General features: G+C 39.4%; 4 protein-coding genes across 5 annotated transcripts; 1 reads left to right on the top strand and 3 right to left on the bottom strand.

The window, feature by feature from the left end:
* Positions 1–53,355: 53,355 nt before the first annotated feature.
* Positions 53,356–152,870, bottom strand: HS2ST1 (heparan sulfate 2-O-sulfotransferase 1). The gene is made up of 7 exons (XM_063298220.1): positions 152,376–152,870; positions 76,440–76,678; positions 72,374–72,459; positions 66,056–66,194; positions 63,898–63,995; positions 62,656–62,813; positions 53,356–59,886 (listed from the first exon to the last, which is right to left on the bottom strand). Exons 1-7 carry the CDS (start codon positions 152,497–152,499, stop codon positions 59,660–59,662), a joined length of 1,071 nt encoding a protein of 356 aa, XP_063154290.1. The 5' UTR covers positions 152,500–152,870; the 3' UTR covers positions 53,356–59,659.
* Positions 152,871–153,414: 544 nt separating this feature from the next.
* Positions 153,415–177,033, top strand: SELENOF (selenoprotein F). Its single transcript, XM_063298218.1, has 5 exons — positions 153,415–153,532; positions 155,483–155,650; positions 167,280–167,343; positions 174,355–174,404; positions 176,137–177,033. Exons 1-5 carry the CDS (start codon positions 153,437–153,439, stop codon positions 176,266–176,268), a joined length of 510 nt encoding a protein of 169 aa, XP_063154288.1. The 5' UTR covers positions 153,415–153,436; the 3' UTR covers positions 176,269–177,033.
* A 22,652-nt stretch (positions 177,034–199,685) lies between these two features.
* SH3GLB1 (SH3 domain containing GRB2 like, endophilin B1) lies at positions 199,686–223,212 on the bottom strand. 2 transcript variants are annotated; one of them, XM_063298217.1, is made up of 11 exons: positions 223,034–223,212; positions 216,915–217,056; positions 215,162–215,290; positions 214,700–214,833; positions 214,357–214,449; positions 211,217–211,255; positions 206,351–206,374; positions 205,493–205,582; positions 204,668–204,768; positions 202,441–202,675; positions 199,686–200,159 (listed from the first exon to the last, which is right to left on the bottom strand). In XM_063298217.1, the coding sequence occupies exons 1-11, from the start codon at positions 223,103–223,105 to the stop codon at positions 200,052–200,054; spliced, it is 1,167 nt and encodes a 388-aa protein (XP_063154287.1). In that variant the 5' UTR covers positions 223,106–223,212; the 3' UTR covers positions 199,686–200,051. The 2 variants fall into 2 exon arrangements, with proteins under 2 accessions (XP_063154287.1, XP_063154286.1); XM_063298216.1 differs by lacking the exons at positions 206,351–206,374; positions 211,217–211,255 and having other exon boundaries at positions 223,034–223,211.
* Positions 223,213–249,004: 25,792 nt separating this feature from the next.
* On the bottom strand, positions 249,005–287,808 carry LOC134494621 (calcium-activated chloride channel regulator 2-like). The gene is given in 11 exon segments (XM_063299871.1): positions 249,005–249,506; positions 253,693–253,840; positions 273,687–273,861; positions 274,170–274,274; positions 279,434–279,592; positions 281,894–282,118; positions 283,098–283,308; positions 283,885–283,993; positions 285,359–285,509; positions 287,298–287,438; positions 287,665–287,808. Coding segments are annotated over 11 exon segments (2,070 nt in total).
* Positions 287,809–288,358: the final 550 nt, after the last annotated feature.

Genomic DNA, 288,358 nt, shown 5'->3' with positions numbered 1-288,358 from the left:
ATAATAACTAGCAGATACAGGAAAAAAATTAAGTTTAGCTCAGTTCTAACTTCCCTACTTCTCTAGAGAACAGACAAGTAGGGAAAAGTTAGAACTGAGCTAAGCTTAATTTGGAATAGCTGTTACCTCTGTGCCAGTTTGTTACCTGGAAAATCCTTCTTCCTCCACATTCCAGCTGAGTTTAGGATTAATGGTAAATCCCACTGATTTCCAGCCTGTTGTCCTTCTGTTTAATTTTTAAAAGAGGACACCTTTTTCTAACTATCAAAAAAGAGAGAGGCTTGGTGGGATCTGCTTGTTGTGTAAGTACCCCAAACCATGTCTTTCTGCTTGAGACAGAAGAGTTGTGCATGTCTTTTCTGGGAATCAGCTGTCAGTCTTATGAATGCTAAATGGCAACACAACAGAAGCATTTTCAGTTCAGGCTAGGCTCAGGAGGACTTTTACAGACTCTTCTGAACAATAACATAACAGATCTTTATCTGTGTGCTCTTCCTGTTGTTACAGACATCATACATTCTAACTGTACTTGAGGTACAGTTTCAGGCAGGTTTGTCAGCCACACTCCCTCTTCCCATCTCCTTTTTTATCTTTACAATGTAGAAAATTGTCGAAAACATGGATTGGCTGGGCACACCATTGTCCCCTCTTCTCCCCAGAGAGCCTTCTTTCTTTCACACACACGCACATGCTGCAGATACCAAGTCTAATGAATGGAAAGCAAATGTGGTAACAAGAAATATTTGTAGCATTTGCATCTCTTCTTTTAATGCTATCCCTTGAACTGGATTGAAGTCATCCTTGGGTCTTCCAGTAACAGGAAGTGACACATTGCATCAACAATGAGAAAAATGATCCACATGTTGAACCCACTTTTTTCTCTTCTGCATTAGGGCCAAATGCTATCCAAATCCAAGCTTTCAGGGATAGAGGTTCTCAGTCTGTGAGGGCTTCAAAATGTCATGACACATGAATCTAAGAAAATAGCGAACTGCACATTCCAGTCCTCAGATGTGTTGTAGCAGCATTATATCACATAGTACCATTCTACTGTTTTTAAAAGGAAAACTTCTGCCTTAGAATACTGATTTTTCAAGTCACTAGCCAAGAAGCATGGACTTCTTCTGGAGCCTAAAGTGCTGGATCCAGCAAGATACTTGGCATTGCCCTGGGCACTTGTCATGTTCCTTACCCCCATTTCAGCTTACTTCTTCTGAAAGCAACTTAAACAAAAAATAAAATGAATAAATAAATACATGTAAACTGGCACACTGCAAAGCAAAACAGCACCTTATATTATCATGTGGAAAGCTTTGGGCCTCACAAGAATGTTCTAAAAATAAAATAATAAAATAAAATAAAATAAAATAAAATAAAATAAAATATAAAATAAAATAAAATAAAATGCAGGTGACTGCAATCCAGGGCTTTGTTTGGAAGAGTGTTAATTTATTCACCAAAGCTTCTTTATGAAAGTAATACAGGTAGTCCTTGTTTAGTGACTGCCTTGGATAGCAACTGTTTGCAGTTATGACAGAGATGAAAAAGTAACTTTGCAACCAATGCCCGCATTTACAACCTTCACAGCATCTCTCTTTGTCATGTGTTCACCATTACAGTCAGTTAGCACGTGTTGTCCTGTGCCTGACCATGTTTTTACTTTTTCCCCCCTCGCAGAGAGAAGAGATTGCCTAAACAAGCTTTGTCTTCCTGAGCTGCTTTTCTCTGCAGAGCAGAGTCCCTAAACAGTGCTAAGGGCAAGTTAACAAGCTCTGCTCTGTGACCTTAGTTGGTTAGAACACTGGGCCAGCTCCCAGCTGCTGCCTGAAATTGACAAGACCCTAATCGGTTTTGCACTAAAGACTTCCTTTTGCCTCCTAAACTGCTCACAGCCCCAGGCACTAGGCAAACAGGCAGTGCTAGTGCATCCTTTTTGATGTGTATTCCCCATTGTGTGCCTGCTTACTCTCTTGTAATCCCTTCCTCTCTAATAAATGTAAATACAAACATTAATTCTCTTCTTGCTAATTATCCCAGCAGTCCAAAGGGTGGGGAGTGGGGAAAAAGGGCTATAAGATTTACCCTTTTACCTAGCCTCCTCATGAGTTGAGTTCCAGAAAACTTTCCCGCCATTTGGACTCACCCAGATGTTTTGGGGTCATATCCTTCTGACACTGTGAAACAAAGGAAAGCTGAAGTAAAATCATAAGCACAGTCACAGTCATGTGATTTTTCACTTAGTGACTGCTTCACTTAACGTCCAAGTTGCCAGTCCAAATTGCAGTCACTAAATGAAGACTACCTGTACGGAGAGATGGCTAGGAGCTATCATGTCAAGCACAAGGTATAGTGAAGATGCAAACCATTTGATAGTGTACCACAATTAGTGCAAAGCAGAGCAGCTACCTAATTTCAGTTCTTAAAAAAAATATGAGAGTATATGAATCAATCAATCAGTCAACTTTTATTTATGATCCTAGACCAAACACAACAAAATATATTTTGTGTCAAGAAGCCTACACCGAAGAAGCCTGGACATTTGGGCTTTTTTCACTTCTTCTTTGAACAGAGCTACCACTAGAACAGGGCTATCTTACCCCAGAAAAGAAGAACAGCAAGCAACACCTAAACTAACTTCTAACAGGACTACACTTACCCAGGACAAAGAAGTAAATGTTATCTTTATAAAGTAATGAAACTAAAGGAAAATTCTTATTTTTTTCTTTACTTATACCAGAAAGCATTTTATTTATTTACAAACTTTTTACCCTGCTCCCACCCAGAGCCATTTTTCATTCATTCATTATACCTGAATAGCCAGTGTAGAACTTTTCTTTTGCTACTTTTCAAGTTCTCTCTGACTTCACTATTTTTCAGAGTTGTTATTGGGGTTAAATCCTTGCCCTGCAGGAAATTTCTCAGGCTATCCGGGTCCCATGTTATAAACAGGTTTCTATTATCAGCTATGTTTGGCTTGTACTCTGATTCTTCCATGTAAATTAGGCTCAGCTTACAACAACAACAACAACAACAACAACAGTTTTGATGGGGGTGATATAAAAGTACAGTAAATGATGAAATAGATTCCCCTTTCTCTTTAACTGTCACAAACAGGACAGCAATCTGGTTCTGGATTTCATCCAAATATCTGGTGTCCAATGATCCACTTTTAGCCCTTTTAGAAATCTTCCCTTTGGGAAAAATACGTTCAACAACCCTAAAAAATTAAATCAATATACATTCTGTATTTTAAAAAATCAGTGAACAGGTGCAAAACTGGACTGGAAATAGAATGATTGTCTTTGCTGTTTCACACTTGCACAGTTATTTCCCTGTTAAGAATTATATTTATTCTTTTGGAAAATAATAGATCTGCATGTAGCAAAAATCTGAGAACTGCTTTCCTGTCTTTAAAGCAAATGTATTTATTTTCAGAACTGGGAAGGGAGAAGAGGGCTCAGCCATTGCTTTTTTGCCCCAGAAAGATAGTCTGATTTTTGAAACATTTCAGCCTGCAGCTTCCATCTTGAGATTCACTCTAAGTTCTGGCTTCCATCGTTCCTTGTTTTTTATACCAACAGTCCAACATCCTGGTGAAAATCTTTGGAAAACTCTAAAAGTTCTTGCACAGGGCACACTATCTTGTGGCACATCCTAATGAAAAGATCATCAAATTGTGGGTGTTCAGATTGTTCCTTTCGTTGTGGAGCAACTCTAAATTTGATTCTTTTAAGGAACTGAGTTTGTCAAATGAAAATTGTGACCAGCCAAGTCCCAATTCTATTAAAAAAAGAAAGATCCTAAAATAAGGCAAAGGAAGACATGGGCTGAGAATGAAGTATGAGAAGAATTCAAGATACCCCCTCCCACCTTTTGCTGCCATATTGTCTTCCCCAAACATTGCTCCAAGCATGCTGTTCTCCCCAAACACTGCTTCCCCCAATATTGTCTCCTTGAGCAAGGTAAAAGGTTAAAGATTACAAAATACAATGGGTCTAATGCAAAGAGGATGCAAGAGATTAAAAATGTAAAAGGAAGCCCAACTGTTTAGACAAAAGATTCCCTTCAGACTTAATCAGAGACCTTGTAAGACAAAAGTTCACACAACTTAGCCAGCCCATTCAGGTAGACCCTTTTCCCCAGCCAAACAGACCTCCATAATCAAATAACAAAAGATTCCTTCCAAGGTGAACATTCCAAGTTAGTAGACAAAGCCACAGTCCAGCAGGTAACCTAGACCATCAGAACAAGAAACACAAACAGCAGGGAGCCTGACCATAGAGCGCCTCCTCTCCAAACTCTGGTAAACTGCACTTTTCCAGAATTCCTAGAGAGCACCCCCTGCCAAGAAACCAGCTAAGTGTGCTTTCTCAGAAGTTCCTAGAGGGTAGGAACACTTTTACATAACAATAGCCAAGCTTTCCTATATAAAGAGCTTGTGGGGAGAATACAAGTGTGGCCACCTCCAACCAGCAGACTCTGTACATGCTCTTGGAAAATAAAATTATCTCTGTTCAAGCAATCGCCTAAGAACTTTCATTCCCAGCTCAGAACGGACCTGGTAATATTTCCTTCCAACAGAAGCAAACAGCCTAGAGATCTGGACTGAAGAAATAAATTTTACTTCTACAAGAAAACCAACTACAGCTTTAACCATGAAGGAACTGCTCCCACTGAGGCCCTCGTCCATAATAAATTAATTAATGTAATAGTTCTAAATATGATTTTTTCCATAATTTAATTTACAGTTGCAATACCTGTAAAGGTTACACAATATATTTGTCAACTGTTAACTGATTAACCAAATATCTCATAGAAATCTTCTACCTACAGATACACTCCTTTCTATCAGTCAGTAAGTGCAAACCTGAAAGTCTGCAGATGTAGCAAAACTTAAAAGAAGCACAGGAAGGTCTGAGATGAAGTATTTGCTCCAGGCTGGTAAAGAATAGCTTAGTTGTGGATTTATCCTCTATATTAGTCCAATTAATTGCAAACTGCTTTATTAAAAACCAGTTATAAGGTAAATATTCCTGGACAAGAAAAGCCTCAGGGACTTCAGACTTCTTGTAGGGCGGATGAACTTGATGGACCAGAAAGTCCAGTCACTTTCAAGTCTCCACATGTCTCTTTCCATTCTGTTCCTCATTGTTTACCCACTCCCACTTTCCTGTGCAGTGACCTCTTAAACTCAGAGCACCATGGCTTCTTCAGTGTAACTTGATACAGAAGGCAGTTTAGAAGAGCTGTTGCAAGCTATTTCATACAAAGCAAAGCTCATCAGAGGAGGTCTCATTTGCCTGCAATTTTTATACAGGCTGCCCAGGAAAAATGAAAGAATTAAATAAAGACAGACATCAGATTTATGCATACATGCATACATACATATATCAGATCAACTAATAGCAATAGTAAAATAACAGCAACCTTAAATATTCTTCTTCACCAGGTGTTGGAAAGGTCACAGAAAAGGTGTTTTGTGAGTCTACCCCATGCATTTAAATACATTATTTTGAGAAGGGGTATCTAGGTTTCACCAGACTCTCAAAAGGGGTCCATGGCACAAAAAGGATAATCCCTACTCTAGAGAAAGGTGCAGTGCTTTATTCTGGGACACAGCTGTAAATCTCAGCTCTCTGGACCACTGTTTCTCAACCTTGGCAACTTTAAGATGTATGGACTTCCACTCCCAGAATTCCCCAGCCAGCAAGGCTGGCTGGGAAATTCTGGGAATGGAAGTCCACACATCTTAAAGTTGCCAAGGTTGAGGAACACTGCATTGGACACATACACCTTCTTCAGCCATTGGCTTAACTTGGCCAAAGATCTTCAAGGCTGATCCCACAGCCCCCCAAATGTGCCCTCTTCTTGTCCTACAGGGGGAAGAAAGTATGGCATTTATAAAGCAGCTGCCCCCACAGCATTACTCTGACCGTGCCACACAAACAAGGCCAGTAGAGTTCATGTCCTCACACGAGGTGATGGTCCACTATTGCTGCTGTTGGGCAATCAAGGAACAAGGAGAACAAGAAGAACAAAGAACACTCCTTCTTTGCTGCCAGTTTCTCTCTCCCGCCCATCCCCCATGGTAAGCTGAACCCTTTGCTTTTCTTACTAACTGCTGACTTTGGAAGGACCTGTGCTTGGCCCAGAGGCTCCCACTGAGGTTGGCAGAGATGTTCTCCAGCAAACACAGAGGTAAGGGAAGGAACCGCAACAGGGAGAGAAACAAGCTTGGCCAAGGATCCACTTCAGGCAGGAGGAAAGAGGTAGGTAAGTAGGCCTGTAGAAGTATGAAATGGGGAGGGCAAGGGAGGTAGCAAGACTGGCAGTATGGGAGGTGGTGGTAGTCTGCATGCAGGTAGTGAAGCTCTGTGCTTTCAAGCGAGGGCCAGATTGATGCCTTAAGAACAGCCCAACAGTGATGCCCCTCAACAGAAGTGAAACTCCCTCGCCCTGAGATGGAAACACATGTAATATCCGATGACACCTTCAAACCAAACTTTGAAACTTTACTCATGCACCATGCCAAAGAAAACCATTTTTAACAATGCAGATTAAAGTCGAAAATGGCAGATAAGGACAATGACAAAAAAATCACTTAAAGTTGAGTGTGGCAGTAAAAGAGTTAAGGGCATGAGAGCTACGGCAGAACATTCTGTGGCATCCCCCTTCCTGTGGTGCCCTAGGTAGTTGCTTATTTTGCTTAATAGTTAGTCCAGGGCTGTCTCCAACAGCCCGGAGTCCTGTAGTCAGGTAGAAGGGGGCAATCCTGCAGCAGACCAATTGAAGCCTTGCAGATTACCGACCTCCCTCAGGCTCCTCTTCCATGCAACATAAAATGTTAGCATAGAAGGCTTTGTTGCTTTTTCCAATGGAATGCCCCACTTGTCTGCCAGATCACCAGCAGGGTGGCACCATGGAGCTCCATCATGAGGACAGGCCTTCAACAAACTGTAAGCAGGTCATCTGGGGGTTGGGGCAAGGAGGGTAGGTAGGTGAGGTCACTTGACTAGATTAGAATCTCTATGGCAAGCAAGAACAAAGTCTTAAACACCACCGATGATCTGCCTTCTGCAATGCAAACAAATCACAATTTTAATGTAAGGCTATGCTCCAGAATTTAAATTCTGGGCTTTTTCCTCCCACATTTCTAAATTAATTTGGCTGTTCCTTTCTTGGTCTTGGGAAGCAACTGATTTACAGTCGCCAAAGTTCTCTCTAGCCTGGAAACTGCTGGTTGTTGCCTCACTAGATTCAGTCCTAACAGCACCTCCTCTGTTTTCTTCTTTCCTTCCCAGTCAGAGTCTAGCAGTATCAGATGTCTCTCCTCCTCTTCTCTTCTGGTCATAGGTGCCAGCAAAGTATTGTGCTCCTTCTTCCCTTTCCATTTCTTCATTGGCTGGAACTGGTGAGATCTCCCCTTTTCAAGCTTTTCCAACCTTCCATCCTCCTGACACAGGACAGCACAAAGTGAGGTGTTTCCATCTCTTCTCCTTCTTCATCATGATCACTCCCCATTCTAGAACTCTACCTCTCATCTTTGTTTGGGGCACTGTCTCCTCCCCTCCTCTAAGTCTTCTTTCCACTCAGAGTCAGAACCGCTGGCAAATGCATCAGCCTGACTGCACTGCCAGTCCAGCCATTTGGGCTTGTCAGGGTACCGCAAATTGATGGAGACATGTTGAAAGAATGACATTTGCCACCTCCTGAGAACATTCCATATCTTGATAGCCCATCTAAATAAAATATTCCAGTCTGTCCTTCCAGCACTAAGAGTCCACAGGGCATTCCATTTCAATTTTTTCATTCCCCTCCACTGAAAATGCGGGGTGGAGAAGTGCGGGGAGGGGGACATTCCATAACAGATGGAAAATTGAATGTATTTTTAATATAGCTGTGAGTGCAGGTAAAAGGCCACTGGATTGACCTGTGGAAGTGTAGGAAATAAATTTGGCACCAGCCTCTTAGATCGTCATGTAGAAGGGAGAAATCTGGTAAAAAGTATGGTCTCAAACACTTATGGAGGGTTTTTTCTGAAACAGTCAACAGAGTACATGCAGAAAGCCTTGGCACGATCTATTTGATCCTTGAAGAAGTGCTGAATGGTTTGAAGTTCTTGAAGAAGATGGAAGATCTCTGGAACAGGGAGGGCCAAGAAACATTTGGCAGCAGGCGCAGGTGGTTCTGCTAGGTAGCCTGCCTTGATGCCATCTGAGTGAAGGCATGAAGTTTGCAAGCAAACTCAGCTACAGGAAACAGGTCAGAACAGTTGCCTTGCTGGAAATTTATATAGCAATGAAGATATTGCTCTAAGGTGGCATTTGTCCTCTGTTTCTCTATCCAGCTACGGGTGATAGACAGAGGACAGGTAAAGTTTTTCATCTAAAAGTTGAAATAGAGCTTTCCAAACACACACTGTGAATTATGGGCCTCTGTCAGAGAAGAAATGATTGGGCAGACTGTGGTCCTGCAATACTTGTTGAATGAACAGATGAATTATCTCAGGCACAGAGGGAAGACCATGGGAGGGAATGAAGAGGACTATTCTGGAAAAGAGTTCAACTACAAAATGGCATCCCAGCCCCATAAATGTGATAACTCAGTTATAGAATTCAAAGCAACTGTAGGGGAAATTGTCACTGACTTAGCAAAGCAATATGTAGGATGAAGAAACATTGGCTTTGACATCTGCTCTACCGCAAAGCCACCAAAGTCTGAAGAAGGCGATGGCTCATTTTAAATCCTCTAAAACACCCAACTGGCAGGCCTGCAACATTACTTCCCTGCAGGAAAGAGAGACATGTAACCCAAGCCTTGTGCTATACTACTCTTCCTTCTCAGGAAAAAGGAAGGAAAAAGACAAGGGCCCTGAAAGTCACCAGTCCAACCCCACATTTACAGACCTTGTTATTGCTGGGCACAGATTCATCAGTTACAAGAAGGACTTTCCCTTTTAGCCACATGAGATTCAAGGGGGTTGATGTCAGAAGACAGGAGACTACAGTTTTCCAGATGGAGAATGGAGGTTGGAGGAGAGTTATAGCCTTTACTCTCCTGAATTTTCAGAAGGCTAGTAAGACCAGGCTTTTCTGAAACGCCTTGGGATCTAAGATGCTGTCTTGCTCCTGCCTGCAGGAGGGAATGTTGTTGGGATTAGTGGTTAGTGGTGCTTGGGGTATTCTGCTAGATTATATATTTCTTAGGTATATTGTTTTAATCCAAAAACTGAATAGGATAGGTACATCACTCAAACCCTTGTATGATTAGAGCAGCCTTTCTCAACCTTTTGACCCTGGAGTAACCCTTGAAATATTTTTCAAGCCTCAGGGAACCCCTGCACATTCAAGCTCAAATATGGGCCAGAAGTTATAAATTATTATTTTCGTTTCATGCATAGGCCTGTTTATATGCATTCACAATGTTCTTAAACTAAAAATAAAGAATAAAACTCACCGCTTTAATTTTGAAATAATTTTTTAAATAAATCATGATCTCCCAGAGAACCCCTAGTGACTTCTCATGGAACCCTAGGTTTCCACGGAACCCTGGTAGAGAAACCCTGGATTAGAGTGACATACAAGCGCCCCCCCCCCAAAAAAAACAAACCTGGCTAATCACCTGTTGTTGTTTTTGCAAGCTAGGAATGTAAGGATTATGACAATTAAAGCTAAGAGAAGAATTATGCCCATTTCACCTGGTGCTTCGTCAGCTTGTACAAAGTTTGTAGGTATTTGGCTGATACTGAAAAATTCCTTGATAGCCAAAGGCTCTACATTAAAGACATCATAATTCCATTCAACTGAAAGAAATTGCTTGGAACAAAATACCTACAGTATAGTTGAGGAGGTTGCCCTTAAACTCTGGAGCAGATGGAGAAAATACAGCTTCCAAGGTGAAAGCAGAAGAATTACCTTATACAACAAAGGGGTGAGTAGGATCTGGACAATGGATGATGGGCTGAAAAATGAATTCCTGTTTCAGTAAAAGAAACAATAAAAGTAAGGCTTGCTGGCCATTGGAACCCCATGTAAAGGAAACCCCCTTCTTCAAAAGATGAGTCAGCAGAATGGTTAGTGCAGCAAACTTAGGAACAAAATTATGGTAAAAACTGGCAATTCTTTTGGAGTAAATGTGGTAATCCAAAGAGTCCAACATAGCCAGACTGGGCAACTTACACTTAAAAACATACTCAGCATTCCATAAGTGATGAACATGCACAATATCAATTAAGCTTCTTGAAGAAAAGGTTGGCAGTTGGACTGGCACTGGGGAAAGCCAGGTTTTACCCCATCTTCACTCATGGAAGCTCACTGGATGACTTCGGGCTACTCTCTCTCTCTCTCAGCCCATCCTACATCACAGAGTTGCCCTTGTGCAGAAAAATGGAAGGAGGGAGTGTTATGTATGCTGCCTTGGCCTTCCGAATGAAAGATGGGATATAAATGGGACAACAAATAAATAAAGCCACATTTGTTTACCTAATCTAGTCCAAAAGTAGATCACCAATAGGTACCTTTACGCTAGGAAACTTCCCTGAGGTTATGTTTCTTAGCAATGAGTATTGAGAGGGATATTGCCTATGCTATTTGAAATATGTAGCCAGCATTATTAATAATCATTGGTAGTTTTTATTAATTTGCTACTCCCCTTTATAGTTATCTAGATCAGTCTTTCTCAACCTCAGCAACGTTAAGGTAAGTAAACTTCAACTCCCAGAATTCCCCTAGGCAAACCAGCCATCTGAAAGTTGCTGAGGTTGAGGACAACTGATCTAGACTACAATAAATTCTGTTGCTACAGAATCCTTAGAGTGGGATTGCAGTTCCAGTGTTATAGAATGTTATAGAACCTACCACAAGTCTATAGATCAGTGTTTCTAGCTGGGGAATTCTGGGGGCTGAAGTCCACCCATCTTAAAGTTGCTGCGTTCAGAACACCACTATAGACGATGAAGCTCACACAGTAATTTTCAGCCTTCTCAAATTTTCACCCAGGTTTGTGAATTTATTTATTTTATTTCAGAAAACTCACAAAGGCCTGCAATCAGCAGCAAAGCACTGATGCTCCCAAAACTCGTGACTGCAGCAACATAATATTAAGATTTTCTTAAATAAATAAATCAATAAATGGGCAAAACCTGATTAAATCATTTCAATGAATTGAAAGAAATGGGGGAGGGGCTTGCCCTTCCATTATACATGGGGTGCTTTTTTCCCCCTTTATTAACACATCTTTGTTGCCATATCTATGGATAACACAGATGAAAGGAAACTCTGTTACTCTACTGCCTCTGAATCCATAAAGGAAAGGGCAGGACAAGAAAGCTTATTCATCCAGACCCAGGTTTCAAACAAGCAAGTAAAGAGCTACTAGCAAATAAAGGAAAATGAATTCATGGGCATACAGTAATCTACTTGTACTATACTTCACAGAAAGCCCAAATAATCGTTAATAGAGATTTAACAAATACCCGTGAGATACAAAAAGGAACAAGGCAGGGATGCCCACTGTCTCCTCTCTTGTTTATTTTAGTCTTTGAAATATTGAATAGAGATATCAGACAAGATGAGAGGATTGCAGGAGTAAAGATTTTAAAAGAAACTTATAAATTTAGGGCTTTTGCAGATGATTTGGTGCTGGTTTTAGAAGATCCTTTAAAGGGAATTGAAATATTAACGGGAAAACTAAAAGAATTTGGTACATTAGCAGGTTTTAAGATCAACAAACAGAAGACGAAGATGTTAACAAAAACATGAAAATAGAGAATCAAACAGAATTGATCAATAAAACAAGTTTTAAAATTGAGAAGAAAGTAAAATACCTGGGTATCACCATGACAAATATGAATTGTATGTTATTTCAAAATAATTATGTTAACACATGGAATGAAGTAAAAAACAGTATGTTAAGATGGGAGAAACTACAAATGTCATTGCTGGGAAGAATTTCTGTCATAAAAATGAATGTCTTGTACAGAATGATGTTTGTGTCTCAAACAATACCTGTTTTGACAACTGATGCACCATTTAAACAGTGGCAAAAGGATTGTGTGGCAAGGGAAAAAACGGCAAGTTAAATATAAAGTGTTACAAGATGCAAAGGAAGGAGGAGGATTTGGTTTACCTGATTTGAAATTGTATTTTGCAGCTTGCTGTTTGGTGTGGATGAAAGCATGGGTGCTGCTGGGAAATAGAAGGCTTTTGGAGTTAGAAGGACATGACCTGAGAGTTGAGTGGCGTGGATATTTGTGGTACGACAAAGTCAAGGTTAACGTGTATTTTTAAAATAATTACGTTAGACATGCCATATTCAGAACATGGAATAGATACAAATCCAACTTGTGTCCGAAAACACCTTTGTGGCTCTCAGCACAAGAAGCATTTTATAGATGAGAATTAATAGGCAAATACAAATGACTAACATATTGTGAAATACTAGAATTTTGTCAAGAGGAATACAAAATAAAATCAAGAGAACAATTAGTGGCAGAAGGATACAGTTGCCAATGGTTTTCTTATTTACAGTTATCAGAAAGATTTAAAGTAGACAAAAGAGTTTATGGTATTGAACATTGTAAGGCAGATTTTTAAATAGAATTGTATACAAATGATGAATATGTGATTGCTAAAATGTATAAACTTTTATTGAAATTTGAAACAGAAGAACAAATGAAAGAATGTATGATAAAGTGAGCTAAAATTTTGGTTATAATATACAGATTGAACAATGGGAAAATATGTGGTTGAAAGGATTGAAATTTACACTATTTATTTTATTTTATTTATTTATTTTTATCCTCCCTTTATTATTTTTATAAATAACTCAAGGCAGTGAGCATACCTAATACTCCTTCCTCCTCCTATTATCCCCACAACAACAACCCTGTGAGGTGGCTTGGGCTGACTGACCCAAAGTCACCCAGCTGGCTTTCACACCTAAGGCAGGACTAGAACTCACGGTCTCCTGGTTTCTAGCCCAGCGCCTTAACCACTATGTTATAATCTCAAAGAGAACTTTTACAAAATGATGTACCATTGGTATATGTCACCAGAGAAATTGTCTAGAATGTATAAAGGCACTTCAAATTTATGCTGGAAATGTGAACAAGAAGGGTCATTTTATCATGCTTGGTGAACGTGCAAAAAAGCTAGAACATTCTGGATTCAAATACATACACTGATTCAGAGGATTTTAAATATACACTTGAGACCAGAATTCTTCCTCTTGGGACTGATGGACAAACAGTTGGAAAAAAGTCATGGAATTTTGTTTTTGTATATGATAACTGCAGCGAAATTATTGTATACACAAAGATGAAAAGATTTGGCAATACCTACAATGGAGGAATGGTTGGTGAAGATGATGGAACTTGCTAAGATGGCCAAATTGACTTCTTTGATCAGAGAAAAGACAATATCTACATTTATTGTTGACCAGAAACCCCTTATAGGCTTTTTTGCATGAAACAGAAAAAAATGAACTTTTGATTTGTGGTTTTGACGATTAGGTAGGGTAGTTTATAGAAAGAAGAGAGTCATGTTGTAATTTTAGAATAAGAGGTAAATTTATAACTTATAACTGCTGTAAAGAAGATTGGAAGCCACTTCTTTGTATCTTTTTTCTTTCTTTTCTATTTTTCTTTTACTTTTTTCTTTCTTTCTTGCACTTTTAGCTCTCTTTGATTTCTTCCCTTTTCTTTTTTTCTTCCATAGTCTATATTAGTTTATATTAGTTTTTCTTTGTTTTTAAAACTTTCAATATCTATCTATTTACTTGTGGCTGAGCCCATTGCACTAAGTCATGATTATTATATGAATTATATATTATAATGGCTGGGCTTGCACAGTATGCTAAGACATAAACCATGGTTTATAAAATCACTGTAGTTTGTTTCACACACCGTGCTAAGCCTAAATCAATTATATTATTGTTTAGTTGTGTGAACTAGGCCATTATGAAACAACCTGGCATTTATATGATAGTACTTAGCTCAAGTTCCAGATGATCATCAAATAAATTATGTAAAATTCATGTAGCTATGATGTTTTAAACCAGCTATGTAAATTTTCTATTTATCTAATTTTCCTCCTTTTTGAACCAGAGCAACAAGCTCCCAAAGGAGAAAGAGTCTGTTTCTGCTTAAAGATGTTGGAGATGTTAACAAATCATCATGCCTCAATTAGCATGTAAATGAGTTTGTCCCATGATGCAACTCTCCATGCTTGTTAGAGGAAGCTTTTGTTGCCACTCCCACTTCCTCTCTCTCTCTTTTTCCTTCTTCCACCGCCTGAGGAGGCAGCATGGATGCTGCTCTTTCTCCCTCCATCTTGTGCCACATGCTTGGGCCTAGAATTTAGGAAGTTTCCCCCTTTTCTTCCATGCAGCTCTTGGCAGCAATGAGGGCTGAGAGTTCATTAAGTTTTGGGAAAGAACACAAGAAACAAGGATCATCATTTTTCTACTGAAGATGGATGTAACTGAACCAAGAATAAAATCAGTAAGACTCTTCTTACTTTTAAACCTACTTTGTCTAAGCATGTGATTCCTTATGCTTGGGAGGGCTGAATGTGTAAGATCAATAACCTGTATTTCTCTAATGTGCTCATTAAAGCTATTTAAGATAATACTCTTTTTCTGTGTGCAGCTTCTCCGCTGTGTTAAGCTCTGCTCCATTCAGTGGCCCTTTGTTGTTGTTGTTTATTCGTTCACTTCCGACTCTTCGTGACTTCATGGACCAGCCCACGCCAGAGCTTCCTGTCGGTCATCAACACCCCCAGCTCCCCCAGGGACAAATCCATCACCTCTAGAATATCATCTATCCATCTTGCCCTTGGTCGGCCCCTCTTCCTTTTGCCTTCCACTCTCCACTAATGGCTTCAAAAGAGGTACCTAAGAATTGCATTGGTACCATGGATTTGAAAGCCTTATGCCTTGCACACTCTCCAAACAAGCAAAACGCATTCCTTCGATATCCTGAACTACTTTGTGCAGTTTCATAAGGAAAGCAAAAGAGAAAATATAATGGTTTTTACATCTCTCTGGGAATTAATTTCACCCTAGCTTTGGTTTACTTCAAACTTAAGTCAGGATAAAATGTCTGTTATGCCACATATGCATTAGCAAAGCAATCCTATTGGAACGCTGAGACGTTGGAGCCCGTTTATTTATTTACTATCCATTGCAGAGATGTACATATTGCTAAATGGGTCTTTAGCACTTTTCTAGTTTTTTGCTGCATATTTGTTTCTGCGATATCCTACGAAAGTTAATCGTTCCCAGGCTCTGGGTAAGACATCTTTCTCAGAAACCCATACTCTCAACAGGAAAGCCAAATTACACGAGAGACTTTTCCTAAAACAGATTTAAATAATTAAATGTGTTAAAATCCTCAAACTACTCACCATTCTGAAATGGATTCCTGTAATAATGACCATGTACATTGGGGGAAGAGTTTCATAGTTTTTTTTCCCCCCCTAAAATAAAAAAAGGTAAGGTCTCTCCTGCTTGTGCTGTTCCTTATAAAATATGCAGGAGGAGAGTTGGTGCTTTGGTTTTTCGCTTGTGGAAACTGAAAGATTCCTGCATTAGAAATTCATTTATTCTGTTATTACTCAGGACAAGTACTGTACAGCTGTGAAAGCTTTAGAAGATTGTGCCAGCAGCATTCCCAAACTGAGCCTTCGAGAACCAGGGGAGATTGTCCCTTTCTCTTTCTCTTCCTTTATTTTTGCACAGTTGAGTAATTTGGCCCTTCTTTCATCCAGTCTTGATGTCTTCAGTACCTCTTTAATGCTCAGTCAGTTCCAAAGAATCCAGGTGCAGGCGTGCTTTCTCTCGGCTTCTGCCGAGAGTCTCAAGCACCCACAACTTTCCAGCTCTCCCAAACCGACTTCAGGCATAGTATTTCTCTAGAGATCAAAGGTGGTTGCTGGACAAGCTGGCTTTGCCAACCCTCACTGAATCCAGTGTGCAGAGCTGTGCAAGAAACAGGTGTTACATTGCCAAGCAATAGCTCAGTGTTCGTTGCGATGCATGCTAGCAGTTTTACAAACAAGCAAGTTTCTAATACAGACTTCATCATCACCTCCAGGCATCCCAATTCTTTTTTTTTTTTTAGGTACATTAATTAGATTTTGACCACAGACCCCGGATTTGACTTACTCTGACAGGGTTTCCATTAGCGTAATCTGTAGGGGAATTCACTGTTTTAACATCTGTGTGCCTGAGGCCTATCTCACATTTACTGCTGGAGCTTGAAAAGCCTCCCTTGTACGGCTGAATGTTCCTCCTTGCTTCCAATTTCACAGAAGTCATTTCAGCACCAAACGATAATTAGCAAAGGGATGTGCCTTGGCTGACATGAATGCAATTTATTGTTTTCCAAAAGGCCTCAGCCAGGCAAACAAAGGGCACTGTCTTGCTGTCTGGCATTTTATTAACTTGCACGATTATTTTGGGTATACCTCACAGAGGGGAGATCCTCCAGCAAAACTGATCACTAATATGCAGCAACGTGCCAGTTTTTGAAGAATAATGTAAGTTCAATTAGACACGTTTTGTGGGCCCTCAGCCTCTAATATAGGGCAGGCGATTTCGTAATTACTTTGGTATTAACTTTATCATCACCAAGCTTCTGCATAAATGCAACCTTTCATCTTTAAAATGCCAACACTTTTTCAGTTCTTTGGCAAGCAGACTGCATTACTAATTATTTGCTCATTATGTGTGGTTAACTGATGAATCATTAATAAATGAATAGATGGATAATATATTTTATGGTAATTGGAGATATAACTGATTGCAGATTTCCAGAGCTTTTTCAGGCTAGGCTGAAGGAGCAAGAGCTGGCTAATTGTTTACAGACAAAATGAGAGCTTCCGACAAGTTTTTTTCTCACCGTTGTGGTTTTTCACAGCGGAAGAAGTTACCCTATGTCCTCTACTGCCTTAAAGCTCTGAAGGTAAAATAGGATAGACATATGAATGACAATCCTTATTTTGTTAAGCATTTATTTTTAGACTTCATGCCTTTTAATGCTAACACTAACAACATACTCATACACTGGTACCGCCCTATGATTGTTATTTATGTAGCACATTCAGCAGACACCTTTTACTGAAAAAGCACAAAGGTGAGTTCCTCATTAAAAGTGCATATCTATTAGCACTTATTTGTAGGTATAGAATTCTGCCACAACTTTAACACCGAAAAGTGCGAGGATTGTTAATATACAGAGTCAAATTCCTCTACTATCTACTTCACCTTTCTTCCAAGGAGTTGTATGTGACATAACAGCATATACTGTAGTTCTCTATTCTTGTCCACTCCGCATGTACACATTTCCTTTTATCTTCATGAGAACCCTGTGAGGTATGTTTGACTAAAATATCAGCTAATGAATGAAGTCTCCTTTGAACTGGCCGTGAATCCTGGTGACTTCCTAGACAATTATATGTAGTTTCTTGCCAGCATGATAGGCCTTTTTCCCCCCTTGGCTTACAGCCTGCTGTTTCCTAGTGGTCTCTCATCCAAGCAGTAATTAGTCCTGACTCTACTTAGCTTCTCAAGATAAGCGAAGGTCAGCTAAGTGCTGCTGCCTGACCGACAGACAAGGGTCTAACATTCTGACATTTTTTTATTTATTTTATTTTCTTTATAGCAGTTTTCCAGAACTTTTCTAACAGTACTCAAAGCTGCTAACTAGAAGTTACAGGATAAAATAGGAAGTTATAATTAAAACATGGAAGTAGATCAATTGAAAACAGACAGCTAAAAAAAGAGAAATAAAAATGGCACCCCCCCCCCACCAATTAAAAGCTATTTCAGTGGGAAACTTTCAGCTTAATAAGCAAAAATGTGTCTAGGTAAGAATGGCTTCATCTGTTAACAGAACAGCAAATATGAATCAGAATCAATCCAAACTGGGAAGTGTCTCTGACAAGGTCCTCTCTTACCTTTCTGCCGAACACCCTTCTGACTGTGGTGGGTCTGAGAGAAGAGGATCTTCCAAAGTTCTTCAGAATCCAAACATTCCTTTGAGGTCCTAATGCAAAATCATATACATCTTTATAGGTCATAATCAGCCCTCTGATTTGTGGCTAGAAGCCATTAAATCATACAGACTCTGTGATTAAGTACCAAGGAACTTAAAACTGGCAGTGAATTAAAATCAGCAGCAGACGGAAAAGTGGTTGGGGAGAAGCAATGTAAAAAAGAATATATGAGGATTTACAAAAATAAATACTAGGACTTCACAAAGGTTATGGATGAAAGAGTGCCCCGTCTCTGAGCATTTCCACTTCCAGGTCTTAAAATCAAGGTGCTTCTAAACAGTAGATGTGATCACTCCTGGCACACAACTATGTCCCACCAAGTGCAAAAAGCAGGATGTTGCAGTTTGATCTACTTTTGTGGAAGGATCACAGCATATCTTGAGGCCATCACATTAGGGAACACTGCCTTGAAGGTAGATGACATTTCTGCAGTTGTAGAAATCCTCAATCCTCTATATCTAAGCAACAATTCCAAACTGTATGTGTCTGTCTCTCTGTCTGTCTGAGGTTTCCAGATAGGGTTGGATTCCAAATCCCATCAGCCCCAGTCATCACAGCCAATGAGAGTTTAACAGAGTCTGAAGGGCCACAGCTTGTCTACTCTATATTAATTTTTAATATGCAGCCATATTTTTCATGCTTTAGAATTTTCTGTGGCAATCAAGCAAGACAGATCTATGCTTGCTTTCTCACAGTCATAACGTAATTTATTGATTACTATTCCAAAGCAAAGTTCTACAACAAAATACATATATATTGTTAAAAAAAATCCCAACAAGCCATAAAATAAATGTAATTCTGCATATGGGAAAAAGAAAGGCGTGTGATCCTATATTTTGTATAATCGTTGACTTATTTGTACAAGACAGAGAACTGTGATTAGAAGTGGTTTTGAAGCATAATCAGATAAATAATTGTGCTTATTTAGACAAAACCCCACTGAATTAAATGAGAAGCTACTGGGTAAATGAGTATATATTGCAGTGGCAACAACTTATTTGCCAATACAGATTTTAAAAAAAGAAAGGAAAATACCTAATTTAAAAAGTTGATGCATTTTCAGATAACTTTGATTTCAATTTACATACTTTTCACTGTTATTTTATTGCTTTTACTTTTTAAATTTAATTTTGGCTATAATCTCTGGATTTTTTTTAACTATAGCCAGAGGGTTCTTCCCCCCGCCAACAATGAAGTTTTGCATTTGTAAATTATTTGCCTTCAAATCTATCCTAAATAGACATAAAACAAAAAATGTACCTAGCTAGGAAATGCTGTTTCCCAAGTATGATGTTTGAGAAGCTCATAATCACAAAGTCCATGAGAAATGCAACAGAGATTTTCAAATTGGGGCTGCAATTAACCAGGTGGCCTGTCTTCTCCTAATGATCATTTCCATGAAAACCGAATAACTAATGAGAGTCCTAAAGAAACCGGTGTCTTTCCATGTACTAATGATCACATTTATAAAGATGCTAAACTGCTTCCCCCATGCATGTTGCTAATGATAAGTAATTAAACACCAGGCATAAAAAGCTACAGAAAAGGGTCACATTAATACATGGGGAAATTTAAAATGCAATAAAATAAGTTTTCTAAGAAAGATTAAACTTTTGGCCTTTGCCATTTTTGGTATGAAAAAACATCTTTATTCACATTAAAAAGCAAGATAAAAAGGAAGGCAAGATCTGGTGCTCCTGTAAACAGAGTGCTCATTTTCTTTTTACTTAATTTGCTAGGCTTGTGGGCTTGGATTAAAAAACAATACACTATACATTAAAAAGTAAAAACCAATGATCATTTTTGGGCCAAATTACTCTGTCTTTAAAAAAGAGAGAAAGAAAGCCAAGTTTGCCATTAGTAATAATCTTCTCTCCAGAAGCAGTTTCTAAATTTTGGCAGCAGAAAACAGGGACATACGCTCATATTAAAATCTTAAATTGTATCTCCCAAAATGACTGTACACACAGGAGTTCTCCTCAGTGAGGTTTCTCAGACTGAGAAATTATCCTGAGGTTTAAAATAAAGTATTGTAAGTGGGGGGAAAAAACACCTTCTGTGTATGAATTGAATGAGTCTGTGACCTTGTATAATGTCTCCTCAGAAGTATGTTGCACTAAGTGAAATGTTAGATTAAATTAAATTGACTGAAGTTGTTAAATAGAGTTGTTCACTCTGCAATTGTACACAGATCTACTTGGTGTAAACCCCATTGAGAAATGGAATAGGATTGAATTTGTAGAAATAATTCTTAAGAATCGTAGCATTAACTGGAGAATACACTCTTGTCAAACAGTTTGGAATCATGATCATTAGTCTTGTTTCCATACAGCGAAGTTCAGTTTTCAAATTAATCAGTGGTAACTATTTTTCATCTGCTGTTCTCATGTTTTCAATAAGAAGATAATGTTGGATGGAGAAAGAAATCCTCTTGTTGTTTTTCATTGACTGAAATGATGCATTTTTTGAAAAAATAACAAAAACAACAACTATTTACACAGTCCATTAGATAGTTCTGATTGGATTTGGAACTTTTGACCAGTGTTTCTCAACCTCAGCAACTTTAAGATATGCGGACTTCAACTCCCAGAATTCCCAGAATGCTGGTTGGGGAAATTCTGGGAGTTGAAGTCCACATATCTTAAAGATGCTGAGGTTGAGAAACACTGCTTTTGACTATCAGATCCTTCCCAATGATCTAGGATAATTAAATACATCATTGTAATATACGCATTGTTCCAAGTAATACAACTTTTGTAACTGTTGAGATGCTGCCTCTTCTTATTGTGTCGAAGTGCTTTTGGTATAGCACCAAGCACACCAACCACTTCTGACCTCACTGCTACTTTGTTTTTCCATATTTGCTTGATTTGAAGGTCTTTATCTTTCTCTATTTTTCTAGTTCTTTCCCACTGACCCTTTTATCTCCAGCTACTACATTGTTAATAATCCACAATTCTTCTTTGTAACTACAATTGTATGTGGTTTATTATGGACAAAATGTTTATTAGTTTGTGTTTGGAACTTCCACAGATTATTGCTGAGGTTGTTAGCTATGCTCAGGCAACAACAGAGGGGAGCTGAAAACCCAGGATCAAAGTGAATCACTGTCATCTGCCACCTATCTGTGAAAGGTTGGTTATTCAGGCAAGACATGATAGCAGGAGAAAAGAACAGCAGGTAGGAATTCCACTTTTCACACCCACTGCTACACACAGTGGGAGCCGCTGGTGTTTTCTGTCTCTGATGATCTGGGTGGAAAGAGTTTTCTTGCATCAAAACCCAGAAGTAAGTGCCCTCTCTGTAAAAATCTCGTAGTCCTATGGCAAAGAGGTCAATTGAGGTTCCATCTGGCTTTCTCTTCCATCACCTGTCGTTGCTCCTTTCCTCTCCTGGCCCATGTCACTGTGGTCAGCAAAGCCTTTGAGTGGAGAAAGAGGAGATGACAGAAGGATCAAAAATTTGAAAAGGTCAGATATAGAATCTGGGGCACAGTGGGCCAACAGTAACTAGAAAGGGAGTCCTGTATGTGTTAGAGAATGACATCATCCATAGGTTCAGAAAGTATCTTGCACTGAGGCCCAAAAAAGAGATGACCAAGCATCATTTCCTATAATTGACAGTTGTCTGTGACCTAATCATCGAGCACCATATAAGAATCTGGTAAGTGACCAACCGCTTCCTTTGTAACATTACAAGTAGGCTGCAGTGAAAGTTACTTCTCATACTGATAAAAAGACTAGCAGATACCTCAGCAATCAACCATCTTGGACAGCTTCTCCTTCACCAAAAAGGGAAGCTTCCTCCCTGCTACATCAGAAGAATAGGAAGCAAGAATCTTGCTGCCATAAATTGCCTATATATTGGTTACATAATCCACAAGATTTGAAAAGAGAGTACTCATTGGAATTCTTGCGTTGTAATCTTAATCCTTCTGATAAATACTGTTAGTCACAGTTTTTAGATTCTTGTTCTATTAGATTAAATGTTTCTAATCTAACTGCAAGGAGGGAAGTCTTGACACAACCATGGTATAAACAGCAGGCCCTGGATCAACTGATGAACCAATTGAACCCACCAAACTAAAACACTGGTGGCTTTTGTTGCTGTCAGAAAGAGTATGTGTCCAGGGGCAGCCCTGCCTGTGTAGCTGATACTCTCAATGCCCCTCTATCTAAACGAGATCTCCATCATATCTAATCTCCATCATATCTCCACATGCATTTTAAATGTGCTTCTAAAAAATAATTCAACTTTGCTATTCGTTTTTGTTCATCTTTCCAGAAGGCATTCTTCCTAATTCAGAATGAACCATAGCACCTCTTCATCAGGGACTATTTCTTCCCATAGTAGAAGTAGCAAAAGAAATACAGGTCTCCATAGATAGAAGTGTTAAGCATGCTGTTGTGCTGAATGAGCATGCACTTTGGCCACATAGTTTAGGTTCTTTCACACATCCATTATTGAGCTGATATCAAATCAAGACTACTATTTCCCTGGGATCATTTAAAAAAAAAAAAAAGTAGATGGAAAAGAGAAGTGCACATCCTTCTCTTTTGCACATTGTCCCCTGTTTGATTTAAGTCCTCAGAGGCATTCCAATGCCATTTCCAAATAAATATTTCTTCAGAATTCTTCAGATACAGGAAATTTATTTGGGACAATAGGACATTTATTTGGGATAATAGGATTTCATTCACTAAATTGAGATTACCATTTGATGAGGGTGGCTTTAATCTATTGGATTTGCAAAAATAACACTGGGATTGTATCTTATCAGCTATAAGTATGTGGAATGAAAATTTAGTAGATTATCATCCCTTATGGGCTTTATTGAAAAGTTATCATTTATTCCCATTATGGTCATGGCAAGTTTTTGGATCAATATACAGTAGAAACAGTGTTTTATTTCCAGGAGTGTAGATCGTGATAAATCCTTATTGGGGTATAGATTGGGATTTGATATTGAGACTCATGAATATTTAACTTTTTGGAAAAATTCTATTCTAAAATAGGTGGTAAAATGTTTTATTGGAAAGTAGGGTGGAAGCTGGGATAGTGACTTTAAATCAGTTATAAAGTAATGATTATTTTAAGTATTTTTCCTGACTGCAAATTGAATATGGTCGAGAGAGAGAGAGAGAGAGAGATTGGAAAAGTGATATTATTCCAGACATTAAGGATCGGCTTTTAGAAATGTGTAATTTATCTGTTCTGGAAAAGGCAATATTTTAAGCTAATCAAAGAATGAAGCGATATATTGTTCTTTGTCATAGATTTTATGATATTTTACAAAAATACAGTGGTGTTATTAGATAATTTCTATCTTTTGGTATTTGATAATAACATAACATAATAATATATTATCAAGTATCTTTTGTAAACCAGTGATGTTTATATGTTGAACATGTATCTTAGATGTTTAGTATTGCAATTTGTTAAGTTTTGTTAGAATTTTAAGAAGTTTTGGAGGGCAGTCTTCTTTCTTTCTTTCTTTCTTTCTTTCTTTCTTTCTTTCTTTCTTTATTCACTGTTTTTAGTATTGTATGGCTATTGTATGTATTCTGGTTCTCTATTTTTTATAGTATGGTTTTCTAAAAAACCAACATTAAATTATGTATTTAAAAATATGGAAATTTAATTGAACTATAGAATAACCATCATCATTAACTAAAATATATTTATCTGGATGACAACCTTAGCAGATTGTAAGAAGCCTACAGGACATGAATTCACCTTGCATATTTACTCAATTGCACCCTGACTGTAAGATTGCCACAGATGGCAAATATATCTGCACATCCAGCATAAATATTTTGTCAAGCCAGGAAAGTTTTGGGGGAAGAGGATGAAGAAACACGAAACAAGGGTTTGGGGGAAGTTTTCGATGCATAGTTTGGCCTCATTCCAACTGTTTGTAATTGCCAGTAAAATATCCTTAAACTATTAAAACAGCTACATTTTTACTGATAATAAAACTGGCTTATATATTAAAGGCTTAAGCAAACAGTTCCAACTTTTTAAAAAGAAAAACCAATTTTAAAAAGTGAAGCCAATAGGTTCAAGATTTCTTTTAACATATCTGGATTAAATTTCCAAACTGACCTTTAATTCCTTTACTGATTGATTCTACCACTTCCTCCAGTTTGGCTCCATGATTCCAAACCGAAACTCCCAGACATGGAACTTGGTGTGTGTTTCCACAGGAATATGGAGAGGATGCTCCAGCCAGCCATGCTGGTTTCAGATTTTATAGGCTCTGCTGCTAAAATTGTTTCATTTTGTTTGGAGAAAATAAATGGCTGTCACTGAGACAATGGTTTGATCTTCTCCTCCTAACCTAAGTGAGGCTGTCACGTGTTTTCTTGTTCAATATGGGATCATGGGAGAAGAGCACTAGAGTTGGCCAAAGGTTTTTTTCCTCCCTAAACTGTGCACCAGATCCTTTTATCAAATAGCTATAATTGAAAGTGAGAGTTTGGATCCTGCAAAAGAACTACAAAAAAGTACCATGGAAAGGCTCTGCTACTTCTTTTCTTTCTGCATGCTTTCAATGGAACCAAAGGTGATCAAAGCAGACCTATGTCTTGCAAATTGCACCAATTAGCTGTAAAACAAGACATTGGGGTGGCTGTATAAAAAGTAATAAGACAAGGGCAAAAATGCTTTTCTTCCACAACTCCTCCCTTCAGCTCCTTTTCTGCTGAGTTACTGATAAACAGAGCAAGGGAAAATGTAGCTGGGGGGAGGGGAGGGGAAAAGAGGAATTGCAGAATTACTCAAGATGGTTCACATTAAAAACCAAAATTTAAAATGTGCAAAAAGACAGAAGCAACATAGATTTGAGACAAGTGTGATAATGAATGTTAGTTGTTAAATAAAAATCCATTGAAACAGAACCACCTTCACTGCCCATTTAGAAGTGACCAGCAACAGAGACACTGCTGAGGAGCCTAAATGATATGGATCATATAATCTTGCAAAATGCAGAGAATGTAGAAATGGAAGAAAATCTCATCCCAGCTATATAGTAAAATAAAAATATAGGAAGAAGGATTGACTTGAGGAGGAGACAAAGGAAGACAGGAGACACTGCTTGCTTCAATATGAGTACAATAAGACTTTTTGCCAAAAGCAGGCAAATCTTCAGATGGAAATCTGTGAGAGACACATCCTGCTATACTACAAGGATACTGAACAATAAAAAGAGGAGTGGGGGAGGCCACATCTGGTGTGGGGCTATAATTGCAGATCTAGGTTGGTAAATAGTTATTAGATGATTGACTTGGTTAAGGGACAGGAATGGATTGTTTGAGATTTTTCTTCCCCCAAAGAGTGGAAATTTCACAGAAGGGGACCTTTTCAAAGCAAGCTATCCTAGGCTTCAGCTGTAATCCAATCCACACTTAACTAGGAGGTGTGTGTTATAAAAATAATAAATATTCATAATAATTTTTTAAACCAACAAGAGATGTTTGGGTTCCACAGCCATTATAAGAACAGCCAAACCAATCCACATGCCACCATCACTCATTCAAATCCCCCAACTGCTTTTTAGAGCTACTGTATTTTCACATATAGAAGGACTGGGGGCTATGTCCCCTTACAAATGTTGTTAATCTTTGCTCTTTTCTGCAGAAGTATCCATGGGAGGTCATTGACATCAAAATGGTGTCAAAATCAAAATGACTAGGAGATCAAAGCCCCACCCCTTCTTAATGAGTGTTGCACTGATTGCACACATGTAAAAAGGGGTGGGTCTTTGATCACCCAATCATGCCTGAGATTTTGATGTTTTTGAACCCTCTCCCGCTCCTCTGCCCCTCATCGTTGGCCATGCTGACTGAGACTGATAGGATTTCAACATCTGAAGAGCCATGGGTTCCAACCATAATTTTGTAGGACTGTATATGAACAATCCCACGCTGGAGGACTACTGGCCTATATGTTTTGCCTTCCTTCCTCCTTTAAAACCTTGGTGCATCTCAGTACACTTGAGGTTTGTCCCTTCGTCACAACCTGTTCTATCCAGCAATACAGAGACATGAGAACTAATCCTCTGTTTTTAACCAAACTTGTTTGGTATTGAAAAATCCCTCTTGCCAGCATAATGAAGGAAGCAAAAGTGTTTCAATTAGGAGCAAAGCCAGATTGCAAGACAAACATTACAATGGGTCCAGTGGGGAGGAGGAATATTGTTAAATATGCAACAGTTGAATGCTCTGTGAAGTATGCCTAATGTATATGCACTATGCATACAATTCATTGATTTTCAACAGTATAAATAGGTTCTTATTAATACTTTTCATGCAGGAAAACCTTGGGCACAGAGGAGAGATCTTGCCTCTATTCCCTAAATTCTGCTATATTAAAACTGAAAAGATGTAAAATAATACTTGTCGTGACCTACCTTCACAAAACAATGTAAGCTTTAAAGCTGCATAGAGCTCTTCCTCAAACATAATGTTTAAGGGGTTGAAATATTGCTCAGTGACACCACAAGGAAAAGCCTTCTCCGTGGACTGACTGAGGTGATTGGGTATTAGAACTGCCAATCAAATCATGGTAATGTCAGGCTCCTATTCCAAGTTAATACTTTAGAGCAAGGTGGGAACTGAGCAGAGAGGGATCTGGGAGGGGTGGGGTTGACATATCACAAGCTGAATGTAAGCCATGCAGGTGCCAAAGAAGTCCTAGGCTGCATAAATACTGGTATAGTGTCAAAATTCAGAAGTTAGCATTCCTCTCTATTCGGTGCTGGACAGATTGCACCTGAACATTGTCTCCTGCCTTGCAGTTTAGGAAGGACACTGACAAACCAGAATACATTGAAAGGAGAGCAACTAGGATGATAAGGAATCTGGAATAAAAAAGGGAAATAAAGAAAAAAGTTAGAAGGAACAGTTGGGGCACTGGGTGTGTTTAGACCTGAGAAGAGAATACTGCTTACTATTATATGTAAATATCACTGCTCATGGCCTTGGACCATCTCTAAGTCCATTAAACCTATAAAAAGTGTTAGCACCTGGGTAGGCTCTTAGAGTAATATTTATAAAGGTTCATGGCATAATCCATTTCCTACTCTAGCTACCATGATGGAACTATTATTATTATTTTTCAAATGCAGAACAGGCAAGTTTTCCATTCTCGATTATGAGGACAGCCATTCCAAAGGAGTTAAAGTCCAAAACATCCAGGGGCAGCAGGGTGGGGAAGGCTGGTGTGCTTTCAAGTATAAAAACAGCATATGTCACTCCTCTGAATATAACCCCTGGGACTCTGCCTCATCAGCGCTTGCAGTTAAATAAAGGGAAGTCAAACCACCACCTCAGACACACGTAAGGCAGTATGGTTTTACGGAGGGCAGCAACATTAAGTCCCATGCAAAAAAACACAACTTTGCCCAATGGTTTTTATAGGTAGTTGTGGAGTGTGTGTTTGCTCTCAGCAGATGGTGAAAAGAAAGCAAAAAAAAAATAAATCCCTGGGATGACTATTTTTTTAGAGAGAAACAAAATATTTCATTGCATCTGGTAAAGACCGACGCCTGATTTCATTGCACTACCATTTGTGTTGCAGTGTGAGGGGGAGGTCAGGAGAATGCTAAGTTTTGTGTTACAGTTAACTCCAATTAAGAAATGTTTTTGTCCTTGCGGATGTGTATCTGTTACCAACTGGCTTCCAAAAAACCGCCACTCCAACCTTGTCAGTAGAAAAACTAATGTTAAGTGGAAGATATTTGCCAAGATTTAAAATTAGACCCACACATTACTTACAGATGTTTTCAGGAAGAAAGCTTGCAATCCAACCACACTAAGTAATAAAGCCAATGGTGGGGGTGTGCTTTTTTCCTTTTTGTCTTTCTTTTTTAAATACTCCAATTTAATTTTAATTATACAAGTAGCCATATGAAGAAGCTGTTGCATACTGCTTAAATTAAATGTGGAGGAATGCAATCAGCAGTATCCTTTTACAGCATATGGTCCAGCAAATCAAATTACAAAGCCTTCCACATCTCATTAACTTCAATGAGTACAGTGAGTTTTATAATAAGTCACTTCCCCCACCCCACCACCCGAGTAGGGAATACTGCCTCGCTGCAAAAGGCGACCCTTGTGCTAAGATTCAGAAGAACCAACCCAAAAGAGGAAAGGATCACTTGGTCAAATTCGAGCATAACATTTCCACGTTACTGTTTTTCTTGGCCTCGAAACATATATTTTCCTGCAGCCCCAGCTGGGAGAAAACGGGCCTCTGATAATTTTATCAACTGTAAGTAACCAACACATTGCCATTTAATGAGCTCAGGCAGGTTCAGCTACTGATCAAGGATAAAATGTTTGTAGGGGAGCAAGAGACTCGCCTATGAACAGCAAAAATTTCACAGCTAAAGCATGTGGCAGCTAACAAAAGGGGTATTGCAAAGGTTTGAAGAAAAATGAAATTCTTCCCCCAGTTCAGAAGTTCTCATGTAGTAATCAGGGGACCATCATTCCCTCTTTCCCACTCCTCCAAAATGTAAAACTGGGAGGCAGTGGTTTCTTCAGGATCTTCCTGCCTCACAGCTACTCAAGTGGGGGTCTGCAGCAGGCTGGGGACAAGGGCCAGCAAGTGAAGTCACGTGTATCATCACACAGATAATGTCAATTATGTAATTCATTATGACTTCTTAGAGACACTTACGGCCTCTTGTCACCTTATGGGTGCCTGAGGCAAGGAGCCTTCTGACATTTTTCTCTGTAATTCAACTTCCAAATACAAACATACCTACAATATTTGTAGTCCAGGTTGTGCCCTTTACACACAACGTCCCTGCAGGATTTACCCCATCATAACGTGCAATAAATCTGCATGGGTGGACCTGCTCACAGTTATGTGTGCGCAAACATTCTGGCACACCCTACTTACTGCAAGGGCCTTACTGTCAATTTCCATGTAAATAAATAAAAGTACAGGTAGTCCTCACTTAACAACCACAATTGGGACTGGCAACTCCATCACTAAGCGATGTGGTCATTAAGTGAAACATCATGTCACTTCCGCTGCAGTCATTAAGTGAATCACCTGTGGTCATTAAGTGTGATGTCAAGTGATTGTGACTTGCAACTTACTGCTGGCTTCCCCACTGACTTTGTTGGAAGTTGGCTGTGAAGGTCACAAATGGTGATCACATAACCATGCAATGCTGCGACCAGTCATAAACCTACTTTTTCAGTGCTGTTGTAAGTTCAAATGGTTGCTAAAGAAGGCAGTCATTAACCAAGGATTACCTGTAAATACTATTGAGGATAAACACGTTGACTGTCCCAGCTGAGTTGTGGCTCAGAGATCACATGTTTTGTAGGTCAAAGGGTCTAGTTCAGTTTGTGGCATCTCCAGGGGAATACCTTTGTCTGAAAGCTAGAAAGTGCTATCAGGGACTACAGATTAGTCTTCCTGAAAGAGATCAACTCTGGATGAATTGGGCTACAACTGACATCATCAACAGCCAGCATAATCAATGTTTATGTCCAGTTGTCACTCAGCCATTGTTTCTTGGGATGGAAGAGGCAGCAGTTCAACGTACCTAGAGTATCCATAATTATGAGAAATTGGTTTAGATGTACCTGAGCTGGCTGGATAAATGGTCTGATGCTTGTTTAAATCCTGGGAGCTTAGATTTGGTGTGGCAAAAACAAACCAAGAATTAACTTTCACCAGCTGTCAGTCCTCCCAGGTAAACCAGACAGGAAACATGACCAGATGAGATAATTCTACTTCATTGTAAAGCTACATCAAGAGACTCTTGCAAGTCTGAAAATACAGATCTCCTGCCATCACTTTTAACAGCCTGATATGTTAGGGCGGATCCTTTTAAAATTTCCTTCTTTGTCTGTTATGCAACTCCTGGCTCCTCCCCCTTTTATCTGATCGTTACCTAGGCAGCATCTCTTCCCTTTGTCCCTCAAGGTCATTCCCACATACCATTACACCAACTGTGGCTCTTTTTTTCCCCCTACCTCCTACTCAGGAAATAAAAAAATACATATATAAAATACTCTGAAGCTGGGGATCATGTGGCCCTTATTTTAAGTGCTTCTTGATTTTGAATCAGAATTACTCGTTTCCTGCTCTTACTCTTAAATCACTGAAAGAAATATAAGTTCTCTTTCACCATAGATTTAAAACTGTCTCTTGCAGGGGAGTTCAGTCATAAATAAGAAAGCATGGTTCACCCTGAGAAAATATAAGGATTTTAAGATATAGTTTGGTTTGGTTTGATTTTTTTTTTAAAGGAAGAAGCAGCATTTCAGCCAAGTAGCTTTTAAAAACATGGGTGGAAAGAAACGTCAACCAACTGTTTTTAGACAATTACAAAGTTGTTGGCCAATCTAATATAGCCAGCAGGAAATTCCACAGCATTTGGAAACCATTAAAAAAAAAGTTTGGCATTTGCTGTCCTCCAATTTATACTTCAAGAAGAGTTAATGTGCTGTAGCTAAACAGGGAAGGCCAAGAAGGATGGAGGAACAGAAAAGCTGAACTTAAAAGCCAACGATGGAAAAAGATTCATGATAAAGAAAATGAATTGTAGCACTGCCCCAGCTTCCTTCCTACCCCTAAGAAATTGGGGATTATCTAGGCTAAAGTTTTATCTCAGCACTGTAATGTCTGAGTCACTCATACAGCACATGATCAATGTGCAACTTATTCTCCTTACAATACTGTTCTCCTGTATGCTGCTCACCTATCCCAATTACTCTTATGCTGGGGGGAGCACCATTGCAAGCTCTAATCCAATACAGTGGAATTAATTTTTTTCCCCCCAGTGGGAATAAATTCAGCGCTGTTAAACCTGTTTTGACCTCAGATATGCAAGAGCATTTTGCAAGCAGGACAATGGATTATTTATTGATAAATGTGGAGGCTATTTTTCCGTGGCTCATGCACACAACTGTACATCTACAAACAACGAATCCATTTTCATTTTCAAACCTGCTTTTCTGTGCAGATGTGCACATAGTTAGGGGAGTTTTCTTAAAAAGCAACTCAGTAGCACAACCTCTTGCAGACCCACTTCTTTTTCAGCGGCAGAGCTACACAGGGATTTGTGTAGCTCTGCCGCTTCCAAACTCTGCCTCTTTCTCCATAGTTTAAAGCTATCCGTTAGTCTGTAATATTTGGTTACATTACTAACAAACAGGATGCCTCAGATATCAAATGTGCCAAGATCTTACCCTGGTGAACAGGAGCAGATTCTTCATAAAATGTGTTCAAAGCAGGTGTGATGTATGCTACATCTGGGGCAAACCAAACCTGAACACAATTCTCTTCCATACAAAAATTCATTAAAATGTACATATTGAGCAAATGTAGCTCCAAATTTCATAGTACAACTTTTTTGTTTGCTTGCTTGTTTTAAACTTGATTCAGTTTAAATGGTTCCGTTCAGATTTAGATGGATTCACACATCTCTGTAGTCAGCTCCTAATAATAATGGGATTGGAAAGCTGAAGACCAGTGTGTTGTTGACTCAACCATCGGCTAAAGAATCAAGTGCCCCTGTATGATCTGGTTTCTCTGCTGCTTTGCTAGCCACAGAAGACATCACCCATGGGAAAACTTTTGAAGGTTGACATACACATACTAAAATCACAATAAAATTGTCTCAGCACATTGGGTGTAGGTTATTAGTTTTGGCCATAATCAAGAGAAAAAGCTAAAGTGCTTAACTTCTCCATAATAAGCTTCCCCAGCTGGATGTAGAACAATGGATTTGTGCAGTGACAGGCTCAGATAAAAAAAGAATTACCATTCCTCTGCCATCATGATGCTTGAAACTAGGGTGGAATGGGAATGACCTTAAAGAATAGCATCCTTAATGGACCTCTTCAAACTGGAAAAGATAGGATATCTGAGAGACTGCACACCCTGTGTCTTAGGAAGAACACAATGTCCACTATGAAATGAGCCATCCATTGACTTAGGAATGAAGAACTGAACCATGTATATTTGCTCTCCTCTTCCTTCCCTGTTCTTTTTTCATTTTGTATTATTATTTAGAAAATCTTAGGTGCTTTAATTAAACACACAGTTCTGTTAGGGTACACTGAATCTTCTTTTGGATGCCTATGCAAAGCAGAAATGGTCATAAACCAATCTTGGGCCCATAGTAACTGTCTAATCTTGCCATCCTTTGGAACTGATTGTCCAGTTAAGTATCTCTGTTCATACACACCCACGCATGCACACCTAGACATACTATGTAATATATATTATTTTATGTTTATTATAATTATACCATTTTAGGCCTATCAGTTTTTGAAAATCCTTTTCTTTCAAATATTATTGTAACCACTTATAAAAGTTTATTAAAAATGTTGCTTTTTAAGAAATCCCATCTTCTTACAGTCTTCCAAAGAAGAAAAAGTTCTAGGCATTCTGAATTCTCCTGGGTATGTGTAATGTCTGATGAGAACATGAAATCCAGGCTAAAGCCACAATCACTAGTATGTTCTTTTTTAGGAAAAATCAGTGCTCAAGTAGGCACTGTATACAGTACACATACTATACACATATATATTATTAACTGTTTTGCTGTTGAGTTGCCTTTAAACTTAGTTGCTCATTTTCTTGTGTTAGTTTACCAGATGAACATCACTTCATTGGTACTTATTGCCTCTGCAGCCCTACAAAGACCTGTCTGTCTCTCTCTGGAAAATGTATTGCATTAAGATTCAATCCAGAATGTTTGCACTTATGCCTCATTGAATAATCAATAGGATATTGGGGTTATCCAAAAAGGGAGCAGCGGAACTCCTTTGCAATATTATTTGTTATTTTAGGACTATCATATCTGAACAGCAAAAACCTGGACTACCTCTAGACGACAGCAAAGTCTGAGTGTTGGGGATCCCCCCCCCCCCAGTCACCTAGTGGTCATGTAAGTATCTGTAAGATTATTGATGGAGAAAAAAGTAGAGATAATTTTAGAGCCTACTCCAAAATAATGGTAGCAGTGAAATGATCATAGAGCTCTTTGAAGCGAATATTTGTAGCTCAGGGTTGAACTGTGGAGTCCTTGGTGCTGTCTGAGCCTTGTTTTCTTGCAGACATTTCATTGCCAGACTAGGCAACATTTTCAGTACAAAAAGGGAGTGGGCCTTGCTCTCTGTTTATATACCATGGTTTATCCAGCTTGTGTTGGTCTCCTTGGGAGTTCCTTGATTAGGCTGTTGTTTGCTGCTTGGTTGATTGACTGAGTTCATAGTCAACTCACTACAACCCAACCAACAGAAGCTATGAAAAGGATAACACTGCCATACATCAGAAACATCTCAGAAACTACCAACAGACTGTTACAACCACATAGCATCACCGTAGCACATAAACCAGCTAAAACTCTTTAAAACATCTTAAGCAACCCAAAAGACCCAGTAACCCAAGAAGAAAAAAACAGGAGTTATCTACAACATACAGTGTAGGGACTGTAACAGCCCCGATGTAGGGCAGACAGGCAGAAGACTAGCAGACCGCCTCCACGAACACCAACTGGCAGTCAGAAGACATGATGAAAACTCCTTAATCTCACTACACATGGACAGACTTAACCATACTTTCAACTGAGAAACTGTGAGCATCCTAAACCAAGCCAAATCCAAAAATGATAGAGAATTCCTCAAAGCTTGGCACTCAGACAAAGCAGCCATCAACCGACACGTGGAAGTAAACAACTTTTACATACTATTCAAAAGAGACAATAGAAAAGCCAAAAGACCAGAACACCTCATCACCAGCAATCAACACCCAGATATGCAAAGATTAACACTAGGATTAACATCAGATGAACAATCAAACAGCACAATATACCCTAATCAAGGAAATATTAACTCAGTCAATCAACCAAGCAGCAAACAACAACCCAATCAAGGAACTCCCAAGGAAAGAACAACACCACTACCAACACAAGCTGGACAAACCATGGTATATAAACAGAGAGCAAGGCCCACTCCCTCTTCACACTGAAGATGTTGCCTAGTCTGGCAATGAAACATCTGCAAGAAAACAACAAGGCTCAGAGAGCAACAAGAACTCCATAGAGCTCTTGTATTAGAACAGCATCAGACAGCATAGCTTTCTGAGTGCCTGAAGATTAAGGCAGGAATTGATCCCTAAATGGAGTGTGCATCTGTTTGACATTTCATGGTGACAGTTGCAGGACACTTTGTAATTAAAAATGCTCCTATCCTGACTTAGATTTCACATTGCTTGCAAATGGTATCAGGGTTATCCATATTACCAGAATTAGTTTTAGTTGCTGCAAGCTAAAGATATAGACAAGATTTCAGTAGCTACTCAACTGATATGTAACATGCTAAACCATTAACTAACCTGGTTAAATCTAAATTGTAAGCTGTAAATGGATAGCTCTGATAAGTATAGAGAATGTTCCATCTTAGAAGTATTACAGGCTACTGTAAGATCTTTGATGAAGAAGTGCTTTTACATTCAAAATACCCAAGAAATTTTCCCCTATGGGCTTTTTTGTCTTTCTTAAATTTTATTTAAGTTTTTTTTTCAAGTGTACCAAGTATACACACTTGTTCTTTGAAGTGTGAAAGTTCTTTGAAGTGTGAAAGTAACTTCTACTCCACCCCTTCTCCTCCTATCTCTAAGATCCAGACTTAATGTTTAAAAACAGTATCGGAAATCCTATTGAAATAGATTAATTAGTCAGTATTCACTTGATCCATTGATGAAGCATGATTAATTCCAGGTTTTAGCCAACCTTTTCATGTTCATTCATTCCAACCCAACACAATGTTTAAAAGAAACTATGTAAAGAGGGTTGGAACTCTGTCTATCCATCAGTAGGATAACTCCCTGAAAACAGAACAGGAGCAAAACTGGTGTTAGGGAGAAGCCAGCAAAAAAGAGATCAAATTCAAAAATGAGCCAGATCATGCTGGGGGAATAGAGAGAGAGAATGAGAAAGAGAGAAAGAGAGAGACCTAGAAAAAATATTCCAATTCATCTCCATGAAATAGGAACTGCTGACTCCTCTATTCCAAACCCCCATCCCTCCTCCTGGTCACATGATGAAATGAGACACATACACAAACTGCTCCGTACTTCCCAGTGCACACATACACACGCAGGTTCAACATAAAAAACACACCCAGAGATGCAACATATTATTCTGTTAAGTGGAAGAAAATAAAGATGGCTCCTGCTGTCATTGCTGGTAAAAAGGAAGAATTCCAGAAGCCATTCTTTTCATGTTCTCCCTACCTTGTTATATTGGGCTCTTTGGTACTCCAAGGAGCGACACAAAGAGCACCCACTCAGCCCTAGAGCTATTTTTGGTAACAATAACAAGATCCCATTGGCAAGAACAAGGTATGTTGTGGTGTCCTGATTTGAGTTTACTAACCAAAATTAATTCATAACTATTGAAGTTATGAAGAATTGTTTGGTAAGCAGTTCTAAAAGAATTGTGGTTAAGTTCTAAAGAAGAAGGCTTTCAATCTTTCTCCTGCAGGACTAAAAGCAGCACTCATGTCCAAGCTTGCACACATTTCTTCTACCATTTTAGATCATGCTTCATATCACTGCTACTTTTCCTAATGCAACCTCTGTTTCATGCTAACATTGCAAGTTGTAATGTGCAAGTTCCACTGAGTAGGAGAAACAGACCCACTGGTAGCACTGTCTGTTAACTTTTGCATAACAGTTTTGCCAGTATCACTTTTTAACTATTCGATTCTACTTCTGCAGCTTCTTAGAATTCCCTGCAATATAATTATCCTGATGGGAACACAGGGAGATAATTGCTTTTAGAGGAAAGTTCTCTTTTGTTTCATGCTCATCTGGTTCCCACAAATGGAACAAGAGACCTTGAACAGCATAAATACTCATCCATGTGTCTCCAGTTATTTATTTACAAAGATAGACCTTGACAAATGTAATTTGTTCAGTACAATTAAGAGGATGCACGACAATTCATTTAGACCAAAAAAAAAAGCCTAAGAAGGAACACTGGAATTGGCAGCTCACACTGCATCATGGAACACAACCAGATGACTTTGACGATACAGTAGGAGTTCCCATGTATGGAGTGTAGACATGAATTAATATTTGAAGGGGCGGAAGGGAGACAGTTAAGAACTGGAGCAATTCTTTATGGAGGTAATAATTATATATGTATTAGATCTGTGAAAGCCAGGGAGTGACTATGCCTTGAACCCTCTCTGCACACAATGAGACAATGGAGAAATTAATAAATAAATCTCTTACCCCTACTCCACTCAAAAGACACCTAGGTAGTTCAAACACTTTGGCGCTTTAATTTGAGTGAATGCTTTTGCACACTTCCCACGTAATAGACGCATTGCATTTTTTAATGGAGTGGCTTATTTTTCTCCTATGTTCTAGGTTGAATTAAGAAGGTTCATGTTTCAAGGCATGACCTATTTTCTCTTTTTTGTTTGACTTGATATCACCATCAGCCTATGTGTAAGACAAGATGAAGTCATCTTCAGCTGTACCAGTGTTGAAGTAGCATTTCCCCCTTATTTCAGCACTGTCCAAGAGCAGTCTATATCAGCCTAAATCTGTAGGACTGTCACCCATTAACTTCGAGCTGAAAGGAAGTCAGGAGATTGCAGTCACTGGGAAGAGAAGCAATAGAGGCAGGATAAGGATTGGCAATGGGGACAGCAAATTTGGTGCTAGTATAACTTGCTAACAGTTCAAGGATAGCTGGCTGGCCCTTCAGCTAAGAAGTTGTGAAAGGCCCAATACTGAAAGCATCATAACTGCCTAACAACACCAAAATGTAGGAAGGGGATAGTCGCAGAGCAAAACCAGTACTTTTATTTGTATATAAGATGTTGTATGCCTGTTAGCAAAGAGGCTATTAATAAACTGCCTTAAAGAAACTGTATTAAAGAAACGAAATTAGTATTAAGACAATTTTCAGGAAAAGCAATGTTTAGCATTTCCTCTTACACTCGCCTACCAGAATGAATCACTTGTCCAGTTCCACCTTTTTCTATTTCTGAAACAGAGATTGCACAGCAGACACAGGTCATTCCCTTCTTGATCAGAAGGGACCAACTATTAAGACAGCTGTAACTGCTATCGTAGTCTTCCCCATACCAATGCCTTCAAGACGAACTGGGCTATAACTGCCAGAATTAAGAAATATGAGCACTGTAATCCATTCTTTTTGGAGGGCACGTATAAGGAAGCTATACTAAAAAAATGCTTCCTTCCTTGGAGAGAATGCTGATTATTCTCTTTTATGGGAGGTTAGAGTAGATGTTATGGAGATTGCTGGTGAAGAGGAGGGGCGCCCTCTCCAGGGGGAAAAGCACATGCGCAGTACTGAATCTCTTCGGTTTCCAATCAAGAGGACCAGAGGAGAACCGCCTTAGGTCTCTGGGGTTTTGTCTGGCAGGTTTGCTAGTGCCTTTTCAGTTTAGCAGGATCTTGTCTAGTAGATTAGAACAATAAACACCAGAGCTTAATCTTCTGGTCTCGGCGTAGTTCTTCACTCTATATCCCGACAGTGTCAGTGTCGATGGAACTAAGTAGGAGAGATAGGTCAGCCTGAAGAAGAATTATTCAGCAGCACAGGAAAGACACAGACTGCAGGGAAAACTTTGTAGAAGTGACTTGGTATGGAGATAATGAACACAAAAGGAACACATGACCAAGAAAGATAAACAAATGTGATTGACTTTGTAATGATTGTCATGATTACTGCTGCGGAATTCTCATTACAAGCAGCTCTTGAAACAAAGAGCCTCCAGTTGCTCTGAGCTAGATATCTAACTTTATTGAGGGCAGAAGTAACCTTCATCTTGGATTTCTTGGCCTGTTTTCCCGCCCCTTCTTCTTTTAACTTAGTGTGAAATAGTTATGGAGGAGAGAAAGACAGAATAGACGCACACATTCCTTTTAATTGGTAGTACTAGAAGCTGTATGTCCGGAAGTTTCCCATGGATCAAAAGTAAAAGATGCAGCATCCCTAAAGTTGAGCATGACTTCTGGTGACTACATGCATGCCCATACTGTTTTCTTGACAATACAATAATATAAAAGTGGGTTGCCATTTTGCCTTTTCCTAGAATGTTCTTTTGATTTCCTAGTCTAGCCTACAGCCCTGGTATTTCCTAGTGGTTGCCTAGCTCAGCTTTTTCAAGATGATAGTGGTGATGATTATCAGATTTATACCATTATACCTTTATCTGGATGTTGCCACCCATTGTCTAGGGAGCAAAGCACCCTACATATCATGGACAGACCACACTCTACAGTAAGGGCAGTAAAACGTCATCATAATGCCTGAAATTAGACTTCTTGCCCTTTCTCCAAGGAACTGTTCATTTAATTTCACAAGATGCAAAATACCCATCCCAGAGACGATGCTTGCCCATTTAAACCGCAATGAGAAGTTCCAAATCTTTTTGAATCGGATTCAAGTTCTATCAGCCACAAAGTGTATTGCATTTGGCAGCGGGGTATCCCCTCCATTGGCGCCTCCACCGAAGAGAGATGTTATTCCGTCATGCTTATTTAAGCAGAAAGGGCATTATTGTTCCTTCATACTGTAATAGTACCTTGCCCGAGGTGTAATAAGGTTTCAAGCAATATGCCAGAAAGGTTTGGGGAAATAAGTAATGAGCGGTTGCCTGCTAAATACTATCATGACAAATTTGCTAAGTGTTCAGTGAGATAAAACACTGCACTTTAAATGCCCAACAAATCAATACAAAGCATCTACTGGGCTATTTATTGTGTAAGGAAGGGCAACCTTTTAAGGCTTATTTTTCTGGCACTGAGTCCATATTGGACTCATTTTAAAACTGAAGCAGTTCTTAATCTACAAGGTTAATCTGTCTATTTGGGCACTTTAGGATCATTACAATGCCTGCTGTGTGTCCACTGATTGTGGCTGGACTTATCTGGACAACCCACAGGAAACTTTCTTTGGGTCAAAGAGCTTCTTACGACATTATGACACCCTCTAGGATTGCTAGTCAAAAATAAAAGTGCATTAAATAAGGGAGTCGGTAATCCCAGCAGGACAACAAGCATTAAAAAGAAGTTGTGTTCATAATTAACTGAGACTGGCGTGCTTTCTATTAAATGTTACAGAAATCTCAAAGCCACTATCTAGCCATCTTCAAGTGTTCAAAAAAAAAATTTAATGTGTACACTTGCATCATATGCCCCAAAGTGCCAAAGACATGTCCAAAGGACAAATACAAAATTGCAATAAAACAAAAAGATCAACTCCACTGAGGTTTTTGCATGGGAAGTTTAAAACAAGCTAACTGCTGTGGCAGCTGAAGAAGATCTGAGCAAGATGAGAGAGAGCCACACCCTCTAGCACTGAAGGATGTAAAGATTTCCTTCCAAAATGTTCTCCTGTAGAACTATCTGAACCAGATGCTACCCAGGTACAGAATGTGTATTTGTGATATGCTGAGACCATGAGAAATATGATAATCCTAACTGTGACCATGGGAACATCCCGCAGACTTTACATCACATCGCAATGGAATGTCCCCTCAGAAGGTTTCCTGGCTCCCTGCAAGAACTACATCATCTTGGGGGTACTGATGTCCAATGGCTAAACGATCTAGATATCTGGCCATAGGCTTAGTTACTTTAGCAACTGCTCATACATGACTTAATATATTCATAATTTTATTCATCATTGTACTGCGTGTTTTTAAAATAATTTATTGTCCCAATGTCCTATATTTTATACAATTTTAGATATTGTTTTGTGATTTTTATGTAACAATGCTGCAGTCTGCTATGCCATACAAAATAAATAAATAACCATAAGAAACACCTTTTAAAACAGAAAGTAGCCCTTTCCACCCATTTATACAGTACAAATCTAAGGACTCACTCAGTGGCCCCATCTGTCCACCTCCACATGAAAGGTCTCTGCAGATTGCATAGTACAAGACATTAGAAAATCCTTCAACTTGCTGTAGCCAGGAGTGGAGGGCTGGACTCCATGCTCTTGTCTCCATCAACAAGGAGAAATTTTAAATGCTTGAAAAAGACTTAGGTAGAGGGCATATTCCAGTTACTGGGTTATGGCCCATTCAATTTTAACAGTGCACTCTTATGTGCTAATTTGGGAGTATGTCTCACTTAATTCAATGATTCAATGAGGTGTACTTCTGGGTAAGTGGAAATAGAATTGCAATTTAATGACATTAAATACCGATGAAGGGAGGCCCAGTTTTCATTATATGATCTCATAGGTACAAACTTCATTTAGAGGGAGTTTTTCTAATATGATGCCCTCCAAATATGTTGACAGTGGTGTTGTGGGGAGGGAAGAGGGACAGAATGATATAAGCAATGCTCAAAACTGTGATGAAAGCCCCACCACTTTTGTGCATGCATTATGTTACATATACAAAAGGGGAGGAGCTTGGGGTACATCACTGCAACGCTGCTTTCATCCTTCTGCCCAAAGCAGCAAACTCCTAAACTAATTTTTAGATATTTCATCTCTGTTCATTATTTTGTCAAATTGACATCAAAATAACTGCCAATTTATAAGCCCAATACAGATTTGGAGAATATTCAGTTTGAAGCATGCAGCCCAGAAGTTGTAATGCCTACCATTGTTTAGGGCAGACATGGACTTTTGATACAGACTGAGATACTCACTTGGTTTGTGCTGAAATCGACAGGACTTTGTTTAGTTATGCCTCCTATTCTGCATTGATTTCAGGGGAATAAAAGTGCAACTGGTTAAATGCCAACATAGTCTTCCAGAGGCAGTAGCACATGTCAAGTAGGTCTGCCGTCTCTGCTAGACTCAGGTCTTTAAGGCATGGATCCATTATTTAATTAACACATTAAAACTGCCCTGTAATGCTTACTTGCTTTGTATGACATTGATTTGTAAGTAAACATTAGCAGCAAGCAGCGTCTTCTGAATCCTCAGCTTAAAAAATAAAAAAGAAGCTTGAGCGTAAAACAGGAGTACCTTCATGGAGGCTAAGAGATGTTATCACAGCACTGATGAGCCCATCTGAAGAGCTTTCATACTTTCCTAGTATGAATTCCTTTTGCACCATCTAGTGGCTAAAATGCAGAATTAGCCTGTGTTTCATTTCTCCTCATGGCTCCAGTGACACTTCTTGTTTTGAAAGCTCAAGATTTCTCTAATGATGGAAGTTTGCAGATGACTTTTTATCGTGCAACCACCCTGTCTCACTTCCCAAGTTTTGTACAAGGGGGAATCCAGATTTTGTCATCTTCTAGATGTAACTCTTGTTTCCTCGTGGCTTTTTTAGTTTCTGACCTCGGTAGAACTGCCAGGTAATGTGATAGACAGACAGCTGTACAAGGCCTTTTGATTTGATGTGCTAAAAGTCTTCCATTTGGAAGCACAGATGAAAACAATTCCTCACGTATCAACTGCAAGAAACTTTTTCAACAGCAGCACCAAGATAAAAAGGGAAAGAGTATATTCTGCAGCTGTTTGATTTTAACAGAGAGTATCTTTTTATGTTCTACAAGAAGGTAAGGAGGAAAAGTAGGGAAAGAGCTGTATGTTTGTCACTACTTATCTTTCATGGTCACTGGGCTTGCAGTTAGATAATCGCCTGTTGATAATTGCTCAACGCTAGATAAGAGCTGAAGTAAGGCAGTTGGTTTTATTGGCCTTAACATAAGATTCGTCAAGCAGAAGATTAAAGGGGAGGCCCACTGGCAATAGGATCCATGGTAAAATACACAAATTGCTAGTTGCTAATTAGTCCCCACTTTGCATCATAGCCACATTCTCTTGAATTTTTTTTTAAAGGAAAGAAAGAAACTAAAAACTGAAGAGCGAACATCAGTTTAGGCAGATCAGCAGAAGCAAGCTGCAAAACTTTTCCTGGGTTATACCATTCTAAGCAGCAAAGGAGGGCACACTAGTTTGAATACCAGTCGGGTATAGTCTTTTCACAAAAGAACCTCCAGGAGCTAAACTTCCCTGGCTGTAGTTGCAGAAAATGAAGACGCTTTGGGATGAGCCATCTGTACTATCACCCCATTGTCAAGGGCATCCCACTCTGTTCAGATTGGGGCTGATGGACACTTGCATCCAAAACCTGAAGAGTCACATGTTCTCTGCAAATGTTGTGTAGGGCTTCAGATTCAAAGGCAAAAAGGTGTTGTAGTGTGCACAGGGAACAATTGTAGCACCTGTTTCCGTGGAATTGTGCAGCTGCCTTTCTTCCACATTTGCCATGTCATCCCAGGAAAGGATGTGTTTGATTTAATGAGTTGAAGACAAATGGTACCTTCTCATCTCAGCAAGCATCTTTTTGCCCTGAAATCTGAAGCTCAGCAGAGACCTGTGTGTCACTGAGTGATGTATACTAAATGGCAGGCTCTCTATTATTTCAAGTAGTTTTTTTGTTCTTACTTGGAGGAACTGGGGTATGAAATTGGGATTTTGCATACAAACCACAGCTGTTCCTCTAAAACAGTGTTTCTCAACCTGAGCAAATTTAAGATGTGTGGACTTCAACTCCCAGAATTCTTCTGGCATGCTAGCTAGGGAATTCTGGGGGTTGAAATCCACACATCTTAAAGTTGCCTAGGTTGAGAAACACTGTTCTAAAAAATAAAAACACAGGGTCCATTTGAGGCTGTTAACTTACAGTTAGCAAACTCTCTTGACATCTGTTCATACCTGCAATTTTCCTTTGTTAGGGACTATTCACCATGATCAGCAGTGTAACTAGCATACAAACCACGGCTGTTCCTCTAAAACAGTGTTTCTCAACCTGAGCAAATTTAAGATGTGTGGACTTCAACTCCCAGAATTCTTCTGGCATGCTAGCTAGGGAATTCTGGGGGTTGTAACAGTGTAACTAGCCACACACCCAACACCAGACAATATATCCTCCAGCAGGATTTCTTGATCTCTAGTACCTGAATAAGCATTTCCCATCAGGAAAAGCTATACATACTAAACCTCTGCAGATCTTAGACACCTAAGAGTCATTCTGGAATCTATTAAATAGTCATTGGCTTGTAGTAGGTCTGCACCATATGTGACCCACCCAGCTGAACATAGTATACTATTTAAATACTGTAACCTTGGATGCCTGGTAGTTGTTATAGTTTTGCAGCCTCAGGAAGCAAAACTCTGATAGAGTCCATGGTAGGTCTCAACAAATGGTTGTCTAGCTTGGTAGATTGCAAACAGCTGTGGGCTTACAGTAAGTAGGCTACATTATTTGCAGTTAGTGGAAGTGATATCAACAAATAGCTGCAATTTATCAAGCCTACATTCTAGAACTGGGCATCTTTTGAGTTCCATAGTTATTGTTTCTTATTTTATGGATATTTTAGTTATCTTCATTGGACATATGACTTGATTCTGAGTAAAAAATACTTAGGATTATATGTATTTCATTATAGTAGGGAACTGGTAAAACTCATTTTAGGAATCAAAAGTCAAATCAGGAAGACTCATTGTTGGATTTCCTATTGAGTCTGGTATCCTTACTACAGTAGCTTGCTAAAAAGTAGTTTAACAATGATTATGTTACATGTGTTTCTAATCCTCAATATAGAAAATCCGAAATAAGGTTGTAATCCTATTGCTATTCACATAAAATTTCCCCCAATAAATCAAGTTGGATTTATTTGTGAATAAACATAGGAGGTATCAGAACTTTACTTTTAAAGGTTTCAGTTTCATTCTTGTTTGAGGTTTTGGTGATGCCTAAATAGAACTCCTAAGAACTCCCACTTCATGCAATGGAGCTATCCTTGATTAAATGTGGGCTGCTGAAATGGCTTGCAATTACTCCCTTTCTATGTATGTTCTTAAATTCAGCTTTAAAAAATACAAGTAGCACAAAGGGTTATAAATGTTCTGTTTATCTATTGTTGAAAGGGTATAGTATCAATAAAACTTTTAAAAGAAAAAAGATTGTTTTATTCCCTGCCCCTCAAGTCATTTCTGAGATGTAGCCAAAGAGACTTTATTAACCAAGTTCATTATGTACTCAGGCAGAAATAATAATAAACTCAAATTCGAGCAAGGAAGTAGACAAGGCATGTTTGGTGGATGTTTCACTTACGATCCCAAGAACAATAATCATACATCAAATGATTTACCACTTCTCCAAAAGGTACTGCCACTATGTTAGCATAGATCTTTTCTCAGAGAGATTAAACAGTAGATAACCAAAAGAAGAAAGACGGTTTCTGCCAAACTGAAGACCCAGAAACCACAGATTGTTGCTATCCCATGCAAGTGGAGAAACGTTTACATGACAATTGCTGATTATTCCCAATAGACCATGCTCTAAAAAGTCACTTTGCTGTCTACATAAAAGAGAAAAGCCTTCCTAGGAGGTGGGTGGGGAGAGAAAAAGAAGGGAGACATTGAGACACCAGGGTTCAAGCAAAGTTTTATGAGAACAGTTAAAGTGCACACAGCTTGTAAAAAGCTTTAAAATGACAACAGGCTGTAGCCAATACAGAGTCATCTTCTAAATGTATACTATAAGGATACACCATAGAGTTTATGAGATGGTTAACATTGCCAACAGGTGATTGAATAGCTTTTCAGAGGACCAGATGAGAACCCTTATTCCACAAAACAGCATGGAAAAAAAACATACTGTGGATATCTTATATTTAGACCTTCCCTTTGAATTCTACTCTTGGTAGAAAGCACTAAGACTTGGTACAAAGGAGTGGGAAAATAGGATGGTTCACTGTGGATATTAAAAGATATTTAATATGAGATTTGTTGTGATTAGCCCTGTAGATATTCATACTCATTTCAGTAGAATTTTCTTATTCTTCTCCCACCTGCAGGCTCTCCCCTATAATGGATGAAATATTGCTATTGTTCTTATCCAGGAGGTCCTTCTACTTGAATTCCCATCAGCTTCTTCTTTTAGTACTGTGGTCTCCCTTCTCCTATTGCCTCTTTACTGTAAAATGAGCTTGGCACATGGTATTCAATCTGTTGATCACCTTTTCTCTTCCTTCCCCCCCCCCCCCTCTCTCTCTCTCTCCCAAAATCATCCTTACAAAATAGCACCTAAAATATCATTGTTAAGCTTGGATGATTTGGCAGACAAGCATACAACAAAAGCAGTTATGTTTGTATGAACGCTGAGCCAAAATAATTTTTAAAATGAAAAGATCAAAATTGCACTCAGGTACAATGAGGCAATCCCAACTGAAGGCTGAAGCAATTACTGAAAGAAAACAAGGACATGTGAAAAGAAACACTGGAAAGCAATTACATCAATAATGCAAATGCAAGCAACAGTCTTGTTAGGCCAGAAGCTGAAATGTAAACCAAGTAAACAGAACCCAAGCAAGATTTTGGATGTTTGAAAGTCAGTTGAATTTTTGCAGTTGCTACTTACCTGATGAATTCTGCAAGGTGAAGTATTTACAAACAGCCAAAGTTGGAAGCAGGTTGCTTAAGCCCTTGGGTTAATTCATGGCTAAAATGAAATATACCCATGGAGTTAAGATACAATTGCCTTTGAAAGGGTTCTTTATGGTCAAGGTAGGCTACTATTTTTAGCCAAGAGCCATGCTTGGTCTTTAAGTCCCATGCTGGGCTACACCCAGAGGCAAAAAACCTGACTTAAGGTTTAAATTTAAGTATCTTTAATACAATTGCTCCCTATGAAGTCACTAATTTTCCTCTCTTGCCAAAAATGCTACTGGATATGTCCATGAAGTCACTAGCAGTTGAGCTTCACTCAAATGAGATGTTATAACACGTTAAAAATTCTAAATCAGTAGCAATTTTTTTAGGGTTTCTGTAGACCATATCCAAAGCTTTGAAGGGGAAGAAGTTGTGTTTTTCTGATACTGTATGAAAATTATGGGTTAAATTGCTTTATTTATTGCATTTATATCCTGCTACAATCAGTTTGACTCTTGGCAGATGGCTTGCGCAGTGCTAATATACTTTATGCACAAGAATACAGATGGGAGAATAAGAATAAGAAACAAGATGCAGTCATGTCAGAACCTTGGATTAGGTCCAGACTAAACTGATGAACTTAAATCTAGTTTTCACTGTGATCAAGTGTCCCAAGTTGAGCTTGGCTGATGCTACATTATTTGGATGGGGACCACTGGGAAATTGCCAGGCTATAAACTAGACAGCCGAGTCAAAAAGCACAGGAAAAAAAAATCCCTGAAGGAGACAATGTCTTCCAATTCCATACTGCTACCAAGGAATTACGTGGTCATCATCAGGACTTAAGCTTGACTACAGAAAGTCTTTGCCTTTTTCTCTATGGTCAAATAACAGCCAAGATATATTTCTTTGTGTGTACATCATGTGAAAGTGCCACTGTCTTAGGCCTGTATTTCTGCATTCTCATTATTTACATTAATAAATCACTTTAGAACATGGATTTCCAAAAGCAGAAAATGTTTAGAATCTGATCCAGAAAAACATAGAAGAGCTAAAATCTTTCTAAAGTTTAGGATGTATAAACCAGACAATTGAGTTGTCATTCTTTAGAAAACAGGCTGGAAAAAATATTGCATAAAATAGTCTTCACCTAATGTAGCAGTTTTAGACGTTGTGCTCCAAAACCTGTCTAAGACGATGGTCAAATATGCCAGTGCCAATGTTCCATTTTGGGGGATGTTGTTCATAGCAATTTTTTTTTTTTTTTGCATTCCTAGCTGAATTGGTGTCTGATCATTAATTCTGAAACTCATAGGGGTACTATTGAGATCAGCATAGTATTTACTATGCTATAAAATTCTACTAAACTTAAGGGATTCTCTATTAGAAAACACCAAATAACTCTTCATGTCCTTCATACCAGTATTTAGGGTTTTTCTTCCAATAACCCTACTTTTGAGTGTTTCTAACTTTTTATCATAGCATCATGGGCAGTGTAGCACAGAAAAGAAGTAGCTGCCTCATTCTTCATCTTCCCACACCAGCTTTGTAGGAAGCTAGTTTGTAGCTTATAGGCTACTCATTCTGGAAGCTCCCCAACTTTTGGAAACAATTTGGGGAAAGATGAACAGCAGTTGGATCCCAGCCAGTGACCTCAGTAGAAGACAGCACCAGTTGCTTGTTGGTCTTATCTGAAAACAAATATCATCCTTCAAGATAAAATATCTAAATGCACAGTATTTCCTCATTAAGCATAGGAAGAGCTGGACATCTGTGCCATCAACAGAGCAACTTTGTCATAAAGGAACCAAGTCTTGGCTTGCCTTCAACTCCATCAATTCATTGGGAAAAATATTAGTTTGAGTAGACATGTGCTGCCAGAACCTGGGCCGGTGATCCTGTTGTGATTGTGGCTCTATCCTTTCCATCTCATCATTGCAAGTCAGCATGTCCTGTACCTACACAGAAAAAAGTCTGAATGCCTCCTTAGTGATGAATGAGACTTTGCAGTCAAGCGCACTTTGTGGATGAAAAGTAGCCTCTAACTTTCAACATAGCCTACCTCATAGGATTGTTGGGATATTCAACTGCCAAGGAGGGTAGAATACAAAAATACTGGGTTGAATTTCAGCACAGTCATGACTAATTTCGTCATCCTGACTAATTTTGTTCTACTGTTTTCAAGAATTCTGCTCAAAGCATAACAAAATCTTGGTCCTACCCATTAACTGATGGTGTTTTCACTTTACTAAAACTCTTAGTCGAGTAAAATCAAATTAAAGATGCAGGCTCAATGAAATTAAAGGTCAAAAAAAGTCTTCACATAAGTCTTTTTTTAAAAAAAAATTAAGAGCATTAGGATTGTTATTAATCACAAATGTCAAATATCCGCTAAGAAAAGGAAGGCGTGAAATAAATTATATTTACTATTACAACACATTTGTTTTAGTGATCTTTATAGCCAGCTAGCTTTTGAATGCCAACTACTTTAATCTGATTCACAGAAATGGATAGATGTATTCTTATTAGGGATGTGCAGAATGGTTTAAACTAAAACCCTTTTGAGCACAGAATAGCTAGGTTGATTGGTTTGTGAATGAAGCAATGTGCTTTGATTTCAGTTTAAGCATGAATCAAAACAGGTCTGTTTTGTTTTGGATGTGAACCCAAATGTTCCATTATCCACTCCAAATGTTCTCAAAATGATTGACAGATATCACTTTGCAGGACCTCACTCATGTATCCAAATTGAAGGGGCATATGACATTTGTTAGTAAGGCTTCAGCATGAGTAACAGTCATGGGAAAGCCACGGAGTCTGATGGGCAAGTGTGCCATATATGGTGGTGAGAGGAATACAGGTAGTCCTCGCTTAACAGCTACCCTGATTAGTGACCGTTCAAAGTTACAACAGCACTGAAAAAGTAACTTTATGACCTGTCCTCGCACTTATGACTGTTGCAGTGTCCCTGCAGTCATGTGATCAAGGTTTGGACGCTTCACAACTGGCAGGCATTTACAACTGTCACAGCATCCTGCCGTTGTGTGATTGCCATTTGCGTGCTTCACAGCTGACTTCCAATAAGCAGTTAATAGAGAATCCGGCAGGAAAATCGCAAGACGTAGTCACGTGATGTCTCAGTTAATGACCACAGGTGATGCACTTAATGACTGTGGCAGAAGTGAGGTTGTAAGTCCATCATGGTCACGTGATGTCTCATTTAACAGCTGCATTGCTTAGCAATGGAGTTGCTGGTCCCGATTGTGGTCGTTAAGCAAGGTCTACTTGTAGAAGAGAATTTGACCATGGGGTTGTGGGGGGGAGCAGAATTTCACTTGTCAAGTGTCCATCTGAACAAAAAAAAGTTTCAGGACCAATCAGCCTTTGTGGGCCTTCACTATGTGTTTCCTGAGCCAGCACCAGTGGTCACTGACTATGGGGACATGGTGTCTTGCTGACATCAGAAGCTATTTTTCCGAGATGGTGGGAGCATTTGTGAGGAGGAGGAGGAGGAGGAGGAGGAGAAGGAGGAAGATGGCTCTGAGAAGGAAGGAGGAGGGAGAACTAGCAAAGATGGCAAAATTAACTTGTTTGATTAGAGAAAGATCAAGAGCTACATTTATTAGTGACTGGAAACCCCTTAAGGACTTTTTGCTGAAAAAAGAGAAAAATGAACTTGTGATTTATGGGTTTGAATATTAAAAAGGGTAGCTTATGGAAGGAAGGAAATTGTAATGTAACCTTAGAGAGAGAGGGCAAAGCAAAAATGTGTCTGTAACCACTGTCAAGAAGATTGGAAGCTTCTTTATAATATTTTTCTTTTTCTTTTCTATTTCTTTTTCTATTTTCTTCTTTCACTATTTACTATTCATCTTTATTATCTTTATTTTCTCTAATGGTTTTTACATTGTTAAACATTTCTTTCATTATAAAAAAAGAGGAGGAAGAATGAGGGGAGATGGCAGCAGAAAAAACATGGAGAGAAGAAGCTGATTCATCCCATTCCATCTACCATCCATTGGCTTGGCAGTGGCAACAGAACTGGTGCTGACCATGCTGCCTGGTGATGAAGGGGACTCATGAGAAGAGGAAAACTTTGGTTCTTTAATCCTGATTTGCTTCAGTTTTTATACCTTCAGTCCTGCAGTAGTATTTAGGACTTCTTGAGATTCCAATGAAAAGAAGGAACATAATCCTATAGTCACGTCCAGTTCAATTGTGAAGGAGAAAAGGCACCATCAGGAGCAACTTGGGTTTCTAAGAATTGGCAGGAATTTTTGCCTAGCCCCTTTCATTTTGATGAGGTTCCAGTGTGTTCTTATCAAAAGTTGAAAAGTCATTTTCATTTTGAACCTGCAGGTGTTCTTAGTAAGGCTTATGTTGTTTTTTTTAAGTGTTATTTGCTAAAAAAAAAAAAGCTCCTATTGTGAGTTATCACATCTGTGCTATGTGGTAATGAAGGGGGGGTCACCACAGGAAGGGGGGAATTCTGTAAGAAGAAAACATCTGGATATTGCTTTGAGCTTCACTTGCAGCTTCTTATATTTTATTAAGAGGCAAGGAAAGTTGCATTATGCTCAACTCTAGCATGGGGGTGGGGAGGGGAAGAGACTCACAAAAAGGCCAGTGAACAAGTACACCTCCGCCCAGTGAATTTGGGATTCGTGCAGGCTATTCAGGCAGCGTCTGTTTTAAAAGATGTCTTGGTGACTAATGTGACAACCCAATAAAATCTGCACATTTTCTTGTACAGGATGCTAATGTGTTCCATATTGAGGCATCGTCACGTTCCTTGGCAATAATTGCTCAAGTGGTTCCATATTTCAATTTGAATGAAGGGTGTCCTGGGAGGAAGCATGTCTACCAGCTTTACAGTTCAAGCGCTTGCTTGCATAAAAGCGCTTGATTGCCTAAGGGTGCATGGTGAGGGTAGCTCAACAAGATTTTTAGAGTGGGCTCTACGTTTTCTCTAATCCTAGGATAAGTAGTCTTCCATTTTTCTCTTCTCTCCCCTGCCCTCAGTCAGCTGTAGATTTAACCTTCAGGAGTCTCCTTGGCTGGTTATATGCCTCTGCCTTAGAAGGAATTGAAACTTCATACAACCATTGCCTCAGCAAGTAATGCTGATGTGATGACTAAATATTTAGGAACTATCCTATTAAGAGATGAAAGCAAGCATGTAAAGTGGACTCAGCTGAATGTTCCACAGTTAAAAGACAGCTGCAGTGAAGTGCGTTATGATTTCAGGACATTTATAAAAGGTTGCGTTTACGCATTACAGCTTCTGGGTAACAAACCAGAAAGTTACATTGACTCATTCAGTCTCATACTGAATATTTGCTAAAAACAGCATGTTCCAAGGGGCCACTCGGGAAGAGAAAGCACAGAACTCATTTAAGGGTATTCAGGATTTTGCACAGGGGCAACTAGCATCACAAAGAGGCCTGGACTGGTGATTGATTAGAGCTATGTTGCTTCAGCAAATTCAGTCCCCTGTGAGGAAAACATGGATAGACAAAAGATACAGATTTGTCTAATTAGATAGACAGAAGATACAGACCAGGGTTTTTCAACCAGGGTTCTGTGGAACCCTAGGGTTCCACGAGAGGTCACTAGGGGTTCCCTGGGAGATCAAACTGTATTTTAAGAATTATTTCAAAATCGGCCAACTTCACATTAAAGTTTCATTATTTATAGTTTAAGAACACTATTAATGCGTATATATAGGCCTACCCATGAAACGAATATAATAATTTTGTAACTTGTGGCCTATATTTGACCCTTGAATGTGCAGAGGTTCCCCGAGGTCTGAAAAATATTTTAAGCGTTCCTCCAGGGTCAAAAAGTTGAGAAAGGCTGATATAGACTGATGCCAGGCCAGGAATAGCTGTATCAGGTAAAGAAATTTACCATGCATACCCAAAAGGAAAACAAGCATTTTCCTCAAGTGGTTACCAACAAATTGTATGTGCAGACACGTTATATTTGTTAAGAATACAGTGATAGAGAAATCACTGAATGTTGAAGTTGGATAGGACAGCAGTTAATCCACCCCTTGGTTAGTGCAGGAATCTAAATCCAATAGGAAGATGCTCTTGAAAGGGAGCAAGCTGGTGAAAAATGCAGCTGCTTAAAGGAAGTCAGAAGAAAGGAACTCACTTCATGGTGGGATGGGAATGAGTGCACTAATTCGGTCTCCTCTTGTCACCCTTCTAGAGGAAGAACATCTGCAATGGACAACCTCCTCATCCCCAAATCTCTGGAGAATGAGGATTCTGAAAAATCCATTCTTCAAGCAGCAGAGAAGTTCTGTACTGCACTCATCAACACATGGAAGGGAGAGAGGGAAGTGGGGCTAGCAGACTTAGTTCTTAGTTACAGAACTCTGTGGGACCTCCTGCAAAATAAACATGCAGAGATTTCTTCTGCTGTCTTCTATCATTCCATTTCCTTTTCTTGCATATAGAAGAAAAAAAGTCCAATATCCCAAGAATCTCTTCCCCAGTTTGCACATTAGCTTACACAGGCCCCGTTTGCACACCTCAGTTGGTTGGTGGACTAGGGTGGCATGTGGTAGGGATAGATCAGTGTTTTTCAAACTTGGCAACTTTAAGATGTGTGGACTTCAAGTCCCAGAATTCCCCAGCCACTCATTAATTAAAATTACATTTAATCTTGGGTTGGCCCTTTCTTGGAATGTCATTTGTTGTGTACAATTATACGCAGATGGAAATACATAATATATAAAGTAATGTCACATGTCCACATTTTGTTTGGTGAAAACCGTCTTTAGGATTGTCTCTCACTGGAAATTGACATGGTAAGGAAGCCAAGCATCTATAGGTAGCCCATGCTTACCAACCACTCGTTCAGCATCTAAGTTGTGATGGTGCAGAACAAGGGGTACTTATAATTGGTCATCGAAGTTCCAGCGTCCCAGAGTCATGTGATCACCATTTGTGACTTTCGTGCTGGCTTCCCACAAGTAAAGTCAATGGGGAAGCCAGCAGGGAACATCACAGGTTGCTCTAAGTTCTCCTGGCTTCCTATGCACTGGGTCCTCCTTCCCTGGGCCTCCCTGCACTTGCACACACATACCTGCAGCACCCCCTCCCCAACCCACATCTGGCATGTGCCAGGCCTCCCCATCCCCGTGGCACCCTTACACTCCTTACCTGGGACTCCCACTTCTTCCCATGTAACGACCCACAAGTCTTGGGGTTATGATGGCAACTAGGAGTGCCTGAATTGCTGTTGCTAAGTGATGCAGTCACATGACATTGCACTTTATGACATCACTTAGCGACAGCAATCCCAGACCCAACTGCCGTTGTAATTCGAGGACTACCTGTATAGCTTTGTGTGTGTGATTTTAAACTTATTTTCTGTCTAATCTTCCTTTAGGGGGGTGAGAGTGTCTCCAATTTAGCATACTGTTCCTTTCGGATAACGTTCTCCAGAGTTTCTATTTGACTATGAGATGCCTCTGCTTTCTCCCTGTCATCCACTCTAGTTATGGAATGAATCCTAAGCAGTGATGACCAGTGGATTATTTTGGACACCATTCTTACCCTTCAGCTGCCTCAGTTCCCATTCAAACCTCAAATGTGGGCTGTCATTCCAAAACCACCCCTAACTCTGATTATCTCACTCACCCATACGTTTTAATTAACACAAGATCTCTGCCTCCTTGTACATTTCTTTCACAAAAAGTCATATCCAAGCCAATACACTTGTTCAAAGATTACTAAAGTATAACAAAGGCACTCCTGCAACTATTTTTCATTTTAAGTTCAACTGCTTGCATTTTCCTAGGATACATCTACTGAATGTTCACAAGACACATTTCAAACAAAGACACCAGACTTGTCTTTCCCCGTTCCCATTGGGTGTTTTATTTTGTGTATCATTTGCATTAGGTAATCAACTGAAACACTCAACAAGAGAAAGCTCTCAGAAAGTAAAAGGGGGAAAAAATAAAGCAATTCTATCAAACAGCTGTGATAAAATGGTTTTATATTTGGGAGAGTATTGAACAACTGAATCCGTATGTGAAAAGGAAGAGTGAGCATCTCCTAACACAGACTGTGAGGAAAAAGGCACTAGTTTAGATGTGTATCTTAAAAAATAATGAGTCACAATCTATATTCTCAAAATTACATTCGATAATGCTTCTGAAACGCTGTAATACACAAACTACAGCTTGGCTCACCAAAATTTCAATGAGAGAAATCCAAGCATCTGAACAGATTTCTTTAAAGCAAATATATAAATATCACAAGGGCTTCCATTTATAAGCAAGCGCCACAAGAAGTCACATACCTACATGGGCTTAACACACAGTATATCTTGGCAACTGATCATTGATTACACTTGTTCTAGTCTGAACTTGAATGATCACAGAATGCACCACCCTGAAGAGCTAACTGGCAGTGTGCATGGCAGAGGCTTTTCAGCACATTTTCGTGGCAGCACAGATTAGGCACTGAATATAGAAAACATTTCCAAGATCTCTTTCAGCTGCAATGCTGGAGAAGTTAATGTAAAAGCAAATCTTACTGAAATCAGAGGCTTTATTCCAGAGTACATAGAGCATGGACAGGGAGCAATGTTCATGGTGGGAAAGTAAGTATCAGCTGCTCATGTTTAGATATGCAAAATATCTAAAAAGCGATTAGTTCATAAAGGGATCATCTTCTTCTTATGTATTAGACTTCAAAAACAAGGTTATAGTTTAGCTTCCTTCTAAACACTTGAACAAATTGATGTATAAATTGATTGTACATTTTGAAGTACTGTATGCTAGAATTCTGACATGAGTATAAAAGCTTACTTTATTATGTGAATCAAGTTAAGTATCTGGAGCAAACGTGTAACAGTTAAACCTTTATTAAATGCTGTTTTGTTCTCCAATGCATTTCAAAAAGCTTATTCTAAATTATCATCTATTGAAAGGCAGGTGTGTGTTGAAATTTGCGCATGTACAGGAACAGCTTGGCAAGAGGCAATTTTAACCTGTGAAACAGACAGACAGCTCTATGCAATAATGTACTTTCCAATAATGCACTCTGGAACTTTTTTAATTCGAGTCAGACACATTGCCTTTTTATGTGCAAGCCTCTCATTCGTTTCAGTAAGGGCAGCAATTCATGTGCATAACAACTGCATCCCCCACTCATGTGAATACTACTTTCATCACTAGTGGGCATGGTGCTTTCATGTAAGCAAATTCACTGGATTCGGGGAATACCACTATATCTGAAACATTATGATATACATATTTCATATATTTGGTTTTACAAAATAAATAATCAGAATATCAGTACTACCTCCCACAGCCTAAACATTTATAAAGCAATTCTTTTAATTTCATTCAAGTGTTCCTACTAATCAAATTCTTTAAATGCATGCATTAAAATATTTTAAGGAATTTAATCTTCCAGACTAATCATCATCTGTACTATGGGCTGCACTTTTAAAGAATATATGTTATTCAATATTTAATATAAACTTAATTGAGATTTACAATCTTAAAAAACTGATGAAACAGGTTGTCCCTGCTTGCTGAAATATAGAAGGGAAAGTCAATTGTAACAGTTCAGTATATACTATCGAGTCTGGAATATAAGAAGAGAAATTTCTGTTTAGCAGTCTTTGATTATTGTTTTGATAGTTTCCTCTACTCCATTCCCACCATTTTATTTTCAAATTCAGAAATTTTTTAAGCAGCTTCCAGAAAAGTACATTTGTAGTTTTCGATCAAGAAAACACCAGACAAGGCCTGTCCTGAACCCACATGTTCGTTATGAAGGAAAAATGCTTCTACTCACAGATAGGAGAAGATAAGATTATTCAATGATCTTCTTTATAGACTGCCATCACAAAGGACTCCTAACCACAAATAATTTTTTTTCAGAGGACTCAATATTTAAAAGATTGCAGAGCTTACAAACCCTAATAAAATTCAGATGTGACAAGAAATTATGCTCATCATGATCCCTCATCCAATATTAAAGTACCACAGTTTGTAAAGAATTATAAAACAAGGTTTGCAGATGGCTTGACAATCCACTTATAGTAGACCATGTAGTATTAATTCAGAGGTAACAAGAGCCCCAGTTTGTGTTGGCTGCTCTACTTTTCACAATCAATGTTTAGAATTATACCCAGAAATTATTAGGGAGATCATGCTAACTATGATTTGCTACATGTTTGGGATACCAGTTGGCGTTGTGTCTGAATTAATCCCACATGCAACCAGAGCAACTATTCACATTTTGCCTGGAATGCAAACTACCATCTATGTATTGCAAAGGAGAAAAAATGTAAAATTCACACTTGTAATTATTTCAAGATGTATTTAAGAGTAATTGTAAGACCAAAACTGTTTCTCACTTTTACAAGTCCATTCTGTGGTTTCCCAGGGAAAAGTGAGAAAACTTAGGTTTTCTTAGGTTTTGGTAGGTTTATTTTTAACCAAGGCCATTCTACCATTAGCACCCTTCGTAGAACATGTTAGAACCATACTAGATCACATTATAGCGTTAAGTCCTATTTGGGCTTTTTAAACATGACAGCCACAGATACAATCTGGAGATGTCCATACCAACTTCTACTCTTGATTTTCTGATCTTGATGGGGAAGATCTGAAGACAAACTTCATTCAGTAAGACAGTCTTACTTCCACATTAATATGGGAATGTAGAAATGAGCTGGAATCATATCCCTATAGATCTTCCATAGTTACATTTTTGAAATTCTTGAATATGACTATAATCCTCTAGTCATTCTAGGAAGAGACTGCAGACCAAGCCTGGGTTCGACACAGTCTTTTGTTGCATGCCGATGTTTACAATTGTACGCAAGCTAAAGATTAAAAAGGAGACCTCCTCAGCCACACTAAACAATACTGCCCCGCTCACAAACACCCACCCTGAGTCTCTTATATTTGTCCTTGTTACACACCTCATCAAGTGAACCTCTCCCTGGCAAAAAGCTGAGCTAAAGTCTTGGTAGAGTTTTAAATGGAATATCCAGAAAAGCTGGTGATTAGAAGTATTTAAGCAACACATAAGACAATTATTGTAGCAAAAAATCAGAGAATGTTAACTATTAACTGACAAGAAATAATGTAGTTCTTTAGAGATCAAAGCTCTGGCCACCCTCCCTTTGACTGCTAAGATTCAAACAGTACTGCTTCAAAGATTCCTTCTAAAGGAGGAGTAGAAATTGGCCTTTTAAAACATGCTTGTACTTGCGAAGTAAAATCATAGTCAAACAGAAAGCCAAACAGCTCTCTCTAGGAAGATAAATAATTCCTTTTTAAAACTTTCAATACTGTTGAAAGGTGTAGGCTATCATGTCCTGTTTCAATTATTTTTTGTAATTTGCAAGTTTACATCTAATGTTTAGATGCCTGTATTTTACTTTGTAAACATTAAGACCTTTATCCAGTGCTTTCTTTAAAAGTAATTTACAACCGCATCATGCAAAGAACCTTAGAGAACAAAATATAGATGATTTAAGAGTATGCAATAGCGGTGTTGGTGATCTCAAAACATTGTGTTTCATTTTAAATGCAATCATACCTTTTTTAATTTTCTGTCTTACTATAATTCTCTAAATTTTCATACAGCCTGTCAGGACTAAATTATCATGAGGAACATTATTTTCCCTAAATGGAGTAATATCTGATGATGTCCCATGAAGCCGAATATAACTTACTTACGATTTACAGTAACAAGGCTAAACCATACACAGCTGCTATAGCTTGTCTTTAAAATGAGCATTTAGGAAATAAAAAAAGGATGTCTACTCTTTTACCCACTTGCTGTCTACTTTACAATATTGTCAGCACAATCATATGCATTTATTCAGGAATGAGTCCCCATTGTGCTCAATAGGGGTTAATCCCAGGTAACTGTAGACATGATTGCAGCCTGAGTATCTAAAATAAACCTGAACTAATGAAAATAGATTTAAAGGCAAAGTAGCTCATGTCTAATTAATAGACACACACTCTTTCCTTTAACACACATCCACATAGTGGAGAATCTGCAAGAAATGATATCCCATGTAGTCTGCACCATGATACTAGGATGGAGGATCCATACTGCTTTTTTGAAAATAATTTGCACAGTCACATTTATATCTACATGGTGGCACTAGCTCACATTATGATGCACTACCCCTTGTTTCGAAGCACAATCTTAAATTCTCTTCCTAACACACAAGAATGAAATCAACAGGCAAACTATATAACCATCAGCCTGGACAATCAAGATTTTTGTTGTGCTCTGAACATCAACACCTAAGGTTCATAAGTCTGCTATATCTTAAGTAGCCAAGTAGTCTAATAAGAATTACTGCATTTTCCCATAATTCGTTCAGCGGGACTTATATGGCTATAAAAGAGTCAGGTTCATGGTAATATAGTGAAGTAACATAATCAGTGTTTGTCAACTAAACAAAAGCACACTGCATAGGAAAGCAGCCCCATTTTAAAATGTCTCTAAGAAGTAGTCAAAGTAAAATATACATAAAAGTAAGAGCTTTACTTAACAGTCTCATTACCTTATTATAATAGCATAATGTTTTTGGCATTAAAACATTCAATTATAGATAGAACCTCTTTTGTTTCTATAACAGATACACGCTTTTGATAAAGTTTTCCTCTCAATACATCTGCACTTTTAGCACTCTGCTGAATGTAAAATTCAAAGGCTGATTTTTAACTGATCGTTTTAAATATCTTCAAACCTTAACGCTATTCTTAAAAAAATCAAGAATTGTGCACCAACAGGGAATTTTAAGAATGGCAAAAGTTCTTGAATTTTGTTTAAAATATAGCATTTCAGAATGTAACTAACTGCTAAACAATCTCATTTATGTTGTAAGGTGCTAACTGTGGCAAATGCAAGTTTACTAAGTAACATAAGGCAGTTCAATGAATATGCTGACATCAATTCTTCATATCTCTCTTGGCCAGGCTACATGCTTCAGTTTTCCTTTTCCTTTTAGTCATGATAAAAGGATGAAGATTAAGTTGTTTTCTGAAAAAGGAGCTCCTGGACAGACACACTGTATATTTAAATTTGCTGAGATCACTGAAATATGTTTCGGTGATGTCCAACTGTTAACTCAAAGTGGGGACTGGAAAAGCAAATGGGATTCTTTTACTTTACATCCAACAAAACTGGTGCAAAGACACTGTTTAAAGTTTACTTCTAACCTTTTGGTCCGAATACATAAAATATGCATTATTTACAGCTGTTTTCTCCTTTTTGCAAATGCAATGCTTTAAAACACATTGTAAAGCACCTTAGTAAAAATATTCTACTGGTAAAAGTATCTAAATAGGAAAACCCTAACCATACCACAGCTCACTATTTGAGTCAGAATATGGATTTGCCAGTAGTTGTTAAAAATTACAAAGAATCCATGGAACATTGATACAGAATCATCTGTTTTACACTGAAGTGTAGGAAAAAGCTAACTTCTTAACAGTTTTTCCAACGTAAGTTGGAAGTTCAAAAGATATTAAAGAAACACTGAGTGGTTTTCAGCCTTTTCACAATATTACTACAGGATTTGATTTTTTTAAAAAAACACACGACCAGTTTTAACTTCTTAAAATGAAAATCCATATTTATAAATATGGGCATGTCCAGCTGCATCATTTCTTAGCAGAAGGTGAACATTCCAATGAATGTCACGTGATATGAATTCACAAGAACAAAGCACAAATGTCAGCCAGTTATTAATATTATTCGTAAGTGTATACAACCCAAATCTCCATGTTGACACCAAGGAACCAACAGCTTCGTCTCTGCAACGTGTTAAGTAAAATAAGCTGTCCTATGAATCAAGAAGACAATAACAGGAAGCCTTTCACCTAAACTTCAGCTACAACTGGTATGTGGTTAATTTCTGCAAATTTTTGTGCAAGTTTCTTTAGGTCTAGGTAGTAACCTTCTTTCAGAATATTAAAGAAACCGAAGCTTAAACTCAGATGATCAAGGTCCTCTAGTCCTCGAGCAACCCACAGAGCACTCTACCAAACTCAAGATCAAAGCGCTTCAGTTGATTTATCAACCATCTACCAATCGGCGCTGAGAATAAGGATGGGACCACAAGGTTTGTTTTCTTAACCTAAAAATATGCACTGTATTTAGTTCGATTTGGGGTAGATCTTTTCATAAAAAAAGTTTTGTGCCAGAATATATAGCTCTCCATCTTTTTCTCGAACTGCATGTGCTCTGACAAACTGAAACTGCTCAAGTGCAAATTCATAGAACTCATTCTCCATTTTCCAGATTTCAGACTGCTGGAGCTTTGCAATGGTTTCTTTTGTGGGGAGCTTTTTCTCTGTTGTCTTCCTAAGGTGAGACTTCTTACCTAAAAAAAAAAGCATACAACTTCAGTGGCATCATAGCATAAATAATATTCTCATTACTATTCAGCATGGGCCATAAATTGGTACACGCATGCATAGTGTTGTTGTTTTAATCTGAAGGTTTCTAAATGAATATTCAAAGTGACATAATTTTGGCCAAGGTTTATTAAGCTTTCGGAACCGAGCATCAACTTTAAGCAAAAAAAAAAAAAAGCATTTGCATTCTTTTCACTGCTAAAGGGCTTAATTATTAAAACCATAAAAAGGAAGTGATTGCAGAGAATTGCATTTCTTCATATCACATTCATTTATCTGTTTCAATCATGATTAATCTTTATTTGGAAATACAGCAGTACTGATAACAAAGTTAATACACACACAAAGCAATTGTTTTATGGTGACATCTCTCGTGATATAAATGTTTTACCTTAAAATCTCTTTTTAAAGACGAGAGGACAAAGTCATTTATTGTAGGTATATACCAGAAAACTTATACGTGCCTAGAATATAAACTACAGTGTATAGCTATAGTATATTACATTACTTTCTCACTATTAAAGCTAGCTCCTTATGTTCTACTCTCTAGACATAATTATGAAATAATAATAAAGGTCAGTCCACAAATTACAATGAGCTTATTTACAAAAGCAAATAATAAGAATGGCTCCTATCAAGTGATATGAAAAATGTTTAAATTCAAAACAGTTGTTCTCTACTGGGAACAGGACATTTTGATCATTTGTGGAGTGTTTTAAACTTGAGACACTTCTGACAGGATTAAAACAGCTAATTTCAAATAGAAAACAACTGTTTTCAGCTTGACACATGGTGTTTCAAATTCCAAATAGTTCAAATTTGACACGTTCTGCACATCCCTACTTATCAGAGATCTGAGTGCTTTGGATTCAAAGGGGAAAAGGTAGTTTGCAGGGTGTCAGAACATGCACATAGCATCTGTTTGCAACTTCTTAAAACAGCTGGATCTTTTCCCGGGGTTATGCATCTGCTGCCATGCAATACTAGGGAAAAAAACACACATTTTGTTTAAAGAGCTGCTCCCAGGAGCTATATACATGCCATGAAGCAACTTTTTCCCTTTGACTCTGAAGTGTGACCCAGCCCTGCTACATATAATTGAACACTCAAGAGTATGTTTGCTATCTAGAAATGCAGTCTAATCCCAAAGGTGATTTGGTCTATTGCCTATCTCCTAATACCAAGCAGGAAGCTTTACTTCCTTTTTTCCAGTAATACACAGAAAGCCCTTGAAAAATTTTAGATCTTCTTCAAACTGTGATGAAAAAGTTAGGTCTTTGGAGCCTAAAAGAATATGGCAAAGCCATGCATGTTTCATTTAGTTTTCAGCAACTAGTAATAGACAAACATGCGTGCAGATGGTTCTGAGTACAAAAGGGAGAAGTGGAAAAAGCTGCTGGTATTACATGTAGATTCTCAGTAGTAATGTGCAAAATGCTCTGTGCACACAAACTGTGCCCAGACCAAAATAAACATCTTTAGGCAGAAGCACTTTTGGAGGATGGGGGGAGGCAGGAAAGCAAAGGACACTGGGGGTAGAACACAGCAGTTAAGGGTGGTAGGAAAAAAACAAAAGGTGCTTAGAAGATCAGAGGTGGTGATGAGCTGTTCAGATATGCTGCAGTTGAAATGAAGGAGGTGGAAGCTAAGGGGATGTAGGGAAAGGAAGGTGCCAAGAAGACTGGAAAGGCGATCAGGCCAGATGCATACATCATGGCCAAGCACCACAGTGGCAGCTAAGGTAGCTAGGGAAAAGGAAAAGGCTGGAAAGATTCAGGGGGAAGAGGGGAGAGGCAGTTGAACATGCTGTACTTGAAGCCAAAGACATGGGCAGTGGCTACAGGGAGTACGGGCAGAAAATACTGAGATTGGTGAGTAAGCCAGTGCTTAGATCAGGGGCTGGCAGCCTTCTTCTGCAAAGGGGCCGGAGGCCATGTGGCCATTCACTCTCTCCGTCTTGACACTTGGGAGAACTCTTCAGGGCAAACCATAGAGATGCACTGCTTTGTTAGGAAAAAGGAAGGGAGGTGTGGCCAAAGGGGAAAGCAGGAGTGTGCTCCGCAGAGTCTCAGTGTGCCTGTTGTGGTTGGGGAAAGCAATGCTTATGGGAGGAGGAGGAGGAAGAAGAGATCTCAGTAACAGAAGGTATGCTGTAAACACATATGTATATTTATGTACAGACTTGTAACCCATCCAAATTGTTACAATTTATTAAAACAGTGTGGTTCTACATCAGGCCTGAGACAAAATTACTAACTTGAATTCTTTTTTAAGAACCATCATGGGCCAGGTACACACATTTCTTTTTGGGACTACTGGCTGCATGATTTTGGATGGCAGGCCAGATCTGGCCCCTCAAGCCTAGGTTGCTGGCCAAGCTATCTGGCTTAGGTATGTAGAGGTAGAGCAGAGGGGAACACTAACCTTGCCCTACTCACCCTGTAACAGATCTCCAGATTTTGTTTTAGCCAAAAGCCAGAACAACTGAAATGCTCTGGTCTTCAGTTTTGCTGAATCACACCCCAGCCAAACAGTTCAGCAGAAGTTCTGAAATGCCGTGTGTGTGTTCTGGGTTTGAAACACATTTTGTATTTCATGCACAGCCTTAATACATGGCTTGTAAGAATGAAATAATGAAAATCTCAGAAAACATGCTCTGTTTTGCCCTAAGAAACACAGAAATACTTACACACAAGCACACACAGACATGATGTAGTTGATGGGTATTTAAATACCTGTTCGATATAATTCTGTAGCACCCCTGAAGAAGCGAGGCAAAGCTGCCTCCAGCAACATAATGAAGTCTTCAAGCTCTTCGGTAACTCCCACTAGGAAATATTCATTAATCAAGTTGTATTTGGCTTGTTCCAAAGCCCATCTGCTTCCCACATTCCTAGAATGATAAAAAGTAATTACAGGATGGTTTTGCTGTCTGCCAAGAATTTTGGTTCCCTTCATTTAGATATTCTCACACCAAGCTAAAATAATGGCTAAGCTGTTATCTTTGCACAGGCAAGAAAACAAAGTTTCAGCCACACACATTTTTAATTTCCTTTGCCTTTTTTCCTGCTCCCTGCTTTTTGTTCTCTTCACTGACTTGGTTAGATGTCAAAAGATTTACACTTCTATTTCTAACTTCTTGATGGCGCAAATGCCTTTTTAAAGTGTGCTGTGCAACTACTGAATGGGGAAAGTTTTGCTATTATGCTAAAACATTCAGGAGTATCATTTTGAATCTGAAAAAAAAAAAGATTCAGAGGATCATTTGGGTTTTTCAACAGCCTTCCACAACAACTATAGAATATTTGCATTTTAGCAAGACTGCCTTATAAGCAAAAAGAAAGAGATTTCCTATTTCTGGAATGATTAAGCATTCAGGTGACACTTAATACTTGGAAAGTAGTTGCTCATGCCTTGTGCTGAATAAATTGAAGAAATGATCATCAACACATTTATATACAAAAAGACTGTGTTGGAAATTAGTTATACTTGAAGTGGCCTCCAGGCAGCACACATTTGAGACATTATCATGACAACCCCCCCCCCCAATATTTGCTCCTTTTTTCTGTACTGATAAATTCACAGTGTAGTAAGTTTTTTAAAAATGGAATTCATTCGTGCCTATTTCCCTCAGTGATAATGAAAAATAAACTTAGCCCCAGTTGACTGAATATTTCTTAAAACTATCAGTACAAAAAAAAAAAAGCCCTCCTATTAAATAGTTTTTAATCAGGATATTCAATCACTGATATGGAAGCTTAGAAAGGAAAGGGGCAGCTTGATTTGAAATGGTTTATAATCCTCTGCAGCTTCAATCGTTGGAAGAAAACCACAAGCTACCCTTGTTAATTAAGGTTCACTATGACTACACACACACACACACACACACACAAATCTAAATTTCTGGTACCTATTCTCATTAGTTCAAATCAATATAATTCACATTAAGAATAAATTTCTTAATGTCATATTTTTACCAGCATTCAGAGCTATGGCCACAGAAAAATGGTATTTGAAGCCAGAGTTTCTCGGGAGCACAATCCGACCCTCCAGCTGCTACACATTCGTCAAAAGTCTGGAAAAACAAACAAACAAACTTAGAAGTAAGCTATAACCTTCTTTCTTGCATATGAAACTTTTCGATATGATGATATTTTTAAATGAGGGATAGAAGAACAGCAGCAAAATATCCCATTTCTAGAACTGGTCTGCTTATATCAACTATGCTTGCAAGTCAGGCTCTACTGGGTTCCAATTGCAGATACCATTCAATAGGACAGACACCTGAAAAGCAATATTCAGTTCTGTGAGAGAATATAATACCCATAACTAGAAATGAATGTTAAAATGGCTCATGGGAGTATAGATAAAATACGCTAAATTTTAAAAAATGGTTTATATTATATTAGCAGGAACTAATCTGAAGGAATTATAGCTGCTGATTTAAAAGCCTGCCTGTTGGTAAGCAAGTCATGCTGCTGCTGCTGCTGCTACAGCAGATCATGCTAATTTTGAATGTTTTGAATCCTTGTATTCAAAAGCTCACCACTTAGTACATAACTTTCTAATACTGCTGGAGCAGAATTCAAACAAATGTTGCAGAACAATTCATGCTTATATCCAATACAAAATCCAAGTAGCATAGAGGGCTCTATATGATTAGCACCAAGCAAGTACAAGTGTACATCAAAAAGAAACGTGTGGTCAGGAACTGATTTTAAGACAGCATTAGTTATAGCTGACTGATCAACCGGATCACATCCAACTTCCTTTCTACTAACAGGCCTTATAGCAGGAGTAGAGCTTCTGGACTGAATTCTCCAAGTAATGCTATGATAAACAATCCCCTAAGTAGAATGCATCTGCTTAAAGGGAAAGGTATCTCCTGAATACAGTTAGTATGGCATCAAAGCAAGAGGAAGACACATACAGTCTGGCTGAAACGGATCCATGGATTGCTGTAGTGTTGCCATAACATAAAGACCCACCTGAGGGTGGAAATGGTTCTACAAGAATCTGCTCTATGTTTTGTGTTATTTAAATAGCAGGAGTGCTACCAGTATATGCATACTCTTTGCATACTGCTTCATACAGTTGTTATGAAAAATAGAGGAAGAAGGCTCAACTCTTGTACAAGGATTGTACAAAAATGGGGCCAGAATAAATTCTCTTATGTTCTTTGTTTCCTTATTTCCTGGTTGAATTACCCATTCTCTGTATTTGTGGGTCTAACAGTTTAACCTAATTTCATACTGAGATGATAATCTGTCGTAATGTTCAACCGCAAACCATGAAATACTGTACTGGGAAGGGACGACTATATTACTTGCAGTTTGAAGGATTCCAGCCCATGACATTCTGTCATACATGCCAAACGTTTCGTGATTCAGCACTAACTGTAATAATGTCCCCTCAGACTCAGGTTAATGCAGAACAATTAATGGTCCACAATTCATAATAGATTGTACTCTACTCATGGTATGAACTGTCTAGATATTTGCTAAGAGAGGGGAAGCTATCAGAGGTGTCCATGGGGGAGGGCAAATGACAAAAGCAGTGTTGCCTTGTGTAAACTCCATCTCTTTTGGGCACACATCATTACAGTGCCCATACATATAAAAGGGGTGAGGTTTGCATTGTGACAACATGACACTACTTTCATCATTTTGATGAAATCTCTGATATGACAGATGCTTCAGTTAGTATGTCTTCATTTAGTATGTATGTATACTAAAGTGTCTTCAGTTAGTATGTATGTATTATGTATGTATTTGTCAGCTGGCAAAAAGGCAAACCTAAGAAATCCAAGGAAGAGCTGGTATGGTACTAAACAAGTATGTTCACAATTTAGAGCAGAAACTTCTAACCTGAGAGCCAACCTAAGATCTGCAATAAAGGATTATGGGAAATAGCAAAAGGAATATATGGAGGAGTGCTTAAAAAACAGCTCATTCCTGCTTCCATGAACAGATGCTGTAACAGATCAAAGGTTCTTTACAGAAAACGCCTGTGACTGGAATGGCAACTTTTGGTCCAATTTTGGTTTTGAATATTATTGTCTTATGTTCTTCATTTAGTTATAAATTACATAGTTAAGACTAAACCACAAGGAAAGTGAACAAGGTATACTTTTACTTTTTTATCCCCTTGCTTTCGCCTTCGGAGTCCAGGCCTGTAATCATCACCAAAGCGCAGGAAGTAATAATAAGAAACCAGCCGTTCTATAGGATCTCTTATGACATTGATGTATATTGGTTTCTTTTTAACACCAAATCTGAAACAGAAAAGATAATCCAATTGACAAATCAAAGCGTTTCCTGCATGATGTAAAAGTGGATCCGGTGTCAAGTTTGTTTCAAAAGAGTGTTCCTCTTCCCCTGCATTGATGTATTCAGGAAAAAATAATAAGTAGACAATATGTTTTCTATTTCAAGGGTCTTTTAAGAATGTTCGTACTCTAGATAGTTTTCAAAGGAAGGTCACCAGGCCTTATCCTAATACATTCCATTTTGGTGGATTTTAAACATGCATATTTAATATTTACATATAGACATACGGTTATTTTGTCTAACAAGTGTTATCAGCAAAAGCTTTGTCTGGTTCTTCTGCTTCCAACAAATGCAACCTTTTAAAACTATACTTTGTAACAAAGAAGATAATGCAGCTGGTGTTACTACAATGACCAGATGGAGGAAAGGTATGAGGATGAGGGAGGTGTTCAGAAATAGCTTTTTGCTTTTAAAGGGTTGTTGCAGAAATGATAATCAAGCTTGATGCATATCCGAAGCTGGAAAAGTGACGATTAACTATATTCAACAGATCAGAAATCCTATCGGACTGGATTGAGTGCAATAGTTTTGTTCTTTCATTAGCACATTATTTCAAGCAGTTCATATACAATGATCTTGTGATTTTTTTATTTTTTTTTTTTGGTCCTTTCATGTCAGTGTTGACTCTTGGAGACTGCCTGGACAAGTCTCTGCAGTTTTCTTGGCATGATTTTGTAAGTGTTTGCTATTGCCTCCTTCCTAGGCTGAGACAGAAGGACTGGCCCAAGATAACTCATGGTCTCCCAGTTCCTAGCCTCATGCCTCGATTATACCACCAAACTGGCTCGCCAGTGAAAACTTAGTACATAACAAAGCTTTAATCATCATCATATGGTGCATATTACTGATTAACAAAACATAGTTAATATTGTAAGGATGTTTATACAGAATGTTGATGTACACAAGACTAATTTTGTGCTACCCTTATATATAATTAACTTATTATTCTAGGCAGTTTTCATGAGGTTCAAAAACAAATGCCTTTTATTAAATGAATTATGAACATCAACTACATACAGCAGAGGAAACTTAGTTGAAGAAGTGGAATTAGCCAGAACACTGGGGTAAGTGCTCATGAAACATTGGATTTCTTGATTTTAAGGAAAATTAAAGTATAGTTAGTGTGTGTGTGTGTGTGTATGCTAAAAAGTTTATGAAGCCTTTTGAATTTTTAATATTTATGCATAAATATGACCTAAAACATGATCTGTTCCACACAAGTCCTAAAACTAGAAACGAGAACTCAATTAAACAAATGAGTCAAAGACATTATACTTGTTCACTGATTTATACCTGGCAGGAAAAACTAACGGGAAAAGGAGCTCAAGAAGAGTGTTCTTAGAAAAGGAGATTAGAAAAATTCAACTGCAAACAGTGACAATGAGGAAACATATAGAGGAAAACAGAAGCAACCAATGTGACCATACAAAAAGTTTAATAAAGATCTGAAAATGAAAAAAGATATGTATAGGAGGTACAAGGTGGGACAGAACATTAAGGTGGACTATACTGTATAAAGGCATCACCGAACAGTAGAGACTGTGCCAGAAAACAAAAGCTGGGAATAAACTGAGATTGGGGAAAGGATGCTCAGAACATCAAAAGGCTCATTTGGTTATATTCAAAATAAAAGGAAAAATCTGTATACCAGTTGCTCAATGAAAATGGCAAAATGGCTAAGAGGTAACAAATAAAATGAAAGCTACTCAGTTCCTATTTTGGCTCAATCATCTTCGACAAAGAACTTACGCATTCTGCCAGGCAGTTCAGAAGAACAAAACGAAGAACAAAAATCAGTTTGACACTGATTGAAGCCTGGTCAGGGAATATCAATTTATTGTGAATGGTTTTAATGTCCAGGTTCAGAGAATTGCATCCTAGAGTCCTGAAGGAATTTGCTGATGGTCTGGCTAAAACTTTATATACTGTCTTTAAGAAATCCTGGAGAATAGGTAAAGTATCCGACAACTGGAGGATGGTAAACGTATTCCCTGCTTTCAACAAGGGAAAAAAAGGATCCAAGTAATACAGAGCAGGTGGTTTGACAGAAATACTTAGAAAAATTATAGAACTGATCATAAAGTGGCCGGTCTAGAAGAACCTGGAAAACAATATAGTAATCATCAGATATTAGCATAGATTTTTAAGGAACAAGTCTTACCAGACAACCTTCCCTAATTTTTTGATTGGTAACTTCCTAACAGATAGAGGGGAATGCTACAGATGTGACATACCTTGATCTTAGCAAAGCATTTGACCAATTACTCCATGATATTCTGATTAGCAAGCCAATTATGGGTAGGCAGGCTGGCATAATAATTATACATATATAATACTGACTCAAAAATTGTACACTAAGGGTGCCTATCAGTGGCTCATCATCAAACCTAATATACTAAAAGACAGAATGAACTATCAAAAGAATCTTGATAGCTTAGAAATACAAGCTAAAATCAACAGAATGAAACTTAACAGTGCCAAATGCAGTGCAAAGTTCTTCACTTAGAAAACTGAAAGCAAATGCATAGGTATAGTTAGGAAATACCTAGTTTGCTAACAGTACTTTGGAAAAAGATCTTGGAATACCATTTGCAAACTGAATATGGGACAGCTGTGTGATATATAGCTGCAAAAAAAAAAAGCAAATGCATTTTTAGGTGTTATCAACAGAAGTGTAGTTTCAAAATCATGTGAAATTCATCTCAAACACTGTATCCAGTTCTGGGCATTACTCCCTAAGGGGTCAGACAAACTGGAAGGTGCTAAGAGAAGGGCAGCTGGGATGATCAGGAGACCAGAAACTAAATCCTATAAAGAGCATGGGAGGGGGAGAAAGAATGGGAATGTTTAGCCTTAAGAAGAGGGAGAAGGGTTATGAAGCACTTTTCAAATACAGAGGAAGGCCAAGACATAGGCCAGATATGTGCTGAAGTGGAAGTTAGATAATTACCTATTGAGGATGCTTTAAGCTGGATGTACTAAGCAGGAAGTTGGATTTTTTTTACCTAACTGGCCCCTTACAACTGTGTTCTATGAAACATTAATCAAAACTAGCTAACACCTTGGGTATTTCTAATAAGGTTCTGAATTTCCCAAGAGGTGGGAAGTGTTTTAAATGCTATCCAGTAAGCTTAACACTACCAGCAAAACTGTGCGGGCCAAAGGTGCCAGGAGCAGGCAACCCAGTTATGGCCCGTTTTGCTGCTACTCTTGATTTTGTTGTATGTATTAAGTGCTTTCATTTTGACATTTTGATACATTTATTGTTTTGTTCATACCAGAAATTGCCTCATGGATGTAAATGCAACAAATGTATTCTAAAACTACTATTGCAGCAAAGGAAAAACAGATGAGTCAATGTCTCTGCTTAGCATGTTTCTCAATTCAAGTTTCTCATTCCTTTACTCAAGCAGATGTGCCAGCTCAGCTATATATGTGGGAAGGCAAAGCTCAGGAAGCCTACTGCTGTAATCATCCATCATATACCTTATGTCCTCTTATGGGAAGAACAGTCTAACATATGCCTTTCATCTTATCTATGGTAGATGTGTACAGTCAGCTACCAACACAATCCCTTGACAGAGTAGAACAGATTTGTCTTTTCTCTGCAGATGGGAAAGGGAATCAGTACTATTATGAAAGAGACCCAGAATATATTAAGATCCCTTAGAATTCAATCAAGATAAAATTTAAGCACTAACAGAATCCCAACGGCAAGTTAGTACTGAATAGTTATATTTCAAAGAATGAGAAAGCACCAAAATTGATTTTTTTAAATTTGGGGTATATGACTCATTATCCTGTTTGATAAAATTTCTACAATATATTCTACTACAGCTATTGTAAAAATATTTAATGTCATTTTTAAGTTATTTGAGCACATATTGAATCAAAGCATTAGGGGAGAGTTTACTACGGAAGATAAATCAATAGTATTCAGAGACTGTATACTTCTCCACCCAGAGAACATCACACCATATGTTATTCAAGAGCAAATAGTGCACTCTATTATTTTAAAAACAAAAATCACAAATATAAGAAAGCAAAACGGCAGGCGCAGGGGGCAAAAGTCATTTAACAAACAGAAAAACATAAGGATAATGTAGTCCTGGGGAAAATAGCCTTATAAATGAAAATTGTGATACTGTTTTGTTGCCTTTCTTACAATGTTTTAAATTTTAAACTATGAATAATGTATAGAAAAGAGACATTTATACATTAGTTCACAAGTTTATTAATTCATTACATATTCAACAGCATTAATACAGTATGTTATACTTCTGATTTTGGAAAGACAAAGCAGTTTTATACTCAGGTTTCTTCTTTGAGACTAAGGTTGGGCAGTTATTTCTCTGTATGTAACATTTCAACAAGAAAACATTTCTCTGCCATTGTAGCCTGCAGCATTACATGATAATTATGTTTCATGAGTATATATAACATGAACTTTTTTGAAGTTGCCATTTTTACGCAATAACCAAAAGAAAACAGAGGAAATATAGGATAGGGTTATACACACAGAAACACACAAACATTTTTTTTAACTACAAGCTACCATGCTTCCAAGGTTAAGCAAAAATGAGAATATATAAGCAGAAGGATCTGAAGAAAATATGAAAATCCTATCATATTCAACTATATTCCTGCTATTCTTAAAACTAATGTTCAAACCCAATTTCCATACACTAGACTAAAGATCATGCTCAGGAACTGTAGGCCAGTCCCCTGCTCTATGCCTCAGAGACTGGCAGAGTATAAAACTGTAGAATCTACCAGGGCAAGCATCTGTGGAGGGATCAGGAGGGGTCCCAAGTGATGCAAGTAGTGTTATGACATTTCACTGCAAGCCCTACCCTTTTTCTATGTGTGTGGCACATTGCGCACCTACCCCTAGGGCGTGGAGTTTGTGGCATAATGCTATGCTGCTTTAATCATTCTGATAAAAGCAGCAAGAGGCTGTGGATACCACTCCACAGAGGAACCCAAACAACAGTGATTATCCCCCGCAATCTATTTCAACTGTTCAATGCACAAGTTTTTAGGGAAAGCCGATTTACCACATATAGGGCAAAAGGTTAACTAGCATATAAGTAGACATTTATTATTTTGACTCAGAGAGTGGACTGTAAAGAATAATACACATCCTCCACCTGATGACCTCCAGATATATTTGGACTACCACTCCTAAACTTTAAGCCAACAAGATGGTAAGTTATGCTAAATAGAAACTTAAGCATTATAGTGTCAACACAGTATGAGGATGTAATATTTGTCAAGAGGAAGAGAATCTGATGTCACTGAACCAACACTATCCTAAAGTGTAGGCCTAAAGTGTAGGCCTAAACAGCTGACCACTGACCTTTAAAGAGAGGTTCTCCTCCCATATAGTTGGGATCTTAGGCAGTAGAGTTACTAAGTACCCATTTAACTAGTTCAAATAATAGTGCAGAAAATGCTATACTGAATGGAAGGCCACTGTAAAGAAAATACTACAGCAGGTACATAATCATGGTGGAGAGCATTTAATGGTAAAACTAACAAATTTCTAGAAAAAGGAAAACATGTTTTATTTTTAGCTACTAGCCTGGGGCACCTGAGATTTTCACAGCAGCAATTTCCACTAAGAAATCCTTCGAGGAAGAGTAGGCAGCCACTCCTAACATTTGATGATGGGATGATGTTAAAAATTTAATACCATTTGGAAAGTAAACAAAATTCAGAGAATCTTTAAATACATTCAAGATTTAACTCTCAAGAAAAATAATTTCTCTGACTTAATACTCGACTATTCAGATGTGTGAATATGTATCACTTGGTCTTTTGATGCAGGCAATATGATTTTTAACATATTGATTGATTGATTGATTGTCACCACCACTATTAACAGGAAAGGACATGTTAAGAAAATGAAGGTGGTTAAGACAGAGAAATAAAACTGGAAGGAGGGATGAAAACGGGTGTTTGGAATTCTACACAGCGCAATTTCTGACCTTGACCATTAGAGGGCAGTACAAACTAAAGTGAATCATGAAATACTGTTATACTGTACTATGAAAATTACAAATGATAAAGAATTATTCAAGCTCAAATTGGTACAAATTGAATTATTTGTTGCATAGCTTACTTCGCAAAATCCAAGAAAGATATATGTCCATGATAAAATCCTGGTTTCATCTCTTTCCATGAAGTTACATTCTTCACAAAACGTACCTATAAGAAAAAGGAAGTGTCTGTTAATGTTTTACAAAACAAAAACAGTTTATGTCTTCATTAGATTTTATATCCTGCTTTTCCTCCAGGAACACAAGGCAAATTACAGTGAGCTCTGCCTTCATTTTATCCCCATACCAGCAAGCCTGTGAAGCAGATTGGGTGGAGACAGAATGACTGGCAAAAAGTCTGCCAGTGAGTTTTCACAACTGAAGATGGACTTGAACAAGGTTTCCCCAATCCTACATCATAATCACTACACCACTCTGGCTCTGCCAACAAATATACAAATATTATTAAGAAATGCAACTCAGCTAAAAGAGTATCATGAAAATAGTTTACACTGATACTGTATTTACCTAAAAATTTAAAGTGTCTCTCAAGTACCAGCTAGTACTGTAATCCTCTGAGAGGTCAGGAGGGTGAACCAACATCATCACTATTTATTATGGATAGACAGCTGAAAACATTGGGATTTGCTAAACATGGCTAAGTTTTGAATCGGGAATTTCTTATATTTTATATTCTATAAAAATACTTTGAACAGCTAAGTATATTTGCTATCATTATTACTCAAGGTATATATTTATTATTCTTAACTATAGAATGTAGGAATTTTACACTGATTGACACAATGGGACACTGGTAAAATACAGGTAAAAGTAAAATCTCCAAGTCAGGCTCAACTCCTGGTTAACTTCAGCAATAGTTCAATTAATTTTCTTGGCAGAAACACAGAAATGTTTTTCCAACTTCTCATTCTAGCCCACAGAACTGGAGTTTTGAGTTGGAAATTATTATATATTAGGGCTATTGAAAGTATTTGAAAGCGGTGCTTTAAAAAGTATCTTTGTGTAAACAAAGGAGCCCTCCTCAAAGCATTAAGGCAGCTACATCCTTAGGACAGCTTACATGGCTGATTGAGACTGCCCCCAATTGTCTGCACAGAAAGCCAGCAATAGCCTTTTTGAAGGAGCTACATAAGCTTTTCAAATTGGCCAGCCCCCTCCCTACATACACACACACACACACACCAATTCAGAAGGCAACAAAGTGAAACTTGGACAAAAATTGATAAACATGAAAATCACCATCTGTAATAGTCTAATCTTGTACTTTCAGAAGTTGAAACTCTAATGGAAAATAGAGATAAGATAAAGCAAAAATATCTGCATTATTCTCATAATGTATCAAGATAATATATAATGATGTTCATGCTGACTGGAATTTCTGAGAATTCCAAAATAAAGTCATCTTGTCTGGCAAATGACTTTAGCTACTGCCAAAGAGAATACCAAACATCTGATGTAAGCTACATCTTGACCTTCGGAGAAGGAGTTTACTCTAGCCAATACACTTACATACAATTGTGAAGCCAATTTAAAATGGAGAATATTTCAACTGTAGGGAGGGAAAGAAAGTTGAATCCTAGAGGGGTATATAGTTACCTGACATCCTGACCAAAAGTGTTCCTTTAGGAGGTAAGGAAACATTTTGTGCAATGTGTGCCTTTCTAAAGAGGCAGAAATTTAGCAGCCATTTAAATGCAAATTTAATTCTGTTTTGGTATAGTAACAGTAGCTAGTTCTCTATGCTATGTCAAGTGAAACAGAAATATATAATATGGAAACCAAATTTTCTTTAATTACCTTCTATAGCATTATCACAAACTCTGATAAAGCATCAAGAAATGTGTCCTAAGAAATAACCATCATAATCTGTTACAAAAAATAAAAATAAAAATCCCTAAATAGAATTCTTCATTCCATGGGCTGCTACAATTTTTTCAAAGGTTATTACAAGTTTAATGTATTTTAATGCTGCTATTCAAAAGTGCATGAAGTTGCTAGGAATCTAGTAGCTATTGGTCCAATCTCCAGCTCTGAAGGATACTCTTCTAGTTTATTGAAAAGACATACAATGAATGCTTATTCCCAGTGGTTTCAAGTGAACAGTCACTGTAGCACATCAGAGATTAATCCAGAAAACATATTAAACACTATCACACAACTCTTAAATTTAAGTTTTGAATGTCTTAAATATGAATTGAACAGTATGGGCTACAATAGTCTTACTAGATGGTGAAAACCTGTCCTACAGCTGACATATGTAAGATCTAGACCAGAAGATGACAGAAACATTCCAAATAGGACAAGCTAGATGAACAGGAAAAATACCATTCCAACAATCAAATCTCAAGATCCAATGGGTCACAGATCCTGCCAATTATTATTACTTCAGCTCAGTTGGATCCAGTTTCAGTATATTCATGCAGTATGAGTTCCCAACTGAATCCAGGCAGTTTAATATAAGGGCCAGAAATACTAATGTGTGATTATTTTTTTTAAGGACTGTGCTATCTTGATGACCAAACCTCCATCTCATCCAGCACCTACATGATGAATGAAAGATCCCAGGAAAGTAAACTGAAGCAAATATTAAACTGCCCATTCAATGTTCTCAGTAACTTTTCTAAGGGAAATCTACCATCATAATGGCAGATAAGTACAAAAGACCTTACTGAAGAAGAAGCCTGTATGCCTTCTTTCATACTAGTATTTTTGTCTACTATCTCAAAGTAGTAAGTAACTACTTACTTACTGTTAATATTATGTATGTTGGTATCACTGTATTTGAGCCTTTCATGAACAGAGAATATTTATTTGTCATCAATTATTCAGGGTCATATGCAATTCTGTAAGTATTTTCACCATTACTTCCTCCTTCATATTGTTACAAAAGTCATAAGACAAACAGACACACACACACAAACATTTGGGGTTTTGTTTTTTTGGAGGGGGGGAGTGTTTTGAATTGGAGATTTTTTTCTAAAATTTTACTTAGGAAGATCAGAAAACATAAAAGGGTTTCTGCAGAATATTTTTTCCTAATACTTAAAAAGAAAACACTCAAAAGCTATTTTTGAATTTCTGGCATATTTAATCTGTTTTACATTTTCAACCCAGATGAATTTCCTAGAAACGAAAGACAGATTAAATATATCCTGATAGAGAATAGGTACCAGAAATCCTACAGGGAAAAAGCAAAAAATGAGAGCTTCAAAAATTCTCTGAGGTACAAAGAATAAGAATCACATATGCTAAAAGAAACACAAGCGAATATAACAGTTTACAAATTTCAAAACTTCTGACATATATGATAAAAGACAAGTACAACATTTTACTTTAATGGTATATTATTTCATTACACCTACATATTACGGTAAGCAAAATATGTTGCCAACATAGTTTCCCAGGTGAGGTTCCCAGGTGTGGGATATACATTTATGTAAAAAATAGTAATTCAGCATGTTTCTCTGGACCTATAACTCACCTCAATAAAGTCCTTTTTGATCAGCCATAAGTCAGATAATGTCTTTTTTGCTACCACTGATAGCATTTAAAGGGACATCACATGGTTAGCATTATTAAGCCAATTATTCTTGTAGAATTTTGGAAAAGAGGGCCGAAGGGTAATAAGAGACTAAGAGAGAAGATGGAAAATGATCTGAATATGAATCAGTGGATTCCATCAAGAAGTTTGTATGGAAAAAATTATATGACCCAGTTATGAACAAATCTTGGAAATAAAGGCTTAAACAACTTTAAAAAGCCAAGAATTTGCATCTGATATGAGGAGGAAAGCATTACCAACTGATATATAAAATACAGAAGGAGAAGAAGAAAGATTAATTCTAATTTAAACAGTGGGGGAGCATCCTACCTACAATTGTTTAACCATATATTACACATACATTTGCCTTTATTCAAATTTAAGTTCAATGAAGTTAAAATTTAAAATAAATCAGATCTAAAAACTTCCACTCTGATTCTAAGTCAGGAATTTTATTAGACCTATGTTTTGTTGTTCTCCACCGGGAATGAGACATCACCTCATGCACAATATTGTACGTTTGACAGAGAAGAAACCATAAGTAAGATTAATGAGCAATGAAGGATATATTAACTATGGTAATTTACCTGATCTTGTAGAGACATAACAGGATTGTTTTTGGTTGTGTTGATATGAAGAACATGATACTTGTTCCGCGCACAAAGATCATATGCAATGTTCGTGAAAGATGTACTTGCAGTTTTAGGTACCCGATTATAAATGATCACCACATCATCATCTTCATCTGGGACTACATCTGACCGAGAGCCATCTACTGTATGGCGCTGCTCTATTTCCCGAACTTCGTGTTTTGCAATAGCCCTCTCTGTAAAAAGAAACAAAGCACACAAGCAAAATGAACAAATTTTTAATGTGCCATTTATCAAACCAATTTAATTTCAATTTAAGCCTTTCATATATGTAATACTAAGAGATGGTTCATATGACAGACTAGGCTAAGTGACCTTTGGTTACACTGTGGTTAAACAGAAGCATCTTAAACATCCTAAGTGTCCTGACTCCCAGGAAACACTCTGAGACAGGGAACTGGTCTCTAATGTTTTATTGCTAATACATAACAGTAATCCTAACAAACTGAACAAGCGTGGGAAAAACCCAGCCATATAAACCCCGCAGGTTAAGGCGGTCCCAATCTGTGCCTCTTGGAATGGCTCACCAATTCCTCAGTGCTACACATGTGCTTAACAGTCTGGAAAGGAGCCCCCTGCTCGCCATCCTTACTCATGACATCGAGTTTGTAGCCATACCTGTCATGAGTAAGGATGGCGAGCAGGGGGCTCCCATCCAGGCTGTAAAGCGCATGCGTAGTACTGAGGAATTAGGTAGCCATTCAAAGAGACACAGATCGGGCCTGCCTTAGCCTTTGGGGTTTATATGTCTGGGTTTTTCCCACGCTTCTTCAGTTTGTTAGGATTTTCTGTCATGTAGCAGTACTAAAACACTAGAGACGTATTCTTGTCTCAGCGTGGTTCCTGGCTGTCAGGACAATACCTTTTAGAATGTTACTTTAAAAAAAATGAAAACTTCAACAACTATCTTGTTGCTGTTAGTTTGGCCACCTCCGTATTAGATCCATGCCTCTCCTTGCTAGTTAAGGCTGCCCGGGAGGGGACATGTGATTAGGTTTGGGCAGTAGTTAATTCTTCCTGGAAGGAGGGGGTGGCTCTGATGACTCTTAAGGAGGCAATGGTGAGCTCACTTCTCAAGGTGCCATCACTTGACCCAACCAGTCTGTACCCGTTTTTATCTAGTTTCCAATCTTCCCTTTTTAGGGAAGGTTGTGGAGAAAATGGCCCACTGCAGCTTCAAAGGACTCTGGATGAAATGGACTATCTGAACCCCTCTTGGCTGGGATGCAGGCTGGGGTATGGGACAAAGACGGCATTGAATGCACTCTTGGATGACCTTTGGTGGGAGCAGGATGGGAGTAGTGCATCCATTCCAGCTCTTCTAGACCTCGCAGTGGCGTTCGATACCATCAATCATGATATCCTTCTGGACTGGCTCCGGGAGCGGGGGGTGGGTGGCACCATGCCGGTGGTTCTCTTCCTTCCTCCAGGCCAGATTCCAGTTGGTGTTGAAAGGAGGAAAGAGGTCAAATCTGTGCCCCTACTTTGTGGGGTGCTTCAGGGCTCAGTCGTTTCTCCCCTCCTGTTTAACATCTACATGAGGCCACTGGCTGGGATCATCTGATGGTTGGGTGAAGTATCAGCAGTATGCTGATGATACTCAGCTTTACATCTCCACCCCAGGTCGCCTGAGTGATGCGGTGAATGTCCTGTCCCAGTTCTGGAGGTTGTGGGGGCCGGGATGGTGTGCAACAGGCTTTGGCTCAACCCAAGCAAGACTGAGTGGCTTTAGGTGTTTTGACTTTTTGGTGCCAGGGACCTTCCATCATTGGCCTTGGATGAGGTGACATTGCCTCAGACAGACCCAGTGCACAATCTGGGGTACTCCTGGACTCACAACTCCTGCTCAAAGAGCAGGTAGGAGCTATGGCTAGGAGGGCCTTTGCACACCTTCGGGTTGTGTGCCAGATTATTTTATTTTATTCATCAGATTTATTTAGCCGCCCATCTCACAAACTTGCCTCTGGGCGGTATACAATAAATAGTCAGCCAAAACAATTAAAGTAAGTTAAAAACAGACCCAGTTACACATAGAAATAAAATAAAAATAAAACTGCAGGAGAACAGACCTGCTGAAAAAAATTTTTGGGGGATTTCCTAAATGCCAGTAGGATTGGGGCTAATCTCACTTCAGGGGGAATGATGTTCCAAAGGGCAGACGCCACAGCAGAAAAGGCCCGCCTCCTGGGTGCCATCAGATGAAACTCTTTAGCAGGCAGGACCCGAAACATGTCCTCTTGCCAGACCTGATAGGATGGATAGATGTGATTGGGGAGAGGCAGTCCCTCAAATACCCTGGCCCCATGCCAAGTAGCTCTTTAAAGATCAAAACCAGCACCTTGAATTGAACCCAGAAGCAAACTGGCAACCAATGCAGCTCGCGGAGCAGGGGTGTAATGTGTGCTATTCTAGGGGCACACATAACTGCCCATGCTGCTGCATTTTGCACCAGCCGAAGCTTCCAGATGCTGTTCAAGGGCAGCCCCATGTAGAGTGTTTTACAATAGTCCATTTGGGAGGTAACCAGGGCACGAGTAACATTTGCGCCTGTTCCTGGATGGAAGGCCATGCTTACTGTCATTCATGCCCTTGTGATCTCCCATCTGGACTACTGTAATGGGGCTACATGGGGCTGCCCTTGAAGCAGTGTGCCAGTGTGCTTGAGAGTGCAAATCAATGTGCTGGTTGTCACCTTTAAAGCCCTTCATGGCTTGGGAGCCAGTTACTTGAGGAACTGTCTCTCCCCAGTTTTTTCTATCTGTCTGATCCTATCAGGCAGGATGGGCATCTTTCAGGTCTGGTTGGCGAAGGAATGCCAGTTGGTGGGGGCTATAGACGTGCCTTTTCTGCCATAGTGCCTGCCCCATGGAACTTTCTCCCCATAGAGATCAGGATGGCCCTGAGCCTGCTGACTCTTTGTAAGCCCTTGAACACCTTTTTCTGTTCCCAGGCCTGGGGCCTGAGTGTGTGCAGGGACTGTTTCTTGGTTATATTAGTGATTATGATATATCATATATTCTTGGCTGCTATGTATTTTAATTTTTATATTATTATAATTGTTTTTATTTTATTTCTAATTTTGTTCGCCACCCAGAGTCACTTATTGAGATGACTGGCCATACCAATTGAATGAATGAACAAACAAACAAATAAATAAATTTAAATAAACTACAGGAAGAGGAAACCTATCAGTTACCTTGAAGGTTGCTGGGTTATGGGCTAATCTTAGTCATGGCTAATGCTAGGAAGAATTTAGTATGTGCAAATATGATCATGCTAATTTGGAACTGATACTACTATTCAGGGTTAACAAAAATAAGAAAAAAGATTCGCACGGTAAGTCTTTTTCCACATAACATCCTACAAATAATGACTATAAAATATCCAACACTTTGCAAAGGCAGACAGTTGAAATGATACTGCACATAATATGAATTTTACAAAACATTAGCTGCTGACCATTCTGGATTTAGTCAATTAATTGCAAAAAGGAACTGAAATTTAGATAAAATGAATTCTGTGCTTATTTTAATTAAGCTCTCTCCCTTCTGTACGATATTACAATGAATGGCTTTGCAAAATCCAATTAGATATTAATTGCAAGTCTGATAAGAAGAGAAGTGGAAGCTCTTTATGACAATATCATCATTAAAGATGCAAAGTTTCCATCTTTAGCACAAAAACACAAGCCACAAAAAAGAAAGGAGCAAATGAAGCAAGTGGAAAACCTGAAATGGACATTCAAAGAAATTGGGACACTATATTTTTGTGTTATTCTCAGCATCTTTCCAAGTAATTTGCTAAATGAATTTATCTCAAAACATAGCCAGTACTATTATCCAAATTAAATGTACCTTTTCTATATATGGATGCCTGTTGCTTATAACTGGCCTGAAGGTAAACTGCCTAGCTTTACTGTTGGTAGTTATTGTATAACCATACAACTCAAACCCAATAAAGTCCAAGCTAATAAATGTAATCTTTCCATAATGACTATAGTAATCCTCAATGCAATCTCTTAAACTAGTCAATAAGATAGAAATAAGAATCCTAATTCTGTAGATATGCATGGTACATACTGTCTTTGCAAAGGGTGGGGTGGAGAGAATGTTGGTATTTTAGGGCAGGAATAGACAACCTGAAGCTCTCAGACAAAATTCATGTAGATAGAAAAAAAAAACAAAAGGGGGGTGACAGGAAAATCTGAAATCAATGGAGTGAACAAAAGAGGGAAAATCTAATGAAAGAAGTCAGTTTAACATTCTGGAAATGACGGGGGAGGGGGAGGGATAAGGGGGGAGGGGATAAAGAGAGGGAGACTAAAATGGCCAGAAGAAAAGCAAGAAGAGAAAAACCTCTGTGAGCAATCAGTTGAGGTCTCTAAGAAATATGCTTGTTTGGCAGCAATTTGTTGGGTGGGAAAAGGGCAAGAAAATGGGTAGCACTGTCAGTATCTTGCATCCACTCTCCCTGCTATCAGTACTGTATGTGGCTCCCAATACATTGCCCCCAGAGAAGAGTGGGGCTTTCACAGGAAGCGCTTCCCTGAATAAACAGAGCGAGCACACAAGCAGGAATAATATAAAGTATTTCATTTCTATAATTGCTTTCTGTGACACATATAGCCTTGGGGCAGACAGACAAACAAAAAGAATCTAAGCAATAAAAACCCTTTTTCTGAAAACAAGAAAAAGGACAAGCAAAACCTAAAATATATAATGAAATGCTCAAATGCATTAAACAGGTGGCAGATACTCTATATATATTACAAAAGCTACCTTTTAAAATTGGATTCTAAAAACAGTGATCTGGGTAATTTTTCTCAATTCACCAGCTCCCTTTCTTTTTACTTCCCTTCTCTGTCAGGTTTGTTCACTTGCTTGTGTTTGCGTTACATGCAAATTATTTCATTGACCCAATTGTGAAGGTTCACTGTTGCTTTCAGTTCAATTCTACTGAATGATGGCAGACTCCTAATTGTTTGCATCTAAAAGCTGGTGGGAAAAGAAAGGCAGGCACAAAAAAGGGGGGGGGAGCACTAAAGAAAAATAAAACAGTCTCTTGTATCTACAGTCATGTGAAAAAGGAAGTACATCCCCAATGATTTTTTTATTTTTTCAACCTCTTTTAAGATACAAATATCTGATCTTCATTTCAACAATACTGATAAAGTATAATGCTATAAATATCACACACCATTTACATTTTGTAGTCCACTGCATAATTTAAATAAATATTAATGCAAATTTCACTCATGGAAAAAGTAAGTATACCCCTATATTTATCACCACCTCAAATACCTAAAATTAAAATCAGGTGCATCGGGTCAGGTGCAAATGATTAGAACACTGTTAGAGAGGATCTGGAGGGAACCTGTCTTTATACCTCAGACATTTAGTTTGATTTATTCTTTGTTGTTGAAGTGTGTAGTATCACCATGCCTAGATCAAAAGAGCTCTCTGAGGCCTTGAGAAATAGATACCTATGAGTCTTGGAAGGAATTGCCAAACAACTGGACATCAATCATTCCACTGTCTGGAAGATCATTTACAAGTAAAGAAGATTTCAAACAACTGCCAACTTGCCCAGGCCAGGTCATCCCAGCAAGTTCAGCCCAAGATCAGAACGCAAGATGCTGAAAGCAATCTCTAAGAGCTCCAGAATTTCATCACGTGACCTACAGATAGCTCGTGACACTAGTGATGTCAAAGTGCATGAGCCTACCATTAGAAAGAAGCTGCAGAAATTATCTACTTGGGACGTGTTCCAAGACCTTTGCTGTCCAGAAAGAATATCCAGGCAAGACTAACTTTGCTCATGAACACCTAGGCAAAGACCAGGACTTCTGGAATAATGTGCTCTGGAAAGACAAGGCAAAGACAGGGTTATTTGGCCACAGTACCAGAAGACATGTTTAGTGAAAACCAAAGACAGCATTTCACCAGAAGAACCTGATACCAACTGTAAAGCATGGTGGTGGAAATGTGATGGTTTAGGGCTGCTTTGCTGCATCAGGGCCAGGGCAGCTCACCATCCCAGAATCCACTATGAATTCTTCATTGTACCAGAGATTGCTTGAATATAAGGTGAGACCATCTGTCAGAAAACTGAAGCTCAACCAAAAGTGGACCTTGCAACATGACAGTGACCTAAACATTCCAGTAAATCCACCAAGGAATGGCTGCAGGAAAAAAAAAAAGAAAGAAAAAAATTGAGGGTTCTGGAATGGCCAAATCAAAGTTCGGACCTAAATCCCACTGAGATGCTGTGGGGAGATTTGAAATGGGCTGTGCATGCAAGAAACCCCTCAAATATCACACAGCTGAAAAAACAGCATGGAGGAGTAGGAAAAAATTCTTCCCAGCTGATGTTAGAGACTGGTAGACAGTTATAAGAAACACCTACTTGAGGCTGTTTCTGCCAAAGAGGTATTAGAGCCAAGGGTGTACTTACTTTTCCTACAGAAGGAAATGACATTAATTTTTTGTTGAATAAATGGTTGCAAAGTCATTTTTTTATAGTTTGTTGTTCAATTATGTCACATTTCTCTTTATACACTACTTGAAGATAAAATATTGATATGTCCATATATGCTACAAAATCTTTAAATGGGGTGTACTTACTTTTTCACATGACTTTATTCAATCTGCAGCCCATAGCACTAACACAAACTTTTAAAACTATTCTCATTCATGGAAAAAGGTGAAAAACGATAAATCAGGCAAGCTGAAGTTGACAAATCCTAATTAAAAATCACCTGTACAGATTCTTGCCTGTTCCCTTAAGGCGTGCCCTTTATATTTTAATCACATGCTAGCACTTACTCTTCATTACAGGATTTATCAACATCTCAACATGGGATATTCAGATTAACAGAATAAGTTTCTTTCACGTCAATTCAAACACCATAATTAAAACTCTATGTTTCAGAAATCCTAGTATTCAGAAGAAAAGAAAGGAGATGACACTGGTTTGATGGTTTTTAACCTATTCTTGTAATATAGACATAAATAGCTCCTCCTCCTTCCTGGACCCCACCACCAACAGGTTTCTTGTCAGATTTTTATAGATCAGACCTGATGGAACATAAAATATCACCTGGATTAGCATTAATAGATACCTTGACTTTCCAAAATGTTTTTTCCCATGATTTTTGAACTTTTCAATTCTCCTGTTCCTAATCTGTTAAGAAAATTGTATTGCTGGAACTGACCAAATTCTAATTTGATCAAATACAGTATAGTTCTATTTCATAACATGATAAAAAAAAAATCCAACCTGTGATCACAGCTTGCTTCATTTTCTCTATGCCACCAACTCAGCCCTCTCCTTTGTCTATTTTGTACTCTGTTCTTGAATAACACAGAGATTTCTACTTAAGCCCCAAGGGAACAACATACTTTTATTACAAATTGGACATATAAGATATGCACCTCAGAGACTCAACAATTTTGTGTTTCTACCATTTTTTTTCTGAGGAAAAATACTTGTCTATAATATTGCTATGACCTTGAAAAGGAAAAGACAAGATCTTCCCTTCATTTGCCAGCAAAATTCAGGAGTTTCCTGAAAAACTGGCAGCAAACTCCTTCAGAAGACTTTCTACTTCTCCAAAAGGATTCAGATTAGAAAAACCCCTGGCTTATTAAAAAATACTGTAAGCTTTTAAGACAGATGGATTAACTTTATTTATCCTTATTTTTTTATCTAAAGTTAAACCTCACAAATATTTTACAATTATTCTATTTTATACTTTCAATTGCACTCTCTTTTTAACTTGACTAGACATAAAATACCTTTAGTCTTATATTAGAGCAGTTCTCTGGGTCTAGATGAATCCCAAATTCAGAGGAAATGTAGGAAAATCGTTAAAAAAACTCATGTACTAGGGTGTAATGATTGGCTTTCAGCAACCCATTGTCAATCAAAAGCTCCATGAATGTTCAGTCTTAATCTACTGCTATGGAGCTCTGATGTCCTACAATGATGTCATTAATTTTATACACAGCAGATATGGCAGCAAGCATGTAAAAGAAGGTGGGAGGACTTCTGATGCTTGTGTATACTGCCATGGCGGAGAGGGATTGGAATCAGATTAATTCATAAGAAGACTATCATCAGTCACCCAATCAATCTATTGGGTGGATAACAAGAACACAGGGACAGAGCAGCTTGGGCATGGATTCGGTAACACAGAGCCAGCTGGAGACACTGAAGTGTAAAAGCCAGATATCAGTGTCACTGTTCAGATGGCAGAAGTGATCTCAGCAAGCAGTTGCTAAGGTCCGGAGACAAGACAAAACAAGACAAAAATTAAAAACAAAATGCCACTGATAAGTGGTTCCAGTTCAGGAGTGATTTGCCACTGCCTTCTTCTTAGGGCTGAGAGACTGGCTAGCCAAAGAGATCTAGCTGTTTCCCTGCCCACTTCTGGGCCAGCATGTTAACCAGTAGGCCAAACTGACTCTCCTAGGTTGGGTTTTTGTTTGTTTCTTTGTTTTTAACTCTGTTCAATGGTGTCTGATTCTCTGAGACTGCCTGGACAAGTCCCTGCAGTTTTCTTGCCAAGGTTTTTCAGAAGTGGTTTGCCATTGCCTCCTTCCTAGGGCTGAGAGAGAGTGACTGGCCCAAGGTCACCCAGCTGGCTTTGTGCCTAAGGCAGGACTAGAACTCATGGTCTCCTGGTTTCTAGCCTGATGCCTTAACCACTGCACCAAACTGGCTTTTGGTTGGTATAGTGCTCCTCAAAACAAGATGTGATTAGATGCCCTAGAAGGAGTAGAGCAGGTATGTCCAACCTGTGGCCCAAGGGCCACATGTGGCCCTGAACAGCTAGTAATGCGGCCCGGCGATGATTGGTAAAAGTGAGGGACTTACAAAATTAATAGAAGACAATGCAAGTGTCGTTGGTAACTCACGGTTGATGAAGTATCACTTCATTCTACATCAAGAAAAATTATGCGCGAAAGCTTTAAAAATGGATAATGTCATGCAAATTGTCATCAAAGCAGTGAATTTCATAAGGGCCAAGCGACTGAATCATCGCCAATTCCAGAAGTTCCTTAAAAGTATGGATGCTGATTATAGGGACATCATTTACTTTTCTGAAGTACAGTGGCTCAGTCAGAGTAAAATGCTGAAAAGATTTTATGATTTGTGAAATGAAATCAAGTCATTTATGGAATCAAAAAGAAAATGTGTGCCAGAACTTGAAGATGAGAAATGGCTCACAGATTTAGCATTTTTGCTGGATTTGACCGCTCATTTAAATGAGTTAAACATGCATCTTCAAGGTGAAAACCAACTTATCACTGCAATGGTTCAAACCATAACAGCGTTTGAAATGAAACTTAAAGTATGGCAAGCTCAAGTTATGGAAAATAATTTTATACATTTTAATACATTGGCTAAACACAGTCCTGTGAACAGTGAGAAATATGCAGCCTTGCTTTTCGGTTTGAGACAGAAATTTGAGAACAGGTTTCAAGATTTCCGGAAAAATCATCAATATTTTGGTATATTTTTGACTTCATTTTCAGTCAACATAACTACATTACCTCCAAATTTTCAAATGGAATGCATAGAGTTGCAATCAGACATTCAACTCAGAGAAAAATTTATCATGTCTCTCTACTGGACTTTTATAAGACCTATCTTCCCAGAGAAAAATATCCCTTGCTTCACAATCACACCTTATTCATGACATCAGTTTTTGGCAGCACGTACATTTGTGAGCAACTATTTTCAAGGATGAAGCACACTAAGAGTAAAATTAGAATTAAAATTTCTGACAAGCACCTTGAGAACTGAGAATTGCAACTACTTTCATTGAACCAGACACTGATGCATTAGTTTCACAAAAAACAAGGTCAAATATCCCACTAGTTTTATGTTGCCCTCTTTTTTATTTTATAATAAAAATATTTTAAAAATGAATGAAGTTTTATTACTTATATACATTAACTATATTATATATATTTACATGTGGCCCTAGACAATTCCTCTTCATTCAGTGTGGCCCAGGGAAGCCAAAGAGTAGAGCAAAGACTTGCTTTTATTATAGCAGCTGAACTCTGACCACTTCCTCAGTTAATGAATGGAAGAGAGAAACACACCCTATATTTATATCATTTTTTTAAAAAAAAATCTAACTTTATATACTCTTCCCTTTCAGCCCTGATACTTTTCTCTGGCTTTGGGCCACTTTTCTGAGTAAAGCTTTAACATACCATTGAAAACTAAATGTAGTTCTTAGCTACCTTCCATGAGAGAGTGCACAAGCACAACTATGCCAACTAGCACAAGGAACTCCTACCTTATAACACACACTCCACAGTCTGGGAACCACACACCTCTCTCTTTCATAGCAATGAACTTCTAGCAGGAGCATGTTGAAAAGAGCACCACCCATTGATTCAAGTAAATGAGCAGGTTTACAGCAGGAGTGTGGGTTTCTCAGTAGGTCCTAAATCTCAGGAATTTCAAATAATCCTCTGTGGTCACAATGCCACTGATACCTGACCCCATCTTGCATGTTGATCTCAAGTCTCTACACTCTCTACATAGCCCAATCCATTCCCAAACTGCTAGGCCTCTATGATCTTACTACCCACCCAATACAATATGCTTTGGGTGACTAATTATAGTCTCATCAGAAGAGTTATTCTGATTTGAATCCTTCTCCATATGGCAATGATTACTTCCCTTAACAATGAGGCCAGTTCTGTTTTAGCTGGTTTAATCAGCCGAGAGAGGTACGGATCAAGCAAACAGGAAGAGCTTTCATCTCTCCACTCCTCAAGATGTCTTAGGTAAGAATGATCTATATAAAGAGATAAGCAATTGCCAAAGTTACACCTCTATGACCTGTCCCAATAGTGGAGTTAAAGTGAATCTGACTTTGTTCACTGCGAGTCTGTGACAATTCTCATGCTCTTCTCTCAGCCAAATCTCTGTAAGACATGTCACATCAGTGCTTCTATGTAGGATTATATCCTATATAATAAATGTTTTATCAGCAAATGACCTGGCATTATAAAACAAGATCTTTAGTTGCTGAAGCACCTCCACTGTCACCTTGACTTCCTTTGGTAGACCACAATTTGAAAGGATGAGAGGTCAGTCAATGTCCTCCCTCCTTTCCCTGCTAGCCAGCTTATAGCCCCGCAACATATTAATACCTGCCAGTTATTCCATCAGTATTTACTGGCAGGCCATGCTCTATTCCCCACTCCCCCCCATTTCCCATGACCAAGCAACAGTAAAACCAGTAGACAACTCCTACCCATTAAAGCTTCATTCTACTGCTCCAAGATAGTAAAACTGCAATCACATATAAACCCTATTATCACAACCTCCTGAAAGATAAATTCAGTTCAGTTACTCACAATAAAATCACAATTTCTAGTCTCAGAAAAACATCCACAAGACCTTTTGAATTGTTTTAACATGAACCACCGTTCTTACAGAAAGAACTCAAACACCCAAGTCAGGGAGTCATTGCAGCAATAAGCCTCGGTCATTATCATACGGCAAACAATCCCAAAGGACAAGATTAAATTCCGTTCTATAAGCATCACACTATCCTGTTCTATCCCTTTCACTTCTGAAGAGATTTCTTCTTAATGCACAGTATCCCCACAAGACTCCAAAATGACTCATCTGTCTCCTGTGGCCCAGACAATAAAAATCCTAAAAATGTGAAAAAGGGCAAAGAAAATAAATTCTCCTCCCAAGCCCTAACTCACACTATCTCTGAATTAATCTGTAATCTCTCAACTAAGCCTCCATTTGATCTCCAAAGGAGATAAATGCAAAGGAATATCTAGAACAGCTTTATACAAGCTCTCCTTAGCTGCATGATCTACTTTTTCGTTCCCTAAAATATCCTCATAAAAATAGAAAAATATACTACCTGCAATTCTGTGTTCAAAACCAAATTGATTCACCAGATCATTCTTACATTCCACTCTTTTATTATGGACAGCCACCAACCGTGACAAAGAATCAGGTAATATTACAGCTCTTTCAATTTCGACATCCTAAATCTATTCTTACACTGACAATACTGCCATTAATTTAGCTGACATACTTGAAAGACAATCCAACAAATAATGTTAAAGGAAGAAACATAAAAAGCTGCACTCACTTTCCTAAATGCAACATCTTTTGAACTATCAGTATAAATTGAACAGTATTGATTTCAAAACAGATATACTCAAGGGGCCTCAGATTCTATAGGCCAGACTCATGTCTTCCTCTCCACCCTACCCCCCCAATAAATCCACTTGCACCACGGGAAATATCAACATCTATGCAGGATAGAAAACAACCCTCCTATAAGGAAGCTATATGTCCAACTTAGCAGAACTCAACCAGGAATAGACTTTTATAACACGGGAATCACATCTAACATCATATTTTCCCCCAAACAGTAAATTCCCCACACTTAGCATACAACACAGTTATATGGTTAACTGTGTATGTGTGTGTGTATGTGTATATATGTATATGTATATGTACATGTACATTCTAAATTTTATATTTAAATGTTGGGGGATTAGATTTATAACCCACCCTTTTCTGGGATTTCAAGGTGGTCTTGTTCAAGATTATCAGAAACTCAGGAGGTTGTTTTAGCAGCAGTATTGGCCAATAGCAACTTTCCAGGATTTTTAATGGGAGTCTTTTTTTTCACTATCTGGAGGATAGATACATATAATCTTGGTAAGATAACTGATAAGATGATATATTGGTGACTTACCTGAAGAAATATATCCAAGTGTAGTGTAAATAATGCCCACCCAAACCCGGCACTCCCCGTGGTTTACGGAGGAGCCGAGGGTTTTGAAGAGGGTTAAGAGACGCCTAGAGCGCCGCTGGAGGAAGACAAAAGCCGAACCCGACCGAACACAAGCTAGAGCTGCGATTAAGGCCTACCTTGTGGCGGTAAGAGTGGCAAAGCGCCAGTACTTCTCCGCTCTTACTGCATCCGCAGATTGCCGCCCGGCGGCCCTATTTAAGATTACCCAATCCCTTTTAGGGAAAGGGAAGTCAGACTTCCATCTACAGGGCTGTGCGGACGAATTTTCGGGGCACCTGCAGGATAACATCACTCAGATCCGGACCGAGTTAGACTCCAAGAGTGAGACAGAGTCGGAGGAGATACCCAGGAAATGTACTTACCAGGTTATCTGGGACCAGTTTGATCCTGTTGAACCCGAGAAAGTGGACAGGATCCTTTGGACTATAAATGCTACCACATGCCAATTAGACCCATGCCCCTCCTGGCTGGTGAAAGCAGCATGGGAGGTGACATGTGGCTGGGTCCAGGCGATGGTAAACACATCCTTGAGAGAGGGGGTGTTCCCAGCAGCCTTTAAGGAAGCGCTGGTGCACCCTCTCCTCAAGAAACCATTGCTGGACCCTACTATACTGGACAATTTTTGCCCAGTCTCCCACCTCCCCTTTTTGGGGAAGGTGGTTGAGAAAGTGGTGGCTTTGCAGCTCCAGAGGATTCTGGATGAAACGGATTATCTTAGTTCTGGATGGAGTTGCACTGCCCCAGACAGATCTGGTGCGTAACTTGGGGGTCCTCCTGGACTCTCGGCTCCTGCTCGAAGAGCAGGTGGCAGCCATGGCTAGGAGGGCCTTTGTGCAACTTCGTGTTGTGCGTCAGTTACGCCCCTTCCTGGAGCGAGAAACCCTTCGAACGGTCACTCGTGCCCTGGTTATCTCCCATATAGACTACTGCAATGCGCTCTACACAGGGCTATCCTTGAAGAGTATCCGGAAGCTACAGCTGGTGCAAAATGCAGCCGCGCGGGCGATCTTGGGTCTCCCAAGATCAGCACACGTCACTCCTTTGCTCCGCGAGCTGCATTGGTTGCCAGTCTGCTTCCGGGCCCAATTCAAGGTGTTGGTTATCACCTTTAAAGGCCTACATGGCACGGGTCCAGGTTACCTAAGGGACTGTCTCCTCCCCATCACATCAGCCCATCCCACCCGGTCGTGTAGAGAGGGCATGCTACGGACCCCATCTGCAAGAGAATTCCATCTGGCGGGGTCCAGGAGGCGGGCCTTCTCTGCAATAGCACCTGCCCTTTGGAATATCCTTCCCCCGGAAGTGAGATTGGCTTCCTCCCTCCTGGACTTTAGGAAACAGCTAAAGACCTGGTTCTGTAATTATGCCTGGGGCGGGAGGGAGAGTAGCCATTCCTGGGGATGGTTAGTTTCTTAGAAGGACCCAGCTCTGCCTGCAAATCATAAAGAACTTTTAACCATCGAGGTTTTTATTATATTTATTGTATTTGTATTATAGGGTTTTATAGTTTTATATTTTTATCTATGTTTTATTGTAAACCGCCCAGAGTCCCTTTTGGGAGATGGGAGGTGATAAATTTGATTAATAAATAATAAAATAAATAAATAAATAAATAAATAATGGGTTTCTAATACTGTTCACTAATGGAAAAGTGCATTGTAAATTCTTCCACAAGAAGTCTACAAGAACTGCTTGGAGCTGGCATTACGCTTCTTAGACTACCATTTGAACAGATGCTTATAGAACAGTGGTACGAGCTTCTTACCTTATATTCATCTCATGAAATTAAACACCATGAAAAATAAATTGCCCTAGACCACATTAAGACATGAACACATTAGGAAGCAATCCTCACATTTATAAATAATTAATGACTGTTGTAAACACTTTACCATAAATAGAATTGGACTAATGAACTAGTATTTACTAACAATGTCCAAAGTATTTATTTTCTCCAACAGCAAGTAAAAACATTTTGAGATAAGAATGTAAATAGCACTGCTGACAGCTTATGTAGAGAGTTATTTTCATACTCCAACGCACACACCTGGTACTCTCTACTACTGGTAAGCAAAGTCAGCTAAGACAACTCCAGCTGGGCTTTGATATCATTAAATACAATTTAATGCAGCAGCTGTCTGAAAATTGGAGCTAGTGATGCTGAAAATTTTAGTTTCATTACCATCAGATACCCCATTCAAGTATCACTTTTGTATACATACAAATATATATAATGCACCTAGAAAGATGGTTAATTGTTAATTTTCAATTAAACTTATTACTAAATGCAAACATGATCAAATGCTGTAATTAATCTTACTGTATTTTTACTCTGTGCATCTTCTATATAGCCATTCTGGATTTCAAAAGAAAAAAAAGGTGCATTTTTTAATTAATACAGCATTATTATAAGACCATACAGTCATACATATATATAGGACAATATATATACAGGTAACGTATCAAATCTTTTAGACCTCTTGGAAATATATGAGATGTTCTTTTTCCTTTTAATCTTTATACTCAGTTCTTTTTCATACTGAACGTTTTTCAGAATATTTAAATGAATAAATTCATTAAAATTTTAATTAACATCTAATTCAATGTTGGTTCATTTTGCTTATATATTCTGCATAGCAACCACAGCTGTGCAGTATAATATATTTCTTACCACTTCTTATTTTCCCACAACATGAATTTTAAACTAGGACATTCATATTTATGGTCTGTGGTAAGGACTAATGCCTATATGAAATATGTGCAAATGCCCAGAAAAAGATGCTATCTCCTCATTCTGCTGATGTCTCTGTCTCATAATAGGAATTATAACTTTTGGAAGGAAATTTCAAATCACTAAGCATGACTGTTATATGGCTTTCTACAATGTTCCACCAATATGACCTGATGCATCTTTCCTAAGAACTGAGTGATTCATTAATTATATGTACTGAGAATCAAAATTCTTTTCAGCAGCAGATCACAGGCATGCATTAGAACCTGGTGTGCAGACTACAAAAAGAACTTCAAAGTCACTAGATCTTAAGGCAAAATAGCCAGCCATGTGTACAAGATGCACTGTGAAATGTGAATTTCCTCACAAGGGTTATTACTTATTACAGATAAGTAGGTCAAAGTTTAATTAGAAGAAACACACTGCTTATCTTTAAGTGAGGCTCTTTAAGTATTCATCCATGCATTCATCCATATATATATTCTGTACCTTCATAGGTACCTTCGAGCTTTCCTATACAGGTGAGCAACTACAGTGGTGCTTGAAAGTTTGTGAACTCTTTTGAATTTTCAATATTTCTCCATAAATATGACCTAAAATGTGATATCCATACAAAATCCTAAAACTAGATAAAGAAAATTCAATTAAAGAGATGATTCAAAAACATTATACTTGTTCATTGATTTATTGAGGAAAATGATCCAAAGCTACATATTTGTGTGCGGCAAAAGTACGTGAACCTTTGCTTTCAGTAACTGGTGTGCCCTCCTTCGGCAGCAATTAAACGTTTCCAATAACTGTCAATCCGTCCTGCACATTGGCTTGGAGGAATTTTAGCCCATTCCTCCATACAGAAGAGCTTCAGCTCAGGGATGTTTGTAGGCTTCCTCACATGAATGGCCCACAAATCCAACATTTGTGCAGGATTAAGGTCAGGGCTTGGACTTGGCCATTCCAAAACATAACTACTTCTGCTTTAACCATCTTTGGTCATACAATTTGTGTTTTTTGAGTCACTGTCTTGCTGCATGACCCACTTTCTCTTGAACTTCAGTTCATGGACATATACCCCAACATTTTCCTGTAGAATTTGCTGGTACAATTCAGAATGCATAGTTCCATCAACGATGGCAAGCTGTCCTGGTCCAGAGGCAGCAACACAGGCCCAAACCATGATACTGCCACCACAAATGGGATAAGATTCTTATGCTGGAATGCAGGGTTTGCCTTTCACCAAACACGCTTTTCATTCAAGCCAAAACGTTCTATTTTGATCTATTTTCATCCACAGAACATTCTTCCAATAGCATTCTGGCTTATCCACATGATTGTTTGCAAACTGCAGATGGGCAGCAATGTTCTTTCTGGGGAGAAGTGGCTTTCTCCTTGCAACCCTGCCATGAGCACCATTGTTGTTCAGTGTTCTTCTGATGGCAATCTCATGTTAAAGAGGCCTTTAGTTCCTTAGAAGTTACTCTGGAAGTCTTTGAAACCTCCCACAGTATTACACACCTTCTTGGTGTGATCTCAGTTAGTCGACCACTCCTGGGGAGGGTAACAATGGTGTTCAATTGCCTCCATTTGTATACGATCTGCCTGACAGTGGAATAGTGGAGTCCAAACTCTTCAGAAATAGTTTTGTAACCTTTTCCAGCCTGATAAGCATCAACAACTGTTTTTCAGAGGTCCTAAGAAATCTCCTTTGTTCAAGCCATGTCACACTTCCACACACCTGTATTGTGAAGATCAGACATTGATAGTGAATACCCAGAATTGTGTTCTTTAAATAAGGCTGGACCTCGCACACTCACACCTGATTATCATCCCATTGATTGAAACACCTGGCTCTAATTTCCCCTTCAAATCAACTGATAAATCCTAGAGGTTCAGATACTTTTGCCACAGAAACAAATATGTATAATTTGGATCGTTTTCCTCAATAAATCAATGAACAAGTACAATGTTTTTGACTCTTTTGTTTAATTGGGTTCTCTCTATCTAGTTTTAGGACTTGTGTGGAGAACTGATCGTTTTATCTATCTATCTATCTATCTATCTATCTATCTATCTATCTATCTATCTAATTTGTCACCGCCCATCTCCTCCCACTGGAGGGACTCTGGGCAGTTTACAACAAAATACTCAGTAAAACAATAAATATATAAAATACATTATAAAATTACATATTATTAATAATATAAATAAAAATAAAGTCCAGTTGGCTGTATCTCATTCAGTCTTCACGTGAAAGGGGTACTTCAAGGCACTAGCCAACCCCAGGCATGACTCCTCTCCTCCCCGTCCCAGGCCAGCTGGCAGAGCCAGGTCTTCAAGTTTCTCCAAAAGGCCAGGAGCGATGGGGCTAGTCTCACCTCCAGGGGCAAGATGTTCCAAAGGGCGGGCGCTACTGCAGAGAAGGCCCACCTCCTGGACCCCGCCAGATGGAATTCTCTTATTGACGGGGTCCTCAGCATGCCCTCTCTGCAAGATCGGGTGGGGCGGCTAGATGTAACAGGGAAGAGGCAGTCCCTCAGGTATCCTGGCCCCATGTCATGTAGGGCTTTAAAGGTGATAACCAACACCTTGAATTGGACCCGGAAGCAAACTGGTACCCAGTGCAGCTCGCGTAGCAAAGGTGTTATATGCACCCTTCTAGGGGTGCCACAAATAGCCCGGCGCGGCTGCATTTTGGACCAGCTGAAGCTTCGGGATACTCTTCAAGGCTAGCCCCATGTAGAGTGCATTGCAGTAGTCAATATGGGAGATAACAAGGGCATGAGTGACCGTTCGAAGGGCTTCCCAATCTAGGAAGGGGCGTAACTGGTGCACAACATGATCATATTTTAGGTCACATTTATACAAAATATTGAAAATTCAAAAGGGTTCACAAACTTTTAAGCACCAATATGTATCTCTTAGCTGAGAACACACATCCATTCTATAGTATTACATGAATGCCTACTGGCTAGGCTAAGCCTTACAGAGATTGAGGAAAGCTACTCCTTGAAATAACGCTGTTGGCATGGAAATCAATCTTATAGAATGTACACAGAGAAACTGTGATGGAGTTAATAGGCCACTGGTAGTCTATGCTAATGGGAACCTCTAAGAACAAATAAGAGACAAAAAGTATAACAATTCAAAGGCCCTTTTATATGAAAGTCCAAGGATACCTTAGGGAGGAAGGGTGGTATCTGGCTGAGAATCACATTTCCTAAGAAGTGAAAAACTGCAGGATGGATGGGTCAACAGTAAGTTCATTGGTAGGGTTCATATATCTTTCTGGCTGATCTGACGGCTACTAGGAATGCTACATTAAAAAATATCAAAATTGTATCAGTTAGAGCTAATGGCTCAGTTCTGTTGTGGAGCTGGAAATTTTGTTGGAGGATATACAGTAAATTCACTATATTTTTATGAAAATTTTTGTTAATGGACAAAAGAAAAAAACCTTGAAATGATCATATTGAACTATGATGGCTTGTATATAAATTTTAAGTATATAGTTAATATTTGGTGCTTTATACTGCTGATTTCAAAAGTACTTAGACTGACATGAAGCAGGAAGGTGATTATTATAAAGCAGTCTTATTTCTTCACTGATGCTTTCTAAAATCTTCCCAACATCCTCCAGAAATGAATGTTCTCTATGAATGAGGGACAAAAGGTCTGGTTAGAGAAGCAGTCCATGCTTCACTGACAGGACGTGGCTCCAGAACAGGAAGAGTAATTAAGTGCCTTTCAGCTTTTGTCTAGAGGACTATTCACTTGTGAGTCCTCCTGGAGTCCTGACAGAGCCACTTATTGCAAGAGGTGAACTTTTTGATGCTCAACTTAGTAAATGCTCATCTGTAGAAAGTTTTATTAAGTACATGCTTTATACTGAAAAATTCTGTAGGCACAACAGTACTATTACTCCACACAGATTGTTTGAATGCACAATAACTGGTAACAGCTTTTCCCATACCCATTTATACCCATTATGTTACACATATCCAATTCCATAATAGGTTTTTCATTCTTGTTTTGTTTCACAAAATTACTACCATGAATTTTGTCCATGAAACTGTCAGCTTCTATTTGCTCAGCCAGAATAAAGCCAATATTATATATTCTAAAAGAAATAACATCAGACCCAGAATACTGGACGAATATGATCAAAGTGTACATTAGTGGTAACGAAAGAATTCTCAAAAACATTACTGCATTCAGCAATGACTAGCTGTAATTTTCTCAGTTTATTATCTGACAAATGGATAGTGTAGAAAGAGGGAAAAGATTCAAAGAGCAATACACAGATAAAATGCATCTGTAAAGAGAAACACCAGCTGGTAAAGTGAGTAGATGCTCACATGGGCTTTTGGGAGTTAATACAGTTCCACGCCAGATTAAACTTCTAATTAAAACAGTCTTCCCTGTCTGCATATGATAATACGTCTTGGCTAAAAACCAGTTCTTTTCACATCCAAAGAGATAAGTCTTTCAGCTTGATCAGAATACAAATATTAAATGTCTCAACTACATTTTGGCAAGGTCCTACTTGCACCCTGTGTGTCCATTCACACATGAATACACAGAACCTCACAACTAATTTTAAGATATTGAAGTTTCCTTTATTTAAGAGCACCGAGGGAGAAGCTCTGTTATATAGAGATTATATAGAGAATTATATATATATAATTATGCTTCTGTATCTTGCATGACCACTAGCTTATTCCAACCAGTCTACAATCCTTTTCACTTCATACTCCCCTTGCGTGAAACTGCTCTTTGATACTTGACACTTCAAATTAAACAAAACAAGCATTAGGAATTACCATTTACTAGCTTATGAATATTTAATTTTCAAAGGAGGACATGCATGTACTCTTCCTTTAAATTATAGCCTTCCTAACAAAATGCAATGTTTTGCCTTAATGCCAAGATACTTTAACATTTACTGCTCATTTAAAGGGCCAATGAAAAATCACGTTCAACCCAACAGTGAGGAATCTAGGAAGCTGAGATAAGGTTCTGTGTTGGGTATATTGAATAGAAGTAGCTCTCCAAAGCAATGTCCTATTGCCAGATTCTTTATCTGATTATAACAGAAGTGAATTTATGAACTTCTAACTTTCTATTAAAAATTGTATATTTTCCTAATTAGAGGCCATTTACTAACATAATTAAATATATGGATGTGCTGACTTTAAGACCCGAGCCCTTCAAAGAGGGCATCCATGCTGCACCTATCAACACCTCCTTAAGGAAGCTGTAACTTTTCCTGAGTTCACATGGTAGCCATGAGATTCCAGAAAAATACATGCTTGAGGTAAGGAGAAGCTGAGACCATGTGATAAAAGTGTTTTGGAGCAGGCTTTAGTGCTTAATCCTTTTTCTAGAGCTTACTAAACAGAACACAATCATGTATTGTGAAGCATACCTAAGGCCATCTATTTAGTCTAACTCTGCTGAATGCAGACTATTGTTCCTAAGGATGTGCAAAACAATCCATGCACAAAACAACTGCATTCAGAAACATGTTTCTGGCCAAAATACAGACCAAAATAGGTATATTTTGTTACAGGTACAGATCTAAATGCAGTCTTTCCAGGCTAAATAGTTTTCAGGGGGATAAAAGTGGGAAGAAACCAAGGAAACCAGCAGCTGAGGTAAGGCAGGGAGTGGAAGGGACAGGGAAGATTTGGGGCAGGTGGGATAGTGGAATGGGCCATGCTGGGACATCAGTGGCAGAGGAAGGAGGGGAAGGGTAGGGCTCAGAAGATGAAGGGAAGGTACATGGAAGAATGGGAAGGCAGCACATCCATATCTCTAATTATGTTTGTAAATGGCCTCTAATTAGTAAAATATACAATTTTTAATGGAAGAACACATGCTTTGCAATAAATAGTCCAGAAATTTAGTTCCATATATAAGATAGAACGCATCAGATATTCCCACAGAGTGGGACATAAGGTTATGGCAGGAATGAGCCCCTTATTGTTGAGCAGGCAGAAATTGTTTGGGGGAAGCAGAGGAGGGAACAGGGCATGTGGGAAAGGTGAGAGCAGCAGGAAAAGAAGAATAATTAGCTGGGTCCAAGGCACACCAAATGAATACACAATTTGGGGCACTGGTACCACCAACATTCCATTGAACTCTAGCACTCTGTTCATTCCTTTCTACCAGGTCTATGAAGTGCTGGCATAGGCACAAGCAAAGCCAGAGCCCAATCAGATCACATTCTGCAGCTTTTGGCTTGTTCAGACAGAACAGGAACGGGTTCTGGGGGCAACTGCTCATCTTGCCCACCACTTCTTTTCTTCCGTCTGTCTTCAATTTCTGTCCTTCACAATGCAGCAGCATCTAAGAGCCCTAGTTTACAGACGAGCCTTGTCGCTCCTGCTCTGCCTAAACAAGCTAGCTGCTTGCTTATGCTGACCGAATGGGACAAAATTCTGGCAGCATTTGCTCACCCTGCTTGCCACCACCTTTTCTTCTATCATCTTCTCTCCCCGCACTGGCAGAAAATAGAACAGAAAAAACCTGATTCCTTGCTCAGCTCATTTTTGCTACCTGTCATGTTAGATTTACTAAATGCCTAACTCGAGCACTGGGTATTGAATTTTGGGTAATTCAACAGACTAAGTGGTAGGGTCCAAGGTGGGAAGCGTTCTGATGGGCGGGTGATGATTGCTTGCCCAGATAAAGCAAGAGTGTGATCTGACAGGGCTCCCCGCTTTTTGACCGCCTCAAATTTGCTCATGACCCACACTTGAGAACCCCTGGGTTAAAATGTAATTTGAGAAACCTTGAATTTTAGTTTTAGTCACAGTTGACAACATTTAGAAAAACAATTAACATTTATATTTGTCTCTAAAATATACATATTCCCAAAATACCCTCAAGAGAACCTAAATATGCTAACAGATTTCTAGTAAGAACACTTTTAATCTTATCTATTTTATAACCATAAAACTCAAATCACCTAAGAAATTCCAATCTTCATTATACTGCAGTGGCTCAATATCCTTATCCCAGCTTGTATAACGACCAAGTAGCAACAGTAAGAACAGATCACGGAACAACAGACTGGTTTACGATTGGAAAAGGAGTACGGCAGGGCTGTATCCTCTCACCCTACCTATTCAACTTGTATGCAGAACACATCATGCGACAAGCTGGCCTTGAGGAATCCAAGGCTGGAGTTAAAATCTCTGGAAGAAACATTAACAATCTCAGATATGCAGATGATACCACTTTGATGGCTGAAAGTGAAGAGGAACTGAGGAGCCTTATGATGAAGGTGAAAGAAGAAAGTGCAAAAGCTGGTTTGCAGCTAAACCTCAAAAAAACCAAGATTATGGCAACCAGCTTGATTGATAACTGGCAAATAGAGGGAGAAAATGTAGAAGCAGTGAAAGACTTTGTATTCCTAGGTGCGAAGATTACTGCAGATGCTGACTGCAGTCAGGAAATCAGAAGACGCTTAATCCTTGGGAGAAGAGCAATGACAAATCTCGATAAAATAGTTAAGAGCAGAGACATCACGCTGACAACAAAGGCCCGCATAGTTAAAGCAATGGTGTTCCCCGTAGTAACATATGGCTGCGAGAGCTGGACCATAAGGAAGGCTGAGCGAAGGAAGATCGATGCTTTTGAACTGTGGTGTTGGAGGAAAATTCTGAGAGTGCCTTGGACTGCACGAAGATCAAACCAGTCCATCCTCCAGGAAATAAAGCCAGACTGCTCACTTGAGGGAATGATATTAAAGGCCAAACCGAAATACTTTGGCCACATAATGAGAAGACAGGACACCCTGGAGAAGATGCTGATGCTCGGGAGAGTGGAGGGCAAAAGGAAGAGGGGCCGACCAAGGGCAAGGTGGATAGATGATATTCTAGAGGTGACGGACTCGTCCCTGAGGGAGCTGGGGGTGTTGACGACCGACAGGAAGCTCTGGCGTGGGCTGGTCCATGAAGTCACGAAGAGTCGGAAGCGACTAAACGAATAAACAACAACAATCATATAGCTAAACATACATTCAGCTCGTGTAAGAGGCAGACTATAAGGCAGTGTTTCTCAAACTTGGCAACATGAAGATATGCAGACTTCAACTCCCAGAACACCCCAGCCAGCATGCTGGCTGGGGAATTCTGGGAGTTGAAGTACGCACATCTTCAAGTTGCCAAGGTTGAGAAACACTGCTATAAGGTATTCTTTGCATATATGCTAAAGCCTACTAAACGATCATGCTAGGTTTTAGCATGCATCCAACAAATTGTCCTGAACTTCACAACTACTTTGAATGATAACAATATTCCAGTATGCCATTATTCAATACTATAATGTACCAACAATAGTGTTCTTACTTTGGAAAGAGAATTTTACCAGAACCTTGTTTACAAACAATGAAAATCTTTTATTTGTCTTTTCTTCATAACTGCCTATTTCATGCCATCATCCCATCCCTCTTTTTAAATGATGTTTCAAATATTAAGGATATAACTATTTTTAAGCCATCCAAATCACTAATTCTTTTTTTTAATTACTGTGAGATTAACATTATTGATTTATCTTAATTTCCAGACTGAGAAGTAACATAGGCAAAATTATATAGGTTGCAAGAGGTATATGGTAGCTCAGTGACAGAGCCAGAAGAGATATGATCTATTACTTTTGTCATTAAATGTCCTTGGTGGTGTTTGCTCTCATTGTATGGCAGCTAGTAACTGAAGCTACATGTTTTTCGCATCTTCGTAAACAGTACGTTTCAGTGGATAATGAAAAGTCTTACAATAAGCACAGCCCACGCTACTAAACTCAACACAACTGTTATTTATATCCCCAGATAGATGAGACCACATCAGCAGCATTTAACTTAAAACTGCAATTTCAACTACACTGGTAGAATATTGGAATGGAAGAAACAATACTATGAATAAAGTTATGATTATGTAATAGCTATAATTAAAAGATGATAAAATATACATAAAAAGACATGTTGTAAACCTTTCTAGCAATTATTTTTAGTGAGAAAGAAAAGCCACAAAACATACTTATTTAGAAAACAAGTTCCATAAATTAATGTTTTGGTCAAGACAGTAAACTGATAAAAATAAAATGGCTTCCTCTGGCCTTAGAGACAACATCTGCCAATCTTTATTTTCCATCTATTTGTCTAGGACTGCCTTGTGAATGCAAACTGATTTATTACTTTGTTTTTGTTCCTATCCTTTGACAAAATATCTCATTAAAAGGAGATTCTCTAAAAAGGTATTATTTTACTATTCATTTTCAAATGCATTCTAATATTTGCTCACCACTAGAGGGTGAGTCAGATCATGCTTTATAAAAAAAATTTTTTTTTCCATTTCATCAAGGAAATATATAATGTATTGATTTACTTTGTCTTATCTGAAGTCTTCTATTGACTAGTATTTCCAAACATGCAAATCCTGAACATTTTTCAACAAAAAAGCTCATCTCAAAAAACATTTCTGCATGAAATTCTGTACAGAGACATAGGGAAGGACTTTTGCAGCAGGATTTGGCCGAAGATTTATTTTTACATGCTTTTATTTAACTGATATTCAAAGTCATACTCTCCAATAAAACAATGACTCTAATAATAATCAGGTGTCATGTTCACTGTTTCAATGTGCACTGTACATCGTAATGTTTCACATGCCATGGTGCTGATGCGCCTTTCTGTTTGGGAGGGAGCTGCTGTGAAACCTTGTACTAAGCTCTGTATGTGAAATCAGTACAATGGAATGTGTTTGGGTTATGTTATCTGTTCAAGGCCTTTGCCCGCAGACCATCAGAAACCGTTAGGAGCACCTGGGACTGCAAGCTTGGGAAGATTCTACGAGGGGAGGGATCTCGTTTGTACCGAGGGTTTTTAGTTTGAATTTGGCGCGCTTTTTTCATTCTCAGCTTTCTTTGTGATCCTGCATACTATTCTTTAATAAATCAGGTATCTTTGTGATCCTGCTCATGAGTCTGATGGTGTTTTAGAACAGGCAACCATTACATCAGGTGATGCATTTAAATTTTATGTTTCCTAACGAAAGTTCGTATCCTAGGGAAGCCTAACTATTAAGCAAACCCAAGAAAGGCTCCATGAAACTCCAAGTGCCATACACAACATTCACAAATAGAAATGTCATACAAAAAGTTATAAAGAGGTTTCTTCATAGCATTTTCATTGTTACTTGTTCTTAATGAATCAAACATTCAGGATACATAAAAATGAATGACATTTACAATTTCTATTGTTCAGTTTCTGAATTTAACTTTTCACTCACTCATACATATTATCTAATTTAGCCTAACTGGCCAAGCTAGGTTTGAGTTCTAGAAGAATCCATGTGAGACACCCACCAAGCAAAGAATCTAATTTTGAGTTATAGTTCCCAAATTACTACAGTTCTCATCTACTGTACTTGTATAAAATTTGCATGTTTCATCAAGTTGAATAAGATGGCAAAAGTTGAAAATGCCACCTCTTCTCCATCAGCATAATGCAATCATTTGTCTCTGCCTTTTTCTTGTAGCTGTTCTGTCACAGAACAAGCACAAATGCTTTCATTGAGTACCCTAGGGAATTTTAGAGATACCAACAGGCTTTACCCATGAATGAATGAAGCTAGAAAAGCCTCTGTATGGAATACTTTAGGGTAACATTAATCTTTTATTCTTAATGTATTGCATTCTAATGTTTTCTAATTCATGTGTCCAAAGCAACTGCACTGAGTCTGAAAGCTTTATGGTCTAAGGACAGTACATCAGCACTAAACAGTCCAGATCCTAATCCCAGCTTCTGGGAAAAATGATGCCAGCTGTAAACCAAAGGCAACCTAGAAGTTAGAAACTGTCTCTGAATCTTCCAGCAATCTTGGAAAACCAAAAGCATTGGTTCTGCAAAATCTAACACCACAAGATATAAGCATCAAATACTACTGAAAGCCCACAGTTTATTTATAATGTTAAGCAGTTCGAACACATGCAAATGTGAGTAGATTAATAGGTACCGCTTCGGCGGGCAGGTAACGGCGTTCCATGTAGTCACGCCGGCCACATGACCACGGAAGTGTCTATGGACAAACGCCGGCTCTTTGGCTTTGAAACGGAGATGAGCACCGCCCCCTAGAGTCGGACACGAATGGACTTAATGTCAAGGGAAACCTTTACCTTTACCTTTACCTACCTGCAGAGGTGAGGCAGGCCCCCATTCTCCCAGCCTTCCAAAAGGGAGTGAAAACCTGGTTTTGCCACCTCACTTGGGGCAGGAGGGGGGATAGTCAATCATGGGGGTAATTGGTGCCATGATGCGGCCCCAAGGAATTTTATCGAGATTGTTTGTCCATCCAGGATTTTATATTTTATATTTTTATGGTGCACTTGTTTTTATGATTTTAATCTCTTGTTATTTTAATTGAATTGTAAACCACCCAGAGTCACTTGGCAAGATGGGCGGTGAAGAAATGTGAGAAATAAATAAAAACACACATACACACACACACAGCTGGAAGGCCATTTCAAATTCTGGATTTTTTTCAAAACATTCTGCCTTTAACCATCAAGTTAGTTATAGCTGTTTTGTTAAATGAAAACTGAACTACTTGTATTTATCCTGTTATAGCTATCTCTCCCAAAGCCTCAAAAAATTCTGTTCAAAGCAATTTCATCTTAAGCAAAATACATCTTAGACAAGCATCAAAACATTCAAGTACTTGAAAGACAATTATAGCATCAACTTAGACTTCAACTGAACTCACAGCAGCTTAGCTTAGTGTAAGTCTAATATAGCTACTCATTAGACTCTCATCTTTCTTAAATGCTAAAAGTCAATAGCTCTTTGAAAGCCACAGCCCTTTTCCAGACAGGGAAAGTCTGGCCATTACACCAGAATGTCTTGTATTAATTCCTGTAATGCCCTGTATGAAAAGCTGTTATGAAGAATTACCTTTAATAGCAGTCTGGGAACTGCAGTTAGCTCAGCATATAGCTGTGAGGCAACTAATCAAGGATGGGCGTTAAGGTTAAAATCTTACCAGCAAGCAAAAAGCTGTACTGGCCCCATCAATCTCCAAGCTGAATCCCATGTGCTATTTCTTATTCCAGATCCTTTGCTAGATATTTGTCTTAGTGTATTTTTTTCTTGGAACATATTGCTTGATGGCTAGGTTTTCTTGCATCTGTTCACCTGAGCATAATGGTCTTCAACTCATGATTTTGGGGTTTTCTTTTAACTCAGCTGCCTTCTGGTGTTCAGCAAGCGACAACTGGAAAGAGAATTCCAAATTGCCTTTTACCCACAGAATGCCATCTCCAGGACTCACCTATCACCTATTTCCAGCCCTTTTTTGCAGGGGGGGGCATGTTTCCTCTGGCCATAAATAATTTTTTTAGTATCTTTTTTATTTTAAAAAATGTTTAAAGAAATATAAAAACTAACAGAGACTAATGTAGATTAAAGAAAAGAAAGAAAAAGAACCAAAAGCTGAAAAGAAAAAGCTTCCAATTTTCTTCACAGCAGTTATAAGTATAAATTTACTTCTTACTCTATAATCTATTTTTTCTAATCATCAATTTTATCATTAATCTATTTTTTCTAATCACCAAATCCATAAATCATAAGTTCATTTTTTTCTGTTTCACACAACAAGTCTATAAGGGGTTTCTTTTCTCTAATCAAAGAAATCAATTTAGCCATCTCAGCAAGTTCCATCATCTTCACCATCCATTTGTCCATTGTGGACAGAGTTGAGTCTTTCCACCTTTGTGCATATAATAATCTTGCCGCAGTTATCATGCATAAAAGCAAAGTTTCATGGTTTTTTTCACTGTTTATACATCAGCCCCAAAAGAAAAATCTCCAGTTTCAATTGTATATTAATCTTCAATATCCTCTGAATCAATCTTTGGCCATAAATTAATAAAGTTATGCTGCTAGTATTTGGGGGGATCTTTTAGAATCATTCTTTAGCTCCTTTATTACTGATGTGATTCTTATCATGCTACCATTCTTGAATTTATAAATTTCTACTGATTTACTGTACTGTTTTGTTTCATTAGCTACAGTGACATTTATGTTGAGAGCTGCAAAATTTTCCTTCAATAAATAAAAAAGAAAATTAAATCCAAATCAAAACTGTTCAATGTTTTCAAAAAAATTTCTTGCGTGGTTTGATACTATTTAAATAAAAGTCAGAAAGTCAAAAACAGTTAAGCTTTATGCTAGAGATGAAAGTAATTAATGAAAGTCTGTGTTAGAAAATGAACAATTTTCATGAAATAGTTAAGTACTATTGTTCATTCATTACAAGTTAATGAATTATGGCATACAGTCCAGTGAGAAAATGAATCACAATGCTTCAAAATAATTATGACCAATATAATAAATGAATGACTTCTATAGTATAGCCAAAGGCCAACAACATAAAAGAACTTAGAAGAACAAAACATGCAAACAATACAAAACATAATAGAACACACAACATAATATGAAATATAAATACAACAATATAAAAGCGAGAGATTATATACAACTGGGCAGAGAGATGGACTACCAGCTTAGCTGATGTCTTTTCATTATCTGTCGCTGTACTCTGCTGTGCAAAGTTTTGCTGTATTATATGTATACAAGAGAGAAGAAAGATATCTGGGTGGCTTGGAAAGTTTACAAGAAGAGGCACAAGTGTGTTGCATCGATCCCTATAAAAGTGGCAGCACAGCTGGCTATGCCAACTCATTTAACCACTCCAAACCACAAGAACAAGCATGGTCCTCATAAGCGATTCTGGTAAATCTGCCTTCCAGCACAGCTGGATATTAAATCAAGTCTGAGACAAAACTCTGCAAAGGATTGGCAGTTCCATGATAATAAGACATTTAGCTGGCTGCAGACTCAGATTCAGACTCCAGGACCCAGGGCCACAAAGGGGGGGGCAAGTGGGGCATGTGCCCCGGGCGCCGCACTGGGGGGGTGCCAAAATGAGCGCTGGGGGGGCACCAAAATGGGCGCGGAATCCATGTTTGCCCTGGGTGACAGAGAACCTAGCTGCGGCCCTGCCAGGACCTAACACGAATAGTGACTAGATTTAACTTACTCTGCCATTCAGTGTCCAGAACTCTCTGTTTAAAAGAATGAACTGATTCACATTAGCTGGATCATAGCATAAGGACATCCAAAACTCTGGTGAGAAACCACCAGTTAGCAGTTCAGTTTCCTCCTCTAGGACAAATGAAAGTTATAAAAGACTATTAAAGAAGTCAGACCCACTGGACAGAAGTTAAACTTTAACTGGAGATCAAAGCATCTGTAGTAAACCAGCCTCTTACCACAAGGCAATGTTAGAGATGCACTTGAGGATCAGAAGTACTCCCTCAGTGTTTTGGAATGTACTGCTTCTAGAGGAAAGTACCGGGGCATGGACTTGACTGAGCTCTATATAAGACTTGAGCAACAACTTAGTCTGAAAAAGTTTGATAGCACCAAGCAGAAAACTGCCTTTAAAATGGAGGAATATTCAGATGCTTGCAGCACTCCTGTGTTATCTGGATAATACAGTGAAAGATAGACTTTTGCTGTATTTACCTGAATTTAAGATGCCCTACCGTGCAAACAGTGTAGACAGGCAAAAATATTATACACCTAGACTAAATTCCTGTGCAGTGCTGAGCTCTCCTTCCCTGTCATCCTAAATTACCAAATCCAGCTGAAATCCATCCTGAAGATTTCATTTCCCCACCCCAATATAGGCATTTTATTTTACTTATTTATTTTTGTTTGTTTTTTATCCCGCCTTTATTATTTTGTAAGCCCTTTGGGGTAGTCCAGACAAGACGCACTACAATCAATACTAGCTCTATCTTTATTGTAAGGTTACATTAACAGAATCTTGCAAGTCTCAAATTATTCCTCCTTTCCTTTCCTTTTACTCTCCAGAAAACTAGGGAGGGTCCCTTCTGCAATGCTTCCCATGCTCCCTCTGCTTCTGTAGACTGAGATACCTTTTGCATGATGATTGTCTAGTCTACGGCTCTTATTCCTGTTTCCCAAGGTTATTCCCACATACCTTTACAGCATTTGACATACAGTAGTTGTATATATGTGTGTACTTGTGTATGCATGAATACTTCTCTCTCTCTTCATTCATTTATACATCAATCTAATAGAGGGCACATTTCCTCAAGGAAGGGCAGGACCCAGCCAAAAAGTTAATTGAATTAACCTACTAATTTAATGTCAATATAATACGGGATTAATTTACAAAATTAGTTGATTCCTATAGGCATATACCAACCATTTTCTCTCTCACATACATAAACCATTCTCACTAACAGAAACATGCCAGTATTTACAAATACATTGCCCTACCTCCTTCCCACCAGAAACAGCAAAAAAGGAGGAGGAAAAGAATACAGGAAAGATATGGGTAAGGATAGCTGTATTTGGAAGGGATAAAAAAGAGAGGAGGAGGGAAAACTGGATGGAAATGAGGGGAGGGAATTAAACAAAATTGGATTCAGCAAAACTGGATAAATCCAGTTTAGACATTGAAGTAGGGGTTAAATTCACCCGGTAAATGGCTTCTCCAAAGCTAAACAACTAAAATTCAAGGTAGTTATTTATCATGTGATACATTTAAAGCAATAACAGATACTGTATCACGTTAGAAATTCTGACTTGTGACAATGGTGAACTAGTTAGGCCCTATCCAGGTTTTCTTGTGCCATAATTATTTGGAAGTAGATTGTTTGACCAATTGATTGATATTTCTAGGCTGTCCCACTCCTGGCAGACTCTGTGGGTAGCAAGAGGAATGATTTTAGTAAATTTCTAATTACAGTAATTCTTGCATCGAGACTGAAAGATTTAGTCTGCTGGTTTTTGTTTTGTGAGAAAACTGGAGAAATGCTGGAGAAAACTAGCACTAGGATGGAAAAAAACCCCCTCATTTTTGTGATTGAGAACCTTGGGTCTGAAAGTCTACCACTTAAAGTGAATGTATGAATTCAGTTTCACTGTGATGGTAAATCTGCTCATAATCCAGATAGGATACTGGTTTATATTCAGTATAGAAAATTTATTATTAGTTTTCTCATATTTGCAACTCAAATAAAGCTAAATATATGAATGTCTACAATAATATACAGATCTGAAGCTTTCACTAAAGTTGTATAAAATTTTCCTCATTAGATTTGCCAATGAAAAAGGCACTTTCTGAGGAAAAAAACCACTGGATTTCTGAATGTGGGTACTTGGGGAAAAGATAAACATTACTATCTACAATTCTACAAAATAGCAAATTCAACAGTCACATAGGCCTATACTGCTTATCAACCAGCAGGAGCCAGAGAACTCCCTATTCTAGTATTTTGTTCACTGTCATCTTACCTCTTCTCCCCACCAGGCACTACCTTAATCTCTAGCTTGCCTGCCTTGTATATCAATATGTAGGCAAGTTATGATTTTCGGGGATGACTGCTAGAAGTTCACAAACTATATACAAGTAGTGGGGATATAACAGAATAAGACACCTGCAAATATATTCATGACTGAATATATTTTGGAGGAATAGGGTGATGCAGACTCTTTCACATCCCTCCCGAGATTAGGATGGCCCCAACCCTGCTTGTTTTCAGAAGGCCTTGAAGACCTGGCTATCTGCCCAGGCCTGGGATCCCAAATGTGTGAAGGGCCCCATTTCCTGGTGGTACTGACATCAACAGATTGCAATATCTCTTGGCTATTTGTATTTAATTTCTTTTTGTACTGTTTTAATTGTATAACTGTTTTTAAGATTGCTAGCCACACAGAGTCACTGGTTTGAGATGGGCAACTATATAAATTGAATGAATGAACAAACAAACAAACAAACAAGAGGGGCCAGCCAACTCCATTACAGGTTGAAATAAGAAGAAGTATATAAAGCTACGTTAAAATTTTGGATTTTTACAGGAGACCAAAGTAAGAGTCAGAAGATTTAACATGGTTAGATTAAATTATACTGTTCATGTCATAAGATCAAGCCAGTCTTAGGCAAAATTACATAACTTCATAGAAATAAAGAGGTAAACCATCTGTGTTTTGACTAAACGCAATCAATTTGGGTATAATCTCTCTCTTTGATAGCAAGAATTGTAAATTATTATGGTAAGTCACAGTACCAGAAGAGAAAATCAAGGTACTCTTCTGCTCGTCACTATCAGTGAAAAGAGAATCTGGTGGTTACATGTCCAAGCATAGCACTTTACCAATATGACCTTTCCACAATCTGGCATTAATAAATTATTCTGCCAGTCTTGTTTGTTCTTCCCATTATTCATGACAAGCACTATGTTTTCCTAATAAAAAGAAACACAGTAGTCCCATTCTGCAATCTGTATCATTTTTTAAACATCTTTGTTTAACTTTTAAAGTAGCAGTACGTTTTTTCCTTTCTAAGATAGTTGGGAGGCCTCTTTTACCATAAATCTTAATGCAATCTTAGAAATATTATGACAGGCTTTTTAGAGTATCAATAAAGCTGTGGTAATATGCTTGCTATTTTCCTTGGGAGAGATTCCATTACCTTAAAGTACATTGTGAACTAGTCACAATAATGCTTTCCTTTGGGAGCCACAGTGAATTAAAGTCGGAGTTTTAGCATTGATGTTACCAGCTCAGCAGATTTCTGCTGCCAGAAATATTAAAGAGATGTAGCAATGTTTATCAGTTGCTTCCTAGTTTGCAATTCTGTACCATAAACCCACAGACATGTAGGGAATACTTACTAAAGGCATTATGGAAGTAATGTGAATGAAGCATTTAATAGTCAGCAGGGGCTGATTTTCTAGATTTTAGATGGGCTATTGTTTGATGGATGGTACTTATTATTACAAGGTTGTATTTTTTAAGACAACCAATCAGTTATCTATGGTCAAGTGATTAATAGGTTTTTGTTGCTTTGAGGAATCAGATATAAATGGAAATGTGCTGAATTTTAGTATTTGATCTTATCTTTCAGTTATCTAATTTGAAAATATTGACCAATGCCTGGAAACATGCTGTCAGTATTGTGGAGAAAAAAATACTTTCTGTAAGGAAAAATCAAAGTTAAAACGTCTGTATTCCCTTCACTTGCTTGGTCCAATTCTTCCAAAGCTAAAGCAGTTATATGGCAATTTTGAAAAAATGGGGGGGGGGTGGAAATTCTGGGGGGATGCTTAAAGGATTCTCAAATAAAATGAAATTTGAAATACACATATTTATTTATTCTTTGAACATGTTTTATGTGAAATTCAATTCGTAAACTTATATGGTTTACTGTATTTTTTAAAAAAATATTAATGGCTTACCTTTATTTCAAACAAGAAATACAGGTTTCCCAGCATACAGCTATATCTGAATGTTGTGGAATTTTGCCAAAATAAAGAGCACAGCACTGAGAAGAAGAACCGTGTTTATTGCACCCATCATTGGGTGCCTGCTTTACTGGCAAGAGGTACCCTGAACAATGGAAAAGCAAAGACTTTTATAGAAGTTGAGGGCTACAAGGTGAGGAATCCTAGGGATCTGACTGGGTGGCCAGTTTGGGGAAGCTAGGCAGGTCCTTGTCCCTGGACCTGGGGTGAGTTCTATAGTTAGGCAAAATGGGCCTTTCAGGAAGGCAGCCAAGCTGGGGAAGCCCAATGTTAAGGAGATGGAATGTTGAGGTCATCAGCTGGTGGAGGATGGGACCTTGGAGTCTCTCCCTGTAAGGGTTGCCCTTGGGCTGTTCAGTAAACTGGTGAGGAGGCTTCTATTCTTTAGTTTGATGGGATTTGGGGGGGGGGGTTGTCTGGGGCAGGGGAGGTCAATTTGGGTGTGATAGGATTAGGTAAAAAGAGGAACGGAGTCTGACCCTGGCAATATCTAAAAGACCGGGGGGTGGGGGGAGTGCATTCTCAATTTTGTTTGTTAGGTTTATTTTTTTCCCACTACACTAAGATATCGAGGGGGGTGTTCAATTTCAATAAACAGGGAAGACGATGCAGTTTAAAAATATAAAAATCTTATTTTATATTTCATTAAAAATAACCTCACATAGCTAGGATTGAAACTTTTAAAAAATCAACATTGTAACAAATTGTTGTTGTTGCTGTTGTTGTTGTTGTTTTCACCTAAGAATATTGCAGTCTTTACACTGGGTATTTCCCCATGATTCAGGTTCAAATCAAGAGCCTAGGAATAGAGTTGTTTTTTTAAGTTGTGGCATTGAACTTCCAAATATTTGATTAATCCCTTTGGTATGGCTTTAAGTGCTCTGAGTACTGTTCTATTATTATCTTCTAAGTAATGATGATAATATTAAAGCAATACCAGGAAATAATTGAGTTGATGAAAAACAAATAGAAAAAGTTACTAAATATCAGGATTTGCAATTTGAAGTTGAAAGACTTTGAAAGAAAAATTCCATAGTTGTATCAACTATTGAATTTTTCTTCCAAAGTCTTTCAACTTCAATTTGCAAATCCTGATATTTAGTAACTTTTTCTATTTGTTTTTCATCAATTCAATTATTTCCTGGTATTGCTTTAATATTATCTTCATCATTACTTAGAAGATAATCCAGTCAGCATTATCAAGAAAAACAGAATACAAAAAATCCCCACAACTGGTGTGTGTGTGTGTGTGTGTGTGTGTGTGTGCGTATATATATATATATATATATATATATATATATATATAGTATATATATATAGTATATACATAAAATTTATATTGCATTTGAATTCTTGTAAGCCACCCAGAATCATGAGACACATTTATATTACTTATAAATTGATACAAATAATAATAGCAACAACTCTACAGCATTCATTGTTTAAATCTCTTAAAATTATCTGTAAAAGTAAGCCTGACTTAGCTCAATAGTACAGGGTTTGAACTTTAAATCTACAGAATAAAGAGACTGCAGTTTCAGAATATTCTAGATTCCTTTATGTAATATAATTATTTATTCTAAATGGATAATAATAGTGTGATTTTTAAAAATATTTTCCCAAATCCCCATTTTCCCAAATAAAATGGTTTTATCCACGCCTTCGTATCTCTAGTTACTTTAAACTCAACTAAATAGATAATTTTAATCAATATTTATAATCTAATTTCAGCAATTATATTCAATATCATAGAAGAAACTAATGAAAGTGGAATTTCTAAACAATGTGATGTATTATAAAAACACAAGTTAATGCACTAAGCTGTACACAAATGTGGTGTAGCGGTAAAGGTGTCGGAGTATGACTGGGGAGATATAATTTGCAGTCCACCTGTACCATAAAAACTCACAGGTGACTTTGAGCCAATCACTCTCTCAGCCCAAACATTTCATTAGGTCGTTGTAGGGAAATCGTAGATGAGTGAAAGCTATGTACATTGCCTTGATCTCCTGGAAGACAGATTGAATATACAACTACACAATAATAAAATTATATAACACAACCATACAAATTAACTTTTAATGAAATGCCATAAACCGAGTGCAGTTCAGAATATAAGATTACTCTGGTGCTAGATACAGATTATATGTTCTGTTTCTATCCAGCTCACTGCTCAGCTGTCTTCTTATCTGAGGTGACTGAAGTGGTTTCTAGCATGGTACTAGAGAAAGCGAAGACCATAGTTTTGGGGACATATATATTAAACATACAGAAAAGTGTTTACCAAATTTTCTGAAATCATGCACCACTAAATAAATGTTTAGAAAATGCAATGACCATTCAATTAAATAAACCGCCTTCTCATGTTTTTATCTTTAAGAGCATCGGAGCTTGTTTTCTCAGTGATTAAGATGTATTTGTGTATGTCTTTCCATCCTCTTCATTTTTATAGGTCTGTTTAAACTAAATTTTCTACCCCTAAATTAACCAATTTTTACCACTTACCAGGACATGGTAATAACTCTTCACAAACACAAGCCGGTCAAAAATGTTCTTCACAGAAATCTTTGTGTACTAAGCAGCTAGGAAAGAGTAGATCACCAACCCAACGTTTGGACTGCTTGTCTGAGATCACAGTTCCACTTTGCACAGTACAAGTTGATCACAGTCAGTAATTGAGAACTATTTACTATTGTTAATTTTCTAAGTTTTAGCACTCATGTTGCTACTTGTATTATCATATATACACTTCAATGAACCAGGTCCCTTTTTACAATCTAGCTGACTGACATTGAATGCAAGGAGGCAGGGCTAAGGCAGCAAGCAGGCTCCAGCCAGTTAACTGTTAATTAACTTAGGAAGGCCAGGGTGGACCACTTTGTGGATCTCTGTGGATCACTGATGTTCCGAAGTTTGCGACTTGATGTAGAAACTGCCCTACAAAAACGAGTGTCTGTGGAGCCCCTGTTGAGCTCTTCCTGCATGTTGGGAAGTGTCACTTTGGTCTAAGCAGTAATGTGCCCTTTAATTGTGTATTTAACATATATATTGGATTTACTGTATACCACCCAGAGTCTTCTTGGAGTAGGGTGACCTTAAAAAATCTAATAAAATAATAACAATAATAATTCACATGTTGCTTTGACAACCATCCCTCTTTGGATGGATGGACCCTGTTGGCCTTGTTATTATGATCACTGTTTACTGAACTTTGAGCTAATGTCACCATTCTCCTTTGCAGAAGAGGTATACCAGTTAGAATGGTTCCCCACTCAAGTATAGTCCTGATCTACATATGGAAGGTGCTATATGCTATATCCAATTCCCCCATGCAAATTACTTCGGAAGCTTTAGGCAACATATGTTGTATAGACTGGGCGAATATATTTTACTAAGCCAAAACCAAACAAAACACATACCACACCACGTCACAGAAATGAATTAGCACGTTTAGAAACTATTCAAGTTGTGTTATAAAATTCAAATGGTAGATTTTTTGCATATGAAGCCAATTTAAATTGTTTCATTTTGGGTGTTTTTATTAAAGATAGTGAATTATTTCCATGGGACACTGATTTATGCAAGAATGCATAGTGACCTCCCAGGAATTTGATTAGCAATATGAGTATATATAATGAAATTAAATACACAAAATTTTATTTGCTCACATGTTTAGCTACAAAGCAGGAATGTGCTTGGTTTCTGTTGACACATAATCAGATTTTGCTTCTCAGTAGAATTAAATCACAGGACACTACAACTTGATAGTCATTATCATTTCTGCCCTAACTTCTAGCACTTCAAAAGCACCTGTATAATACAAGCATTAACATGTAATTGCTCTTCTAAATGCTCTTCACAACAATATCTTACTATAATCAAATGCAAAGTGATTAGAAAACAGCCTTCTCACCTAGATCAAAAGCAAAAGGACCTTCTTTAAAATAATCTGCATAAAACTGAGTCATTTACAAGCATAGCTAAAAAATCTCTAAGACTAGTAAGTTTTTAAAAAGTGAAGCAGAAACATGTTTATCACAGCTCTTCTCCATATTCAGAAAGAGGTAGGGCCGATTCAGCATTCTGGGCTGATTCTGAAAAAGTAGTTCCCCCTTCAGATAGGAGAACAGTTTGTCAATATACAAAGAATTGCCCCCACACAGAGTTCAATGCAGGGTAGTTTCAGGGTAGTGATTGATGGCTTCCTTGTTACCATTTTCCATCCTTCCTGGGTCATCACCAATCGCACCCTTGAACACAAGAGTGGGACAGCTGGGCATGCAAGCCCTACCACACAAGCCAGGGCTGATAATCACAGGCTGCTTTTTAAAAAGGTCCTGGAGTGGTCCACAACTTTTTAAATAGTTTCAAGCCCTCCATAATCCAACCTGAGCAATCCTGGTCAATTTCACCCTTTTCTCCCCCTTTTGCTATAGGCTTTCCTCCACTGCAGAAAATGTACAGTATTGGGTGGGCAGAAGAGCTTAAAAACTGACCAGGCAACTCAGAGTATCTGCCTCTATTACATGGAAGAACTAACAGAAAAGGGAAGGCCAAACTATGCCTCAGCAGCAGATGGAAAGAGTTTGTTGCTGAAGTTCTGACTGAAGCCTGCAAGCTTTGTTTTGTGCTACTAGAGCTAGGTTGATAAACATCTCTGTTAAAATTTGTCCAGGCAACTTTTTCCCAAGGCAGAAATGTGAATAGCACATTTTTTAGATCCTCGCCATAGCTCACTTCCTGAAAAATTTCAGGCCAATGGGAAGCAATCATCTTTAGACTGTCACAAATACTAAATAAAAAAACACTCTTACTTGGAGTTAAATAATTAAACTGAACCAAAATTCTGAGATTTAGTGAACTAGCATTTGGGGAAAGAAAGGATTTAATGAAAGATCTCCATTAAGGAAGAGGAGAATTGCCTGAAATTCTACTTTAAAAAGAAAAGAAACACAAGTTAATAGGTACAGAAGCCTCCACAGTCTCTTACATAACATAACTTCTGCTGAACTTGCAAGGTTAATGCGGTCTGATTTTGCTGAACGCCGATAGCCTATCCATTGTCCAGGCTTTTTTCTTCCTCTTCTGAGACAAAATTGAAAAATGACTTAATGAACTCCTTGGCTGCTCTAGGAACTAGAGGTACTTCCAAGTTATGGCTGTGCTAGCATGGGGTGACTTCTCTCTCTCCTTTCCAGGGATGCCAAGTCCCTGCTAGGCCCTTTCTCCTAATTCAACCATTGAAAACCATGTCAGGTTTGTGCTAATCCAGCTCCTAAACCTCTTTCCAATAAGACACAACATAAACTCCCCACAACCTTCCTCTCTTCCTTTGCAGCCTGGTCCTCTTTTTCTTTCTCACACCAAAAAGGAGAGATTCAATGAAACACCCACACCCACATAGCCATACTAAAAGATTACTCTTCCATTAACAACCAACACAAGTTCCAAATCAAACAGACAGCTAGTATTGGAGCCTGGTGCAGTAGAATATAGGAAAAACTGGTGCTGTCAGAGAACCCAGAAGTATCGAGCATCTCCTTCCACAGAACAGCTTTTCACCTAAGCAAAGCCTTTTAAGTTTCATGCTGTAATTGCTGAACGCAGTCAGCCAATCTTACCAACTCCTCTTTGCAGTAGTGTGCAAGCAACTCTTCAGGACAATTATTTGACTGTTTGGCCTACCCATCTGAAGGGACAAGCAGGGCTATGGAGGCGGAGATTACAGCTTTGCCTGCAACCATATCAGGAAAACTGGATGGGAGGCAGGATACTCATAGCAGACCGGCCACTCGATTGGAGCAGGGCAGATTGCAAGCCAGACTGCATTATCCACAGATCTGTTTTCCATGCGCCTCTGCACAGCAGTTCTTCTGTTGGTATTAAAGGGAAAATATCACTTTCATGCCAGAACACTTTGGACTGGCAATGAAACTGAGATTCCAGTGTGAGGATATGTCTTTTAAAAAGGGTAAGTGGGGTATCTTCATGCCCAACTTGCAGGTTCTGTGGATGACCCCTTAAATTCCCCACCAAGGTTAACTGGTTTTTCATATTTTGTTTTCCATTTCATATTACAAACCACCTTGTAAACATTATTTTAAAAAGCTGCAGCAACAAAACACATGAATTGCCATGTTAATTCTGCAGAAGCTCTACAAAATAGTTCCCTTGAACAAATCAGGGAATGCTATGAGAATCATATCTTAGTCTATCCTGTTAAAAAGAGATACAATGGCTAATTATTTTTAAAAAGTTATAGAGTCACTGTATAGATTCCAACTTGCCACCTTGAGAAACCGGCTATTGACGTTAACAGAATTTCCAAGATATAATTTAATTGTAACCTTAGTCTACACATCAAAAGCAAAGGAGATCTTGGAGATCAGTTCAGTAATAAATTTACAAAGAATCTGGACATAATATTTTTATTACAGTCCAGTAGCTGAACCACTGAGAGCTTCTCTCTAAAATGTTCTCTGCTGTCTTTAAATTGGCTTGAGGGCCAGTTATTCAAGCAGTTTCCATTTGGAGTAATATAACGATACTAAGTGCAGAAGAAAATCAGTGTGTTTTTTTAAAGCAATGTCCATTAGACCATCTTTAGTATTGCTATTTCTATTAATGAATGATCAAGTACATTTGCCATCCAGGAATATATAGCAGTATTTTACAAGTCAATGGGTTTTATATATAGTGAGTACTAAGAACTACTTTGAAAATACATTATCTGGTGTGCCGGTCTAAGTCAATATGTTCATTGTAAAGGTTAGCTGTCAGGCAATAAAATAAAGATTATTAGGCAGAATTTTTATTTTCTGAGGCACTACACATAGTTCCTTGTGTGGAATTTCTAAACTCCTTCAAAATGGAAGGATGCTTTTAAAAACGATTATAGTGTATCATTACAATAAGGTCATTTTAACCTCATTTAATGAAATAAACCAACAAATTATCTCACTCCTGCCTAAAAACAAACAATTTAAAATTGTATTTACAGATTTCGTTTACTATGTTTTTCCTGGGGAAGTTGGTTTTTCTTGTTTAATTGTATTGGTTTTATACTTTTTTTTATAATGTTGTTTATTTTTTGTAATTTTTAAATTGCTGTAAGCCGGCCAGAGTCATGCAGTTGCGATGGGCAGCTATATAAATTGAACAAACAAATACACAAATAAATAATGCTATGTTTATTGTCTTGCAAGCTTTATAACTGGTAGCATTCAAATTGTCCTGAAACTTGTTTTTTAGTTTAATAAAGCCCCTGTTACCAAAAAAGAAAAAGAGTAATAGAAATGTTGCTTCTGTATACCTACTTCTTATACGCAGCCTGCCATGTCTAACAGAAGGCAACCATAACCCTACGGATACTCATATGAATTCCTCACAGTAGTGCCCCATCTCCAATTTTATTTCCAATCACTAAACAACCATTCTCCAACTGATCGTGTTATACAGCAGCTGTAACTTCTGTCAGTAGTACAGATACTGGCCATGGAATCTGGGCATTCTGGGCAATATAGTGCAGCATTTGGGGAAGGTTGTACTAGAAAGCTCATATTCCAGGTTTTGGGTGGAAGTGGGAAAGAGAGGAATATATGGTATTCTTATGATACTAAATCCATAATTTCACTGTGCCATAATGTATTTTCTACATAACATCAGCTGCATTCATTCTCTTCTTTGACTTTAACAAAGCAAAAACTGTTTTAAGATTGTATAAATAGCTTGACACTGATAAATTTACAAATGCCAAATCTTTTCCCAACTATTCAGATACACTCTTATATAAGAAATTATTTACAATCTTTTGTACTTCCTGCAATAGAACCCGCACCATAGCCAACTATTACTGTAAATTTAGACTAAAATGCTGAATAATGGAATTGAAGTAATGGAGATGCTTTATTAAAAAAAAATCAATCTGACATTATTTCCAGCTTTAAACTGATTTCCAGATGGCCACTTTTAAACAGTGACAGATAGCTTCTCAATAAAGCAGCCATTAATCTAAAATGTGAAACAGACTTTTTAGACCCACTCTGCTGAAATTCTAAAAATTGCATAAATTACATTAAGTGAGGAACATCATACTTGAACCCTATTTACTAAATTACATCAAGAGACAAAATATAATCACAGTGAATTGATTATAAATTATGAAATCATTATGTTGCATTTCCCTCTTGATGTAATTTTGTAAATGTGACTTTATGTAAATATGAAGGCATCTTCCACAGGTAATGCAATTTACACTCAATTTTCTTTGCCTTTAGAAGAAAGCCCAGAAATAGTATATCTCTAATTTTGTAATCAAAGCAGTATCTTTTATAAGCTTAAAAAATTATAGAATCATAGCATTAGAAGGGACCATGGAGGTCTTCTAGTCCAACCCCCTGCAAAGTACAGGAAGCCTCATACCATCCCAGACAAATGGCAATCTCGTCTTTTCTTGAACACCTCCAGTGTTGGAGGACCCACAACTCCAAGAGGCAGGCTGTTCCACTGGTTAATAGTTCTCACAGCAAGAAAATTCCTCTTTATTTCAAGTTTGGCTCTCCCTCTATAAAACTTACACCCATTGGTGTCTATGTTACCCTCAGGTGCTATAGATCCACACCCTCTGACCTGTGACATCCCTTTATGTATTGGTAGACTGCTATCAAGTTTCCCTTTCCTTGGTAATGGTCTCCCTTCTCCTCCAGGTATAATTTAAAATGAATACTGAATGCAAAGCTCTGGTTGCAACCTTGAAAGTAAACATTCTTTCTAAAGTACAATATGGAAAGTATTTAGTATTGCTTATAAATCATGGCAAGTTGAAAGGAGAGTACCACATATACATATACAGTACTTAGAGTATTACAATGCATATCCCAGAGGATTTTAAACAGTCTCATACTAAGGTTTCAAAGTATTCATTTAGCAACAGTCCCTTTTATTTTAATAATCAGTACTTGAACAGTAAGGAAACAAACTGAATCCCCAGTAGATATATTTTCTACAGTAATTCTGTGCTTTTGGAGGCACTTCTAGGGCAATTATCCATATGAAAAATGGAAGTGCAATTATTTGGCAAGCAATATAAAAGAATGATAGGAGGGAAAACATACTCATATAAAATAAACATATCACACTGCCCTGTCCCAATTTGCCTATTATGGTTAGAGGGTAAGAAGTAATATCTGAACAGCTGTATATGCATATCGATCACACTATTCCCTTCTAGGGTAAAAACAACATAATGCAAACTAAAGAAAAAGGGAGGTAGTAGGCAAAAGAAATTACAATTCTGACAGAAATTAAAGAAAATCTGACTAAATCTAGTTTACAGTAATACCAGTCACTCTTCCTTTCCATACCTTTTTGTCCTTGCAAACCATCTAACTTCCACCATGTCCATACCCCAACTCACTGTGCCTATTATGCATTATATTTCTTGCTGATTCCTTTTTGAGCATTTTATCAGCTTATCCAAACACAACTTTCTTGGTCCTACCCTCTCTCAAACCATTTCAACATACTTTTTTTGTACTGTTTTAGAATGGTCTATGTAAGTCATTTGTAATATTATTCATAGAAATATTTATGTGCTGTTTTTCAATCTGTAAGGTGCCCAGGTAGAAAATTACTATAAAACAGAATCTAAATAAATCAGAAACAATAAAGCCACAATTTTAAAAAACAACAGGTTTTAGCAAACATGATACGTTTCCAAACATTTATAAGCCCATTAAAATAAAAACACCTAAATACAAGGAGTAAAAACAAGATTAATCCAAACCTGGGATATTGCCAATGAAAAGGTCATATATTATCTCAGTTAATCATTGTTGTCTTCCTTGACAATAAAATCATGCACAAGAAAACCTCTGTGTTTTAACTACCCTTAACCCAAAGCATCTACAGGTTTGCAAGTAATAACTTTCATCTTTTATTGGACCTGAAATCAAATTGGACAAAACATGACCAATACAGTATGGCTTGAACAACTACTGAAAACATTCTGGCTATTGCTTTTTTGCATCATTTGCAGCTTTCAAACTCTTCAAGAGCATGCCACGTAGAGAATACTGCAGTAATCCCCTCTGGAGGCAAGTAAGTCAAGAATAGCTAGCCAAATTCATTTTTTCCAGGGGAATATTCCTCATAGTTTATTTCTATAAAAATGTACAATTAACAATTTGCATATAGGTTTGCTAATGAACACTGTATCTTCATTCTATATGGCAGACAAATTACTGTATTCATCCAAAAGTTTGTTGACCCTAAATTTTAGATGAAAACCTAAGATATTTTTTGAAGCCTCAATGCCACCAGCAAGTTGGAAAGGGAGGAACTCACCCCAGCTGCTTGGATCATGACTTTTAACCATTTTGAACTGGGCTATACTGCTTGCCCTCCATAGGGTAGAGCAGTGTTTCTCAACCTTAGCAACTTTAAGATGGCAGACTTCAACTCCCAGAATTCCCCAGCCAGCCATACTGTAACCTACTGCATGTGAAATAAAACATTAGCACTGCTCAAAGTATTTCTGTGAGCAATCAAGTAAGCCAACCAGCACAAACAAGAGTCTCTCTTTCTCTCCAAAGAGTGTACAACTAGTTACAATTTTCTTTCAGAATACCTGAGCAGTTTATTCAAACATATGCACATGAATAAACAAATAGGCATTAATAGCTTGAACACTGATGCTAAAGAATTCTCTCCAAATGCCAAGCTTTAATTCCTACCAGCTTTAGATTATAATATTTTATATTCTTAAATTCACAAGTCTTGCAGCCACCATTATCTGTTATCTGGCCTTTAGGTCTTAATATTTCCCTTCCTGTGTTGTTGTTCTCTTTCTTCGATTGCTGTGTTATTCAATCTTTGTTTCTTTTAAAGTCCTGAACCTGCCAAGCACTGAACCTGCCAAGCAATGTCCAACTATATTCTATGTGTGTCATCAGTTTAAAATATTTCCAACATATGAATGTTATCTAATTAGCAATTGTATATCTCCTTCTCAATAAATTTTAATAATGCAGAACAAACAACTTCAAATATTTGGTTTCCCTAATGTTCCTAAATTTCAGTCAAAGAAGTTGGAAGGGTTATAATTATTTATTAGGGCTGTGCATTGCTTCCGATTATTCCAAAGCTGTTTTGGAATGTATAGGGATATGAATACAGGACCTGTTCTCAGCTCTTTCAAGCAGCCACATCTTATTCCATGATCATATGGCAGCTACAAAGGATAGCTGTGCACCCTGAGGAAAAAACAAAGTGCTTTATGGAGTTGCAGATAGATACAACATTCATACTCACTATTCCAAACTATCTTTCCTGAAATATTACTGAAGTATCACACAGCCCTATTGTTTATTTTAAGTATTTCTAGAATGTTTTAAAGGGAATCCCTCCCCCAAGGTGGCTGTATGGAACAAATTTTAATAAAATCAACAGTAAAAATAGCTAAAAATTAGAACATTCTTTCCTGCAAAAACCAAGCAATATTGTCATGTCATATATTTTAAGCACTACCACTGGCAAGAGTAGAAATGGGAAATGGACATGTAAAGTCATTATTTTTTAGATCAACCTGAACTATTTCAGCATTTTGCCAAGTATAATACTTAAAAACCAAAGCAAAAAATAGAATTCAAAGAGGCCTGTTAATTTTGTATTAATTTCTTCTAGATAGCCAGCTCAGCAAGTATCATTCTTTCTCTTCCTTCCCCCATGTGGACCACATATACATGATTCATCTTTAAACAGTGAAGGACTATCACAAAGTTCTATTCTGGAGCATAATACAGCACACCTATTTCTAGAACGCTGTGTGAAGCTATCCATGTGGCAACTTTTTTTAAAATGTCCACAGCTGCTTTTTCAAATATGGTCAGTATCTGAAAAATGACTTGTAGCTCCACAATTTATGAGTGAATACACTGATTGTAAAGCTCTCTAAGTGATATCTATAGCAAATAAGCAAATTCAGTATTAGTTGAAATATAGCCTTTCTGCTGGCCAACGCAAGTGTCCATTTGCTTTAATCATTTAACCTAAAGCAGGTACTAATTATCAACAATACCCCAGGTTACAATGATACAGACACAAGAACCAAATCCTGTTCTCAACCCAGATGCCAATTCTGGTCCCATATCTACTCTGGCAATGTTATAGAGGATCACACACTTGCTCATCCTCCAATATGATATATGCCATTCTTTCCCACCAATGTCACACTTCATGCAGTGGAAAATTTGTCCATTCTTTGTGGAAAAGTATAAATAAATCAAAAATGGCAGTATCCAAAAACCAACAGGGGAAACAGTTCAATTTTCCATGATAATCTGTCACTCATCTCAAAAGAGCTATCTTTGATAAGAGGAATTACAAAGATCTACTTTGTAGATGTAGTGGTGTTCACTAGTTATTCTGCTGAAAAATTTTCTGATGTGTTTTAAGTGCTGTTCGTTTTATGTCACTATCAATGGTGACTGTGACAAAATGGGGAAAGGAGATACACTTTCTGCCATCCTGTCACAGGATATCTCAGGCACACACACTTTTATATTGTGATAAGCACATGCTGGGAAATTTCTAATGAGCTAAGGTGACAAGCCCTGGCAAAGGATTGTTACCTTGTCGTGGTGCTGGAGCTTGAGCGCCGCAATGATGCCATGAGCTAAACCATGAAGGGCCACCCAAGACGAGAAGGTCATGACAGAGAGGTCAGACTAAATGCAATCCCTGGGGAAGGTAATGGCAACCCACCCCAGTGAAAACTAAATGGATCAGTACAACCAGAGATACGTCGGTATACCATCGGAAGATGAGACCCCCAGGTCGGAAGATGGTCAAAATGCTACTGGGGAGGAACAGAGGATGAGTTCAACTAGCCCCAGATGTGATGACGCAGCTAGCTCAAAGCCGAAAGGACGGCTAGCGGCCGACGGTGCTGGTGGTGAACGGCGAATCCGATGTTCTAAGGATCAACACACCATTGAAACCTGGAATGTAAGATCTATGAGCCAGGGCAAATTGGATGTGGTTATTGGTGAGATGTCAAGATTAAAGATAGACATTTTGGGCATCAGTGAACTGAAATGGACTGGAATGGGCCACTTCACATCAAATGACCACCAGATCTACTACTGTGGACAAGAGGACCACAGAAGAAGTGGAGTAGCCTTCATAATTAACAGTAAAGTGGCTAAAGCAGTGCTTGGATACAATCCAAAAAACGATAGAATGATCTCAATTCGAATTCAGGGCAAGCCATCTAACATCACAGTGATCCAAATATACGCCCCAACCACAGATGCCGAAGAAGCTGAAGTAGAGCAGTTTTATGAGGATCTGCAGCACCTACTGGACAACACGCCTAAAAGAGATGTTATTTTCATCACGGGAGACTGGAATGCTAAGGTGGGCAGTCAAATGACACCTGGAATTACAGGTAAGCATGGCCTGGGTGAACAAAACGAAGCAGGACATAGGCTGATAGAATTTTGCCAAGACAACTCACTCTGCATAACAAACACTCTCTTCCAGCAACCTAAGAGACGGCTTTATACATGGACTTCACCAGATGGACAACACCGAAATCAGATTGACTACATCCTTTGCAGCCAAAGGTGGCAGACATCTATACAGTCGGTAAAAACAAGACCTGGAAATGACTGTAGTTCAGATCACGAACTCCTTATTGCACAGTTTACGATCAGACTAAAGAGATTAGGGAAGACCCACAGATCAGCTCGATATGAGCTCACTAATATCCCTCAGGAATATGCAGTGGAGGTGAAGAATAGATTTAAGGGACTGGACTTAGTAGATAGGGTCCCGGAAGAACTATGGACAGAGGTTCGCAACATTGTTCAGGAGGCGGCAACAAAATACATCCCAAAGAAAGAGAAAACCAAGAAGGCAAAGTGGCTATCTGCTGAGACACTAGAAGTAGCCCAAGAAAGAAGGAAAGCAAAAGGCAACAGCGACAGGGGGAGATATGCCCAATTAAATGCAAAATTCCAGAGGTTAGGCAGAAGTGATAAGGAATTATTTTTAAACAAGCAATGCATAGAAGTAGAAGAAGACAATAGAATAGGAAGGACAAGAGACCTCTTCCAGAAAATTAGAAACATGGGAGGTAAATTCCAGGCAAAAATGGGTATGATCAAAAACAAAGATGGCAAGGACCTAACAGAAGAAGAAGAGATCAAGAAAAGGTGGCAAGAATATACGGAAGACCTATATAGGAAGGATAACAATATCAGGGATAGATTTGATGTGGTCAGTGAGCTAGAGCCAGACATCCTGAAGAGTGAGGTTGAATGGGCCTTAAGAAGCATTGCTAATATCAAGGTAGCAGGAGACGATGGCATCCCAGCTGAACTGTTCAAAATCTTGCAAGATGATGCTGTCAAGGTAATGCATGCTATATGCCAGCAAATTTGGAAAACACAAGAATGGCCATCAGACTGGAAAAAATCAACTTATATCCCCATACCAAAAAAGGGAAACACTAAAGAATGTTCAAACTATTGAACAGTGGCACTCATTTCACATGCCAGTAAGGTAATGCTCAAGATCCTGCAAGGTAGACTTCAGCAATTCATGGAGCGAGAATTGCCAGATGTACAAGCTGGGTTTAGAAAAGGCAGAGGAACTAGGGACCAAATTGCCAATATCCGCTGGATAATGGAAAAGGCCAGGGAGTTTCAGAAAAACATCTATTTCTGTTTTATTGACTATTCTAAAGTCTTTGACTGTGTGGACCATAACAAATTGTGGCAAGTTCTTAGCGGTATGGGGATACCAAGTCATCTTGTAGGTGTGAAGATTACTGCAGATGCTGACTGCAGTCAGGAAATCAGAAGACTCTTAATCCTTGGAAGAAGAGCAGTGACAAACCTCGATAAAATAGTTAAGAGCAGAGACATCACACTGACAACAAAGGTCCGCATAGTTAAAGAATGGTATTCCCGGTAGTAACATATGCCTGTGAGAGCTGGACCATAAGGAAGGCTGAGAGAAGGAAGATAGATGCTTTGGAACTGTGGTGTTGGAGGAAAATTCTGAGAGTGCCTTGGACTGCGAGAAGATCAAACCAGTCCATACTCCAGGAAATAAAGCCAGACTGCTCACTTGAGGGAATGATATTAAAGGCAAAACTGAAGTACTATGGCCACATAATGAGAAGACAGGACACCCTGGAGAAGATGCTGATGCTAGGGAGAGTGGAAGGCAAAAGGAAGAGGGGCCGACCAAGGGCAAGATGGATGGATGATATTCTAGAGGTGACGGACTTGTCCCTGGGGGAGCTGGGGGTGTTGACGACCGACAGGAAGCTCTGGCGTGGGCTGGTCCATGAAGTCACGAAGAGTCGGAAGCAACTGAACGAATAAACAACAACAAGGTGGCAAGCAATTACAGAGAAGCTTTCATTGAGGGGTGTGCAAGCAGGAAGTAGAATTAGGCTTGGAATTAGAGAGAATGAGGAAGATGATGGCTAGCAGGCCGTAATGGGTTTATGCAGCCCTAGATGCCAAAAAACACATGTTCCTATATGAGGCAAAGTTCACTGAACTAGCCTAGGATAAGACAGAAAATGAATGGCAAGATCACTGTGGTGAGGCACATATCCACTCTGTGTCAGTGGGCCTAATGGGAAAGATCCGAGAAGACATCCTCCTGTCAGCACAACTGATGGTAGCAAAGTGCAATTAATGCCCTTGATTAACTCTACACGAGTGCAAGAGGGGATCATAAATAGCTATAAAAACACACAGCAAAAGGTGTAAGGTAGCTACATGTAAGCAATAGGCTACTCTGCAGGAAGAGAAGGAGAAACACTAGAACAAACAGAAATAAATCATTGTGTTTTACTACATTTCAATCTCTACAGCAAATAAAACTATAATGGAGCAGGGAACAGAAAAAATGCTTTAACACCTGCATGATTAGACTTGTACACCTGAAAGTGAAACTACAGTAATGCTTTCCATACTGGGTTATGGACACACAAAGAAAAGAAAAATCATAAGGAGGACTGTGTGTGCTGGAGTTGTCTAATCACTTCCTAAAATTCCAAAGCCTTGTGACAGTGAGTCTATCTTTCAGTTCCCATTTATCATTCCCTTCCTTTTCCCCATCCAAATAGTGTTGGAGAACTATATCCCATATAAGAGAGGCAGACTAGGATCACAACTTTTTACCCTAAAAAAAATGACAGTATTTCTTCAACTTGCAACCAAAGGAGGGTGAAGCTGTGCTGCTGAATCACAATTCTAAGCAGCCCCATTAGTATGGCCAATGGTTATTTATTTATTTTATTGCTTTTTAATTAATAACAAAAAAAGAAAAAAACACAATAATAATACAGATGGAGATTCATACACTGTCATCAGAGAGAGGAGAAAAACATAAAAAGTACTTCACAAAAAAAGTAGAAAAAGTGCAACAAAAGACCCCACAGTATATGACATTATAGCAGTAACCAGTTACAATTTGATATATATAGTTATCTAACAGAAATATTATTCAAGAACATATATTTCTAATACATTTGTATAATTATCATTTTTAACCTACTGTAATTTGTATAAATCAGTCCTATATTTCATTATACTTATCCATACAAAGTCTACATCTATAGGTAATCTTCTCATAAGTGGCAAGTGCAATCAGGTCCTCAATCCACTGAGTAAACAGAGTCATACATTTATTTGTCCAATGCTGCAATACCAGTCTTTTAGCTATAGTAAGGGAGCTGAGAATCCATTTCTGTTTTCCAGCTGTCAAGTTCCATGTACTAGGCATATAATTCAAAAGAATATTACCCTCTAAAATTTTTAGCTTTTGTCGCAGTCTGATTTATATGGTCTACTACTTTCTCCCAAAACTTAGTAAGTATAGGGAATTGTAAAAACACGTGTTTTAAATAAGCGTTGTCCTTATTACATCTCCAACAGAATGTTGTCATAGACCATTCTTTTCTATACAAACATACTGGAGTTAGTATGGCCAACGATAACTGATGCTAGGATCAGTAATTCAGCAAATGTCTAGAGGAATAATGAGTCCTCCATCCCTGGCTGAACAGGCAAATCAAGTCTGCCCATATGTAAGACGGTTAATATATTAATACACAAATGCATTTATCAAAGTAAAATTTTGAGGGGAGATGGGCGGCAGCAAAACTTGAATAAATAAAATAGAACACACAATGAACTGCTAAATCAGATCACAGGCCCATCTAGTTCAGCATGCTTTGTCTGTAGGATGTGACTAGAAGCATTCAAGAAACTTACCAGCATGAACTGGAGAGTATTTATCGCCCTTTCATTGTTGCTTCCCAATAACCAATATTTAAGGTACTAATCTATAATTTAAGATATAGTAAATGGCCATAAATATTAGTGGTCACTGACAACCTGATCTTCCATGAATGTGTCTAGTCCCCTTGTAAACCATCCGAACCAGCTGCAATTACCATAACTGGTGGCAACAAATTCCACTTGTTAATTAAATACTTTATAAAATACTATTTTCTTCTGCATGTGGATTTTATATTGGATTACAGTCACATTTAAATGACCCAAATGTGCAAAGGAAACAAAGGAGCAAGATGCTTGCTCAGCAGCTATAGTTCAAAACAGTTTTCACTTTGACCCATACAGAACTTGCTGAGCTGTGCAAAATAATGCATTTATAAACTAGGGATTGAGAAATCATGTGCCTTAGGATAGTCTAGAGCAGCCCAAAAGTAGAATTAAGGCCAATTAAGAGATAGTCTGCCATGCTGTTTTGCTGAAGCTTTGAGAACTTGGCAAATAGCAAAGGATGATGATGATGATGATGATGATGATGATGATGATGATGATGATGATGATGGTGGTGGTGATGGTGATGATAGGTAAAAGCTTATGGAAAGTTCTACACATACAACTGTATTTTATCAAAAAGAATATAAAATATTAAGCCTGTACATAAGAAGTGTCACGGCCTAGCTTCTGCTTTCTGGAAGTATTCTTTGACATTCAGGAAATAAAGCAAATATGGCCCATATTCTATGCATAAATCTTTGAGTTTCTTTCCCACTGAATCCAGTTTCTGAAGAGAAACTACAAAACATATATCATGCCTTACTTTATGTGCTTATTTAATTAAATTTCTGTTAAAATGTAGCTCTATCATTTCTTGCAAAAAATGGGTGAATGAATTCAGTATTTTGATTACACTGAATTACATGACTGTGGGACAGCATTTTTTATAATATTCCTTAATACAAATCTGAGAAATGAATGTCCATAATCATACATTTCCCCAACACTGCAACACTGTGCTCACCAGATATGTTTGCGTTGGGCCTACAATGCACATACAGTAGTCCCAGCTATGATGGCTGAAAAAGAAGATCCAAAATCTATACTCAAATAATCCTTAATAATCAGTAGAATCACTAATGAATTAGAGGAAACACAGATATTCACAGAAATATCTAAGATCACCTTTGCAAGTAGTTCCCTATTTTTATTAATACCTCATATACATTTTGCTAAGCCCCTTCAGAACAACATTTTCTAGAATTAGGGGGAAATTGTATTAAAAATTATATTTTCACTATTTTCAGTTCCGATGACTGAACGAGAATGCACACAAATGACCAAATATTAGGATAAAACTTGTTTTTATTATTAGATTTATACTGCGGGCTTCCTTCAAAGGCTCAAGACAGCATATATAGTGCTTTCTCCTGCAATTTTCCCTACCACAACAGGCCTGTGAGGTAGATTGGCTACGAGTTATTGACTAGTTCAAAGTCATCTAGAAAGCTTCCCAAATCCTAGTCTTTGCCAGCATACTACACTGGCTCTTTATACTACCATAACCTGATGGAAAAAGAGAGGAAGGTTTGCTAATCATGCAATTATAATTGGTGATATAACTTTAGCCACAATTCCAGGGCTAAGAGTGTATGACTGGCCCAAGGTCAGCCAGCTGGCCTTGTGTCTAAGGCAAAACTAGAGCTCATGGTCTTCTGGTTCCTAGCCTGGTGCCTTTAGCCACAACACCAAACTGGTTTTCTAGTACAGTAAATAGGAGAGGACAGATTGAGCCTCAGTGTTTTGGCTGTTTACTTCAGTAATTAGGGGAAGAATAAACAACCAAAACACTGAGGTTCAATCTGTCCATCAGAGCTTTCAACAGTCTACAGAATTCACATTCCCATACTTTAGCCATTTTTTTCTGTACTCACTATTTGTGAACAGAAGTTGACATGGCAATTTTTAACTCCTTGCACAATAGCAGAAACTGCATTAAAGCTGGAAAGGAGCTCAGTGCATATATATTGCCTCTATTTTAATCTTTCAGTAAATTAGAGTGAATGTCTTGATCTTCAGTTGTTATAGTTTCTGTAAAGAGAACTGTTTCCCCATAAATCTGCCTCAAACGTACTTTGTGGTACTAGCAATAAATTTATTTCTGTACTTGATCTGTTGTGTTTTGCCTTCTATTTGGAAAGCTCAACTGGAGTAAACAGTCACAATGGCAACAAAGATCCCTAACTGCAAAATTTTAAAAGGATGAGATGGATCAGTTATCTAATTTCATTTTTAAGTCCAGAGTTGGAAAACATGTATTTGTCTTAAAACTATTAGCTCTGTAGGACAATATGGAACAAAATATACTGGCAAGCCAAATTAGAGCATCCAACTATAATTCATAATCTCTACGATTGCATTATCAATATGACACTTGTATTATGATAGGCAAATGCTGAAATTTCTGCCTCTCTACATGGAAGATCGTGAAAAAGCTGGAACACTGTGAATGGATTTCATCAGGATGGATATATCCATGAGGGATTGCTGATTGGCAGGGTCCAGGAGGGCCTTCTCTGCCGTGGCACCCGCCCTCTGGAACAAGCTACTCCCTGGGGTAAGACAGGCCCCCACTCCCGGCTTTTCGAAAGGGAGTAAAAACATGGTTATACCACCTGGCCTGGGATGGGAGGGGTGACAGTTATTCATGGGGGTGGTTGGCCCCGTGGGGGTGCCAGGATAAGCTCTTATTTCCCATTTTGGATTTTATATTTTGTATTTATATTTGTATTTATATGCTTTTATACTTATTTTTATTCTTTGTAAGCCACGCAGAGTCATCATGTACAAGATGGGCGGCAGATAAATCTAATAATGAATAATAATAAAATAAATCTCTGCTTCATTCAATGTAATTGATGTTATACAAATATACCCTCTGTGGTACTTGTCCCAGGCGCCCAACGCTTCCTCTCCAAATCAGCCCTTCAGCTGACTACCATGAACAATGCTAATCAGTAACATGTTTTTCAATAGTTAATCTTTAGGGCTGGGACAAAGGTAAAAATGGAGATGTCTTAGTACTTCTGATAATACTATACTGGAAATATCTACATGAATTTTAGCAGGAGTACTGTTAGGTAATGGATAAAGTAGAGTTAAGACAAAACATGTATTGTTGCAAATGACATTCTATGAATGCATAAAATAATAGGTTTAGCCTTCTGAAATAAATATTGTTTTACAGACAGACACAAGCATGATTTCACAGAGTTGTCTTCAGCAAGATATATTGAGATGAATGGGATAGGCTTATGAAAATTTCAGCAACTAAACTATTTTCAATTTAGAACCAGTATCTCTGTGGCAATATATCTCTGGAGCAGGGAAGGCTCTTTATGAGTCTGTGCTTTGTTCAGAATGAATGAGCCTTTCAATCTTTTAGTTTGCCTGAGTGGTGTGAAGAGAATCCATCTGATGAACTGGAAGGCAAGTCTTTCTACAATAGTTCAGGATAGCTAAGAGGAACACTGGAGGTAGGTCTTAGGGTCCTGCCCATCAGGACAAGGCATTTGATTAGCAAGGCACAATGTATATAAAATGGAAGCTTACAGTCTGGGTAGTCCAATTCATGGGCAGTTCTTTTCAAAAACACAATAGAAGCCATGTTGTTTAACCTACCTACCAAAGAGGAGGGAGGAGGACAGAAGGAATACCAGAGGCTGGTACCTGCTAGAAAGAGATTCACTAAGAGAGATGCCAAAGAATCAAAGTGGCATAGCAGTAAGAGGGTAAGGAATGGGCAAGGAACCCTTTCAATGCTAAGTTGATAGCTGGCATACTTACTGAACACTATGAGTACTATATCAACTGACAGTAATCATACAATTTCATTTTTCATTTTAGCTGGCCATGGTACTACTGAGTTTGAGAATCCTTGCATTATAAGCTAAGAGTAATTATCAATTTGGTTTCGTGATAATGGCGCTCTAGCTATTTGTACAATATCACATAAATAATACTAGCAATTGCTGCCTATATTAAATGATAAATCTTATTCTACTTTCAAGTTATCTTTAATGTTTTGTTATCTTATCTGACAAAAAAAATCAAACTATCTCACTGGGAGTTCATGGATTTCTTTAAATAATCGAAGTTCTAAAAGTCTAAAAGTCTAAGATTAAGCCAATCTTGGAAACAAATCTGAAAGGAAATCCTTATACAGCACTGTCTATTCTTTTAATATTCTGCATATAAATGCAGGTTTTGTGAAATTAGTATATTGCATTCTTCATTTGTTGAAAAGTCTCCAACAGTCAAATGGGACTCTGCACATTTTGATTTTACTCATTTCAGTGAAATGACTTCCCTTTTCCCCCATAAAATAAAAACAGATACCTTTTCATACCAAGTCAGGTGAAATGTGCTTCAAATCATATGCAACAGACATGGAAAATATATTTAAGCATGCTACTGATTAAAAATATAAATTATTTAAATCTATAAGAGATCGACATGTTTTATTATATACCTATTAATGTACAAATTAATCTGAATTCATTCTTCTCAATTTATCTCAATATTACATACAACTGAGAATAGTTTCACCCAATAACCCCTGCTAGAACAGCTTAAGTTTTGATAAACCTCCTATCTCACTTAACTGAGCTGGATTGCAAAAATAATGAACAAAGCCATTTGCTTTCTAATCCCTTCCTGCTGTAGCACATTAATAAGATCTGGACTGAACAGAGGGCCAGAAAAAATACTAAAGGACTATGAAGAGATACACAAAACTTAGAACCTCCCTCAACACCCACCCTTTTATGTAGATATGACTTTCACTCGCCTTAGGGCTCCATCATTTACAACATCTTGATAGTGGGCAGCAGAGAGGCAAATGGGAAGTAAGGCCTATTAAAACCTGCTAAGAAAAGAGCTGATTTTGGTGGAACAATAATCTTTCTTAAGGTAACTTCCCCTTCCTTAACTTTCTCACCCAGCCACCGAAGGCAGACTGAGAATTTCAGCACTGCTGAACCCTACTCTTTACAGGTAATCCTCAATTAACAACTGCCCGATTTAGCGACTGTTCAACAGCATTGAAGAAGAATCTTTATGACTGGTCCTCTCACAACCACTGCTATGTCCCTCCGGTCATGTGATCGCCATTTGCACACTTCACAGCCAGTTTCCAACAAGCAGTCAATGGAGAAACCAGCAGCACAATCACAAGTCATGGTCATGTTATGTCTCACTTAACAACTGTGACACTTAGCAATGGAGCTGCCAGTCCCAATTGTGGTCATTAAGTAAGAAGTACCTGTATTTCATTCTAGATTGTGGTCAACAATGGTCAGGAGAGCCATTTCTTAGACATAAACTCACCAGGGTCATACTCAAAACCAATTACTGATTTGGCCAAGTGAGTCATGCTAGGAGTCCCTGCCTGTGCCATCTGAGAGATGCCTACTTAATGGAAGAGATTCCTGAATGGCTCATCTGGGTATTCTCAAATTCCTGAGATAATACCTGAGTGATGCTCACAGTGGATGGAGAGCCTGTGTGCTTCACTTGAATATCTATTTACAAGTCGTTGCAGTACTTGAGTTGCACTGTGATTCAGCCACCATCCTTCCCACTTCAGCCTTATTTTCAGATACAGGCCATCTTCATGCATCACCAATGATACTTTGAACTATCTTTGTTTCCATTCATGTGATTTATACCAACATAAGGTATATGGATTTTGATAGACTTTGCTTCTCAAGAAGATCACAAAATACATTTCACATTGGATTTTCTTGTTCTAGCAAAAAAAAATTACATTTAAGTTTTTATTTTTAAGTTTCTCAATCACTAAGTACAAGAAAATAAATGAACTGGTCTACTTTATACATTACAACAAACTATTATCTGATGGTATTTGGAAGTGTACTCATAAACTGCAAGCTGATCCTAACTCTACAAAAATAGTATATTCAACTAATTTTCAGAAAACAGTGAATTAATTTCTTTTCCTTGATGTTCCACCATCTCTAATTAGTTTATATAATTTTAAATACCATCTGGAAAGACAGCATATCAAATGACTAATACATGTATTTGCATAGCAAATTGGAGTTTGGTTCTTGGATATAACTGTAATCTTTACTGAAAATTACATAATTGCAATATTACCTTTTAAATTCCATTGTCACTAAAAATCTGCATCTATCAGAAATACCCAAACAGATCCTATCAGATACCTCATTATACATGAATTTACTTGCATATGTTGGTGCAAAATCATCATTATATGGACTACCATATCACTATATGTATATAATCTTTATACACATATGCACATATACAGACACACAAACATACTTCATTCTTCTATGCTGGTTAACGCTGGCAATGTAATTATATTCATTATATAAGTGCTATAGCATAAAAGTGGTAATAATTTGAGTCAGACACAGTTGTTCAAAATCGTGTTGTACCACTGTTTTTTTTTATTCAACATTATGCAGTTTTGACACATGACTATTGAAGACAAAAGAGGACTGAACAATTCTGCTGTTAAAGGCAACTTCTGAGATGGGAGAGTGCTCCAAAGTGCCAGCTGCAGGAGAACTTTAAAGAAAGATGCAAAGAAAGATGCAATCCTGCAAAATTCGCTCTAGCTTCTTCATTACAAGTATCCAGGAATGTTAGCTATAATTAAAGTTACTTTTTTCATTTGGTGTATAAACACAAAATAGTTTATTGGTTGCATATTCAGAGACTCCCAAATTGTGGAACATAAACTCAATTTGCGTATAAAAAGATTATGGAACAATCAAATTATCTGTATTTTGCTATGACATCTGATTCAGTTCTCCTGCAGACAAAGGATCAGGCTATTTTGACCAGGGCCAAATTAGCTAACAGTTTAATAAGGCCCTGGCACATTATTCTGGCTTTTACAACAACGTTGGCACAGAAAAAAAAGCATTGCTGGGGCACTTTAATAAATCTTTTGGTCTACAAAAGATTGAACAGTTTGCCAAGACCTCCAGCAATTACAAGTGATCCATGGAAAGGGGAAAAAAAATTTGGCTAGATATTCTAAGACACAGAAAAGGCACTATAAAAGGCATTCCCACTTAAGAGAACTATTGTTACAAGAGGTACAAGTTTAAAATATGACCAGCTTCCGCTCCACAATTTCAGATCAATGTAACCTATCTTTATAGAAGGAATATGAGTATATGAAAGCATAATCATTCAGGTCTACAGACAAAACAAAATCAATAATACTCTCTTTTTTTGGGCAGAATGTTGTAATAGTCTAAATTGTATAGGCAATGCTATACCTTTCCATTTTGCAGGAATGGCTGATAAAATGTTTTTTAAACTCTTGGTTGATGGAGCTTTTGTTGCAATGCTACCAGCTAACCTGAATTAATTCAAACTGCATCAAAGTACGCTGAGTTACAGTTATCTATACTGATATAACAAGATCAATTACACCAATCATTAAATTATGCCTGTTAAATAGTGTGTTGGATAACATACACACAACAGATAAATATTAGAAAATATTTGGCAATAGTTTAATAGCATAAATTTAGAACTGTTTACATCACTGCACAATTCATTAAAAACTCAAAACTAGTTTTAACGTATTTATGAGTACTTCTCTACGTATCTTCTATGTTAACAGTACCTTGTATTTTACTTTACAAGCTTATAAAAGTTCAATTCTGAACTATTTTAGAAATGATATTTTACAGCCTTACATTCTGGTCAACTATTTAATTAAAAATATTACCAAATATGGCATGGAAGAAGCTGCAAAAAGAAAAAAATCCCAGTTTTCAGAACTTAATAGGCAAGCATTTTATTCCTTTCAGAGATGTCTAGATTTGGGTTAAACTGTAATTCTTTCCAACTTGTAAGATTTAACATTCCACTCTAAAGCCTAGCATATACTAGTCTTAACTTCTTTTATTATCTGAATGCCCCTTGAGCTCCAGATACACAATGGATTTATTGAAGGGCTAATTCAGAGATAGACAACCTGTAGCACTAGCAGTGCTGCTAAACTACAACTACCTGAATCACTCACTAGTGGCCATACTGGCTGAAGCCAATGGAAACTGTACTTCAGTAACAAAAGGGAGTACCACCAATTGTCTACACCAAGGATCAAATCTGGAGTGGCTATAATACAGTGAAATACAACAGGGAACTAAAGGTGATCGTGACTAGCTGAACTCAACTCCCCAAAGACCATAAACAAATATTCTAGCAATTTATTCATAGAATTTCCGTTTATTGATCTTCATTGATCAGGTTCATTTGAAGGAAGATTAAACACAATTATATGATCCTGCTCCTTGTCTTTTCTTCAGTTCTGTAGCTTGTTTGAATGGTTGCTATCAGATAATCAATCTGTTTTACACAGCTGCATATCAAGGATACATTAGTCCTACACAAAGGTTCTATGAAAGTTCTGCATTTTTATACATTGAAAACGTACAAAGAAAATATTGCCCTACTCTTGAATGTTTTGGCCGAGACAGGCAATCTGTGGATATATGTGGCTTCCACAACTCTAGCCGCAGTTCCTTCAAAATCCTGAGATCGCCACACTGAAATCTAGTGACAAAATGGCCTATTTGGGGGCAGTATGATTTTAACTTCATTTAGGAACAGTTTTAGAGTTAGGAATGTGGTGTAAGGCTTTCATGAAGAAAACTGCTTCTATGCCTACATTTACACCCCCAAATCAAATGGTTGAACATTTTCACTATATCACTATAGTGTTCCATATGACCTTCCAGATGGTCAAGATGCTGAGTTGTGCCAACCTACCCAGAAGTTACTAGACCTAACTTATGCTATCAATATTTTTTTCAAATGTCTCTTTTTTGGGGGAAGGGAGAAAAGCAATATAAGTATACTTCTCTCTCTCCCTCCCTCCCTCCCTCCCTCTCTCTCTCTCACACACACACACACACAGGATTAATATGAAAACAGCAAGGGCTCACAGTGTCTGGTCAAACTCATTGCAGTTCTCCATAATTATGTAAAGTTTCTCCAATGCTTTTAATGTAGGCACTTGGACTATGAATATTGTATATAACACTTGTTACATGATTACAGTATGTTTATGAAATTTGTTACGTGTTAACTCACAGCACTTACCTAGGTCCATCAAATAAACTCTAGATTACAGATTTAATTTTTAAATTTGCAGTGCACTGAAAAATACTATTTTGTTAAGATCTGATCATTAATGTTTCCCAGCTTTTCTACTTGTACAAACAACTATTAATTTCTATTAAATTTAAGATTTCTGTATGAAACTGTATTGTAACATGCATTGTCAAAATATGCCATATTTGAATCACCATCTAAAAAGACCCAATAATTTAAAAGGTCAAAAGAAACACAGCATTAGAACCTACTATTTTATTATTAAGAAGGTATCATTTTTATTTTTAAAAAAAACTACTATGAACATGGATACAGCAAGTTCTTTCCACATACTATTGCCCTTTGCATTTTATAAATTTTAAAGGTAAATCAAAGAAAAATGATTTATCAAAAATATTGGAATCTTTCCAATATCTACTTAGCATCTGTCAAAGAAAAAAAGAAATATTTATTCATCTGTTTCAAAGCTCACGTGTATTTTACTCATGATTGCCAGAAATGAAAAAAAATATATGTAGATTTGAATATTAATTGGGACAAGGCCCAATGCAAGTTAACCAGTTGATTCATTCACTCAGTCATAAGATAAAGTGTTTAAGATTTATGCTGATTTTTTTATAATAAATACATGAAATAAAAATGAAATCATTTCACAGAGAACAAATTAAAATATATCTCATCATAGAAGATGCCATTTAAGAATTTTTGTTAGAACGTTTTTGGAACCAATTATATCTAGTGGTATATGTCTGCCAACAGAATTGACATCACTGGCAGGTTAAGCTTAATTTATCGCTTTCCCTGCCATATTTGCTTTGGAGGCTTTAGGACCCAATCCATGGTAGATTTAGAAGGTGCATGTAATGGGTAAAGTGGAGAGGAAAAAGTGTAACTCCCAGTGCACAATACGTAGCCTGCTCATATGAGACATTTTAGTATTAGGGAAAGTATTACAATTCTAACATTCTTCTTAAATGTACTTTTAAATCTATATCTGCAAATCTTTCCACCTCTGTTGTTTATTCAAGGGCTACTGAATGCATGGATAGAGCCAGAGAGTAGACTGGCTCTTCGTAATTCCTCTCCAGACAAGGAGAGGGCTTGAGATCACCCACAAGTTCCCCAGCGATCTCCGACAGGTTTAGAGCTCTGAGAGATGAGGGAATAGCCATCTTGCTCAAACCATGGTCGGCACCTTCAGAAGGACTCTAGGTTCACATACTTCCTTTTCTAATAACTTTCAGAAATTGCTTGTTAACTGCTTTTCAGCTACTAGGAACCTTTGGATCAACAAGTCTGAAAATGCCAGGTGAGATTCCTTCAATCCTTAGCAAAAGGAGTTTTAATTTTTTTTTTTTTTTTGGAATAAACAGCAAAAGAGTGATTAGAACTTTGATTTTTTAAAGTTACAAACAAACTAAGGGTCCAGATGGATTTGAAATAAGATTTTGGAATTAATCATAAGAATCCTTTTGAATTCTTTAAAATAAAACATGATAGGATGGGACTTTGAAGGTTGGACACTAGAGGGAACTAGAAGGAACTAAAGATTACAATCAAAGGAGAAGACTACTTAAATTTGACTTACTAACACAGAATGGAGCAAAATATTTTAACATTGGACATAGTGAAGGATACTTTTGAACAATGAACCCAGAAGTTAATTTTAAGCACGTCTGCTTCTATAGACAGACTGTGTTTAAAAGATGTTATGGAAGAGGAACAAGTTTCACCAGATAAGACAGAGATTGATCTGAAAGTGGATTTAAAAATGACAGGTTACAAGAACGATATGGAAAAAGATGCTACACTGGACATACAATAGAATCTGGCTGATGTCTTAATAATTCAAAGGGATATACAAATAACAAACCATGAGAGTGACCTCAATCTTCACATTTAAATTGTAAGTCAAAGGACAACTTCGAAAGATATTTTATGTTTGTTCTAGGGTTGGAAATTCGCTACAGTACCTGAAGCTCAATTTTAGCTTTTCAAACATGTCTATGAAATGTTACTGTTTGGGTTACTATTCCAATTTTACTCTTCATTGACAAAATCACTTAAAACTCTTTTCACCTAATATAGCCTAATCAATAACACACTAAAACTGGACAATCGATGGCAAAGCATTCCAATGTGTTTTGTAACTTAAAAGGCCAAATGAATCCTATTCATCACTTAAAAGGCAAAGAAACAATGATTTTATATCTGTCAGATGAAAGTGTTACCTAATTAAAGAGCTGAAGCTAAACAACTCTTGACTTCCAAGTACTGTATACTGTTTTCATAAATAGTGGTTCTTGTTCAGTCAACATCTTCATGGCAACTTATTTTGAGATGGGAGTATCAGAACAAACATCTACAATTAATAAACTAATAAAACAAGGATTATGCATCAATACAATTCATAATGGGAATTAGACTCACCATGAAACAGGATAAATGGAGCCAACAAGGTTTAATTCCTTTCCTAGCAAGAAGGCAGGGGTTAGGGTTAGTGGGATTTGTTTCAGGGTAGACATGTACATGACTGCATTATTCAAAAAGATGACTGGAAGGAAACATTTTCCTTACACAATCCATGACAGAGGCCTTTACTCCTTGCCAAGGAGCAGTACACATGACAATCAAAAACAGTGGTGCTTTTAAAAAGCTAGTAACAATTATATTGTGAAAAACCAAAGAAACAGGACAAAAGCAAGTTCTGATTAAATTTTGAGTATGGAGAAAATTCCAAGCAGGCACAACCATTTTAAATGTCACCAATTGCATCAATCATATTTATGTGAAATACCACTGAATTATCAAATCAAATCAAAATTTTATTATGATCATAGACCAGCATAGGCCACTGAACTATAATTTGAGCACATGCAAAATATTTCAGATTTCAGTTTTTAAGCATTCAATAAATTTTAAGAAATATCAAGCAATGCTGTGACATACCTTTTTAAGTAGCAATAGTGTAGATGCAGGTATCTTTTAAATCTGTGTATGTTAATCAGTACTTATATTAAAGCAGACAACCATGATCATAATACCAACTCTACTCAGAAAATGAAAATTACCATCCCACCCACCCCCGAAAGTTACCTCCTTTGTACCTGATCCTCCCAGCTTTCCAAAGCATATCTGGGATGTGCTGGCCCCTACAAAGGGGAAACCTATTTAGCTAGTGTTCCCTTTTCAATTATGAACAGATAAAAGTACATGGTATGGGAATATTGAGTAGTTTTACTGAGAAATCAAGAATGCATTCTTTGAGGCAGAAAAGCTAAGACTAACTCAAAGTTGTAGTATACCATATCAAAGATATTAACACAGTTTTTTGAAGTTTGTTTTGCCAAGGAGAGCATAATTCAAATCCCATATGACATTTCAAATATAATTTATGCAAAAATATTTATTTTAATATGTTTAGTATTTAAACTAAAAGGAAACATGCGTTAGGGTTTTGAAGCAATAAGCAATATATGGAAAATCCCATCACCACGGGATGAGGTATCATCGATATGCCGATGATACCCAATTATACATCTCCATCCCGGGTGAGGTAAGTGATGCAGTGACTGCCCTTTCTCAGTGCCTGGGGGCTGTGGGTGTCTGGATGGGAAACAACAGGCTTCAGCTGAACCCTGGTAAGATGGAGTGGCTGGGGATTGACGGCGCCTCATCTTCCGGGAAATTGTCATCTTTAGTTCTGGATGGGGTTGCACTGTCCCAGACAGATTCAGTGCATAATCTGGGGGTTCTCCTGGACCCATGACTCCTGCTCAAAGAGCAGGTGGCAGTCACGGCCAGGAGGGCCTTTGCGCAACTTCATGTTATGCTCCAGTTATGCCCGTTCCTGGAATGAGAAGCCCTCCGAACTGTCACTCACGCCCTGGTCATCTCTCATATAGACTACTGCAATGCGCTCTACATGGGGCTACCCTTGAAGAGTATCCAGAAGCTTCAGCTGGTCCAGAATGCAGCCGTGCAGGCCATTTTTGGTGCCCCTAGGTTGGCACATATAACACCTTTGCTGCACGAGCTGCACTGGGTGCCAGTTTGCTTCCGGGGCCAATTCAAGGTGTTGGTTATCACCTTTAAAGCCCTACATGGCATGGGGCCAGGTTACCTAAGGGACCATCTCATCCCCATTACATCGGCCCACCCCACCCAATCATCCAGAGAGGGCATGTTATGGACCTCGTCCATAAGAGAATTTCATCTGGCGGGGTCCAGGAAACGGGCCTTCTCTGCAGTGGCCCCCGCCCTCTGGAATATCTTGCCCCTGGAGGTGAGGCAGGCCCCTTCACTCCTGACCTTCCGGAAGGCCCTGAAGACTTGGTTCTGCCATCTCGCCTGGGGCAGGAAGTGGGTAACCATTCTTGGGGGTGGCTCACACCCTAGAGTCCCTCCCACCAGCTTGGAATTTTATAGCCTCTTGGATTTTATATTTATTTATTGCATTTTATAATAATTGTAATGTGTCTGGTTTTATGAGATTTTAACTTTTATGATTGTAGTTTGATTTTATTGTAAACTGCCCAGAGTCCCTCTTTTGGGGGGAGATGGGTGGTAATTAAATTTGAATAATAAATAAAATAACTGTGAGAATCGGAACCATGCAAAAATTTCTAATGAACTATCTTGCACAAATAAAATGCTCTGCATGGGCAGAATATACTATCGTGTTAGCCCTTTGCGGTAAGCAAAGTCAGAAAACAGACTCCGCAAGGCCTACTTGTACTTTATTGTTGAAATTCTGACAGGATTTCTGTCTCCCCACTCATATAATAAAGTGAATCAAGACAGGATAATTTTGAGTTTCTTGTTTAGGTAATGGCTTTGAATACCTTCTTCAAGGCTATGTCCATACTGTTCTACATACGGGCATTACTGTTTCAAAACTCAATTGTGTCTTAGGTTTAAACAGTAAGAAGTAATAAAATCCATAATACTGTAAAATGCCACCCCTCTTCAAAGATGGCAACTGCTTAAAATGAAAATTACACATTGTTTGTCTAAAACAATCCATTACAGAAGTGTCAATTGAAAACAGTAACAGAATATTCCATGTAATTTCTAGATCATATATTAAGCCTGGTGCTTTAAACTAAAAATTCTGGATCTGTTTTAGACACAAGTCACATTTAGCTTACAGAAGTCTTGGAATATATCCTGTAAATTCAATTGAAAATGTCTACAGAGCATCTCACAGTTCAGTTTCAGTATATTAGCATTAAATTCTACATGACTTGCTTAAGAAAAAAAAAAGGATTAGAAAATATTTGATACTTCACTAAGGCTTCATACAGAACAATATTCTTAAGTCTTACATAGCAATTTTGCTGAAAGCATAGCAATTGTTGATAATGAACCAATACGTAAATAAAATATATTAGGAGGGTTATCGTTACTGTTCTTCCATTTCAAAAGAAATGGCAAATAAAACAAATATGCATTCTCAAAGAAAGTCACCTTATGGCATCTAAGACTGAGCTAAAGAATTGCTCAAGAACTTGGGAAATAAACTTGTATCCTCTCAAATCAAAGAACCAGAAAAAAGAGTCAGTCATCTGATTATCCAGATACAGGGATACTTACTGTATTCCCAATGTATCTTTGCATTGTGAAGACAGGCAATTTTATAACATAGTGCCAGATCATTGAAATGCTATTAAACAATATAAAGAGCACCTTTCCATTCATACTACCAAAATGTAGCTGAAACAGGAGATAACTTTAAAACCAGTTTTTAAAAAAACTGCAGTCTCTAAGAATCAATCCGTTAGTCTATCTAGGTTAATATTGCTTACTTAGATTCCCAACAGTTCTCTAAGGCCTCAGACACAAGAGACATTTTTCACTCTAACAGCAGCATCAGACACCTCAGGAAATTACTGAATCTGTATCTATATCCAACTCATTAAAATGTATTTAAGGAATAATGATACATTCTCTGAAACAATTCTAAATAAAAAAGTAAGTATGCAGTTCTAGATAGAATTCTTTAGTATTTCTATCCATTAATAAATAGGTTCTGAAACTTTGGGATACCTTGGCCCCCAATTAATGTGGGGACACCCTCCCCAACTAATAATTTCAAAAAAGTAAGAGTTAGGCTAGGAGCATCTGTTCTGATGGTCACTGGCTTTAAAATAGGGGAGGTGCTACCAGGCAGTTGAAGTCCTGCCCCTTTTTACATGCATGCAATGCATGTGACACACATTTAAAAAAAGGTGGGGTTTGAGCACATGGTCACACCCATTATTTTGAAGCCAGTGACTCTTGCTGCTCTGTGAGAGGCAAAAACTAAATATATTATTTATTTTAAAAAATAAACTTTAACTTTTTCAGCAAATAAACAATGGTAGACTCTTACAACTGTTTTGCAGTTATTCCAGATGCTTATCTTCATGCTCTTTGTGGACAGCATTTCTGAGAAATTACAAGGAAGCCATTCTTCTCCAGTAACAAAAATGTTTGTGAAACCAAAAATTATGTATGTTTCATCATATTTTTTGTTATTTTAGCTTACTTTTATTAATACCACCAGAAGATTGGTCATCTTTACTTCTGCCTTCTACCCAACAAAAACATTTCCATTTTGAAAAAGAAAACATGGAATGTCACTGAACTTCAGTTATAATTCTACAGACACTCCAAAAGTTACAGATATGCTGTTATATTCCATGCTGGCAAACATTTTGAAAGCACACAATTATTTTCAATAGAAACTGAACCTAACTATTGGGGGTTAGTATCAATGGAATGCCCATATTGAACAATTGCTTGTCACATGATCAATACATACCAGTTGCTATATTTTGAAAAAATGAGAATTTCATCAATTTCAACTGCTTTAAAAACCTTAGCCCACAAAATACATTACAGTTTAATCAAAGTATGTTACAAAACTTTATTGATGTTTTTGTCATAATGATGGATTTTAACAGGTAAACTGAAACATTCTGTAAAATAGATACAAGACTATAAAAAAGAACTTCATTTCAAAATAACATTCTATAACATAAATAATAATTTAAGGAATACAATACTTTTGGGAGTTAATATAAACCTTGTGCCTCTACAAAAGAAAAAAAAGGAAGCAGGTGAAAACTGATTTATAAGTTTAGTAATACTCAAAAATCCAAGCTTGGCTATCAAGCCTGAAACAACATTTTAAAGGCATTCTGCAATGCCCCCCCTCCCTCACTTATGACTCCCGAGGAATTACAACCCACAGAATATGAATCCCTGCATTAATAATCAAGATTTAAAGCATTAAGATCAGGAACATCACACAATATTCTGAATTTTGTCAATGAGATTGTCAAAAAGTACCTATTTAACAAGCTCAGAGATAGCATGGATTAATTTCTATATTTCAATCAAAAACATTTTGCATTATTATTTCCATTGTAAATTGCTATAAAATAATAGAATTTTTTTTCACCTTTTTTTCCTGGAAAAAACTCTCGAGCTCACATTCCCGTATCTCCCCCTGTCATTGTTCATAATAAGCTGCAACTCTTTCTTCAATTAAAACCACAATTACTGTCAACATTACAAGCTTCCTAAATTTGATCAGAAGGGAAGAACTGGAATTCTGGCATACATTTCCAAGATACTATCCCATCTTACCTTTGAATATTACTACCAAACTTTCTATAATTTATCACCATAAGGAGAGCTGAAGCTGCATACAGAAAACCAACTGTGGATGCAAGATTCCTAAAGACCACTAAATATTTGTTAAGTAGTTTCAACAGAAAGCTTCCTAGATTCTCTGGTGACTAGAAACTTGCTCTCTATCTTCAGCAATTAAATGTTAAATTAATGACTGCTTCATAAATTAAGTACATATGCACATGTTTTATAGATACACATTAAAATAAACACAAATGCACATGTTTACTGTAATGAGGGTTCTAACTATATTCCAATTTTTGTGTTGTATAATTACGTAATGTGTTATGGTTAGTTAACAAAGGCAAGTCACAAACTGTATCTCCACGATGTCCATATTATACCACTGTTGAAGCAACACCACTAGCTGTTAATGTATGACATCTACGGTTCTTAACAACTTGGGACGAGAGTAGTTAATATACTGTCACGGTCTGAAACAAGGAAGGCATTTCCTAAGGTAGTCAGAGGAAGTCCTCCTGTATGTGCCCTGACAAGTTATTCTCAAGTGTGCATTCCGTCATGCCACCTTTCTCATGAATGCTCTCCTGCTGAAACCTGTGGTGAATCTACCATTACAACCTTCAGGCAGGTCTGCCATGTAAAAGTAGTATGGATAAATGGTTTGGGGGTATTTTCTCATTCCACCTTCATCTTTTCGATGCATATTAAAAGGCTGTAAGGATTTAAAGGGGAAAAAATAGGTTAAGACTCAACCATAGCAAGACAGAGTGGCTGAGGATTCAGAAACTGACTGCCTCTGAGTCAATACCAATTTTAGTTCTGAACAGGGATGTGCTCTCCCAGAAAGAGCTGCTACATAATCTAGGGATGCTCCTGGAGTCTCAACTCTTGCTGGAAAAACAGGTGCATGCTGTGGCCAGGAGGGACTTTGCCCAGCTTTAACTGGTGCATCAGTTGCAAACATTTCTGGAGCAGAAGGTGCTGGCTACAGTCACTCGTGCCCTTGTCACTTCATGGGTAAGCTATTGCAATCTGCTCCATATGGGACTGCCCTTGAAGACTACTCAGAAACCTCAACTAGTGCGAAGTTCAGCAACCTGCACATTAACCAGTATAAGCTGATATTGTCATATAACACCAATATTATGGGAGCTACCCAGTTTGTCAGTTTGTTCTGAGTGCAATTCAAGGTACTGGTGATCAGCTTTAAGTTCCTACATGGTTTGGGGTCAGGCTAGTCAGTCATTTTATTTCAATCACTGACCAGCAGAGGGGTCAGGCTATATTTGAAACTCTCACCCCAAAGCGAGCCTGTAGAAAATGTTTGCTGAGAGTCCCTACACCTCATGAGGTGTGACAAGTTGACACTGGGAGGCAAGATTCTCTGCAGGAACTCACCTGCAGAACACCCTCTCCAAAGATGTAAGAACCACACCCTCACTTTTAATATTTAAGCAGCTTTAAAAAAACATGGCCCTTTCAATGTACACTGGAGGACTGGGTCAAGAATGGTAATTGTACCTGAGCTTGGAATGAACCTAGCTGTTTTGATGTTATATAACACCATGCTTTTATGACTGTGTTATAACTGATGCTGACTGTATTTATTATTTAATATATTTCATACCCTGATTTGATAATTATTGTAATGCAATGTATTATGTCTTGTGGCTGTAAATGCTCAGTTAGATAAATGAAGCAGCATAAAAACATTCATAATAGCACCCAATTGTTTAAGACTTTTTTTTTAATCTGTTCAATCATGTACAATTCTCAGAGACTGCCTGGACAAGTCCCTGCAGTTTTCTTGGCAAGATTTTCAGACGTGGTTTATCATTGCCTCCTTCCTAGGGGCGGAGTGAGAGGGACTGGCCCAAGATCACCCAACTGGCTTCATGCCTAAGGCAGGACTAGAACTCATGGTCTCCAGGTTTCTAGCCTGATGCCTTAACCACTACACCAAACTGACTCTTTCGTTTAAGACTTACTAACTTTCAGTTACAAAGGCAAGGGGGATAAAAATGTAGCCAAAGTGTATAACAAAAACTAGAGCTTCATTTTAAGGACCAATTGCATTTGGAATACAATTAAGAGAAAATTATAAAACATCTCCATATTGTAAATAAATATAGAACTGAAAGTTATTTGCAACTTTTGCCTAAATTCTTAAAATCTAATGTTTAAAGTTAAACAATTGTATGTTGGTGCTGTTAATTGCCATCGAGTCGTTTACAATTCATGGCGACCCTATGTATAATAGAACAAAATGCTGTTCAGTCTTGCGCCATATGCCTGACTGTTCCAATGTTTGCATCCATTGTTGCGGTAATTGTATCAATCATTCACAGTGAAGATCTTCCTCTTTTCCGCTGGCCCTTGACTTTACCAAACATGATGTCCTTTTCAAGCAATCGGTCTTTCCTGACGATGTGCCCAAAGTATGACAGTCTAAGCTTAGTTATCTTTGCCTCTAGAGAACATTCTGGTTGTATTTCTTCTACAACTGATTTGTTTGTTCTTCTGGCAATCAATGGTATTTTCAATTATCTTTGCCAACACCACAGTTCGAATGCATCTTCTATCTTCCTTTTTTAATGTCCAACTTACACAGGCATATGTGGCAATTGAGAAGACCATAGCATGAGTCAGACGCACCTTTGTTTTTAAACTGACATCTTTACTTCTGAAAACTTTAGATAATAGGTGTTTACACTCTTCCAATTTCAGTAAGTAGTTCTTGTAGTCGGAACTGTCATTTCTTAGCAGTACCATTACCAAAAGTATGTGTGCAATTGGCAAATGCAAAAAATGGCTCTCTTTATACAGTGCTAAGAAACAGATTAAATTAGGAGTGTTAAGAAAAACTAATCACAGCATTTAAAGCAACCATTTTCATTTTCACTACCACAGGTAGTATGGATTTATTGGACTAAATTACAGTACATGTATTAAAAAGGGTTCTCATTTCCATTTGTTATACAATGTAAGAATTTCATTTTTGCTACATGCCAATTAATTCAAATTTCAATCTAATTTGATTGATTTGGTTATATTTAGAAGTATAAATTGCTGGCATGTCGTTATTACAGACTGCTGCTCCATCAGTGTGTATCTAAAAATGTTAGGTCACCAATTATTTCTAAAACCTTATGCTGTCAAAGATGAAATCATATATTACAGTGTTCACTCAAATGTCAAATATTGTTTTATTTTCTAACTTTATCTGAAATTGTATCAGAAAAAATTGTGATCATATATATTGCTAGGTTTTATAAAACCACTGATAATTCTCAAAACTATTAATTAAACAGCAGCAGTTGTTATTATACTGTACTACTGTAATGGTTGCCTATCTTAATGGTTGCCTATCTACTCTGAAAACGAGAAGGAGCATGAACACCTTCTTAAGCAGGTGTTGAAAAAACTTAGGGCAGCCAAGCTGTATGCCAAGCTGTCATAATGTGAATTCCACAAAACCCAACTGGACTATTTGGGCTATCGGGTCTCTGACAAGGGAATCGAGATGGACCCTGAAAAAATTAGGGCCATCCTAAATTGGGAACGTCCTTGTACCCGACGGCAGCTGCAGAGTTTTCTGGGGTTCAGCAACTATTACCGCCAGTTCATCCAGGGGTTCGCTGAAATTGTCTTGCCCCACACCAACCTGCTTCGCACAAAAAGGTGGGGGAAACACGCAAGGTAAAACACCCTGGGGCAGTGTTAAATTGAACACCGGAATGCCAGGCTGCATTCGAGAAACTAAAGACTTTCTTTACCGCAGGGCCTATTTTGAGGCACCCTCAAGGGCGTTCTCAGCTTTATGTAATGGTTGCCTATCTTAAAGTATTCTCAGACTCACAAGTGAGAGCTTGAATAACATCTGGTTTATTTAAGAATAGTATGCAAGTACAAAGAAGGCTAAGAATGAGCAAAAGCGCGCCAAATACAAACTAAAAACCCTCGGTGCGAATGTAAGCCCTCCCCCTCGTACAACTGTTTCAAATTCCCCATCCCAGGTGCTCCTAATGAGTTCTGCTAATCAACAGGTAAAAGGACCTTGAACACAAACGATAACCCAAACACGTAATTCCATCCCCATGGAGGAAGACAGACAGCCTGGTACAAGGTCTCCCAGCAGCTCCCTCCCAACTGGAACGCGCGTCAGCACCATGGCAGGCGAAGCGTTACAATGTACATTAAACATTGCAACGGCGAACATGACAACTACAGTCATATTTATATTAATCCAAGAAAGCTATTTTTCAGGAACAAAAAGCTTTGTTTAAGTTAACATAATCTGAAAGTACTGGATTGAAAATAGTACAGTGTAATAACAACCTAGACTTTAACATAATGGACTCCAATTTTTTTTTTTTGATCAGTCAATTGCTGACATATGATGTATTCCTTACTTACACATTAACCAAGACTACTATAATTAACCATTAAACCTAGGAATTAGAAATGACGAATTATTTATTAGGCAAGATTCTCCATTAATGAAATATTTTAAAAAGTATCCCAAACCAAGATAAATGCAATCAATAGGTTATAATCACACATAGATACTTCCACTGAACACCACGAGCAGATCAGATCAGATTCTGCTCAGAAGGGCTAGGAGGCTTATAGAGGACAAAAAAAAAACACCTCTTTCCACTGTGTGAGCTGAAATCTTACATGAAACTGGATGTAGCTCAGCATATTTCAAGTAACCAAAGTATGATCTAATTTCAAAACTATAGTAAATGAACATATATGGTTCTCTTAACTCATAATGCTCTAATAAACATTCTGTTTACCTTTTTGTGCACAAGTAAACATGGAGAAAAAGCTCTGACTTTGCAGGTCAAGAACATAGCTTTAAGCAGTGGATTCAGATCTGTTCCTATCAGAATATTCCATAAGCAGAGTGCCATTCAAACATGCCACCCAATAAAAAAGCAGGGGAAATATTTTCATCAAATTCCCTCTGTAACCTCTGTGCCGTCCCTTAAGCTGTTCTAGAACATCCCTAAAACCTATGGAGCAGATTTTCAGGGGACATAGAGATCTGGAAAGGAGGGGGAAGGGTAGAAAGAAACTTGCCTCTCTCCCCAGGTCGTCAGAAGTCAGACAGTGCTCTGATGGAATACAGATCCAAGCTGCATACTTTTATATTTATCATGCATTTATTGTGGATTCCTAATGGAGCCAGGCAGTCCTACGTACAGTACTAACATCCAGGAAATGTTACTTACTACATGTACAGAACCACTCACCCAATGTGATGGTGAAAGGTCCCCTGTACAAGCACCAAGCCATGTCTGACCCTTTGGGGGGATGCCACTTTCGCGACGTTTTCCTGGCAGACTATAGTGGGGTGGTTTGCCATTGCCTTCCCCAGTCATCACCTTCCCCAGCAAGCTGGGTACTCATTTTACCAACCTCGGAAGGATGGAAGGCTGAGTCGACCTGAGCCGGCTACCCGAGAATCCAGCTTCCACTGGGATCAAAATCAGGTCGTGGGGAGCGTTTCAGTTGCAATACTGCCGCCTACCACTCTGAGCCACGTGAGGCCACTCACCCAGTACATATCCATTTTATCATGTGCTTTCCAACTATCCAATTATACAGTAGGTTTATTTCTCAGATTATAAATTACTATTCTACCAAACATCATCAACATTTACTATTTCTACCCAATCAGCTGAAGGCCCTTTCTGAAAAGCATTTAAGACTGCCCTACACAGCCTTACATAAGGGGAATTCCTTTGAGCTCAATGACACATTTACATGAACATGAATAGGATTGCTCTATCAGTATGTTATCTTGTTTAAGGGTTCCTGCATGTGCCTAAATCACATCAAACAAAAGTCCATTAATTTCAGACCCCATCTACTTCCCTATATACAGTTCTGCGCAAAAGATACGATTGAGTTGCATAATCTTAAAACTGTGAAATGCTGCATAACAAAATGCTAAACAAACACCAAAAGAAACATATTGGATGAGAAAATATGAATCACATTAAAAAGTGAAAAGCCTTAGCTAGATTATTTTAACATATGCAAAACATATCTATACAAGGAATTTAAGTATGGTTACAAGATATGATGTTCTAGTATTTCATTCTTTCTCAGATTTAGCACTTCCTCTGGGCTTGGGAGCTACATAGGTCCAAGAGTATCAGAGAATCCTGGGGCTCTGGGCTAGATTGCGAAGTTGAAAACCAGCCCAGAAGATGGCAACGGCAAGCCATTTCCACACTGTTGCCAAGAAAATGACAGAAATATGTCAGTGAAGTCACCAGGAGTCAAGTTCCACTTGAAAGAAATTTTACTTTTTTCTAGTTAATATAGTTGCTTCTAGACATTACAAGCAATATTAAAAGGTTGGAATTGTTTCAGAAGATAAATAATAATATAATACAAATCTGTTTTCCGTATTATTTTTAACAGCATTACTACATAATGAGGACTTGTAAAACTTATGGTACAGCATAAAAACAAGGTTTTTTTTCACATTTTAAGGATAGAAGTACAAAAAGCAAAGGTTCTTCCCTCCAGAATAAGGATGTTTGTATATAATCAAGTCATACTGGAAGATGAAATATTCCATCATTTTTATTGGCACATACTGGAAAGGGAAGATTACTACCCCATCAGAGGTCCATAGCTGAGGTGCTTTTAATAGAATAAGTTTTATAATAAATTGATTTTATGCAAACATGCTTAAGAACCATAATGTGTATTATATGTTTATCAGACCCAAGTCCTAGTTGACTGGATTTAGAATTGATTGTGTGACCTTGGCTGTGTGTAATACGTAAACCAATCAAGTGTGGCTTTTCAATAAATCACATTTTAAATAGCTTTGCATAATGAATAAGCTAAATCATGAAATCCTTCATTATTGTATGGCATCTTATATACAGAATAGATTACAGACTGCTAAAGAAAGTTTATAATCATTTACTGACATACATGGGGAAGCAATTCAATGAAGTATGCCAACAAAGCATAGCTAAACTTTTAAGAATCTTATACAAATTCAAGTTTAAGTCTCTGAGCTAGAGTTCTCCCTGATGTTGACAAAGCAACTGATGTAGCAATAGAAACATCAGTTATGAAATACATAATACACCATATGCAGCAGCTATTTCATTATCATCATACTGTGTTCATTAAGATTTCTTGTCTGTCTCTCTTCCCTCACATTTAAATCTCTATTTGAAAGTTTGAACCATAAACAGAAGAGGGGCATTCCAAATATTTCATTTGCAGACTGAAGAAACTTCAGAAGGATTCCCTTATCCAGTTACATAGCAAAGATCTATGAGAACTAGAACTTAGGAAAACTTCCTCACTTGTTGTTTTTAGCTAAACACATTATTCACCTCTTACTTCTTTTGATTTCATACCCTGAGAGGATCTATGTATAGATGAACTCCGGAGTCAGTGCTACTGCTTGTACAATTGAGTCATTTTTTGCAGCGTTTGTCGTGGAACCATACTAGCAAAACCGGGTTATCTCATATGGCGAGATGTGACAGGACACCGAGGGCTTTCGGCTGTCTTCCCTATCGCTCCAAAACTCCTCCAGATCACTGCCTCCCCCTCCCCCCATGACCCCCATTCTTGCTACCTTTCTAGTTCTGCAATACAATGAAAGGGACCTTTTCCCCACAACCCGACTTACTTTGGGCAATCCCATTACCGTCCAACCTCTACTTTCTGACGGTACATCTGCCACCTTCCATAGTTTCCCACGGCCAAGGCCGTAAGGCACTTACCAAGCTTCCCACGGGATTCCTCCAGTTTCTGGATCTGGTTCTCCAGGAAAAGGACGGACACCGCAAACGCCATCACCGCCAAGAGCTGCAATTTAGGCGGCAACATAATCCGGAGCAGCCCCATCGGCGGCTGCTGCGGCAGCAGGAGCCGCCGCCACCTGAGCGCCGCCTCCCTGGTCGCACGTCCGCCTGGAGATCACGACATCACGCGGGGCCCGACAGGGGAGGCCGGGGGGGTGTGGGAGAGCCTCTTCGGGAGACAAAACGGCCGCAGACGAGCGAGGGAGAGCCGGGCGCCGGGGAGAGCTCGCGGGAAAATCTGGCCTTCTCACATTTCTCACGAAACCTCGCGACGACGGTCCACGCTTCTGCACGCACCCACTGACGACCTCCCGCCTTCGAGCGGCACAGCCCGCGAGCCCCGCTCCTTCCACGGTCCCAGGCACGCGCCCTGCCACCAGCCACTAATCTGCGTGCGCTGCTCAGCAACCGAACGCCCGGCCGTACTCACGCCCCCTTCGCTTACCCCTGACCAGCCAGAATACAGGTCCTGCCCAAAAAGGTAACTTCCATTGGCTACAACTCTCCTTGTCCCTCTTCTATTGGCTATGCATTCCATCAGCCCGCCTACAAATGCTTCCTCACGTAACTGGAAGGAACTGAACGGACACCCCTCCTACCCCTTTACTTACTGATTGGACAAGCTTCTCCCGTAGGCCTAGTTACTTTCCCTTAGGGTATTGGATGCGGCAGTAAAGGCGAACCCTAACGTTCCGCCATGCGATTGGTCGAACGTCTTTGTCAATCTATAGGAACCAGCCGCCACGGGAGACGCTAGACCTATTTCAAAGCGTCTTAAAATTTGCCTGAAAAAAAGAAGAGAGCGCGAGTGGCCCTTGAAAGCATAAGAATTGTTTCTTGCAAATTCACGCATGTTCTTTTCCTCCTTGAATTTTTCTACTGGTCAGTTCCATGTGGATGGGAGAACTATATAGATATTTCCTTTGCTCAAACCAGGCAGTACTTCTGTCATCCTGTCAGTTTAGGGGCCTATCAATGGGATGCCTGTGCTGCCGGTCTGTGCCAACATGGCGATTCGAGACGGAGCCATGGGGCTTGGGCGCTACTGGGTTTGGTTGCTAGCGACGCTTCAGGCGGTAAGAAGCACCGTTAGAACTAGGAAAATAGCGACGATGAGCTTGGGGAACAGCCAAAAACGGGGAGGGGGGTTCTTGTGACGAACTTATTTCTGCTCATTCTTTCTGACTCGTCTCTTTGACTTCCGTGTCGTGTCGAAACGGTTCCAATGTGCAGGTCTATTTGAGCTTTTAAAAACTAAAAAGTTGACCTGGATACCGTCCTTGTCATATCGAAGTTGAACCCTTTGAAATCAACGCAAGTTCGTCGTGCTTTTACTCGAATAAGTATGACTAAACCTGTTTTAATCGATTCGATATAATTGATGTTCGACATTGGCTAAACTGGGTACTGTACTCTTCCTCCCCCCCCCCCGTTTTTTATCTTCTTAGTCATACTACGGAACATATTGGGAAAAAACATTAACTTGATGATATATACTAATGGATACTTTGGAACTAAAAGTAATAGGACTTTTACGTAATGAATTAGATTAAATTTTATTTATTTATTTATTCATTCATTCAGTGTGTATGCCGCCCCACTCCCAACGACTCGCTCAGGCGTGATTAGAACTTTAATTTTCAGCGCTAAAATCACAGGCGTAGTTTCTACGTATTTGTACACTGTATGTTTGCTCAATGGGTCTAGGTGACTTATAAGGCAGTAGTAAAATCACTACTAACGGCCAGTTAAAACAGAAATAAAAAATCCAGCCAATTATATATAATAATCAAAGCTATAACACCGGTGTTAAAAGGCTTGGGAAATAAATGTGTTGATTCCCACTATAAACAGCAGCAATTCTAGAGTTTTGCGACTCTTTAATAGGTCTCTAGTGTTTATTACTGCTACATAAAGCAGTAATAAAGGTCTCTAGTGTTTATTACTGCTACATAAAACAAAATCCTAACAAACTGAAGAAGCGTGGGAAAACTCAGACATATAAACCCCAAAAGTTAAGGCGGGTCTGATCTGTGTCTCTTCGAATGGCTGCTTAATTCCTCAGTACTAAGCATGCGTTTTCCCCCCTGGATAGAGGCCCCCTCCTGCTTGCCATCAGTACTCATGACAATATGGCAGCCATTTGTAACTGGCTCAAATCACATGACAGTTGTTAAGTATGTAGCATATTATAAAATGGCAAATAGGTTTATAGATTCAAAGAATGGAGAATGCTTGCCTTGGTAAACTGTTTACCATTGCCATCTTTAATGTGTGTATGTGTGCTTCATTATTAACACCTGTATGTGTTTTTTGAACTGTTAATACAGATAATAAGCTTGATCTTAGTCTAAAGCCAATGACCTCAGTTAATTATTGATGGATTATTAATGCAGGTAGCTTTGTTTTATCGTATGAAACTATGACCTTACTTGGTCCATATTTTAAAACAAATTTCATTATATGATTTCTTGTTTGCCATGGGAAATGGAAGATCGTGAAAATATGTTATTTAGAAACTGTTAATTATGGGCACAGAATTGTTATAGTTATCTATATTAAATGATTGGTTGTATGAAGCTTACTTTCTCAAAGGGAGATTTTGTAAGCTCCCTGTCAAACAAAGCCTCTGTCCTTGTGGTGTTGGTCAAGTGAAGGATGTTGTCCATTATGTCTTCCACTGCCCCATATACAATGAGATCAGGGCCAGTTTATTAATTGCAGATGAACTCAAGGGCTCTGACCTTGAAAAACTGATTTATCTTCTTGCAGATGTGTTTCCAATTGTTAGCAACCAAGTTACTATTTTTCCTCTGCTCTCATTTAAACTTAGGAAGAAATACTTAAGTTCTTGTTGCTTTGGCTTTGTTTTGTTGTAACCTTTTTATATCTAATGCTTTTATTACTTTATTTTATAATTTCATTACCTTATTGTTTTATTGTTATTATATTGTACTTTATTGCATTCTTATGAGCTGTAGTTACAACAATAAACTTCACTTACTGTAAATCTTACTTGATTTCAGATATCTGCTTATGGAGCAGAATTATCATCAGAGGCATGCAGAGATCTTGGCTTTTCCAGTAACTTGTTGTGCAGTTCTTGTGACCTTCTTGGTCAGTTTGGCTTGAGTCAGTTGGATCCATTCTGCAGAAAGTGCTGCCAAGAAGAAGTTCAATCTGAAACTAGAAAGGTAAGTGTCATCATTATGTTTAAAAAACTGAGCTGAAGCATGTTGTAACGTCCTTGTGATACAATATTATCTATATTGAGAGTTTTTATTAAATTTTATTACTGTAAATTTTGGCAACAAAAGTTTGTTGACATTTTCATTTGTTAAGATTACACTGATTTCCCTAATACTTGAATATCAAACATGAGTCCGCTAGCTGTCTGTTTTCTGTATCTTGAGGGACTCTGTTAACTTTGAGCAAAATGAAATATAGTCAGTTAGATTTTAGATGAAATACAACCAGCTGAATAGAAAGCTGAGCATATTCCAATTGTTAGCTTAGTAACAGTATATTACTGTTTTAGGGGAAAAGTTTAATAGATTTTGTTAAGCAGTTACCTTTCCTTTAATAAAATGCCAGCTCCTCAGGGCAAAAGCCAAATATTTGTTGATGCTGAAATAAATACAGCATAGATGTTTGCTTTGCATGTTATAATAGATTTGAAGAGTATTTATGTATTCCTCCTACCTGAAGGGAGGAAAACATATGCTGTAGTTCAGATCTGAGTATTTCCAATTTGGCTTATGGTGAACTATTTCTGTGTAACTGTTCTTGCTGGCGTTCAGGAAAACCCATCTGTTTGTATGATTATTGGTAATAGTTATTCCCATCTATCTGAAGTGCAAATAGAGAAATATATGTTCCCATTCTTGAAGCATCCAGTGAGTAAAAGCATTATCAGATGCCACACATCTAAACGCAGTTAAAAACATTATATATATTAGTATAGTAATGACATCTTTGCAGAGAAATAATTTCTCCATATAGTTATCTTGTACTGGACCAGAGTGATAAGAATGCTTAGTTCATGTAAAGAGATTTCTGAAAGAATTCCATTGTGCATTTAGCTTCAAATAATAGTTAAGAGCAGAGACATCACACTGACAACAAAGGCCCGCATAGTTAAAGCAATGGTGTTCCCCGTAGTAACATATGGCTGCGAGAGCTGGACCATAAGGAAGGCTGAGAGAAGGAAGATCGATGCTTTGGAACTGTGGTGTTGGAGAAAAATTCTGAGAGTGCCTTGGACTGCAAGAAGATCCAACCAGTCCATCCTCCAGGAAATAAAGCCAGACTGCTCACTTGAGGGAATGATATTAAAGGCAAAACTGAAATACTTTGGCCACATAATGCGAAGACAGGACACCCTGGAGAAGATGCTGATGCTAGGAAGAGTAGAGGGCAAAAGGAAGAGGGGCCGACCGAGGGCAAGGTGGATGGATGATATTCTAGAGGTGACAGACTCATCCCTGGGGGAGCTGGGGGTGTTGACGACCGACAGGAAGCTCTGGTGTGGGCTGGTCCATGAAGTCACAAAGAGTCGGAAGCAACTAAACGAATAAACAACAACAACAAAAAGCAACCTCCAATATTATGAAGGATAAAAACCCTGGGATAATCTCCAGTCTGCACTGTTTTGTAGAATATTAATCTTCTATTTTTAGTATATAAGTTCTTAATATCCATTATTTTGAGAGTGCCCTGTGCCTTGAATTGTTTGCTTAGTGATTAGAAATTCTCTGTTTCAAGAAACAAAATTTGTTATCTCAGATTTCTATATAGAGGTTTCAGAGTTACATTACATATAGTTGGAAACTCCTATGAATATCAGTCTTGATAAAAAGCAAGAAAAAGAAGACCTCATCGACAGCCCTGATGATGGATAAAAGCGGATGCAAGAGAAGACCTATAATGGCCTTTTGTGTAGGCTGGGAAATCTTTGTGCAGACATGGAAGCACATGTTGCAGCCCTCAGCTTCAGCAGTGAAAATAGTCATCCAGTAGACCACACAGAGGAAACAAGAATCAGGATACATACCTTTTAGCATGAAACCATTACCTCCCAGGGGTGCAGGCAACTGTGGAAATTTGGATTCTGGAGATAGGCCGTTGGGGTTTTACAGCAGAGTGTACAAGGAGTGTACTAGAACTCATAGAAAAGCCACAATGTGGGTTTCTACCATCCCCATCTTCAAGAACAAAGAGAAACAACGAAGGGGGAGCGGTTAGGATTACTGAATTCAACTCAATTACTGAGCATTGGTACATCACCAGAAGTGATCTTCTCTGTTATGTTTTGTATCTTTTTAATGGTTCCAGAGGAAAAGAGAGATAGCCTCCAGATAAGTTAATCAGAATTTCAGGATGGAGACATTGAAGTCAATGGTAAAAAACACCTTGATGGATGACATTCTGAGTTTGATTATTTTGTCAGAAGTCTACTTATGCATCCCAATCAAGCATCCTGGGACTATTAATGACACCAAGAAAAGGGAGCCTTCCTGTCCCAGGAACAGGAGCGTCATTAATTTAAAAAAGTATCATTAATAAAAAAAAATTAAGTGGCTTCCTGAGTGGGGCTATCTTGTAATAAACATTACAAAATAGGTGATTTCACCTTCTCTAACACAGCCTTTAGCCACCCTGTGCTATGAAAAGTGCTGTTAGTGGGAATACTGCTGTAATACATCTCTTTCCTGTTGGCTCTGTATCAAGTGACTGAGAATAGACTTACTGTGACAAAGCTTTCTGGTCACCAGATTAGCCTGACAGTCCCATACTATTTAGGGAGTAAAAAATATTAGAGAGAAACCAAGCTGGTTGGAGAACAGGATGCAAATTACTTTATTGTATTATGCTGACTGTTACACATTGTTCTTCTGTTCCCATGCACCTTACCAGTTGCAAGTTTTGTTGTTATATTGGAATATACTATAAAAGAGAAGCAGAACAATACTTTGCTAAAATCAGTGCATGTGATTGAAGGGAGGGAGCTTCCTGCACAGAGACAGGAAGAAATTTTAACTCTTCTAGGTAGAAGAGGTGGCATAAATCCTATACTATTGGTCCATTTTTCAGTGACCTGAAAGGACTTTACAGTAAGTCATACTCCCATTCTCCACATAGAGGGAGAAATTGATGCCATATTCTTCCTGCATAGGGAGGTGTCGTCTTTCCTCAGGATAAAATGAGTGCTAAGCAATGATCTCTAATTTTTTTTTTCTATATAAGCTGTGTGTCAAATAACATGATCAGTACTTTACCAGTCAAGTTAATGTAAGATTAGTGATAGCATATTTAAGTGTAAGTGTAAGGAAGAGACTAGGGAATTTCTGGTGACCTTTCACACACTCTTATTCCCGTTCTTTTCTTGATTTGCCTTTTGGCTCAACTCTGTGGGCCTTGTCATTGAAGAATCAGATCTTGTTTGATGTGAAAGAATACCTATTGCATACTAATTTAATAAAGTTAATAATATGAGGTCAAGGCAAACAAGACAGTACAGAGTATAATTAACACAGTTAATTGAATAAGAGAATGGGTAGTTAAACAATGATTCATTATTGTGAGTATCATTTTTATTGAGAAGTCTACATGGGAAAAGATGATGCTTTATGGATTAGGTTATAGGTAAGGGATGGGATAGGGGATGAAGAGATAATTGTAACAGGGAGTGAGGAGTTACTAAATTTGTTTATACTTGTGATGAAGGTTGGAAGTCACATCTTTGTATATTTCTTTTTCTTTATTATATTTTTTCTTCCTTCTCTTTTTTCTTTTTCCTTGTACTTCTTATCCTTTCTATTCTCTTCTCTTTCTTTAAATTTAGTTTGTATTAGATTTTACTATTATAATCAAAATTCTTAATAAAATTATATTTAAAAATATGCCTACATGGGAAACAGCTATTAGTATGCTAGTATTCTAACTCCCATGTAGAAAGTAGTTTATTGTTATCTGTATATAGTATTATACATGTTACACAATTATTTAGATAAATAATTCTACCCACATTATCTTTGCTTTCATCCTTCTACAAGACTGCATTTTAGAACTATCCCTAATGTGCCAAACTGGATTTTAACACATAATAGTATACAAATAATGGTATGTGATTGAATAAATGTTAATCACCTGTTGCACCCATCATGACTAGTAATTATTGAAAGTCTTGTCTTCCTTAGATCTGTCCAGTGAAGCCATCCAACATAGTTAGATAGATAGATTCACAATCCTACATTGTGAATTACTAAGCTAGTTAACTGTGCTCTGCATGGAATACTTTTTAGTTAGTTAAAATTCTCCTGTCTCCTCAGTGAAATATATCTGGCATTGAAAAATATATTTTTATTCTTTTTAAATATATTAATGATATATTTTATTAATTTATTTTATTGTACATTTTATTTTTGTTCAGAATTATAATCTTGTAATTTTAATGCATTTTAAATTTTCCAGTGAAAACGTAGTTTGGAAAGGCAACATAAAACTTTTAAAAATAAGGACACCCCGCCCCTCATATTTTGGAGCAAGATGTAAATTTCATAGTTGGAAATTTTGATAAATATCATGACAGATGTTTGCGGGATTAAACCCTCTCCATAATGTACTTATTTAATCATTGTGCAATTTTGAGTATGTTGACCATTATTGTTCCTGCCTTCACATTGGAGCAGGCTTCTGCGTGTACATCTTGTTGCTGGATCAAGGAATGCATGCAAGATAAATCAGGTGCTTGTTGGGTCCTCATATTCCCATTCAGCTAGTCAGACAAATTAGCACACAATTAGAATGCTGACTCTGGATTTCCATAATTCCCATTAAGTGCTCGGATATTTTCTTTTATATCAGGGAAGACTAAGATTTCATCCCCTTTATTCTGCATCCCAAGGGGAATGCTAGACATTTAAGTTTTTTTCTTTTTGTACAGTTTACAGCTTCTAAAAAGGAAAATATTTCAGTCATAATTAATAGTTATAAAAATTTATCCTGACTCAGATTTGTACCAAGCAATATACTTCATTAGTTTCAGCATCTAGAACTCTTAGCTCCACTTTCAGGCTAATATAGAAGCTTTCTTTATCAGCCTTACTTTAAACAGCTGCACATTGTCAGCCTGTTTCAGTACCACAAAATAATGCTGGCTTCTTGAAAAATGGAAGGATGAAATGGAGGCCAAAGTAATTCTACTTCAAATTGTAGCAAGGAAAAATACCAACACTTTGCAATTGATGTAAACAGCCACACTTTAAAGGTCTCTGTTTCCCTATATCTGACCATATTAAAAAATGTTCTTAATTATGAATCAATATGATAATCAGAAGGAGCTGTTGTTCTAAATGGTTATAGACTTAATTGCAGTTACAAATGAAAATTCAAAATGTTCCTAGACTTATCCAGCCCGCTGAAACAATATTATTGTTGTTTGAAAGGTGAGAATTCCACTGAAAATTATTATGTTTGTACAGTTTTTTTCAAAATGATTACCTTGAAAGTATTTGTTGAAAAACAAGAGAAAAATCTATTAAATATCTAAAATGGAGCCATGTGTATGTGTGTTTATACCAGGGTTTCTCAACCAGGGTTCCATAAGAGGGGTTCCCTGGGAGATCACGATTTATTTAAAAAATTATTTCAAATTCAGGCAACTTCACATTAAAGAGGTAAGTTTCGTTCTTTAGTTTAAAAACACTGTTAATGCATATATACAGGGCTACACGTGAAACAAATATAATTTTGTAACTTCTGGCCTATATTTCAGCCTGACTGTGCAGGAGTTCCCTGAGGCATGAAAAATATTTCAAGTGTTCCTCCAGGGTCAAAAGGTTGAGAAAGGCTGGTTTGTACTATTCTGAAAAAGTTAAGTCTGCCAGCAAAGTTTTAGTTATTAAAATTTTGTTTTCAGTCTTATAAGCTGCTACCCAGACAAATAGAACCTATAGAACCTCATATGATAGATTTGTTGTACTTTTGAATTGACTCCCCCCCCCTTCCTATTAGTGACTGCCATCTCTTTTGGAATTATCAACTGTCTTTAGTTAATACTTTCTTTCACCTTGAATTTTCTAATTTCTAATATTAATCCATTTCTGATGTTCTTCACTGTTAGAATCCAATGATTAGCCTGACAAGTGTGTGTGTGTGTGTGCGTGAGAGAGAGAGAGCTCGTGTGAGAGAGAGAGAGAGAGAGATTCCCTTCTCACCCCTATGGGTAGCATGTGTCTTCCTCAACCTTGGGTCCTCTACCAGAGGCCTGGGAGTTTGAGGGTTCTGCGCAGTATCTTAGCTGTTCTCTTCTGGACAGAGAGCTCTGATGTGGCTCCTGGGATCTGCTGGAGCCACGCTCCCAGTTTGGGGGTCACAGCCCCGAGTGCCCCCACCACCACCGGGACCACTTTGGCCTTCACTTTCCACATCCTCTCTAGTCTCTCCCGCAGGCCCTGGTACTTCTCCAGCTTCTCATACGCCTTCCTGATGTTGCTGTCACCTGGCACCACTACATCTATCATCACTGCTGTCTTCTGGTCCTTGTCGATGTGCGTGTGTGTGCACACACGTACACACACACACACATTAATCTAATAAGTCTGTTCTCTGCTAATCTGATCAGACGGGTTCTGAAATGGAACACGTATGTAAATCTGAGGTTTTGCTTTCTGCTTTCACAACAACAATTTTCATCAGAAAGACACCTGGCTTTTAAAGCAGAATGTCTTCCTCTGTCTTGAACAACAGGAATTACTGAACTGAAATGGAAAGCCAAATTCCAACTGTGAGTCCATTCACAAACATTCATCTTTATACTCTCTTATGAACCTTCTCTGAATTCAGCACACACACGCTTTGTTGTTTTTTTAAAATAATGCTCCTTTTTTAATATGCTGTGTAAGATCTCTGCAGATTGTAATCAAGAGTGCATACTCATATGCATATACTCATATGCGTGCTCTTTTTAAAAGGCAAGGGCTGAAGCAGAACAGATGGTTGCTCCTAGTGCTTTTCAAGGCTCCGTAATGAATTTCTCATGACAAATCTCTGCTTCCTCGTCCTGGGAGGGAGAAAGAAAAGCATATTGGCATCATGCTCCAAAGCATCGTAATGGAGACTTAGTGTGAAGCCTTTTTCTGTCTTGGAACAGAACCTTTGGCAGCCCAAGGACTGTTTGGTGTGTATAGTTTTTTCTTTTTGCCCAATGGTCAACATCAACAGCTGCTCTGAAGCAGCTTTCCATTTCTAAGTTTCCATCATTGACCAGGCATGAGGCTAGTATGGAAAGACGTTGGCACAATGGTATGAGACAGTGCATGTAGCTCAGTGGCCTGAGAGTGCCAAGAACCAAGTGGGATACTTAATAAAAGTACTCCTTTGCCTTATCAGTGTTAATATTACAATATAAGGAAATTATTTCTACAAAAATTCCATAATTTAACTCTTCCAGTAAATGTTCTCTTTCAAAAAAAAAAAAAAAAACTGTATGTGCAGGGAATAGATAAGAAAAGTAGAAATACCTGAAAACAGATCTTTGAGAATATTTTAAACCAAGTTGCCATGAACAGCCACCAGTTCAAGGAACTGATAATACAGTGGAATGTGTTTAGTGCTTTAAGCTAATGTTACTTTCCATGACCTGATTTTACTTCATTGTAAAGTCAATTTCATTCTGCTACACTAATTAAAATATAGCTGTCACCTTTAAGGATTCTGACTGTTATTTTTAGTTTCCTATAGACCATATGCCTCTGGGCTTCTGCTGCAGGCTTTATCAAAATAGTAGTAATTGCACAACGGACCTGGTTCTCTTAGTTATGGCAATATCAGTGGGAGTACGTCTTCCAGTTTTTTCCCATTTTTTTATATCTTCATCACAGATGAAATGTTGATGTTCTCTTGAACATGTAACTATTATGCTAGAGATAAAGGCTTGATACTCAGCCACCATGTTAAGTTGTCATGTGATCCTCTAATTGGGATGTGAAGAAGAGAAAACAAATGTAATAGGGCTAGAAATGGGAAAGGTTTATTCTAGAATGAGGAAAGGACAGGATTTTCTTTCTTGACTTTTATCCCAAATTCATTTTTAGCTTGAACTTTATTCCTGCTCTTTCTTCAAAACACATTTGCAGTTTTATCTTCACCTCAATCCAGTGAAGTAGATATATAGTTGAAATGCTGAATATTCTGAGAGGACTCTGTTAGCTTCATAGTTGAATGGGGATTTGATTATGAGTCTCTCAGGTCCTGCAATCAACATTCAGTTTAGGCTCTCTTGGAGATGGTTTACATTATGTATTATTCATCAGTTTGCCAGGATTTCAGAAGGGATAATTTTAGGAAATATAGAAATAAATATAAGCTTGGAGTACTAAATTATGTTGAAATGCAAGATGCCAGTTTAAAAAACGTTTACATGCTTTTTAATTTTAATAATGAGAAGACATGGGTGAGCTATAATAAATATCTGGCTTAGAGGAAAGACTGAGCCATTCAGTAAGCAGGTAGACTGGTAGAGAGATGCGACTGAGCAAGAATTAAGCATTTCCCCTTCTCACTGATTTCAGTGGGATATTTAGCTTTCAAATATAAACTTCCTTCTTGAGTAGATATTTATGGATTTAGCTGTTAAAGATCTGCATAATTCTTTTTGAAATCAGTAGGACTTAAATATGCCTGACTTCAATGTTTCTGGACCGCACAGGGTTGTTGTGGGGAAAATAGGAGGAGGAAGGAGCATTAGGTATGTTCACCACCCTGAATTATTTATAAAAATAATAAATGCGGGATAGAAAATGAATGAATGAATGCATAAGATAATTTTCCAGTGATATAAATAATAAAATTCCATCTTTATAAACTGCAAATACTTGTAAGTACAGTACCTTTCAGTAAGCCTTCTCTCTTATCTGCATTTCCAAAATGCAATGTATCGCATTCATTGGTACCTTTTAGCTGCTTGGTCAGTACTACCTGTGATGAATTTCTGGATTTTGGTTCTTTCATTTTAAATGTGTCTTGCTGATGTAACATCTTCATACAAATTTTCTTGTAGATTTATTGTGTGGTTAAATTAAATCATTTTCATAGTTTTGTATCTTAATAACTTTCATCTTTTGACCTATTAATTCCTCCTCTTGGAAGGCAAGGCATTCCAAATAGTAAACACTGAAAAGATCACAAAGGTAATCTGGCAGTGAACGGATTCTAAGGCTTTTGCCTGTGTTACATTCCTTGGATTTCCAGTCCCCAACGAGGTGAAGGGAGCAGGCAGTGCAGTAACTGTCATGACAGAAAGCACAGCTAACTGTCCTAACAGTCAGGAACCACGCTGAGACGAGGAGTAGGTCTCTAGTGTTTATTACTGCTACATAAGACAGAAAATCCTAACAAACTGAAGAAGCGTGGGAAAAACCCAGACAGATAAACCCCAAAAGTTAAGGCGGGTCTGATCTGTGTCTCTTTGAATGGCTGCTTAATTCCTCAGTACTACGCATGCGTTTTCCCCCCTGGATAGAGGCCCCCTCCTGCTCGCCATCAGTACTCATGACACTAACCATACCATGCTAGAACTAAGTTGGAATGAAGTTTGATTGGTTTACTCTGATGAAATGAATTATGTATTTTATAGTAGCAGGTAAGGATGCACCAACCTCATTAAGGCAACATACAGGATTAAACATGTAGAAATAAATAGAAACAAAATAAAATGGAACAGCAAAATATAGCAGGACCTGGGTAAACATTTTAAAATATCAAATGCTGCTCAAAATAATATGTCTTTAAAGCTGGGGTGGTAGGGGTACTGAAAAAGTCCTACCTCCTGGTACACATTAGCCTAACATTGCTGGGCCAGAGAATAAAAAAGGGGGACTCTGGGAATAAAAAAGGGGGACCCCCCTAAAAGGGCAGTTTACAATAAAATTCACCTTAAAACCTGACATCATAAAATCACCAATATTAAAATAATAAAAATATAAATATAAATTTACAATTTAAACTTAGAATCTAAAATGAGCACTTTGAATTGGATTCTGCAACAGAAAACAACCAGTGTCACAAATAGGAAATCAGTATGATCTGTGCACTTTGTCCCATAAGTTTACAGGCAGGCCTCAGGTTACGACCACTAGTGACCATTCAGAGTTAAAACAGCGCTGAAAAAAGGGTATTTATGACCAGTCCTCAAAGTTGCAGTTGTCACAGCATCCCTGCAGTCACGTGATTGTGATTCAGGCGCTTGGCAACTGGCTCACAATTACAACGGTTGCAGCGCTCTGCAGTCACGTGATTGCCATTTATGACCTTCCCTGCCGGCTTTCCATAAACAAAGTAAATGGGATAGCCAACAGGAGGTGGCAAGTTGGTCCTGCTGCTTTTTCTAATGAGGAGCCCCCAGGCAGCATGGGGATCTCATACTCCATAATGCCTGCCTGCCTGTACTCCATAGTGCCCGCCCACAGCGCCCACGCTCCATAGCACCCACCCACAGCACCTGCCCACCCACACTCCATAGCACCTGCCTGCAGTGCCTGCCCGTACTCCGTAGCACCCACCTGCCTATGGCTCTGGCCTGCCAGCTGCTTGGGACTTGGTTTCGGCGCCTCTTCCCATGTTGCAGTCACAGAAGGTCCTCGCCTAATGACCCATGCGGTCCTCACTTAATGATGGCAACAGGATTGCCAGGATTGCCATTGTTAAGCAATGCAGTCATGTGGACGTCATGCTGTACATCTGTGTCATGTTCATTGTTCCAATGGTTTGAATACATCGTAACGTTTCACATGTCACTTTCCTGTTCCGTGTCTGTCATTTGCGGGGAGGGGAATTTCAGCCGTGCCAGGCTGTAATCTCCTTGCTGTTCTGCAGGAATGTATGTTTGGGTTATGACATGTATTCAAGGTTGCTTTCCCAGGCCGATGTGTGACGGTTGCCAACACCTGGGAGGGGGTGGTTACTATGGTGGGGTGACGGGCGGGATTGGGTTTGAAGCAAGGGTATTTAGTTTGTATTTCGCGCGCTTTGGCTCATTCTCAGCTTTCTCTGTATTTGCATACTATTCCTTTAATAAATCAGTTATCTTTAAGCCCGAGCTTGTGAGACTGAGTATTTGGGATTAGGCAACCATTACAATCTGCATCACTTAGTGATGGAAATTCCAGTCTCAATTGCCAGCGTAACCCGAGGATGACCTACCACTTTTGCATGCTGTATAGGCGGCAGTTTCCATACTACTTTCAGTGGGACACAGAACATACTACTGTAATGAAGTAAGTTCAAGGCTTGTGTTATTGTGGCTATGTCAACTTTTTTTAGGTAACTTTCAGGCCAACCTAAAATGTTTTTAAAAATTATAAAAAGTGCCAGAATTTTTGGTTGCATAGACTGAATCCAGTAATACAATTATCATTCCATCTAGAATTGCATATAAATATAATTCTGGTTAAGTATGTTAGCCCTTGTCCTTCCAAATTTTGTCCCCAGACATCTGTCCATGGTTTCAGTGTCTCCTAGGGGAACGTTTGCTCTGCCTAATTTCATGTGAAAGGGAGAGCGTAGGTGGTTTTTTAATGGTAATGTGCAGAATGTGCTGTCTTGCACAACCTTTTTTAGTTAGTAATTTACTAGAGATATCCTTAATTCTTGATAGACCAATTCAATGTATTATAAAATTCAAGCATGTATATCAAGTATCTTGGTAATTTTTTCTATTAAAAAATAAATATATATATAAAGGTGGATTGATGCTTAATGTGATGAATAATAATGTTGGTTCAGATTGTTAATATATGTATATATGTTGCTAATCTCTTACAGCTCTATGCAGGAGCAATCCTTGAAGTGTGTGGATGAAAATTGGGGAGGTTCCCTCAGGTCCAGGGTAAGTGAAATTGTAGTAGCTGGTATTTCTTTTCCATAATCAGTGCCATTGCACACCATCATTTGTTTAGATTCTGCAGGAATGTCTAGTCTGACTTAATATATGTATATACCCAAATAATTAATAAGGGATGGACATTCTGTATTTCCTCAGATTCTGACCTCTTGATCCTATCAGTACTAACCAGCATGGCCAGCAATGAAGCCTGATGGGAGTTGCAGTCCATCAACATTTGGAGGGTTTTATCTTGTCCAGTCTATGACTACTATATATAAAACATTTGAATTCCAATTTATAGAAGAGGGAAATAGCATATCTGAGAAATGAAGAGAGAACTGTATATGTGAAGGAAGGCAAACTGAATAAAAATCATTAATAACTGAGGCATTCTCATTTATTTATTAAAATTCTGTTTGGGAAATAATTATTGTCTCATCTTCAAAACTCAGTATACAGAAGTTCGCTGCAAAAATATTGAGCCTATTTTTTTACTCCACAACTTTTTAAAAATTATGTAGACCTACCTGATAAATGACAAACCAAGAAAAATTCTTGTGGCAGCTTAAGGAATGAATAGGCAATCTGGAGGACTGATTGCCTAATTTATTCTGCAAACAACATCCAGAATACTGACATCAGTTCAATTTTTTTAATTTGCTTTCCCAGGAACCATGCAATAATATTTTTCCATCCCATCTAGTTCCTGTTTCCTTTCTTGAATTAAATACTACCAGTCACTCTTCAAATTCTTTTTTTCCCATCGGGATAGTGGGGAGGTGAGAATTTTGCTCTTCACTTTGCTGATAGAAACAGAGTTAGAAGGATTGAGAGGGAAGTTCCACAGGCCTTGAATTTTTCCCTTGAACATGAAGTACCATTATGTATATGCACGTGATGTGTGTGTTCTTAAATATTCCTGTCATGTTCTACTTTGTGTGTGCACATGCACATCTTTATAAAAACAGTCTTTCTTTCTTATTTATTTATTGTAAATGGATTTCCATTTCCCACCTTCCACCATTCCCTTCCCTTCCCTGTGCCAACTATTTTTAAAATATCCCACATGCTGAACCATTCTGTCAATGCTAAATGAGAGTTGGTTGTTTTAGAAACCAGATGGGGAGCAGAGACTATATGAATGATTGCTTTGGGATATTATTCCTGGCACAATAATTTGTATAAACATTAAATAAATAATGAAGAGTGATTTCAGAAACAAGCAACAGAAGTGGAAGAAAATAATGGCATTAGTAGCATGTGCATGTTACAGAGGAGGAATGAGAGGACATTTACTTTGCAAACATTTAAGTAGATTTCTAAGAAATGTTCAGTGTAAGAGATTTTGTTGCACCTTTGTAACAAAATTCAATCAGACATTGAACAGATGTCTGTTTAACGTCTCTTAGATTTTAACTTGCACCTAGCCATTTTCTAGTCAGAATTACTGGTTTTGTTCTGAGGGCTTTATTTGTTTCCTACATGTCACTTGAATAACTATAATAGAATGCATTCTGACGCTTCACAAGATGGAATATTTTTAGATTGCATTGAACTGTGTAACCTGTTATTGCCAAGACTCTCAAGGCAATCTCCCTTTTTTAAAAGTTTTTTGTCTGATGGGACCCCTTTTTTCCTTTGCCAAATAGACCAAAACTGGGACATTTTTCTGTACTCTTAAGTACATTTATTATTTTTATTTTTATAACAGAAGGTAGTTCTTACAGTTTAGCTGGAAAGTTTTGATACAGGAATGGCTGTGCCAAATTGACGGTGCTGATCTATGAACATTTTATTTATTCATATGCAAATTGTGCATCACCTCACTGCAGAACTAGGTCATAAAACCAACCCAGAAGAAGTTATGTGAGGATCGTAGTCCTGTAATCTTAAACTCAGTAACTCTTGCCACAAGCCATTTAGGATATGTAAAAAGTTCTTTATTAAGATTAAGCGACTAATACCAGGTTAAAGCCTTGAATGAAGATTCCCACGCAAAATGTTCAATTAAGGCATTCCATTCCCTCTTCCTGTCAGCCCCTCCTCCTTGCTAAAATAAACTGTTCAGTGCTTTTCCTTTTTTTACTGCACCCCCACTCCCTCTGCTTTAAGCCTACAGCAGCTCCCAGATGGTGCCAACTGCCTGATCTTGATATGAAACTTTGCCTAAACAATCCTTAACGACTCTACTAGAATGCTGGCAATTCTCCCCCCTGTGCCACTGTGTAAAAAGCTCTAAACTACACGTATCTATTCCCAGCTACTCAATCCCAATTACCCCATGACAAGAGTATTGCGTTCAGACACCATTAACTATTGTGCCTGAATGCTCCACTCTGACAAGTTAACTCCAACAACATAAAAAGAAACATCAGACCTACATAATCTCAGGCAATCTGTCCATATCACTAGTGCAAAAGTCCTACAGAATAAAATGCTCTTTAGCACTTTATAGGCCATCAAGTTAGACACCCCATGAATCTCAGAAGAAAAGGTGTTCCAAAGCAGGAGGTTGCCACTGAGAAGTGTGTAGATTCCCTTTACCTCAGGATCTTCAGTATATTTTCTTGGGAAGAATGCACTGGACAGATCACATCTGGCTGGGAGATTGTCTTGAAGGTCTTTGAGGACTAAGCCAGAGTTGGCCTTAGAGTGTAAATCCAGCACTTTGAATTACACCCAGAAATGTATTGTCAGTGAAGGCTGCCACAGAAGGACCTATGACACTGTATATTGCTATACCTCCTCTTGCCTGTTAGCACTTGGGCCAACTGCAGTTTCTGGATCATCTTCAAAGGCAGAATCCTATAGACCAGACTGCAGCAGTCTAAATGCAAGGTGATAAAAACATGAGTCACTGTCTCTATATCTTCTTGGGTCCAGAAAGGTATACCAGCCAAAGCTGGACAGAGGTCTGCTTGACCATGATCTCTACCTACTGAGCAGGAGCTGAGTCCAGCAGGACACCCAAGCCATGGCTCTGCTCCACTGAGCTAAATTGAGTATATTACCTACATGCAGTGGCTCCATCTTGCAAGGATTTGATTTGAACCTGTTCTGCCCCATCCTGTAGAGGACATAGGGCTGATGCATCCAAACCCTCACAGCTTGTAGACACTAAGCAAGAATAAGAAATACATACTGATATTTTGTACAGTAGTTCTCCAGAACTGTAGAAACAAATATGTAGGCTCGTAATAATGCTGCAGTCAGAGAGATGCTTTGGAAGCTCCATCCTTAACAGCTTTCATTTCGATTCAACTTGTCTTTTTTTATAATACTAATAAATCTGGAATTCAGTTTCCCAGATATGTCAAGCTATTTTAATTGATTTATAGATTTTTTTAGATTTCAGCTTCATGTTACTTTTAGTTTTAAACAAATATTATATTTCTCCAGATGAAACTGAGTTTCTGAGGAACAAGCAACTTTAGTTTCTAATATAAATCTAAAGGTGAAATTCATTTCTTTGTTGAATTCATCATTGTAATAATAATTTAATTTAAAATATTTAATCATAATTATTAAAGCAAAGCAATTAAAGTTATGTGGCCTTTTGAATCACTTTCTTATTTAAATTTTGAAATTGCATGAAATGAATGTATCTGTTCAGGCAATGCTCCAATAGATGAATGGATGGTGAATACTATAATTTGATTGGGTTTCTATTCACCGACATTATTTAAGTCTGCTTTCATATAACAAATGTAATATCTGAAGTGGATGATCATCAGCACATTCACCAGTAATTTTGTGATCTCAGAATCTAGAGAACCTTCATTTTATAGGCATTTGGATGAAAGATGTACTGGGGTATGAAGTGAAATTAAAAGAGGAAGTTGTATCAAAAGAACAGCTTAGTAATGCCCATCATGTTTAAAATTGGCTGAGTTTTTCAGATATAAAATGGGCACAAAACACTTAAGGTATCACTGCAGCCCCTGTTGTAAAATATATTTTTAGTAAACGTCAAAAATAGGATACATTAACATGAAATAAAGGATGTGGCAACAATCAGAAATAAAATAGCCAAATAGTGTTAAACTGAAACAAAAACAGCAAACATGTAATAATACATGTTGAAGAGCACAAGTCTGTGATCCACATATAATAGTTAACACTTTGATCCTAATACATTTTCTCTCCTATAAGGGGTACTTACTTAAAAACAAATGCAGGTAGTCCTCACTTAGCGACCACAGTTGGGACTGGCAACTGTATTGCTAAGCACCACAGTCACTAAGTGAAACCTCACATGACTGCGACAGGCTTATGACCTCACTTCCACTGCAGTTGTTAAGTGAAACATCACGTGATCACAATTTGCAGTTTTACTGCCAGCTTCTTTGTTGACTCTGCTTGTCGGAAGCCATTTGTGAAGTGGCAAATGACGACCGTGGGATACTGCAGTGGTCATAAATGTGAGGACTGGTCATAAAGTTACTTTTTCAGTGCCATTGTAGCTTTGAACAGTTGCTAAACGAGGCGGTCAGTAAGCGAGGTCTGCCTGTAGTATATTAACATTTAATTCTTTCATGTTATTTATAAGAAAGCAAAATGACATCCTTGCTGAGTCTATGCAGAGTTTATTTTATAAAATACCTGAAAATAATGCTGAGATTTGAAATATTTTCTCAACCATCATTTGTCAATAGTAGTTCTTATAAAAAGAACTGTTCTTACAAAAAGTGTGACTTTTTTTTTTTTTACTGAAAACTCTTGTTTAGCTGAGCGGTATCCTCCTTCACATTCATCAAAATGGGCTTGTAGTTTGCCATTCCTGGAATTAAAGCAGTTGCTCCTGAAATATAGAGATTCTCTACCAGAGATTATTTTTTGTTACAAAAATTAGTTATTTTAAGGTTATCTTAAGTATTGTAAATGTTTGTGCACTAACTCAGTGGTGTTCACCTGGCTGGCATCTGCTTTTTAGGGTCTTCACCATCATCTGCTTGGTGCTTCTTTTAACTGGTGATGCCAGAAATGCAAACAGTTGCTTAGCACTGAACTGTCAGCCCTCCTTTCTAGTTTTACAGCTGAACTGTAGGTTTCTTCTGTGGTTTCTTTTACCAAAGTCAGCTGTAAATTGTTCAAACACTCCACCTGAAGTTTCTTCTTTCTTGTGCCAGTTTTTTTTAATTATTATTATTGTTTAATTATTTGCTTTCTCTGTTTTATCTATTGACCAAAGGCTCTGTCTACTGTCTACATGCTGGCTGGGGAATTCTGGGAGTTGAAGTCCATACATCTTAAAGTTGCTAAGGTTGAGAAAAACTGGTCTACTGTATTACAGTACAGATATGTAGAAAATAGGGGGAAAGTTGCCCCTCCTCCTCCTCTTCCTCCTCCTCCTCCCTCCAAAAACTTTCTTTCACACACACAGACACACATCACTTCTCCGTGAAAGAAGCATGTTTCAGTCCACCTGAACCTAGCTGTTAAATGTGCAGAACATTTTACACATCCCTGTAATTCCACACTCATTCTCTCATTTTAATCTGTTGCTGTTACGGTACAGATTCATTGCTTCTGTTTTAGGATAAATATCTACTTTCTCTTAAGAGACTAATAAAATCTCGTTTATTGTAGTGGAAATGGCATCTTTCATCTAGCATGACTTTTTTTTCCTTCTTCCTTTTTTAAATTAAAATTCTCTGATGCTTACTCATCCTCAGATAACTTCACATATTGAGAGTGTCTCAACAGAAAATAAAGCAGGTTTACTGCCTTTTTTTAATCCAGAAGGTGCCTCGGTTCATTTTTACTAGTGTGAGAAAGCTGCCAACTCTACAATATGTCTTATAGTTTTGAATTGACATCAGACAGAGCAACACTGGTGTTAGACTTATTTCTATCATCCTACTTCATTTTGTTCTTGGCACAGTGAGATCTGGTCTGCCTAATGTTACTGAAAAAGCAAGAAAGAAATCTGTCTACAAAGGAATATCTCTGAGTTGATGAAATGTTCCATACTAATGTTATAAATACTGCAAGCTTTTAATCCTTCAGTCAACAAAGCAGATTTGCAGCTCATCTGGACAACCTAATGCTGATCTCCCAGACAACTGCTGAGTTTACTCATTGCATTATACATAATAGGATTTATTTGGATTTGATTTAGCATAGTGTGTGAACTTAGCCACTGTGGTTGGTATACCATAGTTCATCACTTTGTATTATATATAAATCAAGCTAATTTTTGTGAGGTGAAGGGGACAAGAGCCAGAAAATGATTTTTTTTCCCCAACACAGCTTCTGTATTGTGGAACTTCCTCCTTCTATAAGTTGATTTGGCCCCCTTAGCAACTGTTTTCCAGAAGGTTGTGAAGGTTGTACTCTTTCAAAGGACCTTTGGAGCTTGGTTGAGTGCCATTTGGAATTGGGTTTTATTTGTTAATTTATTATTATTTTGTTTTATTGTATTTTTTTAGTTCGATTATTTTGATCTGATATTGTAGTGGTTTTATTTCTTTTTTTGCAAACCACTGTGAGGCAATTATGATTCCATGGCATATAAGTAAGTTTGATAAATAAATAGCTGTGGGTTATTCATCAGCCTATTGTTAAGTCATGGTTTAAGGTTATATGCAAATCCAGCCAGTTAACTTCCTGATGATACCTGTCTGCTTTCTCTACTTCTCATCCAACATGCAGCTAACTTAACACTTAGACGCTGGCCAGGACAATAGAGTAGAATACTATGGCTATGATAATAATACATGATAAACATGTAGAAAATTTGCATGTATATATTAGGTAGGAAAAATGAACAAGAAATTACTGTAAGCACTTTACAGTGGTCAATAGTGCCCCCTTTTTTCATATCCTGTGACACTAATCATAATTCAACAGCTTCCTATTTTCTTGAGGTGATATTTGTTCTCATTCAGCTGTCTTTAATGTATGATGTTCAGCGTAGTATTCTAAATCATTTTTGTCTTCCAAATAGACTTGTAAATCTGTATGTAAAAATATGAATTCCTTAATGCATAAAAACTTTCCTTTGAATTCTAGCTTTTGTCAAGAGTGACAAGCCCAAACTGTTCAGGGGACTGCAGATTAAGGTAAGGACTGATTTTGACTGGTTTTTGTACTTCCATTTAATTTTTTTAATTAAAAATTCATTATCTTTATGTGGGATAAAGTATTATAAAACATTTAGAACTCTTTTATGCATAGAGAACAGAAGTCCAACTAAAAACCAGGAACATGATCAGCCATTTTCTAACTACTTTATTAGAACATGTTCCACAAGAACATGCACACACACATTCACACACACCCAGTGGATGCCTACCAAAAAGAGCAAAAGGAGCAACCCTTTTTCATTCCCTGGTCAAGATGGGAGTTGGGAGATTCCAAAGAGCTCTTTGTAGGAGAATCCATTTTCCAACCCCACGTTTCCATCTTTTATATTTAATGAGTCATGGTACAGATGCTGGTAAGAAAACTTCTTATAGCAAGTTTTCATTCACAGTTTGTTCACCCTTGTACATTTTCTCCTTCTTTGATGTTTTCAGTTCCTTTCTCAAGAGAATAAAGCCTTGTTTATTAGTACCAACCAGTCATGGTATATTTTTTTCCCCATGTTTATCAGCTTTAAAGGGTGCTAGTTGATTGTTAAGTTCACATTCTTCTGCTCTCTTACTGTGTTCTCCCCTTTGTCCCCCTTTTCCTGGTCAGCTAGTAGTGGCTTGCTGGATATAGAATACAGGATTCAGAAAGAATGTAGAGAATTCAAGTAGACATTTTATATCAAAAGACGCAAATGATAGGTTTCATCAACGATAATCAGAAATAGTGACTGGCTTGGTTACTTGTATAAAATAGAAATGTAACATTTTAGGAGGCAAGAATGTTGAACTGATATCTTCTCAATGCAGAATAACTTGTACTAGTACTGATTCATTATACATTTTAAAGACATGAGGGCAATATTTTTATATGTAATAATTTTTGAATATTATTTATATGATGGTATCAAAGTGCCTTCAAACTCTGTTCACTCCATGAGTTAATGGTTGCCAAGAGCTTTTCCATTGATGTTCAGTAGCAAAAATGATGCTTTCCACTGAATGAACAACACAGAAATTAGGAATCTTATGTCAGGCAGACATTTCAGAGCTTAGCACACACAAGAGACCTCTCCCAAGATCAGACTGCACAAAGATAGCAGAAGTGTGTCTGTTAACCACAAAGGGTATATATGTAATTTATTGTCTATAATGCTCTTCTCTGGTTGTCATAGTATTTATATACTTCTCATTTTGGCAACTTGAAATTTCTTTAAATAAAAATTCTTACTTTAGAATTTCTCTAATACAGCTAATGAGCAACAAGGAGTAAGAAAGAAAGAAAATTCTATGCTTAAATTGTTTCAACATCATATATTGTAAGGAAGGATTAAATAGTAGGAAAGTGGAATGTTCAGTATTCTATTTTCAAATAGGTTTTTGAACTTTTCTACTCCAAGTACAACTGCTGTATTTAATGGCAAGATCCAGATAATTCTGCTGGATCTAATTCTAATCTCTGGTGATGGTATTTTTTGCAATCAGTGATAGACTTGGATTAACTAATCCAATTTTGACCATACTCAATTCAAGCCGTACTGCCCAGTGTTTGACTTTTTCCTCAGAACATAAATAGATACATCTTTACACAGGCTACAATAATTAACTCAGTATAAAACTGATATTTGAACTTTGGCAGGGAAGGTGAGGTTTAACCATGCAAAATAGGCTGAATATTTTCAATCCAGACAGATGGTAACCGTGAATTTACTGTTCTCTACAGTATGTGCGTGGCTCTGACCCTACACTGAAGCTCTTGGATGACAGCGGGAACATTGCTGAAGAACTGAGCATCCTCAAATGGAATACAGACAGCGTAGAAGAATTCTTAAATGAGAAGCTGGAGCGTCTCTAGATATTTCCCCCTTTTAAAAAGAATTGAAATCTTGATTTCTCACGTTACTTTTCATCATCATAATCGTCTCAAAGTGTGATAAATGCTGGAAATCGTTCCAGCTTCTCCATCAATTTAAAAGCTATCCCATATTATGTGGATATTAATTATAAGAAATTTCAAGCAAAACACAGTTTATGAATTGGTAGACTGAACAAATGGCTGTCAGGTATATTTCAATTCACCTTTGTAGATGGAGATCTTTAATGGTAGACTTTGATACAAATCTGATACAAATACTGAAAATTGTTACAATTTGGTTATTTTCCTTAAAAGGGAGCCAGTTTGTCAGCTCCCAGTACATAGTGAGATGAATGTTCCGTGCTTGCATATAAGTGTGCACATTAGTTATGCTGCCACTCAGTATACAGTGATGGAACACATTGGTACCAAATAAGATATATTCCATTTCCCCCAAAAAATACTTGCTAGCTTCCTTTGCATTTTGTATTTCCCAACTATCCTTTTTTTAGAACTGAGAATATTCATAATGGATCCTTGCTTTTTAAAAAATAAGGTTTGTGGCTTTGGGGGGATTCATGCTGTTGAATGGCTGGAGAATACTGGGAAATTGCACTTAATGATGACTACGTAGAAAGCCTTAAACAAAGGCATATGTATGTCTGATGTCAGGTGTACTTTCACTAAATTATTTTATCATCTTCAGCAGACATGAATTCAGTGAAGAGGAAAATGATTTGAGAGGGCAATAAATTACTTCACAAAGTATGTATTGAATGTGTCATTTGTTCAGTACATTGTGATTTGATGCATTTAAATTTTATTTTATTAAATCAACCTGTATGTGCCTCAATTTTGAAGGCAGCTCTAGGTAATTTTGCAAACTTGCTTGAGAGAGATGGCTTAAGAAGAACAGACAGTCAGTTTCTCAAGCAGGATAATAATACCAAACAAAATTGGTTGACCTCTTGAAGTACAGAATCTGTTCTTAATCTGTTCCATTTCTTCACAAGCATGTATAAAAATTCTCATTATTGCAGCTTCAACTACTAGTTATGATACAACAGTAATCCTAGACAAAAAAGATTGCAGATAAGTAGTTGTAGCTTCTTTCCATTCTTACAGTTTTACTAAATATTATTGAAATAATAAGCCCAAAGCCTATAGAAGTATAAATACGTATCACAGCCAAACTGTTTCTTAAATATTACGTTCAGGAGTGCATGTTATATTTTATGTGAGTAAAGTAGCTGTGCTCTTTGAATTTTTATTTAAAATGGACTGCAAGAAACAAAAACCACAAGGTGATTATATAGGCAGCAGAATAGTACATCCTTCTAATGTATGGGACTGCAGCTTCGCAATCTTGATCCCCTTGGACATTTTTGATCTCAATTCGAATTCAGGGCAAGCCATCTAACATCACAGTGATCCAAATATACGCCCCAACCACAAATGCTGAAGAAGCTGAAGTAGAGCAGTTCTATGAGGATCTGCAGCACCTACTGGACAACACGCCTAAAAGAGATGTTATTTTCATCACAGGAGACTGGAATGCTAAGGTGGGCAGTCAAATGACACCTCGAATTACAGGTAAGTATGGCCTGGGAGAACAAAACAAAGCAGGACACAGGCTGATAGAATTTTGCCAAGACAATTCACTCTGCATAACAAACACTCTCTTCCAACAACCTAAGAGACGGCTTTATACATGGACTTCACCAGATGGACAACACCGAAATCAGATTGATTACATCCTTTGCAGCCAAAGGTGGCGGACATCTGTACAGTCGGTAAAAACAAGGCCTGGAGCTGACTGTAGTTCAGATCACGAACTTCTTCTTGCACAATTTAGGATCAGACTAAAGAGATTAGGGAAGACCCACAGATCAGCTAGATATGAGCTCACTAATATCCCTCAGGAATATGCAGCGGAGGTGAAGAATAGATTTAAGGGACTGGACTTAGTAGATAGGGTCCCGGAAGAACTATGGACAGAAGTTGGCAGCATTGTTCAGGAGGCGGCAACAAAATACATCCCAAAGAAAGAGAAAACCAAGAAGGCAAAATGGCTGTCTGCTGAGACACTAGAAGTAGCCCAAGAAAGAAGGAAAGCAAAAGGCAACAGTGATAGGGGGAGATATGCCCAATTAAATGCAAAATTCCAGAGGTTAGCCAGAAGAGATAAGGAATTATTTTTAAACAAGCAATGCGTGAAAGTGGAAGAAGACAATAGAATAGGAAGGACAAGAGACCTCTTCCAGAAAATTAGAAACATTGGAGGTAAATTCCAGGCAAAAATGGGTATGATCAAAAACAAAGATGGCAAGGACCTAACAGAAGAAGAAGAGATCAAGAAAAGGTGGCAAGAATATACAGAAAACCTGTATAGGAAGGATAACAATATCGGGGATAGCTTTGACAGTGTGGTCGGTGAGCTAGAGCCAGACATCCTGAAGAGTGAGGTTGAGTGGGCCTTAAGAAGCATTGCTAATAACAATGCAACAGGAGACGATGGCATCCCAGCTGAACTGTTCAAAATCTTGCAAGATGATGCTGTCAAGGTAATGCATGCTATATGCCAGCAAATTTGGAAAACACAAGAATGGCCATCAGACTGGAAAAAATCAACTTATATCCCCATACCAAAAAAGGGAAACACTAAAGAATGTTCAAACTATCGAACAGTGGCACTCATTTCACATGCCAGTAAGGTAATGCTCAAGATCCTGCAAGGTAGACTTCAGCAGTTCATGGAGCGAGAATTGCCAGATGTACAAGCTGGGTTTAGAAAAGGCAGAGGAACTAGAGACCAAATTGCCAATATCCGCTGGATAATGGAAAAAGCCAGGGAGTTTCAGAAAAACATCTATTTCTGTTTTATTGACTATTCTAAAGCCTTTGACTGTGTGGACCATAACAAATTGTGGCAAGTTCTTAGTGGTATGGGGATACCAAGTCATCTTTTATGCCTCCTGAAGAATCTGTATAACGACCAAGTAGCAACAGTAAGAACAGACCACAGAACAACGGACTGGTTTAAGATTGGGAAAGGAGTACGGCAGGGCTGTATACTCTCACCCTACCTATTCAACTTGTATGCAGAACACATCATGCGACAAGCTGGCCTTGAGGAATCCAAGGCTGGAGTTAAAATCTCTGGAAGAAACATTAACAATCTCAGATATGCAGATGATACCACTTTGATGGCTGAAAGTGAAGAGGAACTGAGGAGCCTTATGATGAAGGTGAAAGAAGAAAGTGCAAAAGCTGGCTTGCAGCTAAACCTCAAAAAAACCAAGATTATGGCAACCAGCTTGATTGATAACTGGCAAATAGAGGGAGAAAATGTAGAAGCAGTGAAAGACTTTGTATTCCTAGGTGCAAAGATTACTGCAGATGCTGACTGCAGTCAGGAAATCAGAAGACGCTTAATCCTTGGAAGAAGAGCAATGACCAATCTCGATAAAATAGTTAAGAGCAGAGACATCACACTGACAACAAAGGCCCGCATAGTTAAAGCAATGGTGTTCCCTGTAGTAACATATGGCTGCGAGAGCTGGACCATAAGGAAGGCTGAGCGAAGGAAGATCGATGCTTTTGAACTGTGGTGTTGGAGGAAAATTCTGAGAGTGCCTTGGACTGCAAGAAGATCCAACCAGTCCATCCTCCAGGAAATAAAGCCAGACTGCTCACTTGAGGGAATGATATTAAAGGCAAAACTGAAATACTTTGGCCACACAATGAGAAGACAGGACACCCTGGAGAAGATGCTGATGCTAGGGAGAGTGGAGGGCAAAAGGAAGAGGGGCCGACCAAGGGCAAGATGGATGGATGATATTCTAGAGGTGACGGATTCGTCCCTGGGGGAGCTGGGGGTGTTGACGACCGACAGGAAGCTCTGGCGTGGGCTGGTCCATGAAGTCACGAAGAGTCGGAAGCGACTAAACGAATAAACAACAACTCAAAATATCTGGAAAGCCCTAGGCTGGGGAAGGCTGACCAATACTTGTATTGATCAGTGAGCGTCTTTGCACAATGCACTAAGCCAAGCTTAGTATTAAAAATGCTTAATGAACAATCCCTCGATGACACATCTATGGTCAGCTGCATTTTAACAAGTCCCCTCATTCCTCTGATAGCCAATGATTTGCAGTGTCTGAGCAGACAGTACTTCCTGGGCTATGTATGTAAGATTTAAGTTTTAGGAGTGGGGGGAAAAACACTGCACGGGCAAGTGGAAATTCTTTTGCAGCATCTTTCTTTGAAAAATAACTTGTATTCACACACACATTGCCCATGGGGGTATGAAATAAATGAGGAACAGTCAAGATTCTGCTGCAAGGGTGTCTCTGCTTTGCCATTGTTATTTTTCCCTTCCTTTACCTGGAGGAGAAGTGGCTGCTGAACAATATATTAGCTCTCACTTGAGATTCAGATGGCACATCCAACTATGGTTAAGGTCAGCTAGGCACCCAACTCAACTGCCTGCCAGATTGTTGAAAGTTCCCAAAATGCCCACAGAGAACCTGGAGGATCCATAAGGCACCTCAGACAGACCATCTTAATTCGTCTTTCCTCCCTGCAGATCATAGTGGTGCAAATTAGCCTCATGATGACCTGAAAGTGATCTAACCATGAGAAAGGATAAAAGTGATATCCCCAACTTCAGAACCCATTCCAATTCTCTTTCTTGCCTTCAAATCATTCAAGTAAGGTTCAAAATATTCTAAGGCTTATTATTATGACACCACTTTTTGAAAAGTTGTTTAAAACATTAAGTGGTTGTATCTTCAAAGGATTAAAACTATCCAAATCGTTCAGATCAAAGTTACAGTTGTATTGGAAGAGGTGGATTTGAGCACAAATATTAGTATTTTGGTGCAGCAGGGCTCTTTTTTCTGTAGCAGACGTAAATTGTTACCCCTCCAGAAATTGTTTTAAAATCTCAGTGTAAAATAATGTTAAGCAATTATTTTTGCTTAATAAAAGTAATGTATTCAGCAAGAAACAAGAAAAACACATTTAAAACCAAAGAAACAGCCTAAGCAATACAATTAGCACTCTTTGTCCAGTTTCCTAAATTGGACTGTAGTGGGAAATAGTCAAAAGACATAAATCAGTAGAACAGAAATTTCTTATGTTTTAAGCAGTGGAAATTTCTAATTGTTTAAGATTCCCCCCCCCCAAAAAATTAAATGCATTATGCAGATATAACAACTTGAACATTGATGTTTAATTTAAAAAACTATATATTTTAAAAGTGGGCAAAGTTTCAAGTAAAATTTACAACATGAGTTTTTAAAGGGTCATCCACTTCTTTTACTGATCTGTGGAATATCTGGCCACTATAAAAAGCAAATAGAGGGAGTTCTAATTTAATATGCAGGGTATATGAGTTTCCTATTCAAAAAGACTACAACACAGCCACAGAAAAGCACAAGATACAAAGCCTCATCACAAAATCATTCACAAGTTGCCTCACTAGGAATCTATGTTTTTGAGTTCATGGATATTTGGAATTTTCGGGGTGTTTTACTATTTTATTGACACCTGACCTTTTGGGGGGTATTGTTTTGAGAATTTGCTTTGTTTTTCTATACTGTACAGGCTTCCTAAGCAGATCAGTATCATGTGAGTATTCTCCTGACTTGACTAGAAGGAAGGAATATACTAGAAGGAAGGAATATATAAAGAGCCAAGACATTAATTCAGCTTGCTGGTGCATTTACTCCTGATAAGCACCAGACTTTTCATACACCTAGATTAACTTACAGTGTTAATTGAAAGTTGAGCAGTCTGCACCTATATTGCTGATGTCATGGAAATGCTGTTTAAAAGCTATTCTGGTTCATAATGGGAAAGATGTAAAGTTAAGCCTGGTCTTCCTGGAAATGCTCAATGTCTGGCTGCTTCTCACTCTCATGCAGCCCATCTGTGTGCTATATTAGCACACTGTCCATATGGCCCTGGGTACTTAGGTCTGTCCTAGATTTAACTCTTGGATAAAATGATGGCCAATAGCTCTGATTCACATGTAAATCCCCCTTGCACCAGTTGTGAATAACAACATTTAATTTGACCTAGCTTACCATTTCACATGTTGCTTCTTACGTGTTTGTTTATACAGGTACATTTCCTTCATGACTATTCATGTAAGTCATATTGTGTCAAACTAGACAGGGAAACCATTAATGGCAGGGCAACATATAGAAAAGCAAAATCCATGGGTTTGCTCTCATACAGTTCCTTAGGCATTTTCCACAGCCCACATTAATTATGTGAGCACAGACTACTGCATTGTCCAGCAGTGGGGCCAAACAAAATTATTGTGACCCTGCTCACATTGTTCATCAAGCTCAAAAATCTTGGAAATTTGAGTTTGGTCTGTTTCAGGCCATAGAAATTGAAGCACTTGTCAGAAAGGACTCAAAAGATACAGTGATATGTAAAAGAAAAAAAAATGTGGAGTCTGGAAAGCATTATATGCTAGATAAAGAAGCTAATTTTCTGCTAATCAGATTTGACCTCTCATTAGGTGGGAGATGAGAGTTAAATTACACATGAGGCTAACCACATCAGAACTGGGGTGGGGAAAACAGGTGCATGGCAAGGAAGCAGTCAAAACTGAGCATGGAAAGCAATTTAACACTTTCCTGTCACAGGGCTGTTTAAAAAAAAACCACAATTACCATTCTAACTAGTTTCAAAAGCTATTCCTGTTAGAAGTTATGCCAATAGCAGTTTGGGGATGAAGCTACTTTGGATGGACATGCAGGACGGATGAGTTGAAGTCCGTATCTGAAATCCTGATGAAAACCCTAGTCCCATTATCCATAGTTTTTAGTTTGCTCTTAAACTTAGATGTGTTCAATATAACTTTAGCATCATGCCAAGCTTAGCCATGAGATGATCTAGACCTACTAGTATCTTTATACTAGTATCTTTAGTATTACAATCACCACCATCGCTGTGGGGATAACATTTCAACTTTCTGCCAAGAAAATGTCTTTCAGATGGGGGCATGGCCAAGCTGGTTATGCTTTGCAAAAGCATAGAATATGGGATATAAAACGTGAGGTGGTTTGTATTTAGAAAAATCTGTTCTTAGGTTTCTTGATTAGCTATACTCACTGATGTTAATTTGCATCTATAGAATAATGCTAAAAACTCAAAATTTCCTCGGTACACCAAGAGAACACGTAAAAGTTAATTATGACTGAAAAGTCCCACTTCACAGAATTAAGGTTTCAGCTAACATTCCCAGAGCTTCAGAGTGTTGAAAAGCATGCCATTTTTGTGTTTTTTCTTTTATAGCTAATTATTAGCAGGACTGAATGCTGGTACCTCAGTGTTCTTAGACTGTAGATCAGATTATTAGAGATGGTACATATAGGAGTTGTATACTCACTAATCCAAGACACCATTACAATGATCTTAGCCTGTCTGCACTCACTATCCAGAATGTATTTTCTTACAGCGTTGATCATATGACTGACCCAAGATTTAACTATTAATGTATGCTTTCTGCGGATAGCCATTTTGAACATCCAAGAAGAATACTATACATATTGTTTAAGGTACCAGTTGAAGCTGATTTTTAAAAACTCTGATGTTAGAAGCAAGAAGAAACCAATTTGTGGATAAAAATAATGGGGCAGATTAAGATTCCCAGATGTCCCTCCACTTTAGGGGGATATGTATGCCATCCCTATAGCTGGATATTTCACTTTCTTGGTTCACATAGGAAGGAAATTAGTAACTGAAGGGGGAAAAAAACTAGCAAGCAGCCCTCTCACTGAGCTGGACTGAAGCCAGGAGGGTTTGGATAAAGTTAAACTTCAGCATTCCCTGGCCTCAGCCAGTTTGACTGAATTATGCATGGGCATTCAGATCTGATCTTTAGCAATCCAAATTCAATACGAATGATTCTATGCTTGCAAAAACCAGGATAAGAGTTGTTGTATACGAGATGGGTGGCAGAGAAATTTGATAACTAAAATAAATAAATAAAAAGGATGCAGTTAAATTTAGAGTGGGGAACCAAATGAGAAGTTGGAAAATGTGGCCAAGGATTGAGTTGTGTTGCAGCTGAGATCTCTCATGTAGAAGCACTCTCAATATGCCAGCATGGCTTCGACACTTGACAATAAAGGAGAGGGTTGCCGGACGTGCTCCAAGACCTTATTCTCCCATTGCAGAACTGGAGTCTAGCCTTGAAACAACATTCCGTTGAGACTTGGCTCAAGTTAAATCCTTTGCAGACTAGAACATACATTGCCTTGAATAAACTAAGAGGTCACAACAGATCAAAGCAAAGAAGGTTCATCTCCCAAACATCTGCTTTCAGATCGGTGCTAAAGAATTGGAACTAGAGTAAAACTCTGCAGATTTCCACTCATTTTGGAGCAAGGCATTAGAGCCTCACGTGATTTCTTTTTCCTTCTGATCTTCAATTTTACCAGGGGATGAGAGAGAGAGAAAAATATCCCACCATTACTAACCAGATATCTAGTTCCCACCCCACAAAACTGACATTCCTGTACACTTGCTTGTGTTGTCTTCTCAAGTTACTGATTGTGTTTAATTTAATTCAGTTAATTTCATGAACTGAATTAGTCACAGAGTGTCTAATTTTATGATGCTTCATTTCTAAAACTCAGGGCCTGTGCAAGTATGTATAAGTTGGTCCTGTTATCCAATACTCCACACACTAATGTTTTATGCAGGTTTTTTTCCCCCTTGTGGAAGATTTACTTAATTTACTTAATGGTGTGTCAGGAGCTCAGTTGCACAGCTGCATTAAATGCCAGGGAGCCACCTTTATTCTTATAGAGAACCTTTCAAAAATCCCAAGGTTAAGGGGAAAAAAAACTAGCAAGCAGCCCAAGGTTAAAGATAGTATTCCTCAGAAATGGATTAAGGATGCTAACATAGCCCATAGCAGACCCCTTAAAGTGGAGATGACAGGAAAGGGGAGATAATGACTGTACTTAATTTCAGTTGGTTTTCAGGTTCTAAGCTAAATTGAAAAAGCTGTCTGATACTGAGCCAAGGTTGCCAACATAAAACTAAAGCTTCACACTTAGGGTGTTAATTAAAAAAAAAAAAAACCTTGTAAATCAAAGCAGGACTTTCTGCAGTTCTTCATCTTTCTTCAGAGCAAAGGGGTGAGGTTTCTTGAAGAACAACAGCTGTTAGCAGCATTTGAACAGGAGTAGGGCCAGGAAGGAAAACTATTCACCAGTTTGCATGGGTGTTTTGTTTTGTTTTTTGGCTCCTCTTGGATAAATGATTGGTCTTGCCATTGGACTCATAATAAACTTTTCCATTTCCATTGGAATTTGATGCCACCAGTCTACTTGAAACTGTTATGGCAGCCCTCACAGCTGTATGCTCATAATAATATTCATGTGACAACCATTTGCCAAGCATCAAAATGGCTTGGACAACATTTAAAAACTTTCTCTTTTACCATAAAAAGTTTATGGTGTATTCGTACACATGCATACTCAGTCAGAAATAAGCATCCAGATAAGTTGTTAGAAGGAAATCTTACCAGGGTTTGTCCTGAGCCAGAAATGAAAAGATGCAGGCAGTTGCTTGAGTAGAGGTTGAAGGTTTATTTCCCAAAAGCACATACAGAGTATGCTGGTTGGAAGGTGGCCACACTTGTATTTCCCCCATAAGCCCTTTATATAGGAGACCTTGGATGTTGCTATGCAAAGGTGTTCCCGACCCCTAGGAACTTGAGAAAAGTTTACCCGATTTCAGACAGGAGGCACTCTCTGGTCAGGCCCCCTGCTGTTAGTGTCACCTGACCTGGTCCTCTGGGTTCCCTGCAGGGCTGTGTCTTTGTCTACTAGCTTGGAATGTTCACCTTGAAAGGAATCTTTTGTGATTGGATTATGGAGATCTGTTTGGCTGGGGAAGAACATTTACCTGAATGGCTTTGCTAAAGTCTGTGAATGAGCAACCTTTTGTGTTCCAAGGTTTCTGATTAAATTGGAAGGGAATCCTTTGTTTAAACAGTTGGGCTTCCTTTTACATTTTAATATCTGGCATCCCGTTTTGCATAAACTCATTCTATTTTGTAACCTTTAATCTTTTACTTGTTCAAGGAGAAGGCAATATTGCAGGGAGACAGTGTTCTGGGGGAAGACAACATGGAGGGCAGGGAGAGATCTTAATTTCTTCCAACAAAGAGATTATACAAATGCAGCTTTACTGTATGACTTAATTGTTTTTTTTTAACAATCCAACAGTTTCAAAGGAAGGCTATATTGTCAGCTCAAGGTTTAGATTCCCTAGACAGAATATGCAATGACATTTTGTATGAAGTTTGGCCTAGAAAAATATATAATATTGCAGATTTTGAGTGCACTATTTTAGGAACCAGCATGTCAGGGCAGAGCACAAGGGCCTGGAATCACATCTACACAGCATAATGGACACCTCTCAAATTTTACTAATTCGAACTACTGTTGCCTTAGTAAATATTGGCCATGCTGTGATACTGCAGAGAAGGAGTTGCTTTAGAAATATAAACAGCTAGCAGTTTCCTAGATGATGGCCCTGAATCAAAAATTATAATGTAATAGTGTAGCTTTCCCCAATATAACATCCCTCAAAGACCATAAAGGATAATGTTAATTCTAGTCTGGCACATCTGAAGACAATCACCCATGGCATAGGCTGCCTTACTATAGACCCGGAGCATGTACAATAATTAGTGTTTCTCATTACCCTCAGCCCTTGGGGATCACCCCACAAAGTTTTACTGGCCAAGTTCCCTGCCCCTCCCATCATATTGCTATCCTAGGACTTGTATTGCATACAGATATAAGCACATACTAAATAAAAATGCTTAGTGGTTAAGGTGCTGGGCTAGAAACCAGGAGCCTGTGAGTTCTAGTCCCGCATAAGGCATGAAAGCCGGCTGGGTGACCTTGGGCCAGTCACTCCCTCTCAACCCAACTCACCTCACAGGGTGGTGGTTGTCAGGAAAATAGGAGGAGGAAGGAGTATTAGGTATGTTCCCCAACTTGAGTTGTTTATAAAAATAATAAAGGCAGGATAGAAAATAAATATCCTTTACACATTGTCAAAATGCTCATTCATTTCTTACACAGTATTTATTTTGGCTCAAGCTATATAGGTAGCTCCATATATATATCATTTATTTATTTTCTATCCCGCCTTTATTATTTTTATAAATAACTCAAGGGGGCGAACATACCTAATACTCCTTCCTCCTCCTATTTTCCCCGCAACAACAACCCTGTGAGGTAAGTCGGGCTGAGAGAGAGTGACTGGCCCAAGGTCACCCAGCTGGCTTTCCTGCCTAAGGCAGGACTAGAACTCTCAGTCTCCTGGTTCCTAGCCTGTTGCCTTAACTACTAGACCGACTGGCTCTCTCTATCATGTTCTCTTATTGTATACTTCAAAAATAGAGTGATGATTGTAATCCTACTGTGCATGTTGTGCCTTCTGCATTATTGTTCATCTTTTCTAGTGATCCCACCCACATTTCCAATGAAATGGGTAAAGCATCCAATCAGGGTCAAGTGCTGTGCTAGGAAAATAATACAATTTGATGGTGACTTTGAAGTTTGCTCTCAGTAGTCCACCAAATCATGTGAATGGTTTATTTTGAAGCACTGTAAAGTCCTTTTAATCTTGATCATTTGTAATACAGGTTAAAATGGCTTGATGTAATTTTGCCCGTTTGCTTTTGACGATTTTCATTTTTATACACCTAGGATCAATAATGCAGTTGTGATCAAAGGTTGGACATAGAAACAATGGGTAAATAAAATGTATTTTTCTCAATAGATTTTTTTTTTCATAGTGCATTCATATACATTACAACCAATGCTTTCAAAAAGCTCTGAGATGTATGAGACTGACAAAAGACTTTCCTTTAAAAGTACATGTAAATTCACAGGATGAATGATTAAGGTCTGGGATAGGAAATCAGTGCTCTCTAAACATTTTGGATTATAACACCCTGAATCCCTTGAAAGTGAGATGGCTGGGTGAGACTGATGAGAGTTGAAGACCAGAGCAATTGCAGGGCCACCGCTTGTCTACTTCTGATTTAGTTGCATGGTAATGAAGTTCTTGATAATGAAGCTTGCAGCCTATGAGTTGTGACACTGCACAGTCTATTTATCCAGTTGTGACCAGTACACACTTGTGGCTGCAATTAAACAAGATAATATATTAGACATTGTTCTGTGCACTGATTACAGCTGTTCTACACACATATTAGTAAAGATGTGTTATGCCTTGAAGAGTGCAGAAAACACTCCGCAATACTGAGGTACTCATGGTAATGAGTATCCAAGCAATAGTTCTACATTATTTTTAGGAAATAGATGATGCCATCTACTGGTGAAAAAGTGCCATGAAGAAATGGTAAATGGCTTTTTTTTTAATCTGTTCAATTGTGTCCAATTCTCCGAGACTACCTGGACAAAATTTCCAGAAGTGGTTTGCTATTGCCTCCTTCCTAGGGCTGAAAGAGAGTGACTGGCCCAGCTCCAGTGACTGGAAAGTTGCAGTAACAACTGCAATCCACAGTAATTTCAGTCCAATAAATTGTGCGCTATATATCATCTATCAACAAATGATCCAAAGGGCTACTTAAACAGGTTTTAATTTAAAAGTGACTAGGGGTGTCATGAAATTAGGCCTAATTTGCTGAATTTTGACCATTTTATAATCCAGAGGTGGGCAGAGGTCATGTCTGCAGTATAAGCTTCACTTTTCACTTGAATCCTAAAATCCAGTCAGCAGCTGAAGACAGCTGTGAAATACTTAGGAAAATGGGCATAGATTTATAAAATAAGGTGTTCCTGAATATATAGAATTGGAACTTACATACCTTTACACATTTCCTTCATACAAGAATCTACTGCTCTTCCCTGCCTCTCATCCACATTTCCTGACCAATTTAGGAGGGAAAGATATTTTATGGCCAGTACTTTTAAATCACTGCAAGTTGGAAATCTCACTGATTCATCATAAATCATAGAGTTTTTCTAATTAGTGCTATCAGATCTAGGCTGCAAAAATCTGTGTGACCATTAGCAAGTAATGTTTTCTATTTGTTGCCGCCTAATCATCTCGATTTTTACAGCCTCAATCTGCTGGCTTTATTTCTAATAGATTCCAGTTTACTTTCTGCATAGGCCTGTCATCAGTTCTTCAGTATTTAAGGCAAGCAAGGGCTTTCATTTCTGTTAAATAATCCTGTGATGATGATGATGATGATGATGATGATGATGATGATGATGATGGAGGAGGAGGAGGAGGAGGAGGAGGAGGAGGAGGAACAGGGACTTTGTACAGACTGTACCACTGAGTATTCCATCCTTCCAAAGAGAATGCACATCTAGTTGGGGGAGATCGCCCAGGAGGCAACAGATGGAAGATCTGCCTGATTTTTTTTTTTTATCAAACATGATTTCTGATGCAGTTCATTACCAGTGACTGGGAATGAGATCTTTCATTGACATTCCCTGCCTTGACACCAAAAGCAATTTAAGCAGAACACAACATAAGAACACAACAAAGGACTAGGATTAGATAAAATACTTAATTTTTACGAAGTATACATCCCATGTGGTGTTTTTAAATACACTGACCACCGGGAGGCGGTACATGACTAGTTTCATCCTTACAAGGCCTCAGACAGTTGCACTTCAGATGACTATATTCAGTGCATTAACTCTGGAAGCTATCCAGGTCCCAGCACTCAGTAACGTTGCAGGAAGGGATACATACAACCTATCAGAATGATATACACAGCCCACCTTCTCTTAAGCTTTATAATATAAAGATGTGTACTATGTTTCTCCTTCTGAGAGCTTCCTCTACAGCACCCCTCCAGCCTTGCGAATAGTCCTCAGCCAATAAAATGAGTAATAGGCCAGTGGGAAAGAACTAGATCTTTAGCCAATGACTGATTATCAGCCTCTAGGTCATAACCTCTATGTCAGGGTCAGTCTCGCTTCGCAAGAAGACACAGACTCACTTAATGGGTATTAAGGATTTCTGGTTTATTGGAATGATGGCTGACAGAACGAAAAACGGGAACGGGGTGTGTGGTGTGGAGGTGCCCATTTTATACCCTCTTGTATGACCCCGGGCTCCTCCACCCTTCATTGTCCCAATCCCTCTTGATGGGACCCTTGATTGCTGCCTGGGCATTTTCCCGGTGTCTTCTCTTGTCCTCTTGATTCCAGTGTGTCCTCCAGGGCACCAGGTGCAGCTTATCTCTGCTCATCCGATGTCCTTCTTTTCAGCTGCATATGGGTCCATGGGTGTGGGTGCTTTGGGTGCTTGTTTTAGTCCCTGTTCTGATTATCTTCTTCCTCTATTCTTTGATGATCATGATCTACGTTGTGAGGCTCTTTGTGCCTTGCAACGAGGTCATGACACTCTATTTCAGGCATTGCCACTGCAAATTTGAGAGGTTTTGGCTACACATCTTGGGGCAACAAGAATAATGCCTAACATTCCGTTTGCACCACTTCCATTGTATTCTTAATGGCACAGAGATAGATACCTCTGCTCTGTATAATATCTGAACTAATGTTTCAGCTTTGAAAGGTTTAAGAGCAACAGAAACAAACTCTCTACAGTTGGGGAAAAAGAAGCACCAAAAAGTGGCAGAAGGTCGTAATGCTGCCTCAAAAGCATAATCATGGTGCACTTGCTGTAAATCTTTGGTGTCAAAACCCCTCCAATGTATCTAAAGTTATGAACTTGCTAACCCATCTCCAATCATTTTCTTGACTTCAGTCCAATTCTGAAGTTCAGCGTTCAGGTGCTTAGCACATAGTTTACTGATCATGTTCAGTAGACTAACTGGTTTGTAATTTATTAGATCTTGTCTGTTCTTCTTATAGACAGGCACAATTATTGTCACCCACTCTCCCCAGTCCTTTGGTATGAGACCAGATTTGTTTGTTTGTTTGTTTATTTATTTGTCATATTTTTATTACCGCCCCTCTCCCCCACTTGGGGGATCCTGGGCGGTTCACAATAAAACAGTATAAAATACAATAATATCAGAATAATATCAATACATATACATATAAAATATAATAAAATCCAAGTGATGGCAGATCTAATTCCACCCAAAAGGGACCAGAACCAGTCCTGGCAGGACTAGGGAACCAACCAGCCCCAAGAGTGGCTCTTCCTCTCCCCACTCCAGGCATGGTGTTGTTATTGTTTATTCGTTTAGTCGCTTCCGACTCTTTGTGACTTCATGGACCAGCCCACGCCAGAGCTTCCTGTCGGTCGTCAACACCCCCAGCTCCCCTAGGAAAAATCCATCACCTCTAGAATATCATCCATCCATCTTGCCCTTGGTCGGCCCCTCTTCCTTTTGCCCTCCACTCTCCCCAGCATCAGCATCTTCTCCAGGGTGTCCTGTCTTCTCATTGTGTGGCCAAAGTATTTCAGTTTTGCCTTTAATATCATTCCCTCAAGTGAGCAGTCTGGCTTGATTTCCTGGAGGATGGACTGGTTTGATCTTCTTGCAGTCCAAGGCACTCTCAGAATTTTCCTCCAACACCACAGTTCAAAAGCATCGATCTTCCTTCTCTCGGCCTTCCTTATGGTCCAGCTCTTGCAGCCATATGTTACTACGGGGAACACCATTGCTTTAACTATGCGGGCCTTTGTTGTCAGTGTGATGTCTCTGCTCTTGACTATTTTATCGAGATTGGTCATTGCTCTTCTCCCAAGGATTAAGCGTCTTCTGGTTTCCTGACTGCAGTCAGCATCTGCAGTAATCTTTGCACCTAGGAATACAAAGTCTTTCACTGCTTCTCCATTTTCTCCCTCTATTTGCCAGTTATCAATCAAGCTGGTTGCCATAATCTTGGTTTTTTTGAGGTTTAGCTGCAAGCCAGCTTTTGCACTTTCTTCTTTCACCTTCATCATAAGGCTCCTCGGTTCCTCTTCGCTTTCAGCCATCAAAGTGGTATCATCTGCATATCTGAGATTGTTAATGTTTCTTCCAGCAATTTTAACTCCAGCCTTGGATTCCTCAAGCCCAGCATGTCGCATGATGTGTTCTGCGTACAAGTTGAATACGTAGGGTGAGAGTATACAGCCTGCTGTACTCCTTTCCCAATCTTAAACCAGTCCGTTGTTCCGTGGTCTGTTCTTACTGTTGCTACTTGGTCGTTATACAGATTCTTCAGGAGGCAGACAAGATGACTTGGTATCCCCATACCACTAAGAGCTTGCCACAATTTGTTATGGTCCACACAGTCAGTCTTTAGAATAGTCAATAAAACAGAAATAGATGTTTTTCTGAAACTCCCTGGCTTTTTCCATTATCCAGCGGATATTGGCAATTTGGACCCTAGTTCCTCTGCCTTTTCTAAACCCAGCTTGTACATCTGGCAATTCTCGCTCCATGAATTGCTGAAGTCTACCTTGCAGGATCTTGAGCATTACCTTACTGGCATGTGAAATGAGTGCCACTGTTCAATAGTTCGAATATTCTTTAGTGTTCCCCCCTTTTGGTATGGGGATATAAGTTGATTTTTTAAAATCTGATGGCCATTCTTGTATTTTCCAAATTTGCTGGCATATAGCATGCATTACCTTGACAGAATCATCTTCCAAGATTTTGGACAGTTCAGCTGGGATGCCTTCGTCTCCTGCTGCCTTGATATTAGCAATGCTTCTTAAGGCCCATTCAACCTCACTCTTCAGGATGTCTTGCTCTAGGTCACTGACCGCACCATCAAAGCTATCCCTGATATTGTTATCCTTCCTATAAAGGTCTTCTGTATATTCTTGCCACCTTTTCTTGATCTCTTCTTCTTCTGTTAGGTCCTTGCCATCTTTGTTTTTGATCATACCCATTTTTGCCTGGAATTTACCTCCAATGTTTCTAATTTTCTGGAAGAGGTCTCTTGTCCTTCCTATTCTATTGTCTTCTTCCACTTCTACGCATTGCTTGTTTAAAAATAATTCCTTATCTCTTCTGGCTAACCTCTGGAATTTTGCATTTAATTGGGCATATCTCCCCCTATCACTGTTGCCTTTTGCTTTCCTTCTTTCTTGGGCTACTTCTAGTGTCTCAGCAGACAGCCATTTTGCCTTCTTGGTTTTCTCTTTCTTTGGGATGTATTTTGTTGCTACCTTCTGAACAATGTTGCGAACTTCTGTCCATAGTTCTTCCGGGACCCTATCTACTAAGTCCAGTCCCTTAAATCTATTCTTCATCTCCACTGCATATTCCTTCGGAATATTAGTGAGCTCATATCGAGCTGATCTGTGGGTCTTCCCTAATCTCTTTAGTCTGATCCTAAACTGTGCAATAAGGAGTTTGTGATCTGAACTACAGTCAGCTCCAGGTCTTGTTTTTACTGACTGTATAGATGTCTGCCACCTTTGGCTGCAAAGGATGTAGTCAATCTGATTTCGGTGTTGTCCATCTGGGGAAGTCCATGTATAAAGCCGTCTCTTAGGTTGCTGGTAGAGAGTGTTTGTTATGTAGAGTGAATCGTCTTGGCAAAATTCTATCACCCTATGTCCTGCTTCGTTTTTTTCTCCCAGGCCATGCTTACCTGTAATTCCAGGTGTCATTTGACTGCCCACCTTAGCATTCCAGTCTCCCGTGATGAAAATAACGTCTCTTTTAGGCGTGTTGTCCAGTAGGTGCTGCAGATCCTCATAGAACTGCTCTACTTCAGCTTCTTCAGCATTTGTGGTTGGGGCGTATATTTGGATCACTGTGATGTTAGATGAATTCGAATTGAGATCATTCTGTCGTTTTTTGGATTCTATCCAAGCACTGCTTTAGCCACTTTACGATTAATTATGAAGGCTACTCCATTTCTTCTGTGGTCCTCTTGTCCACAGTAGTAGATCTGGTGGTCATTTGATGTGAAGTGGCCCATTCCAGTCCACTTCAGTTCACTGACGCCCAGAATGTCTATCTTTAATCTTGACATCTCACCAATAACCACATCCAATTTGCCCTGGCTCATAGATCTTACGTTCCAGGTTCCAATGGTGTGTTGATCCTTAGAACATCGGATTCGCCGTTCACCACCAGCACCGTCGGCCGCTAGCCGTCCTTTCGGCTTTGAGCTAGCTGCGTCATCACGTCTGGGGCTAGTTGAACTCATCCTCTGTTCCTCCCCAGTAGCATTTTGACCATTTTCCGACCTGGGGGTCTCATCTTCCGATGGTATACCAACATATCTCTGGTTGTACTGATCCATTTAGTTTTCACGGCAAGAATACTGGGGTGGGTTGCCATTACCTTCCCCAGGGATCGCATTTAGTCTGACCTCTCTGTCATGACCTTCCCGTCTTGGGTGGCCCTTCACGGTTTAGCTCATGGCATCATTAAGGTGCTCAAGCTCCAGCACCACGACAAGGTAATGATCCTTTGATGAAGAGGCATGGTGACAAAACCCAAAACCAGGTCTTCAGCCGTTTCCTGAAGTCCAGAAGAGAGGAGACCAACCTCACTTCTGGGGGGAAGGATTTTCCAAAGGGAGGGAGCTGCTGCAGAGAAGGCCTGCCTCCTGGACCCCGCCAGATGGAATTCTCTTGCAGACGGGGTTCGTAGCATGCCCTCTCTGCATGACCGGGTGGGACAGGTTGATGTAACAGGGATGAGACGGTCCCTTAGGTAACCTGGACCCATGCCGTGTAGGGCTTTAAAGGTGATAACCAACACCTTGAATTGGACCCGGAAGCAAACTGGCAACCAATGCAGCTCGCAGAGCAAGGGCGTAATATGTGCTGATCTTGAGGCACCAAAAACTGCCCGCGCGGCTGCATTTTGCACCAGCTGTAGCTTCCAGATACGCTTCAAGGGTAGCCCCATGTAGAGTGCATTACAGTAGTCTATATGACAGATGACCAGGGCATGAGTGACCGTTCGAAGGGCCTCTCACTCCAGGAAGGGGCGTAACTGGTGCACAACATGAAGTTGCGCAAAGGCCCTTCTGGCCACGACTGCCACCTGCTCTTCAAGCAGGAGTCGTGAGTCCAAGAGGACCCCCAAGTTACACACCGGACCTGTCTGGGGCAGTGCAACCCCATCCAGAACCAAAGATGGCAAATTCCCAGGAGCCGAGGGGCCATTAACCCACAGCCACTCCGTCTTACCAGGGTTCAGCTGAAGCCTGTTGTTCCCCATCCAGACCCCAACAGCCCCCAAGCACATGGAAAGGGCAGTCACAGCATCACTTACTTCCCCCGGGATGGAGATGTAGAGTTGAGTATCATCAGCATATTGATGATACCTCATCCCATGGAGATGGATGATCTCACCCAGAGGTTTCATGTAGATGTCAAAAAGGAGAGGGGAGAGTACCGATCCCTGCGGCACCCCACAAAGGAGGGTCTGTGGGGCCGATCTCTCCTCCTCTATTACCACTGACTGAGACTGGCCCTGGAGGAAGGAGGTGAACCAGCGCAACACTACACCGCCCACCCCCAACTCCCTGAGCTGTCCCAAAAGAGTACCATGGTCGATGGTATCAAAAGCCGCTGAGAGGTCAAGGAGAGCAAGGATGGATGCACTGCCTCCATCCCACTCCTGCCAGAGATCATCCATAAGTGTGACCAATGCTGTTTCTGTCCCATATCCGGGCCTGAAATCTGACTGAAAGGGATCTAGATAATCCGCTTCCTCCAGGATCCTCTGGAGCTGCAGTGCCACCACCTTCTCAACCACCTTCCCCAAAAAAGGGAGGTGGGAGACTGGACGTCTCTTAAGCCTCTTCAAAACCCTCAACTCCTCCGTAAACCAAGGGGAGTGTCGGGGTGAATGAGGCAAGAGAGGCCGGCGATCCTATCCAGGGCCCCGGCTGCCTCCCTATTCCAGCTGCAGCCAGGGCCTCCATCGGACCGTGCAGCAGGTCCTCGGGTATAACCCCCACCTCCCTCTGAAACCGCATTGGGTCCATCAGTTGCCGGGGGTGGACCGAATAGGTCCTGCCTCCCTGCAGAGGGGGGTGGCATATGAGAATCTCAAGGTCACCAGGGCATGATCTGACCATGACAAAGGGGAAAGATGTAACTCTCCCCTCAGATCACATTGCCACTGCTCCGACAAGAAAAACAAGTCTGGTGTGAGGCCACTATCTCGAGTTGGGTCCCAAATAATCTGAGTCAGGCCCATGGCCGCCATGAACTCCCGAGCTGCCTCCAAGGCCCACCCCAGGGATGGCAGGTTGAAGTCCCCCAGAACCATAAGCCTGGGGAACTCCACCGCCAACCCCAAGACAGCCTCCAGCAGCTCAGGCAGAGAGGTTGCTACGCAGCGGGGAGGCTGGTACAGCAGCAACACTCCCAACTGCTCTTGGGCACCCAACTTGAAAATAAGGTCCCATAACCAGCTACTTGTGGAGCAGGGCCCCTGAAGGCCACTAGAGATTCTCTGATAACTGCCACCCCTCCTCCCCTGCCCTGGCATCTCAGCTGGTGCCACACCCGAAACCCGGCCGGGCACATCTGATATATGTAAACAGGGAAGCTAATTTTGGTGCCTATCGTTTGGGATTCAGTTTTATTGCTTCTGATAGAACTTGGCCAATGCCCAGGCTTACCTATCTTCAGATATCTTATCAGTTTTGCTATTTCTGATACTGAAACTGGGGGCCATGTTTCAAATTTTGCTAGCCCTGTTGTGTAGCTGTGCAACACATATTCAGATAGGGCTTTATAATGTGCCTCCTGTGCCAATACAGGTCTTGGATGGCTGAGTTTGGGGGTGCATTACAAAAGCTTGAAGCTGTTAAATGCCAGAACAGTGAAGTTCAGCAATCTCTGACAGATTGAATCAACATCTGCATGGTTTTCATGGTGGTTTTGGCCTTCTCCTTTATAAGAGATTTATACAATGGTTTTGATGTAAGGAGGGCCACTGGTGTGCCACTAGAGGCTGCAATTTATAAACAAACTTCTCTGAATTTTGGTCCATATGCATTCATGGTCAAACCACATAGGTAGTTTATGGCCCGAATCAGCCCATCTGTGTCTTTCCTCTGTGCCCAGATCAGATTTAGTTATAGTCATTAGCTGTTCAAATATGTCTATATATCCTACATGGCATCAGTAGAAATTAAGCTAGTGAAGATTTCCATGGCAGACCCAGATTTTTAACCATTCAGTGATACCATTTGCATTTTTGTCATTCCACTGGATACATACTCCATTATTACAAAGCAGTAGGTTTCCAAGTGTGGCTTCATCACCAAACTGAGCAGATAATGTGTCATATTATGAGAAGCCAACCAACAGTCAATGATGGATCATCCACTGTTTTCCCAAAAGTTGTATTCAGCAGAACAGCTTAGTGAGTCATTTAACACATACAAGGTCAAACATAGGGGCAGCTGTTTGACACAGAAACTGGCCAAGTTACATCTCTGGTCCTTGTCAGTTGTTGATAATAATGTGGCCTCTAATATGTATTTTTCAGCACAACAGTTAAACTTCTGAAAAAAAAAGACTTTGTCACTAGCACCCCTTCTAGTATGAAATGGATAGAAGTCTGCCTGATTTGAAAATCAGTCATCAGTGATTCTTTTGAAGTCGGTAATATCCCTCTTGTGCCAAGAGGGACCGGGTGCTTGGCCAGGTGCTTGGCTACACTCTGACTTGCAGGACTTCGTACTTGGAAGAACTATAGTTTATTGCTCCAGGAAGTGATGGGGTGCTTGAAATTGAATTCTTCCCCATTTATGAACCCCATTCTTTCTCTTCCAATGGACTTTAAGTTTTGTCAAGAATGACAGGGTCATATTGTACAGTGGGGAATTAACCAAACTGCAATGTGTCTAGCTCTATAGTGGGGAAGTTGACAGCTTGTTATCCTTATTACTTTCTTTGACAGCTGAAATACACAGCATTTAAAAGGTTATTCCAGCTCCTGAACCTTCTCTAAAGTTGGAAAGAAATCCTTGAGATGGACAGCAGCCTCCCTCTGCATGCACCCCTTTCCAGTTGTCTTATCAGTTATGGACTATGTGGACCAGCTTTGGCAGCCTTCCTACTATCTCATGTAGACTATGGGGGAAATGCTTGAGATACTGAGATTGAGCAAGTCTTATCTATAAGGTTACATGCTCACTAACCTTACTGAGGCACGCTTCCCCTTATTTGCTTTGCTTTGGAGGAGCAGCTGTAAAACCTGATCTTTAAAAACTCCTATGAGAATAATAAAGATGTTGGCCAAGAAAGCTTTAATGCACCATGGCAAGCTAAGTTGTTGTCTGAAGCTAAGTAGAATCATTTTCTGAAGCAGATAGCTAGAAAACCAAACTATTCTCAGATTAAAAGCCCACTGATTATATCTTGGCTACCTAAGAAACACCTTAATATCATCCACTTTGTTCAATAATTGAGTCTTTTAAAAGAGCTATTATGTATGAACTGAATGCAAACAATGCCTAGGTATAGGGTCCTCATCTGGTGCATTATTTGTTGTGGTATGAGATCCTGGGACCTAGTTTCAGGATGATTTCTCCAGCAATAACTTTGCTGGCACCTTCCTCAGAAAGTGACTGAATGTTAATAGATGAGGGAGACATACACCCTGGAGTTACAATTGCTTTAGGTCTGTTGGTTACATTGTGGGGGGTTGAAATACTCAGTTTCTTCCCTGGCAGCCATAGCCTTGTCAATCTTCAGCTGTTCAGGAGACTTTCCAGCTGCATGTTCAGGAGTAGGCTTCTTATATGTCATCAGTCCCCTGCTTCAATAGTGTTTATGACTCAAGAAGGTCCTCAGTTTCAGTTACAAAGTGGAAGAAGATAGTGGGATTGTGAAACTGGAAATTTCTTTCTGGTATAACTGGAGAAATGTTATAGAGGTAGCTTGCATTTGGAGTGCCTGGGCAGTATGTGTGTGAAGACTATCCGTGACTGATTGGAAAAAGGCTGTTACTGGTTCCCTTACAAAGAAGGAAAAAGTGTTTCACAGGAAAAATGAAATGTACAATTGCAAATTATAACAATAAATGGTGAAAATCTTGACTGAATAGATGAATTACCATGTCTCCCAATTCCAACTATCTTAGGTGTCATTCCTTTCCTTTTGTATTCAAGGTAACTAACAGTGGTAACACTTGCAATCCAATCAACCTTTCAGTAAGATGCTTGTATGCTTGCTCCCTCACTCCCTTGCCAGGCAGTACTATTACATCTGAGCAAGAAGTCAAATGTGTGGAAGTGGGGGAATAAGCGAAGGATACCCCATAAACATTGCCCTGTAATAACCCAGTGTCTACCTCAACACTATCATGTTATGAAGACTTTTCTTTAAGGCCATAGTGTTTTGCTGCACATAAGTATAGCTATTGCCCTTTAATATGTTAAACTTTAATTGTAGCCAGCAAAAAAAAAAAGTCAAACCATTTTTCAACAATTTATTGTTGTGAAGAAGCTTGTCATTATGAAAAGTTCTGTAGAAAACGGTTTTCCCTTTCAGGTTTAGAGTACTCAAAAGCAGAAAACTGTTATTAGTGAAAACTCCAATAGAAACAAAGTTATGTAGGTAACAATCTTGGCACATAAAGTAAAAAGCCCTTAAACAATTTAGTTCTGAAAACAGTATCTACCATGCAACAATACTGGCAAGAAAAGCCCATTTCTAATGTTTGTTATTCTCATCCATTAAGACATTAACATGGAAGACACTTAAATCTGGTTTATATAAAGTTAAATTGCATATAAATATGGTCTCACCATAACTGGTAGTCTTTATACAAAGCCAACCACTCAGTTTAACAGTTCTAAGTAAGTAATAGGCACTTTGCCTTTTTGATTTCCTCGTTCACCCATCAACCAGTCTGAATCCATGCCAGGGATACTGTACACTGTTATTACCTAGAAACAATAAAGAAAACATTTATTTATTTGTTTATATTATAGGTCACCTGACTCCAACAAAACAATGTAATACAGACAATATCAAAAGCAAGAATCTGCAGGTACTATGACAGAGAATACCCACTTCCTAGATCCCTCCAGATGACACTGTTTAATGGATGGGAGGCAGAGCATGCCAACTCTGCTGGATTATACAGGATGGGCAGAAACTATGGAAGATAATCCTCAGATAACCAAGCCCCATGCCATAAAGGGCTTAATAGGTGGCAATCAATACCCTGAATTGCATCTGGAAGCCTGGTAACCAGTGGAGCTCATGCTGCAGAGGTGTTACATGGGCATAAATGGCATGCCCATAACTGCTTGTGCCACTACATGCTAGACCAGCTGCAGTTTCTGAGTGGTCTTCAAAGCAGCCCCATGTGGAGCACACTGCAGACCAAAGCATGAGTGACTATCTGAAGGGCCTTCCATTCCAGGTATGGGTGCCAACTGGCACACTAGATGAATTCGTGCAAAGGCCTTCCTGGCCACAGTGACCACCTTATCCTGGCATAGGAGCCATGAGTCCAAAAGTCCCCCAAATTGTACTCCAGTCCTGAAGGGGAGTGTAACCTTGTTCAGGATTAAAGATAGAACATTCCCTGATCTGGGTAGTCCAAATACCCTCAGCCACTTAGTCTTGTCACGGTGAGGCTGAGCTTTTCCTCCTCATCCAGACCCACACAGCCTAAGATTTTGGCAGCATCACCTGCTCAAGTTGTATGAATGGATATCATCAGCATGCTGATGATACTGACACCAAACTGATCGATAACCTCATCCAATTGCATCGTGTAGATATTAAATAGGAGGGACAAGAGTATCAAGCCCTGAGGCACCTCATATGTCAGGGTTTCTGGCTTCATCTCCCTCACACATCTGCCAACATCAACTGGACCTGACCGCAGAGAAAGGAGAACCACCATAATGCCAAGTGTCCCTAATCACTGAGTGGTATCCAGAAGGATACCAGGGTTGATGGTATAGAAAGCTGACAGAAAATCAAGGAGAACCAGGATGGCTGCACTACCCCCATCCTGATCTTGCCAGATGTCATCAACAAGCACAACCAGTGCCATCTCAAAATTATGTCCTTGTCTCAAACCTAACTGAAAGGGGTCTAAGACAACCCTTATCTGCCAGTGCCCTCTGAAGTTGATCTGCCAGTGCTCTCTGAAGCTGTAGCCTAACCACCTTCTCAACAATGTTCCCCAGAAAGGGAAGTCTAGAGACTGGATGAAAATTGTCCAGGACTGTTGGATCCAGCAAGGCTTCTTGAGAAAAGAAATTCCACCTTCAAGGCAGATGGTACCATACCTTCTCTCAGTTAAACAATACTATCACAAGGATCAAACCACACAACACTCCTGGATAGTGTTCACTATTCAGGTGGGATATAATAAACAGTTGACCAGGTTAACAGACCTGAAGATCCTGTCCCCTTCCACAGGAATTACCAGCCAAACTCACTCCAGATAATCACACAAGTCCTTGCTTCTGTCACCTTGATAAACTAACCCAGTTGGAGTCCAACTCTGACCGAATCCAAATAACTTTATCTGCCAGATGCCTATTAATCACAACCCTCCAAGTAATTCTATGGCTCATCCCTCCCCAGCAAGGAACAAGTCACTTTAAAAAGGGCCGTTGGGTGGCTATCTGCAGACCCAGCAAGGGCAGAAAAAAAACTATATAACTTTTGCCAACCTTAGTGCCATGATGTAATCCCTAGTATGGACTCTTACTCATGCTTTGTCAGATTCACTTTCTGTCTTCTTCCAACAATGTTCTAGATGTCTCCTCTGGCATTTAATCTCCCAAAGTTCCTCAAAAAACCAAGGAGCACTTCAAGATCAAGGTACAGCAAGAGGCCGCATAGGAGCAATCCGATCCGTGGCCCTTGATACATGCCCATTCCAGGCAGTAACCAAGGCTACAGTTGAACCACCCATCAGAAACCAGCCATCAGATCCTTGGGGGAAAAAAAAATCCAAGGTCCATCTGAAGCCCCATAGGATCCATCACTCACCTGGGGCAGACTAATATAACCCTAACCCTATATCCCTGCAAAGGGGGGATCACCAGTGAGTCAAAAAGAGATCAGAGTAATCTGACCATGGCAAAGACTTGATAATATCATCCACACCCACATCACATTGCAACTGCTCCAAGACAAAAGCCAGACCTACAATACTGTTAAAAATATTTGCTTTTATTTAGAGTAACAGATGTGTACCTCATCTGCAAGAAGTGATAATTCAGTGCTGTTTGCAGCATCATAATCATAAAGTACTCTGGCTTTTCTACTACCACTTGAAGACTTCAATTCACCAAAGCTTGAAGAAGCTGCTGCACTGCTTATTGAAGATAGGGAGGGTGTAACAGTAGCTGAGGACATATTGATAGAAGAACTACTTGGAGCACAGATTGAAGATGACTGGTTATTGTTGGCAAGAACTGTAGATGGAAAGCTATAAAAGATGAACATTATATTAATTATTACAGATTAACATTAATGCTGTAACAAACTTTCAAATGACAATTTTACTGTGGATTTTTTTCATCTTCCAATATAACCTTCCAATAACAAGCAATTCCATTTTCCAACTATAAAGCACAATGTACAGAAGCTTCCACAAATTATAGATTTAAAAACAAAACTTTAAAAGTTAACAAAATATTTGATTCAAATTGTCTTGTATGACTTAGACATACAGACCCCAAACATACTTTTCTTTGCTTCAGAGGAAAAGTGTGCTATTAAATCCTAGCTGTAATGATTAAATACTGATCTTTGATTTTATATGAACAAATTTTCCCGAAAGATATTCTCAAGGATCTGCCCTAACACGTATGTGCAATAAAGAGTTCATGTTTAGTCTAGGGAGAGTAATTTCAACAATATTATATTGTGACATAAACAGAACTATTTAGGATGCATTACCACATCCAATTACATTTTAGAGCAATAGGCACTATGTATTTAGAGAGTATTAAGGTTTTGGGGAACAAAAACCAAAAGACCCTATGGGGCTCTGCAGAATAAAACATTAACATCTTATCATTAGGAATACAAGAGAAGCTAATTGGGTACACACAATATATTAAAATGTAACTCCATATAATAATGAAAATATTATTTTAACACATTGTGTGAGATAATTATGTTATCACAATGCTGCATCTTGTTTCGTGATCACTCTTATTTTAATTGCTTATCAATTTTATACCCTCCACACTTAGTTATTATATTACTTTACTAAGCTAGGAGGTTTTTTTTTATGGAAGCAGCTGTCCAGTCTCAGGACCACTACCTATAAGATAAAGTATCTAAAGCTGAACAGTCCCAATATACAATGCATTTTCTTAAAACCTGCATTACAATATATATGCTTTCTGCTAATGTTGATAAACAATAGAAATCAAATCCTTCTGAACTTTGCCTTGCCACTAAACACTTGAAAATGCTGAGCAGAACTCCATCTTGTAAATTTGGAAATAGACACAGAACAAATACATTTTAAATGAATAAATTTTAAAAAATATTTAATATTGTGCAAAAATTTAACTAGCCCCAATTGCTCTGTCTGATGCATCACTTGGATACCGATACCATCTAGCAAAGTTCTCTGCATCCAAATCGCTCACAGCCTCTAAAATATTCAGGAAATAAGATTGCGATCTAAATAACCCAACCAGATATTTCCTGCAGTGGGGGGTGGGGGAATCAACAGCTTCAAAATGGCAAGGCATGACCAGACAATCAAAGGCCCACTCCTTTTGAATATGCATGGCATGAATCACATAAACCAGCGGGGCTTCCATTGTCCAATCCTACCTGCCATTTGGATGCTGTTGACCTCCTTCCCACAAATATCCCTGAACTCCATTTCTTTGTTAAACAAGGCAAAATATTTTACAATGAGTCAGGTAACCTTGAAACTTGCAGGCTGCATACAGCTCTCTAAGCTTGGTCTTCAGAACATGCTGATTAAATTTGGGAAGCAAAACAAGTTTTTCAACTTATTTTGCATATTAAACTTTTCCAAATCCACCCCCCAAAAAACGACCCTACCCCCCCACTTTGACTAGATATTTCAACACATATTACCTAATATATTACTTTTTGTACTTGCTCTGCATAAAGTGCTTGCAAATTCATACTATATCTATTCACGTTTTTACTTTAACAGTGAATGAAAGAGCAATATTTTATTCTATTGAATGTTACAACTGTCTCCTAACTTGATAGTTAATTGTTTAAATTATCAGTTCACCTACATAGGACATGTGTGTCCTTCTACTTTATATGTAATGCTGGCTGACCTGTTACTACAGATGGTACTACCATTTCATCATGCAATTTGAATAGTCACTAAGCAAGATTTTAAAAAACCTGCCAATTCTATTTATTTTACCTCTTTAATTTAGACAAATAGCTAAAGAGTTTATTATTTTATTACCTTCCAAGCTGTTTCTGAAGGTCCAACATAAACTGATAACATTGTGCATAGTAAGTCAGCTGGGCTTCTACAAAATCATTTAAACAACGAAGATGATGTGCCTATGATATAACAAAACATAAATGTTAGTACCAACACAACTACAGGGAAGTTTCCATCATTTGAAAATTACAGGGATGCTAATTTGGGAGGATATGGGGAGATTAAGGATTACCTATATCAAAGGTGAAATTAGTAACTTTCACAAATAAGACAATCAGCGTGGGATAACCACAAACAAATACAGGTAGTCCTCAGTTAATGACAGTAATTGGGACCAGCAACTCCATCGCTAAGCGACACAGTCATAACTCATGATGTCATGTGACCATGCCGACTTATGGTGGCAGTTGCAGCAGTTCCAATTGCTGTTGTGAGGTGACTGCAAATGGTGATCACATGCTGGACACTGCGACCATCATAATGGTGTGCTGATTGCCAAGTGCCCAAATCATGATCATGTGACTGCAGGGATGCTACAATGGCTGGAACTTCGAAAACTGGTTGTAAGTCCCACTCATTCAGCGTTGTTATAACTTTGAATGGTCACTGAACGAGTGGTCACTGAACAAGGACTACCTGTATGTCTGAATTTAAACTGCAGATTTTCATGTGGGGAAGGGAGGAACCTGAATCTTCAGAAATTCTAGAGCACGATCTTTCATTTACTACAGTCTTACTGTATCAGATGATCTAGGACAGATATTTAGTTACAATTAATTGCTTTTTTTTTTTCTTACCCTCAATAATTTAGCAAAACTGTCTTTCCTTTTATTCTGTACTTACATGTGTACTGTTGATGCCTTCCAACAGAAGTCTAGTAATTTCTGCTTGCCGGTCAAACTCACTTTGGGCTATCCGAACTTCCTGTTCAGACTGAAAAACATATTACAACTTTACTGATAATACAAAATTACTTATGCTGTGGTCAAGATATAACAAATAGTTCAATAAATGGTGGTCCTTCATTGGACTGAACAGCCTGCTCCCAAAGCAGCTAAGCACTGTATTTTTCATTGAAAGCAAGCCTGTTACAAGTCTGAAGGCTATATTGACAATTTTTAAAAAAATTCTCAACTAAACTATACTGAAAATAATTCAGGAGCTGGGTTCTGAAAAACAGCTATATTCACATTCAGTGTAACGTCCTAGATCACACTGACAGAGGTGCTAATGTTTAAATGAATGCAGATACATGTCTGTTTCAGACCACCTGCCAGAATGTATAGTTTGGAAAGAGGTGGGAGCAAGGCTGTCTGCATGTCCCATTCTCTCCCCATTTTAAGCTCTTCAAGCAATCAAATGAGTGCCTGAACAAGACTATATAATTCCAGCTAGAAGTAGTATTGAGCACATTTCAGATACAGAATTGGAGAATGAAGCTCATAGAATAATCAAGCAAGTTCTTGTCCTATGCAGCAAAATAGAATTATCTTGTCATATTTTTAGGGTTTTTTGGTAATTGGCTATCATTTTGCCATGACCACATCAAAGACCGCCCAGAGTTGCTCTTTGAGTGAGATGGGCGGGGACGAAATTCAAAATATAGATATAAATAAATTTCATTAAGCGATAATACTAATCTCTGGATATCAGCATTTCAGCATTATTTCTTAATCAACACTTTCACTTAGGAGTACTTACTTTTGTCACTTCCTCTGCCCATATCTTGTAAGCATAAAGAGGTAAAGAAACAATAAGAATTTTATTGCTACTTTTTCCTCTGTGTTCATATTTCTCCTGATATTAATTAATGCTCATTTCGTAGATTTATTTTATAATGTAATGCCCGCAACTTGATATTAGCTGAAGTTTAAGCTAGTGAATATTATAATTGATAGTGTTATTACCAGTGCAGTTTCTTACAGGCTAATTTTCCAAAATTATCATCAACATTATTATCCTTAATCCTTAGGAAATATTATTCCAACAAAAACTATTTTCACTGCCAGTTAAAACCTTTATGCAACAATTTTCCTCATGGTATTCTAAGATAATTTGTATGAAAGTTTGGAACCAAGGACCTTCTACATTCTGTCAGCAGTTTCTAAGTTGAAACAAATAGTTTTGTTTTGTTTTTTTTAAACAGTAAAGGCTTAAATAGATATTCAGTATTTGGATCCAGAGTGGCTTCTCTAGAAAGAAAAGGGCCCTTTGGGCTTTGATTCAGTTGAGACTTATTTTCTTTCTTGCCAAATGTCTCTCCTCTCCCCTACAATGTTTAATATTTTGGAGGTAGTTTAAGAGGTGGAATAGGAGGGTTGTACATACAGAGAGAGAAAATTCCTCATTTTTCATGTTCCATTTATGAGATCTCTGGATCCAATCAATTAAATGTGTCAAAAGCAGAGCTATTTTAGAAGAAACTGTATCTTCAAAAGCAACAAAAGAATACAATCTAAGTAACAATTGTTAGGATTATGAACAGATGGATGACATTTTTTAAAAATGACCTATGTAAGCCAAACCTATTCAAAATACAGCTACTACAAACAATAATGGAAAGATAAGTGATTTCTCTTGCTATCCAAGCCTGCCTTTGTCATTTCAATAATTGAGACTATCCCGGTGGTTACAAAAAAGGCCCCACTCATTCTGTTACTTTTATGCATTAAAGACAATACAATATTCAAATTGCTACTGCTCACATTTATTATGTCTTTTGATAAGTAGTCTATTTCAACAAGCGCAATTCTGTTCTAAAAGATTCCTGTGAACTTATATATACATCAAAAGCTTCTATGATATTTTTAGATGAGACAAAACATTTTCACAAGGCCTTAAAAACACATCAAACTTGTGAATAAACTTTTAAAGTTGTTTTGAAATTTCAGTAGAATGAACAATTTATTATGTAGAAACTATAACTTTATAGATGATAATGAAATGGAAATTTTGAAAAAAACATTTTTTTCACTAAAGTACTATATAGGAACCACTTTCAGTCATTTAAGGCAATAACTAGAAAGTTTAACATGGAACAGGCATTGTTTATTTTCAATTTTTATTAAACAGAAAACTATGTTTCTACTGACAAGAAGATTGTCAAGAAGAGATCAAATAACAAATGCTCTGCAAATACACTAAACACTATGTTCTGAAGAACCAACTGTACTAAATATCCAAATCAGCTCATCTTATAGACTGAAGTGAAAAAAAAAGCAGTGGATGAAAAAATGCATAATGAAAGCAAGAGATTATTTATAATGGGAATACATAGAAAAAGATTCAGCAAATAATGTACAAGACAACAATGAACAATTAAGATTTTAAAAAGGCAGAGAAAATGCAGAGCAATTTCAATGGAAATAAAAAAAACTGTTCTGGAAGTAGGTCAAAAGGATAAACACAGAGTGAATGGAAATAAAAAATGAAAGTAATGAGCTATTTGAAATTAAAGTGAGATGAGGTAACACTGGGAGGAGTACTGATAGTGGTGATCACTAGGTAGTGGAACTGCCAGTCGGAGTGTAGCAATGTAGGGCACCTCCTCCCAGTTTATAGTAGAGAGGAAGGAGGGAAATGGGAAAAGAGGGATTTGGGAGGTTGGGGTGAAAAGACAGGTTTGAGAGAGGTTTAGAGTTCTAGTCTAAGAAAAAATCCATCTTCAAAGAGACAGGATTATGAATATATTTAGTGCCAGGGAAGAGAAGTGCTGACAAGTTACAATAGCTATACTATTAAGTTAATCTCTTTTAATTTTAAGCTATTTACTGAAATGCATCTTTGTTTAAATGTTAATTAAGTGACTGTGCCATCCTATATCTTCCCTACCTAGTCATGTTGAAGGACATCTTAGAACAGAAGAGTCCTCATAAACAAAAGGAGAAAAGCATAAGGATTTCTGAACCAGAAAAAGGGTTTTGGTGGTAGCAACAAGACAAAAAGATAATTCAGAGATCTCTCAAAATTAATGGAACTTCACTTTAATTTTGAAGAACAAAAGGATAAGAAAGGACTCCCATAGTAAGGAAGGAACACAATAATACTGATCTCTTGAAGACTGAAATTGAAATGAATGCTATAAATTTTCTTAAATGCAGGTATTTAAGAAAAAAAGTGATGAAAAGGAAATCATATATTTTTATTTATTTATTTATCAAATTTATCATCGCCCATCTCCCCCGCAAGGAGGGACACTGGGCGGTTCACAATAAAAACCTCACCACAATATAAATACTATACAATAATATCAATAAGCGATAAAATATAAATATATTAAAATATAATAGAATCCAGATGGCTAAAGTTCTCTCTCTGTCCACAAGCAAAACAGGGCAATTCTAAGGAGCTATCCATCCCCAGGAGGAACTATTGTCTCTCCCGCCCCAGGAATGATGACAAAGTCAGGTTTTTAAATTTTTTGCAGAAGTCCAGGAGCGAGGAGGCCTGCCTCAACTCCGAGGGGAGAATGTTCCAGAGGGCAGGCGCTGCTGCAGAAAAGGCATACTCCCACGACCCCACCAGATGGAACTCTTTAATAGATGGGATCCATAGCATGCCCTTTCTGCATGCCTGGGTGGGGCAGGTCAATGTGATGGGGATGAGACAGTCCCTCTGGTAGCCTGGCCCCATGCCATGTAGGGCTTTAAAGGTCATAACCAATACACAGAATCATATATAGTGTGAGTATGATGGAATATGGTAAACCCTTATGTGTAGAAGATGTAGCTGAAGAAATATTAAAATATAGATGAGAATTGCTTATGAAGTGGCCATGTGACTTGTTTAATGTATGTGAAGACTGCCTCTGTGATTGATTATTGGAAGAATGTTAATGTTCCTGTATACAAATGGAAATAAAGAACAAGTGAATGCCAGAAGTATACCTGGGTAGGTGTTCAGCAGAATACTGACTGAAAGGGTATAAAAAAAGAGCAATGAGCAAAATTTGGGAAGTGCAATGCAGCTTTATACTAGGCAGGAGGCACACAGTTCAGATTTCTGCTCCTTAGCAAGCCATCGAGAAACACATGAATGTGAGAACAAAAGTTTATTGTCCTTCTGTTGATTCAGAAAAAGTGTATTATAGATAGGCTTGAATTATGGAAAGTTTTGCATGAATATGAAGCTTCAAGTTGGCTGCTGAACGCACTACAAGTGACGTATGATGGAAGTAGCACTTAGCAAATAGTCCAGTTTTGAGCAGGCAGTAAGATATACTGTACACGTCCCTTTGGTTGGTTAATGTACTGTAATGGATAGATGTATAAAGAATGGTTGGAGCAATGTATGTGGATGACACTGTGTTGTTGGCTGAGAATCTGAACATGCAGCAAATGTTACACAGACTATATAACACAATGATTAGTATGGCAGGAAAATTAATTATCAAAACCAGTTGCGTTTTGAAAAAGGAAAATGGAGTGAACATTTGCAAGGCGTACATAAAATGGCAAACTTCAAGCTGATAAAACTGTATATTCTGCCAGTACCATTTTCACTTCTTTCAACATTCATCCCTCATAACAGACCACTTACCAGCCATTGTTTTTCTATGAGCACATTTTAGTATTTCTCTATTTGGTTCCCCCCTTTACTAAATATAATAAAAGGTATGTGGTCCATTGTTAGGAATGAATGTTTGTTGAAAGAAGTGAAAATGGCTAAATATAAGAGGGTGCTTCTGCCCACTTTACTGTATGGAAGTAAAAGTTGGGAGGTATCAGAAGAAATATAAAAAGGCGAATGCAGGGGGAATGGGATACTTAAGAAGTATGTGTGGTAAAACAAGAAGAGGAGACAGAATCAAGAATGAATGGGTGCTGAGTGAATGTGGATTGAATATAAACACAAGTAACCAGTACAAAAGAAGTATGTTGAGGTGGCTTAGTCATAGAAAATGCAACATAAATTTATGAAAGTAGAATGAATGGGGGAAGAGGAAGATCAAGAAAGCTGCGGTAGGATGGAGTTGATGAGTTCCTGAAAAAGAGAGGTAAGAAGTTTAAAGAGCAAAGGGGAATACATGGGGCAGTGTACCAAAGTGGTACAAAAAGAATGCTTTTCAAGATGTGGAAAAAATATAATGAATGGTATAAATAAATATTAGATGTGTTTCTTTTTCTCTTTATATTGTACCTTTAACTTTTTAAGCTTATTCTTACTTATTCATTTACTGTGCTCTGAATACTGCTGCTTACCCTGAAAGTGAACAGTACAATGGGGATGCATGTATGCATGTATGCATGCATGCATATATGTTATTTCCTACATTATCTACAGCACCTTGGAAGAAAGGCAAGAAACACATGATAAAATTTAACTTATTAATGCTTTCAATCATTAAACTGCTGTTTGAGATACAGCTCCCCCCCTCCACAAATGGAGTGTTAGATAAAACATTATATACATCAACATGGTCATTTGATGTAGTTCTTCATCTAAATAAATAATACAGATCAGCAGGAAAGCAAGAGGAAACACCTAAAGAAATGTTATGAAGACAAGAGGCCAACAAACCTTTAGCCATTTTACATGCAGCAAGTTGAGCATGTAAGAGACATTTACCATAATGTTATTTTCATCAGGTGGAGACAGGTTTAGTTGCTTAAAGTATAAAGACAAAAGGATGTTATGTTGGGGAAAAAAGCTACAAAATGCAACATAGATTGATAAGTTATATTGCAGTATCAGCAGGAAGAGCCAAAGATGTAAGATTCACATTGTCTGAGCAGTGACACTTCATGAATAATTTTTTTATCCTTTTCGATGCAGAATTTAATTTCTCCAGATCATCCTATCTGTACCTTTAGATCATCACTTAAGCCTCACCTACACATCTTAGGTAGTACAGTTAGTCCTTGTTAGCGAACACAACTGGGACCGGCAACTCGATCGTTAAGTGAAGCGGTGGCTAATTGAAACCGCAACTATGCTTATGATTTTACTTCAGCTTTCCTTTGCTTTACAGACCCGTGAAGGTCATAAATGTGAGGATGGATCGTAAAGTTACTTTTCATCCCTGTCGTAACAGCAAACAGTCTCTAAACAAGGAAGTCACTAAACAAGGACTAACTATAACTAGAATGTTTTCAATGTTTTCCTTTAAAAATGATCTCCTTCAGGAAGCCTACATAGCTTTTGCAATCATTTAGATCAGAGACAGGAAATCTGGTCCCCAAGTCCTCTCCTGGTGACCCTAAGAATCCCTCTCTTTTACTGCTGAAAAGTGAAGGCTGTTTCCTCCCATTCTGTATTGGGACACAAAGAAAGATAGGGATATGAGCTCTAAAGTATGTCTATATTTATAAAGAAAGAACCCCTGAAGTTCAGCCTGTATAATATGGCTCCTCTCACTTTATGGCCTCTCCTAAAATATTAAAGGTGGCTCTTGGCTACAAAATATTGCCTGCCACTAAAAAGTCAATTATATTGTCTCAGATTTTTAAGAAACACTAATGTCTGCATTTTCAACTTAAGCCAATTCAATTTAAACCGATTTTCATTTTGCTATACGAATTAACAGTTGCTAGTTGTTGTAAAAGAGAAGTACAAATGATTTCTTCCTAGCTTGTCAGCTGCTCTGAACAAGTAACCAACCAACCAACCAACCGACCAGTTTTAAGAACAGCCTATCAGAAAGATGCTGCCATGAGTACTGATGGCGAGCAGGAAGGGGCCTCTATCCAGGGGGGAAAACGCATGCGTAGTACTGAGGAATTAAGCAGCCATTCAAAGAGACACAGATCAGACCCGCCTTAACTTTTGGGGTTTATCTGTCTGGGTTTTTCCCACGCTTCTTCAGTTTGTTAGGATTTTCTGTCTAATGTAGCAGTAATAAAGCACTAGAGACCTATTCCTCGTCTCAGCGTGACTCCTGACAGTTAGAACAGATGCCACACTTCTTATAGTGCAAGCCTGCAAAGGCTAACTATCTGTATTTAAAGCACAGACACAAAACACAATGTCCTTCCACAAGTCAAGAAGACAAGTTTGTTGTGACATGTTTTTATTTATTTATTTAAATTTTTTTAAGGCCATCCAATTTTATAATGACCCTGGCTGGCCACAACGACCCTGGGCATTAATAGACTGCACTGTATTTTTAATTGGATTTGTGTTTTTAGTTAACACTTTTGTTAACTAATTTTGGTTATTGTGATCTTTTTTTTAATTTTTTTTGTGATATTTTGAGTTTTTGTTCTGTTCTTATAAACTGACTTATATTTTGAGAGGAGGCAGTATCTAATACAGCCAAAATTTATGCTCACAATGCATATACACATATACACAAATGCATATACACATATGTACAAATATACAGCAGGCCTGGGGCGAGCATGTCAATGGTCCCATTTCTTGGTTATATTAACATCAACACATTGCTTACTTGGCAGCCATGTATATTTATTTTGTATTTTAATTGTTTTAATTGTAATTTTTAAAACTGTTTTATAGTTTTATTGTTGTAAGCTGCCCAGAGTCACTTGCTGAGATGGGCAGCTACAGAAATCAAATAAATAAATAAATAAATACACGAGGACAAGCAGATTCTTGTCCTGCTTTTGAAATGCTTCCATCAGTTTACGGCAGTTTCCAATTCTGGATGGGGATTATATTCTTTCTGGTGCATAACTTGGAGGGAGGGGGTCACATGTTTATATGCCCATGTGCCTTCCATGAATTGTACCTTTTATCAAGTTTAATAGGTTCATCACCTTCAGCCTTTTCTGGATGTGCATAGCCTGGCCATGATGATTCATGCTCTGAGCTTAGCATTGCTGTATTCAGCTCTCTTTCTCACAGGAACATCTCAGAATTAAAGCCAATATAGTGTTTTTCTCCTGTTCTCTGTTCTTCCTTGAAAGAACAGTTTGGTCTAATGGTTAAGGTGCTGGGCTAGAAACCCGGAGACTGTGAGTTCTAGTCCCACCCTAGGCATGAAAGCTGGCTGGGTGACCTTGGGCCAGTCACACTCTCTCAGCCCAACTCACCTCACAGGGGGTTGTTGTGGGGAAAATAGGAGGAGGAAGGAGTATTAGGTACGTTCGCCACCTTGAGTTATTTATAAAAATAATAAAGGCGGGATAAAAATTAAATAAAATAAATTATGTACCTGGAAGTAGCATTTTTATAGTCTTTCCTCCACCAGTCTGAGTTCCTAGAGATACTCCTTGTTTTCTAAATAACATTTCAGGAATCATCTAATTTCACCCAGTATTGTCTAATTTCAAGGAGTAGAGATTTCCTGTTACAAAGTCTCACCTTAAACTGAACGAAGTTCTTCTCCTAACATGTCCACAGCCACAAACCCTTTAACCCTGTTATATGACATGGGCTTTTTAAAAAATCAAGAACCAACAGCGACTGTTTGTAAAGGACTGGATCCAGACTTCAAGTTCTGCAAATGAAAGGTCTCCTAATATCCATAAAAAGTGTTTGGTCCAGCTAAAGCATTCTGTTGGCAAAGTGTTTTGCCAACTCCTCTCTCCTCTTGCAGTACTTTGTGCGCTCCAAAAACTTGCATAGGAGCAGATTTTTTCCAAGGGTACATGTGGCTATAAAAGAGGGGGAGAAGAAATCAGCTAAAGTTGTTTTATATCCCTGCTGCTATAGTAGCAATGTCTGGATTGTGAGGATCTGAGACAAAATGCCAATTAAATATAAAATTATATATTCTGAAGTTCTTAGAGGTAGATCTTACTTACTGAAGCTCGAGCCTCTGCTACTTTTGCCTTTTTCAGTCTAGTTTTGGCAGCATCCAAATCTAGCCTTTTATTTTGTAATAGTTTGCGTTCTCTCTGTAAAAAACAAAACATTACTGTATGGGAGAAAATGTGAAAAAGAGTTTCAGTTTAGTTTCACAAAAATGAAGCGGCATAAACTACTGCAATTTCCTGCTCCTTCTTGTATTACATAAGACTGCTACATCAGGATTGTGTTAAGTTTCTTGATAATGATACCAAATGCTTAACTACAAAAATAAAAATCATTTCTTTGAGCTTTTAGAATTATTTCAAATTTCATTCATTTCATTCATCAATAACTTACAGTAATTGTTTTATAGTCTCCTTCAATAAAATTTCTAAGAGGGGTAAGGAAGTTTATTGCAGCAGTCTGTATTAGTTCTCTGTCCGCTGCCCCAATTCTTTTCTGTGTTTCTCCACATTTAATAAGAGCATTTCCTGCAATAGAAAAATTGATTGCATGATTCAAGTTGCAGCTTATATATAGACTTAACTACAACTATAGGAACTTAACCTAGAAGTGCTGACCACATCTTTTCACAAAAGGTAACCTTATTTATTTTTGTATTGTTACAGATTTAAATACCGCAACCACTTTTTTTACACTATGTTCAAAACGTTACTTTCAGTACCCAACGCATCGTTTCAAAATGTAAAGTTATAAAACACTTTCACAACAAAGAAGATACGTGATTCATCATAGAATTAGTATCTAGTTAATTCATTCTAGACATTCCTGTCATATAAAGTAATAGTTACAACTTACCATATGCTGTTCCTGGGCCAAATTCATTCCCAGCATCAATCATATGCTGGCCCTGTAATTCTGGATTATTCATACGACTTGGCGCTTTGCGATCCAGTTTCTCATAAACAAATTCTTCTATTCTAGCATCTGGCAAAAAAGAAAATTTATCATTTGTCCATTACACGTAATCCTTGGGTTAGGTCCACTCATTCAGCAACTGTTCAAAGTTACTATGGCACTGAACGAGGGGGACTTATGACCGGCCCTCAGAGTTCTGGCCATCAGTTTTCCCGCAGTCATGTGATTGCGATCTGGGCGCTCAGGTGCCTGGCTTGCAATTACAATGTTGCAGCAAGCCATGGTCACATGATTGTGATTTCTGATGTCCCCTACTGGCTTCCCACAAGTAAAGTCAGTGGGGAAGCTGACAGGAAGTCTGAGGTTGCTCCTGATGCCCGCAGGACCCCCTTCATGCTCTGTACCATCTGCCTGCAGCTCCCTACCACCTGCACCCCACCACCCATAGTGCCTGATGCTTTTTTGCCCGCCCGTGCTCTGTAGCGCCTGCCTGCAGCACCCCACCGCACATAGCTCCTGCCTGCAGTACCCCACCACACATAGCTCCTGCCTGTGGCACCCCCACCCCCCGTGGCACCCCCACACTTTGTAGCACCTGTCTGCAGCAGCCTGTACCCACCGTGGCACCTGTGCACTCCCCCATACTGCTTGCCTAGGACTTCCACCTCTTCCCACTTAACAAACCTCATGCTCCTGGGGTTACGATGGCAACTGGGGCTGCCAGGATTGCCGTTGCTAAGCAATGTGGTTACATGATGTTGTGCTTTATGACATCACTTAGCAATGGAAATTCCAGTCCCAATTGTCGTCATAAACCGAGGACTACCTGTATAGCCAAATTTGTATATCTTTTAATAATAATATAAATAATCAAATAAAGTATTGCTGATGTGATGGTTACAATGTGATGGTTAGGGTGTTGGATTAGGAAAGGGAAGAAAGAAGACCAGGGTCAAGTTCTCCCTCAGCAATCTAAGTTCACTGGCTGACTTTGGGCTGATCACATTCTCTCAACCCAACCTATCTCAAAGGGTTGATGCTGTGAGGAAAAAGTGGAGGAAGGAGTGCTAAACACTGCCTTGAGCTCATTCTGAAAGTTGGAATATAAATCTAATAAAGTTTTTTTAAGGATTTGTACCTGAAGTTCACAAATAATATACTTCCCCAATCGAAGCGAATATTTGTAGCTCAGGGTTGCTAGTCTGGCAATGAAACGTCTGCAAGAATACTTCCCCAATACTTCCCCATAATTCCCCAAACATATTAAAGCTTTTAAGAAACCAATTTTCAGAACTAGCTGCAGAATTGAATTAAGTTTAGTTGCATTAAAGTAGCATATAGCTTTGAATAATCAGAGTTGGTTCATTATCTCTGGTTCAACAAATCCTAGATCTCTGACATTCAGAGTCATACCATCAATTTTATCATATCCTGATTCACTTAAGAAATTATAAGGTTGATCTTTATTTTGAAGCAATTTGTTTTGCAAAATTATAGTTAATATTTTAAGTTCTACAGTTATTGCACAATTTGAGGATAATAAAGCAATTGAAAGATGATGTGAATTCAGTATGAAGAATTAATGCTAGTTTCTCAAAAGTCAACAACTCAGGTTACGTTATATATGTGTATGTATAAATTACCAATATGGAAATCAATTAATGGCAAAAGAGAAATAAAGTTTTGCTCTTACTTGGATTTGGTTGCAACAATACTTCTGTCTGTTTCATAATCTTTTCTGTCCATTGTTTTGTACATTCTGCCTTACACAAAAGATTTTCTAAGTGAGCATCCAATTCTGTCTTCTCTGCTTGCCCAAGTTTCTCTTCTGTAAACTATATTGATTAAACAAACAAAAGTACTTCTCAACATATAGATGAGCAAAACAAATTCATTGGCAAAAATACAAAACAAAAATACACACGCACACACATTTGGTGATAAAGGGCGTTTAAGAATACAAAATTTGCCTCATTTTATTCCTTCAGTTTTTCATCTTCCTATTACTAAAAAAACCCCTCCCTTCTGATATATTTGGCTAGAATGTTAAAAATAGGTATGCAAGGCTTTTCAAATACAATATATACTATTTTCTATAACAGTTTTCATGTCTTACAATAAGCCTATAACAAAGAATACAAGGATAGAGGTATAAGTGTCAACAGAATGTGACATTCACTGGGAACAAGAAATGCTCTCTTCCATTTTTTGCACAATTTCCCAGAGTAAACGTAACTCAGCAATCTGCTGCTCAGGGAAGGGAGAACTCTAAAGATTTCCAACTTTTAAATCCTCTCTTCAATAGAAGAAAAAAGGGAAAACAGTAGCAATTCTACATACTCTGCTGATTCACAACATGTATTTATGAATGGGTTTCCAGGTTTCAAAGTAATTTCAGTATGTTTAAAGTGGAACAGAAGACAAAAGGCGAGAATTCACCGCCAGAGGTGCCAATTACATTATCATATATTATTTGATTTCAGTAACTGTTTGCCTCAGCATTATAGAACACCCCTTCTGTTCTCTCCGATATTCTGTAGGCATTCTTATGTATTCAGACCACATTGCTTCTAAAGTTCTATGTTAAATCAAAGAAAACTCTCCTCACAGCTTCAGAACTTGGAGGAGAGGGGCAACAATGAAAGAACAAATAATGACGGGCTTCTAAAGGCTTGCATCCTTGATGAAAAGCCTCCCTTCAGTAACATGTTTAAGCAAGCAGTGCCTGTGCAATTCCAAAAATTCTTTATCCTTTTCAATCTGATTCATCACAAACTATCTTTGTCACCCTGATGGATGATCTGTAGAGGAGGTCAAGCAGGATGTAGCTCTAATAGTTTCCCTAAATGTCTTAACAGCTTCCAGTGCTATTAACCACATGGTATCCCCTTCCAGTTCAGTTTGGAGGCAGAACATTAGTGGCTCCACTTCTAAGGATAGATTTCAGAAAATGATGCTGCTAGATTATCATCTGATGCCCCATTATATGCTTATGCTAAAATAACATATATCATTTTAGTTCTTTCAGTTCCTTTTAGTTCCTTTTAGTTCATTTTAGTTCAGTTCAGTTCGTTCAGTTCTTTTCAGTTCATTTTAGTTCAGTCAGTATCTTTTGGAATTTTAGAGTTCAGAATTTGTAAAGTACAAATTTGGTCTCTGGGACTATATGACAAAATTAATTAATTAAAAGCAATTAATCATTTTGCAATCTGTAAACTGAAGTTTATCTTGGAATGACCTTGGTGGTTCAGGTAGGTATTGTTCAAATTATTCAGGTTAGAACTACATTCTCTCTAAAGGGCTAGGTTCACATTTAGGGAATGTTCAAACACGCTGATCCAGCTTCTTTACTAAAATGGAATAGCATACATATCTCCTATGACCTCTCTTTCATAAACAAAGCCTCACCATTAACTTTCCAAACAGAGTTCTAAAATGTTCCTCAAGATTGCCTCTAAACATCAGTCATTCTAATGGATACCAAATAATAAACAACTATCAATTGATATTTATTATGTTTTAGGTACTAGATTATCATTAATTTCCCCAAAATTTAAAATTTTGGATAAATTTAGAGATGCCTTAAAATATTGCTTTATTGCTTTGTATACAGTACTATCCTGAATGCTTAAGTGCTGTATGCTACAGTTATGGTATGCATTTGACCAACATGTTATACAATGTCTGAATGAAACACTGCATGAGAATGTTTGGTACAGTCCCAGTGTATGCAACTGTAATGACTATCACTTGAAAGAGATATGAACTTGTGCAGGCAATCTCAAAAGACTATGTGATAAACATTCTATCGACCAGTTATGCAAGTACCTATTGCATGTAATTATGGAAGAATGTAGAGAAGTAGGTAACTAATTCATGATAACAATATTACTATGATAGCATAGAAATAATTACTGATAGCAGTATTACTATTACTGTGATAACCTAATACTAAAGTTATTGGAGCCTCTATGAACTAGTTTAACTCAGATCAAAAAAGTATCAACAGAAAAGAAAAAGTATATTTATTTGAAGCCCAAAAAATGCAAAATAAAACAGAAGTTCATTTTTTTTCATATAAAAGTAAACAAGTCAGCATCATAAGACAAGCATCATAGGATCTCTTAATTAGAAGACAGCTTCCTTTGTCCTCATTCCAGCACCAATGAATAAACTACAGATGAAGAAATGTACTTCTTAGAGGAAGAACATGGAAACACTGTAGTCTGTTAAGCAATTTATGAAATATTGGTATTTCCTAAAAATAAGTTGACTTTTATTTATGTTAACCTTTAGCAGTTAACTTGAAGAATTGGGATGGACAACTGTAATCTGGATCCTTTCCATTTCTGATTGGCAAAAGGCTCCAAGGTGCTGGGTTGGGATACTAGTAAGTGCATCCTTGAGAGAGTAGATGATAACTCCTGTTTAGAAGGAGGTGGTAGTATACCTCTTCCTCAAGAAACCATAGCTCAGCCTAGAAATTCTGGACAATTGTTGACTGGTGAAAGCAGCAGTTGCAGAAACCCCTGGAGGAAACAGATTATCTAGACTGATTCCATTCTTGGTTCAGACCTAGGTATACTACCAAGATTATATTGATTATGCTTGTGGATGACCTCTAGTGAGATTGGAATAGGGGGAATGCAATCGTCTTGGTGTTGTTTTATCTCTCAGCAGCTGGCAATACCATATATATGTATAAATAAAAATACAATAAACTTGTAGGATTCTTTGCAAAGGGCCCTTAGTACTCATGGCCTGAAGCAGGAAAGGAAGAGACCAGCTGAGCAAACTTCCGTTATGCATGTTGCCTATCTTCCTCCCTCTCTCCTCTGAGTTCCTTGCAATCTAACTTTAATGTAAATAAAAGTACAGTATATATTATGAAAACAAATGTGTAAAAACTTTCGTGCAGGGCAGTTAGTAGCAATGGTCAAATGGGAAGGGGAGAAAAGAGGCCCCAGGAGAAGACTTGTAATATAATATTCTGTTCCAAATGTTATTCTGAAGATTACAAACAGAACACAAGGCCATCAACAGAGAACTTTTATGGATAACCCTCACATACAGAAATCTGTATGTCAACCACTAATCTGTCCATCTCTCCTACACTGCTCTCTAGTTGTGAAAAATTCAGCCCTGATATTTGACATTTTAGAAATAAGTTAACTTAGATTTAAATGTTCTTTTAGCATATTTATTTTACAATATGTATAGCCTAAGCTATTCCTAAGGAATTCTGCACAGGGTACAAAGTCAAAGCAAACAAAATTAAAAACCAGTACACACTGTTCAAATAATGTTATTAAACATAAAACAATAAACTGATTGGACATCCACAAAACTAATCCAACTAAACTCAGGGCTGAACACATGCTGGAATAAGACTGATCTGCTTATGAAATGCCAGCAAGGATGGGGCCATCCATACCTCCAGGGAGAGGTACGTCACAAAATGGAGGCCACCAGTATAATATCAGCATACATTTCATTATGTTATTGTATCCCTATATGTAATGAATTTTACCACCACCCATCTCCTGGGGGGTGGGGATGAGTGGTGATAAAATTCAATAAATAAAATAAATAAAATTTAAGTATTATATTATACTTATATATTATTATATTAACCACCCAGAGTCCCTCTCTTGGGGGAGATGGGTGATAATTAAATTTGAATTTTATATATATATATATATATATATATGTAAAATGAACAAAGGCAAGGTTTGCATAAGTAGCTAGAAATATTATCAATAAATAAACAGCCAATGTAGACTCATCACAAAACACAAAGCAGGTCAAATTTGGTTAGAACTTGGATAGGAGTGCCTCCAAAAAACTCTGGGACTATAGGCTAGACTGGAAAATCAATCCTGGCAGAAGGCAATGGCAAACCATTCCCTTATTTTTGCCAAGAAAACTACATATGACATGGTGGTCATGGTGTCACTAGCAATTTAATCCAACACAAAGGAAGCTTTACTATTACCTTGTTTCTCCTCATTTGTTTATATTTAAGAAAAGAGCTGAGAAGAGATCAGAAAGCTTAACACAGAAGCCAAATGGATGGTTTAAAATTATTATTATACAATGGCACTTTAGGGGAGGGGCAGAAAAGAAGATGAATACAGTTCTAGAGGTATTGGCAATTATCTAACTAACAGAATTCTACCAAAAATGAAATGCCATCCTGTTATTAACTGGAACAATGTTATGAAAGATCTCCCATATCTTTGTGCTATAGCAACAATTGCATAACACAGGAAGCCGGATGTAAAGTAGTTAGAAACAAAATCCAACTATAAAGCCAATCTATCACCCAATCTATCAATAGCACAATTACAAGAAAGGGAATACTGTTGAGCAAATAGGCACAATTCCACATTTCCACCACCATATTTTAACAGGAATAGTTTCTTTATAATGAGAAGGAATCAAAAGAATTAATAGGCACCATAATACTCTGTAGACAGGCATTTTCCTTTTGCAATATAGTCTTTCGAAAGTTAAACATAATCTTGACATGCAGAGTCATAGCTGTACGAAGTTACCTTTGAACTTTAGCTAATAATAGCTGAGAGCAGGACTTCGTTTTTGAAACATTAAAAGGGAGACACACCAAGAACAAGAAACAGACCTGGCTTTGCTCTCTTATATATGGTTATTTTACTTGTACTCTTCCAAAATGACAGTACAAATACCAAATTCTAGGTAGTAGCTCATGGCTCTAGAAAGGACACTACAGTCACAAACAGCTATCCTAATGGCTTGCATTTGTAGACAAATGTAAAAATGTTTGCTGTAGACAAATGTCTACAGATAACATCTAATTTAAGTGGAAGAATGGCACAAGAAAAGCCCTGCTGGATCACACCACAGGGCCATCTAGTCCAGCATTCTGTGTCACAATGTAGCCAATGGGGTGCACTTTGGAAGCTTTAAGGCTAGAATGAATGGCAACAGCTTAATTCCATTTGCCTCCCAACATCCAATATTGAAGGATCTACAAGGTTAGTAAGCAGCTATCAGCATAAGTCCGTCCCGCCCCATCCCACCCCCCATCTTCCATGAACCTGTCCAGGCCCTTTTTCAAATCATCCACACTGGCGGCTATTATCATGACTGGCTGCGAATTCCAAAGCGTGGTTATGTGCCGCGTGGAAAAAAGGTTTTCCTTCTGTTAGTTCTGAATGTCCCTGCATTTAACTCTTCACGTTGTCCAAGCCATTCATGGGTTTAATCTTCATCACGTCTCGTTCCCTACCTTCCTCTCTTTCGCGGGAAACGCCCCGAGAGATAGGAAGAAGGCTGACAAACCGAAGCGAATAAAGAAACCGAAGGGGGGCAAGGTTGGCGAGAGAAATCTTGCGTAAGCGCTGGAGCTGCGGGACAGCTGCGTTTAGGCCAGCTGCACGCCCCACCGCCCCAGAGGCTGTGGGGACAGCCGTTCCGAGGCCGCCGAAGGGCAAGGGGCGGATAAATAGGCATTATCGACGCCTCTGCTTCTCCGCGTACGCAGACAACGCGGTCCTGCGCAGAGCCGGGGGAGGGGAATGAAAGGAAGCTAGGCCTACTGCGGCTCCCCACCCGGCTGCCCCGATCGACCGGCTGCTGCCGAAATACCAGAGGGGCTGGCTTCTGTACTAGTTTGGCGGGGCGGGGTCTCGCGCCAGGGCAGAGAGCGCGTGCAGCAACGGCCTGACCAACGCCCGAGTCTCGTCCCAGAGGGGCAAGAGGAGGAGGCAACGTCTTCGGAGGGAGGAAAACAGGGCTTGGCTTCCTCAGCACTGGTTCCCTTCTCCTTACCTGTACGGCTCGGCTGAGGAACGTGCCAGCATCAGCCGCCAGCTTCTTCACATTGAAATCCATAATATTCATCTTTAGCAGGAGCCGACAATCCAGGGGTGTCGTTGGCGGCGCCGGCCTGCCGCCCACCACACTTCCTCCCTTCGGAAGCGCCGGCCAATGCGGCGGCAGTAGGAGGGTGGTGCCAGCCGCGGCAGGGCCTTGGCCGGGAGTTACGAAACCAGCAGCCGATTGGATACGTCGAGCTCGTGGGCGGAGACGAGAAGGCACCACTGCTAAGTACGCTCCGCCCCCAAACCCGATGACGAGCTTCCTAAGTGGTGCTTAATAGATCCATCTCCGTCGTCTGAGCGTGCTCCGTTTTCCACTCGCTGCTGAGATTAGATTACAGCGGTCGAGTCATGTACTGACCTCTCTTGGGCAGTGGTCTCTAATGAGGAACTGTGTGGATCTTTTTTCTTGTCTCGGTAATTGCTGCTTGATTTGAGACAGTTTTGGGTCCGTTTTTCAAGCACCTGACGGGCTTTTCAAGAGCACAGAGTTATTATCCTGAAAACAGGTCCCAGGATCAGAAGGAACATCTACTCTAAAAACACGTGACATAAAATTCTTGTGAGTGCCAATGGATACGCGATAGACGCCGTTTCCTCACTGTTGAGCGATTAGCTGTTTTTATGTGTTTCCGACTCTGTGGCGCACGTAAATTCCATATAGCAAGTATTTTTAAATGATAGCATAGGAAAAGTTGTGTGCCAACCTCTGTAAAATATAAATTGCCAATCTAGTAAAAAGTTTATGTGCCTATTGCCTCAGGATCCCAAAATAGCCTTTTGGAATTCATATTTGGGTTATACTGCAGCTCTGGTAAGGTTACAAAATTTACTTGAGTCACGAAGAGTCGGAAGCGACTTAACGAATAAACAAAAATAGAGCCAAGATAGTATGAAACATGTCAGTCACATTGGGTTAAAAAAGCATTCGTTGTCACTTTGCAATTTACAGTACTTGAAACTTACCTGAGGAAATGCAGTTTGCTGGTACACCCAGTCTAACCTATCAATACAGTGCCCGTTATTGAATCCAAACTAAAATGGGCATGAACAACTTTATCAGAAAAGTGTTACCTCACTGATCAGCTTTTCACCAGGCTGTTAAAAACTATTCATAAAAAAGTTCTCCAAATTGTGTTGTGCAAAATGTTTCAACAAAATCTCTGCCACAAAGCAGTCTTTCAAACGAGTTTTGCCCATCATTTGTTGAATTCATCTTCCTCCGTTCTTCCTCCACTATTCCTCCAGCTTCATTGCTCTCAGTTTCCCATTAATGGTTTTGAAAATGAGAAAAGGCATTGCTACTAGGGTGATCCATGCAAATTGTCCCCATATAATCTGAAGACAACAACATACTTGAATTTCATCACATAAACATTTTTATGACAAAGAAATTATTTATTTATTTAACTTGTATGACTGCCCAGCTCACAGCACTCTGGGCAGCACACCAAAACAATCACAAAGATAAAAAATTACTTATCAAAAGAGCAGAACAAAATGACAACTGAAGATGGTAACCAATACGCTATCATACTTCCTAGAGATGGGCTCATTCAACATTCTGGCGTAATGACCAAGAGAATAGCTAGGTCTTAAGAGCCTTAAGAATGGCCAATAGGATCAGGTGCATCTGAATCTCAAGGGGCAACATGTTCTACAGGGTGGGCACCATAACAGAGAAGGTACTTCTAAGTCTTCTCATAGCCACACTAGTTCTATACCAGCCTATCCCAATCTAAAAGGAATTCCTGAGTTTTACATACATCTGTAGAATCCAAAATATATTTACATAGCTCCATGGTTGGTAGCTCATGTAAATCACTCAAAGCTAGCTTTCTGGCATTGAGACATGAAAGAGGGAATCTAGTATTTTGGCTTTAGCGGAGGTAGAAAAGGTACGGGGACTTTCAGCACAGTCTAAGTACGTACCCAATGCAATACCTGCCTAATAATACCCAGTATAGATCATTTGGGGACACTTCAACCTAATCAGCAACTGTTTATTTGTACTACATCCTGCATTGCCCTGCAACGACCTCCAGTAGCCCTTCCACATGAAATGGTATCCAGTGGTAAACTACATGCATTGCTTATGAACTCATAAAACTAGCAAGTAAATTAATTAAATTCAGTAATGCTTATTTTTAGCACAAAATGTAAAAAGTTTCGAATTGATAAAAGAATTAATCAGTTATTAAGCTGCTCATATTAGGGAAAATAAAACCAAGAATTAAATCTTTTCTTCAGGTGGAAGCAGTGGCTTTCATTGAATCTGGAGGTTTCGTCAGAATGATTAAATGTGTAAGGTAAACTTCTTACCTTACATACATGCAGGCTTGTGACACATGAACAAAAGACTGAGTGGTTGCATTGTAAAATCACGATGCATGTTGAATTGTTGAGCAACAAATGCAACATAATGTATATCTCATTATCAGTCACAGTGATCACAAAATCCTTTAAATAGTAATAAGAATGAGGCATGATACAGCCAAATTTAAAGTGCAGCCTGTACATGTATACTCAAATTAAGCCCCACCAAATTCAGTGGAGCTTAGTGCCAATAAAGTATTTACCAGATACATAATTATTTTTTAACAATTAAAACTTTATTTAACAATAACACAGCATATGCAGATATACAGATATAGATACTGTGTGTGTGTATGTATGTATATGTGTGTGTGTGTGTGTGTATATATATATATATATATACATATATTCCTTCAGCAAAGGATCGTTACCTTGTCGTGGTGCTGGAGCTTGAGCACCTCAATGATGCCATGAGCTAAACCGTGAAGGGCCACCCAAGACGGGAAGGTCATGACAGAGAGGTCAGACTAAATGCGATCCCTGGGGAAGGTAATGGCAACCCACCCCAGTATTCTTGCCGTGAAAACTAAATGGATCAGTACAACCAGAGATATGTCGGTATACCATCAGAAGATGAGACCCCCAGGTCGGAAGATGGTCAAAATGCTACTGGGGAGGAACAGAGGAGGAGTTCAACTAGCCCCAGACGTGATGACGCAGCTAGCTCAAAGCCGAAAGGACGGCTAGCGGCCGACGGTGCTGGTGGTGAACGGCGAATCCGATGTTCTAAGGATCAACAACCATTGGAACCTGGAATGTAAGATCTATGAGCCAGGGCAAATTGGATGTGGTTATTGGTGAGATGTCAAGATTAAAGATAGACATTCTGGGCGTCAGTGAACTGAAATGGACTGGAATGGGCCACTTCACATCAAATGACCACCAGATCTACTACTGTGGACAAGAGGACCACAGAAGAAATGGAGTAGCCTTCATAATTAATCGTAAAGTGGCTAAAGCAGTGCTTGGATACAATCCAAAAAACGACAGAATGATCTCAATTCGAATTCATCTAACATCACAGTGATCCAAATATACGCCCCAACCACAAATGCTGAAGAAGCTGAAGTAGAGCAGTTCTATGAGGATCTGCAGCACCTACTGGACAACACGCCTAAAAGAGATGTTATTTTCATCACAGGAGACTGGAATGCTAAGGTGGGCAGTCAAATGACACCTGGAATTACAGGTAAGTATGGCCTGGGAGAACAAAATGAAGCAGGACATAGGCTGATAGAATTTTGCCAAGACAATTCACTCTGCATAACAAACACTCTCTTCCAGCAACCTAAGAGATGGCTTTATACATGGACTTCACCAGATGGACAACACCGAAATCAGATTGATTACATCCTTTGCAGCCAAAGGTGGCGGACATCTGTACAGTCGGTAAAAACAAGGCCTGGAGCTGACTGTAGTTCAGATCACGAACTTCTTCTTGCACAATTTAGGATCAGACTAAAGAGATTAAGGAAGACTCACAGATCAGCTAGATATGAGCTCACTAATATTCCTAAGGAATATGCAGTGGAGGTGAAGAATAGATTTAAGGGACTGGACTTAGTAGATAGGGTCCCGGAAGAACTCTGGACAGAAGTTGGCAGCATTGTTCAGGAGGCGGCAACAAAATACATCCCAAAGAAAGAGAAAACCAAGAAGGCAAAATGGCTGTCTGCTGAGACACTAGAAGTAGCCCAAGAAAGAAGGAAAGCAAAAGGCAACAGTGATAGGGGGAGATATGCCCAATTAAATGCAAAATTCCAGAGGTTAGCCGGAAGAGATAAGGAATTATTTTTAAAAAAGCAATGTGCGGAAGTGGAAGAAGACAATAGAATAGGAAGGACAAGAGACCTCTTCCAGAAAATTAGAAACATCGGAGGTAAATTCCAGGCAAAAATGGGCATGATCAAAAACAAAGATGGCAAGGACCTATCAGAAGAAGAAGAGATCAAGAAAAGGTGGCAAGAATATACAGAAGACCTTTATAGGAAGGATAACAATATCAGGGATAGCTTTGACGGTGTGGTCAGTGAGCTAGAACCAGACATCCTGAAGAGTGAGGTTGAGTGGGCCTTAAGAAGCATTGCTAATAACAAGGCAGCAGGAGACGACGGCATCCCAGCTGAACTGTTCAAAATCTTGCAAGATGATGCTGTCAAGGTAATGCATGCTATATGCCAGCAAATTTGGAAAACACAAGAATGGCCATCAGACTGGAAAAAATCAACTTATATCCCCATACCAAAAAAGGGGAACACTAAAGAATGTTCAAACTATCAAACAGTGGCACTCATTTCACATGCCAGTAAGGTAATGCTGAAGATCCTGCAAGGTAGACTTCAGCAGTTCATGGAGCAAGAATTGCCAGATGTACAAGCTGGGTTTAGAAAAGGCAGAGGAACTAGAGACCAAATTGCCAATATCCGCTGGATAATGGAAAAAGCCAGGGAGTTTCAGAAAAACATCTATTTCTGTTTTATTGACTATTCTAAAGCCTTTGACTGTGTGGACCATAACAAATTGTGGCAAGTTCTTAGTGGTATGGGGATACCAAGTCATCTTGTATGCCTCCTGAAGAATCTGTATAACGACCAAGTAGCAACAGTAAGAACAGACCACGGAACAACGGACTGGTTTAAGATTGGGAAAGGAGTATGGCAGGGCTGTATACTCTCACCCTACCTATTCAACTTGTATGCAGAACACATCATGCGACAAGCTGGCCTTGAGGAATCCAAGGCTGGAGTTAAAATCTCTGGAAGAAACATTAACAATCTCAGATATGCAGATGATACCACTTTGATGGCTGAAAGCGAAGAGGAACTGAGGAGCCTTATGATGAAGGTGAAAGAAGAAAGTGCAAAAGCTGGTTTGCAGCTAAACCTCAAAAAAACCAAGATTATGGCAACCAGCTTGATTGATAACTGGCAAATAGAGGGAGAAAATGTAGAAGCAGTGAAAGACTTTGTATTCCTAGGTGCAAAGATAACTGCAGATGCTGACTGCAGTCAGGAAATCAGAAGACGCTTAATCCTTGGGAGAAGAGCAATGACAAATCTCGATAAAATAGTTAACAGCAGAGACATCACACTGACAACAAAGGCCCGCATAGTTAAAGCAATGGTGTTCCCTGTAGTAACATATGGCTGCGAGAGCTGGACCATAAGGAAGGCTGAGCGAAGGAAGATCGATGCTTTTGAACTGTGGTGTTGGAGGAAAATTCTGAGAGTGCCTTGGACTGCAAGAAGATCAAACCAGTCCATCTTCCAGGAAATAAAGCCAGACTGCTCACTTGAGGGAATGATATTAAAGGCAAAACTGAAATACTTTGGCCACACAATGAGAAGACAGGACACCCTGGAGAAGATGCTGATGCTAGGGAGAGTGGAGGGCAAAAGGAAGAGGGGCCGACCAAGGGCAAGATGGATGGATGATATTCTAGAGGTGACGGACTCATCCCTGGGGGAGCTGGGGGTGTTGACGACCGACAGGAAGCTCTGGCGTGGGCTGGTCCATGAAGTCACGAAGAGTCGGAAGCGACTAAACAAATAAACAACAATACATATATTCATTTTCCTTTTTTAAAATGTACTTCAATAGTACTCTGTGTTTGTTTTATTTTTAGTCTTTTTATAATTTAAAACAGATGTATTTTCAAAAAAGGTATTATCTATGAATGAACAGATAATTACTGAGGTTATACAATTATTGCTCAATTTATCATTATTAAAAGATTGTGTTTTGTTTGTGCATTGTTTTATGATATTAAAAAAAGTATAAATGTCTGAATTTAATGCCAAAATCTCCACTATATTATTGTTTATACATGTTAAAAAAAGAAAAGAAAAAAATACCCCTAAAATAATATAGATAAATATTTAATTTCTGTCTTCCCCTTTCTTTGTACTCCAACTGATTTGCAGTACCTGTTGGTATTAGAAACCCTACTCTAAGTGTTTGTATTTACCTTGCAGTGTAACATATATATGTGGAAACCATTCTTGCTTAAATTTAGTATAACTTCTGTTACATATAAATTTCACCATTGCTGCATATTCTCCAAGTTTAAGTTCTCAATCAGATATCATCAGTTCTGTCTTTTTTCCAGTGTTGTGCCAAGTTTGTCCTCGCAGCTGTTAGCATGTATCTTAATAAATTATGGTATTTTTTATTGATATGTTTTGGAATTTCACTCAATTTAAAAAAATGTGGTCATTTCAAATTTGATCCCTAAAATTCTCTGAATAGTGCTGTGTATATCTTTGGGTTTGTTTGTTTTTATATGTCCACCACATAAGTTGGAATGTTCCTTCTGTTTTGTGGTGTTACGATTTGTCTATTTTGGCAATTATTGATGGAGCTGTATACCATCTGTAAACATAATTAGATTGTCAGTTGATTTCACTATACATTATACATTATTTACTCAACATGGTCCTTAAATGACGCATTGTTTTGAAAGATGATTTTGGTCTGGGGTTCTAAATACATTTAAGTAAGGAGTAAGCCCAGCTGATCTGGTAAAACTAAAATTTGAGTAAACATAGGATTGCACATGAGTAATACTGTAAGTCCACTAGATGTCAGTATACTAAAAGAAATTAATTTAGCATTTTGTTTAGAAAATGGAGAATTACAAGCTGAATTCACACCAATATTTAACAGTAGCTCGAGTTGTATGTTACATAAAGAGCAATTTGTTGAATAAACCACAAGTGAGTTCACGTACAGTACTAAGCCACAAACTGGTTTATAACAAAAAACAGCTAGAGTTATCAATTTCTGGCACTCCAGTGATTTCTTCATAGCTAACACTGTCTTCAAACAAACACCTCTATACATGGACATTACCAGATGGAGCTATAGAAACTAAGTTGACTATATTATTGCTGAAAGGAGGTGGAGGAGCTCAGTTATAGCACCAAAGACATGGCCAGGTGCTGACTGCAGAACAGATCATGAGCTGCTCAGTGCAAACTTCAAGTTAAGCTAAAGAAGAAGAAAGTCAGGAATGGGTTGGATTGGGGTGGGTCCTCACCTAATGACCGGGTGGGATTCAGTTAACAATACCAACAGGTACTGCTGGGATTGCCATCGCTAAGTGATGTATTCACATAACATCACACTTTATGACCACATTGCTTACCAACAGAAATTCCAGTCCCAGTTACTGTTGTTAACCAAAGACTACCTGTATGCATAGGCTGCTGCACCATCAGTTGGAAGCCAGGAGCCCAAATTCCAGTGAAGAGACAATATCCCATGTCTACTCACGAGTTGACCATCCTCAAAGAATATTTGGATGCCAACAAAAAAGAAGGATTTATTCACCCTTGCTATTCCCCAGCATCTGCAGCAATGTTTTTGGGCCTAAAAAAGAAGAAATGGGCAACTGAAACTTGGAGCAACAGGAACTTGAGGAAATGGGGGACACCCTATGTGTACTGTTCATGGCTATGAAGATCTGAACAGAGTAAGTATTCAAGATCACTACTCTCTACCTCTTATTTCAAATCTCCTAGACCGCTACAAAAGTGCATACAATTTGATCAGAATGAAAGGGGGACATGAATATCTAACAGCCTTTAATACTAGATATGGCAAGTTCGAATACACAGTGATGCCTTTCAGTTTAGTTAACTGTCGGGCTGTCTTTTCTAAATTCATGAACAAAATATTTTCAGACATTTTAAACAAGTGGTGGTGCACTTAGATGACATCCTGCTTTATTCCAAAGATCTTGCCTTGCATGATATGCATGTCAGAAAGGTCCTACAAAGACTCCAGGAAAACAAGCTTTTTGCCAAGTTGGAGAAGTGTGCATTTGATCTGCCTCAATTAGACTAATTGGGGTACAGGATCTCAACTGAAGACATACAAATGAATCCTGCAAAGGCACAATCTATTTTATCATGACATTAGATTAGAGCACAGTAAGCATGCAGGACATGGGGGGCAGCAACGGCTGTCCAATCAGATAGATGAAGAAAGGGGGGAGGAAGTCACATCTCCAGATGCAGCTGTGGAGTGGGACATCTTGTGTGATCTTAGGGAGTTACTGGCAAAAGAGGGGAGTGACACAGCTGCACTTTGTTCTCATAGCCCACATTCAAATTCCCCTGAGAACTCGGGAAGAGGACTGAGGCTGAAGGAGGAGGGGTGATGCAATGAGCTCTGAGAATGACCTTGGGAGACAGGAGTAAGGGCCACAGCCTAGACAATGGCATGATTTCATTTGAGTTCAAAGGAACAATGGGGGTGAAGCCTGTTCCCCATCCTGACCCTCACAGTTCCCAGGCACTGAGAAAGGGCAGCCACCGCATCACTTACTTCACCCAGGATGGAGATATATAACTGAGTATCATCAGCATATTGATGATAGTTCATCTCGTGGTGACGGATGATCTCACCCAGTGGTTTCATGTAGATGTTGAATAGGAGAGGAGAGAGAACTGAGCCCTGCAGCACCCCACAGAGTAGGGGCCGCGGGTGGATCTCTCACTCCCTATTAACATCGACTGAGACCGATCCTGGAGGAAGGAGGTGAATAAGCGCAAAACCACACCACCCACCCCAACTCCCTCAGCCACCCCAAAAGGATACCATGGTTGATGGTATTGAAAGCCGCTGAGAGGTCAAGAAGAGCCAGGATGGATACACTCCCTCCATCCTGCTCCTGCCAGAGATCATCCATAAGTGTGACCAATGCAGTCTCCCATATTGCAGCTTGAAACCTGACTGAAAGAGGTCTAGATAATCCGTTTCATCCAGAATCCTTTGGAGTTGCAATGCCACCACTTTCTCAACCACCTTCCTCATGAAGGGAAGGGGGGAGACATGACGAAAATGGTCCAACAGAATAGGGTTCAGTGATGGTTTCTTGAGGAGGGGGTGCACCAGCGCCTCCTTAAAGGCCGCCTGAACCACCCCCTCTCTCAAGGATGCATTAATTATTGCCTGGCCCAACCACGTGTCACTTCCCGGGCTGCCTTCACCAGCCAGGAGGGGCATGGGTCTAGATGACATGTGGCATTTCCGGTCCAGAGGATCCTGTCCACTTCCTCAGGCCCAACAGGATCAAACTGTTCCCAGATAACAGGGTAAGTACATTCCCTCGGCATCTCCTCACTGTGCCCCATGCTCAGAGTCCAACTTGGAACAGATCTGAGTGATTTTATCCTGCAGATAGTCAGAAAACTCCTCCGCGTGGCCCTATAGGTGGGTAACTGAGCCCCCCCTTACCTAAAAGAGATAGAGTAATTTTAAACAGAGCCATTGGGTGGCATTCTGTGGACACAATAAGAGCAGAGAAATATTGACATTTTGCCGCTTTTATCACCACAAGGTAGACCCTAATAGCGGCTCTAGCTTGTGTTCAGTCAGATTCGGTCTTTGTCTTCTTCCAGCAGCACTCTAGGTATCTCTTAATCCTCTTCAAAACCTGCAACTCCTCCATAAACCACAGGGAGCATCAGGTAGAGTGGGGCAAGAGAGGCCTCACAGGCACAATCCTCTCCAAGGCCCCGGCCACTTCCCTATCCCAGGTTGCGGCCAGGATCTCTGCTGGACCATGCAGCAGATCCCCGGGTATAACCCCCAGCTCCTTCTGAAACCCTACAGGTCCATCAGTTGCGGGTGGAGGACCAATCAAATGGGTCCAGCCTCCCTGCGAAGTGGGCAGCACAAGAGAATCTCAAGGCCACCAGGGCATGGTCTGACCATGACAATGGGGACAGATCTAAGTCTCCCCTCAGATCACATTGCCACTGCTCTGACAAGAAAACCAAGTCGGGAGTGAGGCCACTGTCTCGAGTTGGGTCCTGAATAATCTGAGACAAGCCCATGGGTGCCATGGTAGCCATGAACTCATGAGCCGCCTCCAAGGCATGTCCCAGGGATGGCAGATTGAAGTCCCCCAAAACCATGAGCCTGGGGAACTCCACTGCCAGCCCCGAGACGGCCTCTAGCAGCTCAGGCAGGGAGGTTGCCATGCAGCAGAGAGGCTAGTACAGCAGCAACACTCCCAACTATTCTTGGGAACCCAACTTGAAGAACAGGGTCTCACAACCAGCCACTTGTGGAGCAGCACCCCTGAAGGCCACCAGACACTCTTGGATGACAACTGCCACCCTTCCTCCCCTGCCCCAGTGTCGCGGCTGATGCCACACCTGAAACCCAGCTGGGCACATTTCCAAAAGGGCTACTCCCCCCTTCTGGGCCCAGCCAGGTCTCAGTGATACACGCCAGGTCTGCCCCCTCCTCACACCCTCAATCAACCTCAGTTAATGGCAGGCCCCCCAGCATACCAGCTCTGCTCTTGGCACTGTTAAGGCCTATCCCCCATTCCATTCACTCACTGTGCCCCCCTGCTGCCCCTCTCATTGGTCACAGGGTGGCATCCCACCCACTCCTACCCACCTCCTGTCTCTCAGGGGTGGATACTCTTACATACAACCATGTAATCCTGGGCTCCCTCCGCATCTCTCACACCTGGAGGGAAGCCCCACACTCACCCTGAGGGCCCCCCAATAACTCTCTGCCACCTCTAACTAAATTGGGGGGAGTGACCAATCCTCTACTCCAAAACTCCCTTCTCCCTACCACTGGGGACTGCCACATCTGCATCCCCTGGGTCCCCAGGGTCCCCTGTGCTGTTAAGAACCACTAGGGAGTTACACCAGACCACTCCACTACCTGGGTCCCATGTACCTGGTTCTCATGTACCATCAAGCCGACCCCCCCACCCCACCAGAGTCCACCACATTTCCAAGTCCCACTCTGCAGTGTCTGGACTCGTTGCTGCTTCAAGGCTGGATCTCCATACGGGGGTTCACCATTTCCCCAGGCACCCCAAACTCAGAGCCCGGGAAACTCCCAACAGCCCCCAGAGTCCACCAAAGTCCACAGGGGATCCGCCGGAGTCCGTCACCACAAGGCCCACCGCTCCACCCCTCCAACAGAGGGGCCTCCACCTACAGGGCCTGTCGTGCTCTGCCACCTTGCCAAGGCTGCCCAGGTCTGCTGGGGTCCACCAGGAGTCCACTGTTGCCCCAAAGGCGGCCACATTCCACTGCTCCACGCAAAGGGGCTCCACCCCCAGGGCCCACCGCATTCTGCCACCGCGTCAAGGCCACCAGTGTCTGCCTAGGCCTCCTGGGTCTGCCAGGGTCTACAGGGGTCCACCTGGGTCTGCCAAGTTCTACTGGGGTCCCCCCAGAGACCACAGGAGGCTTGCCAGTCCGCAGAGTCTGCAGCTGCCTCAAAGGTCTGCCACGCTCTGCCGCTCTGCGCTCTGCCACGCTCCACTGCTCCATACAGTGGTGTGGGGGGGTCCAGCCATCTCCGATGCTGGCACAAGATATCAAAGGCTGGAGAACCCACCAAATTAACAAAAATCTGTCCCACAAAGCCCTCACCAACAAAAGGATGGCTGGGGATCAGGGTTTGCGGAGACCAGATCCTTCCCCCCCAGAGCAGTGATCAGCATCTGCTCCCAGTCACCATCTTTAGATCGAACTCTAAAGCTTTACTACTGTATAGGATAGCAAAATAGTATACTGAAGTATACTCTAATCTCAGGGCACAATCTGGAAGCCTGTGACTGGGATGGAACATGTAAGAGGCTCTGGGAAAGGAGAAAATCAATTTGGAAAGCCTGCCACAGCAATTCTCCTACTCAGCTTCATAACTTAGTATAACTAAGGTACTCGGAGTTTCTATCTCACCCTTGCCCTTCCCTTGGGCTGAGATGCCTCTTTTTCAGTGGTCCCATTTCCTCCTAGCTTTCTCAGGATCTCTTACACGTTCCATCACAATGATATAAAAACCTGCCTGAAGCAAAACGACGGGATAGTTAAATCTGGTAGCCTTAGCCTTTTGCTATTGCAAAATTCTCTCTGATTTTGTTCTGTTTAGATGTGCATGGCTATTTATATTTGATATGATATGATATGATAATATATGATTCAGTGTTATATTATGTTTCCTCTATTTTTCAATGTGTTTGTCCAAAATATACATCTCTTAAGATAGGAAATCCCCATTTCCCTCTGCATACCGAAATATAATCCATGGGATATGGACCAAAAATGATGTAGTGATTATTACTCAGAGTCAGCGTAGATATTTGCAAGTGGGGCAGGAGACTTGGTTGCCTCCCTTGGAAGAGCCATAGCCACCAGATTATGCCAGACACTCAGCCTCAATGCATGACTATAGCATAATAGTAAAAGAGTAAAGACTTAATGCAAGTTCAATTGTAAGTAATTCTAAATGTTTTCAGTGGCCTGCAGGTTGAAGGTGTCAGCGGGAAAACCTCCCAAAAGAATTCCAATCCACAAGGTTCGATGATACAGAGAAAAGAGTTTATTTGTAACGCATTTGCAAAGGCGGGTTCCCTCCATGCAGGTGCAGGAAAGAACCAAGAACAAGGTTAACACCAACTTTTTATACCCTAATCTGTCCTCCCCCTCTTGTTGAGGGCTCAGCTCACAATCTTCTTGTTTCCCAAGCATTCTTGAGTTAGTTACTAAATTTATGTGTTTATGTGTCCGGGATGATTCTGCCTCCTTATCTCTTTCTCCTTTCAAAGGCTAATCCCACTCAAACACCTCTTTGTAGACGCCAGCTACTCTACACAATCAGCTATAAATTCCTAACCTAAACGGCTCTATCTAACACGCATATCCTCAGCCCCACGGGTTCAGGGTCCGGTCACCCACCTGTGGCTAACTCCCTTTTTCTTCTCTCATGAGTTTGAGGCACGTACAAGGGTTTTTCTTTACCTTGCCCCCCCCACTCACAATTCCCCCCTTTTTCTCTTACTTCCTTACTGCCTCAAACTCAAGCAACATCTGACGCTCCGTCCTCCACTTCAAGCTGTCACACAACCCTTTTCCCATCTGAATACATGTAGGGGCACATTGAATACAATAGCATATTAATATGCATAAGCAAACTACAGCTATAATCACAAAGCAAAGCTGTTTTATCCACCCAAACCCTGGTAACCAGTCCCATAGCCAGCTCCAATCATCATCTTCTCCCAGGTTCTCATTTCCCCATTGTTGATAATGCCGTTTAACTGAAGCTTCCATCTCTTGGATGGTGTGAGTTATAGGCACCGGCCCATAAGGCTAACAAATCCAAACCAGTGGATTAACCGTAGTTCCATACTACAGGTAGGCTGGATTTCAGAACTGTACCCTAATCCCTTTTCATATGGAAATAGAAATTCCCTATTGTGCTAAATTGAGTTTTCAAAGCTTCCCTTGAACCCTGTGACTCTCTTCTCCAGGTTCAGGGACCTATTATGGTCATCAAAACTACAAGGTATTAGACAAAAGTTCAGGCGCATTTTTCTTTTTCCGCACAGTCCAGTGTCCAGCAGTATTTGGCAACACCAGTGTCTTCTTTAGAGTTTCTCCCAACTCAGTTGCCGACTCCCCTCCGCCTGGTTTAACTCGATTTCCAGACTTAAAAGGATGCGTCTGCTATTCCAACAGTAGGGCTCTGTGTTCCTGTAGATAGGGAGACAAGGACAAGACTTGCGCAGATAACTGTTTCAAATACTTGCAGACAAATTTCTTCCCCATGGCATGCATGTCTCCTACTTCTCCACTAAGAATTCCAAGATAGAGTCACCCATCTCAAATGGATTGACTCCTAGTCTTTTCTTAGGAGCAATCCAGAGACTTAGTATTGTTACCACAAAGGCCTGTGTCCATGTTCTAGTCACACAATCCCCCAAAGCGTTTGTCCCATGTGACCAGATTGGTAGGTGTAGTTTTGGATATATCTAAACACTACTTTGGATTTTACTTGCCAATTTTTAATTTCTCAATAACTTCCTTAAAATCAAAACTTATAAAACAATCACCACAAAAAGAAAGCATTGACATAAGAGCCCATCTAGTGTTTGGACTGTTTCCATAACCAAAATTGTCAAAACAAAAACAAAAACAAAAATTCAGATAGATCATACCAGTCCATGGAAGCTCTACTTAAAACCATACATTGTCCAAAATTTTCCCTCTCTCTCTCTCCTGTTTTTATCATCATGTGCTATGTTGAGGAGTGATTAAAATTTAATCCATATAAAATTTATAAAAACACGCACACTTTTCTAAAACTGGAATGCCAGGGGCAGAGCAGAGTGGAGCTGTGAGAGCAAAGGGGTGCCCCCCCCTTCTCTGAGTCATTGCCTCTCTGAAACTGCCCACATTCCCCCCCTTTTCACAAGAGGAGTAATCATTTCCTTCTACAGCAGAACGAGAAATCTCTGAAACTTAAAAGATTGTCTCTGATGTGTGTAAAGGCACTGCAAAAGGAAGAATCCTAAAAAGATGGGGGAGTAAAGGATCTTCTGTAAAAGCATTGCCCCTCCCCTCTGTCACCCTTCTGTCCCCTCATCTAGATCCTCAAGCCTGTAACAAGCAGGCAAGAGGCAGACTGAAGGGGGGAGTTTGGGTGAGACTGGGCAAATAATGAAACACACATACTCCTCAAACAATTAAAAAAACAAACAAAACAAATGGGAAAGGATTGACAAAAACCTTTCAACTTTCCCATCATATGCATTCAAATTACATAAATCACAACACACACACACACAAACCCTAAGGAATAGACTCACACAATCTCTCAACTCTCTTTTCACAACTCAAAACAGTTTCTCAACCTTACATATACGCACACATTCAGACAAACAAATGCTCTCAAAAAGAAAACCGCACACCAATGCCTCAACAGGCTGTTGCCACATGCAATCCATCACAGCCCTGCAGGAACACAGAAGCTCTTTCCCCCTACCTCTCAGCCGGGAGAAAGGAATGCCTTATTAAAAGGGCGATAGCTCCCATCAAGATGAATTTAGCCACTCCCATGCCTATTGGAGACAATCCACACTCAACTGCCCTATTGTGATTCAACTCAACTCCCCTCCCCAGAGAGCCTGCGTCTCTCCAGGTCGTTTTTGTGCCTGTCTGTTTCCCGAGCTTTCCATCCCATGGAATACCTCCTCGACCCAATCTTCCGAGAACTTCCCCTGCCTCCCCCTCTTTGGGGCCGCAAACCTTGAGCTAAAAACAAGGCATTTCATTTTTCTTTATCTTTCTTTCTTTCTTTCTCCCTCTCCTCCTGGGGTTGCCCTGCAAACACCCTGTTTATTTATGGGCTCTGCCAGCACCCCCCTTTTTCTGGCAGCTCAGTATAGTCTACCTGTGCCCTTTGAAACGGCCAGGAGGCTAACGGTCGCCCCCCCCTTCTCTCTTTTTCTTTTCTTGCTCAGTGGGTTTCCAGACCAGGCTCTCTGGAGGGTCCGAAATTGGCACCGCCACCATTTGTAATTCCAATTGGCCAGCGGCCTCCTTCGCCCATTTATCTGCCCACCGATTTCCCACCACCTCTGGGCTATGGCCTCTCTGATGAGCTGGTATATCGCTGCGCTGACCAACTCAGAGGCAAAGCTCCCTCTCTATCACTTCCCCATTCCCTTCAACAATCGCAAAACCCGACTTCCTCTTTCCCTCTTCTACTTTGCTTGACCCATCCACAAACCATCTTTCTCCGGTGCTTAACTGTGGTGTTATTACAGGGAAAAACTTCTTTCCCTTTAGTCCCCTCTCTAACCATATTTTTCCAAAATTGTGTACCACCCCATAGGCATTCTTTCTCTCAAGTCATCTCAACATCACAAGTTCATTCTTATTTCTCCTCCACTTTATTTAATTCACTTTTACCCAATTCCCTTCCACACAAATTAAATTGGTCACCTACTCACAGCACTGAACACATGGCACAATCAAATCCCATGTCCCTCCATCCACAGCAAAGCCAAAAATTTGGAAGACCCGCAGCCTGGCCAGGGCTATGGATTTCCAAAAACCTGAAGCATTCCCCCTTTACTGTGGAGGAGTTCAGTTCCTCTAAAGGGACAGGCTCACGTTTAACTCCTTAAGGGACAAGCTCACATAGTTTTTTCTCTCCCTTCCTTCCCTCTTCAGACTTTCTCTCCTCAGCTCAGGACAGATGCCCATGCCACACACACACATGAGCACACACACACACTCTCTGCACCATTTCCCTCAACAAATATACATACCAATACACAGGCAACTACCTACAAACGGAAAACATTTTCACATACTCATACAAATTCTGACAGTCCTGAAGGACTCCCAGGATTGATTTCTACCAGTTCTCTTCTTCCCCGCCATTTCCACACCGATACTTTCCTCATCTCTGAGTGGCGGCGTCCTGCTGTGTTCCCTTTGTTCCGTAACCTCCCTTATTGTTGCTACCCTGATCCTGCCCTCCTGCTTACATTTTTCTGTTTCTTTTGAGAGATCCTCTATACTCTCCTCAGCCCATCTTGGTTACTGCCTTCTCTCACCCTGATCCTTGATCAGCACTATCCCCTCTCGACCTTCTGATTGTCTTACACCCAAGGTAGAGTACTCCAGCCCACGCTGGATTTGCTTTCCAGCAATTTCAAGCCTCTGACTGTCGGGGGCAAAACCGGGCCGGCCTCCCAGCAAGCGCTGGCTAGTTTTAAAGTCTGACCTCAACCTATGGCATCGAGACGAGTTTAAAAAGGCATTCCTCATCGCTGCTGTCCTCTTTACTTACAAAAATGCCTGTGGGCGGGTCTGGCCCTTCCCAAGACACATGTTACCAGACTTCTACATAAGGGACCTGGTCCGTGAGACCATGTTCCACAATATAGTTCTTTAATTGAGTGATCCAATACCCATCGGACATCCCATTGGGATCCCAAAAATAGGGACGTTCGGGATCGACCAATGGGTATTTTGGCCACTGTTTTGTGCACAGCTTAATCATCATCACCTTCTCTAATCCTCTGGTATACCTTTTCAGCCATGGCATGCTCCACTGGTTTATAACCTGTCCTAAGGGCACATCCGGATCTGGCCCTCCGCTGGATCCTACTCGATTGCCAGCCTCCAGTCTCCTAGGCAGTTTGCTCTATTCTTTCCCCATGACTGACCGTTCTTCTCACTGATCTCGCCCCGAGGACTCCAGCACACGCTGGATGCGAATTTTAAGCCCTCGCTTTCACGGCAAGATCTTATCAGACTCCCAGCAGACGCTGGCTATTTTTAAAGTCTGACTCCTTCAACACCCACCCCCGACGGAGCACTACAGCCGACCTGAGGCACCGGACTCTCACGGCTACCTGCAGGAACTGCGACTGTTTAACCACCCACACATGGGTCCCTTGGTCAGTCACGTCCTCCCACAAGCCTTACAACTCACCTATTCCAGCTCTCGTCAGAGCCTACGACTGGACAACGCTCAACTGATCCTCCTCGATCAGTTGGCCTCCAACCGGTTGGTCTTCTCCACCCGCTGCTCCAACAGTCGGGCTTCACTTCTTTTCTCTGGATCGTTGCTCTGTATAGGAACCTGGGCAGGCGGTCCCGAGGGGTCTCGAACAGGGACACTTCAACAACGGGAAGCGGTGGCCACTTACCCTCTCATAGCAGCCCCTCTGGATCGGTCTCAAGCCTCAGACTCCTGGCTGGCTCGCCAAATTGTCAGCGGGAAAACCTCCCAAAAGAATTCCAATCCACAAGGTTCGATGATACAGAGAAAAGAGTTTATTTGTAACGCATTTGCAAAGGCGGGTTCCCTCCATGCAGGTGCAGGAAAGAACCAAGAACAAGGTTAACACCAACTTTTTATACCCTAATCTGTCCTCCCCCTCTTGTTGAGGGCTCAGCTCACAATCTTCTTGTTTCCCAAGCATTCTTGAGTTAGTTACTAAATTTATGTGTTTATGTGTCCGGGATGATTCTGCCTCCTTATCTCTTTCTCCTTTCAAAGGCTAATCCCACTCAAACACCTCTTTGTAGACGCCAGCTACTCTACACAATCAGCTATAAATTCCTAACCTAAACGGCTCTATCTAACACGCATATCCTCAGCCCCACGGGTTCAGGGTCCGGTCACCCACCTGTGGCTAACTCCCTTTTTCTTCTCTCATGAGTTTGAGGCACGTACAAGGGTTTTTCTTTACCTTGCCCCCCCCCACTCACAAAGGTGAACATGTACCCAGATCCACAGGCATATACCTAAGTCGTTTCTCCAGAGATTGCAATATGATCTCAATATTCAGTGTTGCAACCACTGTTGCTTTTCTTAAAGGCCCAATGGCCAGAAAACCCTCTCAATGCAGATACCAGAGCATCAAACACTTCAGCATATCTTTATAGGTACTGTGCCACGCAGGAAGAGCGTGTCTTCCTGGGTTTAGAGCTTTGGAGATTCAGACTGTATGGTGGCAGAGTCTCTTGGGGTCACTTCCTGACCGGACCAAGCTGGACTGGCTTTCTATCTGGCCCATGTGGCTTCTAATTCTTGCTGGGCTCTTTGGTGGCTTGGAACCAGATTGCATGTGGCGCCCAGGGCCCATTCACTTACCTGGATTCATGGCTGGATTGTGACTTTGAGAACTGGCCTTGGGGGATTGGAGCCAGCGGTGGTGGCTGGATTGTGGGACTGCCAGGAGCATGGATCAGCAGCCTCACATAGGAAGTGCTCCGTGCATTTTGCAATGATTGGCGGAGTGGTGGTGGGAAGGAGGCTATTGCCTTGTGGAAGGGACTGTGCCACAGAGCGAGGAGGATAATGCTGCTGGAGCACAGATGAGGGCTAACTTTTTTTCTATCACGGTTGCATGGAAGTGAGGGATTTTGCTGTGGCAGAGGCAGGACTGGACCAGGCTGGTTGTAGCTGCTGGGGCCTGTGGCTGCAGTTCCTTCCCCCATGTGGGTGGGTAGCCATTTTGCCTCCCCTTTGGTTGAGAACTAGAAGGCACTGGTAACATCTATCCATGTGAACTGTTTTTAATCAGTAGTCATCGTGACCCAAGAGGACTTGACTGAAATAATTTTAATTGGAATGGTTAGTTAAGCTGAAAGTTTAGGTTGTGCCTTGTGATTCTGTTTCTCTTCCCATGGGTGAGAGCCAGGACAGGCTTTTTTTTTTAATCACTGGGATTGTGCACTTGGGGCCTATGCAATCTGGTGAGAGAGGACTGATTTGTGCCATGGTATAGTTGGTGGATGGGTATAAGGGTTGAGTCTGATTCTGACTCTAAGCAGGGGGAAAACAAAATATATCTTGAGCAGGAGAGGGAAATCGAAACTTATGAAGATAGAAATGAGGCAAATGAAACTGGGGATGACTCAGCAGAGTGGGAGACTCCTGAGCAGCTGATTGGTCCAGAACTGAGAGCAGATACAAAACCACCAATCAGGGCAAAGGAGAGGCGAGCTGAAAAGCATGCCAAGCAAAAAGAAGCCTGATTGGTTCCAGGGGAGAAAAGGTGTGAAGGGAACCAGATAAAAATGCACCAGTGCAAGGGACCAGCTGCTGGAGACAACCGTTCCACTGAGCTATCAGCTTCTTCAGAAGTCAAACCAGGACCATCTTCAGGAGCCTGCCTTGTAGTCAAAACATAATCAGAGCCAGCATTTTTCACCATTTCGGAATTGCCTAAGCTGCAATCTTCTCCAGCCGAATCCTGCCTTGCCTCCATCGCCAAGCTTTGCCTTGCCACCCCAGTTGCGCCTTTTCCTGCCTCTGCAGCCAAGCCTTGCCTTGTCACTCCAGCTGAGCCTTGCCTTGCCTCCATAGTCAAGCCTAGCCTTGCCACTCCAGTCACGCCTTATTCACCCTCTGCAGCCAAGCCTTGCCTTGCCTCCATAGCCAAGCCTTGTCTTATTGCTTCTGCAGAGTCCTTTCTTCCCTCAGTAGCCAAGCCTTGTCCTGCCTCCCTGCAGTGCACTCCAGTAGAGTCTCATCCTGCTGCCTTACCCGGCGCATCAACCAAGCCCGGTCTCATCGCCTTGTCACCATCTTCTGCTGAGTCCCATGCCTTCTCACCACATGCTCTGGCTACACCTGGTTTTTCTGCCTCATTGCAAGGACTAGCTGAGTTCTGCCTTGCTGTGTTGCCACAGACTTCCCTTGCATCCTGCCTTGCTGCTTTGATGCAACAATTACCAGACTGTGGTCTCGCAGCCTTGCACCATTTCCCTCCTTTGCCTGAGTGGACTTGATTGAGCCACGTTTGCTTACTCAATAGACTTTAATTGATGTAAATAGTTTGATTGTAAATAAAGGAAGTTTTCCTAAAACCCTTTCTGGTTGTCTCCTAGTCTGAACAGGACAATGGGGGGATGAGGTGAAGTGGCCCTTGATTAGCTGGAGGCGCTGAGTGCTGAATATTGCAGAAGCGCCTTGGGTATTAAGGAGCCCTTATTGGTTGATTGTAGATTGTGTGTGAGGTAGGGTGTGTGGACCTTGATGGACAGGGGAGGGCTCTGAAGGGATTAGGGCAGGCTATAACATCTAACTAGTGATGGATAGAGGGAGATGTGGGAAACAAGGAACAGAGCATTCACAAGGCGCGGGCCATAGGTATATTGTTCCTGTGGTTCATTCCATCCCCTTGAACTCACTCCCAGGCCCCAGATGGCAGACTTTCAAGGCCCTGGGTTGTTGGCTGCTGCTGCTGAATGCCAGGTCAGTGTGTAATAAGGCCACCCTCATCCATGATTTGATCATGGATGAGAAAGCTGACGTGGTGTGTATTACAGAGACCTGGCTGGGAGAGGAGGGGGGAGTTGCCCTTTCTGAGATATGCCCAGCTGGTTTCCAGGTGTGGCACCAGCCAAGACCCCAGTGTAGAGGTGATGTGGCAGTAATCATCTGAGATACTTGGGAAGCATCCAAGGGCACTGCTCCTCAGATTGGCTGGTGCAAGGTCACTGTGAGGAATATGCTGCACATCTAGCAGATAAAGTCACTCACATCTGCTCTACGTTGGACTCCAGCTTTATGGCAGCACCAGTGGAGGCTATGGGGGCTATGTCTTACATGGTTATCTGGGGGTAGTTTGAGCCCATTGTACCTGAGGAAGTGGACAGGGCACTTGCAGCTACTAGCTCAGCTACCTCTTTGCAAGATCCATGTCTGTAAGAGTTGCCATGCTCTAAACCCCCAACAAAGTAACTCCAATCTCTTCTTTAAAGAAAAAGGAAATTCTTTTACTAGGGATAGGAATGACTGTTGAAAGGAAAAAGCTGCAAGTGATGAATCTGGCGTGCAATTCGTAATTAAAACATTCCTCTGCAGTTTGCTCATCCCCTTCCTCCCCCCACCTGGGTTAAGCCGTTATTTCATTCTTGGTTCCCATTGCTCTGCTTCTGTTGGAATTCATCCCTCCTGCCTATTAGCCCAAACAATCTTGACACGCATCTAAGTTCCTCGCTCTGTCTGGCATTGACAGGAACCAGCAATCAAATGCACTGAGTTTGTTAGATTGTACGATCCTGATATGGCGCCCTCCTGAAAGAAAAATATCTAGGAAATAGTAAATTGAAGCACAACACAAGTACGATATATGTAATTAAAAGCAAAAGCAAAAGTTAGATGGCTTTTTTTGGCTTGGTTGGGTAATGGTGAAATTTTTTCATGAGTTCAGGTGCACGAATGTGCTGGCTGGCGACCCATTCATTGGAAGATCTGGGGAAATGTTTCCATTGTATTAGATACCATAATATTCCACAGACTCTCCTAGAATCTAGTATTTCTTGTACTTCAAAGTGTTGCTCTCCTTCCACCATTGTCAGATTTGGGGGGAGGGTTTGTCTTGGGATGCCACTTGTCTGGTGCCTTTGCAGGTTTCAGTAGGCTGCAGTGGAAAACAGGGTGGATTTTCTTCATGTTCTTTGGTAACTGCAATTGCATGGTGACAGGATTAATTATTTTACTGATGGGGAATGGCGCCATGAATTTCAGTCCTAATTTTTTTGATGGTCGTGCTGCTTTTAGAAACTTGGTAGACAGGTAGACTTTCTCACCTACTTTCAGTGGCCACTCAGGGGCTCTCTTATGATCTACATATTTCTTATAAGTCTCTTTAGCCTGCTCGAGGGCTTTTTGTATGACTGGCCATGTTTCATTTAATTGTTTAACCCAATCATCAAGTGAGCTTACTTTTGTTGGGTCTTGGGGAAATTCCAGGATTGCCACAAACTCTTGCCCATTGGCCACATAAAATGGGGAGTAGCCAGTGCTTTGGTGTACCACATTATATGCAACTTCTCCATAAGGCAAGAGGTCTACCCAGTTGTCTTGTTGGTAATTGACGTAACACCTGATATACTGCTCAAGTACAGAGTTCAATTGTTCCATCGATCCATCCGTTTCTAGATGATGACTTGAACACAGAGCCTGCCCTGCTCCAATAAGCTTTAAAAATGTTTTCCAAAAGGCTGATATGAACAGTACTCCTCTGTCACTGATCACACATTCAGGCACCCTGTGTAATTGATATACATGTTGAATAAACAGCTTGGCCAGCTTCACAGCCATCAGGATGCCAGCAACGGGTACAAAGTGGGCTTGTTTTGAGAACAAGTCTGTAATCACCCAAATAACAGTGTCCTTTTTGCTTTCTGGCAATTCCACAATAAAGTCCATCACGATCTGCTTCCAGGGCTGTGTGGGGCTTGCTACGTTTTGCAACCTGCCCCCTGCCCATTTGGCCACAGCACAAATTGGACACCCAGCTACATAATTCTCTACATCCTTTCTGAGTGATGGCCACCAAAACTGCCTCCTTACCAAATGCAAGGTTTTTACAAACCCAAAATGACCTGCCAGCTTTACATCATGGCTTCTTAATATTGGAGGGGTTCAGGAACCCCTCCTGGAGGGGTTCAGGAACGTAAATCCTGATCCCCTTTCACCACAGCCCTCCCCTCTCTTCTAACAACTCTCAATTGGTGCCCAGCCACTTATCTGGTTTGTAAGCTTTCTGGAATTCCTGCATTAAATCAGGCCTCATTTCTGATCCTGATACAGATGCATGGCCACTGGTTACCACCAGTAAACCCATTTGGTTTGTTGAGATTACAGTGTCTATGATTTCTTCTTTCTTGCTGTTGTGCTGGGGAAGTCTCAATAAGGCGTCTGCAAGGAAATTTCCCCCCCAGCAAGTATTTCAGCATAAAGTTAAACCTACTGAAAAACTGCACACATCTGATTTGTTTGGGGCTTAGCCTGTGGGGCATTCTTAAAGCCTCTAGGTTTTTGTGATCAGTCCATACTTCGAATAGGTGGGGGGGAACCATCTAGCAAGTGTCTCCATGTTTGGAGACCCCACTTTATTGTGAAAGCTTCTTTCTCCCAAACCATTTATGTTCTGATTCAGTAAATTTGCAGGACAAATATGCACATGGGTGCAAAACCTCTTCCTCATTCCTTTGCAACAGGACATCCCCCAAAGCTGTGTTGGACGCATCCACCTGGACTACCAGAGGTTTTTCAGGGTTGGAGTGCAATGATATTGGTTCGGCCATGAATAGGTCTTTCAGCCAGTCAAAAGCTGGTTGGCACTTGGATGTCCATTGGAGTACCCACCCTGGGGTTTTTCACCTTCCCAGTGTCTCCCCACCCTTTGGTTTTGAGCAAATTAGTCAGCAGCAAAGCCCCTTGAGCAAAATTAGAGATGAACTGGTGATAGAAATTTGTGAACCCCAAAAAACTCTGCAACTGCCTCTGAGTTTTGGGGGCCTGCCAAGCTAGCACATCTCAAACCTTGGCTGGGGCCATTTCTGTTCCTTTGCTTGAGACTCTATAGCCCAAATAGTCCAGTTTCTCCTTATGGAATTCACACTTTGATAGCTTAACAAACAACTGCACCTTTAGGAGTCTTTTCAGCACCAGGCACACCAATTTGACATGTTTTTCCAAGCTTTCTGAGTAGATTAAAATATCATCTAAATACACAAGTACTCCTTTGTATAGGAAATCACATAGTACCACATTTATGAGGTGCATGAACACGCCCCCAGCCCCTTTCAATCTGAAAGGCATTACAAGAAATTCAAAGCAACCCAAATGACAGTTGAAAATGGTTTTCCATTCATCCCCGTCTCTAATCTGCACCCAATAGTATGCTTCTCTCAAAACTAGCTTGGTGAAAAGTTTTCCCCTTTGACAAATGAGCCAGCATATCTTTCATTAGGGGAAGGGGGTACTTATTGTCAGCACAAATTGTGTTCAAACCTCGATAATTGGTGCACAGCCTCAAGGAACCATCTTTTTTTGACCTGAACAGCACAGGAGCCACCGTTGGGGAAGTGGCTGGTCTTATGAAACCACATTTCAATTTTTTGTCTATAAATCCCCTCAGTGCTTCCCTCTCCTTTAGGGTCATGGAATACAGTTTGGGTTTGGGCAATTTTGACCCTGGTTCAATCTCAATTGTACAGTCACAGTCTCTGTGTGGTGGGAGCTGGTCAGACTCCGCTTCCTCAAACACACTCCTCAGGTCTTTGTACTGCTTCGGAATCAAACGTTCCTTGATCAGGACCCCGCATACTGCTGCCTCTTCCAAGATTCCTGATATCCCTACTTCCAGGACTGCTCCTGCTGAGGCTGAATTTTTGTATTCCCCATTTTTAAACTCAATGTCCCCAGTCTCCCAGTCTATGTGGGGATTGTGCTTCTGGAGCCAGGACAAGCCCCAAATCATCAACTGATTTGCTATTGGAGTGACTAGGAATTGCAATGTCTCTCTGTGGGTTCTGATTTTCAGTCCCACTGCTTCAGTACATACTTCTACAGGGCCCCCACTAGCTTCCAACCCATCCAACTGGATGAAAATCACTGGCCATTTTAACTTCTTCATCTTCAGTCCCAGTCCTGCCACTATGGCTGGGTGCATTAAGTTATGTGTGCACCTGGAATCCAGCATGGCCATGAGATCTGCTTTTTGCTGGGAACCAATTACTTGTACCCACACCTTTAACAACATTGTGGGGCATCCAGCACTTACCATAGGATCATTGTGCCCATTGCATTCCTCCTGCCCTCAGAGCAGGCAACTGGCATTTCCCACCGACATGGGTTCCTCTCCCTCAGAGCTTCTGTCGCTTAAGAAGAATTTACTCTTGCTTTCTTCCATGACTTTTGCTGCCGCTGTTCTGCCTTTTTGTATCGTTGCCTGTGGTTTGATCTTCCTCACTGCTTCAGGCACTTTGAGGGTCACTTGCGGGCATTCAGTGGCACGATACCCTTCTTTGCCACACTTGTAACGTAGACCTCTCTGGGCATGTCATTCCCATTCTTCCTCCCACGTCTTGCGTTGTTTCTGTCTCTCTACTGGAGTGCTTGCCAGGAAAGGTCTTTTAGTCGTGGCCTGCAGTTGCATTTGTTTCTTTAATTGGAATTTCGTGCTTTCTACAGAACCAGCCAGGTACACCCATTCCTTGAGGGTTTTGGGGTCCCCTCAGTTAAGGCAAGTCTCTAATCTCTCAGGCCTCAGACCCATTTGAAAGTATTCAACCTTCAGCAATTCTAGCCAATCAACTAGCCGACCATCTAGTCTCTTAAACTCCAAAGTGTGCTCAGCTACAGATCGAGTCCCTTGTCTGTTTGCAGACTGGTTTTCGCAGTGAGCCTGGACAAGGTGTCTTCAAAACAGTCTCTCAGGGCCATCATAAAATCATCGGTCCAACAGCTCCAGGGCCCTAGTGTCTTGCATCTCGACTACCCAGTCTGCCGCCTCCCCTTCTAGGTAAGCCAACACGTATCTCACCTTCGCTTTTTCATTGGCAAATGATTCTGCAAATTCCTCCATAAACCCCTTGACGTGGTTTAGGAAACAAGCTAGCTGTTTGGGGTCACTGTCAAATTTAACCTTTATCTCTCTGACTCCTGCTGGCTTCCTCTCTGGTTGGGCAGTCCGGGGTCTCACACCATGGTATGGCCTTTCTGCTGGGATCGCTGGGCCCATGGGCTCTTTGCCCTTGTCACTTGCTCTGCTTCCTGAGCTCCTGTCTCCGCCATCTGAGACTGTCATGGAGCTCCCTTGCTGTTGCTCCACAGCCAGTTCCTCCAATTTCTGCAATACCTTTTCAATGGACACTTGCATAGTGGCCATGCTTAGTGACAGGGACACCATCTCAGTTCCTATGCTTACCACCAGGTCCTCCAGCACTGACAGCCTGTCAGAGCGAGAACCCGGTCCTTGCCTGGTGGTCACATATTTACCAATATCACTTTTGGGCCCTCTGCTGACTCCTTCCGACCACCTGGCCCCTTTCTTTGGGTGCCTCTAGTCGATCTACCTGGTCTCAAAGTCTCGGGCACTGACTGATCATCATCCTTGCACTCCCTTTTCCTGGTCACCTTCTTTGGCCCCACTGATGTTTTAGTGGCTTTTGAATCCCCCACTTTGGGCGTTGGGTCTGCTTTCACGTCTTGTGTGGATGCCAATTCACCCCCGCGAGTGCTGGTAGACTCCCCCTTGTCCCTTGAGGGCCCAGCAATTGCATCTTCTCCTTGTGCTTGCTCTGTGGCCGCTGCCTTGTCAGCTATCCCACCTAGTTTAACATACAACCGTGTGACTTTGCTTTGTGGAAAAGGAGATTCCTTAGGTAAAGGAGTATCCTCTGGTACAGCAGACATGTGGAATTCAGGAGTTGCAGCTTAATGTAAGGGCTGCCATGCTTCAAACCCGCAACAAAGTAACTCCAACCTCTTCTTTAGAGAAAAAGGAAATTCTTTTATTAGGGATAGGAATGACAGTCGAAAGGGAAAAGCTGCAAGTGATGAATCTGGCATGCAATTCGTAATTAAAACATTCCTCTTCAGTTTGCTCATCCCCTTCCTCCCCCCACCTGGGTTAAGCTGTTATTTCGTTCTTGGTTCCCATCGCTCTGCTTCTGTTGGAATTCACCCCTCCTGCCTATTAGTCCAAACAATCTTGACACGTGTCTAGGTTCCTCACTCTGTCTGGCATTGACAGGAACCAGCAATCAACTGCACTGAGTTCATTTAATTGTATGATCCTGACAGTGTCCCTCCTGGCTGTTTAAACCTGCCTGGGAGGGGGCGCATGATTGGATCTTGGCGGTGGTTAATAATTCCTTGAGGGAGGGGGTGGCTCTGTTAGCTCTTAAGGAGGTGGGTTACCTAATGGACCATCTTCTCTCAGTTGTTTCTATGTATCCAATTCGGTCTGGCAGGTTGGGCACACTGTGGGTCCCATCAGCCAAGAAATGTCAGTTGGTAGGGACTAGGAGGCATGCCTTCTCTGCTGTAGCGCCTGCCTTCTGTAACATTTTCCCTTCAGAGATCAGGATGTCCCTGACCCTGTTGGCCTTCTGTAAGGCCGTGAAGACCTGGTTATGTGCCCGAGGCTGGGGCCCTGAGTGTGTTAAGGGCCCCGTTTCTTGGCTATACTAACATCTATGCATTTGTTTACTTGGCAACCATATATAATAATTTTGTGTTGTTTTTTATTGTTTTAACTTTTTAATTGTTTTTATGATTGTAAGCTGCCCAGAGTCACTTTTTGTGATGGGCGGCTATAGAAATTAAGTAAATAAATATTCATTTTTTTATGTCCATGTAAAAGGAATAATAACTTTTGCAAACTTGAAATAAAATCTTTGCTTTGTAGCATTGAAGAGATACCTGGATGTCTCTTAAACTACGTCCTAAGAGGGAAACAGTAAAAACCATTCTCTTTCCTGTGGAGTATTGTTAAGAGTTTCTGCTTGCGCTGGTGTCTAGAATTTATAGTGGTCTCTTTCTGCTCTGCATCCTTCACCTTTAAACTGAAATTTACTATTTGTTTTTGAATATTGCCTTGGGATCAAACAAGTCTCTGTTGACCCCAACCTCCCAGAAGTTGACAGTAATAAATCAGGTATTTTTATCTTTAATTAATTAATTAATTAATTAAATTTATATCACCACCCATCTCCCCCAACGGGGGACTCTGGGCAGTTTACAATAAAAGTAATAATAAAAACATATAAACCTAAGTTACAATCTAAAAACATAAATAAGATAATTTTACTGCTTCTTTTTCTATAATCTGGCTCTACTGAGCTTTTAACACTCTCTTGATATGCAGGAACTTAGCTGGTAAATCTTTCTGATATTTAGGTAAGTTATTAGTGGAAAAATGCCCACTGCATATGAATGAAGAAGTTATAAATAAAAAAGCTGGTAAGCCAGAACCGTGCGATCCCAAACCATTTAATACCTCACCTAAAGATTATCAGCCTTGTTTAATTTTTAAAAAATCAATTCCTTGTTACTTATGTTACCCTCTATGAGCTCCACATTCACTGATATAGTTTTCACAGTCCTAAACTTAGCCACTGGCTGTGCTAGTTGGGAGTGATGGGAGGTAGAGTCCAACATAACTCAAGGATGTTGGGTTGAAGAAGGTGAACATGGATCACTTCCTGATCGCCCAACTCTTCCAATTCCCTTTGAAAACCCTGCTGGGATTGATTCAAGCTGTTTTACTTATTACTATTATTTTGACGGATTGTTATTCTAAACAGCTGCCAGAGAACCATGGCCAAATCACCCTTGCCCTTCTTGGCCAGCAGCTGAGCACCGAGAAAATTGTCAGCTGATCTTTTTTCAGCTATCTGTTTGCACCAAACATACATCCTTTTCCTCTTTAAAAGATGCCCACCATATCACCCACCCTGAACTGCTGGCATTTCTGCACAGCAGAGCAGGAAAGCTCCATTGCCATGAGGTTTCTTACCCTCACCTGACAACTACCATTCTGCAGACAGATTAGGATCCATAGAGTTGGGCACTTGGGGATTGGGCCCACTGGGCAACTCCTGCAGTGACACTGCAGAAAACTCACTAGAAATCAAGTGTCAAAATCCTGCTATTCCTGCTGCAGCATTTCCTGTAGGTTACTTTGGAAGTTACTGTCATGGAATCCTTCCCAGTTGCAGAGGTCTCTGACACATGTTCAGTTGCCACAGATAGTTGATCTACTTCATTTAAAACAAAAGAATGCCCTTAGTAGTAAAGCAGGTTATATCTCTCCAGTTTTAACTAGTGAGGGCAGTTCCAGGAAAACAGTCCTCAAATTGATAACAGGTAGGATTCCCTCCACTTCACCTCTACCCTCCTTCTGCTTACAATAGAATTTCAGACTTACCTGTTCCATTGTCATAATCATCCCCCGGAGCTGTCCATGACAAAGAGAATTCATCATTAAGATTGAACTGAACCTCAAGGTCAGTGATTCTACATGGAGGATAAATATCATGGTAGCCTCCAGGAGGTATCCCGTAACTACAAATGAATTTGATGCTCCAGTTCTATTAAATTTGAAGTTGCCTCCTGTCAATTCATTTGGATTAAATGTTGGTTTTGGTGGATTCATGTACGCAGTACCTACCATAAGAAGTTGAGAAGGAGAAGGAGAAGGAAAGGGAGAAGGAGAAATCACATTATGTTCCAAGTACTCTCAGTAGCCTATTTGAGTTATCTGTAAAGACACTGATATCATAATTATCACAATTCATATACGGGAAAGCAACAGAACAGGTAACATCGAAACTTTAATATACATGTATTTCTATAGGGATTATAAAACTAATACAAGGAACTTGACAAAATAACCACAAATGAAACATTTGTTTTGTCAGATTTAGGGCTTGGCATAGTTAATAAACTAAGATTGGACTCAAAGAAGCAGAGTCATCAGCTGCACCCTCTGGCAATCTATTTCTTTGCCCAGGACAAGATCTAAATTTGAGTAAAATTTAATTAAAATAAAATAAAATGCTATCAGAAACAATAAAGTGACCAGTCCCATATATTTAAGAATATAGCCTCAATGTCACCCAAAAAATTATGATTACACAGCAACATTTAGCTCTAGGTTGTCCACACTGAAGGCACCCATGGGTTGCTTTAGGCAACACCCTTTGCTTCTAAAGTACACATTATTACACTGAGAACCCAAATGTTTAATAGATAATGTAATATCAGCTACTAGCATATCTTTCCTACAAAGCCTAATTGACTTCATTTTGTAACAGTTAGAGATATAAATGAAAAATTATATACTGATAACTAAATTTAGTAGGAAAGCTAAATGATAAAGAAGAGAGTGAAAAAAAACACTACATTTTGAAGCAAAGAATTATTAGGGAAGGAACATTGTCAAAAGATAGAAAACCCTAAAGCAGTTACTGGGGAAGGAACGACAAGGGAAAGTCTCTCCCTGAGAGCCCTATTTCACTCTTAAGCAACACGGGTCCTCCTCCCCCTCCTCTTCCTCCTTTTCTCATTCTCATTCCAATACACAGAAATTATTGCTCTTTCATAAAGAATGCTGACCGTTTATTACATAACCTGGAATATAGAAAGCTAGATTCTCTCTCAGGCTGTCGGGCTGTCTTATATTTCCTTTGGGCACGTACTTTTATACTGTATTTACCATTCTCTTTGAATGAAATGAAATACCTGGAGTAGATTCCATCATGCTTGATAATATCTGCACCTTGGCAAAGAAATAGTAAGAATGAAATTGCAGTGACTGCAGCAAAACAATAAAACCCTTTCTGTATCTATTTCTGTTTTCAGGGAAACAAATATTTGCTTCCAGGATAGAGAACCAAGTGCAAGTGGGTGGCAATAGAAATCTAACTTTTAAATAAATATTAGAACATTGCTAATTGGAACAAATATCTATAGTGGGAGATGATTGGTTGAGTAAGAGGTGGTTAGGGAAGTCCTTGCACATACAGCTTTAAACAGATTTTCCAGTCAAGATTGATCATGTGACTAAAATTTCTTTAACCAGAAGGAAGACTGGAACCAGTTCTAACATTATTATTGTACAATTTCTTCTTGTTACCACAAGAGATGAGATTTTATGTATATTTCACCAGGAATCAGTAAGTTTCCTTTGAAGTGGGGTCTTAATCAAAGCACAATATCTATGTATGTATGTACGTGTCCAATTTATATAGCCGTCCATCTCACAAAGCCAGTGACTCTGGGTGGCATACAACAGAGCTAAAGCAATTAATAAATACCTCAAACCGTTGTCATTATTAATTATTAAAAACATTAAAAACTATAAAAACAGTTATTTGTCTTGATTTCACTTAAGAAGTTTCAGAAAAGACAAAGATGATTACAAAAGCTCAGTGTCCTGCCAGATCAACACAACTTCAATATTTAATGCGTTTTCCCAGCTACATTCTCCGTTAATCATCAAGATCAGATGCATAGATTTGATAATCCTTTGAATGCAGAGACCTTTATCCTATCTTTAAAATCTGCTGATGGACAAGCCTAATTGTGTTTCATACCATGGAATCTGCTGTGGGAGAAGTTTGCCTATAGCTTAGTTTAAAAGCCTCTACGCCTGCATTTTTTTTCCTGTACTCTTTTTTGTTTAAGTTTTGGTTAAGTTCAATATAGAGAGTCTGGGCATACTGTGAACTCTACCATTTATTTTTAACACTCCATACATTTCCTTCAACTAGTAATGTTTGAAATTGTATTGTAATTTTCAGTGTAAGAAGAGAGATGAAACCACCATGCTATCCCCTTCGGGAAGTTGTCAAGTTCTGTGATTTTTCTTTTTCATGTGTGTGTGTGTGTAGGATTCTTTGTAATCTCTTTAATAATGTCACTTGCTTGTTCTTTTATTTTTATGCACATAATCACATTTTTCTTTTTTTAAGTATAGATAATACTTAATAGCATGGTATTTGAATGCTAAATTGAGTCTTTATGGAGGTTCTACGTCTGTGAGCAATACTAGAAAATATGCTAAATATTTAAACATAGAGAAGCTTATTATTAGATATTTGTTAAATGGTACAGGTCATATAATTAATTGGTATTGGGTGAATATTGATAAATGGGGTGAAAAAATATTAAGAACTGAAGTTAGTCTTAATGTAAAAGGGTTATGAGAATCCAAGAAACAAAATGTAATCTTAGCATATTTAAAATCATTAAGGGCAGATACAGCTTATCTCTTCAGCAAAGGATCGTTACCTTGCCATGCTGCTGGAGCTTGAGCACCTCAATGATGCCATGAGCTAAACCGTGAAAGGCCACCCAAGACGGGAAGGTCATGACAGAGTGGTCAGACTAAATGCGATCCCTGGGGAAGGTAATGGCAACCCACCCCAGTATTCTTGCCGTGAAAACTAAATGGATCAATACAACCAGAGATATGTCGGTATACTATCGGAAGATGAGACCTCCAGGTCGGAAGATGGTCAAAATGCTACTGGGGATGAACAGAGGATGAGTTCAACTAGCCCCAGACGTGATGACGCAGCTAGCTCAAAGCCGAAAGGACGGCTAGCGGCCAACGGTGCTGGTGGTGAACGGTGAATCCGATGTTCTAAGGATCAACACACCATTGGAACCTGGAATGTAAGATCTATGAGCCAGGGCAAATTGGATGTGGTTATTGGTGAGATGTCAAGATTAAAGATAGACATTCTGGGCGTCAGTGAACTGAAATGGACTGGAATGGGCCTGGACTTCACATCAAATGACCACCAAATCTACTACTGTGGACAAGAGGACCACAGAAGAAATGGAGTAGCATTCATAATTAATAGTAAAGTGGCTAAAGCAGTGCTTGGATACAATCCAAAAAACGATAGAATGATCTCAATTTGAATTCAGGGCAAGCCATCTAACATCACAGTGATCCAAATATACGCCCCAACCACAGATGCTGAAGAAACTGAAGTAGAGCAGTTCTATGAGGATCTGCAGCACCTACTGGACAACACGCCTAAAAGAGATGTTATTTTCATCACGGGAGGCTGGAATGCTAAGGTGGGCAGTCAAATGACACCTGGAATTACAGGTAAGCATGGCCTGGGAGAACAAAACGAAGCAGGACATAGGCTGATAGAATTTTGCCAAGACAATTCACTCTGCATAACAAACACTCTCTTCCAGCAACCTAAGAGACGGCTTTATACATGGACTTCACCAGATGGACAACACCGAAATCAGATTGACTACATCCTTTGCAGCCAAAGGTGGCGGTCATCTATACAGTCGGTAAAAACAAGACCTGGAGCTGACTGTAGTTCAGATCACGAACTTCTTATTGCACAATTTAGGATCAGACTAAAGAGATTAGGGAAGACCCACAGATCAGCTAGATATGAGCTCACTAATATTACTAAGGAATATGCAGTGGAGGTGAAGAATAGATTTAAGGGACTGGACTTAGTAGATAGGGTCCCAGAAGAACTATGGACAGAAGTCTGCAACATTGTTCAAGAGGCGGCAACAAAATACATCCGAAAGAAAGAGAAAATCAAGAAGGCAAAATGGCTGTCTGCTGAGACACTAGAAGTAGCCCAAGAAAGAGGGAAAGCAAAAGGCAACAGTGATAGGGGGAGATATGCCCAATTAAATGCAAAATTCCAGAGGTTAGCCAGAAGTGATAAGGAATTATTTTTAAACAAGCAATGCGTGAAAGTGGAAAAAGACAATCGAATAGGAAGGACAAGAGACCTCTTCCAGAAAATTAGAAACATCGGAGGTAAATTCCAGGCAAAAATGGGTATGATCAAAAACAAAGATGGCAAGGACCTAACAGAAGAAGAAGAGATCAAGAAAAGGTGGCAAGAATATACAGAAGACCTTTATAGGAAGGATAACAATATCAGGGATAGCTTTGATGGTGTGGTCAGTGACCTAGAGCAAGACATCCTGAAGAGTGAGGTTGAACGGGCCTTAAGAAGCTTTGCTAATAACAAGGCAGTAGGACACGACGGCATCCCAGCTGAACTGTTCAAAATCTTGCAAGATGATGCTGTCAAGGTAATGCATGCTATATGCCAGCAAATTTGGAAAACACAAGAATGGCCATCAGATTGGAAAAAATCAACTTATATCCCCATACCAAAAAAGGGAAACACTAAAGAATGTTCAAACTATCGAACAGTGGCACTCATTTCACATGCCAGTAAGGTAATGCTCAAGATCCTGCAAGGTAGACTTCAGCAATTCATGGAGCGAGAATTGCCAGATGTACAAGCTGGGTTTAGAAAAGGCAGAGGAACTAGGGACCAAATTGCCAATATCCGCTGGATAATGGAAAAAGCCAGGGAGTTTCAGAAAAACATCTATTTCTGTTTTATTGACTATTCTAAAGCCTTTGACTGTGTGGACCATAACAAATGGTGGCAAGTTCTTAGTGGTATGGGGATACCAAGTCATCTTGTATGCCTCCTGAAGAATCTGTATAACGACCAAGTAGCAACAGTAAGAACAGACCATGGAACAACGGACTGGTTTAAGATTGGGAAAGGAGTACGGCAGGGCTGTATACTCTCACCCTACCTATTCAACTTGTACGCAGAACACATCATGCGACATGCTGGGCTTGAGGAATCCAAGGCTGGAGTTAAAATCACTGGAAGAAACGTTAACAATCTCAGATATGCAGATGATACCACTTTGATGGCTGAAAGCGAAGAGGAACTGAGGAGCCTTATGATGAAGGTGAAAGAAGAAAGTGCAAAAGCTGGCTTGCAGCTAAACCTCAAAAAAACCAAGATTATGGCAACCAGCTTGATTGATAACTGGCAAATAGAGGGAGAAAATAGAGAAGCAGTGAAAGACTTTGTATTTCTAGGTGCGAAGATTACTGCAGATGCTGACTGCAGTCAGGAAATCAGAAGACGCTTAATCCTTGGGAGAAGAGCAATGACAAATCTCGATAAAATAGTTAAGAGCAGAGACATCACACTGACAACAAAGGTCCGCATAGTTAAAGCAATGGTGTTCCCCGTAGTAACATATGGCTGCCAGACCTGGACCATAAGGAAGGCTGAGAGAAGGAAGATCGATGCTTTTGAATGGTGGTGTTGGAGGAAAATTCTGAGAGTGCCTTGGACTGCAAGAAGATCAAACCAGTTCATACTCCAGGAAATAAAGCCAGACTGCTCACTTGAGAGAATGGTATTAAAGGCAAAAATGAAATACTTTGGCCACATAATGAGAAGACAGGACACCCTGGAGAAGATGCTGATGCTAGGGAGAGTGGAGGGCAAAAGGAAGAGGGGCCGACCAAGGGCAAGGTGGATGGATGGTATTCTAGAGGTGACGGACTTGTCCCTGTGGGAGCTGGGGGTGTTGACGACTGACAGGAAGCTCTGGCGTGGGCTGGTCCATGAAGTCACGAAGAGTAGGAAGCGACTAAATGAATAAACAACAAAAACAGCTTAACTACAGGAGACTCATTTAATGGAACAGGTTGCATGTCTATTAATGAAGAATTGGGTGGGGCAAATTTACTTCACAGATACTTCGACAAAGCTAAAGGTGTGGCCATTTTGGTTTGGAAAAAAAATCCCAATTGATGTACCACAGGTTATCACTGATGCAAATGGGCTTTATTTAATTTTATGTGCTAAACTAACAGAGATTATAATAGCTATGGTTAATGTTTATGGACCAAATTTAGATTCTCCTATTATGTTTTATTAATGTTTTCAACACTTGAATGAGTATATTTATGACAAAATGATAATAGGAGATTTCAATGAAATATTGGATCCTCAGCTTGATAGAAATACACTGGCACACACACACACACAAAAACAATCTTTAGTGAGAGAAACAATTAAGACTTATATAGAAGAAATGAATTTAATAAACCTCTGGCGTTTAATGTATCCAATTAAAAGAGAATATACATTTTATTCAAATGTGCTCCAGAATTTTTTTAGGCTTGATTATTTTTTAATATCATCGACTTTATATCACCAAATACAAGAATGTAATATTGATGTTATGTATCTGATCATAGTGCAATCACCCTGAACTGTGTTTCAGAAACTGGTTAAGGTATCGAGAAATTGGTATTTCAGTGTTTCCCCATTGAATAATAAAGAATTTCTACAACAAATGTGGGTAGAGACCTCCCAATAATTTGATTTGAATTCAGAACATCAAGTGCCTGAATTTTTGAATGGGAAGCATGTAACATATACATTTGAGGTAGAATTACTGCTTATGCATCATATAAAAATAAAAATAAAAGGGAAAATAATTTGAAAGGTGAACTGAAACATTTATGGGCACAGATGGTTAGATGCCAATCTACAGTTTTGTACAGAGAAATACAGAAAAAGAAAAATGAACTAACTACTATAGTATCACATCAGACAGAATTTATGCTAACATGTTTACGACTGTAATGGAAAGTGAGGGTGACCTTGGAAAATAGGGAAGAGATGCTGCCTAGGGAGTTTTCAGATAAAAGGAAAGGGAGTCCATGAGAGGGTAATGGTCTAAAGAAGAAACTTAGTAAAGACCCACCCTGGCTTCCGGTAGGGACAATGGCAGCTTGGACAGGTTTTCCCGCAAGCTCCTTGGGTAAACCTGACAGCCTGCTTTTTTTTTCAGGCTCAGGCAGGTTTCCTTGAAGCACAGAAGAGTTCTTCGGATCAAGGAGAACCCCAGGAATCACCCCTCGTGTTCTCTGGATGGCTGCTCACGCCAGAAGATCGCAAAACTGAGTTTCACATTCGACTGGTGAGTGATCAGCTGGGAGGCAGTGTTGTCATCTTCTCCTAGGCTGTGCTGAATCCGAAAATGGACTCTAAAGCTGACCACCCCATTTCTAAAACACCAAGGTTTTTTTTTGTACATTTGTTACTGAAGAGAGGCTTTTTACAGCAAAGAAATGTGGAATCTCATTATTTTGGGGATTTCTTAATTTGAAAACTTGGCTTTTTTATATAAATGGCAACGCTGAGAGTTTAAGATTTTTGTTTCTTCATTGTTTTTTAAAAACTAAGCTTTGAGGATTATAAAAGTTCTTTTTTCCTACTTTGTTGAATTGCAGAGTTGAATTTCATCCTATCTGCTTTTACTTTCCTGTGGGAACGGTCTTCGTTTTCACTTTTTACTATGCTGATTGGTTATTTCCGAAGATAACGAGCTAGAGGATATTTCTAATACAACTGCCTGAATGGACTTTACCTTCTTGAGTCACTAGAGGGCTCCATAATCTACTGTGGAGAGACATGGTGGAAATTAAAGGGATTTTTAAAGGATTTTCTCTTGAAGTCACTCAAGTTCTGGACCATCTTTCAGAACTTGGGAAGTTCAAATTGTGCCAACAAATGGAAGAAGCTGACAAGGTTGACAATTATCCCAAGTACAAAGTTGCTTCTCCAAAGAAGAAGATGAGGATTGGTGACTTAGAGATAAAAAGAGAAAGGAGAAAAAATGAATTGTGGAGATTTGAAGAAGATTTGGATTTTTAAAAAAGAGAGCTAGGAAAGACTGTGTTGCTGAAACATCAAGATCAAGAAAGAGAATTAGGCTTCAAATGCTGGAAGATTATTGAAGAATATTTGGACTTTTCAAGGCGGGCTGTAAAATTGGAGACAGCTCTGTGTATGATGTTGAAATGTGTAAATGCTTTGGTTACTTCGAAGTGGAATAATTGATTAAATATGGTTATCAGGATGGCTTTTTAAGGGTTTAGATGGATGCTATTGCTTTTTGGATAATACCTTTAAGGTATTATCTATATCAATCACATTGTAATAGGATGTAGGCAGGTTATTTTTTATTAGTTTAGTTGGCAGAGAGGAATAAAATTAAAGTGAAGACGGTAATATTTAACTGTTTACTTAGTAGGTGAAAAACTGTGTCTGAAGGGGTTTTCTTATGTTTGTTCAATGGGAGGGAAATTGTTTTAGAGGGGAATGTTGTATTGAGAATTGAAATGCTTTATAGAAATAATGTTTATCATAGTCTAAATTGGAGTGAGAGACGGTATTGATTTATGTATGTCTTTGCTGTAGAAAGTCAGAAGTCACTTTGTAATAGTTTTGTTGTAATTTCACACCTTTTTAGTTTCTTTTTCTTTCCTTGTAGGTTTTTTGTTTCATGCTTTTTAGATTTTACTTATATGTTAAAAAATGTAACAAAGTTTAATTAAAAAAGAAAGACCTGTCTTGACCACTCAAGAAATAAATAGGGAGGGTGGGAGATTTGTACTTTCAGACTTGCAAGTTTCTGTTAATGTAGCCTTCCAATAAAGTAGAATTAGTTCATCTAGTTGCATTTCCTGTCTGGTTTACCTGGAAGGGCTGACATTAATCTTGCAAGCCTGAAAGTACAAATCTAGCATGTTATTTTTGTTTCAGACAATACCTGTTTTGACAACTGATGTACCATTTAAACAACGGCAGAAGGATATATCTAAATTTGTATGGCAAGGGAAAAAACCACGAGTTAAATGTAAGGTATACAAGATGCAAAGGAAAGAGGAGGGTTGGGTTTATCAGATTTGAAATTATATTTTGCTGCCTGTTGTTTAGTTTGGATGAAAGAGAGGGTGTTGTTAAGAAATAGGAGGCTATTGGAGATAGAAGAACATGATTTGAGATTTGGGTGGCATGGATATCTGTGGTATGACAAAGCTAAAGTTAATGTAGATTTCAAGAACCATTATGCCAGGCAGGCCATCCTTAGAGTATGGAATAAATATAAATTTAGGTTCTGCCCGAAAATACCTTTGTGACTTTCAGCGCAAGAAGCATTTTACAGACGTGAAATGATAAGTAAATATAAATGGTTAACTTATCGTGATGTACTAGAATTCTTTCAAGGGGATTGTAACATGAAATCAAGAGAAGATTTAATTAACAGAAGGATATACTTGTCAATGGTTTTCTTATGTACAATTATCAGAAAGGTTTAAAGTTGCTAAAAGATTTCATGGTTTTGAACAAAGAAAGACTGAGTTTGAAATAGAATAATGTACTAATGATGAACATGTTATTGCCAAAAACTATAAACTTCTGCTGAAATATGAGACAGAGGAAGAGCAAGTGAAAGAACGTATGATAAAATGGGCTAAAATTTTTGGCTATAATATACAAGCCACGAGACCAGGCCAGCTTTAGAAGCAAGTACAGTACCACTGATCATATATTCACACTTACTCAGCTCATCGAATGATCAAGAGAATATAAATTTCTACTTGCGATCGCAATTATAGACTATGAAAAAGCATTTGACAGTGTCGAAGTCAATGCAGTAATGCAAGCGATCAGTGAACAAGGAATCAACCCCGACTACATAAAGCTGCTCAAAGAAACAAATACCAACTGCTTCACAAATATGACTCTCTCTGAAATCGAAATACGAATACCAGTGGAGAAAGGTGTAAAGCAAGGCGGTACGATCTCACCTAAACTTTTCAACTCTTGTTTGGAAAATATCATGTGCAAAATGAAATGGGAAGATGGAATTGATATAAACGGAGAGAAGATAAACCATCTCAGATTTGCGGACAATGTTGTACTGATCGCAAAGGATGCTCGAAAGCTGCAAAAAATGCTTCGACAACTTGATGCTGAAAGCAGAAAGGTGGGTCTAAAGATGAATCACACCAAAACAAAATATACGCAGACAGGAAACCTTCCAAAATTCCAAATGAGGCTTCAGAATGAACTTATTGAAGAGGTTGACCACTATGTCTACGTGGGACGGCTAATCAAAATGAACAACTATCAAAGAGAAGAACTGGTCAGAAGAAAGAAAGCTGGATGGGCTAGATACAACTCCATTAGAGAAGTCTTACAGAATGAGAAGATTGATAGAAAACTGCATGCTAATCTTTTTAATTCGACTGTCTTATCGGCGGTGCTATCTGGAAGTGAAACATGGTTGCTAACAAAGGCAGAAGAGGAAGAGCTTTTGAGAGTAGTAAGGGCTATGGAAAGATCCATGCTGAAAGTTTCTCTCCGAGACCACATCCCAGCAGCCAGATTAGAACACAAAGTGGAATAAATGATGTCATTGTTGAATATCGAAAATGGAAGCTACGCTGGGCAGGACATGTCTCGTGCATGTCGGATGGCCGCTGGACAACAGCAGTTGCTGAATGGTATCCAAGAGAAGTAAAAAAAACCTATCGGCCAACCTCCAAAGAGATGGGAAGATCCAATAGTCAAGGCCTTTGGCCGGACCTGGAGAAGAAAAGCCAGGATTTGAGATGAATGGATAGGGAGTTGAGACCAGCAGGACCCTGTCTGGTGACAGTCTGGTCAATCAAGGTGATCAAGGTGATAATATATAAAAGGACCAATGGGAAAATATGCGGTTGAAAGGATTGAAATTTACATTGTGTTCTAGTCTTAAAGAGAATTTCTGTCCTAACAACCAGGAAACACACTGAGACAAGGAACTGGTCTCTAATATTTATTACTAGTACTTAACAGGAATCCTAACAAACTGAAGAAGCGTGGGAAAAACCCAGACATATAACCCCCAAGGGTTAAGGCGGTCCCGATCTGTGTCTCTTTGAATGGCTGAACAATTCCTCAGTGCTACGCATGCGCTTGACAGTCTGGATGGGAGCCCCCTGCTCGCCATCCTTACTCATGACATCACCCTCCCCTCCAGATTTACATTCCATTTCAGCCCCCTCCCCTCCAGAGTCTTGATAAGATGTGCTGTCTGCTTCTAAAGTCCCATGGGAACTGGGCAAGGAAGGCAAGTCTTCAAAGGACAACTCCTCCAAGGACGAAGCAGTGCTGCCCTCCCAATCCGATAACGCCTCCAGGCCAGGTGGCTGCTGCTGGAAAACATCTAGAGAGTTAGCAGGGTCAGCCCCCCTCCCCCCTGGGAAATGCAAGCCCGAGGTAGAGGGCTGTGGTTCCCCCACCTCCTCTGTAACTGGAGTCGAGGCTTCAGGCGGGGGCGGGGGGAAATACACACTCACAAACTCCTCAGCTTGGGCTTCTTCGGCCTGCTCAGGCGAAAGAGGAATCTCGGGTAAAATGCGAGGCTTGGGTTTGTGAGGGAAAAGCTGATGGAATCGATGAACCAGTGCTGGAGCATGTACATCTCTGGCATTCTCCCACATGCGCTCTTCCTCAGGGTACCCTTTCCAGTGTATGAAATATTGGATGCCCCTTCCCTTCCTCCTAGAGTCCAGAATTTCCTCCACTTCGTACTCTTCCTCTCCCTCCACAATTACTGGAGGTGGGGGGGGGGGGTAGTTGCGATTGCAAGTTACTTGGGGGAGGGTCTTTGGCTAGCAAGGCTCTGTGAAACACTGTGGATGGACCTTCATGGATGGTGGGAGCTGTAAACGATAAGCTACTGGATTTATCTGCTGCACCACAGTGAAAGGGCCGACAAACTTAGAGTCCAATTTCTTGGAGGGTCTGGTAGAGATCAAAAACTTGGTAGAGAGCCACACTTTGTCTCCTACTGCAATCGCTGGCCCCTCCTGCCTGTGAGCATCTGCCGCTCTCTTATAAGCACTCTTTGCCCTGTTCAGCTGCTCCTTTAACAACTCCTGTGAGGCTTGTTGCTCTTTAAGAAAATCAGCTGCGGCTGGAACAGTTCCCTGCTGGGAGGAGGTGGGCAACACCTGAGGGTTAACCCCGTAGAGCGCTTGGAATGGAGACATCTGGGTAGATGACTGCACAGAGTTGTTATAAGTAAATTCTGCCATGGGCAGCAGGGCTGGCCAATTGTCTTGCCGATAAGTGGTGTAACACCTGAGATACTGCTGTAACCACTGGTTAATTTTTTCGGCTTGCCCATTACTGGCAGGATGATGCGCTGATGACAGGTGGATCTGGACCCCTAATGACTGGAAAAGGGCCCTCCAGAACCTGGAAGTGAACTGTGGGCCTCTGTCACTCACCAAGTGATTCACCATGCCTCTATACCTAAAAACGTGGTCTATGAACAACTGCGCTGTGGCTGGTGCAGATGGGAGGCCCTTGCAAGGAATAAAATGTGCCATCTTTGTGAAAAGGTCCACCACCACCAGTATGGAAGTCAGGCCCTGGACCGGGGGTAAATCAGTGATGAAATCCATAGAGATCGTATCCCAAGGCCTACTGGGGGTGGGTAGGGGTTGCAAGAGTCCTGTGGGCTTCCCTGGGAGAGGCTTGGCTCGTCTGCAGGTGTGACAAGAAGCAACGTACCCCTTAATGTCTGCAACCATCTTAGGCCACCAGTAGTCTCTCAGAGCTCTATGGAGAGTTTTGAAAACGCCTCCGTGGCCTGCCGTTTGGTGGTCATGACACAGTCTCAGTACTTCTTCCCTCAATGAAGGGGGAATATACAATCACCCACTATGCCAGAGGATTCCTGCCTCCACATTGAATGGGGAGGCAGTGTCTTGCGGGGCCCTCTGGAGGTCATCCATCCTGGCCCTGGCATACGGGTCCTGTTGCTGCTGAGCTCTGGCTCTTGAAAATAGGTCCTCTGCTTGTCTGCCTGCTGCTAAAATCTCTGTTTGGCTCCCCCTCATCGGCTGATCAAAGTTGTGAGGTTGTAATATAGCAGCCTGTACTTCCTGGTGAGTGGGGGGTTTTGCCTGAAAGGATCGAGACAGGGCAACTGCCAAGCAGTTTTGCGCCCTGGGAACATAAGAAATAACAAAATTGAAACGAGAGAAAAACTGGCTCCATCTGATCTGGCGTGGGGTGAGGGATCTGGTGTTCTGTAGAAGCTGTAAATTCTTGTGATCGGTGCAAACTTTCACAGGAAAGGTCGCCCCTTCTAGCCAGTGCCTCCACTCTTGGAATGCTGCTTTAATTGCCAGCAACTCTCTGTTAAAAACATCATAGTTTCTCTCTGCTGGTGAGAATAGGCGTGAAAAAAAGGCACAAGGAAGCAATGTATTCTCTGCCTTGTTTGTATATTGCAATAACACTGCCCCAATGGCAACATCTGAAGCATCTGAATACATTATGAATGGCTTCGTGGGGTCAGGGTGCCTTAAGAGCGGTTGGGAAGCAAAAAGCTGCTTCAATTCCTGGAACGCTGCTTGCTCCCTCTCCCCCCATATGAATTTTGAGCCTTTCTTCAAGAGCTGTGTAAATGGTCTGGTACGGTCACTGTAATTTTTTATGAAACGACGATAAAAATTACAAAATCCTAAACATTTTTGTATATCTTTAACATTTCGGGGAGGTGGCCAAGAGAGAATTGCCTGGACCTTAGCAGGATCCATGGATATGCCTTCTGTGGATACTATATAGCCCAGGAAATGTACTTCAGTTAAATCAAAGGCACACTTCTCTAGCTTGGCGAACAGCCTGTTCTCTCTTAGTCTTTGCAAAACATTACGTACATGGGTTACGTGAGTTGTGGCATCCTCAGAGAAAATTAATATGTCATCTAGATAAACGACCATGTACTTATCTAGTAAATCAGCAAAAACGTGATTCATAAATCTGGAAAATATGGCTCCTGCATTAGACAAGCCAAAGGGCATAACAAGGTACTCAAATTTTCCAAACCTGGTGTCGAAGGCAGTCAGGTATTCGTGCCCCTCTTTCACTCGGATCAGATTGTACGCACTCCTGAGATCCAACCTGGTAAAAATGCGTGCCTTCTGTAAGCGATCTAGCAGATCCGAGATTAAGGGCAGAGGATAGGATTCTCTCTTTGTTTGTTTATTTAAAAAACTGAAGTCGTGGACCACTCTCATGGGTGTCTCCTGGGTTGCAGGTGCCAACAGGTCAGGCTTCTTTGGTACGAAGAAGGTAGGAGCAGACGCTGGGGACGTAGATGGTCGGATGAACCCCTTTTGGAGATTGGAGTCCAAGTAATCCTTTAAGGTGGCTAACTCCTTGGGGGACATGGGATATTGTTTCCTTGCTGGAATCTTGGCTCCTGGTATCAACTCAATGGTGCAGTCACAGTCCCTATGGGGGGGTAGTGCTGTGGCCTCTTGTTCGCTGAAAACGTCTGCAAAATCTGCATACTTGGCTGGCAAGTGGACTCCCCCTGCTACTGTGACTGCGTTGGTTGCTGGAGAGCCTGGAGCGGCTTGAATCTTGTGGTGCTGGCATTCCTTAGCTGGGAAGGAGATAGCTCCTGTAGTCCAGTTCATCAACGGGTTGTGGATCCTCAGCCAAGGCGTGCCTAGGATTACCGGCACATTTAGCAATGCAGTAACATAAAGCTGGATCCACTCAGTGTGGTCTCCCACTGTCAGTTGCACCAGTTCTGTGAGCCTTCTAATCGGCCCTGCTTTGAGTGGCTGGCCGTCAATGGTCTCCACTTCTATGGGGCATGGTAATTCTCTGGTCGGGATGTTGCAGTCTTGTATGGTCTGCGCATCAATAAAATTAGTTGAAGCTCCAGAATCCACGAGGGCCTCTAGCTTGACCTGGTGCTCTGGGTTGTCATGGATTATTACTGGTAAGTAGTAAAAGGCTTGCCTGGAATCTTCGGAATGAGCCCTCCTTAATTGATTTATGGTCTCCCTGCTGAGCTCTGTGGAGGGAGACTGCTGGAGTTTCCCTGGTTGGGAGTAGAGGCGGAGCTGGTCCCTGTTTCAGCTGCTTGCCTTGGGGCTCTTACTGGAGCTGCTTGGCCTCTCGCTGGGCAAGCTCTCACCATGTGCCCCTGGGCTCCGCAGTAGAAACACAGGGCTCTCTCTCTCCTTCTCTGCCTCTCAGTCTCGGAAATCAGTCTCCTGCTTGCCCCAATCTGCATTGGCTCCTCTTGTGCTGAGTGAGAGGATGCTACAGAGAGAGCTGGAAATCCTGAAAACGCTCTGAGGGTCTTGCTTCTCCCCGGCTGCATCTGCCTAAGCTCCTCTAGCCTGGCATCTATGACCACCGATAACTGATATAGGGCTTCTAACGTAGCTGGTGTTCCCTGGCGCACCAATTCATTCTTAATTTCCTCATCCAGCCCCTGTTTGAATTGGTCTTTTAATGCACTCTCATTCCAGTCCAGATCTCCTGCTAACAACTTGAAATCAGCAATGTAGAGTCCCACCCTCTTGTTACCTTGCTTGAGCCTCCGAATTTCCCGGCTGGCCATGGCTTCTCTGATGGGGTCATCAAAGTGTGCTCGGAACCCTGCCAAAAAGTTCTGGTAGTCGTTGAGAATCGGGTCGTTGTTCTCCACCATGGGAATAGCCCATTTGGCAGCTGGTCCCTTCAGCAGGCCTAGGATGAAAGTGACTCTGGTTCTGTCTGTGGGAAACTCTGCGGGTCTGCTATCGAAGAACATAGTACACTGTGTGAGAAAGATTCTCAGCTGTCCTGCTTCTCCTCCAAATTTCTCTGGTAGACTGCCCTGGGATCTCAACATTACTGGTGGAGCTGCTGCTGCTGCTGCTGCTGGTGCCGGTTGTGGGTTAATCGGAGCTGGTTGTTGCAACTGCTGTAGCATGGCAGCTTGTAATGTGTTGATCTGGAGATCTACTTGTTGCTGGTGTTGTTGTAGGGCTGCTGCTAATTGTTGGATGGTGAGCCGCATTTCTTGGTTTTCTGAAGGCATTTCTAAACGTATCTCCTTAATTGCTTGTTCCTCCCTCTTTCGATGGGAGTAGGAGTTTGTTAGGATTGATGTCCTAACAACCAGGAAACACACTGAGACAAGGAACTGGTCTCTAATATTTATTACTAGTACTTAACAGGAATCCTAACAAACTGAAGAAGCGTGGGAAAAACCCAGACATATAACCCCCAAGGGTTAAGGTGGTCCCGATCTGTGTCTCTTTGAATGGCTGAACAATTCCTCAGTGCTATGCATGCGCTTGACAGTCTGGATGGGAGCCCCCTGCTCGCCATCCTTACTCATGACAATTTCTATAAAATGAGGTATGATTTGTATTTGTCACCAGAGACAAATACATTGTCTAGAATGTATAAATGTAAGGTTTGAATCTGTCTCTGAGGGTGAGGAAGGGGAAACCGAAACTTATGCTGAGAAAAATGGGGAAACCAGAACTTATGCTGAGCAAAATGAGGAAAACGAAACTCAGGGTGACTCAGCACAGAGGGAAAGTTCTGAGTAGCTGATTGGAAGAAAACAAGAGCCTGGTTTAAAACCACCAATCAGCAGAAGGGAAAGGTGATCTGAAAAGCACACCAAACAGAAAGAAGCCTGACTGGTTCCAGAAGGGGAATGGCACGAAAAGAAGTGGATAAAAAGGAGCCAGCACATGCATCGAATCGCCAGAGACAAATGTTCCACTGAGCCAACAGCTTCCTCAGGAGACAAGCCGGAATTACCCGCGGAGCCTTGCCCTGTAGCCGCTATGGAACCAGAGCCTTCCCAACCTTTAGAATTCCGACTTGCTGCCTCACTTCCAAGTCCTGTCATGTCATGTCTGGCTGCCTTGCCAAGAATCCCAGCTGAGTCAAGTCTTGCTGCCCTGCCCAGAGGTCCAGCAAAGTCTAGTCTTGCCGCCTTGCCCAGCCGCCAGCCAAGTCGAGTCTTGCTGCCTTGCCCAGAAGTCCAGCTGATTCGAGTCTTGCCACCCCACCATGGAGTCCAGTCGAGTTGAGCCTTGCTGCCTCATTGTGGTCACTAGCCAAGTTTTGCCATGCCGTCTTGCTGCGGTCCTCAGCTGTCTTGTCGCCGCCTGCAGTCAAGTCCCATCCAGTAGCCTTGCCGCCATCATCAGCCAAGTTTTGTGCTGCTGCCTGCCCATGTATCCTGAGTGCTACCATTCTAGTCGCCTTGCCTTCTGATCTTGCCAAGTCCTGTCCAGTCGTCTTGTCACAGTTCCCAGTTGATCCTGGCAATGTCGTTTTACCCAGCACTCCACCATTGCCCACTTGGGTTTGAACTATATTTAATAAAGGACATTGCTGCTGTAAATAGTTGGTTGTACTGTAAATAAAGAATTCTAATTAAATTACTGGTTGTCTGAGTCTAACCAGAACAATAAAGGTATTTTGAATCTTTGCTGGAAATGTGAACAACATGAAGTGACATTTTATCATGTTTGGTGGACGTGTAAAAAAGCCAAAACAAATTGGATACAAAAACATATATTAATTCAGAAGATTTTAAAGATTAAAGTACAACTGAAACCAGAGACATTTTTATTTTGGGACTAATAGACAGGCAACTAGAAAAAAGTCATGGAACTTTGTTTTTATATAAGATAACAGCAGCGGGATTATTATATGTCAAAAGTGGAAAGGTTTGGCACTACCTACAATGGAAGAATGGTTGGTGAAGATGATGGAACTTGCAGAGATGGCTAAATTGACATCCTCAATTAGAGAAAAGACGATAGCTATATTTATGGTTGACTGGCAACACCTTACAGACTTTTTGCATGAAACAGAAAAAAAATGCACTTACGACTTGCTGTTTTGATGATTAGGGGAAAAAAAGGCTAACAGAAAAAAGTGAGCTTTTTTTGTAATCATAGAGCAAGAGATAATTTTGTAATCACATTTATATTTGCTGCGGAGAAAATTGGAAACTACTTTCTATTTCTTTTTATTCTTTCTCACTGCACTTTTGTATTTTCCTTTTTCTTCTTCTCTTTCTTTGTTCTCTCTCTTTTCTATTAGTTGGTGTTAGTTTTTATGTTCTTTTTAAAACTTTTAATAAAATTTATTTAAAACAATGGATGATGAAGATGAATTTTTAACATACTCTGTGTTAAGAGATAAATATGATCTATCAAATGTAATCCAATGGCAATATTTACAGTTACAACATTTGTTAACAATATTGTTTGGACCAGCAGCATTTTCAGTTTCTAAGACACCTGAGATACTAGAACAACTTGCTAAATCCTTTAAAACTAAAAAAAAAACTACTATTAGTTTTAATAGATATACAGTATGTTATCAATAAATCAATTTGATATGCAGATCTTAAGAAATGAATGGAATAAACAATTAGAGGTTCCTATATTGTCTGGATAATGGGAGAGTGTCTTAACTTCTATAGCAAGAGTGTCAATGGACCTCAAACTACAACTTATACAACAAAAAATAACATTTAGAATTTATTGGACTCCGTTACGTTTGCAGAGAAAAGTGTTTTATTGGAGTTGTAATGAGGATAATGGGACGCGGTGGCGCTGCGGGTTAAACCGCTGAGCTGTCGATCGGAAGGTCGGCGGTTCGAAACCGCGCGGCGGGGTGAGCTCCCGTTGCTCGTCCCAGCTTCTGCACACCAAGCAGTTCGAAAACATGCAAATGTGAGTAGATTAATTGGTACCGCTTCGGCGGGAAGGTAACGGCGTTCCGTGAGTCATGCTGGCCACATGACCCGGAAGTGTCCTATGGACAACGCCGGCTCCAAGGCTTTGAAACGGAGATGAGCACCGCCCCCTAGAGTCGGACACGACTGGACTTTACGTCAAGGGAAACCTTTACCTTTTTAATGAGGATAATGCTTCTTTAAAACATACATTTCTACAGTGTCCTATATTTAGCACATTTTGGGAGAAAGTAGTGGATTATATAAATATGATTGTGTGACAAAAGCTAAAATTTTTAGAGGATAATATTCTTTTGAACTATATACCTAGTACATGGAATTTGACAATTGGACAATGTAAATGGATTCATGCCCTTACTGTGTGTCAGAGGATCATCCCAGAAGCAATAGTGAATAGCTTCTAGAACATCTCCACTGCCATGGGTTGTACAAGTGGGAAGGGGAAGGAGTGATTTGTTGCTTAATAACGGAGACATCACGAGCAGACACAGAGGAAATTGTTGTGGTGATTCCCTTATCTGAAGTAACACCATCTCGAAGAACAAAGCCTGGGAATGGAGCTGTAAAACTGAAAAACATTGCAAGCATTCAATTTCAAAAGGGAGGCAGGAAAACCTAACAAACTTAATGCGGGGGCAAGGAATCTGACTCACTTGTGACTTTATAGGACAATGGACTGTATCTCAATAAAATAACTTTCCTGTATCCTAAGAGGCTTGTGGTGAAGCTTATTAATATTGGAATATTTGAACCTACGATCCTCACACTATGGCCAAAAGACTGATATTGCAGCATTGGAAAGATAAATGTATGGCTCCATTTACTCAATGGATTGAAGACCTGATTGCACTTGCCACTTTGGAGTGGATTGCCTATAGATGTAGACTTTGTATGGACAAGTATACTGAAATACGGGACTCATTTATACAAAAGACAGTAGGTTAAAAAAATGATAGTCATATAAATGTATTAGAAATATATACATACTTGAATAATATTTGCATTAGATAAGTATGTATAGAATTGCAACTGTTTACTGTTGTAATGACATATCACACTATTTTTTTGTTAAAGCACTTTTTGTGTGCTTTTTTTCTCTTCTCTTTGACAATATATGTATTTCCAACATTATTATATTTGTGTTTTGCTTTTTGCTTTTTATTAATTAAAAAGCAATAATAAATAAATAAATAAATAAATAATTGTCCAAATACCACTATAATATACTGTATATGGTTCCCACCAGAGCTGTTTTTTTGTAAACTAAATACTGCAAGATCAAATAATTCTAATTTTATCATTTCCATTGTTACCTTTTCTACCTTTTGCTGGATAGGATGAGGATGATAATTAAACAGAAGAAATTATTTATTAGAAAATTATGTTTAGATCAGCTATAACTACCTAATCTAGCTGTAGGCTAAATAAAAGAATGAGAAGGCATGCAATCTGCTGGATCACCCAGAGTGTATCATGGTGCCTACTCTACTAACCGAGGAGAGAAAGAGAGAAGTTGCAGGGACAAGGCCCAGGAACTGAAAGTGATGACAGCCCTGAGAACATCTAACCAGTTAGAAGCATTCTAGGTTGGGTCAAAGGGGGAACATAAAGGAATCCAAGAATGGAATTCATGCTTTAACTATGATTACATTGATTGTCCCAGAGACTGCTCTTTTGAGAAAGGATGAAACAACAATGCATACAGAAGTACAACTTCCCCCAGTCCAAAGATTATTTTATTTCCCAGGGGATTTCCACTTGAAATTCAGCAAAGTGGATGCCAAACGCAGTGGGGTGCCACAACTGAGAAGACCCTATTCAAAGTACTACACTATGGACCATTTTCATTGGTGAAATCGCGTGCAGGGACTCCACTGCCAGTCTTACAGCATGGAGTCTAACCAAACTAACAGATGGATGATGCACTTTTGATTTTAACTGTGACTCTGAGCACAGAGGATGATTAGCAGGGCATAGGGCAGGACGTACAGTACATACAGTTTAGCTTTCCACAGCATCTGCACACAATAACTTCTGCCTGAAACATTTACTCTTGTAAAAGCAGGAGATTCTTTAGCTGTTCTGCTAAATCCAACCAAGGAAAGAAGGGACAGAATCAATAAGAAGAACTAAGATAAAGATCCAACCCGGGTCACGTCCACATGTTTCTGCCCTGGCTTGAGGTCTCACCGAATCCGCAGTATCAACAGTATGAAAGTCAAGCTAATTTATGTTTTGGACAACTATGCAAAATACTTCACGTAGGTAGCTTTATAAATCAATAGCCCTTGAATACAGACAGAGAGGTTCATCCAAGCACGCATAACCCCACAGCTGCTTCCAGGGACACTTACAAGATCCATTGTCCCAGAGTTCTAACTCTTCTGTTCCCGAGCTTGATTTGATTATGGCTATGACATTTGCACCAACGAGAGGCAAAAATCCTTGACTGAGTTCTGCATAAATAATCACTGGACTGGGAAAAACACTGTTGTCTGTATTTGAATAGAGCTTCACAACGCGGTGGCGCTGCGGGTTAAACCGCTGAGCTGTCGATCGGAAGGTCGGCGGTTCGAAACCGCGCGGCGGGGTGAGCTCCCGTTGCTCGTCCCAGCTCCTGCTCACCTAGCAGTTCGAAAACATGCAAATGTGAGTAGATCAATAGGTACCGCTTCGGCGGGAAGGTAACGGCGTTCCGTGTCATCATGCTGGCCACATGACCCGGAAGTGTCTATGACAACGCCGGCTCCAAGGCTTAGAAACGGAGATGAGCACCGCCCCCTAGAGTCGGATTCGACTGGACTTTACGTCAAGGGAAACCTTTACCTTTTACTCACATTCAATGGAGGCACGGTTGCTGATGCTGCTTGGCTGGTTACTATGACTGATAAGGTTTGAGCCTTTGGATAGGCATTATGAAGCATGTAAGTCCAATCTCCCAGCTGTAAATCAAAGTGTTAAAATATAAAAGAATATTAAATATGACATTTCAAGTTTTCCTAAGTATAAATGAAGCTTATACGCTTGAAGATTCCACTTCATATTATGTTGAACATTTGTACATGTGGGACTTTAAAAAAGCAAATCCATACTCTTTTTCCTCATATTTATTTGTGTTTATTTATAATATTTTAAATTGCCTCAAGGCAACATAAATGAATAGAAATATCCCATCAAATTGTGTATGTGTATATGTATATGTATCTGTATGGGGTGTGTGTGCTGTGAGACTAGGCTGAAACTGCCATAAAAAAAGATGAATCAGGCACATAAGCAGAGAGGAATCTTGTCTAAAAGATCCCTTCAGAGAGGTAGACAAGAAGGAAGCAAGTCGTTAAGGAAAAAAAATGTCTCACCTGAGCGACAAAGGAAATTGGGCCTGAGCAAATGGAAATCCCCATCCCAATCCCATCAACAAAGCAAGGACATTAGGGGATAAAAGGGGTCCCAGAGCCCACCCACTCCTTGAGTCATCTTTGGATCTAGACTTGGTGGCTTCTGGTCCCTCTAGCTAGTGCCTGGCAGCCTAGTTGGACGTGGGTAGTGTGGATGAGCGTGTGTGTGCGTGCATGTGAGGAAGAGCAAATATACCTTGCAACCAGTAAAGTTTTGCTGTTACTGTAAATTCACTGGGTCTCCGTGTATTTCAAAGAGCCTGTTGTACCTCAGTGTTCTGTTGGAAGTGATGTGTGAGTGTCCCTAATTACTTCCCAGCTGTCGACCAGGGCTGTGTGTCTTGTCTGCTCAAGCCGCAGGTAGAAAGCAAAAACCCAGGTAGAAAGCAAGGGGGGCTGACAGGTTCTGTGTGCTTCAACAGGCTGTGAGTGTGTGAGCGAGTGACCATAAGCCGAACCTTGGGACCAGCTTGTGTAACAGTGCCTTCAAGTCAGTGTTGACTCCTGGCACCTGTCTAAACAAGTCCCTGCATTTTCTTGGCAAGATTTCAGAAGTGGTTTGCCATTGTTTCCTTCCTAGTGCTGAGCGTGCCTGGCCTAAGGTCACCCAGCTGGCTTCGTCCCTAAGACTCGACTATAACTCATGTTCCCCTGGTTTCTAGCCTGATGCCTTAACCACTACACTGGCTTGTTATCAAATTGCATTAAATATATTAATAATTACCAGCAATACAGCTGGTGCTGATGATTCCCAGAAGTAAGGATCACAAAATCTTGCATTAGCTTCTGGAAGGCCATAAGATACTGTGACTTTCCATTATGGCAACCTTCTACAGCTTGGTGCATTCCCAATGTGTTTGCACTGCCTCATCTAGATGTCTAAACCACCATGGCAAAGCCTGCTCTGGTTTTCTTCTGCAATGGATATTTAGGCATCTTTGGTGACTGGTGGGCTGGCACACTGGGCAGACGGGCTTTGCCAATAGCTTGTTCAGACAACAGTGAACCAAATGGGCAACAGTAACTAATTTGAGGTATTTCAAAGTGGAATATGGAAGTTCTGATGAAAGACCACTATATTTTGATTATTTTTCTCTCTCAACTATCACTTGATAGAAGCCATTCTTACCCCACCTTAACTGACTCATTATAAGTCTGCTGGAGAATTTACCCTCACAGTTTTCAGGATTATGTTTTTATATCTGACTAGCATTAAAGAGGCCTCTGAAATCTGTGTGGTTCTTGCTTCTTGGTTTTGTCATTTATGTGGGGCCTGACATAGACATTTTACAAATGAAAAAACTGATCTCCCACTGGCTTATTCCTCTTTTCCTTCACTGTGCTCATTCCCTTTTTAAATCATGCTTTTTTAGTTTGCAAATCTGAAGGCAATTTTTTTCTATCTATAACCTTTCTGACTTCAGTGTGGGTTATAAATGCCTTAAATAAATAAAACAAAAAACAAAAACGAAAAATAAGGAAGCCAACAAATGGTCTCTTTGAGATATATGGTGGTGGGGCTGCATGGCAGAGAGCCCTGGACAAAATGGATTATGTGGACCTGCTTCAGTCTGGTTTCAGTCAGGGATAGGGTACTCATATGACATTGACTGCACTAGTAGATGACTTCTGGTGAGATTGGGATAGGAGGTGTGCATCTGTGATTGTGTTAGTTGATCATGGTATTCTTTTAGACCTTATCCAAGAATTAAGAGTGGGAGGCACTGTTCTTCAGTGGTTCTCCTGCCTCTTAAAGGAGCGGTACAGTCAGTGGTAGTAAGTTGGGGGGAATTGAGCCTTCACTCCTTACTTGTGGGTTCCTGCGAGGTTTTGAGTTTGAAAGCCATTCAATTCCAGCAAGATACCATCTTTAGTTCACATTTTCTTAAATGGAAATGTTTCCTCCTTCCTCTTGGAGGTGTTCCTGAATTAAAAGTCTTTGCTACTTGAGCAGGTGGGCAGTTATGGCCAGGAGGGCCTTCACATAGCTCCATTTTTGCACCAATTATAACCTCTCTTGGAATGGGAGGCTCTTCTTATGACAACTTATGCCTTAGCCAACTCTTGTTTCAACTATTGCAACATACCCTGAAACATTCAGAAGCTTCAGCTGGTCCTGAATGCAGCAGCTTAAGTAATTTTGAGTGTGGCTTACAGTGCTCACAGAATACTACTCCTGGCTTCTAGATGCAATTCACAGTGCTGGTTGTTAAGTTTAAAGCCCTTTATGGCTCACAACCTAGGTGTTTATAGGACTGCATACTCCCAATAGGATCTACTAATCCAATAAGATCTGGGACAGCAGGTGCCCACCATATCGCCTTACCAACAGGAATCATAGAAATGCTGCCTTCTTTTGGTAAAAAAGCATTCTCATGGAAATCCAAACTGCTCCTACTCTGCTGGTTTTTGGGAAAGCCATTCAAACCTGGTTATTCCAGCAGGCTCTGGAAACTGGGATGCTGTAATGTTTTACAGCCCCATGTAGCTAGCAAACCCAAGAAGCACAAATTACATGGATTTCAGAAAGGCATCTTGAAAGTGGTAAAACTAACTTCCAGCCAGGCTCTTCCCAGTCTTTTTGAAACACCTTCCCCTTGTGGCTCACCCTCCTGGGCTGTTCTGACTCTTCTTATGTAAACCACACTCCTCCTCTGCTTCTATCTCACTTTCTCTTATGCTCTGGCACTGGAATGTTTCTTTTGGTAATGTAATTGATGGTGTTTATATAGTGTCTCTATGTGTTGATATATATATATATATATACACATATATTTTTATTTCTATTACCATGTTGTTGTTTTTCAACCTAATTTATGAACATTGGGTATGTAATCACCCCAGAGTGGCCATGGACTGGAGTGGCCTATAAGCCTTGTAGCTAAATAAAATAAATATATAAGTAAATATAATAAATTTGTCTGTGAACATCTGTCCCTTGTTTTGCAAAATGTCCCAGAAGCAGTTTGTGGGTAAATAGAACATTTAAACAATATATAAACACATGCACTGAAAATCCTCAAAAACCTTCCAGCTTGCCATCAAAGCAAGCTTCCTTTCTCTCTGAAACTCCTAATGCTAATCCTGATAAAAACAAAAACATATTGCAGCTGTTTATTTCACCTGGGCTCTTAAGGTTTTGAGAGAAAGTGTGGTTTTGGTTTTTATTTTTTACCTCAGCAAGTCCTTTTATCTTGAGTCGAGCTAGTTTGAGGTTGTTGTTAACTACAAAGTCACTATGATAATATTTGTGTCCTTTCGGATCCTTCAGGATTATTTGTGGTGGTGAATTTTTTTCACTCCATGTAACTGCAAAGAAAGTGCTCTTTCCCACAGTATAATCAATGGACACAACACCCTTGAGAGATTTGTAGCCATCAACTGTTCACTTTCACTTTCAAGCTGTTAGAAAAAGAAAAAGACAAGGATTATAATAAAGCAGAAACATTTAAAAGAATATAATAAAAGAAAATACCAAATTTCCCATAAATTGGATAACACTTCATAATAAGCTTCTATTCTGTGGCTTTATCTACTGTTAAGGATAAGACAGGTTCCCAATGAAAAATAAAATGGAGTTATATGAAGACAGTCTTCTTCAAATGAAGACAGTCTAATAAAGAAAAGCAACTTTTTATTAAACAATTTCAAAATAATAAATTGCCATCATGATAAATCATGACACAGATAAGATTCCCATATTTGGTTTCTTGGTTTCACTTATGCCTGCCCTTTATTTCATGAAATTACTAATATGGTACACCAAATTAAAGCTTAAATGGTATCATGTTAAATGGGTTGTTTACTTCAGACTGCACATCCCACTGGCTTCCAACTTTTTGAAATTCAGACCTGAATTGTCTGTTGAATGGTATCTCTACTTCTTGATGAAATCCCAATGAAGCATCTATGAGATCATTGGAATTCAAACTATCACTGCAAGTAAACTTGAAGCCTCCTACAATACAATTAGAATAATTGAAATGATTTGTCAGTTGCAATAAAAACTACTATGTGCCTTGCATTCATTCTAGCAATAAATGAAGGAGAATGTAATTACAGCAGTCTGTGAGAACAAGACAAGAACTCAACTAGCTTCGCATTGGTTCGTCCTGTGCTTATTCCCCCCTTCATGTTTAGGGCAAACATCTGTCAAGGGGAGCCTTTTCTATCCAAGGAGACATCCTTCATGATATAATGCCCTGAAAGTGTTGAGGAAAACAGGGCTTGCATGTCTGTTTTCCCTCTCCCTCGTCATAAGTTGTTGTAGCAAAGTGTGCCTTGAGGCCCAGGTTTTTTGAGGCTCCAGCCATTACTGTGCGGCACAGAAACACTCTGGTAAAATATTTCTGGTAAGACATTTAGATATATGGAAAAAGAGCTTCCAGTCTCATGAACCAGCACCTCTTTGCTGTTCATTAACTCAGCCTGTCATTTTTCAGGCTGTCACACAAGCCTGCGTAACACTGTGGCTGCTGTAATCAATCTGCTCATCAGATGTGAGTCTTAAAGCTGTGGCATTTCTTTTTTGAATACCACTTTATTTTTTAAAGACAAGTAGAATGTTTCAAACAAAGACACCCTTTAATTTTCCAGCATTTCATAATATGCATCTGACAGCAAAATACAGGAAATTAATGTTGCACCAATGTAAAAGGGATTCTACACCAGAATGAACATTTAATTTATTTACCTGTTGTAATTGCCAATGTATCTAATTCTTCTACAACATTTAATCCCAGAGAAATGGTGTGAATTATAGAGCCACTGTTTTTAATGTCAGTCAGACAAGAGCTGATAGCTGTGTTATTTCCACTTGTCAAGAGCACAATCTCATAGCCTTTCAATGCAACAGTTTTAAACATCTGTAACCCGCCCCCCCAAAAAGAGTGCATTTTAAATTTTACCAGCAACATAAAGCAAAACATTTTTAAGTAAATGTGATAAAGAAGCTATGGATCCATCCCATCAATCCATCCCACCCCCTCTCCCCCTTGCCTTAATGTCAGGGGATGAGTGGGGTAGAGGCACACAGATCTCACCACATTGCATTAAGTATGCTAAAACTGAGTTGGGAAGTAAGGGTTTTTATTATTATTATTATTATTATTATGTTACTGAATTTTTAGGTAGCTTGCAGAATTGCAATATAATGTCACAAGAATTTGTTTCTCTTAAGTGTTTTATTGCAAAGAAATCAGTTATGTCCTATTAACAACAGTGAATAGATCAAGAAGACAACTTAAGTTACAGTTTTGGCTTTGAACAGTGTTCTCTGCTTTAAAAATTCAAATCTTGGAAAAGTAGATAATAAGTACTCCAACAATTATGTGAATGCAGATGGATGGGGTAATTACGCAGTTAAGGTGTGACATGTCTCACACATGGATTCAGCTGTGATTTTCTGTTTCTTATGAGAGTGGGCTTGCCTTATTTTTAAGGGTATTAAACCTATGTTAGATTTACACTGCTGTTTTTGTTTCTTTCCCACCTCAAAATGCCAGGAAATAGACTATTCAAATCCATTATAAACAGCAGGTGGCAGTAGGGGAGAACAAAATATTTTCATTTATAGCTGTAGAGAAGTTTTGTGCTGGCCTTGAGAAGGAAGTTGAAGAGGTAAAACGGTTAGTCAGCCCTGAGAAAGTACAAAGCGTGAGAAAGAGACTTAGAACAACCCTGCCTTGACTTCGTTGTCCTTAAAAAGAGGGCAGTGAAGCTATTGGGCAGGCTTTCAAGACTGATGTCAGCCTTTGAATGAGGCCAGGTCAAGAAACAGACACCATAGGGATTCTTGAGGCTGGCAATAAGAGTGAGTTATCTTGCAAATTTCTGTATTCCCCATCCCCATCCCCCAATCTTCTTTTCAGTGATCCACAGGAGTATATTTGTGCTAAATTACTTGTAACACTTTGGGAAAAAGAAATCTATTCTACCAGTTATGTAACAGCCATATTGGTGTAGTGAATGTTCAGAAGTACATGAGCCACGTGGGAATGGAGCCATCAGGCAGAATAAAGTGTAGTGTGTCCAAAAAGACTAGCAAAGGTGGGATTTAAGCAACTATATCTGTACTCTTCAGCTGGGTTATCCTTTCACCAACATACATTCTTTCATAAGAACAACATACATATTTTTTACCACATAATGCCTGGTTGCCCCTTTCAAAGAATTTGACTGTAAATCAACGGAAACTCAGCTCTGCCCCCATGCTTTAACTGTCAGGCTCCCCCCCACCATTCAAGGATGATTGCATCATTTGATCATGTGTGCCTGCCATGATAATTTATTGCGTGTCAAGAGAGGAGGGGGAGAGGTGGCTGGCAGGAATGTTGGCAGGCATCGGCAAGGAAATTTCCCCCCCCCCAGGAAGATATTTAACATGAAGTTAAATCGACTGAAAAATTGAGCCCAGCAAACTTGCTTGGCATTAAGCTTCCGCGGGGTCCTTAGTGCTTCCAGATTCTTATGATCAGTCCACACCTCAAAAGGCTTCTGGGCCCCTTCTAGCAAATGCCTCCATGTCAGCAGAGCCCATCTCACTGCAAACGCCTCCTTCTCCCACACATGCCAACAACGTTCAGCCTCAGAGAATTTTCACAACAAATACATGCACAGATGCAACTCACCATTTTGACTTTTTTGCAGTAACATGGCCCCAATTGCCATGTTAGACACGTCAGCCTGTATAATTAGAGGCTTGTCAGGATTGGGGTGTTTCAGTATGGGTTCAGCCATAAAAAACCTTTTCAAATTATCAAAAGCAGCTTCACTAAAAGTCTCTACAGTCCTTCCCCCCCCCCCCCCCCCTCGTCACAGATCCATTCCCATCTATCTCCCAATGGTCAGGTTTTTTTCCAGGCACAAATGTCTCCACCGGTGTGACCCTGATTGCAGGCAATTAGCTCAAATAGCAGCACTTCACATTCTTGCCAGCCACCTCTCCCCCTCCTTTCTTGACATGCAGTAAATTATCATGGCAGACACATACAATCAAACAATGCAACCATCCTTGGATTGGGGGTGGGGGGAGCCTGACACTAACTCTTTCAAATTGATCCTCCAATAATATAGTCTCACTCTCCAGAAATCAAACCCAGCAATGATGTTTATAATTATAAAGTAGATCATCTAGAAAAAATATATTAAAAAGTAGCTTTTTGCACCTTAATTCCTTCACTTATTCCAGCACAAACGCTTGATTCTCTGCTGGCTGTGGTAGGCAAAAATTTTGTCAGACCTTGGCACACTTTATCACTGACAATATGATGTAAAGAAGCCTTAATTTGTGTGCTGCTTTCAAATGTTGTAATTCCAACCCAGGAGCCAGTTTCAATATGCTGTTCAAGGAACAGAGTTGCAGCCTGCTTCAGTCGACTAATACGATTATGCTGCATATGAAGAAGAAAGAACAGAGGGTGGGGAAGAATGACAGCATTCTTAGTTCTTAAACTGTCTGAACAACCAACTTATTGGCAAAGGTAAACATGGTCTAGGTACAGTAGCACACCCACTAATGTTCACTACAATAGCCACATATATCTCATGAAAATGCAAGCAGATCTTCTCTATTTAACTTAGGGTGACCAGACATCTGGCAAAAGGAGAACACGTCCTCCTTTTTGTCTCCGTGTCCTCTGTCCAGCAGGCAACCTTAAAATCAAGTATTGTCCGGCTTTTAAAGTGAATGATTATGCACAGGCCTTGCTGTGATAATTACTGCTTTTTTAACTTTTAATTTTAAACAGCTTTAATAAACTACAAAGAGTCTTCATCAATGGAGTGGCTTATAAGCCAATGTAAGTGAAAAATAAATACATTTCTCCTTTACTTACTCTTCTTTCAGTTTCTTTTCCTTAATTGATTTCTTCCTCCTTCACCCACCATTTTTAGAGCTTAACCACATACTGCATTTGAGATATATTACTGGATGTCTGCTGTTTTATTTTTAAGGATATATAATTTGGAAGGTTCCCTCAGCCCAGAACATTTCCTAGAAATGTCGGCTAGTCTATAAAACTGTTTCAAAGACCTATGTGAGATTTTAATCCCAGCTACATGGACCACTTTCTTTTCCCTCTAAACAGTTGGCCGGAATAAACATATGTCTTTTGTGTGCTCAATTGGGAGGTTCAGTTCAGTCAAGGTTATAAATTGCTTCTGTCCTGGATGAAATCTCTTATCACAATGTGATAAATATCCATAGATTAGTGAACAAAATTGTACATTATGGTAGCATTTCAAACACTGAAGAGTTTTATTTCTCAAATGTAACACTAGAACTCCTGATAAAATATCACTTTTGTACTATCCAGTTTGTATTTAAAATAAATGCATAAATAGATAAAACTCTTCCCAGAGCAAACTTACCTCATTCATAGTTTCAGAAACATCAAGCACTAAAGCCAAAACTCAGTTCTGTGTTTGCATCACAGAAATTGTGGGGTTAGGTGGAGAAGTGATTTGCGATGATCCCACAAAGTCCGTAGAATTCATAATTACTTCCCAAGTACTCCTGCAACCGCAGATTTTGTTCTGCATATTTGTGTCTTTGATATTATGATTAGTCTTGTCACAGAATTGGGTAGTAAAGGTAAAGGTAAAGGTTTCCCTCGACGTAAAGTCCAGTCGAATCCGACTCTAGGGGGCGGTGCTCATCTCCGTTTCTAAGCCTTGGAGCCGGCGTTGTCATAGACACTTCCGGGTCATGTGGCCAGCATGACGACACGGAATGCCGTTACCTTCCCGCCGAAGCGGTACCTATTGATCTACTCACATTTGCATGTTTTCGAACTGCTAGGTGAGCAGGAGCTGGGATTAACAATGGGAGCTCACCCCGCCGCGCGGTTTCGAACCGCCGACCTTCCGATCGACAGCTCAGCGGTTTAACCCGCAGCGCCACCGCGTTGTGAAGCTCTATTCAAATACAGACAACAGTGTTTTTCCCAGTCCAGTGATTATTTATGCAGAACTCAGTCAAGGATTTTTGCCTCTCGTTGGTGCAAATGTCATAGCCATAATCAAATCAAGCTCGGGAACAGAAGAGTTAGAACTCTGGGACAATGGATCTTGTAAGTGACCGTGAACTATACATTTTAATCAGCATTTCTTTGTTCGTACTGCTGCGCTCTAGCTCTGCTGAGGACAAGGGAGGTACCTTGTTGCTTCAACCTTCTTTTTTCCAGCAGTATAGAAAGGTACATCTTTATTGTATTCATCAAAGACTCCCCATCTCAGATGAGCCCACTCATGGACAAAGACTCGGCCTGTGGCAACACAACAATGATTGAAATTTACAATATTCTCCTAGCAAGCAGTTGATTGCTTTTTTCCCCCCTTAAAACTCTTCTGAAACAAGCTTTCCTTACTTATATTTACATTATAAGACATCATATTACAACACAGTACGGAAATGGCAATACACAATAGTGAAGCAGTTCATTTTCATGTCGGAGCATAGTTCCGCACAGGATACAGCAAACTAGATAAAGCTAAACAAGGAAGGCAAAAGGCAAGTGTGGGCAGTGCTCCTGAGCTTTTAAGAACTGAACAAGAGGGGAAATCACATGATGTAGCTAAATCTTATTAATTCCTTGATCTGTCTGCTGTTACCATATTGGCTAGATTTGGAAGCTGAGTCAGTTTACTTCTGGCTCAAGCCTGGTTTATTTGAAAGAGAGAAAAGATTGAATTGTTGTAGATGTGTAGAGCTTATGGGAGGACTGTTTTCTTGCCACACCCCAGCTCCTTGACATAAAACAGTTTCCAGCATCCTGTTCCTGGTGCTGGTCTATAGGCGTTTCTGCATATATTGGTCCCTCTACACTTTCTGTCCATCACAGTTACATGCAACCATGACTTCAGCTACTAGGAAATGTTTCTGTGTGCATAGTTGCCAGCTTTATAACACGGAAAAGCTTGCAAAAGCAGGAGAAATGGCAGCTGCTCTTAACTGTTATTTTTGCAACAACAACAAAGAAAAAAAACACCAGACAAACGCATACAACCTGCAAACATTGGGTGGGGAGGAGTAGAACAATTCTTTTGTGTGGAGTGGGGCTGAAGGAATTGGGGTGCACTGACTGATGTATGTTTTTCACACTTTTCCATAGCTTGGTTGGAGGGAGCAGTGCTTGGCTCCTGGTGTTCTTTGTGTCTTTTTAGTGGTCACACATGCACAGAATGGAAGATGGCTATTGGTTTCAGATTGTTTTGTAAGGGAATTGTCCTAACAGTCAGGAACCACGCTGAGACAAGGAATAGGTCTCTAGTGTTTTATTACTGCTACATTAGACAGAAAATCCTAACAAACTGAAGAAGCATGGGAAAAACCCAGATAAACCCCAAAAGTCAAGGCAGGTCTGATCTGTGTCTCTTTGAATGGCTGCTTAACTCCTCAGTACTACGCATGCGTTTTCCCCCCTGGATAGAGGCCCCCTCCCGCTCACCATCAGTACTCATGACAGGAATGAAGACTGGAAATACTGTGATGTGAAAATGCCCTTTGATCCTTTAGAGAGATTACTAAATGAGAACTTCATTTTTCTGGAACTTTCTGTTATCATTTCAAACCCTGATGATTATATCTGAACAATGAAAAGTGAAATAAAATCTCAGTTAACAGATATTACCTCGTGGTCCATAAACAGCAATCAAATTGTCATCAGTCAGGAAGTTTGGTGTGAAATGAATGTATCGTCCTGGAATCCCACAGGTTCCATACTGCAAGGTGTATGGGTTATCGCCATGTTCCCAATTAGAACCAGCTACTATGACATCAGCCTAAAATAAGGTGAACATGGACATGGTTTAAAAATCATGAAGGAAAAAATGGTTTTTCTTTTCTTTTCATTTATACCAGACTCTAGGCAGAAATGCTAGAGTTGCCTTTCCCATGGTTCTCCCTCCCTTATATATTTTATTTATATATTACTTTAAGGACTCCCCCCCCACAAGGCAAATCTCTGGACCCCTTCTGCTTCACAGACATTCAAACCTTCATACAATCCAGGTAGTTTCAAAAGAAAGGCTGACTACAGTCAGCCAGCAAACCCAAATCAGTATATGTAGGAATGTAGTTTTACTATCAGTAAATCTATATAAAAGAGGTGAGGAACCTATCACCCTCCACATATTGTTAAGCTAATGATTGAGCAGCTGCAACCATGAGGATTATTGTTGAGGGATACTAATCCATCAACCATGATTAACTGATCACAAAGACCATCTTCATGTACTAACTCCAAACTGACCCCTTTATTGCATAATAGTATGGCCTGATTCACAAAGGAAATTAAGACATAAACCCTTAGCCATGGGATTTATAAACCATGGTTTAAGGTTTAGTTTGTTGTCTTATGTGGATCCGGGCACAGAGTATCATCTTTAAACCATAAATAGACTATGAATCAACTATAGAGTTCAGTATTCCATTTCCAACAGTAGCCATGAGGTTACTGCATGGAAATTGGTACACATTTTCTCATTGTTTGACCCTCAGCAACTGATAATCCAAGGCAGTGGTCCCCTGAACATAGCAAATCTATTTATTTTTATTTTATTTTTATTTTATTTATTCAATTTCTATAGCCCCCCATCTCAACAAGTGACTCTGAGTGGCAAACCTTAGGCCTTACTTTATTGGCAAATAGCCATTTCTAGGCCAAGTCTGAATCTGGATGTTTCTTTTCAAAACCACCAAAATTCATCAATACTTTTGTATAACAGCATCTGTAACAAGGGTCAATGAATCAGAAATGCTGCAAATCTCCATGGTGCATCCTTCATTTGATGCATTTTATCCTGGTCTTTAGTCAAAAAGGCTCCTGCAGCAACTTTCAAATGCAGTAGCGTCATTAATAAGATGGTACTTATCCTCTAAGACTCCCTGCATAAAGTGGGCCTTCGAAAATATGGAGTTATGTCTAACCTGAGTACCAAAACATAGTTTCCATGGAGGTTTTGCATCTTTAGCTCACTTGGAAGTTTATATTCTGGTTTATTTTCTGAAATATTGAGTGTTGCCTGAATGGCTAGTGAGATAAGTGGCATTTAGGGTGCTTTTTGGCATCAAAGCCTTCTAGATCTAAGTGAATAGTGTGATTGATCAGTTTGACTTGATGAGAAGTGGATAGTCAGAGCTGTCTCCTCATTTACCAGTGTTGTAGTCACTAGTAGAGTATTTAGGTAAAGATCAATTACCAAAGAGTCATTTCTGTGCGGGTGACGGACCAAACGTTACAGTTTCTGCTCAGAGAGGCCTCTATGGTTGATGGCCTATGCAAGGGAATGTTAATTTCCCAGAAAGGAATTCTTCCCTGCAAGGCCAGTGATCATAAAGCTTGTTCATTACAGAAGCCTGAATGCCAAATAATTTCAGAAGCATAAATAGAAAATAATTTTCAGACTGTCTGAAAAACTTGTAGCAGCACTTCTGACACTGGTAAACTGGAAAGGAGAAATAAGTTGGAAGGACATGTGGTGGGCTACACCAAAGACAGCACTTGGCATTCATTTTTGTCTTGAAACAGTACAAATACTTTTGAGTTTTAACAGATGTTGCATACTTACATTTTCATAGGTTTCTATGGTTGGTTTTTTGTATTCTTTTTTCGGTATCCATGTGAAGGGAACCATAACTTTTACAGACTTGAAATAAAACCTTTGCTATGTAGCACTGAAGAGATACCTGGATGCCTCTTTCACCATGCTCTAGCCAGTAAACAGAACACAAGACATATTCTCTATATTGTTGAGATTTATTCACACATTACTGCTGAAATTAGGATTTCTGGAGTTTTCCTAGTATTCAATGAACTTTTAAGGGGATAGTTAAAAATAAACTAAGTGTCCAATCTTTCATTAGGTATGCAATTCTAATCTGTGTAGACTTTCTCCTAAAGTTCTCAAGCAGTCATATTTAAATTTAAAAACTTACTTCCACGTGACCTCCATCTGCTTTCAAACCTTTGTATTCTCCAGCTGTAATCCAATACTTTCCATACCCTCCACTCAAGTCATACTGGTAGGGGATGATGGCAGATCTTAGTGTCCTCAGATTGGGGAAAGCTGATTTACACATCGTACCAATGGTAAAATTACTATCAGCACTTGCAATATGTACATGTGCATACTTCTTCAGGCTTCAGGGTAGATAGATATGAACTCCCAAATACTCAGGTTATTCCAATATTATGTAGAGAGCTGATCTCTAAGACTCATGGAGCCTTTTCAGAAGTGGGCAATTGGGACAATTATTCTGATCCTCAAAGAAGTGTCCAAAGACTAGGTCAGAATTTGATAATGATCAGATGGATACTTTCATTCAAGTCAATAAAACTAACCAATCAAAATACAATTCCTAGAGTTACTTCAGAATTGTAGATCTTCTAGAGAGAATAATAGGGCCCAGTTTCCTATGCTATTAACTACAACAGATGATGTTAGCCACATTGTTTGTCCTGCAATTTTAATAAGCATATGGACAATGTAATGTAATGTAATACTTTATTACGGTCTTTGACCAGCTTTTACAATAAAAAGAAAAAGAAAGTTGGTTTAATTCACCATTTCATTGTCAGAAGAACAGAAAACAATAAAATAGTAAAACAATATATCTAGTTAAAATTTTT

This window comes from Candoia aspera, chromosome 3, assembly GCF_035149785.1.
Source record: "Candoia aspera isolate rCanAsp1 chromosome 3, rCanAsp1.hap2, whole genome shotgun sequence".
Taxonomy (NCBI): domain Eukaryota; kingdom Metazoa; phylum Chordata; class Lepidosauria; order Squamata; family Boidae; genus Candoia; species Candoia aspera.
This window is presented reverse-complemented; position numbering and strand designations above follow the sequence as displayed.

What these genes read in the sequence shown, in the direction of transcription:
- HS2ST1 (XM_063298220.1), bottom strand. Translation starts at nt 152,499, where the DNA reads ATGGGGCTGCTCCGGATTATGTTGCCGCCTAAATTGCAGCTCTTGGCG. An exon ending in GGAATCCCGTGGGAAGCTTG is followed by an intron (nt 76,679 to 152,375) that starts GTAAGTGCCTTA and finishes TTCTTTTTACAG; the next exon opens with AGAGGGCTATTGCAAAACAC. An exon ending in TTATGTCTCTACAAGATCAG is followed by an intron (nt 72,460 to 76,439) that starts GTAAATTACCAT and finishes TTTTTCTTATAG; the next exon opens with GTACGTTTTGTGAAGAATGT.
- SH3GLB1 (XM_063298217.1), bottom strand. Translation starts at nt 223,105, where the DNA reads ATGAATATTATGGATTTCAATGTGAAGAAGCTGGCGGCTGATGCTGGC. An exon ending in TCCTCAGCCGAGCCGTACAG is followed by an intron (nt 217,057 to 223,033) that starts GTAAGGAGAAGG and finishes TAATCAATATAG; the next exon opens with TTTACAGAAGAGAAACTTGG. An exon ending in CTGATGAAAATAACATTATG is followed by an intron (nt 206,375 to 211,216) that starts GTAAATGTCTCT and finishes TATGCTTACAAG; the next exon opens with ATATGGGCAGAGGAAGTGAC.